The sequence below is a fragment of the Jaculus jaculus genome, chromosome 11 (assembly GCF_020740685.1).
Source record: "Jaculus jaculus isolate mJacJac1 chromosome 11, mJacJac1.mat.Y.cur, whole genome shotgun sequence".
Classification (NCBI taxonomy): domain Eukaryota; kingdom Metazoa; phylum Chordata; class Mammalia; order Rodentia; family Dipodidae; genus Jaculus; species Jaculus jaculus.
Genome location: NC_059112.1, coordinates 112,397,972 through 112,639,441, shown reverse-complemented (window position 1 = coordinate 112,639,441; position 241,470 = coordinate 112,397,972). Strand labels below are relative to the sequence as shown.

The 241,470-nt window shown below is 49.7% G+C and overlaps 11 protein-coding genes, 1 long non-coding RNA gene and 1 other non-coding gene across 36 annotated transcripts; 10 read left to right on the top strand and 3 right to left on the bottom strand.

The window, feature by feature from the left end:
- Positions 1-1,538: 1,538 nt before the first annotated feature.
- Rab11fip3 (RAB11 family interacting protein 3) lies at positions 1,539-79,035 on the top strand. Of its 3 annotated transcripts, XM_045161571.1 has the most exons (15): positions 1,539-2,627; positions 30,607-30,700; positions 39,214-39,305; positions 50,250-50,461; positions 54,299-54,448; positions 57,320-57,454; positions 61,261-61,296; positions 68,757-68,850; positions 70,020-70,123; positions 74,027-74,167; positions 75,576-75,657; positions 76,363-76,500; positions 76,682-76,840; positions 76,975-77,115; positions 77,205-79,035. In XM_045161571.1, exons 1-15 carry the CDS (start codon positions 1,572-1,574, stop codon positions 77,316-77,318), a joined length of 2,748 nt encoding a protein of 915 aa, XP_045017506.1. In that variant the 5' UTR covers positions 1,539-1,571; the 3' UTR covers positions 77,319-79,035. The 3 variants fall into 3 exon arrangements, with proteins under 3 accessions (XP_045017506.1, XP_045017508.1, XP_045017507.1); XM_045161573.1 differs by lacking the exon at positions 54,299-54,448; XM_045161572.1 differs by lacking the exon at positions 57,320-57,454.
- A 3,836-nt stretch (positions 79,036-82,871) lies between these two features.
- Capn15 (calpain 15) lies at positions 82,872-118,772 on the top strand. Of its 9 annotated transcripts, XM_004652119.2 has the most exons (14): positions 82,872-83,044; positions 88,885-88,971; positions 100,535-100,823; positions 111,210-112,650; positions 113,187-113,395; positions 113,484-113,667; positions 113,736-113,959; positions 114,565-114,690; positions 114,769-114,921; positions 116,331-116,492; positions 116,585-116,817; positions 116,923-117,089; positions 117,169-117,347; positions 117,417-118,772. In XM_004652119.2, exons 3-14 carry the CDS (start codon positions 100,648-100,650, stop codon positions 117,592-117,594), a joined length of 3,432 nt encoding a protein of 1,143 aa, XP_004652176.2. In that variant the 5' UTR covers positions 82,872-83,044; positions 88,885-88,971; positions 100,535-100,647; the 3' UTR covers positions 117,595-118,772. The 9 variants fall into 9 exon arrangements, with proteins under 9 accessions (XP_004652176.2, XP_045017451.1, XP_045017456.1 ...); XM_045161516.1 differs by having other exon boundaries at positions 116,585-117,089; XM_045161521.1 differs by having other exon boundaries at positions 116,585-117,089; positions 117,421-117,559.
- On the bottom strand, positions 105,388-123,943 carry LOC123464448. Its single transcript, XR_006639587.1, has 2 exons — positions 123,839-123,943; positions 105,388-106,430 (listed from the first exon to the last, which is right to left on the bottom strand). It is a non-coding gene; the product is annotated as an uncharacterized LOC123464448 (long non-coding RNA).
- On the top strand, positions 123,811-130,921 carry Prr35 (proline rich 35). 3 transcript variants are annotated; one of them, XM_004651963.2, is made up of 3 exons: positions 123,811-123,927; positions 128,622-129,697; positions 129,981-130,921. In XM_004651963.2, exons 2-3 carry the CDS (start codon positions 128,661-128,663, stop codon positions 130,627-130,629), a joined length of 1,686 nt encoding a protein of 561 aa, XP_004652020.1. In that variant the 5' UTR covers positions 123,811-123,927; positions 128,622-128,660; the 3' UTR covers positions 130,630-130,921. The 3 variants fall into 3 exon arrangements, with proteins under 3 accessions (XP_004652020.1, XP_045017460.1, XP_045017461.1); XM_045161525.1 differs by lacking the exon at positions 123,811-123,927 and adding an exon at positions 124,163-124,237; XM_045161526.1 differs by lacking the exon at positions 123,811-123,927 and adding an exon at positions 124,397-124,466.
- Positions 130,922-133,555: 2,634 nt separating this feature from the next.
- On the top strand, positions 133,556-133,966 carry Nhlrc4 (NHL repeat containing 4). The gene has a single exon (XM_004652120.1). It carries the CDS (start codon positions 133,556-133,558, stop codon positions 133,964-133,966), a length of 411 nt encoding a protein of 136 aa, XP_004652177.1.
- A 538-nt stretch (positions 133,967-134,504) lies between these two features.
- Pigq (phosphatidylinositol glycan anchor biosynthesis class Q) lies at positions 134,505-156,234 on the top strand. 3 transcript variants are annotated; one of them, XM_045130292.1, is made up of 11 exons: positions 134,505-134,533; positions 142,505-143,203; positions 145,536-145,667; positions 145,824-145,944; positions 147,706-147,832; positions 148,040-148,193; positions 148,311-148,422; positions 149,370-149,450; positions 150,047-150,161; positions 153,819-153,880; positions 155,097-156,234. In XM_045130292.1, the coding sequence occupies exons 2-11, from the start codon at positions 142,515-142,517 to the stop codon at positions 155,247-155,249; spliced, it is 1,746 nt and encodes a 581-aa protein (XP_044986227.1). In that variant the 5' UTR covers positions 134,505-134,533; positions 142,505-142,514; the 3' UTR covers positions 155,250-156,234. The 3 variants fall into 3 exon arrangements, with proteins under 3 accessions (XP_044986227.1, XP_044986226.1, XP_004652178.2); XM_045130291.1 differs by lacking the exon at positions 134,505-134,533 and adding an exon at positions 135,281-135,396; XM_004652121.2 differs by lacking the exon at positions 134,505-134,533 and adding an exon at positions 135,590-135,726.
- A 9,245-nt stretch (positions 156,235-165,479) lies between these two features.
- Rab40c (RAB40C, member RAS oncogene family) lies at positions 165,480-194,831 on the top strand. 2 transcript variants are annotated; one of them, XM_045161165.1, is made up of 7 exons: positions 165,480-165,664; positions 165,871-165,960; positions 185,952-186,012; positions 186,723-186,783; positions 191,357-191,434; positions 191,710-191,932; positions 192,972-194,831. In XM_045161165.1, exons 1-7 carry the CDS (start codon positions 165,523-165,525, stop codon positions 193,250-193,252), a joined length of 936 nt encoding a protein of 311 aa, XP_045017100.1. In that variant the 5' UTR covers positions 165,480-165,522; the 3' UTR covers positions 193,253-194,831. The 2 variants fall into 2 exon arrangements, with proteins under 2 accessions (XP_045017100.1, XP_045017101.1); XM_045161166.1 differs by lacking the exon at positions 165,871-165,960 and having other exon boundaries at positions 165,483-165,664.
- A 147-nt stretch (positions 194,832-194,978) lies between these two features.
- Positions 194,979-199,436, top strand: Wfikkn1 (WAP, follistatin/kazal, immunoglobulin, kunitz and netrin domain containing 1). Its single transcript, XM_004652122.3, has 2 exons — positions 194,979-197,330; positions 197,901-199,436. The coding sequence occupies exons 1-2, from the start codon at positions 197,151-197,153 to the stop codon at positions 199,377-199,379; spliced, it is 1,659 nt and encodes a 552-aa protein (XP_004652179.1). The 5' UTR covers positions 194,979-197,150; the 3' UTR covers positions 199,380-199,436.
- Positions 199,437-199,694: 258 nt separating this feature from the next.
- Positions 199,695-201,173, bottom strand: Mettl26 (methyltransferase like 26). Of its 4 annotated transcripts, none has more exons than XM_045161167.1 (6): positions 200,970-201,173; positions 200,578-200,740; positions 200,425-200,484; positions 200,191-200,269; positions 200,028-200,106; positions 199,695-199,948 (listed from the first exon to the last, which is right to left on the bottom strand). In XM_045161167.1, exons 1-6 carry the CDS (start codon positions 201,164-201,166, stop codon positions 199,918-199,920), a joined length of 609 nt encoding a protein of 202 aa, XP_045017102.1. In that variant the 5' UTR covers positions 201,167-201,173; the 3' UTR covers positions 199,695-199,917. The 4 variants fall into 4 exon arrangements, with proteins under 4 accessions (XP_045017102.1, XP_004652180.1, XP_045017104.1 ...); XM_004652123.2 differs by having other exon boundaries at positions 200,202-200,269; XM_045161169.1 differs by having other exon boundaries at positions 200,202-200,269; positions 200,578-200,681; positions 200,910-201,154.
- A 331-nt stretch (positions 201,174-201,504) lies between these two features.
- Positions 201,505-201,575, bottom strand: Trnag-ccc. The gene has a single exon. It is a non-coding gene; the product is annotated as a tRNA-Gly (tRNA).
- A 6,533-nt stretch (positions 201,576-208,108) lies between these two features.
- Mcrip2 (MAPK regulated corepressor interacting protein 2) lies at positions 208,109-213,111 on the top strand. 2 transcript variants are annotated; one of them, XM_045130064.1, is made up of 5 exons: positions 208,109-208,224; positions 208,304-208,433; positions 212,053-212,180; positions 212,440-212,506; positions 212,773-213,111. In XM_045130064.1, exons 1-5 carry the CDS (start codon positions 208,173-208,175, stop codon positions 212,786-212,788), a joined length of 393 nt encoding a protein of 130 aa, XP_044985999.1. In that variant the 5' UTR covers positions 208,109-208,172; the 3' UTR covers positions 212,789-213,111. The 2 variants fall into 2 exon arrangements, with proteins under 2 accessions (XP_044985999.1, XP_004652181.1); XM_004652124.3 differs by having other exon boundaries at positions 212,440-212,541.
- A 2,527-nt stretch (positions 213,112-215,638) lies between these two features.
- Wdr90 (WD repeat domain 90) lies at positions 215,639-233,543 on the top strand. Of its 3 annotated transcripts, XM_045161777.1 has the most exons (42): positions 215,639-215,720; positions 216,028-216,119; positions 216,212-216,388; positions 216,468-216,576; positions 216,904-217,074; positions 217,345-217,459; positions 217,550-217,617; positions 217,982-218,076; positions 218,145-218,360; positions 218,704-218,772; positions 219,607-219,717; positions 219,812-219,957; positions 220,033-220,090; positions 222,888-223,006; positions 223,097-223,258; positions 223,345-223,475; positions 223,542-223,658; positions 223,999-224,234; positions 224,433-224,572; positions 224,747-224,877; positions 225,250-225,380; positions 225,665-225,826; positions 225,976-226,104; positions 226,355-226,470; positions 226,541-226,581; positions 226,790-226,915; positions 227,017-227,199; positions 227,509-227,606; positions 227,973-228,075; positions 228,215-228,336; positions 228,490-228,649; positions 228,734-228,924; positions 229,031-229,199; positions 229,288-229,399; positions 229,761-229,932; positions 231,372-231,494; positions 231,611-231,785; positions 231,898-232,028; positions 232,130-232,273; positions 232,349-232,468; positions 232,574-232,658; positions 233,110-233,543. In XM_045161777.1, the coding sequence occupies exons 1-42, from the start codon at positions 215,711-215,713 to the stop codon at positions 233,343-233,345; spliced, it is 5,502 nt and encodes a 1,833-aa protein (XP_045017712.1). In that variant the 5' UTR covers positions 215,639-215,710; the 3' UTR covers positions 233,346-233,543. The 3 variants fall into 3 exon arrangements, with proteins under 3 accessions (XP_045017712.1, XP_045017713.1, XP_045017714.1); XM_045161778.1 differs by lacking the exon at positions 216,904-217,074; XM_045161779.1 differs by lacking the exon at positions 227,017-227,199.
- Positions 233,544-233,890: 347 nt separating this feature from the next.
- Rhot2 (ras homolog family member T2) lies at positions 233,891-239,257 on the top strand. Of its 3 annotated transcripts, none has more exons than XM_045130049.1 (19): positions 233,891-233,958; positions 234,033-234,091; positions 234,184-234,265; positions 234,349-234,389; positions 235,186-235,239; positions 235,621-235,673; positions 235,751-235,859; positions 235,946-236,047; positions 236,174-236,272; positions 236,367-236,475; positions 236,560-236,680; positions 236,962-237,046; positions 237,117-237,259; positions 237,343-237,443; positions 237,535-237,665; positions 237,764-237,844; positions 237,970-238,092; positions 238,181-238,386; positions 238,613-239,257. In XM_045130049.1, exons 1-19 carry the CDS (start codon positions 233,922-233,924, stop codon positions 238,737-238,739), a joined length of 1,863 nt encoding a protein of 620 aa, XP_044985984.1. In that variant the 5' UTR covers positions 233,891-233,921; the 3' UTR covers positions 238,740-239,257. The 3 variants fall into 3 exon arrangements, with proteins under 3 accessions (XP_044985984.1, XP_004652182.1, XP_044985983.1); XM_004652125.2 differs by having other exon boundaries at positions 234,346-234,389; positions 238,184-238,386; XM_045130048.1 differs by having other exon boundaries at positions 234,346-234,389.
- Positions 239,258-241,470: the final 2,213 nt, after the last annotated feature.

Here is a 241,470-nt window from a genome sequence, read left to right as displayed (position 1 = left end):
AAGTTAGCAATAAATCTTTTCTTGGCATTGATGCACAGCAGGGGCACCTGCTTTTGCAGACAAAGCCAGCCTTTGGTTTGGCTGAGAGCACTTAAGGACAGAAGGATCCTCAGCACATGGACACCCTCAACTGGAAAGGTTGGCACCACAAATGCCTGAATGTTATTTAGCCAAAGGCATCAGCGCATTTCCAGTCTTTGCCCAAAATGGGAAGCAGCTTTGACTTTTTGCTTTGATTGCGGCATTTTCTTCATAAAAGCATATGGTTCTTAATAGAAAATGACACTAGGGCTGGAGAGATGGCTTAGCAGTTAAGTGCTGGCCTGTGAAGTCTAAAGACCCCGGTTTGAGGCTCAATTCCCCAGGCCCCACGTAAGCCACATGCACCTAGTGGCACATGCATCTGGAGTTCGTTTGCAGTGGCTAGAAACCCTGTTGCGGCCATTCTCACTTTCTCTTTCCCCCTGACTGTAAAAAATAAATAAAAATAAAGTCTAAAAACAAAACAAAACAAAACCCAGCCGGGCGTGGTGGCACACGACTTTAATTCCAGCACTTGGGAGACAGAGGTTCGAGGATCGATTAGAGTTCAAGGCCAGTCTGAGACTACATAGCAAATTCCAGGTAAGCCTGGGCTAGAGCGAGACTCTACCTCTAAAAACCAAACAACAAAAACTTGTTGAGGACAGGACGTATTGGGGTCTTGTCCTTCGTCTGTAAACATAGAAAGGAGGATCAAGAGTTCCAGGCCAGGCTAGGCTACATGAATCCTTGTTTCAAAAAATACATCAAAGCCTGAACTGAATCAAACCAAACCAAACCTGCTTCCGTTTCACAGCGAGCTCCTGTGGATGGACGTGTGAGATGGACACATTTTAGGAGTCCTCTGACATAATCCTGAGCAATTCCTCTCCACTGTGCGGTGTGGGAACCCGCCCCTAGGGACCACGTTTTGTGCTGTCTCCGTGACAGTGTCTTTAGGGGTTCACTGGCCCACACCCTGCACGGGCATTCGCAGGCCTGTAAGCACAAGCTCTCAAACCCTCAGCCGCGCGCGTCTCCACGCAACACCATGAGGCGCTCAACGCAGCTGTACCCCGAGGAGCACAGGAGCTTCCAGTGCACGTCCTAGAGCCGCACCCGAGCAGACACCTGCCTATATAGATCAGCAGGTAGGGGCGTGGCCTGCCGCGGCGCTGCGTGATGACGTCACCGACGACGGAGGGCGAGCCGTCGTCGCTCGCTTGGTCCTCCAGCTGTGGTGCTCGGGTCCGAGCCTCGGCCGCCTGACCCGCGGCCCGTGACCGCCGCCCGCTGGTTTCGCCTCCCGGCTGCGCTGCGGCCGCCATGGGCCTGTGCCTGCCACGCCGCGGGGCCGAGGGGCGCTGAGGCGCAAGGAGAAGATGGGCGAGGGCGGAGCAGGGCCCGAGTGCCAGCCCCAGCAGCCCTGGCGCCCCGCGCGCGCCCGTTCTCGCCGCCGCGGGGATGCCCGCGCCCGTCGCCGCGCCCTGAGCGCCTTTGTCTGCCGCCCGCGCCGCTCGCTTCACCCCTAGCTCGGTCTGCTCCCGAGCATGGAGCTTGCCCAGCCGGCCTCCTCGTCGGGCCGCGAGGAGCCGGCGTCTGGGTCACAGTTCGGGGTCCAGGGATCGGTGGGGCCCGACACGCCTGGCTGCTGGCCGGAGAAACACTCCTTGCCTTTCCTTTGGCCTGATGAGCCCGAGGTGCCGGATGCATCTCACTGCTGGCTCGAAGAACCGGAGCAGCCGGACACACCTAGCTGCTGGCCAGAGGAGCCCGACGCATGGTGCCGTCGGCCCAAGGTGCCGGAGGAGCCCTCTGCACCTCGCTGCAGGTCCGAGGAGCCCGGCGCACCCCGCTGCTGGTTGGAGGATCCCGAATTACCGTGCCATCATCGTCCCACGGAGACGGAGGAGCCCAGTGCTCCTGGCTGCTGGTCCGAGGAGCCAGAGGAGCCCTATGCACCTCGCTGCTGGGCCGAAGAACCAGAGGAGGAGCCCGACGCACGGTGCCGCCGACCCAAAGATTCAGAGGAGCCCAATTCCCCTAGCTGTTGGGCCGAGGAACCTGAGGAGTCCGACGTACAGTGCCATTGGCCCAAAGATCCGGAGGAGTCCAATACACCTCGCTGCTGGCCCGAGGAGACCTACCTGTCATATCTCTGGCCCGAGGAGCCTGAGGAACCCGACGCACCTTGCTCCTGGCCAGAGGGACCCAACGCACCATACGTCTGCTCCGAAGAATCGGAGGAGCCGGACGCACCTTGCAGCTGGCCGGGTGAGCTGGAGGAGCCCAAAGTCGCGTGTGACGGGCCTGAGGAGCTAGAGGAGCCCAAAGTACCGTGCTGCTGGCCAGAAGAGCCGCTTGACTGTGGCCCCAGGAGGGGCCTGTCGCTAAGGCCCTCGCCTGCGGCAGGTGAGCTGTTGCAGGCATGTCCCGGGCCGCCTTCGGACTCGAACCCTGCACTGTCGCTGCCCAGCGAGTCCGGGACGGGTCAGGATGAGGGCGCGCGCCTTCGGGCTGTGTTCGAAGCCCTGGACCGGGATGGAGATGGCTTCGTCCGCATCGAGGACTTCATCCAGTTCGCCACAGTCTACGGGGCGGAGCAGGTAGAGTGCTGGCGGCAGTTGTGGCCCAGGGAACGCGCGTGGTTGGTTTTTTGTTAAGGGTAGTTTTACAGAAGTCCCCTTTTCCTTTCAGAGAAGGTTATGTCTTGAGTTACATGCCCCTCTCCTAGTGCCACGCTTGCTGTTTCTTTCTTAGACCCATGATGGGGACACCGTCTTATCAGTGACTAGCTTCTGCCATCTATATTAAGACTGCATATGTCAGTCTTGTTGATGTCTGTTTTGAATATGGTTTCTTTATTATGTGTAGTACTCGTTTGTTGTACTAGGTTTTGTCTTTTGACAGGCTGCAGCCCTTCAGAAAATCCTAGGAATTTAAAATGTTGAATTCTGGCTGGAGATGTAGCTTAACGATAGGGTACTTGCTTGATATGCCCAAGGTCGTGAGTTGGATCCCCTGCACCAGCAAAAACAAAAAAAAAGGGGGGGGGATGTTCAACTTTACAATAAATTCAACTGACAAAATCAGCAGGTACAAAACAAATCTTAAATTGGGTATAGTAGTGCATGTCTGTCATCCCAGTATTTGGGAGACTCCTAAGAAGGATTGTCCCATATTTGAGGCCAGTTGGGTCTACATAGTGAGCTGTGTATTGACTCAGTGAGCACTACAAAGAAAGACTCAGACCCTCCCTCTCTTTCAAAAAGTTGCCCACAGTCCATGAACAAGGTGCTCTAGTACTAACCTGAGAACATCTTCCCTATGAGTTAGTTATTTATGCATGTGAAGTCCTTGAACTTTTTATTTACTTATTTATTTATTTATTTATTTATTTTTTTTTTTGAGGTAGGGTCTCACTCTAGCCCAGGCTGACCTAGAATTCACTCTGTCTTCTCAGGGTAGCCTCGAACTCACAGCAATCCTCCTCCTTCTGTCTCCCTAGTGCTGGGATTAAAGGCATGCGCCACCATGCCTGGCCCCTGGACTTTTTATTTTTTAATTCATTTTTATTTATTTATTTGAAAGAGGGAGAATGGGCACACCAGAGCCTCCAGCAAATGAATTCCAGACATATGTGCCACCATGTGCATCTGGCTTACGTGGGTCCTGAGGAATTGAACCTGGGTTCTTTGGCTTTACGGACAAGCACCTTAACCGCTAAGCTATCTCTTCAGCCCTACAGCCTATTTTTTTTTTTTTTTTTTTGGTTTTTCGAGGTAGGGTCTCACTCTGGTCCAGGCTGACCTGGAATTAACTCTGTAGTCTCAGGGTGGCCTTGAACTCATGGTGATCCTCCTACCTCTGCCTCCCGAGTGCTGGGATTAAAGGCGTGTGCCACCACGCCCGGCCCTACAGCCTATTTTTTGAGGTAGGGTTTCACTCTAGCCCAGGTGGACCTGGAATTCACTGTGTAGTCTCAGGGTGGCCTCAAATTCATGGCAGTCCTCCTATCTCTGCCTCCCCAGTGCTGGGTTTAAAGATGTGCATGTAAACATTTATTAAGTGTCCAAGTACATTTGAATGTTCTTTTTTTTTTTTTTTTTTTGAGAGCGACAGACACAGAGAGAAAGACAGATAGAGGGAGAGAGAGAGAATGGGCGCGCCAGGGCTTCCAGCCTCTGCAAACGAACTCCAGATGCATGCGCCCCCTTGTGCATCTGGCTAACGTGGGACCTGGGGAACCGAGCCTCGAACCGGGGTCCTTAGGCTTCACAGGCAAGCGCTTAACCGCTAAGCCATCTCTCCAGCCCTACATTTGAATGTTTGAGCCCAGGTATCTTTAAGAAAAGAGAAAGAGATGGCTTAGCGGTTAAGCCGTTTGCCTACAAAGCCAAAGGACCCAGGTTCAATTCCCCAGGACCCATGTAAGCCAGAAGCACAAGGTGAAGCATGTGTCTGGAGTTCGTTTGCAGTGGCTGGAGGCCCTGGTGTGCCCATTCTCTCTTTGTGTCTGCCTCTATCTGTCTGTCTCTCTCTCTCAAAAAAAAAAAAAAAAAAAAAAGCTGGGTGTGATGGGATGCACATCTGTAAATCTGGCATTCAGCATTCAGGAGGCTGAGGAAGGAGGATGGATGGCAGACTCTACACAGCCTACATATAGCTACAAAGCCAGACCCCGTCTACAAAAAAACAAGAAAAAAAAAAAAACAGAAAAGGTCAAATTGACACTGGCATTGAGGGTGCTAAAACTTTCTGACTGGCTGGGGAGATGGCTCAGCTGTTAAAGATGTTTTCTTGCAAAGCCTGCTTGCTTGGGTTTCATTTCTCAGTACCCATGTAAAGCCAGATGCAGAAAGTGGCATATGCATCTGTAGTTCGTTTGCAGTGGCAGGAAGTCCTGGCATTCACTGTTGTGCTCTTTCTCTCTCCTTGTAAGTAAATAAAATAAATAAACTTAAAAACAAGCCATTGAAAGCCGGGTGTGGTGGCGCACGCCTTTAATCCCAGCACTCGGGAGGCAGAGGTAGGAGGATTGCCATGAGTTTGAGGCCACCCTGAGACTCCATAGTGAATTCCAGGTCAGCCTGGGCTAGAGTGAGACCCTACCTCGAAAAAACAAACAAACAAAAAAAAAACAAACAAAAAAACAAGCCATTGAACAATTGGAAAGAAGTAAGTCCAAGTAACTCAGGACTCCTTGCTAGGTTTACACCGGATTATGCAGGTGCCTGAAGCTTCTGCAGGATTCTGGTCCTTGTGTTCACATGCTCAGCTCTGGGTAGGGAAGACACTACTGGGAAAGCAGGTGTGTGCTTGGTTTCCTGTGGTTAGCTTGAATTGTGGTCACTGGCCTGGGTACTTGTGCTTCTTGCTCCTGAGCTGGGGGAGGCCTTGACCATGCTTTAGTTGTTTCTAGTGTTAGGTGTCTTCTCTTCAGATTTCCCTCCAAACGCAGTCAAATTTATCAGGCAAGCACCACATTTGCTTTGCTTTGCCATGACCTGACTCTGCTGTTATAGTTTCACTGGATCATTGCCACAGTTCTGAGGTAGCAATTAGGCCAGCCAGCTTCACACCCCTCCCCCACTTTACAGGTAAGCTAGAAGCCCAGAAAAGTTGAACATCTTTTCCAAGTGCTAAACCAGGAATAGAGCTGGTCTTTTAGCTCTTTCCCTGCAGATATCTCTAGATGTGGTAGCTCAGGTAGTTCTACACAGTTTCAACTTGGTGACTTCTGTAAAAGTCTGTTGAGAACCATCTTTTGTCATCATCTCCTCAATTTGCTCATGTTTGGGTAAACATGGAATTGCTATTTAGGGCTGAGCATTCTTGAATACAGACTTAAGATAAGTCAGAATTCTTCACTCTTCAACTATTCCTGGCAGGTCTCTGCTGGTGATGGAGAGTGGAGGGAAATCTGGATCCCCTCTATGCTCTTCCATAGCTTAGGGCTGACCTAGGTGCCTGGACTCAGAATAGCTTCTTGAATGGTAGAAGAAAGCTCTTTAGTGTGAGCTGTCGTACTATTTTGGAGCAGATAATGTACAGGGTGATGAAAGGTTGAATTTTATGTTTGTGTAAGCTGTGATAGCCATGACTCAGGCCTGCTGTGTTCTAGTCCCATGGCAGAGTATATTACAGAGGTGCAAAGACAAGAGCTGTTAGATAGTGGAGCAGTTTAGAGAACCGTAGTGCTTTCCCCATTTTGGGGGACTTTTGAAACTTTGTCTTGAACATATGCAGTACAGAACCTGATGGGGAAAGTCTCCAGAGTCTGTCTCAGCAGTGTCAGGGCTTATTTCACCTGCAAATATCTTTCCACCCTCTGCTTTGCTTTGTTTTATTTTATTTTTTATTAAGCCCAGGCTGTATTGAACTCATGATCCTTCTTCCTATCTATGCCTCTTCAGCAAATTCCTACCTGTTTGTGCCACCACTGCTGGCTACCTTGCCTTTTTCTTTTTTTTTTTTTAAGAATAACTTTTTTTTAAAAAATTAATTTATTTATTTGAGAGCGACAGACACAGAGGGAAAGACAGATAGAGGGAGAGAGAGAGAATGGGCGTGCCAGGGCTTCCAGCCTCTGCAAACAAACTCCAGACGCGTGCGCCCCCTTGTGCATCTGGCTAACGTGGGACCTGGGGAACCGAGCCTCGAACCGGGGTCCTTAGGCTTTACAGGCAAGCGTTTAACCGCTAAGCCATCTCTCCAGCCCGACCTTGCCTTTTTCTTTAAAGTAGATTCCTGCTGGGTGTAGTCATTCGGGAAGCAGAAGTAGGAGTTCAAGGCCAGCCTGAGATTGCATAGTAAATTCCAGGTCAGTCTGGTTAGAATGAGAATCTACCTTACCCGCCCCCCCAAAAAAAATTTAAAAAAATCAAGTAAATTCCTTATGTTAAGTAATTTTATCTGTAAATATTTGGCATATATTTAAAAGATAATGATTCTTTAAAAAAGTTTTATGTTGTCAGATAAGCTGATTATAGCAATAAAGACTATAGGTTTTTGTACTTTCTACTTTGAGATTTCAACATAGTGAGCACATGAAAGACCCAGGATACTCACATTACTGTCTTTGATAACAGGAACTAAATTATCTTAATTTTTGTGTAATTTTCAGGGGTAGCATGTCCAATGTCTTTTATAAAACTTGCTTATGAATATAGCATGTTCAGTTACTAACTAAATGGATTGTCTAATTGTTTTGGTTTTTTTTTTTTTTTTTTGGTTTTTCGAGGTAGGGTTTCACTCTAGTCCAAACTGACTTGGAATTCACTATGTAATCTCAGGGTTGCCTTGAGCTCACAACGTTCTCCTACCTCTGCCTACCGAGTGCTGGGATTAAAGGCATGTGCCACCATGCCTGGCATGTCTGAATTTTTTTTTTTTTAAGGTAGGGTCTTGCTCTAGCTCAGGCTGACCTAGAATTCACTATGTAGTCTCAGGATGGCCTTAAACTCATGGCTATCCTCTTACCTCTGCCTTCCAAGTGCTGGTATTAAAGGTGTGTGCCACTATGCCCAGCTTGAATTTTTTTTGTTGGTCTTTTGTTTGTTTGTTTGTTTTTTGAGGTATGGTCTTGCTCTAGATGAGGCTGACCTGAAATTCACTATGTATTGATTTTTTTGTTGTTGTTTTTTTGAGGTAGGGTCTCACTCTAGCCCAAGCTGACCTGGAATTCACTATGGAATCTCAGGGTGGCCTCGAACTCACTGGAATCCTCCTACCTCTGCCTCCCAAGTTCTGTGATTAAAGGCTTGAGTCATCACGCCAGGCTTTTGTATTGAAGTTTTTTAAAAGTATATTTATTTGACAGAAAGAGAGAGAAAGAAAGGGTACTCTTGTCACTGCATATGAACTCCATATACATGTACCACTTTGTGCCTCTGGCTTTATGTGGGCACTGGGGAATCAAACCCAGACCAGCAAGCTTTGCAGGCAAGTATCTTTAACCACTGAGATCTCTCCAGCCTGTCTGAACTTCTTTGTGTTTTTTTGAGGTAGGGTCTCACTGTAGCTCAGACTGACCTAGAGTTCACTCTGTAGTCCCAGGACTCAAACTCCCCAGAGCTGGGACTAAAGATATGTGACACCACACCTGTCCCTTGTCTGAAATTTTGTTTATTTACCTGAGTGGGGGGGGGGAGGAAGGGAGAGGCAGGTAGAGAGTGAGAGAATGGGAGCATCAGGGCCTTCAGCCACTGCAAATAAACTCCAAATGCATGCAGTACCTTGAGCATCTGGCTTGCGTGGGTCCTGGGGAATTGAATCTTGGTCCTTTGGCTTTGTAGACAAGTGCTAAGACATGTCTCCAGCACCCCTGCCTGAATTTTTTTAAATTATTTATTTATTTATTTATTTGAGAGTGACAGACACAGAGAGAAAGACAGATATAGAGAGAGAGAATGGGCGCGCCAGGGCTTCCAGCCTCTGCAAACGAACTCCAGACGCGTGCGCCCCCTTGTGCATCTGGCTAATGTGGGACCTGGGGAACCGAGCCTCGAACCGGGGTCCTTAGGCTTCACAGGCAAGTGCTTAACCGCTAATCCATCTCTCCAGCCCCCTGTCTAAATTTTTAAAAACGTATTTTATTTATTTGAGAGAGGGAGGGAGGGAGGGAAAGAGAAAAAGGAAGAAGTGGCAGGTAAAGAGTGAGAGAATGGATGCGCCAGGATCTCCACCCACTGCAGATGAACTCCAAACACATGGAACCTTGTGCATCTGGCTTCCATGAGTCCTAGGGAATTGAATCTGGGTCCTTAGGCTCTGTAAGCAAGCACCTTAACCGCTAAACCATCTCTGCAGCACCCCCCCATCTGATATAAAATAAATTTTTATTTATTTTCTAAGAAAGGTTTCACTCTAGCCCAGGATGACATGGAATTTATCTGTATTGCCAGGCTGGGATCCTCCTACATCTACCTCCTGAGTACTAGGATTAAATGCTTCTACCACCACATCTAGCTCTGCCTGAATTTTTTATTTTATTTTAGTTTTTTTGAGGAAGAGCCTCACTCTAGCCCAGGCTGACTTGGAGTTTCTGTACAGTCTCAGGGTGGCCTTGAACTCATGGTGATCCTTCTACCTCTGCCTCCCAAATGCTGGGATTAAAGGCATGCACCACCATGCCTGATTCTGTCTGAATTTTTTTTTGGGGGGCTGTGTTTCCAGGTAGGGTCTCACTCTAGCTCAGGCTGACCTGGAATTCACTATATAGTCTCAGGGTGGCATTGAACTCACAGTGATCCTCCTATCTCTGCCTCCCTGAGTCCTGGGATTAAAGGCATAAGCCACCACGCCTGGCTTCTGCATTTTTAATAGCAGCTCTCATTCATAATACAGATGGCTGTTGTGTCTTTCTCCTGAAGTGTCATGGTATGTATGTATCTCATTACCTCACCTGGTGGTAGATCAGGTTTGGTGTAATGCAACCCATTGTTATTTTTGCAAAAGTCTGAAGGTGAAAGGAGGAAGGGGCCATGGTGGAATTAGGGTTAGGGTTATGCCTTTTTTTTTTTTCTTTGAGGTACGGTCTTGCTCTATCCCAAGTTGACCTGGAATTCACAATGTAGTCTCAGGGTGGCCTCGAACTCACAATAATCTTCCTACCTCAGCCTCTTGAGTGTTGGGATTAAAGGCATGTGCCACCCTGCCTGGTTTATTTATTTTTTATATTTAAAATTTTTGTTTTGTTTTCTGAGGTAGGGTCTCGCTCTACCCTAGGCTGACCAGGAATTCACTATATAGTCTCAGGCTGGGCTCGAACCCATGCCAATCCTCCTACCTCTAAAAATTTTTTTTATTTGAGAAGGGAATGGGAACACCAGGGCCTCTGCAGATGAACTCTAAATTCAAGTGCTACTTTGTTTGTCTGGCTTTACATGAATACTGGGGAATTGAACCTAGATCCTTCAGCTTTGCGGGCAAATGCCTTAAATGCTAAGCCATCTCTTCAGCACGAGCGAGCGAGCACTCTCTCCCTCTCTCTCTCTCTTAAAGGTAGGGATTCACTGGGTTTATATTTATTTATTTATTTTTATTTATTTACTTTTTTGGTTTTTCGAGGTAGGGTCTTACTCTAGCTCAGGCTGACCTGGAATACACTGTGGAGTCTCAGGGTGGCCTTGAACTCATGGCAATCCTCCTACCTCTGCCTCCCGAGTGCTGGGATTAAAGGCGTGTGCCACCATGCCCGGCTATTTATTTTTATGTATGTATGTATGTATGTATGTATGTATGTATGTATGTATGTATTTGAGAACAACACAGAGAGAGAAAGAGGCAGATAGAGATAGAGAGAATGGGCGTACCTACTATGAGGCAAGAAATTTTCTGTGAAGGAAAACCTTATTCTTTTCAGGGCTGTGGTAGTGCTTGAACTTATTTTGCCTAGTGCCTGCTAGATATCTAAGCACTATGCCACTGAGCTATGTCTCCAGCCTGAGATTACTTGGGTTTGGAGCAGATATTGGGCTCTCCCCTCTTTTGTGGGTATTAGTAGCCTGTAGTATGGGACCTGTCTCTGGTGACCAAGGTGCTTGTTGGGGTCAGACTTGAGACCAAGAAGACCAGACTTGGTAAGAGTTCTGATCCTAGACATGAGGTACCTAAAGCTAGGCTTTTCTGTGGATAGGCCAAAGTGTGCTGGACTGTCCCTAGGCAGAGAAGTGATCTGCAAAAGGTATTCTCCGTCTGTTTGGATTTCAGTAACGTAGAAGCTGTTTAACATTTATTTATTTATGGTCAGTTCTCACTCTAGGGCAGACATCTAGTAGTGGAATTCACTATGTAGTCTTCTGAGGCCTCAAACGCACAGTGATCCTCCAACCTCCACCTTCTAAGTACTGGGATTAAAGGCCTGCACCACCATGCCCAGCTATTTATTTTATGTTTTGTTGTTTTGTTTGTATTTTTCAAGGTAGGTTCTCACTCTAGCCCAGACTGACCTGGAACCTACTATGTAGTTTCAGGGTGAACTCAAATTTAGCAGTCATACTTTTGCCTCCCGAGTGCTGGAACTAAAGGTATGTGCCTCCATGCCTGGCTATTTTTTTATTTTTTCGAGAGAGTCAGAGAGAGAGAAAGACAGAAGAATGGGCATGCCAGGGCCTCCAGCCACTGCGAATGAACTCCAGACACTGGCACCCTCTTGTGCATCTGGCTTAAGTGGGTCCTGGGGAATCAAATCAGGGTCCTTTTGCTTTGCAGGCAAACACCTTAACTGCTAAGCCATCCCTCCAGCCCCTGGCTCTTAAATTTTTTTTTTTTTTTTTAATTTGAGAGCAACAGACAGAGAAAAGGCAGATAGATAGAGAATGGGCATGCCAGGGCCTCCAGCCACTGCAAATGAACTCTGCGTCCCCTTGTGCATATGGTTTATGTGGGTCCTGGGGAATTGAGCCTTGAACCCGGGTCCTTAGGCTTCACAGGCAAGCACTTAACTGCTAAGCCATCTCTCCAGCCCTTTTTTTTTTTTTTTTAAATTTTTATTAACACTTTCCATGATTATAAAATATATCCCATGGTAATTCCCTCCCTCCCCACCCCCACACTTTCCCATTTGAAATTCCATTCTCCATCATATTACCTCCCCATTACAATCATTGTAATTACATATATACAATATCAACCTATTAAGTATACTCCTCCCTTCCTTTCTCTACCCTTTATGTCTCCTTTTTACCTAACTGGCCTCTGCTACTAAGTATTTTCATTCTCACGCAGAAGCCCAATCATCTGTAGCTAGGATCCACATATGAGAGAGAACATGTGGCGCTTGGCTTTCTGGGCCTGGGTTACCTCACTTAGTATAATACTTTCCAGGTCCATCCAATTTTCTGCAAATTTCATTACTTCATTTTTCTTTACCTCTCCAGCCCTATTTTTAAAAATATTTTTATTGGGGTGAAGAGATGGCTTAGCAGTTAAGGTGCTTGCTTGTGAAGTCTTAAGGACCTAGGTTTGATTCTCCAGGACACATGTAAGCCAGATGCACAAGGTGGTGCATGCATCTGGAGTTTGTTTGAAGCAACTAGAGGTTCTGATGAACTGATTCTCTCTGTGTCTGCCTCTCCTCTCAGACAGAAAGAAGCAGATAGAGAATGGGCGTGCCACCTTGTGAATCTGCTTACGTGGGTCCTGGGGAGCCTCAAACAGGGGTCTTTAGGCTTCACAGGCAAGCGCTTAACCACTAAGCCATCTCTCCAGCCCTTATTTATTTATTTATTTATTTATTGGGTTTTTCAAGGCAGGGTCTTGCTGTAGCTCAGGCTGACCTGGAATTCACTATGTAGTCTCAGGGTGACGGAACTCTCAGCAGTCCTCCTACCTCTGCCCCCCAAGTACTGGGGGGGTTAAAGGTGTGCCACCACACCTGGAATAATATATTTTTAAAGTTTTTATTTATTTATTTACTTCTTATTAGAGACAGAGGCAAGGACAGAGAGAGAGAGAGAGAATGGGTGTGCCAGGGCCTCTAGCCACTGCAAACAAACTCCAGATGCATGCACCACCATGTGCATCTGGTTTGTGTGGGACCTGGAGAATTAAACCTGGGTCATTAGACTTCACAGGGAAGTGCCTTAACTGCTAAGCTATCCCTCCAGCCCCTTCCCCCCCCAGTATAATATTTTTATTGATTTATTTGTCAGCAGAGAAAGAGAATGGTCACATTAGGGCCTCTTGCCACTACAAACAAGCTCCAGATATATGTGCCATTTTGTGCATCTGGCTTTATGGGGAACTGTGGAATTGAACCTGGGTTGGCAGTCTTACTTAGCAAGCAAATTCCATTAGCCACTGGGCCATCTCCCCAGCCCCTGTTTAGCCTTTATTGACTCCTTACCAACAAGGTGACTAAAAGTATGAGGAAAGCTGACATCTCTCCTTTATTCATTCTGTTTTCTTTACTTTGGTCACTTGTTTACCACTTCACATAGGCATCTAACTCACAAAAGGAGTGTTTGTTTAACCTCTCTCTTCCCTCTTCAAGGATGAAGGCATAGAGATAAGTAAATTATCCTAAATCTGCAGTCCTGAGATTCTAGGAAGAATAAAATCTTGGGAGGATGACTTGTGTGGCAGGTAGCTGCAGGTCACTGAGATGAACTTCCAGACCATAACCACAGTTATGGAGGAAGGGAATTAATTGGAGATAGAAGGGAAGTTTCATGGCTCATGCCTTCAATCCCAGCACTTGGGAGGAAGAGGTAGGATCACCATGAGTGCAAGGCCACCCTGAGACTACATAGTGAGTTCTAGGTCAGCCTGGGCCAAAGTGAGACCCTACTTCAAAAAACCAGGAAAAAAAAAAGGAAGTTTCATAATGGCAGAAGCTGGCCTGCTTCCACAGGTCCAAGCAGAAAGAAAAAGCCACAAGGCAAAAAGCAAGCACACTTAAGGAGCTCCTATCTTTAGACTAGAATTCCAAATCCACCTCCACACCTTAGGGCTGGACCCTAAAATCCATCCAGTGACACCTCCTCCAGCCAGGTGGCTGCAGATCTAAATTACAAACTTAAATAAACTCCTGATTATATTGGGGCCATTTATTCAAACTACTGCATTCCACCCTTGGCTCCCAATAAATTTATAACCATCTCACAATGTATGTTGTATTCTGTCCGATTTTAAAGGATTTCACAGTTTTTACCAACTTAAGATAGTTCCAAAGTCCTAAGTCTCACCTGAGATTTAAGATTGTTTCTTAGCTGTGAGTCCTGTAAAGTCAAATACTTTAAAAAATACTTTATTTTTATTTATTTATTAGAGAGAAAGAGAGATACAGAAATAGGCAGGTAAAGAGAGAGAATGGGCATGCCAGGGCCTCTAGTCACTGCAAACCAACTCCAGATGTGTGTGCCCTTGTGCATCTGGCTTACATGGGTCCTGGGGAGTCAAACCTGGGTCCTTTTGCTTTGTAGGCAAGTGCCTTAACTGCTAAGCCATCTCTCCAGCCCAAGTTATGTACTTTTAATATAAAGGCACAGAGTAAATTCTTTTTTTGTTGTTGTTTTTTTGAGACGGCATCTCACTCTAGCCCAGGCTGACCTGGAATTCACTATGGAGTCTCAGGGTGGCCTCGAACTCACGGCAGTCCTCCGACCTCTGCCTCCCAAGTGCTGGGATTAAAGGCATGTGCCACCACTCCGGCAGAGCAGACATTTTTAATTGTTATAAGACATAACAAAGAGAGTTTTTTTTTTTTTTTTTTTCGAGGTAGGGTCTCATTCTAGCCCAGGCTGGCTGGAATTCACTATGGACTCTCTCAGGGTGGCCTCGAACGCAGGGCAATCCTCCAACCTCTGCCTCCCGAGTGCTGGGATCAAAGGCGTGCGCCACCATGCCCAGCTTCATAACAAAGAGAGGTTTTTTTTGTTTTGTTTTTCGAGGTAGGGTCTCACTCTGCTCCAGGCTGACCTGGAATTAACTCTGTAGTCTCAGGGTGGCCTTGAACTCACGGCGATCCTCCTACCTCTGCCTTCTGAGTGCTGGGATTAAAGGCGTGCACCACCACGCCCTGCTATCAAAGAGAGTTTTAAGTGTGATATAACCAATGACTGTCAGTCTCTGGATTTTTTTTTTTTTTTTTTTTTTTTTTTTGGTTTTCCAAGGCAGGGTCTCATTTTAGCTTAGGCTGACCTGGAATTAACTATGTAGTCTCATGGTGGCCTTGAAGTCTTGGCGATCCTCCTACTTCTGCCTCCCTAGTGCTGGGATTAAAGGTGTGTGCCACCACACCTGGCCAGTCTCTGGATTTTTAAATTCTGCCTCCCCAGTTTGGCAGAGTGGTTGGGGAAACTTTTATCCCTACCCAACAACCATTATGGTAGCCCGGCCTGGTATATCCAAAATATCTTTAGGTCTCTATGTATACCACAGTTCATCTTTCAATAGCTTTGCCAGCCTATCAGGGTCATCATGCCCTGCCCCATGCTGTGTGTCAGCAGTGGCTCCTGGAACTGTGTGTACTGTGTGTACTGTGTGACTGACCATTCCATGCATTTTTTATATTTCCAAAACTAATACCTGGTGTGCAGGACACAGTCTTTTTTTTTTTTTTTTTTTTCCGAGGTAGCGTCTCACTCTAGCCCAGGCTGACCTGGAATTCACTATGGAGTCTCAGGGTGGCCTCAAACTCACGGCATTCCTCCTCCCCCTGCTTCCTGAGTGCTGGAATTAAAGGCGTGCACCACCATACCCGGCACACAGTCATATTTTTAAACTTTTTTTTCTTCCAGGTAGGGTCTCACTCTAGCTCAGGCTGACCTGGAATTCACTATGTAGTCTCAAGGTGGCCTCTAACTCATGGTGATCCTCCTTCCTCTCTGCCTTCTGAGTGCTGGGATTAAAGGCGTACGCCACCATGCCCGGCTTTATTTATTTTTTTATCAGAGAGAGAGAGAGTGAGAGAGAGAGAATTGAGCACTAGGGTCTCCAGCCACTGCAGTCGAACTCCAGACATATGCGCCACCTTGTGCAGATAAGCAATCTTGTGTGCTTCTGTCACCTTGTCTGTCTGGTTCACATAGGACCTGGATAGTCCAACTTGAGGCAAGCACCTTAACCACTAAGCCATTTCTCCAGCCCCACAGTCATATATATATGTATTTCTTTCTTTTTTTTTTTTTGAGGTAGGGTCTCACTCTAGCCCAGGCTGACCTGGAATTCACTATGTAGTCTCAGGGTGGCTTGCAACTCACAGCAATCCTCCTACCTCTGCCTCCCGAGTGCTGAGATTAAAGTTGTGTGCCACCATGTCCGGCTCCACAGTCATATTCTTAATTCAGGGACTTAATTCAAACTACCATGACCTATATTCCCAACCTACCCATGAGAGTGAGGCTGTGTTCTAGAATGGAATTAGCCATTTTTTTTGAGACAGGTCTCATTTATCCCAGGCTGTCATTGAGTATGCTCTATGGCTGAGGATGACCTTGAATTTCTGATACTCCTTTCACTTCTCAAATGCTTTATGCAGTATATGCACTGTCTATCAAACCTACAGTTTCGTGCTTGCTACACCTACATCAAACTGACTTGGCACCCCAGTGTAGAAGTAATCATCTTGTAAGAGCCAGTTTGTTCTCCTGATTAACAGGTTAGCAATTTGTCAGGACCAGACTGAGGAGAATTGTCTCATTAGGTCAGTAATAGGACACACCTTGAGCAGGACTGCTTGATTATATATACCTGTTTCACTCCATATATCCTAAACCTCATGCTGGTAACCCTGAAAATGTTGGGAAGGTCATTTGACCTTCTTACCTGTTCTTCCCAGTGTGGCCATATTGTATAAATCTCTGCTTTTCAACATTACTTTGCTGTCTTTTTTTTTTTTTTAAGTTAAGATTTTATTTTTATTTACTTATTTATTAGAGATGGAGAGAGAGCAAGAGAGAATGAGAATGGGCATGCCAGGCTTCCAGCCACTGCAAATGAACTCCAGATGCATGTGCCAATGGCTTACATGGGACTTGGAGAATTGAACCTGGCTCATTAGGCTTTGCAGGCATGCACCTTAACTGCTAAGCCATCTCTCCAGCCATATCTCTCTCTCTGTTTTTGTTTTTGTTTTTTGGAGGTAGGGTTTTGCAATAGCCCAGTCTGACTTGGAATTTACTGTGTAGTCTCAGACTGGCCTCATACTCACAGTGATTCTCCTACCTCAGCCAACTAAGTGCTGGGATTAAGGGCGTGTATCACCATACCTGACCTTACTTGTCTCTTTAATTGGCGTATTGGGACAGGTGGCCCAGCTTTGCTTGTTAAGGATGGCTGACCCCAGGCTTTTGCCCTAAACACTCTGATTATATTGGTTAGTGGCATCTGGGGAAGAGCTCAGATTCCCCCTGCTGCTTCCACAGGTAGCCTCTGGATACAGGAGAATGGTCATAGACTTTTTTTTTTTTTTTTTTTTGAGGTAGGGTCTCACTCTAGCCTAGGATGGCCTAAATTTTATGGTGATCATCCTGTACCTCAGCTGTGATTAAAGAGGTGTACCACCTGGACAATAGTTTTTTCCCTTTTTTAAAAAAAAAAATTTCAAGGTGGGGGCTCACTCTATCCCAGGCTGACCTAGAACTCACTTTGTAGTTCCACACTGGCCTCAAACTCATGGTTATCCTCCTACTTCCTACTCCTGAGAGATGAGATTTTAGGCATGTACCACCACACCCAGCTCAGAGGTCTTTTTTAATTTTTAGATTTGGTTTTTCAAGGTAGGGTCTTGCTCTAGCTCAGGCTGACCTCGATTTTACTATGTAGTCTCATGCTGGCCTCAAACTCAATGGGAATCCTTATACTTTTATTTTATTTATTCATTCATTTTAATAGATTTATCTGCAAGCAGAGAGAGAGAGAAGGAGAGAATGGGCACGCTAGGGCCACTAACCACTGCAAACCAGATGCATGCGCCACTTTACATAGGTACTGGAGAATCAAACCTGGGTCATTAGGCTTCTCATGCAAGTGCCTTAATCTCTGAGCCATCTCTCCAGCCCCTATTTAATTTATTTTTATTTTATTTTATGTGTATGTGTGTGTGTACCTGCATGTAGGTATTCATGCATATATATGTGTATGTGTACATGCCTTTCGAGGCCAGAGGACAACCTTGGGCTTTGAGTGTCATTCCTCAAGAATGCCATCCACCTTTAAAAATGTGTTTTTTTTTTTCCTTTATTTGCATGTGTTCATGTCAGGTCCTCTTGTCACTAGCAATAGATGCTTGGACTGTTTATTGAGGCAGACTTACATGGAACCAAGGTCTGCAGGCTTTAATAAAGTAGCACAAGGGCTGGAGAGATGGCGTAGTGGTTATGGCACTTGCCTTCAAAGCCTAAGGACCCATGTTCAACTCTCCAGGTCCCACCTAGCCAGGTGCACAGTGACGCAAGTGCACAATGTCACAAATATGCCACAAGGCAGTGCATGTGTCTGGAGTTTGTTTGCAACAGTTGAAAGGTCCTGGTGCACCCATTCGCTCTGTCTCTCAAAAATTAAAATAATAAAAAAGATGATGTTCTTTTTTAAATTTTTTTGTTTCTTTTTATTTATTTATTTGAGAGTGACAGAGAAAGAAAGAGGCAAAGAGAGAGAATGGGTGCGCCAGTGGCCTCTAGCCACTGCAAATGAACTCCAGATGTGTGCTCCCCCTTGTGCATCTGGCTAACGTAGGTCCTGGGGACTTGAGCCTCGAACCAGGGTCCTTAGGCTTCACAGGCAAGTGCTTAACCACTAAGCCATCTCTCCAGCCCTATTGTGTTTCTTTTTTTTAAAAAAAGTTGCAACATAAGCTGGCCATGGCGGTGCATGCCTTTAATCCTAGCATTCATGGGGCAGAGGTAGGAGGATTGCTATGACTTCAAGGCCACCCTGAGTAAATTCCAGGTCAGCCTGGGCTAGAGTGATACCCTACCTTGGGGGATAAAAGTAACACAAACGTCTGATATCAGCCTGAGCTAGAGTGAGACCCTGTCTCAAAAAAATTGTATTTTAACAAAAGAGTCAGCAGGGCATTGGTGGCACATGCTTTTTTTAAAAAATTTTTAAATTTTTATTAACATTTTCCATGATTATAAAAAATTATCCCATGGTAATTCCCTCCCTCCCCACCCCCACACTTTCCCCTTTGAAATTCCATTCTCCATCCTATTACCTTCCCATTACAATCATTGTACTTACATATGGTGGCACATGCTTTTAATCTCAGCACTCATGAGGCTGAGGTAGGAGAATCCTGTGAGTTGAGGTCAGCCTGAGGCTGCCGAGGAGTAAGTTCATGGTCAGCTTGGACTAGAGTTCCTACTTGGATCTCCTCTACAAATAAAAAGAGTTAGCTGGGTGTGGTGGGGCATGCCTTTAATATAGCACTTGGGGGCTGGAGAGATGGCTTAGTGGTTAAGCACTTGCCTGTGAAGCCTAAGGACCCCGGTTCGAGGCTCGGTTCCCCAGTCCCACGTTAGCCAGATGCACAAGGGGGTGCACACATCTGGAGTTCGTTTGCAGAGGCTGGAAGCCCTGGTGCGCCCATTCTCTCTCTCTCCCTCTATCTGTCTTTCTCTCTGTGTCTGTTGCTCTCAAATAAATAAAAATAAATAAAAAAATTAAAAATAAAATAATATAGCACTTGGGAGGCTCATCATGAGTTGGAGGTCAGTCTGGGCTAGAGTGAGACTGCCTTGAAATCTTCCTCTCCTTCCAAAAAAAGTGCTTACTGTCTAGTGTTGGAAACAACTCTTGAATATACTGAACCACGGAGTTAGTAAATTTATGTTAACGAATTAGATCTTAGTAAAGCTGTCAAAAGAAGTCACATGATAAACTAGAAACGTTTTGTCCCGTGAAGCAACTGGAGGCTCCCTGTTTGGGTCCTTGCCTCACTGACACATCACCCCTCCCCTCCTGTACCAAGGAGATCCCCAAACAAAATGGATGCTGTGGGGAAGATTTAAGGGAGGTTCTCGATAAGGCCTTCAGCTGTGTCTTCAGGCTAGTCTGGAAGTGGAAACTCATTTGTTGTTTAGGGTCAATGCTGACTGTTGCACATGCTTCTGCTGCTGAAGGACAGACACAGCTGAGGACTTTTCAGCCTCTGGGTGCAGATGGGTTCCCGAAAGTAGGGTAAGCCTTTGCTGTCAACTTGGAGTGACCCTTTCCATGTAAAACAACTGGCTCATGCTCCCACCTGGTGATTCAGAAAGCTATTTTTGTACTGAGAAAAACTGAGCTCCAGATTCAGTGTTGGAAAACCTCACATGATCTAATCTGCCTGTTTTACTTTCAAACTGAAGTTTGGGAATAAATACACATTACCTTTTAAGTTGCCAAGACAGTAGACATCATATTTCTTCTAATGACATCTCTAATAACATCATCTTCTCTAGCACTACTCAGTAACTTCAGCATGCTTAATTCTTTTTTTTTTTTTTTTAGCAGAGCTAGCCAGTTTATTTATTTCCAAGCAGAGAGGGATAAAGAGAAGAAAGACAGAATTGGCACACCAGGGCCACCTAATGCATCTTGTTTTACATGCGTACTTGGAAACTGAACTCAGGCTTTGTAGGCAAGCGCCTTAACTGCTGAGCCATCTCTCCAACCCAGCTAAAATTTTAAAAAGCAATCTGCTCAGCTAGTGTGGTGGTACAGCACTTGGGAGGCAGAGGTAGGAGGATCACCATGAGTTTGAGGCCACCCTGAGACTACGTAGTGAATTACAGGTCAGCCTGGACTAGAGTGAACCCTTCCTCAAAAAACTAAAAAAAAAAAAAAAAAAAACAACCAAAAAACTGCAATATGTTCACCTGCAGATATTTGTGCAAAGGACTTTTATTGTTAGTTTAAGACAGGCCATCTGACTTTGTATCCCAAGCTGGTCTGGAATTCATATAACCCAAGCTAGCATCAAACTCAAGGCAGTCTTCCTACCTTAGCTTCCTGAGTACATGCACCACCATGCCCAGCTTTGAAATACTGCTTTTTTTTTTTTTTTTTTTTTGGAGGGGTATAAAGTTTTACTCTAGACCAGGCTGACCTGGAATTCACTATGTAGTCTCTGTGTGGCCTTGAACTCATGGAAATCCTCCAAGTGCTGAGATTAAAGGCGTGTGCCACCATGCCTGGCTGAAATACTGCTTCCCCCCCCCCCACCAAAGTAAGGTTTCACGCTAGCCCAGGCTGACTTGGAATTCATTATGGAGTCTCAGGGCAGCCTCGAACTTACATTGATCCTCCCTCTGCCTCCCCATTGCAAGGTGCATTCCATGCCCAGTTTATTATTATTATTTTTAAGTTGATTTAAAGGGAGAGAATGGGCATGCCAGAGACTCTTGCCACCACAAATGAACTCCAGATGAATGTGCTACTTTGTGCATCTGGCTTTACATGGGTCATGGGGAATTGAACCCAGCCATCATATTTAGTAAGTAAAAAAGGCCTCTTTAACCATTGAGGCATCCCTCCAGCCTGGAAATACTGCTTTTTAAAGAATTTTAAACTGGACATGGTAGTTTCAGGTGTGACAAAGCAGTACATTCCCTCCCCTTCCCCACCTATCACTCATTCATCCATTCTTTTTTTTTTTCCAGATAGGATCTCGCTCTAGCCTAGGCTGACCTGAAATTCACTATGTAGTCTCAGGGTGGCCTCCAACGCACAGTGATCGTTCTGCCTCCCCAGAGCTGGGCTTAAAAAAGGCATGTGCTGTCACGCCTAGAGTTTTTATTGAGGTGAGGTCTTGCTGTAAGAGCCCAGGCTGACCTGGAATTCAGGATGGCCTCAAACTTGTGGCTACCCTTCTATCTCTGCCTCCCGAATGATGGGATTAAAGATGTGTGCCACCATATCCAGCTGGTAATATATACACTTCTAATCTCAGCGTTTGGGAGGCTGAGACAGGAGGATCATGTGTTCCACACCAGCTTGGACAGAGTGCCGAGATTAAAGGCATTGTACCACCATGCCCGGCTAAAAATGTGTTTTTTTGTTTGCCTATTTTTTTCAAGGTAGGGTCTGTCTCTAGCCAAAACAGACCTGCAACCCTCATAAATGAATGAATGAATAAATAAATATTTTTAGAAAATGTCACAAGTCGTAGTGGTGCACGCCTATAATCCCAGCACTTGGGAGGCAGAGGTAGGAGCATCACTGTGAGTCCAAGGCTTAGACTAACTACATAGTGAATTCCAGGTCAGCCTGGGCTAGAATGAAACCCTACCTCAAAAAAAAAAAAAAGAAAAAAAGAAAGAAAAAAAGAAAATGTACCTTTAAGCCTGGTCCCAGTACTCAGGAAGCTGAGGTAGGAGCATTGCCATGAGTTTAAGGCTAGTTTGGACTCCAGAGTAAGTTCGTGGTCAGCCTGAGCTAGAGGGAAACCCTACCAGCACTTGGGAGGCAGAGGTAAGAGATTTGCTGTGAGTTCAAAGCCAGCCAGAGACTACATAGAGAATTCCAGGTTTGCTTGGGTTATAGCGAGACTCTAACTCAGAAAAAACAAACTAACTTTGAAGACCTGAATATGATCACATACCTTTTTTTTTTCTTTTGTTTGGTTTTTCGAAGTAGGGTCTCACTTTACTCTGTAGTCTCAGGGTGGCCTCAAACTCACAGTAATTCTCCTACCTCAGCCTCTCAAGTGCTGGGATTAAAGATTTGTGGTTACCACGCCCAGCTTGCTTCTTCCTTCCTTTCTTTCTTTCTTTTTTTTTTTTTTTTGAGGTAGAGTTTCACTGTATCCAAGGCTGACCTGGAATTCACTATTTAGTCTCAGGGTGGCCTCAAACTCATGGTGATCCTCCTACTTCTGTCTCCCAAGTGCTGGGATTAAAGGCATGTGCCACCATGCCCAGCTCTTTTTTAAAAAATATTTTATTTTTATTTATGTATTTAATTGGTGAGAGAGAACAGCACTCCAGGGTCTGTGGCCACTTCAGACGAACTATAGACACATGTACCAACTTGTACATCTGGCTTATGTGGGTGCTGGGTCCTTAGGCTTTTCAGGCAAGCACCTTAACTGCTAAGCCATCTCTCCAGCCCCACCTTTTCTTTAAAATTTTTTTCAAATACATTTTATTTATTTATTTATTTATTTTGTTTATTTATTTATTTGAGAGAGATAGGCAGAGAATGGGTGTGCCAGGCCTCTAGCCACTACAAACGAACTCCAGATGCATGTGCTACCTTGTGCATCTGGCTTTGCGGGTTCTGGGGAATTGAACCTGGGTCCTTTGGCTTTGCAGGCAAATAAGTGCTATGCCATCCCTCCAGCCCCTATTTATTTATTCGAGAGAGAGAGAGAAAGAGGCAGAGAGTAAGAGAAAGAGAGAGAGAAAATGGGCACGTCAGGGCCTCCAGTCACTGCAAACGAACTCCAGATGCATGCGTCCCCTTGTGCATCTGGCTTATGCTGGTCCTCGAGAATTGAATTGGGGTCCTTTGGCTTTGCAGGCAACTGCCTTAACCACGAAGCCATCTATCTAGCCCCCAGATTTTTATTTATTTATTTCCCAGCAGAGAGGATAGAGAGAAGAGAGACACAGATAGAGAATGGCCACACCAGGGCCTCTAGCCACTGCAAATTAACTCCAGCTACATGTGCCACTTTGTGCATCTGACTTCAAGGGTATGAGTACTAGAGAATTGAACTTGGGTTGTCATTAGGCTTTGCAGGTAAGTGCTTTAACCAGTGAATCATATCTCCAGCCCCTGTGGCATACCTGTAATACAAGTATTTAGGAGGCCTAGATAGGAGAATTGTTTCAAGCAAATTCAAGGCAGCCTTGACTACATAGGGATACCCTCTCTCAGTCCCACTCCCCAGTGTACTTTGGTTTCTCCTCATCCTAACATGGTAACATGATAGGGCCTGTTCCTGGTTAATGATATGTTTGGCTAGGGTTTCAGAATGAACATCAAGCACGTGGTATTTTGTTAGCTTTGTTGGTGAAATTCTTAGGAGCTTCAAGGACTAGTGTGGGTCTGGATCTGGTAACTCGTCAGGAAGCAGCAGGGTTCTCTAGACTTCTTGTGTTTTAGGAATGAAGGCTACTGTGAGATAAGCAAGGCATTTGATACTTCCATTCATTTGTGTCTACAAAATCAGCTGGGAAATGGACTTCCAAAACCAGTGTCACACTAACACCCAGGACCCTCAGATGCCAATGTGGAGGGAGGAGGGGCTGACATGGTCTTTAGTTTGAGTGCCAAGTTAGCTCTGATTGGCCCCTTTGAGTCTAACTTGACATTGCATATAACAGGTGGTAGTGGGCTGGACATGGTGGCTTGGTCCCCAGGGTCTCTTTTCTCTGGCTTATTCCTTTTCTTTCTGTTTTTTTCCCCAAAGCAGTGTGTCACTCTAGCCCCAGGTTGGCCTCTAATGCATGGTGATCTTGCTACCTCAGCCTCTCAAGTACATATGCCACTATGCCTGATTTTCTGGACTCTTTAAGTATAGATTCTCAACATTATGTCCTAGCTTCTGTGTTTGGGGCATGTGATGGGCCACTGAGCACCCTCTTGGCATCCCACTAGAGTCCTCTCTGTTGCTGTTTAGGGTCTGTTTCTATATACTGCCCCTTGGGGTTCTGCTGCTGCCCTCTGCTGGCTGCCTTCCGTCTGGATTTGAAATTGTATGACTGAGTTGGTGTGTGCTCAGACCATATTTGATGCTGATTTCAATTGTTTTGTCCACTCCTCTGTGACCCTATGGGGCAGGTAGCTTCATACTTTTCTGTTTCTAGATGTCTTATCCTTCACTGAGTCTTGAAGCTGTACCTCTGAATCCTCTCTCCTTTGCTTCCACTTTGGGCCCTGGAGACCTCATCTTCCTGTCCTTACTTGCCTGACTTGAGGCCCCCTTGCTGCCTCCATGAAGCAGGAGGAGCAGAGACTACACTTGGTAGTTATGAGAAGTGCCCATGTGTGCTGTCACTGCTGTGCTCTCCTGGTCCTGGCTTTCTATAGGATGCTTCCAGCAGGCTGTCCTGGGTAGCTCCATGTGCTGTTTGGTGTCTGGGCATTGCAGCTTGCTCTGCAAGCAGATAGCATGCTTGGCTCTTTCCTTTTGTTTACTGGTTTTCACACAGTAAATTGGTTGGCTGATTTTTTTACCCTAACTATACCCTTAGGGACTGAAGCATATTTTATGTGTTTGCTGGGGTGGTCATTCTTGTCTGTACAGACTCTGGAAGCAGCTTCACGTTGACTTCAACATGTCAGGCTTATTTCCAGCATCTCTTATCACTGGGAAATAAAGTATAAATACAACTGGAGTTAAATTCTTCTGAGGTTTCTCCAATTGTTTTAGTAGGTATTTCTAAGTGCTATTTAAAGAATTCCAAAATACTTCCACAGCAGCTACAGAATTAGATTTCTTGATTTCTGAACCTGCGGCTGTTTTGAGTAAACAGTGCTGAAGTAAAAAACTTAATTTTTGCAGTACTAGGGATGGAACCCAGGGCCTTGTTTAGGTGTTATGGTACTGGACTATACCCCAGCCCTCTTTTTGTTTTGTGTGTGTGTATGTGGTTTTTCGAGATTGGGTCTTGCTTTAGTCCCAGCTGACCTGAATTCACTATGTAGTCTCCGGGTGACCTCGAACTCGTGGTGATCCTCCTATGTCTGCCTCCTGAGTTCTGGGATTAAAGGCATGTGCTAACATGTCCAACTCATGCCCAAGCTATTTAGATTAATATACATACACACACATACATATATACATATATATGTATATAAATTATTTATTTATTTGAGAAAGAGAGAGGGAGGCAGTGAGAGTGAGAGAAATTCATTCTATATTTTATTTACTTGAGCCCAGGCTGGCTCCAAAGTAGCTGTGTAGTTATGTAGCTGAGAGTGACTTTAAACTCCTGGTACTCCTGCGTCTACTTTCCAAGTATTGGGTTTGTAGGTATGTGTCATCTCACTCTACTTTTTTTTTTCATCTTTTAAAAAAATTATTTATTTATTTATGAGAAAGAAAGGCAGATAGAGAGAGAGAGAAAGAGAATATGGATGTGCCAGGGCCTTCAGCTGCTGCATACAAAGTCCAGAAGCATGTGTCACCTTGTGCATCTGGCTTATGTGGGTCCTGGAGAATTGAACCTGGGTATTTTGGCTTTGTAGGCAAGTGCTTTAACCTCTAAGCCATCCCTTCAGCTCCTCACTCTGCTTTTTACTGCTTGTGTTTGTAATGTGGTTGTGCACATGTATGTCCTTGTAGTGTCTTGTGTGGTAGCTGAAACCGAAAGTGGGGTATCTGTTACATTGCTCTTTCACCATTCTTTTTTTTTAAGTTTATTTATTTATTAGAGAGAGAGAGAGAGTGAATGAGTGAGAATGAGCATGCCAGAGCCTCTAGCCACTGCAAATGAACTCCAGACGCATGTGCCACCATGTGCATCTGGCTTATGTGGGACCAGGAGAATCAAACCTGCATCCTCAGGCTTTGCAGGCATGTTCCTTAACCTCTAAGCCATCTCTCCAGCACTCTTTCATCATTACTTGAGCTGGAGTCTACTGATACCAAAGCTTGGTGCCTTTTATGAGCCCAGGAAATTTCCTGGTCTCTGCTCCCTTTTGTGGGACTGGGATTACAAACCTCTGTGGCCATGCCCAGCTGTTTATATGTTTTCTGGAGATTCATTTTCTTTTCTTTTTAAGGTTTTTATCAAGGTAGGGTCTCACTCTAGTTTAGGCTAACCTGAAACTCACTTTATAGCCCCAGGCTGGCGACTCTCCTACCTCTGCCTCCCGAGTGCTGGGATTACAAGGTGTGTGTCGCCACACCAGGCTTGGATTCTGGAGATTTGAGCTCTAGTGGTCTCAGGCTCCCTCAAGCAGGTCCTCATACTTGTGCAGGAAGAGCACTCTACCACTGAGCTAAGGACCAGATTTGACTCCCCAGGACCCATGTAAGCCAGATGCACATGGTGCGTCATGCATCTGGATTTCATTTGTAGTGGCTAGAGGCCCTGACATTGCCATTATCTCTCTCCTGCTTTTTTTTTTTTTTTTTTTGGCTTTTCAAGGTAGAGTCTCCCTCTAGCCCAAGCTGACCTGGAATTTACTCTGTAGTCTCAGGGTGGTCTTGAACTCACGGCAACCCTCCTACCTCTGCCTCCCAAGTGCTGGGATTAGCCATTATCTCTCTCTCTCTCTCTCTTTTTCTCTCCCTAATAAATAAATAAAATAATTTTTTGTTGGTTTTTGAGGTAGGGTCTCACTCTAGGTCAGGATGATCTGGAATTCACTGTGTAGTTTCAGGGTGGCCTTAAACTCATGGTGATCCTCCTGCCTCTGCCTCCCAAGTGCTGGGATTAAAGGCATGCACCACCACACTCAGCTAAAAAAAAAAAATATATATATATATATATATATATATATATATATATATATATATATATATGTATATGTGTGTGTGTGTGTATGTGTGTGTATATATATATATATATTTATTTGGTTTTACAAGGTAGGGTCTCACTCTAGCACAGGCTGACCTGGAATTCACTATGGAGTCTCAGGGTGGCCTCGAACTCACGGCGATCCTCCTACCTCTGCCTCCCGAGTGCTGGGATTAAAGGTGTGCACCACCACGCCGCCTGGCTCTAAAATAAAATAGTTTTTAAAAGATAGCATTAATAAAACCCAAAAGTGTGATAACAAAGAGAAAGTATTTGCAAATCACATATCTGATAAGGGACTTGTATCCAGAATATATAAAGAAATATTAATTCATTAAGAAAAACAATTCAGGCTGGAGAGATGGCTTAATGGTTAAGGCACTTGCTTGTGAAGCGTAAGGACCCAGGTTCAGTTCCCCAGTATCCACATAAGCCAGATGCACAAGGTAGCTCATGCATCTGGAGTTGAAAAAGAAAAAGGCTGGACGTGGTGGCACCCTGAGACTCCATAGTGAATTCCAGGTCAGCCTGGGCTGCAGCAAGACCCTACCTGGAAAAAACTAAACAAACAAACAAAAAAAAAAAACCAAAAAACGGTGTGGTGGCTCATGCCTTTAATTCCAGCACTTGGGAGGCAGAGGCAGGAGGATCACCATGAGTTCAAGGCCACCCTGAGACTACATAATGAATTCAAAGTCAGCCTGAGCTAGAGGGAGACCCTACCTCAAAAAGAAAGAAAGAAAAGCCGGGCGTGGTGGCGCATGCCTTTAATCCCAGCACTCGGGAGGCAGAGGTAGGAGGATCACCGTGAGTTCGAGGCCACCCTGAGACTCCATAGTGAATTCCAGTTCAGCCTGGGCTAGAGTGAAACCCTACCTCGAAAAACCAAAAAAAAGAAAGAAAGAAAATCAAATATTTTAAATGAGTGAGAGATTTAAAGAAGACCTCTCTCTCCCCTGGGTGCTATAAGTAGCCAGGCAAGAGGTGCTCACTAGTGCAATAGTGGCATGACTGTTATGGGGTACCCAGCTGTTCTCTGACTGGATCTGAGTCCCATGCATGGGAAAGAATTCATCCCCAGTACTGAAAACCTAATTCAAATACTATAGTTGGGAAGGTTGTGGACTCTAAGGGGGTGGGCACTACTGTTAATTAACTATAAGAATATATTGTGTTCATCAAATTGCCCTCTAACATTTATATCTATGCTCTGACCTTTGGTCAGAGAAGCTTCTTTCTGCCAATAATATTGACTATTTGGGACACTTAAAATTTGTCAAAATTGCTGAGAATAAGTGACAATTGAGTGCTTACCGTCCTATGAGACATCTTTATTATATCTACTAAGGCTCTGGGAATATTGCAGAAAAGAGGACAGAAAGAATGTAAGAACAGTCCATACCTGTAGTCCCAGGTGCTGGTAAGTTTAATCAGAGAAAGTGCTTGAACTCAGGACTTCTAGGCCAGCTTGGGTAACATGGTGATACAGAATATGAACAAGGTAGCTCTTTTAAATAGGGAGTCAGCCAGTGACAGAGCCCAAGAAGATGCCACCTTGCATGCTCTGGCAGGATTAGAACCTTCATCTGAGCCAGTCTCATTAAAAATGGCTGCAAGTAACAACTTAGTAGTACTTCTTGCTGCTTCAAGCTTTCCCAGGCTGGCTCCTCCTGAGTCCGGAGGATGATCATAAATAAGCCTGGCACAGGTGTGTAAATCTCTCTTGGCTCTTATTTTTGTTTCTTGGTTTTTCAAGGTAGGGTCTCCCTCTAGCCCAGGCTGACCTGAACTTCATGATGTAGTCTCAGGGTGGCCTGGAACTCATGGCATTCCTCCTACCTCTGCCTCCCGAGTGCTGGGATTAAAGGTGTATGCCACCACACCTGGCTCTCTTGGGTTTCCCAGCCCTAACTTCTTGGCTTCTGTGGTAAGCTCTTTCCAAGTGTGAGAGCCATCTCTTTGTCTCCCCTCCCCTTTACTCTTCACTTTATTTACTTAGGCACTCTCTCTCACTTGAACCCAGAGCTCATTAATTCATCTAGTCTAGCTAGTCAGCTTGCCCTGGAGATCCTATCTCTTCTTTCCAATTGCTAGAAGTACAGGTAGACTGCTATGCCAGCTCAGTATTTGGGTGCTAGGGATCCAAATGCCAGTCTTCATGCTTGTGAATAAAGCGTGTGCTTTATTCACTGAGCCATCTTCCTAGCCTTCAAAGTTGTTATTATTTTGGTTTCTCAAATTAGGGTTTCACTCTAGTCCTGGCTGATCTAGAAATCACTGTGTAGTCTCAGGGTGGCCTTGAACTCATTGTGATCCTCCTACCTCTGCCTCCTGAGTGCTGGGATTAAAGGAGTGCGCCACCACACCCAGCTAAAATCTTCTTCTTATTATTATTTTTAATATTTGGAGCTGGAGCGATGGCTTAGTGGTTAAAGCGTTTGCCTACAAAGCCAAAGGACCCAAGTTTGACTCCCCAGAACCCATGTAAGCCAGATGCACATGGTGAAGCATATATAAATATATAATAAATAAATATTTGTCAGGAGAGAGAGAAAGAATATGGGTTCACCAGGACCTCCTTTATGTCGGTACTAGGGAATCAAACCCAGGTCATTAGGCTTTGCAGGCAAGCACTTTAACCACTGAGCCATCTCTCCAGCCCCAGCGTTTAAAATTTTGATGTGACCCAACTTATCCTTGGTAACATAACCCAGAATACAACCCAGTCTTTTTTTCTGAAAACTTTTTTTTTTTAGGGGGGAGGGTTTGAGGTAGGGTCTGTAGCCCAGGCTGACCTGGAATGCACTATGTACTCTCAGGGTGGCCTCAAACTCACGATGATCGTCCTACATCTTCTGAAAAGTTTTGACCATTGTAGCATTCATGTATGTGTGACCTTTCTGCCTTTTGTCAAATCGTTATAGTCTTATCTGTGGGGCCAGAGAGATGGCTTAGTGGTTAAGGCACTTACCTGAAAAGCCAAAGGATCCTGGTTCAATTCCCCAGGACCCAAGTAAGCCAGCTGTACAAGGTGGTGCATGCAGCTGGAGTTCATTTGCAGCAGCTGGAGACCCTGGTGTGCAGATTCTCTATCTGCCTTTTTCTCTCTCACACTTTCAAAAAAATAACTATAGTCTATCTGCTCCAGTTATTTTCTACTAACACAGCTGAGAAAGCCAGTATCAGTCAGTTTATGAATCTGCACTTTGGATAAATAGTCTTGGTACCTGCTGGAACAGGCTCTAAAAGAAAACTTTTTTTTTTTTTTTTTTGGTTTCCAAGGTAGGGTCTCTAGCTCAGGCTGACCTGGAATTCACTATGTAGTCTCAGGGTGGCCTTGAACTCATGGTGATCCTCCTACCTCTGCCTCCTGATTGCTGGAATTAAAGGTGTGCGCCACCATGCCCGGCATTAAAAAACTTTTGATCCCAACTGTCCTCTCTGAGAGCCAAGATGTGATTTTCTCAGTTCAGGATCCTGGATGTCCCTTGATCCTGGGGATGAAATTTTTGGCTCTGGTGGCTTTCTTTGACACCTTGGTCAAAAGAGTCACTGGCTCTTATTTCAGCTCTGAGCTGTGTGAGCAAGCTGCTGCTCTGTGGGTGGTGAAAGGCTTAGTGTTCAGTGTGTCTCCCCATCTGTGAAGGCTATGGGTAACACATTCTCTTGGCAATTGCAGGTGAAGGACTTAACTCAGTACTTGGACCCGAGCGGGCTCGGCGTGATCAGTTTCGAAGACTTCCACCAAGGGATTATGGCCATTAAAAGTGGAGGTTAGTCATTCCCACCCTGTGCCCCATTGCTCCTCCCTTTCCTGCATTGTTTTAGCCCCTACTCTTGTCTAGTCTGTCACCTTTCCCCTTCTTCCTCCTCCCCTAGGTAGGGCCTCATTCTAGGCCAGGCTGACCTGTAATTCACTATGTAGTCTCAGGGTGGCCTCAAACTCCCAGCGATCCTCCTACCTCTGCCTCCTGTGTGCCTGGGATGAAAGGTGTGTGCCACCATACCTGGCTAGTCTGTCACTTCTTGAATTGACAAAACATTTGGGTTCCCTCTTTTCTGTTGTTGTCACCCACCCCTGATTGAGAGACTCAACTGCTTATCTGCAGGGTTGAGAAACTACTGCTGTTCTCTAAGGTTTCATAAGAAAAAGTTTGGAAATTACTGAAAAAAGTCACACAGTTTACACACTCATTTATATATTCACCTTTATGGTGGTTTGATTCAGGTGTCCCCCATTAAGTTAGGTGTTCTGGATGCTAGGTTCCCCAGCTGATGGTAATTGGAAATTGAAGCCTCTTGGAGGGAGTGTATTGTTGGGGGCAGGCTTATAGGTGTTATAGCCAGTTTCTCCATGCCAGTGGCTGGGGACCAGGGGGTGATGTCCACCTTCTTCTCATGCCATCGTTTTCCCCTGCCATCGTGGAGCTTCCCCTCAAGCCTGTAAGCTAAAGCAGACCTCTTTTTTGGCGTGCTGCTCTTGGTTGGGTGATTTCTACCAGCAATGCAAACCTGACTGCAACAACCTCCCATAGTGTACTGACAACAGCTTGCTGGTGTGTACTTTGTTTCATCCATCCATTTCCTATTGTCCATCATGCTTCAGAGTCTGTTGAATTGGTGCATGGGTCCCAATCTCCTGTCAAGGAGCTGTTCATCCCCTGGCCCTCTGCATTGTCTGCTTCTGTCTGCTTGCCTGCAGAAGGGTTGCAGGCTGCTGATTGTGGCCTGGGTCTTAGTTTAGTGATTTAAGGAACATGTGGTTATTTGTCAGTCTCTGCTGATGACAAACAGTTATCTGAGAATGACTAGTCTCCCAAACTTTTTTTTTTTTTCCTCCCCGAAGCAGGGTCTCACTCTAGCTCAGGCTGACCTGGAATTCACTATGTAGTCTCAGGATGGCCTCAAACTCACAGAGATCCTCCTACCTCTGCCTCCTGAGTGCTGGGATTAAAGGCATGCGCCATCCTGCTCTGCTCAGTCTGCCAAACTTCACCCCACTGTACTAAGATGGAGCCTTTTCCTTGGACCCATTGCTTCCTCTTGCTTTGCCTGGATTGATCTCTAAGTCATTGTGGTGCCTCTTGGCCATCCCACAGGGACCCTATGAGATGCCTTATGGCTTCTGCCTGAGAAGGGGCCAGCTGGTCTCCATGAGTTGCCAGACTCTGTCTCCTTAATAGCCTACTTTCCTGTCTCCCTCTCTGAGAAACTATATCCTGGCCTGGCCTGTGTGGGAACCCACATGCTATACCCAACCCCTGTCCACTCCTGTCCTTCCCTTTGTCCTTCCTCCTCTGGTACAGTTCCTGTCCACTTCCTTGTATTAGTGAGGGCAGTGTGTGCAGCTCCAGGGCTGGAGGGCAGTCTTCAGCACACCCTAACAATGCACCATCACTGCCAGCCTGTCCCATGGTGCTATGGGAGGACGTGGCTTGCTGTGTCACAGAGTAGGCTTTGTGATTCTAGTCCAGTCCCAGGCCAACGAAAGTGCTCAGTGGGGTGGTCCTTCAACCTCATGCAGCCTGGCTGACCATGTTGCTTTCAGGGAAGTGCTGGTGAGCCTGTTGAGCTTGCCCAGTGTTCTACCCTGGGTCTGGACAGCAGCTTTGCTTTTCTGTTTTTTGTCATTTTAAGATTTCATTTACATTTCATTAAGAAGGCAGAATGAACATAGAAAAACAGATGAAGTCAGAGATGATTTTGAAGTTATTCATAGCACTTAGGAGAAAGGCATGCTTACATGCATCCCATTTACAGTGAAGTTCACTTCGGGTTTTACTGCACTGCGATGGCAGAACTGTGGGTAGCCTGTGTCACCTGTCAGGCTTACTTGAGGTCCGTATTGGGGAGCAGCATAGTAAATGGCCCAATATATTGACCCAGTTTGTGGGGAAGTGCAACACTTCTACTATCACACCCACAGGTCTTGTTTCAGGAATAGAATGAGACAGAAACTGTTACAAATAGGCCATGGCTCTGTCTCATGCACCACCCCCTCCCCAATTCTGAGGGAACAGGATAAATGTACATTAAAAATTTCCACTTGGGCCAGGCATGGTGGCGCATGCCTTTAACCCCACTCAGGAGGCAGAGATAGGAGGATCTCTGTGAGTTTGAGGCCACCCTGAGACTACATAGTGAATTCCAGGTCATCATGGGCTAAAGCGAGACCCTTCTTTGAAAAAACAATTTCCACTTGGGCTGGGAAAATGATTTAGCAGTTAGATGTACTTGATTGCAAAGCCTGCCTGTCCAGGTTCAGATCCCCAGCACCCATGTAAAGCCAGATGCACAAAGTAACACATGTATTTGGAGTTCATCTGTAGTGGCAAGAGGCCCTGGTGTGTCCTCCTCTTTCTCTCCCCTTCTTGCAAATAAATAAAAATGTTTAAGACAAAATTCTACTTAAAAGAGTCTAAAGCAAGAGGATCTCAAGTTTAAGGCCAGCCCGGGCTATAGAGTGAGACTCTGTCTCAAAATAAAAAGTAAAATGAAGAAGTATATCTATTATCTATATATTTATCTCTCTCTATCTCAGTGGCAGAGCACTTGCCTTGTATGCATAAGGCCTTAGGTTCAGTCCCCAGTACTATAAAAAATTCCAGCAATTGAAAATTTTCTTTTCTTCTTATGGGAAAGAACTGATAAAAATAGGACTGGAGAGACGGCTTAGTGGTTAAGGCATTTGCCTGCAAAGCCTAAGGATCCAGGTTTGATTCCCCAGGACCCATGTAAACCAGAGGCACAAAGGTAGCACATGTATTTTGAGTTCCTTTGTAATGCCTTGAAGGCCCTGGTGTGCCCATTCTCTTTCTCTCTCAAAAAAAAATTTAATTAAAAAAATGATAAAATAGTCATATTTAGTTCCAACAAGAATATAAACATGGGAGCCAGGTGTGGTGGTGCACGCTTTGAATCCCAGCACTCAAGAGGCAGAGGTAGGAGGATTGCCATGAGTTAGAGGCCATCCTGAGACTACAGAGTGAATTCCATGTCAGCCTGGGTTAGAGCAAGACCCTATCTTAAAAAAAAAAAAGAAAGAAAAAAGAAAAGTTATAAACATGGGCTAGACAGATGGCTTAGTGGTTAATGCACTGTCTGCAAAGCCTAAGGACCCAGGTTCAATTCCCTAGAACCCACGTAAGCCAGATGCATAAGGTGGTGCATGCCTCTGTAGTTTGTTTGCCATGGCTAGAGGCCCTGGCATGCTCATCCTCCCCACCCATCTCAAATAAATAAATAAAAATACAAAAAATTAAAAAAAGAAAAAAAGAATATAAAAATGCCAGTTGTGTTCACATCCCCTTCCTGGTGTTGTATAAGGCAGTGTTCTCAGATTGGTTGCCTACCACTTCAAGCTGAGCACACATCCATGAGTCTAACTTGCATGGGTGGACTTTGAAAGTTTCAAGTTCTGCATTTCAATTTGTAACTACAAGTAAACTTACATCATTGTAGGAAAGCTCACCAGAAGCTGTTTTTTTAAAGCCTTTCAGGAAAGGTGAACTTCGCCTGACTGCTTTGGGACTTGTCCTCTTTTCCTCCAGAATCTTTAAGTTCTGTCTGTGGCTTTACTACAGTTCTTGTGGTACAGGCCTATTGTTGGGACTGCAGCTTGAGTAGTGGAGGCAGGTACCAGGTATATCTGACAGACTGGACCAGACAGGCTGCAGGCTCCTTCACTCATGCATAGTCTAGATGTTCAACCATATAAAAGACCTATGGTCTTTAAAAGCCACAGAGGAGAGCAGTTTGGAATTACTGCATGCAAAAGTGTGTGAGGGGCCAGGGCTCAGCAGTTAAGGTGCTTCCTTGTAATGCCTGCGGGGCCATGGTTCAGTTCCCCAGCACTCATGTAAAGACAGAGGAAAAAAAAAAGGGGGGGGCCATTTGGGCCAGGCGTGGAGGTGCACGCCTTTAATCCCAGCACTTGGAAAGTAGAGGTAGGAGGATTGCTGTGAGTTCAAGGCCACCCTGAGACTACCAGTGAATTCCAGAAAAAAAGAAGGCTTTGATGTGCTTCTCTAGTGGTAACAGACCCTGATGTGTTTATATATTCACACACATGAAAGAAATCAATATTTTGTTTATTATTGATATTATTATCTTGGTTTTTTGGAGATAGGGTCTCACTCTAGCCCAGGATAGCCTTGAATTTACAGCCATCCTCCTACCTCTGCCTTCTGAGTGTTGGGATTAAAGGCATGCACCACCATGCCTGGCTTAAATTTCATCTATTATTGCTTTGTGCAAACAAGCACCAAATGCTCATGCCTTGAACCCAGGCTGCCAGGCTTTGCAGGCAGGTAAGTGCCTTTAACCACCATCTTCTAGCTGTCAATAATTTGTTTTTATTTTTGAGAGAGAGAGAGAGAGAGAGAGAATTGGTATGCCAGGGCTTCAGCCACTGTAGTCTAACTTCAGACACACCACCTGGTGGGTATATGTGACCTTGTGCTTGCCTCACCTTGGTGTGTCTGGCTTACGTGTGATAATCTGGAGAGTTGACCAAGGGTCCTTAGGCTTTTGCAGGCAAATGCCTTAACCACTAAACCATCTTTCTAGCCCAATAATTTTTGGGAGGGGCTTAGAGGTAGGGTCTTGCTCTAGCTGAGGCTAGCCTAGAATTCACTATGTTGTCTCAGGTTGGCTTCATTCTCATGGAGATCCTCTTATCTCTTCCTCCCAAGTGCTGAGATTAAAAGTGGGCACTTCTTATTTTTTTTGTTTTGTTTTGTTTATTCGAGGTAGGGTCTCAATCTAGCCCAGGATGACCTGGAATTCACTGTATTCTCAGGGTGGCCTCATACTCACAGCGATCCTCCTACCTCTGCTTCTAGAGTGCTGGGATTAAAGGCATGCGCCACCACGCCCGGCTTTTTTTCTTTTTTTGAGAGACAGGGAGAAAGAAAGAATGGATGTGCCAGGGCCTCTAGCCACTGCAAACCAAATCCAGACACATGTGCCACCTTGTGCATCTGAATTATGGATACTGAGAGTCAAACCTGGGTCCTTAGGCTTTTCAGGCAAGTACCTTAACTGCTAAACCATCTTCTCTACCCCTGTCTCTCCCTCTCCCTCTCCCTCTCTCTCTCTCTCTCTCTCTATAAATATATATATTTTGTGTGTGTGTGTGTGTGTGTGTGTGTGTGTGTGTTTTGAGATAGGGTCTCACTCTAGCCCAAGCTGACCTGGAATTCACTATGTAGTCTCAGGATGGCCTTGAACTCCCAGTGATCCTTCTACCTCTACCTCTCAAGTGCTGGGATTAAAAGCATGAACCACCATGCCTGGCTAATAACTTTTTTAAAATTATATATGTATATATACATATACATATGTGTGTGTGTGTATACACACACATACATACATACACATATACATATATAAACTTATTTGAAAAAGAGAGAGAAAGGGGGGACACCAGGACCTCCAGCCATTGCAAATGAACTCCAGATGCATGTGCCATCTCCTTGTCAATAAGTTTTTTTTAAGTATTTTATTTATTTGAGAGAGAAAGAGGCAGATAATGAACATGCCAGGACCTCCAGCCCCTGTAAAAGAACTGTGCATATTACCACTTTATGAATCTGGCTTACTTGGTACTAGTAATCAAACCTGGGTCTCTAGGCTTTGTAGGCAAGTGCTTTAACAGCTAAACCATCTTTCCAGCCCATTAAAATAAAAAAAAAATATATATATATATATATATTGGTTTTTCAGAGTGTGGTCTCACTCTAGCCCTGGCTGTCTTGGAATTCACTATGTAGTCTCAGGGCGGCCTGGAACTCACTGTGATCCTCCCACCTCTGCCTGCCTCCCTAGTGCTGGGATTAAAGGTGTGAGCCACCACACCTGACTTAAAAAATTTGTTTTTTTATTTATTTGAAAGAGAGAAAGCAGAGAGTGAGTATGGGCACACCAGAGCCTCTTGCCACATTAAACAAACTCCAAACACATATGCCACTTTCTGAATCTGATTTACGTAGGTACTGCAGAATTGAACCCAGGCCATTAGGCTTTGTAAGCAAGTGCCTTTAGCCAGTGAACCACCTCTGCAGCCTGAACCCTCTCTCTAGCCCATCAGTGATACAGTTTTTAAAGATTAATTTTATTTATTAGAGAGGAAGAGAATGGGCGGGCCATGGCCTCTAGCCACTGCAAATCAACTCCAGACACATGTGCTACTGTGTGCATCTGGCTTACGTGGGACCTAGAGAATCAAACCGGGGTCCTTAGGCTTAGGCTTTTTAGGCCTGCGCCTTACCCGCTAAGCCCTCTCCAGCCCTGGTTCTTCTTCTTCTTCTTTTTTATTGACAACTTCCATAATTATAGACAATAAATCAATATAATTTCTTACCCTCTCACTTTTCGCAACTCCACTCCCCATCATATTTCCTCTCCTTCTCAATCAGTCTTTCTCTTATTTTGATGTCATCATCTTTTCCTCTTTTTTTGTTTGTTTGTGTTTTGAGGTAGGGTCTTACTCTAGCCCAGGCTGACCTGGAATTCACTCTGTAGTCTTAGGGTGGCCTCAAACTCATGGTGATCCTCCTACTTCTGCCTCCCAAGTGCTGGGATTAAAGACATTCGCCACCACACCTGACTTTTTCTTCCTATTATAAGGGTCTTGTATAAATTGTACCAGGCACTGCGGGGTCATGGATATCCAGGCTATTTTGTGTCTGGAAGAGTATATTGTTTATTTTTATAAATAATTTTATTTATGTATTTATTTAAAAGAGAGAAAGAGGCAGAGAGAGAGAGAGAGAGAGAGAGAGACAGGGGTAGGGTGGGGTATGGGGAATGGGCCCACCAGGGCCTCTAGCTGCTGCATAAAAACTCCAGACACATGTGCCACCTTGTGCATCTGGCTTATGTGGGTCCTGGGGACTTGAACTTGGGTCCCTTGACTTTGCAGGCAAGAACCTTAACTGCTAAGCCATCCCTCCGGTCCTATGTTTTTAAAAAATATTTATTTATTTATTTATTTATTTGAGAGAGAGAAGTAGGGAGGGGGAGAAAGAGAGAAAATATGAATGGGCACTCCAGTGCCTCCAGCCACTGCAGACGAACTCCAGAAGCATGCACTACCTTGTGCATCTGGCTTATGTAGGTCCTGGGGAATCAAACCTGGGTCCTTTGTCTTTGCACACAAGCATCTTAAGTGCTAAACCATCTCTCCAGCCCCCCCCTTTTTTTAAGTCCAATCTTGACTCTTTAATATTTATTTATTTATTTGAGAGCGACACACAGAGGGAGAAAGTGGAGGGAAAGAGAATGAGCGCACCAGGACCTCCAGCTACTGCAAACGAACTCCAGACATGTGCTCCCCCTTGTGTATCTGGTTTACATGGGTCCTGGGGAATCTATCCTCGAACTGAGGTCCTTAGGCTTCATAGGCAAGCGCTTAACTGCTAAGTCATCTCTTCAGCCCCCTTTTTGTTTTTTTGAGGTAGGGTCTCGCTCTGGCTCAGGCTGACCTGGAATTCACTATGCAGTCTTAGGGTGGCCTCAAACTCACGGCAGTCCTCCCTATTTCTGCCTCCCGAGTGCTGGGATTAAAGGCATGTACTACCACGTTTGGCTAGAAGAGTGTGTTGTAAGAAATCCTACCCTTCCTTTGGCTCTTACATTCTTTCTGCCACCTCTTCCACAATGGACCCTGAGCCTTGGAAGGTGTGATAGAGATGTTTCAGTTCTGAGCACTCCTCTGTCTCCAGTAATTTTTTCTACTTACACATTCACAATACCTTCCTCTTAATTCCTCCTCTATCCTCCTTCCCTTATAACTGCTTTCTAGCTTACTGGCCTATGCTATCAAGTTTTATTCCAACTGACATACAAGTCCAAACATTTGTAGCTTGGATCCACATATGAGAGAATATGTGATCTTTGGCTTTCTGGGCCTGGGTTACCTCACGAAGTATAATCCTTTCCAGGTCCATCCATTTCCCTGCAAAATTTTCTGGTTCTTTAAAGACTTTCTCCTCTTATCTGCATGCCAGTTCCTCAGCATTCTGGCAAGCATTGTTGTCTACATGGGGGATATGGCTTTTGAGCCTCATCCTCTGGCTTCTTTCCCTTGGATTTCTTAGCCTCCTGGGATACACTCACTTCCCCTCGATTGTAGTAATCCTCCCCTCTGCCAGCTTCCCAACTCCCATGACAACCCAACCTGAAAGGCATCTTTCCCGAGAATCCCAATCACATACCCACATCTTCACTTTAGACCACTCACTGCTCCGGGTGGCCTGCTGAGGGCTGGATCTTCTCTCCTCAGATCCCGATGGCCAGCTGTATAGTGTCACACCTGCCCAGGATGAGGAGTCCCCAGCCTGTGCTGATGAGTTCGATGACTTTGTCACCTACGAGGTAAGTACTTCCCCAAGCATGAGCTCCATTTCTTCCTGTGCTCTAGTTTCTGCTTCCTGAGCCCTTCCTGAGTTGGTACGGGGGTAGAGCGCCCCCTCCCGGCCTGTGTATTTGTTGGGGGTCAGTTCCTTTGGGTGGTGGACCTTGAGATCTTGGCTGTGGCAGGAGGCACAGGCTACTCCCAGCAGCCTGGTTGGGCTTTGGGCTTGTGTGGTCAGGAGTCATCCTTTCTAAGCTCTGTAATGACCTTGCTATCACCTTCTGCCAGACAGAAGCTGAGCAGGAGACTCAAGCTTTCCCCTTGTGAACCTTTAAGCAAGTGTGTACAGCTGGGGCAGAATTATCTGTAGCTAGGAGGAGAGAAAGTATCTTGAATCTCAGGTTACAAATGCCTGCTTGCTACTCCACATTCCTCTCTGTACTAGGTGGTATCTTCCATAACTTGGCCTCTTGTCACAAAAGCTGGGGAGAAGGTCATAGCCTGGGAAGAAAGATCTCAGTAGCTATCTGGAAGATGAAAGGGCTAGAGTCAGGTGGCCACACGGCTTGTCTGGAATATTTTGTTTACATGGAGAATGTTATTCTTGTGCTCAGTAGGCTGAGGCAGGAGGATCAGTTGAAGACAGGAATTAAAAAGGTCAACCTGGGCAATGTAGTGACACCCATCTCTAAAACAAAATGTGTGGAGCTATACTGAAGCCCTGTGATGCTGGTGGAAGCAGCAGTGACCTATCCTTCAGCCCTCCCTCTGTTTCATGCTAAGGGTGCAGGAAATAGGACTGGGTCTGGTGGGGCATGAGGTTCTTCATGTTAAGTCTTTGGCACCTCGGTGTCTTTGTCACATGAGCTGTGCTCTGTGTTGTCCAGTTAGCTCTTGACCTCCTGAGTACCATAGGCCTCATGAGTTTAGATCCTGACTTTTCTTTTAGATGGAGGAAACATTTCAAAGTTTTTTTTTTTTTTTTATCACTTTTAAAGTAATTAAGGGGCTGGAGAGATGGCTTAGCAGTTAAGGCATTTGCCTGCAAAGCCAAAGGATCCCGGTTTCATAGCTAGGTATGGTAGTGTATGCCTTTAATCCCAGCACTCAGGAGGTTGAGGTTGAAGGATTGCTGTGAGTTCCAGGTCAGCCTTGAGACTACATTGTAAATTCCAGGTTAGCCTGGGCTAGAGAAAGACCCTACCTAGAAAAACCAAAAATTAAAAAAATTATTTATTTCATAGTTTGAAACAGTGTTAGGTGTATAGGGCTTCCACCTAATAGTGCATCTATAATCCCTGAACTTGGGAAGTAGAGGCAGGAGGATCAGAAGTCCAAGGTCACTTTTAGCTATATAGAGAGGTCTAAGCCATCCTGGGTTACATGAGACCCTGTCTCAAAAATCAAACAAAAAATAGTTGTGTTTTTTTTTTGTTTTTTGTTTTTTGTTTTTCGAGGTAGGGTGTCACTGTAGCTCAGGCTGAGTTGGAATTCACTATGTAGTCTCAGGTTGCCGTGAACTCATGGCAGTCCTCCTACCTGTGCTTGCCAAGTGCTGGGACTAAAGGCATGTGCCATCACCCCCGGCTTAGTCTAACTTTTTTTAAAATTTAATTTATAGAGAGACAGAGTCAGTATGGGTGTGCCAGGGCCTCCTGCTGTGACAAAAGAACCTCATACAGTTGCACCACTTTGGTTTTTTTTTTATATTTTTTTGTTTTTAATTTATTTATTTGAGAGCAACAGACAGTGAGAAAGAGGCAGAGAGAGAGAGAGGGAGAGAGAGAGAGAATGGGTGCACCAGGGCCTCCAGCCACTGTAAAGGAACTCCAGACGCGTGTGCCCCCTTGTGCATCTGGCTAACGTGGGTCCTGGGGAATCGAGCCTTGAACCGAGGTCCTTAGACTTCGCTTAACTTAGACTTAGCTTAACTGCTAAGCCATCTCTCCAGCCCAAGTTGCACCACTTTGCGCATCTGGCTTTACATGGGTACTGGGGAATCAATCAAGCCTGGGCCATTAGGTTTTGTAAGCAAGTGCCTTTAACCATTAAGCCATCTCCCCAACTTTAACCTGATATCTTTTTTGTTTTGTTTTGTTTTTCAAGGTAGGGTTTTGCTCTAGCCCAGCCTGACCTGGAATTCACTATATAATCTCAGGCTGGCCTCAAACTCACAGTGTTCCTTCTACCTCTGTTGCCCAAGTGCTGGGTGTGTGCCATCATACCTGGCAGTCCAACATCTTGTATGCATAGAAAATATTTGCGTGTTATATCCAAATACATATTTGGAGCCCATGAAGCAATTTTAAAAAAACAAAACAAACAAGCAAAAAAAAAAAAAAAAAGCCAGCTCTTGGGAGGTTAGAGTAGGTGGGAAGATGGCTCAGTGGTTAAGGGCACTTACTGATTTTTCTGAAAATGCTTCCTATCAGACCCATGTTTTCTGGTTGTGAACTTGGTATGTTTTAGCAACATACTGTGTCTAGTAGGAGTATGTGAACTCTATGCCAGGGTCTCATAGTAGATATCCTGGCTCTTGCTACTGTCTTCTCTTGAGCTTTTAGCTTGTGACAAGATAAAGTTAGTGATGTATCTCAAGTGAGACAGAGAGTAGTTAGGAAGCTGGCTTAAGCTTGTTGCTTGTGTTCGTAATAGTGGTGGTGAGAAAAAAGCTCATTGTCTTAAGAATTTGCTCAAGGAGGCCAGAATGTAGGGGATGGAATCCATTTATCAGCATTTCTGGAAGGGCAGTAGGGATGTCACAGATCAGGCAGGACCAGAGCGATAAGGGTGTCCCAGAATTGTTCTGTGTGCCTCCCTCTTTCTTCCTCTGCCGGGACCTGGAGAAGAGATTGCTTTGCTAAAATGATGAGAAATGTGTCCTTTGTGCAAACTGTTATCAGGAAGATTAAAGTGTAAAACAGAGTTGCTCTGTTTTGAACTCAACCTGTTTTTGAAGCCAGAAAGGACACTTATTGAACTTTGCCTCTCCCTCTGGATAGCAGCAGCAGAAGGTTTAATGGAGTGTGTCTGGGAGCAGGTTAAACTTTCTCCAAGGTGGGAATGTGCCTTCCGATGAGCACACAGGGTTTGAAGGAACCCCAGCACGACTAACAAGCGGGGAGGCAACGCTGCCAGTGCAGAGAAGCCGGCGGCTTGATTGGCAGAGACATGTGATGGGAGGCCATCTCCAGCTACACACCCTTCCCAGAACCCGTATGCAAAGCCAGGCTCGTGAAGGTGCTCGGTTAGCATCTGAGGGTAAGAGGAGACTGGAGCACTCATGGTGCCCAGAATTTAGTGTCTGTGAAGGACAAAGGTTCAGGGAAAAGCAACCATGATCTGGACTGTGGGAGCTAACAGGTAGTGTTGGCCACACTTCGTAGCCAGAACAAGGGAGTTGTTTGTCTTTTGGCATTTTAGGTTGTATGCTAATGAACTTGTAATGTGAACACATTGCGAAGTTCCCCACCCTCCAGACGGTCTCACTGTAGCCCAGGCTGACCCTGAACGAACTCTGTAGTCCCAGGCTAGTCTCGAATTTACAGTGACCTTTCTACCTCTGCCTCCTGAGTTCTGGGATTAAGAGCAGGCACCACCATGCTTGGCTGTGTATTTTAAGATGTCTTTTGATGTTCAAATGACTTCATCTTAACATTGGTAATTGACATATTTTAGAGGTTGGTAGCATAGACTTGTTAGCTTCTAGGAAAAGCTAGATTCTATCTGGCTGGCAGATGCTCAGGGGTTAGATTGTATGCTGTACTTGGATTGAATCTGGTGGACTGTGAGAGCACCATGTTCCAAGGTGACTTTGTGTTTCTTTTGAAAGGCTTTGTGAAAACAAATTTACTACCTGTGCAGGGCATTGACTTGTGGTGCTGGGGGTGGCACCTGTGAGCTGGATGTCCATCCTCCCAGCCCCTAGTAGTCTGGGTTTTCTACCTTGTGGTTGATTTATATCTATGATTTATATCTATTTCTTTCCTTCCTTCCTTCCTTCCTTCCATCCATCCATCCATCCATCCATCCATCCATCCATCTATTCATCTATCTGTCTATCTAACTAACTAACTATGAGTGAGCAGCCCGGGGCTTTGTCTTTGTCTCACTTCCCACCAGGTTCCCTGAGCTGTCATGGCAGTGTTTGGAATAGGACCTCATACCCTGTTGGCTTAGTTTAGATCACATAAAAGGATAAGTGCAACTTCTGTGTGACTGGGAGTTCTTCAGTCACTCTGCAGCAGTGTGGGAGACACCATCACTTTAGAAATGAGATGCAGGGAGCAAGCAGCCTCCCTCCTGGTCTATGTTACATGTTGGGAGGCTCACTCTTGTGTCCCTAAAGTTGGTTCTGTCCTGAGCTCCCTACCTAAACTCCAGGGATGGTTAGACTGCTGACCCCAGCCTCTGCTCACAAGAACACCACCTTCAGCAACATATTGAATGAGAACTATGAAAAAGCAGGCTCCTCAGAACCTCTTTCCCTTCCTGGGAGAAATGCTCAGCAGGGCTTTGTGAGCTGCACTGAGGAAAAGTAAGCTTTTGGTTACCATCGATGTCTGAGCTGAGTTGGAAATCTAGGGTCCACATGGCCGGTGAGGAGCAGTGGGCTTCTAGCAAAGAACTAGTTTGGCTTTTTTTTTTTTTTTTTTTTTTTTTTGAGACAAGGACTCTCACTGTATCTCAGGCTGACCTGTAACTTACTTTGTAACCCAGTTTAGCCTTGAACTCATTGCAGTCTTCTATCTTGGCATTCCAAGTACTGGGATTCAATGGGTAAGCCACCATGATCAGAACCAGGTGTTCTTTGTTTGTTTGTTTGTTTGTTTGTTTGTTTTGGTTTTTCTAGGTAGGGTCTCACTCTAGCTCAGGCTGACCAGAAATTCACTATGTAGCCTCAGGGTGGCCTCAAACTCACGGTGATCTTCCTACCTCTGCTTCCTGAGTGCTGGGATTAAAGGCATGTGCCACCACATCTGGCAGGTTTTAAAAAAATTTTAAGAGAATTATTCTTCTTTATTTTCAAGCAAAGAGAGACAGAAGGAAAGACATAAAAGGAATGGGCACGTTTGGGCCTCCAGCCACTGCAAACAAACTCCAGACACATGCACCACCTTGTGCATCTGGCTTTACTTGGTACTAGGGAATTGGACCCAGGTCCTTAGGCTTTGCAGGCAAGTGCCTTAATGGCTGAGCCATCTCTCTAGCCCCAGACCTGCTTTTGAAAATTTTTATTTATTTATTTATTTATTTGAGGAAGAGCCAAAGAGAGAAAGAACAGAGAGAGAGAATAGATGCACTAGGGTTTCTAGCTGTTGCAAATGAACTCTAGACACATGTATCACCTTGTGCATCTGACTTATGTGGGTACTGGCGAATCAAAGCTGAATCCTTAGGCTTTGTAGGCAAATGCCTTAACTGCTAAGCTATCTCTCCAGCCCTCCAGACCCACCTTTTAAATAGCTGCCTCAGGGTCACGTTCTGATATGACCTACTCTGAGGTCTTTGGAAGACCATGCCAGGTTAGTTTTTGGACTTTGTTCAAGGATCTGGACCTTGGTACTGGGCAGTCTTCATGGGGCAACATTCTTTTTAGAAATTTTTGTTTACTACTGAAGAGCTGTGGCAAGTCCTACTTGATATTCTTCTCAGAAGTCTGCAGGGCGCTCTTCATGCCCAGGTGAGTTTATAACTGTGACTCGGCCAGCACATTCTGTGAGTGAACAGCTGTCCGAATGACTATAGCTCTCCCCCCCCACCCCCATGGACCATCAGGAGTTTATGTTTGGGTCTTGTTTGTAGTTTGATGGTATGCTCCCTCTTGGACCAAGCCTTAGACAGATGATTGGGTCTGTCTGCTTTTCTATTCTCTCTGGCTTGGTATCTGCAGGTGGGGTTCTAGCCTGCCTAATTCAGGAGAGAGCCATTCAGACTAGTGGATAAAATGGAGCCAGACTGGTTTTGTAATTTTACAGAGATGCTATCTATAAACTGCTTAGTTTTTTTTAAAATTATTTTTATTTATGTATTAGAGAGAGGCAAATGGGTGTGCTAGGGCATTTAGCCACTGCAAATGAATTCCAGATGCATGCACCACCTTGTGCATCTGACTTACGTGGGACCTGGAGAATTGAACCTGGATCCTTAGACTTCATAGACAAGTGGCTTAACTGCTAAGCCCTGAACTGCTTAGTTTTTAAGAAATCCTTATAGATAATAGGGAAGGCTGACTTTTATGTTGGAAACAGGAGTGACATAAGACACCTGGATTTTTATGAAGTCCATGTTATTCCAACCTACTTTGGTTTTTTACAACTGACAGGGATTTTTCCAACCTTTAGACAAAAGTATCCTACAGCTTCATTACCATGCTCTGAGAGGTGCCTACGTATGCTATCTGTTGGATTTTGTAGGGTTGTTGCCTCATGAGGTCAGTATTTATAGCTGTCAATATGGTGGAGGGTCCAGGTTGAGTCATGTGTCGGAGTTCACATGCTGTCCATGGTGGACAAGGATGGAGCTCGCCTCTACTCAGCCATGAGGCCCAGATCTTCAAATGAGACTTGGAGGTCCCAGTGGATGCAAGATGTCCTCATGCTTCCTATGACACCATACCTGGGGACAAAGGGCATCTTTCTCCTGCTAGAATTGCAATTTTTCTGAAATCCTATTTGCAAATTGTTAACCTCAGAATCTTCTGAGCCTAAAACATGGGAGAATTTTCCTAACTTGCAACGTTATCATAACAAAAATTGCAATTGGGCCAAATGTGATGGCACTTAGAAGGCAGAGAGGTAGGAGGGTCACTAGGAGTTTGAGACCAGTTGGGGACTACAGAGTAAGTTCCAGGTCAGCATTAGCTAGAGTGAAATGCTTCCTCAGAAAAACAAACAGGGCTGGAGATGGCTTAGCAGTCAAGGTGCTTGCCTGCAGAACCAAATGACCCAGGTTCAATTCCCCAGATCCACTAAGCCAGGCATACAAGGTGGCACAAACATCTGGAGCTTTTTTTGCAGGGCTAGAAGCCTTGGTACTCCCATTTTCTCTCTCTGCTTCTTTCTTCTCTCTCTCCCTTAAATATAAAAAATATTTAAACAAACAAACAATTGAAATTATAAGGGTTGGGTATGGCTCCACATATCTCTAACCCAGTAGTCTGAGATAGGAGAATTGTAGTAAGTTCAAGGCTAGCCTGAAACTACAAAATGACTTCCAGATTAACCTAGGCTGTGCAAAACCCTACCTGAAAAAAATAATAAATTATGAATAGAAAATGTCCTCTTCAATCATTTTTAAGTTCATTACTGTCATATATAAATGTGACTGGCTGCCATGTATGGTCCCTATGTTAGGTGCTGGGTTAGAAGACATTCACCCATCAGCATTTGGCCAGATGATTTTTTCTTTTTCAAGGTAGGGTTTTGCTCTAGCCCAGAGTAACCTGGAATTCACTATGTAGTCTCAGGGTAGCCTTGAACTCACTATGATCCGCCTACCTCTGCCTCCCAAGTACTGGGATTAAAGGCATGCACCACCATGCCCGACTGGCCAGATGATTTGACTAGAGAGAACATGTGAGGTTAGACCTGGACTTCACATTTTAAAACAATAGCCTAAACATTCAAAATGGCTATCAGTGGTGATATTTTCATTTTAAAAAAAAACTTTCTTTTTTATTTTTTAATTTTTTTATTATTTATTTTTATTGACAACTTCCATAATTGTAAACAATATCCCATGGTAACTCCCTCTCTCCCTCCCCCCGCTTTCCCCTTTGAAACTACACTCTCCATCATATCCCCTCCCCCTCTCAATCAGTCTCTTTTATCTTGATGTCATGATCTTTTCTTCCTATTATAATGGTCCTATGTAAGTAGTGTCAGGCACTGTGAGAACATGGATATCCAGGCCATTTTGTATCTGGAGGAGCATGTTGTAAGGAGTTCTACCCTTCCTTTGTCTCTTACATTCTTTCCACTACCTCCTCCCCAGTGGACCCTTTTTTTTGAGACTGGGTCTCCCTTTGTGGGAATCCAGTCAAATTATAGGGTGGTTGATTTTCCCCATAACAGATGTGCCACTATTGCACCTGTTGGCTCATTGGGCCAACAACTTACTGGAAGGTATCTCATCCCTGGCACTGAAAATTTTCTAGTAATAATCTATGGCTCTTGTGTGTTGCATTGTCCAAAAAAGTAGGTTTCCATGTGGGTTATTTGTATCCTCTTAGATTTTGATTAGCTCTCCCTAAAAAGGCACTTTCTTGCCAGACTTGGTGGTGCATGCCTTTAATCCCAGCCCTTTGGAGGCAGAGGTAGGAGGAGGATAGCTGTGAGTTCGAGGCCAGCCTGGGACTACAGAGAAGTTCAGGGCAGTTTGGGCTGGAGGAGATACTACTTCAAAATCAATGCTACCACCACCAAAGAGACACATTATTTCTTCAGTTTTTAAAAGTTTTTATTAGCATTTTCCATGATTATAAAAAAATATCCCACAGAAATTCCCTCCCTCCCCCCACTTTACTTTTTCATTTTTTAAAGTTTTCCTGTTTAAAAATATTTTGTTTGTTTATTTATTTTTTTATTTGAGAGTGACAGAGAAAGAGAGAGAATGGGTGCATCATGGCCTCAAAGCACTGCAAACAAACTCCAGATACATGTGCCACCTTGTATGTCTGGCTTATATGGGTACTGGGGAAAACCCAGGTCCTTAGGCTTCACAGGCAAGCACTTAACCACTAAGTCATCTCTCCAGCCCCAAAGAGACACATTTTTTTAAAGTATTTTATTTATTTATTTATTTGAGAGAGAAAGAGGCAGAGAGAATGGACACCTCAGGGCTTCTAGCCACTGCAAATCAACTCCAGATGCATGTGCCACCTTGTGCATCTGGCTTACATTGGTCCCGGGAAATTGATCCAGGGTCCTTAGGTTTTGCAGGCAAACACCTTAGCTGCTAAGCCATTTCCCCACCCCTAAAGGTTTGTTTTTTTTTTTTAAAAATTTTTATTTATTTATTTATATGAGAAAGAGAAAGAGGCAGAGAGAAAGACAGAGAGAGGGAGGGAGAGAGAGAGAGAATATGGGCACAACAGGGCTTCCAGCCACTGCTGCAAATGAATTCCAGATGCATGCGCCCCCTTGTGCTTCTTGCTTACGTGGGTCCTGGAGAATCAAACCGGGATCCTTCAGCTTTGCAGGCAAATGCCTTAACTCTTAACTGCTAAGCCATCTTTCCAGCCCCAGGGTTGTTTTTTTTTTAATATTTTATTTATTTATGTGAGAGAGTGAAAGAGGCAGCGAGAGAGAGAGAAGAGACACATTCTTAAGATTGTTGCATGGTAGCTCCTTGGCTGTAAATAATCCCATACTGAAAGCCACAAAAGAAGTAGTTCTGATTGGAGTAGCTATCATTCTGGACTGAGAGAAAGAGTATGTGGTTATGGGTATGCCAGGGCCTTCTGTCACTGCAGACAAACTCCAGACACATGCACTGCTTTGTCTATCTCACTTTACATAGGTACTGGAGAATCAAACCCTGGCAGTTAGGCTTTGCAAGCAAGTGTCTTTAACTGCTGAGCCATCTCTTCAGCTACTCTACTGGTCTACTGGTTGTTGTTTTTTTTTGTTTGTTTGTTTTGTTTTGGTTTTTCAAGGTAGGGTCTCACTATCCAGGCTGACCTGGAATTAACTCTGTAGTCTCAGGGTAGCCTTGAACTCATGGTGATCCTCCTACCTCTGCCTCCCCAGTGCTGGGATTAAAGGCATGCACCACCATGCTCAGCTCTACTTTTGATATATATTTAAACTTTATTTATTTATTTATTAGAGAGAGAGAGAGAGAGTAGGGTAGAGAGGGAGAAAGAGAATGGATGTGCCAGGGCCTCCAGCCACTGCAAACAAACTCCAGACACATGTGACCCCTTGTGCATCTGGCTTACGTGGGTCCTGGAGAATTGAACTGGAATCCTTTGGCTTTGCAGGCAAATGCCTTAACTGCTAAGCCATCTCTCCAGCCCTTTTTTATATTTTTATTTAATTAATTTATTTATTTGACAGAGAAAGAGGGAGAGGAGAAAGAGAGAACAAGTGCACCAGGGTCTCCAGCCACTGCACACGAATTACAGACGTGTGCGCCCCCTTGTGTATCTGACTAACATATGTCCTTGGGAATCAAACCTGGGTCCTTTGGCTTGGCAGGCAAACACCTTAACCACTAAGCCATCCCTCCAGCCCCACTTTTTGTGTTTTTTGTTTTTTTGTTTTTTCAAGGTAGGGTCTTACTCTAGCTCAGGCTGACCTGGAATTCACTGTGTAGTCTCAGGGTGGCCTCGAACTCATGGCAGTTCTCCTATCTCTGCCTCCTGAGTGCTAGGATTAAAGACGTGCACCACCACGCCCAGCTAGCCCCACTTTTGATATTTGAGAGAGTCTTTCTTTAGCCCTGAATTTATAATCTGGCTGATGTTGAATTTATAATCTTCCTGCTTCAGCTTCCTGAGTGCTGGGAGCATTTTTCATTTTAAATAAGAGACTGGGAGCACAGCTTAGTGGTACAACATGTATAGCATCTGAGAGGTCCTGGGATCAGTCTGCAGTGCATACTCACACCAGGTGATGTCCTGTTTTGTAAATGAATGTCTCTGTTTAGAGATGTGATTTTTTTTTAATGAGAATGAGAGAGAATTGGCATGCTAGGGCCTCCAGCCACTGCAATTGAACTCCAGACACAAGCGTCCCCTTGTGCAAATGTGTGACCTTGTGTGCTTGCACCACTGTACATCTGGCTTATGTGGGACCTGGAGAGTCAAACATGAGTCCTTAGGCTTCACAGGCAAGAACCTTAATTGCTAAGCCATCTTTCTCCAGCACTAAGGATGCGATTTTTGCTAGAGCCGTGTCCTGTGCACTGTGGTCTTCTTAGCTATCTGTGCTAACTGTTGATGTTCTCTCCTCTCCCAGGCCAATGAAGTGACAGACAGCGCATACATGGGCTCTGAGAGCACATACAGTGAGTGTGAGACCTTCACTGATGAAGATACCAGCACCCTTGTGCACCCTGAGCTGCAGCCTGAAGGAGACGCTGATAGTGCGGGTGGTTCAGCTGTGCCCTCAGAGTGCCTCGACACCATGGAGGAGTCTGACCATGGCACACTGCTGCTGGTGCCTAGCAGGTGTGTACCTGTGCCCTCCTCCAGTGGATTCCCTGGAGCATCCTGTCTGTGGTAGTGAGAGGGTTCTGGGCCATGGCTTCTTGTTACTGCCTCTTCTCTGGTGGCCCTGGTACAGCTGCACCTGCCTATGTGGTCTCATATTAGCTGATATTCCCTCTAGGATATGTGTGCTTCTTCTTACCGAACAACTTGGTTTTAATGTTCCACAATATCTGACTGTGGACAGAAGAGAAGGTACAAGGATAGACTAATTCAGTCTTCTGGGATTTGTTAGCAGAATTTTTTTTTTTTCCTGAGGTGGGGTCTCGCTTTAGTCCAGGCTGACCTAGAATTCACTATGTAGTTTTAGGGTAGCCTTGATTCTAGGCAATCCCTACCTCTGCCTCCTGAGTGCTGGGATTAAAGGTGTGTGCCACCATGTCCAGCTTCTTTTCTTTTCTTTCTTTCTTTCTTTCTTTTTTTTTTTTTTGAGAGAGAGTCTTATGTATCCCAGACTGGCCTTGAACTGCTATGATGTTGCTGAGGATGGTCTAGTACTTTTTTAAAATATTTTTTTTAGATTTATTTTTATTTATTTATTTATTAGAGACAGAGAGAGGTGTGTGAGGGAGAGAGAGGGAGAGCAGGAATGGGCACGCCAGACAGTTTTGGGCCTCACTTCATGCTTCCCTGGAAGTCAGTGTGTTTGGAAGACTTATAAGTGTTTTTATTTTATTTTATTTCTATCCATTCTTTCTTAGTTCCTCAGTTTTTTTGCTTTTTACTTGTCAACACACCTACAAGTATTTAAGTTCTGTGGCATAAGTGTACAACAGCTGGTTTTTCAACCTGACCACCCCATGGACTTGAATCTGGACTTTCCATAGCAGCAAGTCCTGCCAGGTTCTACCTTTTACATGAGTGTGATCGCTTATACAGACTTATTATGTCTTTTGGCACCTGGCTTTTTTCACTTAATATGTGGTTATAAGATTTCTTCCTTCTTTTTTTTTTCTTTTTGCATTTGTATGTGAGTGTATGTGTGTTGTGTGTGGACACATGTATGTGCAGGTATGCATGCTTATGTGTTCACTGCGCTACATGTGGAGTCTAGATGTCAGTATCAGGTGTCTGCTCAGTTGCTCTCTGCTTATTGAGTCAGGGCCTGTCACTGCACCCAGAGCTCACTGAGCTTATCTGTCTAGCTGGTTTGTCCTGAGGGTTTGAGGGTTCCGTGTTCTGTCTCCTGAGCACTGGGATCATAGGTGCACACTGCCACACCCAAAATTTATGTGGGTGCTAGGGATCTGGACTCAGGTCTTCAGTGTTTGTATGGCAAATGGCTGACTTATTTCCTTGGACCTTGTTCCTACTTTTGGAATTGGAATTCACTATGTAGTCTCAGGGTGGCCTCAAACTGATGGTGATCCTGGCATTAAAGGCATGTGCCACCACACCCAGCATCATTTAATTACTTTTAGAGTATTCTGTTGTGTGAATGTGCTACAACTTTCTAATTTATCCTAATGTTATTGGGCGTATAAGTAGCTTACAGTGTTTGGCCTTGAGAATACAATAGCTGTAGGTGATGCATGATTCTGGATGGCTTGGTGTGCCCCTGGGAGTTGGGCAGTGGCTCAGTGGGAGCACATACCTTTAAAGCCCCTCAGCTCCTATAGTCTCAGATACTTTGCGGATGGTTGTCGTGGCTTTGTTACTGCTAGCAGTCTGCATTGCTCCTCTGCTTCAAGCACTTCCTAGTCTGCTCACAGATTTTTCCACTCTGTGGTGGGTTTATAACACTGGTGCTTTGTGAAGTGCCTGCCCATTTGTTTATTGCAAGGGTCTGCAGACTTGAAAGTTGCATAAGTAAGCTAGGCATGATAGTGCACACCTTTAATCTCAGTACTCAGAAGGCAGGTAGGAGGATTGCTGCTTCAGGCCAGCCTGGGCTACAGAGTGAGCTCCAGCTCATCCTGGGCTAGAGTTTTTTTGTTTTTTTTTCGAGGTAGGGTCTCACTCTAGCCCAGGCTGATCTGGAACTCACTGTGGAGTCTCTCAGGGTGGCCTCAAACTCGCAGCAATCCTCCTACCTCTGCCTCCCGAGTGCTGGGATTAAAGGCGTTTGCCACCATGCCCAGCTCCAATTTTATTTCTGTGTGCTTACATTTGGCTTTACATGGATATTGAGAATTTGTACCCAGGCTGGCAGGCTTTGCAAGCAAGTACCTTTAACCACAGAGCTATCTCTTCAGTCCAGAAACATAAATTTTGAGAAGCTTAAGTTAACACGACCTGGTTATACCTTAAGATGATGTTACCCCATTTATATGAACTTGGTGAAGGATGTGTGTTTGGGGTGTAACTGTGGGACATTGGTTCTACATTATAAACCAAGTGGTCTGGGTCTCTTGGTCTCTAGACAGTAATGTATGGCCTTTGCTGCTTCTGTCATATGTGAGTGGGTAGAGGGAAAGGAAATGGCCTGAAGGCCTTCATCCTTTTTCTTTTCTTTTTTTTTTTAAGTAAAAAAATAAATTTATTCATGAGGGCCTAACACGAGGAACTTATGTATTCCTGTGCCCACCAACTACATTGGCACTGTTAACAAATACATTTTCCAGCTGGTGCTGTATTTGATGAGGTGGCTCACTCACAAATGAACCAGCCTGGTGGCTAGGAACGAGCCTACACTGAGACTGGACTAAGTGGTTCTCATTCTGTTATGCCTTTCCTTTTCCAAGGAAGTGGCTTAGTGGCCAATTGCCTCCCACTAGGTCAATCCAGGCCACCTGGGTTCCCCAGAAAACTCCTCATTGAGGTGATCCAAACAACGAGGTGTCCATAGTATGATGAGAGAGGGATGGAATGAAGAGAGCACACTTCATCCTTTTTCTGACAAAGGATCTTGTCTTCGTGGGCTCTGTGGGACAAGTTCTTCCTAGTGGTCCCTCCTCCCCTTCTTGAGGAAATTCTCACAGGGTCTGGCTATGTTGATTAAATAAGACCTGGTGTTAAGAAATAAAAAAGAGTCTAATGCAATCGTTTATTCCTGTCATTGAAAGATGAGGGATGACTGTACATAGGGCTAGAGCAAGTCCCTACCTCAGGGGAGGGAGAAAAAAAAAGCAAGCCAGGTGTGGTGGCACATGGCTTTGATCTCAGCTCTCCGGAGGCAGGATCACCTTGAATTTGAGACCAACCTGGGACTACAGTGTCAGGTCAGCCTGGGTTTGAGTGAGATCCTACCTCAAAACAAAAACAACAACAACAAAATTATTAATTAGGGCTGGAGAAAAGTGGTTAAAGGTGCTCGATTGTAAAGCCCCAGTACCCATGTAAAACCAGATACACAAAAGCACAAGTGATTCATGGATCCAAAGTTCATTTGCAGTGGCTGGAGGCCCTGGTGCACCCCCCCAAAAAAAATGTGTCCTTAAGTGTGGGGATCACTATGATAGCACATAGTGCTTCACTTTGACTGTGTGCTGTGTGTCTCACCATTAGGTGCTGGGGACTTGTCATGTGTGAAAGTTTTATGCATGTCATACTAGAAGTTGGAGTCTTTTTTTTTTTTTTTTTTTTTTGATTTTCAAGGGAGGGTCTCCCTCTAGCCCAGGCTGACTTGGAATTCACTATGTAGTCTCACGGTGGCCTCGAACTCACAGTGATCCTCCTACCTCTGCTTCCTGAATACTGAGATTAGAGGCATGTTCCACCATGCCGGGCTTCCTTTCCTTTTGTGTGTGGCTGTGTGACTCCTTGGGCAGTGGAACTTAGGTCTTTGGTTTTTGATACTGCACATCTCATCAGTTGCCTGGTGGCTCTGAGTCAGAGTTGCTTCTATCTGTCTTGCAGATCCCACCCCCGCAGCCAAGCTGTCGTCATGGTGATTGGTGGTGAGGAGCATTTCGAGGACTACGGTGAGGGCAGCGAGGCGGAGCTGTCCCCAGAGACTCTCTGTAATGGGGAGCTGGACTGCAGTGACCCAGCTTTTCTCACCCCCAGGTGATGCCCTGCATTATGCATGGTTCTCTCCCTCTCCATACTTAGTTATTGGGAAGCTTCTCTGTTGGGATCATGCTGGTAAGAGGAAACTTGCTTCCTCTGATGCCATGTAGGTAAACACACCACACTGAGGAGTTTTAAGTTTATCCTGGGATGAGAACCAGCTGCAGTTCCTCTTGTCCAGTCATATGACCAGAAAACCGCAGACCTCTAAGGTCTCTGCCAAGCTTCTTAGTTACTGGTCTTTAGCTCCTGGTCACCGATCAGTTAGTGGCCCGTGACTGCCTTTGAGAAAGGCTGTAGAACCATAAGACTATGGATTTATGTCCTGACATCCCCAAACCCTGAAATAAATAGTAAATAAATAAATAGTACTGTGATATTTAGTGGGCAAGACACTTGCTTTCTCATAAGCTGTTGCTAAGGAGATCACAATGGATTCAGCATGAACTTGGTTTGTATGCACACTGAAGAAAAACCTGGTTCTCTGTGTCTGAGGGTCTAGGGAGCCCCTCCTGAGTGTTTAGCCTGAGAATATCTCTGGCTTTCACAGGGCCAGGGCCTGTCTGGATGTCCAGGCTATGTTGGATTCTATCTCTTGTTTCTAGGTTCCAGAATTTCTACATTTCGTCCAGCAACCTCGAGGGTCTTCCCTTGAAAGTTTATTGGTGCAGCTCAGACCTGTGTAGTTTGTGCTAGAAGGGCTGGTTTGTGAGCCAAAGCGGGGCTCCTTCTGCTTGTGTGTCACCCCAAAACTACCATCAGCTGTGGTATGGGCACTGTGAGGGCTTTGTGGGTGCTCGGAGCTCCTAGGACGTGTCCCAGGGGACTGAAGGTTTGATGAAGTGGGCTTATAAATTTGGCATTTGTGTACCCATGTCTGTCCTGCTATGGCAGTCTCTCCTATCTGATGTTTTCAGTCTAAAGTGTACCTTCCATGCTACATTTTTTGCTGTCTTTTCTACCTTTCTTTCTTTAAGTTGAACTTCCAAATTAGTTTTTAGTAGCCTATTGGTTCTACTGCTTGAGAGATGAGGCCACCTTCTTGACCTCAGCTTCTAGGGGCAAATACCTCACCACCCGCCAGCATCCCAAGAACCTGTTGAGGAGAAATGGCAAGAGATCAGCTAGCATCCTCAGAGTGTGGACAGATAGATTCCTTTAACACAGGCCTCAACAATTACTACAAAGCTACTGACATAGCCTTCCCTTCCTCTCCTCCCTTTCTCAGTTTTATTTTTATTTTTATTTTTATTTTTATTTATTTATTTGAGAGAGAATGAGCACACCAAGGTCTCCAGCCACTGCAAATAAATGAATAGATAAATAAATATAACTCCAGATAAGCTAGGCATGGTATCACACGCCTTTAATCCCAGCAGAGGTAGGTGGATCCCTGTGAGTTTGAGGATACCCTGAATCTACATAGTGAATTCCAGGTTAGCCTTGGCTATAGTGAGACCCTACCTTGAAAAACAAAAACAAAAACAAAAACTCCAGATGCATGCGCCACCTTGTGCATCTGGTTTATGTGGGTCCTGGGGAATCCAACCTGGGTCCTTTGCCTTTGTAGGCAAGTGCTTTAACCACTAAGCCATCTCTCTAGCCCTTTCTCAGAATATTTTATTTGGTTTTCCAAGGTAGGGTCTCACTCTAGCCCAGGCAGACCTGGAATTCACCATGTAGTCTCAGGATGGCCTTGAACTCATGGTAATCCTCCTCCTCTGCATCCTGAGTGCTGGGACTTAAGGGGTACACCACCATGCCTGTCCTTTCTCAGTTTTTTAAGACAGAGTTTTGCTGTATAGCCCTGGCTGCCATTGAACTCACTGTATGGTACAGGCTGGCCTGTAGTGAACTCTAGGTGGTCTTTCTGTTTCAGCCTCCTGAGTGCTGGTATTATAAGCTATGTGACACCACATTTACCTTTACATATAGTTTTCATATTGATGAGTTCTAGAACATTTATTAAAATAGTGCAGCAGATAACTTGGATATAGTTGTGCATACCTGTCATCCTAGCACTCAGGGGGCTGAAGCAGGAGGATGATGAGTTCCAGGTCACCCTGGACTGCACAGTGAGACTCTATATCAAAAACAGACAGACATAGGCTGGAGAGATAGCTTAGTGGTTAAGGCATTTGCCTGCAAAGCCAAAGGATCCCAGTTCGATTCTCCAGGACCTACATAAGCAAGATGCACAAAGGGGCGCATGCATCTGGAGTTCGTTTACAGTGGCTGAAGACCCTGGTGTGCCCATTCTCTCCCTCTCTCTCGTTGCTTCTTTCTCTGTATTAAATAAATAAATAAAATATATTTAGAAAAAAAGACCCCCCCCCCAAAAAAAAAGCCGGGGGTGGTGGCACACGCCTTTAATCCCAGCACTCAGGACACAAAGGTAAGTGGATCATTGTGAGTTTGAAGCCACCCTGAGACTATATAGTGAATTCCAAGTTAGCCTGGGCTAGAGCGAGACCATACCTCAAAAAAAAAAAAAGCAAGAACAATAAGTGAATGCCTGCTGGAGACACACTTCACATGCTTTCTATAGGGGAGAAAGGCATATGCTCATTTACCTTTTGTCAGAAAGAGCTTTGTTAACACAAAGCAAGGCTTTCACTGAACTCCCTATTCCAGGCACTGTCCAGGGGGAAACCGTATTGCAGGATCCCGGCTGCTTGAGCAGGCTCCTTGGAGTGATATGAGGAAGGGCTCATGGCAGTCCAGAGGGAGCAGCCAGAGCCTTCCATATATTTTATTCTTTTCTCCTTGTTCTGTTCAGTGCTTTTTTGCATCCTTCTCAGCACACGTATCTGGTACAGATAGCCCAAAAGGCCCTTCCCTTTCCTGACTAATGCTCTGTCTCTCTAGCTCTGACCCACTTGCCACAAAGCTGTGCAGCATCCTCACTGATGAGGCCTTTGAGTTTTACTGTAGCCAGTGCCACAAACAAATCAACCGCCTTGAGGATCTTTCTGCCCGCCTGACCGATCTTGAGATGAATAGGTAAAACAAAGAGCCCAGCCTTGCTGTGTGTTCCCAAGGTGAGGGAGAGTCATGCTGCAGTGGCCCAGCAGCTGGGTCTTCCCAAGGCATCCCTGTCCTAATCTTCAGACAGGCAGAGCACCCACACGGCGGGACCTTTTCTGAAGTCCATCCCCTTCCTGCATGCCCACCACTGTGCTTGCTGCCTGTGTCCCTCTCCTCTGTGCATGTGGCAGCCTTATTGGCTGCTTTCTGTCCCTGCAGGAGGAAATGATCCAGCATGTGAAAGATTTTGCATTTTGGTAAATGATTTCTCTAACTTGGTCATGGGAAGCAGAACTGGGGAATTTAAAGATGGGTCTTTGAAACAGACTTGTAAACAAATAGCTTTCTGAAATGCCAGGTTAGTCAGGCTTGTGTGTACTCTGAGGGCCCTCTGATGGAGTTGCAGACAAGAAATCTCTCAAACTAAACTATCTTTGAACTGCTTTACAGGATGAAAACTCCAGTCAGAGAGTCACACAGCCCAGAGGGGCACTTTTCTTTTATTAGGAATAGTACATCTTCATTTTTAAGGGTCTAGATGAAGGTTCAAATAGCAGTGGCTAATTAAGGAACTTAAAGTGAGTACATCTTAGGGAAGGCCTATCTATTTATTTTCAAGGTTGTAGACAAAACATAGGTAACAAATTAGCGAATTTAAAAAGTGTACACCTGGGGACTGTTTCTAAAAGCTAGTCATCAAAGGCTCTAATACTCGAAAGAGAGTGTGGACTTATCCTGTCTAAAGAGAAGACAGGGAGTAGTTAAAATTAGGCTTGCCAATCCTGTGTGCCAGAGAAGCAGAAAAATTGTGGCCAACATATCAATCTTGTTAACCAAGACAGAACAGCAGAGCATATATGAAGATAGTATATATAAGATTGATGAAATGTACCTATTGCTGGGTATTGGCACCATGCCAGCAAGGCAGATGAGAGGTGGGTTAAAAGTTTAACTTTGAATCCCAGCAGCCTTCAGCTCTGTAAGAGGGTCCTCTGTCCAGCTGCAGAGGAACCTGGGGCTGCTGCCCTGCTGTTAGATGTCATGCATGCTGCCACCAGCCACTCTTCATTGTTTGTCTCACCTAGATGGTGTTCTCGGCTCCCTGTGTCCTGTGGCCAATCCAGCTCAGTCATATTCCAAGTGGCTCCTTTTGTCAGCTCCTCACAACTTCACACTCTCTTAGGGAACCTATTTGGGTTGTTTGCTACTAATGACATGGCTCAGGCATCTTGTTGGCTTAGTGAGTCAGAGGGGCAAGATTCTGGGTGAGCATCTTTGAGGAGGGTCTGAGAAGATATGGACCACATCTGGAGCTTCCCACAACAGCTACTGCAGAACAGAGTAGGCAAGTGACCATGTAGACTCCAGTTGAGCAGAAGTACCTGTGGGCTCCAGAGAGGCAGTATAAGTCAGCTTCCTGGAGGTATTTTGGTCTGGTGGCAGAAAGGCAGGTCATTCTGGTGGTGTTTTGTGCTTGGAGGTTGACTACAGGTGTCCCCTTTCCAAGGAACCTGCCTTTCATCTGATTTGCCTTTGTAGTAGTTCAATTAGGCTGGACCCATACCTGCTGTCCTGTTCTAGCTCTAGTCCCAAAGCACTCAACTTGTTAGCTCTTTTTCTCATGTTGTGAAAAGCATCACACAGCATAAGGCCTTCAGCCAACATCCAGGAAGGTAAAGAGGATCTTGAATACTTAGGATTCTGGTAGAGTCCTGGTAACAATGACAGAAGCCAGAAGCACTCTTTGGGCGCATGGTACCTTGAATAAATCTGGTTCTAGTGATTCCAAAGACCCACTGGCATCCATTGCAGGGGACATGAGTTTTCATTTGTCATGTGTTCAGGTGGGCATGTAGTACCCTGGAGGTAACTTTGCTGGGCTGTGTATTCCTTCTACTGGTGAACCATTCTTCTGAGTGAGTTTGAGTACAGGTATGAAAGGAGACACATGTCTCTCACTCTTGATATGGAAGTGGTCTTTTCCCACGTTGAGAACCTGTCTGGAAGGTAGTGGTAGTCACTCTGACTAGGCTTTGTGGAGACCTTTTCCTTAAGAGGCCTTACCCCAGGGGTGTGGAGAGACTGAAAGCTGGAAGGTGCCCCCTGGTGGAGAGCTGAATTATGTCTCCTGGCCTGCATAGATAGATAGCCTTAGTGTATATATAAGCTGTGCAGTCTTAAAGGGATTTAGTCCAGACCATTTCCAGAAGTTTTATGTTCCATGTGTTATCTGTCCAGTGATCTACAGGAAACCTGAAAAGTTGCTGTGTTTTTTTAGGTACCTGACATTCTCAGTAGAATAATCCACATCATAGAAACTGAGTAGTCTGCTCTATCCAGAGGCATGTTTTCAAAGTATAAACTGCCACAGGACTGCTGGTCCACAGGTTGATAGGTAGATGGGACGGTCTGTTCTGTCCTATTGTTCAGAGAGTATCCACAATCTTAGGATGGAAACATGTGTACTAAAGTACACTGTGCTGGTCAGGCTCCAGTTAGAAGGAGCTATACAGGGGCTGCATGGGGATGAAGCCATGAGGTTTTGGAGCACAAGGCATCAGCTAGTGTAGTGATGTGCACTCTGAGCAGTTGCAAATAGCAGCCACCTCCCTGCTACCCAAGGGGTCCATACCCTCTACAGAGGCACTGCCCATGCAGGGCAAGGTCTGTGCCTTGAAGCAGCCAGCACACTGTGGAAATTAGGTGCTGTGCCGTCAAGACTTGTCTCTATCTTCTATAACTTGCTAGAAAGTCATCCTCCAGCTTTCAGGAAAGCTGTTCACTTGGAGGATGGTCTCCACAAAGCAGAGGAACTTCTCTACAACATTGTCTGAGGGAGTGCCAGGGAAAGCTGCTGACTCCAGTGCTACTGGGTAGTGGGCACCAGAGGAGCTGGCCAAGGAGGCACATGACTGAAGGACTGCCTAAAAATCCATGGAAACCCCCATCTCTCTCCGGGGCCATCTACTGGAGGACTATAACATCAAAAATGGAAAAATGTGCCCCTGGAGGCAGTGTATTTTCCCAGAGCTAGTGTAAAGTTAAAGGTGGTGATGGGATGATTGGTGTAGCATGCCCCTCTCCAGATTAATTTCTCTGCCTTGCCCTTGAAAGAGGATAAGGATGCTGCAAATGGAGGCACTGGTTCTCATATCTGAACACTGTGGGCCCACAGTTCCAACAGGGAGGTCATGCTCTGATGGGCTTCAAAGTCAAGAGAAAAGGTGCATTTGGCCCCACCTACCAGTGGGGATGGCTGAAGCGGATAGACAGTGTGGGATGACCATGTTTATTTCCCAGGGATGACATCAGGAGAGTTTCTGTTTCCCTGCCCCCACAAATTTGGAGTATGAAGTGTCAGGGCCCAGTAACATTAAAACCACGACAGGCTTTCTGGTCACAGGCAGACCTGTGACACTTTCACCAGAAACCCTGATGGACACCTAGCTAGGGGTAATGGTTTCAGAAGCATTAAGGACATGATGTTGGCAGATGATATGGACCAAATGTGGTGAGCTGGTGGGTGCAGGCATTGGGCTGGGCCATGTATTGCAATTTGGTTGGCTTTTGAGGGCTTAGAGGAGAGGAATAATGAAAGTTGGCACAGACCTAGACAAAGGGTCCTCTAACTTGTTGAGGGGTCATTTTGTGCATGGGACTTGCCTGGGGCAGGGGGCTGCATGCTTGTACCCCGCTATCTCCTAAGCCCAAGTTTCCTGTTTCCTCCTGTCCTTTGGTCTGCTCCCTGACATAATTTTCCTGTTTGTTTGGTTTTTGCACAGCCCAGCCAAGCGGCTTTCCAGCAGGAAGGTGGCAAGGTAGGCAAATCTTTGATCACTTATTGAAAATGTCCTTTCTGAAATATGTGGTAGTTTTAGTTTCTGAAAAATTTTAGAATATCCTATTGTAAGGTGTTAAAACTTGCAAAGTTTTTTAAAAATATATTTTATTTATTTATTTGAGACAGAGAAAGAGAGAGAAAGGGAGATAATGGGCATGCCAAGGCCTCCAGCCACTGCAACTGAACTCCAGATGCATGTAGTCCCTTGTGCATATGGTTTACATGGGTTCTGGGGAATTGAACTGAGGCCCTTGGCTTTGCAGGCAAATGCCTTAACCTCTAAACCATCTCTCCAGTCCCCAAAGGTTTTTTTTTTTGTTTGTTTGTTTGGTTGGTTTTTTTGGCTGAGTATAGTGGTACACGTCTTTAATCCCAGCACTTGGGAGGCAGAGATATGAGGATCACTATAAATTTGAGTCCAGTTTGAGGCTACAGAGTGAGTTCTAGGTCAGCCTGGGCTAGAGTGAGACCCTACCTCAAAACAAACAAATAAAAGGTTACTTTTTTGGGGGGGGGGTTTGAGGTAGGGTCTCACTCTAGCCCAGGCTGACCTGGAATTCACTATGGAGTCTCAGGGTGGCCTCGAACTCTCTGCAATCCTCCTACCTCTGCCTCCCGAGTGCTGGGATTAAAGGCGTGTGCCATGATGCCCAGCAAAAGGTTACTTTTTGTGGTTTGGGGTGGACAGGGACTTGAGAGGTGAGGTTATAGAAGGGCATTACAAGGGGTATGAGTTTGGACCTGGCTTTGGAACCAGGAAGTATCTGATGGAAGTTTCTGGAACTCCTCTTGCTCTTATACATGCCTTGTGAGGACTGGAAAGGACCCCAGCTCCCCAGTGTCTGACACAGAACACCCAGGGAAGGGTCAGCTCGTTAGGGTTGTGTCTATGTGGCCTCTTGCCAGCTTGTGTCCTTGCCAGCCCATTGGTTCCCAAGGGGAAGGGCTGAAATCCTAAAGACCAGCTTTTGTTTTTCTGTTTTGGTTGCTGTCTGTTAGCTTCCTTCTGTGAAAGGTGAGGTTCAGTGCTGGGATAGTCTGCATTCAGACTTCAAGATGCTGGCACTCTATTTAGAGCCAGCTGAGGTCTTTCCTCCCTGAGACATGCTCCTGTTGGAGTCAGTTACTGCCTCCATCATCCAAGTTGCTATCCTGCTTCTACCACCCAGACTTCAATTGAGACCACAAAGATTCTCCATGTTGTACCCTTTACATGGGATATCTTTTGGCTTCCCAGCTGTGGTCCTGGCTTGTCTCCCATACTCTATAAATTCCCTTGTTTTAGGGACTATGTCATTTAACCTCTTGTGTCTGTCTTCTTTCCCACTTCCCTCCCTCCCTCTCTCTCTCTCTCTCTCTCTCTATGTGTGTGTGTGTGTGTGTGTGTGTGTGTGTATGTATATATATATTTGCTGGGGGAGGCAGAGAAGGAGAGGGAGAAAAGAAAGAATGGGTGCACCAAGGCTTCTAGCCACTGCAAACAAACATTATATGCATGCACCATTTTGTGCATGTGGCTTTATGTGGGTACTGGGGAATTGAACTGGGGTTGTTAGGCTTGGCAAGCAACTAACTGCCTTCATGACTGGGCCATCTCTTCAGCTCTTTTTCTCATTTCTTAACTCATTTTGCCTTCCAATAGCTTCCTGAGAGAAGAGGTAAATCCCTAGGCTTGGCAGAGACTTTACATGTGTCCTTTGGTTGATTTGGGTTAAGGTTTTGAATGGTTTTCCTTATAAAGCCTGAGGGCATTGCTTACAGCCTCTGGTGTTAGGGCTGCTACTAACAGGGTTAACACATTCTGGGTTTCTTTTCTTATTTCTAGTTATTTATTTATTTTATTTACTTGAAAGAGAGTGAGAGCTACATAAATAGGTAGGCAGAGAGAGAAAAAAATGGGCATGCACTAGGGCCTCCAGCCACTGCAAATGACTCCAGATGTGTGCGCCCCCTTGTGCATCTGGCTTACAGGGTCCTGGGGAATCAAACTGGGATCCTTTGGCTTTGCAGGCAAGTGCCTTAGGTGCTAATCCATCTATCTCTCCAGGCCCTGGTTTTCGTTTCTTTATGACTGGAAGCTTTTAGAGGATTTTTTTTCAAACTTTTATTAACAACTTCTATGATTATAAAAAATACCCCATGATTTCTTTGCCTCTAAAGATCATAAATTTTAGGTGGTCCTAGTAGTGCAGGTCTAGCTACTCTGGAGGCTGAGACAGGCTAACCAAAAGTTCAAGGTCAGTATTGACAGCTTAGATTCTATCTCAAAGTGAAAAAAATAATATAAGCCAAGGTGGCACATTCCTTTAATCTCAACACTCAGGAGGCAAAGGTAGGAGAATTGCTGTGAGTTTGAGGCCACCCTGAGACTGCATAGTAAATTCCAGGTCAGCCTGGACTCTAGAGCAAGACGTTGCCTTGAAAAACAAAAAAAACATACAATAAAAAAGAATATAAGGACTGGGGTGTAGCTCAGTATCAGAGTGCTTGCTTAACATATGCAAGGCCATAAATTTAATCCCTAGTACATTAACAATAATAATAGTTTTTTTTTGTTTTGTTCAAGGTAGTCTCACTCTAGCCCAGTCTCACCTGGAATCTAGAGTTCACTATATAGTCTCAGGCTGGCCTTGAACTCATGGTTATCCTCCTACCTCTGCCTCCCAAGTGCTGGGATTAAAGGCGTGCATCACCACACCTGGAAAATTTCATAAATCTTGTTGTGAGCTCTTTTTTCCCCCATTAATTATGATGAACAAAGTAAAAGTGGACCTTTTCATTGTTTTAAAAAATATTAATGGGCTGGAGAGATGGCTTAGCAGTTAAGTGCTTGTCTATGAAGCCTAAGGACCCTGTTTGAGGCTTGATTTCCTAGGAACCACGTAAGCCAGATGTATAGGTGGTGCACACATCTGGAGTTTGTTTGCAGCGGCTGGAAGCCCTGATGTGTCCATTCTTTCTTTCTCTCTCTCTCTCTGTTGCTCTCAAATAAATAAATAAAAATAAACAAAAATATTTATTTATTTGAGAGAAAGAGAGAGAATGGATGTATCAGGGCCTCCAGCTGCTGCAGATGAACTCCAGACACATGTGCCACCTTGTACATCTGGCTTACGTGCAGGCAGGTTCCTTAACCAGTAAGCCATCTCGCCAGCCCAAGTGGACCTTTGCTTTTTTTAAAAATATTTTATTTTTATTTATTTATTTGACAGAGAAAGAGGGGGAGAGAGAGAGAGAGAGAGAGAGTGAATGAGCGTGCAAGGGCCTCCAACCACTGCAAACGAACTCTAGATGCATGCGCCCCTTGTGCATTTGGCTAATGTGGGTCCTGGGGAATAGAACCTGGATCCTTTGGCTTTGCAGGCAAACACCTTAACTGCTAAGCCATCCCTCCAGCCCCCTCCACCCCCACCCTCACCCCAAGTGGACCTTTTCACTCGGAAGCTGCCATCTGGTCTGGAAGTGCATTGCTGTGTCTGCACATCTCCTCATCCTAGATCTTCATGTAGCTTCTTAGTGCTTAGGGTCTGGAGGAAGCCAAGGCAGTGTGTTCGTTCCACCTTCTCTGGTTGGTTTCTTCCTTGCCTCATAAAGAACACTGTATAGTCTTAGTGATACGTTACAAATCCAGTTGGACTTGGATTACAATTCAGCACTGCACAGCTTGGCTGTTCTGCTCACTGTCATCCCACTGCTTCACCTCTAATGAGCAGTGGCTAAAGAAGGTAAAAAATCAAGCTCAGCCATCCCCTGGCCTCCCACACCTGGGATCCTGAAAGAGCTTGGGCCAGCCATCAAAATTTGTGGGTAAAAATTTGTGCCAAGTAGCTAGAGGAAACTTGTGGTCTTACAAGGCTGGGTAGTAAAGGGCTTGATCCTTTAAAATATCCTCTGAGAATGTATTTTTCCTTCTCAGATACATTTGTTATAAGAAAGCCCAACCTGCATGTCTACAGTTCATTTTTTAAAATACTTTTTATTCATTCATTCATTTATTTATTTACTTGCAAGATGGGAGGGAGAGAATGGGTATGACAGGGCCTCTAGCCACTGCAGTTGACTTCCAAATGCATCTGGCTTTACATGGGTCCTGTGGAATTGAACCTGGGTTCTTTGGTGGTGTTGCAGGCAAGCACCTTAAGCTATTTCTCCAGCTCCACAGTTTTTAGAGCAGAGGCATGGTCTGCTGTATATGTAGAGGATGTAAATGCCTGCTTAAACGTATATATAGAGAGATTTTAATATGATGCTGGTACCCTTAGTTCCATCCTCAGAATTCTCAGAAAACACAAAATAGTTGTCTCATAATACACATTACAAAACTATCCGGCCCTTTGTACATTGGTAGTGAGATGCTAATACTCTGACTCTGTGAGCCCATTCCCTCCCCACTCCTCCCTGAGTGTAAAGTTAGAAGTGGTCTTCTCTCTGAAGTGCCTGGCCCAAAGTTGGTCTAGTAGGACACATAGCAGGGATATTGCCCCACTCCTCTAGACAAACAGTAGATCAGGGTTCCCAATACCTCCTGGTCTACTTGCCAGCCACAGTCCCTTTGCCTCACCATGACCTGAGTGTGGGATTAAACAGCCCCACTCACATGCTGAGCAGCCTCAGCCTCAGCAGGAGGCTACATGCTGGCTATATGGGGACAGTGTGTCCTTCCCTGCCCTGGGGCAGACTTGGGCCTTTGGCTCCTGCTTGGGGTGGCCTCTGGGGCCTGAGGTGGACAGTTCCCTGTCTGGGAGTGGCAATGAGTTGAGGTCAAGGTCCTGTTTAAGAACAGTGACTGGCTGAGGCAACTGTATTTACTAGAATGCTTTTGAGAATCTAAGGAAACCCCAAAGCAAGTCCTAAAAACACAGAGCCTCAAGTGTGCATGCATAAGTTTGTGGTCTGAGGATGAAGGTATGTGTTTTCTATCCCACCTGACCCCACAAAAAATGTATGCAGGGAAAAGAGGAAATGTCTAGCTCAGTCAGTGCTAAAAAAAAGGAAATAGCTTCATTCATTGATTGCTAAGGTGAAATAGCCATTTTCAGTGTCATTATCACACGCTTTCAGCTCAGTCCTTACTCTACTGCATCCTTAGCAAAGCTGCTTACAGACATGCGCTTGTCTAAATCTCACCTAAACGTCATACCTGCCTGAAGTTGGTTCCCCCTTTTATAAGAAAGGAAGACTGTTCTGAGCATCAGGCCATGAAATTTGGAACTTAGCTGAGTACTAAGGGGTCCCATGGTGTGCAAAGAAGTCAAATATGCAGGCTTACTGATGGCATGCCCATACATGTGCTCTGAGGGCTTTATCTGCTGCTGTCAAATTAGTATTTATATTGATACAACACAATTAAACATGTTTGTCTGAACCACAAACAGGTGTTTATTCCCTAGTAACCATGTAAAGCCAGATGCATAAAATAGCCCATGTGCCTGGAGTTCATTTGCAGTGGCAAGGGGTTCTGGTGTACCCCCCCCCCACACACACACTGTCTCTCTCTTTCAAATAAAAGCATAAAAATGAGCATGAGGGGGGCTGGAGAGATGGCTTAGCAGTTAAGGCACTTGCCTGCAAAGCCAAAGAACCCAGGTTCAGTTCCCCAGTAACCATATAAAGCCAGATGTACAAGATGGCACAGGCATCTGTAGTTCATTTGCAATGGCTGGAAGCCCTAGCATACCCATTCTACCTATCTTCCTATATCTGAAATAAATAAATAAAAATAAAATATTTTTTTAAAAAATGAGCATGAGGGCTGGAGAGAGGGCTTAGCAGTTAAGGCACTTACCTGCAAAGCCAAAGAACCCAGGTTCAGTTACCCAGTAACCACATAAAGCCAGATACACAAGGTAATACATGCACCTGGAGATCATTTGCAGTGGCAGGAGGCCCTGGAGTGCCCATTCTCTTCTCTCTATCTGCCTCTCTCTCTCAAATAAATAAATATTTTTAAATGAGTATGATAAGCTGGGTATGGTGGTGCACACTTTTAATCCCAGCACTTGGGAGGCAGAGGAAGGAGGATTGCCATGAGTCTGAGGCCACCCTGAGAATACAGAGTGCATTCCAGATCAGCCTGGACTAGAATGAGACCCTACCTTGGGGAGCGGGGGGGGGGGGGGGGAAGTATAATAATCTGGGCATGGTGGCCTCCCAGATACTACATAGTGAACTTCAGGTCAGCTTGGGCTAGATCGATACCCTACCTAAAAAAAAAAAAAAAAAAAAAGTGTTTCATAGCTTTAAAAAAATATTTATTTGTTTGTACACAAAGAGAGAGTTTCATAGCTTTAGAAAAATATTTGTTTGTACACAAAGAGAGAGGAGAGAGAGAACGGGCATACCAGGGCCTCTAGCCACTGCAAATGAACTCCAAATGTATGTGCCACTTTGTGCACCTGACTCTGTGGATACTAGGGAATTGAACCTGTGTTATTAGTCTTTATAGGCAGGTGCCTTAACCGCTAAGCCATCTCTCTAGCCTGAGTATGTATGATAACTTTTGCTATTTATTTATTTATTTATTTATTCATTTATTTAGAGAGGAAGAGAGAATAGATGTGCCAGGACCTCTCAGATGCATGAACAAACTCCAGACATGTGCACCCCCTTGTGCACATATGCAGCATTGCATGCTTATGTCACTTTTGTGTCTGGCTATGTGGAATCTGAAAATTTGAGTAAGCATTCTCAGGCTTCACAGGCAAGCATCTTAACCACTAAGTCATCTCTCCAGACCTATTTTTATTAATTTGAGAGAGAAAGAGGCAGAAAGAGAGTGAGTGAGTGTGGGCACGTCAGGACCTCCAGCCACCTCAAATGACCTCCAGTTGCATGCTCCACTTTGTGCATCTGGCTTATGTGGGTTCTGGGGAATCAAACCTGGGTCCTTTTGGTTTTGCAAGCAAGCACCTTAACCACTAAGCCATCTCTCCAGCCTTCCAAGTACGGTAACTCTTTAAAAAAAATGAAGGTGCTGCTGAGCTCAGTGGTCTATAACACCCAATAGGTCAAGGCAGAAGGATTGTACATTCAAGAAACAAAAAAATAGTTATTATTGTTGTCCTGTACAGGAGTCAAGATCCTGAATTAATGTTTGATGAGCCTCTGGGAGTGATGTTTTATTGCACCCTGGTTCAAAGTACCCGTCTCAGCTGGCAGGGAGGGAGAATGTTGTCAGGCTCCAAAGAGCGCTGAGATGACTCTAGGCCACAGAACACAACCTGCTCACTCAAAGCCCCTTGGTAAAGGCAACTGACCCAAGGGAACCCCTTACTCAGTGCTTTGATCAAGTAGACTTCTGCCCTCCAGAAATGGACATGGCCTGTGCCCTGTGATGCTGGTGTCTGCTTTTTACAAGGATTTGGAAGTGCTCGTGTTTAAAGAGCTTGTCATTTGTTTTTTTCCATTCTTCCCAGTACTGTTGGTTCTTTTCCATAGATATCTGCACCAGTCAGGAGCCCTGACTATGGAGGCACTGGAGGACCCTCCCCCAGAGCCTGTGGAAGTCCCCGAGGAGGACATTGCTGACAAGGTAAGCACTGGGCACTAGGAGTGAACAGCAGGGAAGAGGTGATGGCCCATATGGCCAGATGCCTGTTGTAAGTGTGCTCTGTACAGTCATGGGCATCCATTGAGAACACCTGGCTTCCTGGTACTGGAGGAACATTGTCAGGATGGTTAGAGGATGTAGCAATGGTATCATCAGAGGCTGATTAGATCCTTCATCTGTCCCTGGTATTCTCTGGAAATTTTTCTCAAGGGGTCCAATGACCATGGTGCAAACTAGGGACATTTCCTGGCCCAGAAACAGAGCCAGCTGCAAGGAGTGGGGTCCAGCAGGAGGAGCCATAGGTTATTGTACCCGAGTTCAGCACAATCTAAGCTCCTACATGTGAATCCATTCAGGGGGTGCCACCACTGGGATGTCAGATACAGCTCACCAAGACTCTGGGAAGCAGGACCAGGATGCTCAGGATCCGAGGGGAGATTATTTGGCCTGGGGTCTGCTTTGTGTGCATTACAGCCACCTGGCCAGGAGCCTTGCTATAGCCAGGCTCCATTCCCAAGGGCCAAACTGAGCATAGGAAAGACGGAGCAATAACCCTGCCAGGCTCCCTTTGTACCTACCTTGCTTCTCCTGTAGCCATCAAGCTTCTCCACCTTCTTCATTTCCCTTGATGCCTACTGCACACCATCTTCAGTATCTAACACTGCCTTCTGAGGTTGAGTCCTTCCTCTGCTTGCCTATATTCCTCCTCCTTCTTGGGTAATGTCTCTGTCTCTCTCATGTCTTGGACTCCCTGAGGGAGGGAGAGACTGGTCCCTAGACTACCTTTCTGCTCCTCTCCCCAGACACCTGGCCCTCCTATGTATTGTGTCTGGCAGAGCAGGGGCTCACATTTTGAGTGTGAGAGGAGGATGAGTCTGTGGCCCCATATTGCCAGTCTGAAGAGTACCCTTGGGCCCCCTCTAGGTCTTAAAGCTCCCAGTGACATCTGCTTGGGCTGTTGAAGTAAAGTGAACAGTGACCTTGTGGGAAGCTGCACTGTATTGGGTTTATAAGGTAGTCTCTAAGGATGAGTTGCCTCCAACACCTGCTCTGCAGGCTGTTATGAAAGTACTCATGCTGCCTCCCACATGTTCCTGGGGCACAGCTTCTCCTGCCTTCTTCTACTTGTTCCTTGTTCTCTCATCACCTAGGTTGTCTTCCTGGAGAGGCGAGTGTCAGAACTGGAGAAGGACAGTGCAGCTGCCGGGGAGCAGCATGGCCGGCTGAGGCAGGAGAACCTCCAGCTAGTGCACAGGTGAGCATGTCCTAGGGCCTGGTTCCTCTCACACCACAACATCACTCCTAAAACCATAGATTCTCTGCCTCATTGAGCAGGGTCCCACACAGTTGCTCATCCAATTAGGTGCTGGATGGGTGCTGGTTATGGCTGGAGGGCTATGACATACGATCTGAGGCTCTGACTTGAATAGTCTTACTCAGCAGGTATCTGGGGCCAAGACACATACATGGGTTCCCAGAGGAGTAAAGTAAATCTGCCTGCTCCCAAGCAAGAGGGTTGTGAAAGTAGTGAAGTTATGATGTGATGCTTACCAGGAATAGTTGAGAAAGGCACAGATTAAAACCAGAAGGAAGTCGGCATGGTGATTCATACCCATTGTCACATATTTAGGAAGGGAAGACAAAAGAACCTTGAGTTCAAGATCATCCTCAGCTATACAATGATTTAAAGCTGGCCTGGGTTGTATGAAATCCTGTCTGAAAACAAAAAACAAAAATAAATGAACAAACAAAAAAACAGGGGCTGGGGAGATGACTCAGCAGTTAAAGGCACTTGCTTGCCAGATACACAAAGTGGCACATGTGTCTGGAGTTAATTTGCATCAGCAAGAGGCCCTGGTGCACCCATATTTTCTCTCAAATGAATAAATAAAACTATTTTTTAAAGTCTAAATTTAAAAAAAAAGGGGAAAGAAACACAAAGAAGTCAGGTGTGGTGGTGCATACCTTTAATCCTAGCATTTGAAAGACAAGAAGTAGGAGGATTGCTGGGAGTTTGAAGCCACCCTAAGACTACATAGTTCCAGGTCAGCTTGGACTGGAGTGAGACCCTACCTCAAATAAACAAAACCAGGACTGGAGAGATGGCTTAGCAGTTAAGCGCTTGCCTGTGAAGCCTAAGGACTCCTGTTTGAGGCTCAATTCCCCAGGACCCATGTTAGCCAGATGCACAAGGGGTTGCACTCATCTGGAGTTCGTCTGCAATGGCTGGTGGCCCTGGCATGCCCATTCTCTCTCTCTGCCTCTTTCTGTCTGTCGCTCTCAAATAAGTAAATAAAAAATAAACAGCAACAACAAAAAGACAAAAACACAAAGAATCTCTGTAGAAAAGATGGGTCAGTGCTTATAGCACTTGCTTGCAAAGCCTGATGATGTTTGATTCCCCAGTACCCATGTAAAGCCAGAGGCAAAAAGTAGCTCTGCAACATTTGCAATAGCAATACTCCCTGACACCTTCTCCCACACAAATAAATAAATAAATAAACAAAGCCTGGCATGGTGACACACGCCTTTAATCCCCGCACTCAGGAGGCAGAGCTATGAGGCCATGAGTTCGAGGCCAGCCTTAGACTACATAGTGAACTCCAAGTCAGCATGGGCTAAAGTGAGACCCTACCTCAAAAAACTAAAAATAATAATAGTAGTAATAATAATAATAATTTAAAAATACAAACAAAGAACAGGTTGAGGATAGAGTACTTACCTAGCATGCAAGGCTCTGGGTTATATCCCTAGCACCACATAAAATGGGCTTGGTAGCACATGCCTGTGATCTCAGCACTCAGGAGGTAGAGACGGGACCAGAAGTTCAAGATTATTCTCTACTACCTAGTGAGTTTGAGGCCAGTTTAGGATACAGGGGGCCCTCCCTAAAGGTGGCTGGTAGGATGAAGGAATGAAAGGGAGGGAGACTAGGAAAGGAGAAACTGGCATGGTGTTTTGTGCCTGTAACCCTAGCATTTAGGAAATAGAAGCAGGAGGTTCAGGAGTGCTTAGAATATTCTCTGAATGTGGCTGACCCCTGCTGTGAATGGAGGCCTATGCTGCTGGTTTTTGCTATGCTCTGTATGACCTGTCTCTCGCCCTGGATATATGCACATATGTCTCTCATTATAATCTGTGCTGAGCAGGTTTGCCACCTTTAATTTTGAAGTGTGACCTTCAGCTTGAGGAATGATTTCTAGAACTGCTCTATGCATTCTTTTTTATTGTCTGTCTAAACTTCTGGTCATAGTAGACCTTCTGAGAGTCTTCTCTCTTTCTTCACTTTCATAATTTCTTATTTTGCTGTTTTGCCCTTGCTTTAAATTAATATTTTTCTCTAGTTCTATTAAATTTTAAAGTTTTTCTTCAATTTTAAATTTCTTTTTATTCCTTTCTCTCCCCAACTCTGTCCCCTGTTGGAATTGAACATAGAGCCTTGTGTGTGCTAAACAGATACTCTACCACTGAGCCACCACACTCATAGTACTAATTTCTAAGAAGTTTTTATTTATTTTATTTTAGAGAATATGAATGAATGAATGAGTGCACCAAGACCTTCAGCCATATGCACCACCTTGTGCATCTGGCTTACATGGGTCCTAGGGAATTGAACCCAGGGTTCCTTTGATTTTGCAGACAAATGCCTTAACTGCTAAGCCATCTCTCTAACCCATCCCACCTCACCCCCTTTTTTTAAAATTTTTCTTTCTTTTTTTTTTTTTGGTCTTTCAAGGTAGGGTCTCGCTCTAGCCTAGGCTGACCTGGAATTCACTCTGTGGTCTCAGGGTGGCCTCAAACTCATGGCAGTTCTACCTCTGCCTCCCAAGTGCTGGGATTAAAGGTATGTGCCACCACACCCAGTCTTTCAAAGAACTTTTTAAAAAGAATTCCTGTGAGCTGGAGAGATGGCTCAGCAGTTAAGGCACTTGCCTATAAAGCCTAATGACCTGGGTTTGATTTCCCCTGTGACCACGTGAGCCAGATGCATAGTGTGGCACTTTTATGCAGTGGCAAGATTATTTGTTGTGTGCATGCTCGCTCGTCCCCCCCCCCTCTCTGCTTATAAATAAATAAAATATTAAAAAGTATTTCTGGACCAGAGAGATGGCTCAGCAGTTAAGGTGCTGAACTGCAAAGCCTAACAACCCAAGTTTGATTACCCAGTACCCACATAAAGCCAGATACACAAAGTTGTCCATGCATCTGAAGTTTGTTTGCAATGACTAGAGGCCCTGGTACACCCATTCTTTCTTTCCCTCTTCTCTCTCCTCTCCTTGCAAATAAATAATAATAATTAAAAAGAACTTTTAGGCCGGGCGTGGTGGCACACGCCTTTAATCCCAGCATTCAGGAGACAGAGGTAGGAGGGTCGCCCTGAGTTCAAGACCACCCTGAGACTACAGAGTGAATTCCAAGTTAGCCTGAGCTAGAGTGAGATCCTACTTTGAAAAACCAAAAGAAAAAAAAAAAAAAACATTTTAAGTAAAAAATAAAATGTATTCCTCCTACGATATATCATTTGTTTCCTGACAGCATTAAACATGGGGCTTTCCCTGGGGTCCTTGTGTGATGCTTCTCCATGTTCATTATAAACTACCCGTGATGTCTAGTAATGTGCACTGTGTTCATTCTCATGCACCAAAGAAGAGCTGAAATGCTCTGTCTGCACAGGACTGGGGGCCATGGCTTTGTCACAGCTGTGGGTGGGGCCTGCAGTGCTTCTTTGGAGAATAACCAACCCTGTCTCCTGCAGGAGGCTGAGGTAAGGGTCAAGGTCTCAGGCCTGATCAGGCCTAGTCTCCAGGTGATACCTCCACATTTGGTCCCTTGGCAGCCTCTGGGGCCCAAATGTGCCCAGCAACCAGTTCCAGACTTGGTCAGGATAAGGTGTAATAGCCTCACCATAATTTGACCATGTTACTTCTGAAGCCTAAATTTCCCTCTGCTGTAGGGTTGTCATTTATCTCTCACCCTCACTTTCTGCATAGTTTGGTGGTTCTCATACCCCAGCACTTTCTGGCTCCCCCCTGAGTCGGCACGAGTCTTGGCTGACTTGGCTTATGTGTAATGGTCAGGATGGAACAGCTGCCACTCTCACTGCATAGTGCCTGGGAATGGTGCCATGCAGATATACTCATCTTCCCTTTCCTGTTAGAGCCAATGCCCTGGAGGAGCAGTTGAAGGAGCAGGAGCTAAGAGCCCAAGAAAGGGTCCTGGAGGAGACCCGGAAGCAGAAAGAACTCCTGTGCAAGATGGAGCGTGAGAAGAGCATCGAGATAGAGAACCTTCAGGCCAGGTGGGCAAGGCTCCAGAGCAGGCAGGAGAAATCTTGCTTACCCCTTCCAGGCAGAAGCTTAATTGCACTAAAAGGGGGAATTCCAGTAAAGAGAGCCTCAAAAGTCTTCTAAAGGCCACAAGACCCACATCCAGAGATCTACCTTGTATGTCAGGTTCTCTGTATCTTGCTGGTCACAGCTGGGCACAAGTACACATGCACATAGTCCATAGTACTCAGGAGGCTGAGGCATGAGAATCATTTGACCCCAGAAATTCAAGACCAGCCTGGGCAACATAGTGAGACTTCATCTCACAAAACAACAAAAATGCACTGTTCTATTTTAAAGGTATTGACAGAATTACTTTTGTGTTCATTTGGACCTGACACTGTTTTACACTCCAAGGGAAACCCAGCAGATTACAAAAGCATACTGATACTGATGGGGCTCTGCCAAAGGTACATCCATGCCAACTGAAAGAGCTCCCAGACACCAGAGCTTCGAGTGACAGAGTGGCAACAATCTCTCAAGAGTATAGCCAAGGTGCAGAGATGGCCATAGATGGTCAGCCAGTAAATAGAAGACATGAACTTTCCTTCCAGAGGAGTGCCAAGTGGTATCTATGTAAACACCCATTCAGGAGCTCGCAAGGGGTGCCTCTCCCCTGGGGGTTAAAGTAAGAGACCAGCAGGATACTCCTGGAAGATACAGCTTAACTAGTTGACCCAGAATGGTGTATGTGTGTGTGAGGAGAAGCCCTTTCACTGAGGGAGGAAGCTTCCCTAAGCCCATCACCCCAAGTTTAACTACCAGTCTAAGGCATGTTCTAAAGAATACATGCTCAGGACTGCTCAACATTGCCATAGTCATATGAAAGAAGGACAGTTGAAGACACCAGACTAGGAAACAAAGGAGACATGAGGCTGATGCCATGGGGTCCTTGACACTGGTGGTGTGTGCTTTGGTTGATGGTATGGCCCAGCTGAATACAGGCTGTGATGTGCACAGTGGTGAACAATGATAACACAAGGGATGGACAAGGCAGGGTTTACAGGGCTTCTGCATTGTCTGCAACTTTCCTGTACTTACTCCTAACCCTAAGAGCATGCGAAAGCTGCCATGGCCTAGGCAAGGTGGTATATCTACTTCTAGCACTTGGGAGATAGAGGCAGGAGATTGTTCAAGGTCATCCACATCTACAGCTTGTTCTATATAATACTCTGCCTGGGGTAGGGGACATAATCTGCAGAAAAGCTTTGGCCTAGAGCCCTTGAGGTGGAGAGGTGGAGGTAAAGACTAGCTGTGGCATTTGGGAACATCCATGGCTACAAAGTGGCTCCCAGTGAGGATTCCTCCAGAGCTTTCATCCCCTGCCCTGGGGAGGCACATCTGGGAAAGGGCAGGTCCCAATCTGTTCTTGTGATCCAGGCTGCAGCAGCTGGACGAGGAGAACAGTGAGCTGCGGTCCTGCACACCCTGTCTGAAGGCCAATATTGAGCGCCTGGAGGAGGTAGGCTGCTGGCTGGCTAGGAGCTTGGGGGAGGGAGGGCATGCCCTCTATGGGCAGCAAGGTCAGCTCTCTATGCTACCAATCAAGGGCTTTCCTCCACTTCTGCCTGTCACATCAATGTGAGAGACCAGACAGACATCCAGGTCCTTTAGAGCAAAGAAAGGCAAGCCGGCACACTGCTGAGTGATGATGGTGAAGGAGCCATCTTTTCTGCTGGTGGACATTCAGCCCCACCAGCCTCCCACAGACCTAGGATCTACAGGTCCAGAGCCCAGGGTCTGAATCCAGGGATGTCCTTTAATGGCCCTGGTCCTACATACTTACAGGTAGAAGTGACATTGTTGGATTCTACCTCAGTCATTTGCTGAGAGACCTCTCCTAAAGGTACCCTCACACAGTGGCCTCTGGGAAGTTCTGAAACAAAAGATATTTCAGGACCACCTAGGTTCTGGCTCCCGTGAACCAGAGGAGCCAGGCAGGATCTGTCCAGAGTCACTGAGTCAGACCCTGTCCATAAAAAGGTCCCTCATGTCCTGCTTGATTTCTTCATACAAAACAGAGCTCAGGCATAGCCTTGCCATGGGGTGATATGTGGTGTCTATGTCAGTAGACTGTAAGATCTATGATCTAGGGTGCCGGCTGCTGAGTTAGGCTGTGTGCATGGATTAGGCAAAGCCATGTCTCCACCTAAGTGTGTTTTTGCAGGAGAAGCAGAAAATGCTGGATGAGATTGAAGAGTTGACACTGCGGCTCAGTGAAGAGCAAGAGAATAAGAGAAAGATGGGAGACAGGTTGAGCCATGAGCGTCACCAATTCCAGAGGGACAAGGAGGCCACCCAGGAGGTGAACAGAGTCATTTGTCTACTCCCCATGCTCCCACCTCTCTGTACAGCCTGCTCCCTAGGGGAAGCCAGGGGAGCCTTTTTGTTTCCTGCTGCTCTGGGCAGGGCTAACAAGGTCAGCATCCTCCCAGAAGAGGTGTTCAGTCAGATTAGCAGGAGCCTACCCTCTGGTTGCCTCACAGCTGATTGAGGACCTCCGCAAGCAGCTGGAACACGTGCAGCTCCTCAGGCTGGAGGCCGAGCAGCGAAGGGGCCGCAGCAGTAGCAGCCTGGGCCTACAGGAGTACAATAGCCGCGCAAGGGAGAACGAGCTGGAGCAGGAGGTCCGCAGGCTCAAGCAGGTGCTGCTCTGCCCTTCCACTCACCCCTGCAGAAGCTCCTGGGCATGGGAGGGGGTACTGAGAGAGGGTCTTCCCTGGCAGGTTCTTGTCCCAGCATGGGCACAGACCACTGTGATGCTGCTATGTCCCCTCAGGACAACCGTAACTTGAAGGAGCAGAATGATGAGCTGAATGGGCAGATCATCACCCTCAGCATCCAGGGTGCCAAGAGCCTCTTCTCCACTGCCTTCTCTGAGTCCCTGGCTGCAGAGATCAGTTCTGTCTCCCGTGACGAGGTAAGGTGACCTGCCTGTGTACACCCCCAGGTCTGTGTACCCTTCACTGGCCCCTTGCTGTCCTGCACCAACTCCTTGCTCTCCTGCAGCTCATGGAAGCAATCCAGAAGCAGGAGGAAATCAACTTCCGCCTGCAGGACTACATCGACAGGATCATCGTGGCCATTCTAGAGACCAACCCATCCATCTTGGAAGTCAAGTAGGGCCGCCTAGCCCAGGCTGAGCTGGTTCCAGGCTCCAGCACCCCACAGCAGCTCTTTCTCACCACAAGGAGCCATGACCAGCAGCAGGTCTCACAGTTGACCAAGCCCAGAGTGTTCAGGGTCTTCTTGCAGCTGGGCTGGGTGAATGAAGATTGGGTGCTACAGAGGACAGTGAGAAGGGAGGAAAAGGAGTCCACAGCAGGCAAGCAGTGAAACTGTGCTCTCTGACCTTCAAGGAGCCAGGGTCTCCTGCCCACGTCAGTCTAGCCAACAACACTATGTCTGGTTCAGCAACGATGGAATTTTGAGCCTGTGTGCAGATACATAGGGACAGTCTCAGGCTGGAGTGAGCCCAGCTAACTCTATAACAGACCCTTATTCCTGTCATGTAGCCTGTTGGAAAGAGAGGGAGAAAATAAGTCCACACAAGGCTGTAGCCACTCATGCAAGTGTTGACCTGGTGCCTGCTACCCATGACCACTCCCCAAAGCCCAAGACCCTCAAGCAGAACATGGCAGTACAAGGACAGGCAGCTGCAGCTGGTACATTGGGGTCTGGCCAGGAGCCACAGGCCACCTGTTTTCACTGTGCTGCTTAGGCAGTCACATGGGCTTCAGTTTAGTTTTGGACCCAGGGCTTCTAAGCCACAAAGCTATTCTTATGGCTTAATCCTCATTGCAAGTAACCCTTGGGCTCTGGCCCTCCTGTAAGGCCTGGTCCAAGACATTGACTATGAAACTCACTCCCTGGATTGGTGGACACTGCTGGCCTCTCTGACCCCAGGCGCCGGTGCTGCTTCTCCTCAGGTGTGGCCTCCCCTGGCACCTGGGCCCACACCCTCCTCAGGCAGACATCACTGTCCTGGGTGAAGTCCACATTTCCCAGGCCAGAGTCCAGGTTTCTTCTCGGTGTCTGACTAAATCTCAGAGTGCATTTTATAGATGGGCAGGGAGGGCAGGCTCTGCACAGACTTGGGGGCAGAGGACAACTTGCTGCCCTGTGCTTGCACCATGTACAGAATAGCAGCACCTGCAGGCTGCTGGGCCTGGCCCTGAGCCCAAGCACTGGCCCAGAGTTTCTGGGTACACATGAGTGGTCTGAGACCATGTTACAGACTGTCCACTGCGCGCGCGTGTGCCCGTGCATGAGTGTGCACACAAGTGTGAGTGTATGCGTGCTTGTGCCCACACATGCTGCCCTGTGTCCCTCCACTACCCACCCTTCCCCTTGCCCACCTTCTACACTACAGTTTAAGATGTTGCCTCGTATTGTACATTTTAGGGAAAGCCTTGGGTGTAAATCAGTGTAATCTTGGAGGAGAGATTTTTCTATCATGTAGAGTAGGTATTTTTTATAGATTGAAGGTTGATCAATTTTTTAATACTTTGCAGAGAGAAAACTATCTGTATACACATGAAATATATATATATACATATATATATATAATGTATAATATATCAATACTGGAGCCCTGCCTTTCTGTGCCCAGGTCCCAGCCCTGTGACATGGGCTTATGGCCTGTCCCTGCTGGCTGCCCCGCAGTGCTGACTGTAAACACAGGTCTCCAGGAGACACTGGGGAACATGCCGATCACCACCTCGCTCATGGCGCCTGCTTCAGCTGAGAAGTGGCTCTTCCTCCAGGGCATGGGAGGATGGGAGCCAGCAGGTCCTGTACTTTTGTGTCAGCTGCCACAAATTAAAGCTGTTACCACACACAGAGGCCCGATCCTTCCTCCACAGGGGCTGCAGAGTGGGATATGTGGCTGTGGGTCTGGGATCCCAACTATGGGAGACCCCTGGTTTTGCAGTTTAGTTGGGCCAGCCCCACCTAAGGCCCTTCCAAGATGACCCATCAGCAAAGTGGAGCCACTTCCCAGTCAGGGTTTGAATGCTGAAGTTGAGTAGCTCTGCTGACAGGCACTTCTAAGGGTAAGGTTCTAGTGACCTCCAGAAGCCCTTACTTCCCTGTCCTGGTAGGACTCGGGCCCTGAATAGATCTCAGGAGGGCCACAGTAAACCTGAACTGAGACAGCAGTGGGGCAGCTGGCCAGTGGGGACATTGTAGGTATGAACGAATATCACAAGTCTTGAGCAAAGCACTCCTGCCTCAGGGATGTACATCTTTTATCTAGGAAGAACCATTGTGTGGGGTCAGGGGCACAAAGATCCCTCATACACAGGGAGTATAGGGCCATGGTGGTGGGAGGTCTGCATCTCCCAGCAGGCCTCCTGGTTAGGGACTCACCACCACCTGACAGTGAAGTGGCCTGGCCACAGAGCTTGTCAGTTTAACAAGTGGAACCTCTCCTCCAGGACAGGTTCTGTCCCCAGCTGGTTCCTGACATTGCAGAACTATTGCTTGTATCTTCTGAGTCTTGGTCCGTTCTACTGGTGAAAGAGCTAAGCTTCAGCCTCAGCAGACTTAGTGACTGTCCTTTCTTGCCCACTCTGGGAAGGACCCATTGTCAGCCAGGTAGGCCTCACCACTTACCTGGACTCTAGGACAGCTGCCTGGATGTTTCTGGCCTCCCACACCTGTTGATAGTTAAGAGTGCTTAAAAAAAATAAAATAAAATAAAGGAGGCCTAGTGAGGGATAGGAATTTTAGCCAAGAATTCGTTTACTTTGTTTTGAAGTAGTCTTACTGTAGGCCAGGCTGGCCTCGAACTCACAGCCATCCCCTTACCTCTGCCTCCTGAGTACTGGGATTAAAGGCATGAGCACCAACCACACTGGGCTTCACTTATTTGCTTCCCCCCACCACCACCACCTTGAGGTAAGGTTTAACTGGAGCCCAGGCTGACCTGGAATTCACTATGGAGTCTCAGGGTGGCCTCAAACTCATGGCGATCCTCCTACCTCTGCCTCCCAAGTGTTGGGATTAAAGGCATGCGCCACCATGCCCGGCTCTTACTTTAAAATACATATTTTTTTATTAAGAGAGAGAGAATGAGCATGCCAGGGCCTTCAACCACTACAAACATACTCCAGATGCATGTGCCACCTTGTGTATCTGGCTTCCGTGAGTCCTGGTGAATTGAACCTGGGTCCTTTGGTTTTGTGGGCAAGTGCTTTAACTGCTAAGTCATCTCTCCAGCCCATTTATTTTTTACTCATGATGTAGCCATTTTCTGACTCAGGCATATGTACTTTATGCACAGGGAGCCAGAATTAACTGTAAAACCTGAGCCTTAGACCAGCTGGCCTACTGACATGCCCAACACACCAAGACATCAAGCTTCCTGCACCTCATGGGAATCTTGGCTCTGTGGTGACCTCTGGGTGGGCCTCTCCCCTTCCCATTCTCTTCCTTCCTCCCTTCCTGACTCCACTTTTTTTTTTTTTTTTTTTTTTTTTTTTTTTGTGGAGGTAGGGTCTCACTCCAGGATAGGCTGATCTGGAACTCACTGTGTAGTCCCAGGCTGCCTTAAGCTCACAGAGATTCTCCTACCTCTGAATCCTGAGTGCTAGGATTAAAGGCATCACCACACATAGTCTGACTCCACGTTTTAGTGGTACTTGGGAATTAAACCTGTAGCTTCACACATGCTAGTCAAGTGCTCTGTCATTGAACTATCTCCACAGCGTATGCAAGCTAGAATCTAGATAGGTAGATAGAATTTTTGCAAGGGCAGGGAGATTGAAGCAGGGTCTTATGAAGCACTCATTTGTATAGTTGGAGTGACCTTGAAGTCCTTGATCCTCCTTCCTCCACCTCCCAAGTGTTGGTTTTACAGGCATGACCATAGCTCTCTTTACTTGATATAAGATCATACTAAGTTGCTCAGGCTGGTTCTGAACTTACTTGGTAGCCCAGGCTGGCAGAACTTGTGATCCTCCTGTCTCAGCCTCTCTTGTAGCCTACACCACCTTACCGTCTGGGTTAGTTTTATTGCTGTGCCCCCAAACCCAGAGAATAGTGTCAAACCCTATGAACTCAGAGAAGATTCTCAAGATTGCCAAGCTGTTACCTCTACAGAAGTTTCACTCATCCAAATACTAACTGGGGCCAACCCTACTTAGCTTCTGTGATGAGATTGGTCACATTCAGGGTGCTATGGCTGTAGTCTGCTGGGGTTTCTCTGTCCCTTCATCAGGCCAGGACTGCACTAACAGAGCAGAACTGTCAATGACCTCGATAGCCCATCTCTTGCAGTACAATCAGTGTAATCTTTTTATGAAGATCCAAGAAAGCCCTATTCTTCAGCTTGTCCATTCCTTCAATTCCCACGTTGAGCATCACCCTAAGCTGTAGTCAAATTACTATTAGTCCCTATGCTGGTATGAGTGAGCCATCTCCCCCGTGATGACAGACCTTACTTCTGAACAAGCTGGTCATGGAGTTGGATGCTCTGCAGTGAACAACCAGCAACCTCAGCCACCAAATCAATAAGTAATCCCAGCTGCTTTGGAATGCTTAGGATCTAGGCATCCCCACGCAGCATCCAGAGTCCACCAGTCGTCCCTGGGCTGGATGACTCTCCTAAGACCCTACTAGGAACATGACCCTCTACCTGTAGGCAGTACTGAGGTTCAGGCTTTCTGGGCCATGAAGCAAGTCACCCAATTTCACTCATAATCCTCTGCTCCATATTGTTACCGAATTAACCAACCACTTTAACCTGAGTACTGGGCAATCCAGGGCCGCCTTTCTGTTGTCCCTCTCCTGTTTGGCACCCTCCTCTGCATCCTGTTTCCTGGCCTGGGCCACTCCTAGGATGCAGAGGACAGACAGCAAAAGGGCTACAGTGGGTGAGTGACCTCCGAAAGCCAAAGGGCCTTAAAAGGAAACCGCTTGAGGGCTTTAATGAACTGGGGTCGGAAGAGCTGGGAAGGAGGCCCAGTTGGATAGCAGGTTCCCTGGAGAGGGGAAACTGAGGCCCATAGAAGCACAACCGCTACTTCTAAGCACTTGACAGAGAAGGGAATGAAAGCAGAAGTCTCTGGGGCCTAGGGGCGGTGGAGAGCAGCCTGGAACTATCAGCTGTGTGGAGGTGGGCCGTCCCTCCCCCCCCCCCCCCCCCCGTAAGCGCAGCGGACCACTACTCCGAACCCAGGTAACTGTTCGTAAGGCTCCAGCCCCAGAACTTGCCCAGGCGCTGCGAGACTGGCGGCGCGGACGCCAAAAGGAGTGTTGCCCCGTGTTTCTCGCAATGTTTTCTGGGAGTTGTGGTCTAGTCCCTCCCTAAGCTCGGCCCGCCTTGCATTAAACTAGTACGGTGGGGGTGGGAGCGCGTTCTCGTTATTCGATTCTGGGGCCTCGTCGTTTTCTTCTGCAGCGTAGGCGACAGAGCTCTGAAAGAAGGAGCGTCTGGGCGTGAGTGGGGGGCGTGGAGATTTCCTGGTACTACAGCTTCCGGCATGCTTTGCGTCGTGCCGCTTTATCTTGTGGGAGTTGTAGTCCAGCGCTATTCCTAACGCCGCGTGCGCCCTTGACGCGCCGTAGCCGCGGGCCCCGGCTGGATGCCACGCTACGGAAGCGGCGTAGAGCGTACCGGGTCGGACGGGCGGGACGGGCGAGCGCTACGGAGGCGGCGTAAGGTTGCGGGGCCGGAACGGGCGCTCGGTGGCCAAAGCGCACTAGGCCGACCAGGGATCGCGGCCGGCGGCGAAAGGGGCCGTGGGGTCCTCGGGTAGAAGTTGTGGATCAGCCGATTGAGGCCCCAGTGCCGCGCCCGCGCAGCCTAACCGCGAGCGCTAAGGAGGCGCTGCCGGCTCGCGGAGGTGAGTTCCTTGGCGGGCGTGCAGGCGGGCCAGAACCCGCGGGGATCGGCCTGGGGGCAGCAGCCCGGCCTGAAGCGGGCCCGCGGGGGCCTGGTCGCATGGGTCAGTCGGGGTGCCTCGGCCGCAGGTGCCCGTCAGTGTCTGTCTGTCCTTGAGTGCCCTCTTCTCTGGGGCTAAGCGCTGGCCCATTGCGCGAGGGCGTGCGTCTCCCGGGCACGGTACCCACTAACCGGCAGCTGCCTAAGGCGGCTTGCAGGAGTAGCGCGATGAGGGCATCCTGTGTGCTCACCCATCACACACTTCCTTCTTCTGTTCTGGGTTTGCCACTAGGCCAGAAAAGTTACCGAGTGGTCCCTGACATCCTTGTTTTTCCTGATTGCAAAAGGGGCCCCTTTTGGAAACAGACCGGCAAGCCCTGTTGTGTGGCCAGATGGCCCTGGCTGGTCTGGCTCTCAAACGCTTTTTCAGTGTCTGCAGTTTGTGACCAAACAACAGGTAACAGGACCCAAGACACCCAGACCGCAGGACCTGTGAGAATCGACATAGGTTGTTGGAACCTGCAGCTCAGGAATGCACGAAATGTGGATGGCCTCCATAATCAGTTGCAACAGTGGGATGTGTGCTACTTCTGTGGAAATCAGGTCTGTAGAAGTGGGAGTCAGTGGTGTGGAGCTTGCCCCTAAGGTGCTCCCTGTTCCACATCTGCCTGTCAGGCTAGGACTAGTTCCCCATCCTTCTGACCATTCTCAAAATATGAAGAGTTGTAGCCAGGCGTGGTGGCGCACGCCTTTAATCCCAGCACTCAGAAGGCAGAGGTAGGAGGATCACTGAATTCAAGGCCACCCTGAGACTAACGAATTCCAGGTCAGCCTGGGCTAGAAGAAGAGTTGTGAAAGATAGTGTTTTCTTGAGAGACCACAGCTCTGAAATGCAGGGCAATCATGTCTTGCAGGACATCAGCTTTGTCTCTCCTTAAGGTTGCAGGTCCTGCTTCCTCTGAGGGCCTTCTGCCCCAGCAAGAGGTATTCTGACATCTGAAAATCCATGGAGTTGCTAGATTAGCAGACAGGCCATTGACCTCAAAGAAGTTAGATTTAAACCTCGCTAAATCCAAGGCCCAGAGACTGCACCGTTTTGTGGGAACTTGACCACCAGGACCTCTGCTGGCCTCTGAGAGCAAGAGGAGTCAGCCCTGAACTCAAATGGGGTCCCTCAGCCTTACCACTTGGAGTCTACACAAATCATGGGCATACTGATGCTGGTCAAAGCTTCTGCATGTGGATCAGGCCCTGCCTACTCCTAGCTCTCCTGTGCTTTATTCCCCAGGCCTTAGGACAGCTTTCTGGTTAACCCCATCTTTTAGATAAGGAAACTGAGGCTGTAGGACAGCAGAGGTCAATGGAGCTGATGCTCCAATTCTCTGACTCACAGCCTAACTTTTTATAAAATTTTTTTTCTCAATTTTTATTAACATTTTCCATGATTATAAAAAAAAAATCCCATGATAATACCCTCCCTCCCCCCCCCCACTTTTCCCTTTGAAATTCCATTCTCCATCATATCCCCTCCCCATCTCAATCAGTCTTTTATTTTGATGTCATGATATTTTCCTCCTCTTATGATGGTCTTGTGTAGGTAGTGTCATCACAGCCTAACTTTTTAAGAAAAAAAAAAAATTAACTGCTTGATTTGAGAGCTGAAAAAGGAGGGAGGGGAATACCAGCGCTACCTCTTGCCACTGGAAATGAACTCCAAATGCATGCACTTTGTGCATCTGTGGGTTTTTTTTTTGTTTTTTTTTTTGCGACATAGGGAAGGTTGTTTTATGAGGTAGGGTCTCACTCTAGCCTAAGCTGACCTGGAACTCACTGTAGTTCGAAGCTGGCCTCAAATAGTAATCTGCCTACCTCTGCCTCCTGAGTGCTGCACCACCGTACCCTACTTAGGCATCTGTTTTTATGTGAGTACTACGGAGTTGAACCCTGGACTGGCAGGCTTTGCAAGCAAGCCCCTTTAATATCTGCTGAGCCATCTCCCCAGCCCACCTGCCTTCCTTCTTCTACCACTTTATTGGTGTTAGTTGGAAAGAAGAATTTTGGTGCCTGAAAACCTTCAGTATGCATGTTGTTAATGAGCTAGGTCATGAAGAGCCTGAAGAAGGTAGAGCAGCCCTTGGTCCATCCCTGTGGCCCTTGGGACTCAGGAGACAAATGATATAATTAAATGGAAAAAAAAAATGGGTTCTTTGGAAATCACACCTACAGAAACCTTAGGTTGCTTATAATGTGTCCTGTTTGCATTCATCCTGGTTGCCACACTGCCTGGGATTAGGAGATGACGTGAGGCACAGCTTTGGCTTGAGGGTGAGACCTGGAAGAACATTGCTTGCCTCCCCCTGCCACCCCCAGGTGATTTCTCTCTTGCCTTACCTGTACACCTCCTCACTACCCTGTCCTTCTGATCCTACCCCATACCAATTACAGGACCCAACACATCAGGAGCGTCCTGAAGTGCATTGTGCTCCTGTTTCCCTCTGGCAGTTCTACTCATCGTTCCCCACTTCTCAAGCTGGACACAGGCTCTGCAGTCTGGCATTTTCACCTTTCCCCTGTGCCTTGGCCATTTGGAGCCACTGGACCTCCGTACCCGGCTTTGTCTAGAAGGCCTGGGCCGGCTCTCATGTCATCCTGGCTACCACCCAGGGGTTTGTTGGCAGCTCTTGAACTCCATGGGTCTCCCTACTCAGGGTTTGTGAACACTATTTCTAGGCAATCCCTGACACCCATCTCTGTCCAGCCCCACACGGAGCAGGTAGCCATTGAGCATCCTCAGTCAGTTGGCTTCTGAAGTCTGAGCAGAACTCTTGTGGCAGTGCAGCAAGGCAGCACTGAGGTCTCTGTGGAAACAGAGACAGCTGCACCTGACCTGTGTTTGTTTCTGACTCTGAGGAGTGAGCGTGCTGACCTGTGGCCCTTAAGCACCACCGGGAGGAAGCAGGGGAGGGTTTTTAGCTTTAGATGGCCTGGACACTTGCTCAGCCACAAGCTTATCACTCTGGGTCATGGCACAGCTGTGAGGAAACCTGTGACCAGTGGCCCAGGAAGCATCTTAGTGTAGGTGTTGGGGTGCCACCCTGACAGGGCCTGATGCTAGGAGTGGGAGTTGGAGAAGGGCCCTGAAAATGATCTTGAAGTTCTGGGCAGTTCGACACTCTTCTGCACATGGTGCCACGTGGGAGACCAACAAATAGCTGTCTCTCACAGGGGTCCACTGCACACCAGCACGGGTTTTCTCGGGTCTCCATATTAGGAAACTAAGTTGGACACCTGCATTTGCATTGGCCTCACCCCAGTCCTGACAGATGCACCGTCACGGCTCTGCTGTCCCATACCCCATGTCTCACCTTCCTTGATGCCATGTCCTCGTGGCCTGACTGGAGGATGTGCCTGGACAAGGCTTTGGGGTAGCAAGAAGAAAACAGATCGATAGCTGCTGCTTGAAAATGTCAGGGCACAGCTGCGCCTGCTACAAACTGTCAGGAGGGGAAGGTAGCAGAGCAGGCATTGATGCAGAGGGAGCTCCTTCCTATGCCTTCCTTTGCCATACTAGAAAAATTGCCCTTTGGAGTTAAAGCCACTCAGCCAGGTTGAACTCCGCCCCTTGCTGACCCTGTCCTTATACCCTTTAATAGAAAATCAGTGAGCTCTGCAGCTGTCTGGAACCCCTGCCCTTCTGTAGGGGTGCAGAATCCAGAACTTAATGGAAAAGGAATTGCCAAGAGACCTGCTGTGTGTACCTCCCCCCCACTCCCAACTCCCTGCTTGCCACTTTTTGGAACTAGCAGAGGGTTTGAGTGACCCTTTGATTCTTGCTCTGCTGCTGGCGGAGCTGCTGGGCTGCTTCTAGTGCAATTGGCAAACAAGAAACATGGGAATGCCAAAAGCAAGAGGGTTTGTTTTATACCTTTTTTTCTCTGTTTAAAAAAAAAAAAGTATTTTGGGCTGGAGAGATGGCTTAGCGGTTAAGTGCTTGCCTGTGAAACCTAAGGACTCCGGTTCGAGGCTCCATTCCCCAGGACCCACGTTAGCTAGATGAACAAGGGGGCGCATGCATCTGGAGTTCATTTGCAGTGGCTGGAGGCCCTGGCGTGCCCATTCTCTCTATATATATCTGCCTCTTTCTGTTTTGTATTTTGTTTTTGTTTTTCAAGGTAGGGTCTCACTCTGGTTCAGGCTGACCTGGAATTAACTCTGTCATCTCAGGGTGGCCTTGAACTCATGGCGATCCTCCTACCTCTGCCTCCCGAGTGCTGGGATTAAAGGCGTGCGCCACCATGCCGGGCTTGCCTCTTTCTTTCTATGTCTGTTGCTCTCAAATAAATAAATAAAAATAAACCAAAAAAAGTTTAAAAAAAATAGTATTCCCGGGCTGGAGAGATGGCTTAGCAGTTAAGGTACTTGCCTACAAAGCAAAAGGACCATGGTTGGATTCCCCAGGACTCATGTAAGCCAGATGCACAGGGTGGTGCATGAGTCGAGTTCGTTTGCAATGGCTGGAGGCCCTGGCACACCCATTCTCTTTTTCTCTCTTTCTGCCTCCCTCTCTCCAATAAAAATAAAATATTTTTTAAAAATAGTATTCCAAGCTGGGCATGGTAGCGCATGCCTTTAATTCCAGCACTTGGGAGGCAGAGGTGAGAGGATCGTCATGAGTTTAAGCCACCCTGAGACTATGTAATGAATTCAAGGTCAGCCTGAGCCAGAGTGAGACCCTACTTCAAAAAAACAAACAAAAAGGACAAAGGGGAGGGACTCTGCCATTGTGGTGGCACACATCTGCCATCCCATCACTCAGGAGGCTGAGGCCAGGGGATCTGATATTTAAGTCCAGCCTAGACTACATGGTGAGATCCTGTCTCAAAAAAAAAGGGGGGGGAGAATTCTTCAATGAGGTAAGGGTGAGCAAGTGTGACAGGCACATCTGACATCATAAAGAGGGTAACAAGCCAATGAGGACCTTTGTGGCTAAGATTTGGATTGATTCAAAAGACTTGAAAGGTAGTGTTGACACCTGGGTGTCAGCCCTGTATAAAATGGCCTGTGTCACTGAGGGGACACCTGGCTGTCTTCTTTATCACCCAAGATTCAGGGTAGCTCTGTGCCTTCCTTCATCCCAGCACAGTGGATCAAGATTGATCGGCAATCAACAGTCTGCCTACACCTGGAAAGGGCCAACCAGCCACTGAGCATGGTCCTGTTAAACCCCAGAGGAGCAGTACTTAATGGGAGCCACTGGCAGGGGCTGCCTTCGTGGATAGATAACCAGTAGGTGGGTAGGGTGACAGGGCCACAGCTGGAGACCCCAAACTGAGGAGAGGTTACCCATGGAAACCACTTCCTCTTTTGTTTAAAAGCAGCACCTCAACCCCGCCCCCGAAAATAGTATATACATATGGAAATAAAATTTGTAAAAATAGTATTCCAGCCGGGAGTGGTGGCACATGCCTTTAGTTTTAGCATTCAAGAGGATCCCTGTGAGTTCAAGCCCAGCCTGCACTACAGTTAGCTCTATGTCAGTCTGGGCTAGAGAGAGACCCTACTTCGAAAAAAACAAAAACTAAAGAGGGAGAGAAAAAGTGAGGGAAGAAAGAAGACAAAGATAGTATACCTGGTATACCACATTAAACAGCATTGAATTTATGAACTAAAAACTGAAATCCTATGTTCCTATTTTCCTAGCAATACCATTTTTGAAAACAGTTTCTCATGATGCATAAGTAAGGTGGGATAGAACTCCAAAGACACAAAAGGTTATGTTGTGACCCCACTTTCCCTACTTAGGCAGCAGCAGGACTGGAATGTGAATGTCCCTTCAGACTGTCCTTTCCTGAGCCCATCGGGACACCTGTCTCCAGCTTCAGAAGCCAGGTACTGAGTTCCTGCTTGAAAGGCTGCAGAGTATGTTTGTGAACCTCAGTTGTTCCCAACAAGCCAATGTAGCTTCAGTTTCCACTGGTGTTCTGAGGCCCAGCTTTGATTCTGGCTTGCACCCTGAGCTGGTATCTGGAAACTTGGGGCCAGGAAATACATGTCTGGAGTTTGTTTGCAGCATCTAGAGGCCCTGGTGCACCAGTTCTCTCCCACTTCCTGCTCCCCTCTCTCACACTCTGTTTCACAAATTTAAAAAATGGAAAAATCAAGCTGGGTGTGGTGGCGCACACCTTTAATCCCAGCACTCGGGAGGCAGAGGTAGGAGGATTGCCATGAATTCAAGGCCACCTTGACACTACAGAGTGAATTCCAGGTCAGCCTGGGCTAGAGTGAGACCATATCTTAAAAAAAAAAAAAAAAAAAAAGGAAAAATCAGGAACTTGAGGGTGAGAATTGCCTCACAGAATGTTCTAGCATCATCATACACTTAGAAGAACAAGAAAGTTCAAGGAGTACCCTCATCTTTCTGGAAAGTGCCTGTCTTAACTGCTGAGCCATCTCTCCAGCCCAGAGCTCTCTTTTTTTTCTAAGGCTTTTATCCTGTATTTGGCTCATAGATGAATACTTTTTAAAATATTTATTTATTTATTTAAGAGAGAGATACAGAGAGAAAGAGGGAGAGAGAGAATGAGAATGGACATGCCAGGGCCTCTTGCCACCTCAGATGAACTGCAGACACATGCACTATTTTGTGCATCTAGCTTCATGTGGGTGCTGGGAAATCGAACCCAGGTCATCAGGTTTTGCAAGCAAGTGCCTTTAACCTTTGAGCCATCTCTCCAGCCCTGAAGTTCTCATTTTTTTTAATTTTTTTTTTTTATTTATTTGAGAGAGAGGAAGATAGAGAGTGGTACACCAGGGCCTCTAGCCACTGCAAATAAACTCCAGATGCATGTGCCCCCTTGTGCATCTGGCTTATGTGGGTCCTGGAGAATCAAACCGGGATCTTTTGGCTTTGTAGGCAAGTGCCTTAACCTCTAAGCCATCCCTCCAGCCCAAAGTTCTCATTTTTTAAAGATATATTTTATGGGCTGTAGAGATGGCATAGTGGCTAAGGTGTTTGCCTGCAAAGCCAAAGGATCCTGGCTCAACTCCAGGACCCATATAAGCCAGATGCACGTGTCTGGAGTTCATTTGCAGTGGCTGGAGGCCCTGGCATGCCCATTCTCCCTCTGCCTCTCTCTCTCAAATAAAAAAATATTTTTTTTAAAGGTGATATATTTTATTTATTTGAGAGAGAGAAAGAGGCAGAGAGAGAGGGGCAGGGAGAGAGTAGGTGCACCAGGTCCTCCAGCCACTGCAAACAAACTCCATATGCATGTGCCCGTAGTGCATCTGGCTTACATGGGTCCTGGAGAGTTGAACTGGGATCCTTTGGCTTTGCAGGCAAACGCCTTAACTGCTAAGACATCTCCAGCCCTTTCATTTTTTTTTTTAATTTTAAATATTTTTATTTATTTTTTTGCAAGCAGAGAGAGCATGCCAGGGCCTCCAGCTGCTGCATACAAACTCTAAATGCATGCGCCATTCTATAGGTCTGGCTTTACATGGGTACCCAGAATTGAACCAGGGTTGTTAGGCATTGCAGACAAACACCTTAACCACTGAGACATCTCTCCAGTCCGGGACCCTCATCTTTATAAGGCTTTTATCCTGTACTTGACTCATAGATGGATATTTTCTTTCTGGTTTTTTCAAGGTAGGGTCTCATTGTAGCTCAGGCTGACCTGGAACTTGCAATAATTATCCTAACTCTGCCTCCCAGGTGCTGGAATTAAAAGTGTGTTGACCACCATACTTGGCCCATTTTCTTTTTTTGTTGTTTTGTTTTCCTAGGTGGGTCTCACTGTAGTTCAGGCTGACCTGGAATTCACTATGTAATCTCAGGGTACCCTCAAACTCATGGTGATCCTCCTGCCTCTGTCTCCCAAGTGCTGGGATTAAAGGCATGTGCCACCATGCCCAGCCTCTGTTTTCATTATTTTATACATTATTTATTTGAGAAAAAGATACACAGAGAGAGAGAGAGAGAATGAGAATGGGCGCACCAGGGCTTCCTGCCACCTCAAACAAACTTCATACGTATGTGCTACTTTGTGCATCTGGCTTAATGTGGGTACTGGCAAATAGAACCCAGGCCATCAGTCTTTGCAAGCAAGTGCCTTTAACTGCTGAGCCATCTTTCTCCACTGTCAACATTTTTTTAAATTTTATTTCCATTTTTAAATTAATTTTGTTTATATTTTATATTTTTATTTATTTGAGAGAAAGAAAGAATATGGGCATGCCATGTCCTCTAGCCACTGCAGATAAGCTCCAGATGCAGGTGCCTTCTTAAGCGTCTGGCTTATGTGAGTCTTGGAGAATTGAACTTGACCCTTAGGGTTTGCAGGCAAGGTTTTTTTTTTTTTTTTTTTTTTTTTTTAACTTTTATTTATTTGAGAAAAAAAGGAGGCAGAGAGAAGGTGAGGGAGGCTGAGAGAGAGAAAGAAAATGGATGTACCAGGGCATCCAGCCACTGCAAACAAACTTCAGATGCATGTGCCACCTTGTGCATCTGGCTTACATGGGTCCTGCAGAATCAAACCTGAGTCCTTTAGCTTTGTAGGCAAATGTCTTAACCACTGAGCCATCGTAATGCCATGCTGTACCCTAGCTTTTGCATGCATGTGTGGAGGTGAGGGGCCACTGTCCATCATCTCTCATGTAGCAGGGTGCTGGCCTTAGTGTGGCCCAGAAAGAACAGGATGAGGACACATACATGTCTTCCCTGCTCTGGCAGCTTCTGCCATGGTAAGCAGATGCTGAGCAGAGCAGAGTCTTGCACTTGGATGCTTGTGTGTAGTTGAAGTGGCCAGATGGTGCCAGGACCAGTGTCCAGGGGATCTTGGTAGCCCCCTGACTATTTTCCCTGAGACCTGCTCCTACATGGGCACTGTTCCCTAGCAGCACCAGGAAGCCCAGGTTTCCATGCCAGCTGCTACTGGTCTGGCCCTGTCCATGGATTCTTGCCTGAGGGTCTGTTACTTGTAGCAGAGGGATGTCAAGACAGGATCCCTTTTTTTGTTTTTTGAGGTAGGGTCTCACTCTAGCCCAGGCTGACCTCACTTTGTAAATCCCAAGCTGGCCTCCAACTCACCATGATCCTCCTACCTCAGCCTACCAAGTGATAGGACTAAAGGTGTGTGCCACCACACCCGGCAAGGCAGGATCTTGAACAGCCCCCTCTACTGGCCTTGCCAGCCCAGAATTAACCAGGACTATGGGACAGGTTGGGACCTGAGACAAGGGCAGTGAGAAGCCAGCTAAGCCCATACTGACCTCTGCGTGTTCAGTGCAACTTTTAAAGAAGGCTCCCGGGACAGCATGTGCTCAGGTGGGCCAGTGAAGCCTCCCTAAGTTCTGGCTGTAGCCCTGTGGAAGTGGGCAGGACCTGGGTCACATGACCAGCCAGAACTGGTTTGCAGGTCTCTGACCTGTGCAGATAAGCCCAGAGGCTGTATATGCCATTCCTGGGCCAGAGCCCAAACCCTGGCAGGAAGAGCCTGTTATCTTGGTGTGTGCTGCAGTAGACAGCCTGCTTGGAGACCCCTTCCTAAGGCAGCACCCCAGGTGTGGGCACACAGCAGCTCGTCATTCCTGTAGCCTCAGGTGAGCCAGTTCCCAGATGTGGTGGTGCATTTTTGGCTGTAGGAGTGGAAGTGCTGCTGAAGTGGTGGGGTGGGAGTGCTGCAGTGGGAAAGAGGAACTGTCTTTCTGGGCTGGTTCCCAGGAATCCCTGTAGACCTAGTTCATAGCCCTCTGTGCTGCTGGGATTTGGGACTGTGGCCCTGTTATTTGGGATGCATTGTGAGAGCAGTTCTAGTGGGAATGTGCCCTTTTGGGTATGCCACCTAAGTTTCTGTCCTGTGCCCTACTAGTAGCCCCAACATGGAAGTCCCTCCATGTCCCGTGTTGATGCCAGAGAAGGGCTGGTAGGGAGTGTATCCGACCTGTGACCCCTAGGCCTTGTGGCCCTAGTTGGTACCTTCCCGATGCTGGAGTAGAACATCCAATGGAAAGCAGCTGGTGGGAGGCAGGGCTTTATAAGCTTCATGATGGCAGGGAAAGTGTGGTACAGCAAAGAGTGGACATCACTTCCTTGCCATAGCAGGTGTGAAACAGCAGCAAGAAAGTGAGCCAGACAAACTCTAGCAAGGGGAAGCCGGCTTTTGCTGTAACTCCCCGAAGCCCACCCCCAGCAACACACCTCCTTCACCAAGGCTGCACCCCCCAAATTGCCATCAGCTAGGGATCAAGCATTCAAAACACCAGTTTATGGGGGATACCTGATTCAAGCCATGGGGTGTCTTGGCCAGAAAGATGTACGCGTGGGATCTGAGGGTGCTCCATTCCTTTGACAGGAACTCCACCTGTCTTCAGGAAATGTTGCTCAGCCAGTTCTGATGGGTTTGAGTCCTCCTCTAGGGTAGCTTCTGGCCTGGTTTCTTATAGGGAGTGTTCACTGCCTGTCCTCATGCTGTTTGCTTTGGAGATAGCCTTGATGTCAGTTGGTCCTATGGGGACAAATGCACAGACAGAACTGCATTGCAGTGGTGGCTTGCTCTTGGCTGCACATTTGGACTGGTTTCCTCTTGCTCTGGTGGGTGTAATTCCTTTTTTTTTTTTTTTTTTTTTTGAGGTAAGGTCTCACTCTAGCCTAGGCTGATCCGGAACTCAGTAGTCCTAGGCTGGCTATTCATAGCTGCTATTCTCCTACCTCAGTCTCCTGAGTGCTGGGATTAAAGGTGTGCACCATTACACCTGGCCTGGTGGGTGTAATTCTTAGATGTTGTGAGTGCCAGGCTGGACTGCGTTGAGTGAGGGTAACTTCTTTAAAATTTTATTTTATTTATTTATTACAGACAGAGAATGTGCATACCAGGGTCTCTAGCCACCACAAACTCCAGACACATGTGCCACCATGTGCAGCTGGCTTATGGGGGACCTGAAAAAATCAAACCTGGGTCCTTTTGCTTTGCAGTAAGCATCTTAACTGCTAAGCTATCTCTCCAGCCCGAGTGAGGGTAATTTTGAGCCTACTATAGTTATGAAAGTGATGGGATATTCTACTTACCTTCATATAGCTGGAACAAAACACCCAACCAAAAGCAAATGATGAGAGGAAAAAGGTTTTTTTGGCCTATTGTCTTTTTTTTTTTTTTTCTTTTTCTTTTTTTTTAAGGTAGGATCTTGCTGTAGCCCAGGCTGACCTGGAATTCACTATGTAGTCTCAGGGTGGCCTCGAACTCACAGTGATCCTCCTACCTCTGCCTCTTGAGTGCTGGGATTAAAGGCGTGCACCACCACATCCTAGTTTACAGTCTTGAGTAGACTGTTCATGATGGCAGGGAAAGGATGGTAGAGCAGAGGCTGGCATCATGTCTTGCCACAGCAACTGACAGAAAGCAACAAGAGTGTGAGCTGAGCTCTGGTAAGGGAGAAGCAAAATAACACCTCAAAGCACACCCCTAGCAACAGGCCTCCTCCAGCATAGTGTCACCACCCAAGTTGCCACCGGATGGGGACAAAGCATTTAAAACACATGTGTTTATAGAGAATCTCTGATTCACGTTGTGCATCTAGCTTTTACATGTATACCAGGGAACCAAATCGGGACTAACTGGCTTTACAAGTGAACACGTTTAACTGCTGAGCTAGGGGATTGTTAATGGTCCTGGTAATTAACACCTGTCTTTCAGGGCAGTCCCACTTCCTTGCTTCCCTCGAGCCTATGCCGCTGCCCCATTTAAAAGTAGGGCAGGATCTGGATAGATGACTTAGCAGTTAAAGGTGCTTGCCTGCAAAACCAAAAGACCCAGGTTTGGTTCCCCAGGACCTATGTAAGCCAGGTGCACAAGATGACACATGCTCCCTCCTCCCCCACCTCTTTCTCTCTCTGAAACAAAAAATAAAAAATAAAACAGTTTGCCAAAAGGCAGGACAGTAGTTCACAAGTGGAAACAGAGGAGCTGTCTGGTTGGTCTTGGGGTGGGACAACTATGGGCTCCAGGGTTTGAGAGGATGGAAGGACCCATCTGGCCCAGGAAGCATGTGTCTCATAGTCCTTAGTCCATCCTTCTTCTTCCTGCCTATGTGGTTACAGTGTTCTTTGGTTTTACAAGGAATCAAGCCAAAAGCAGTGAGGTAATGCCTGCTCCAGGGGCCTCTGGGCATCATGGTTACCATGTCCAACTGCCTAGTACAACTTCCCATGCAACAAAGACCAAAATATATTTGCTGAGCCCATAGCCTGAGGTAAAGTAATGAGCAGGTGGAGTATGTGTCAGAGTGTGGGGCTACCAGCAGGCATTGTGGGGAACAGTAGCCTTCGGTGGCTTGAGTCTGTCATTCAGAGTGGGGATCCTATTGTACTCTCATGAAGCCATCCTGATCTGTGGAGAGAGCCTGAAAGCCGTAGAGTCAGAATGGGAACATAGACTGACCCACCAGTGTCGGGACTCTGTTCGGCACCACATGGTGGACCTGGGCCAAGGTAAGCTTCCTTTGTCCAGCCCCCAGCTTAGGTGTGCTGATCCCATCTTCAGAGGAGCCCTCAACTCTCTCCAAGGCTGCTGCTACATCAGTTCCTGCCCCTACCTTTTTAGAGGCCCCAGAGTACAGTTCTCCCTAGAAGAAAGGTGTGTGGCATCTTTGTACAGCTGCCTCCCATACATGTGGGGTTGCCAACCACAGAGGCTACAGCTGTGCCTAGAAAGTCAGCAGAAGGAAAGTGGGGTTTAAGAGACACGTGTAGAGTGGGGCATGCTGGTATACGTCTCGAGTCCTAGCACTTGACAGATATAGGCAGGAGGATCAGGAGTTAAAAGAGTTATCTTGAACTGGAGAGATGGCTCAACAGTTAAGGTGCTTGCCTGCAAAGCCTAAGGACCCAGGTTCAATTCCCCAGTAGCCACATAAAGCCAGATGAACAAGTTGGCACAGGTGCCTGGAGTTTGCTTGCAGTGGCTGGAAGCCATCCATTCTCTCTCTCTGCCTCTCACTCTCAAATAAAAACAGCTGGGTGTGGTTGCACACACCTTTAATCCCAGCATTCAAGAGGCTGAGGTAGGAGGATCACTGTGAGTTCAAGGCCTCCCTGAGACTATGGAGTGAATTCTAAGTCAGCCTGAGCTAGAATGAGAACCTACCTTGAAAAAACAAAAACAAATATATATATATTTCACTCTGTAGTTTCAGGGTAGCCTTGAACTCACAGTGATCCTAATACCTCTGCCTACTGAGTGTTGTGATTAAAGGCATGCACCACTACACCCAACTAATAAAATATTTTTTTAAAAATTATTACCTTAGCTGGGCGTGGTGATGCACATCTTTGGTCCCAGCACTCGGGAGGCAGAGGTGGAAGATCACCTTGCCTTCAATGCCACTCTGAGACAACATAGTGAATGTCAGTTCAGCCTGGGCTAGAATGAAACCCTACGTCGAAAAACAAAACAAATAAAAAAATACATACATAGACATAGATATAGATATATCCAACCTTGGACTGGAGAGATGACTTAGCAGTTAAGGTGCTTGCCTGTGAAGCCCAAGGACCCAGGTTCTACTCCCCAGAACCCATGTAAGCCAGATGAAGGTGGCACAGGTGTTTGGAGTTTGTTTGTAGTGGCTAGAGGCTCTGGCATGCCCATTCTCATTCTCTCTTTCTCTCTCATAAATAAATAAAATCTAGCCAGGCATGGTGGCACAAGCCTTTAATCCTAGCACTCAGGAGGCAGAGGTAGGATTGCCATGAGTTTGAGTCCAGCCTGAAACTACATAGTGAATTCCAGACTAACTTGGGCTAGAGCAAGACCCTACCTTGAAAAACAAACAAATAAATATTTTTTAAAACTATTAAAAGGCCTGAGCTAGAGTGAGTCCCTGTCTCAAAAAAATTAAAAAGGCTGGAGAGATGGCTTAGCGGTTAAGGCATTCACCTACAAAGCCAAAGGACCCAGGTTCAATTCCCCAAGACCCGTGTAAGCCAAATACAGAAGGTGGGACATGCATCTGGAGTTTGTTTACAGCGGTTGAAGTCCTTGGCACACCCATTCTCCCCCCCCCTCAAATAAAATAAAAAAATTTTAAAAATATTTAAAAATGATTACCTTTAGTTAAATGGTGAGTTTGAAGTCAGTCTGAGTTACATAACACCCTGTTTCAAAAAATATTAAAATAAAATAAAGGAGGGCTGGAGAGAAGGCTTAGTGACTAAGATGTTTGCCTGCAAAGCCTAAAGATAGGAGTTTGATTTCCCCAGTACCCATATAAAATCAGATGCACAAAGTGGTGCATACATTTGGAGTTTATTTGTAGCGGCAGGAAGCCCTGGTGGACCCATTCTCTCTCTGTCTGCATCTTTCTCTATCTTCCTCTTTCTCAAATAAGTAAATAACAAGGAGCCAGGTATGGTGGTACATGACTTTCATCCTAGTATTCAGGAGGCAGAAGTAGGAAGATTGCTGTGAGTTCGAGCCCAGCCTGGGACTACAGAGTTCCCGGTCAGCCTGGGATAGAGTGAGACCTTATCTGGGGGAAAAAGGAGGGGTGACTGGGAGGATGGCTCAGTGGTTCAGGTTTAATTTAATCATGGGGGGGGGCTCTCAGGCAGGAGACTGCTGGACATGACCACTGCAACCATTGAATGGGGGAACCAGAGAATCACTGGGGCTTGCTGACTGGGTTGTGGAAGACCCTGTCTTGAGTAACTATACCAAAGAGTTGTAAAAGAACATAGGATATTCTCCTCTGACCTCTGTATTGCATGCACATGTCTGTGCATACATCACATATACACCCCGCCACTCTACACACATCCAAAGAAAAACAATTACATTCATGCCACCTTCACAAGGAGTTAGGCCCTTGGGCCAGTGAGGAGCTGGTCAAAGAGGAGCCAGTCACTCCCTGAGACTGAGGCTGGCAGCACTTTTCACACTGCAGATAGGCCTCACTGCCAGGCAAAGGCTCCCACCCCTCATGGAGTTCTTTCTTCTCTGGCAGAAGAGATGTTGGTTGGTGAGTCATCGTCACTGTGGAGAGCCTCTGAGAGCATTGCTCTTTCTTGTCCAGTTCTTCTCATTCTATACAAGAAGCAGAAGGGGGCTGGAGAGATGGCTTAGCGGTTAAGGTGCTTACCTACAATGCCAAAGGACTCAGGTTCGATTCCCCAGGACTCATGAAAGCCAGATGCACAAGGGGGTGCATGTGCCTGGAGTTCATTTACAGCAACTGGAGACCCTGGCATGCATTGTCTCTCCCTCCCTATTTCTCTCATAAATAAGAAAATTTAAAATATATATATATAAAATTTTTTGTTCATTTTTATTTATTTATTTGAGAGTGACAGGCAGAGAGAGAGAGAGAGGATGGGCATGCCAGGGCCTCCAGCCACTGCAAATGAACTCCAGACTCGTGCGTCCCCCCTCATGCATCTGGCTGACATGGGTCCTAGGGAATTGAGCCTCGAACCAGGGTCCTTAGGCTTCACAGGCAAGTGCTCATTCTCTAAGCCATCTCTCCAGCCCTAAAATATATGTTTTTTAAATAAAAGAAGCAAGCCAGGCATGGTGGCACACATCTTTAATCCCAGCACTTGGGAGGCAGAGATAGGAGGATCCCCGTGGATTCAAGGCCACGCTGAGACTACATAGTGAATCCCAGGTCAGCCTGGGCTGGAGTGAGACCCTACCTCAAAACAACAACAAAAGGACATAAGAGAGGTGCTTGCCTGCAAAGCCTAACAACCTGGGTTCAGTTCCCCAGTACCCAATAAGGGCAGATATACAAAGTGGTATATGCATCTGGTGTTTGTTTGCAGTGCCTACAAGCTCTGGTGTGTCCATTTCCTCTCCCCCTCTCCTTGCAAATAAGTAAAAACATTTGTGCATGCTTTTAATCCCAGCAGTCAGGAGGGATAGGTAAGGGGATTGCCACGAGTTTGAGTCCACCCTTATACACTACCTTGCAAAACAAAAACAAAAATTGTCTGGCTTCCTGGCTAGACTTGTCCCTTGAGCCATGACCATGCTCTGAACCACTGTACGTTCAGTGACAGCTCTGTCTATGGGGGAGGCCTGAGCAGCCACGGGTCTCACAGATCAATGGAACCGACCCCTGAGAAAAAAGCAGCACTTCACACTCCAACTGTGAAAACAGTTGTTGCATGGAGAACCCACCTGGTTCTGATTGAATCCAGTAGTAAGAATGTAAAACTTCCTGGGCCCCACAGCCTGGGGGCGCTGGCCCTCTGAGGTGCCAGGTGCTGACTGTCAAGGCAAAGGCACACGCAGTCCTGTTGCCTGTCATGTGTGGCTGTCTCCCAGGCCTCCCCGCACTCCATGCATGTCTCTTAGCTCCTTATTTCGACTCCCCTTCCTCCACCCCAACATCACCTTCAGTGTTGTGGATACTCATTCAGAAGCCAGAGGAAGAGTTTTCAGTGGGTGACAGGAGATCCAGGGGTGGGGACCACCAAAACCAGGATAACCTGTCCACCAACAGAGGGCAGCCTGGATACCCACATTACCCTAAAGCCCTGGAGAGGGGACTTGTACTGACTGAGGTGTCCCATGTATATTGGCCTCCCACACTGCTAGGTTCTCTGCCTCCCATGGATCACACCCTCAGACCATGTTTAATTTCAACCCCCTTAGCCAGCAGATGTAAGATGGCTCTCCTGCAGCACAGAGAGTCTACCTGCTTCCTCCTAGTAATCCCTACTAGGGTCTCTGGAGGGAAGTCCCTTCAGCCATGGACAGTCCCCAAGGTTTCCTGGATCTATAGCCTGCCCAGAGAGTATGGGTTTACAGTCATCTGCTGTCATTTTGAAGTCACAACTCCTGCCCCTAGGTCTTTAAGAACCCTTCTCTGAGTCCTAGACCAGTCCTACTGAGCCCTTAACTCCCTCATTTTTCCTTCCTTGTGGACTAAATGTCTCATTGGTCTTACTGTAATAAGGCAAAACTAATCTCTCTTCCAATTGAAGAATAAAACAGAGGTAGGAGGATCTCTGTGAGTTCGAGGCAATCCTGAGACTACATAGTGAATTCCAGGTCAGCCTGGGCTGAAAAGCAAGACCTTACCTCAAAAAAACAACAAAAAAATAAAACTCCTTTGAAGACCAGAAACAAGTATAGAGGGTTTGATGGGTTTTCAAGATGATGTGGGGTGATGTCCTGGACTCCATATCTACAAGCTTGGGGAAGGCACTACATCTCTGTGGGGCCTTTAGCCCCTAACCTCTACCTTCTTTGGAGCCTAGATATGGGTGGGGGTGCTCTAGCTCGCTAACACTGAAGTTGGGCCCAGATCTCTGCAGGTGTTTCTCAGGCTGTTTGGCATGCTGGGAAACTCTGGGTGTTGGGGCGGGGGGCTTCATCTGTGTGAATCATACTCTTCTCTCTTTTTATCTCTTTTTATTCTTTCTCTTTATTTTTGTTGTGTCACTGACCAGCCGGCAACCTTTTCTCCAGTGTGGGCACTCTCCTCTCTCCATGCTCCCGTTCGCGTGCTGCCGGCCAGAGGTGACCGGGCCCGGCTCTCTACGTGGCCGCTGTCAGGGGGGCCATGGGGAGCTCCGCCTCCTCCTTGGCTGCCGAGACCGAGTCAGAGCACGGCTTCCCTGGGGGTCCGCCCTACCCAGGGGCCCCGGCAGCAGCTGGCTGGTGTAGGAGCGGCCCTGGGGGGACTGTCTGGGGAAGTGCCCTGGTCACCAGACAGCATCCACGCCCCCGGGCCCGAAGGTAAGAAGGTGGGGAGGGGTTGCCCAAAGGGCTTTCAGGCAGGAGACGCCTTCCATGTGTCCCTTGCTCAGAACTGAGGGCTCTGTTTCTTAAGGATCTCTAGCAACTTGCTCTCCCTGGAGATGAAAGAGCTAAAATGTATCACCTCCACTCTCAGCCAATGTGAACCCATGGGGAGGCTACTAACTCCAGCCCTTGTGGCTGCACATGCCAAGGGTGCTGGCTTGCTTCCTTGGGGTCAGAGCTGGATATTGCTGACCCTCCCTGCCTATGATGTTTCTGTTGCAGTGTGGGTACCTCCAGGGGTGTCATGAGGCTGTAGGGGATGTGGGGAACTAGAGGGGCCAACCTTCACCTTCCAGTCCCCTCTAATCTATGCATGGCCTTAGCAGTCCTTTGGGAGGTGTCTGGTGCCCCCCAGATACCTGCACAGTGGGTTATATATAGAGAGAGGGCTGCACAGTGCTAGTAGCTTCTGCTGTCCAGGGTCCTCACATAACATTCTAACCCGCATTTTTTTTCTGAGGATTGCATGACTGACTTCCACAGATAACTCAGCCATCTTCTGGGCATGGGAAGAAGTTGGGCATGAAGCTGTGGGTAACAGGCAGGGGACAGGCCTTCTGGGGTGGCTTTAATAAGTTCTAAACTGGCAGACAAGAGGCTTAAAGGGGTGCTAGAAGTGATGATTGAGACTGGGAGAGTCCAGAGTCTGTCTGAGTCATCAGATAGGAGACATTGAGAAACTTGAGGTACAGAGAGAGGACAAGCATATTGTGTCAGGGACTCCCCCCATACAGGTGGGGATAGCACACTACTTCACATGTGGGTAGACATTACGATGTCTCCAGTTCCCTTTATCTTACTGCAGATGCTTCAAGGAATACTTCCATGCAATCCTTTAACAAAAAATACTTATTTGCAAGCAGAGAGAGAGAATGGGTGCACCAGAGCCTCCAGCCACTGCAGAGAACTCAAGATGTATGCACCACTTTATGCATCTGGCTTTACATGGGTCCTGGGGAATTGAACCCAGGTTGTTAGGTCTTGCAGGCAAGTGCCTTAACTGCTGAGCCATCTCTCCAGCCCCATACAATCCTTTCAACAGTTTTATTAAAATGTGACCTACACACCATCAAACTCCTCACCTGTTCTAAGTGTACATAATTCAGTCATTTTCAAAGAGTCCATAGCTTTGTATGGGCATCCCTATGAGCCATTTTGCATTATCTAAAGATATCCTGCCTGTTTGTAGTTACCCCATCCCACCCTGGCCCCAGCTAGCAGTAACTCATTTCCTGTCTGCAGTTTTGTCTTTTCTAGAAAATTCATACAGAGGAGTCACATGTGGCTTGTGTGACTGACTTTTACTCAACATGATGTGCTCAGAGTTTGCTGACATTGCAACATGTGTTAGAACCCCTTTCCTGTTCATGCATAACTAGTAGCCTGTTGTAACGATTGGCCATTTCTTGCTTGTCTGCTTACAGATACTGGCAATTGTTTCTGCTTAACTTCTAGAATAATGCTAGTCAGTCACACTAAAGTTTTTTCGCGTTCATGTGTTCATTTTCAGAGTCTTGGTTGATCTCTAGAGGGGAGTTTACAGTAAGTATATGTAACATTTGGAGAATGGCCCATGTCAGGAGGGTTGTGGTGTGCCCTGCTGTAAATGGTACTTACTGTAGCCTGTCTTTGACTCATACTGTCCTGCAGGGTATGCAGTGAGCCTTACTTGGTTTGATTTTCATTTCCTTGATGGCTAAGGGTGTTAAACATTTCATGTTTTCATCTTAGCTTTTATGTCTGTTTATGTGCTGAGGAACTTTTTTGTTGTTTTGTTTTTGTCTTTTGAGGAAGGGTCTCACTCTAGCCCAGGCTGACCTGGAATTCACTATGTAATCTCATGGTGGCCTTAAACTCACAGCAATCCTCCTACCTCAGCTTCCCGAGTGCGGGTATTAAAGGCTTGCGCCACCATGCCTTTGTTTATATGCTGAGGAAAATTCTTAGGAGTAGAAATTGCCAGGCCTGGGCTGCGTCTCTGTGCCACAGCAGCTGTATGTCTGGCTTCGTTCTTAGAGTTGTGTCATCAGGCAGCTGCCCCAGCAGTGAGTGTCACCACATCCTTGTCACATGGGTGGGTGGCTCTGCTAAGTTTTATATTTTCCTAAGCTCATGTGAGCAAACAAAAGTTCAAACCAGACTCGGGCAGGAGGCTGAAGCAGGATTGTTCAAGAGTTTGAGGCCAGCCTGGCCTACAAGGTTGGGCTACAGAGCAAGACCTTGTCTCAACACCCTGTTTCCCCACTTCCACAAAAAGCCCAAGGTTTTTGTTTTGTTTTGTTTCATTTTTTCCAACTCACTTTAGCCCAGGCTGACCTGGAATTCACTATGGAGTCTCAGGGTGGCCTCAAACTCATGGCGATCCTCCTACCTGTGCCTCCCAAGTGCTAGGATTAAAGGCGTGCACCACCACACCCGGTTTACCTCCTACCTCTTGCTTGGGATTAAAGACATGGGCCATTATGCCCAGCAGAGCAAGAGAGAGAATGGGCACGCTAGGGCCTCTAGCCACAGCAAACAAACTCTAGACACATGTGCCACTCTGTGCATCTGGCTTTTTGTGGATACTGGGGAATCAAACTCAGGTTGTTAGGCTTTGCTGATAAGTACCTTAACTGCTGAGCCATCTCTCTAGCCTTAGTCCAAAGGTGTTTTTTTGTTTTGTTTTGTTTTCATTTATTTGCAAACCCAGAGAGAAAGAGGGAAAGAGAGAGAATGGATGTGCCAAGGCCTCTAGCCACTGCAAATGAAGTCCAGACACATGCACCTGACTTTATATGGGTACTAGGGAATCAAACCCAGGCTGTGAGGCATTAAAAGCAAGTGCCTTAATTGCTGAGCCATCTCTCCAGCGCAGCCCAAGGTTTTTAAATCCAAAACTATGGCTGTGTATGGTAACCAACAGCACTCAGGAAGTAAGATAGAAAGATCAGAAGTTAAAGGTCAGCCTCAGATATGTAGTGAGTTCAAGGCCAGGCCATCTTGGGCTACATGGGACCCTACATGAGAAACACAAATGGGGGTGGCGGGATTCAGAATTCTGTTGCCAAGCATGTCTTATCTGAGGCATAGCAAGAAGGAAAGAGAGGCTCAGGTTCCTAAAGATGTGGTGTCACTCTGCATTTACCTTGGCCTCTTGCCAGGCTGGGCTGATGTCCCCAACAGCTGTTTGTTCCCACTAGAGGTGGGCCTGACCCTTAGGGAAGTTACTGTCTAGATGGTAGATACCCACAATGAATTGGGAGGAAATATTAACGACCATGAAGAATCCATGAACACCCAGACTGAAAAGCTTAGAAGAGGTGTCTCAGGGAGCTGGACTACACAGATGTTGAAAAACAGGATACTTTGTACTAAGCCTCACTCCCCACATATGCACATGTCGAAAGGTGGCACAATGCAGGCATGAGAAACAGCCCCTCTTCCATCTCTGATAGTACCCTGAGAGGGCCAGGAAAGGCGTGGAGCAAAACCTAGCAGCAACAGCAGATCCTGACTTTTTTTTGCTTGTGTGATATATGTGTTTGTGTGGCATATGCACATGTACACAGATGCGTGTGTCCATGTGCATGTGGAGACCAGAGAAGAACGTCAGATGTCCTCCTATCACTATCACTATTCCACTTTGTTTCCTTGAGCTGCCATCTCAGTCAGTCCCAGTAGTTCTCCAGTCTCCACTCCCCACAAGACTGGGGTTACAGGCATATGTGGCCATTCCCAGTTGTTTGGGTGATGGGAACTCAAACTCAGGGTAAATCAGGCTGTGCTCATGCAACAGCTGTCTTACCTACTGAGCCATCTCCCCAGGCCTAAGCCTGACATCTCTGAAGGGCCTCTCAATCCCCCCATACTGTGTTCTTTTTCATTAAGTTCTTATAACACCCCCAGGAAATCAGGAACTCTCCTCTCAGGTGACTTCTGTTGTGTAGATGAAGAAGTAGCTCACATTCATGCAAGCCAGGAGAGCCAGATGTGCGGGATCTCCTTCCTCCAAGCCACTGATGTGCCCTGGTCAGCAACCTCGCTTGAGTCCAGTTTCTGCTGGATGGTTAGTCAATAAGCAGTTCAGACATTGCCTGCCTAGGGACAGACAGTGAGGACACACCTGCCCAGAAAGGCTGACCAGGCTAAGCTGTGGCCAAGCCAGGGACCAGTGGCCTACTGGTTTCCCAACCCCCTGAGGATATAGGACAGAAACCCTCAGTACATCATCCAACCTGAGCACAGGTGGAGGAAGAGAAACTGGCAGGGGTCAGGAATAGTACTGCACAGCTGGGCATGGGTCTTCATCTCTTGGTGGCCTAATGAGCAACTCCCCAGAACCTAGCTTCAGCTTAGTGGCTGTGGCCAAGGACCCTTGGAGTTCTTCCTGAGAGAGGGAAAAAAACATTCCCAGCCCATAGCAGGGCCTCTAGTTGCTCATCTTGTTGCCTAGCTAGATTCTGATGCTGCCTAGGAGCCTAGTGTTGTAGCATGCTCAGGAAGTTGCGGGCAAAACAGTGTTCTGCATACAATTTATTGACAGTTGTTTCAATTGCCTGCTGGTGAGCCCCTGTCCTGTGAAGGTAGAATTGCTTCTGTGAGCCCATGTGCTTTGTGACTTAGGGGTATTGTGTTTTGCAAATGTTGACAAAATCTTTTATCACAATTTGTAGTTCAGGAGCTAGAGAACATACCCAGCACTGCACATGTGCTAGGCAAGTGGTCTGCCAACAAGCAGGTTCTGGCCCTACATTAAGCATTCCAGAGGAACACTGCAGAGTCTGTATAAAGGCTGGACTGAATCTTCAGCTCTTCATACAAGCTTTGTTGGTGGTCTTGCCTATAGATTTCAGCTCTCTGAGCACTTGTTTCCTTCCCAGGCTGGCCATGGGCTTATGGGTAGCAGAGGCAAGTGAGCTAAGGGGCGTAAAGGGTGGGGCTCTGTCAGTGCACCTCCACCTCGGGCCTGTGAGGTGCCCTAGGAGTCCTTGATCCTGATAGACCTTCTGAACATAGAAGAGCTTCAGCTTGCCCTCTGGCCAGTTTGCCCTGTTCTGCCAAGGGCCACATTTGATCTTTGGGCGTATTTTTGTTTAAACATACTGCAGACAGGATCTTTCTGGTTTGAATCGTCTACTAAAAGGTTCCCACACTTGTGATCCACTGCCCTCCTCCTGCTGCTGACAGCCCAGATGCCATGTCTCAGATTCAACTGGGCCTGGCTGGTTTCTGTGGTGAATGAGGACCTGGGCTGCTCCCCAGTGTTTCTGGGACTTGTACTAGTTGCTTTTTGCATTGCTGTGACAAGTACCTGGCTCATGGTTTGATGGGATATAGTCCATCACGGAGGGCAAGGCTTGTTGGCTGGTCACGCTGTAACTGCACTTTGATGGGATAAAGTCCATCAGGAAGGGCAAGGCTTGGTGGCTGGTCACGCTGTAACTGCAGTTAGAAAGCTGAACGAGATGAATGTTAGTGCTTAGTTGCTTTCTTCTTCTTCTATTTTTACTTAGTCCAACACCCCAGTCCATAGGATGGTATCGTCTGTGTAGCCATTACCTTTTCATTGTTGGGGGGAAAAAAACACCTAATCAGAAGCAGCTCAAAGGGGAAAAGGGTTTATTTCAGCTAAAGGTTTCAAGGGGAAGTTTCCTCATAGTGGGAAAACATGACAGGCCTGACAGGAAGCTGGGTAGCATCTCCATCTCAGCAAGAAGAAAGTAATCTGCGTACTGGGCTTAGCTTGATTACCCCAAAGCCCACTTCCAGCAGTACTCCTCCAGCAAATCTCTACCTTCCACAGGACTCACAAAATCCCCAAATTTCCACCAGCTGGGGGCCAAGTATTCAAAACACATGAAGCCATTGGGGGACATTTCGTTCAAATCACCATGACCCATATTCCCAATGAATCTTCCTCTTTCTTCCCCTCATTAGACCTCTCTGAAAACACCTTCACAGACATGCCCAGAGGTGTGTCTCATAGGTCCAAATCCAGGCAAGGCTAGGCATCACAAGTCTACAACTCCTTGTCAACTTGACTCCAAAATATGTCACTGTTTAACCATAGCATTTCACCCCTGGCTTCCATAGGCACATAGCCATCACAAAATGCATTCAATACCAACTTATAAAAATCTCATAGTCTTAGCCAGGCATGGTAGCGATTAGTCCCAGCACTTGTGAGGCAGAGGTAGGAGGATCGGCAGAGACAATATAGTGAATTCCAGATCAGCATGGCCCAGAGTGAGACCCTACCTTGAACTCCTCCCTCCTTCCCTACACACACTGCCAAAAATTCAGGCCAAAACAAGACTGAAATCTAGCAGGGCAAACACAAACCTTGTAGCTCTGTGACTATCACCTGGGCCTCATAGTGGCATTATCTGCGCTCCAGCAGCCTTGGGAAACCCTCCTAGTCTACTTCTGCCACCTACAGCTCACTTAGCCTCTCAGGCTGACTCTTCTCCATGCTTGCAGCTTTCCTTGTTGGATGTCCCACAGATCTGTCATTTCTAACATCATGGTGTCTCCATTGCAACTTAAGCTTGATCTTCAGCTTCACCCAGTAGCCTCTCAAAGCCTCCTTGCAATGAATCTGACCCTGCCATTCATGGCCTGTCCTCAGCAACTTTCTAAAACCGTAGTGTAAGTTCTCTGACCCCATGTCTGCAAAATCACCATGTGGCTAACACTGCCAAGTTCTGCTAGCTATAGATGTCCCCATCTGCCACAGCTGTAGTGGCCTGCATGGGCCTTGGGAACTGATCCTGGGGAAACACTTCCCTAAGCAGTTGATTTTCACCAGGAAACCCCTTTAGTGGCATTTTCAGGTCATTTTATCTCTTTTCATTTTTAAAAACTTTATTTATGGGCAGAAAGAGTATGTGCACACACTAGGGCCTCTTGCCACCTCAAGCAAACTGCAGGTGCGTGCACTATTTTATGCATCTGGTTTTTTGTTGGTACTGGAGGATTGACCCCTGAGCCAGCAAGTTTTGCAGGTAAGTGCCTGTAACTGCTGAGCCATCACCCCTGCCCCATTTTATCTTTTCAAATGAGGGTTTTTGGTTTTTTTAGGTAGGGTCTCTCTCTAGCCTAGCTCAGGCTGACCTGGAATTCACTGTGTAGTTTCTGGGTGGCCTTGAACTCATGGTGATCCTCCTACCTCTGTCTCCCAAGTGCTGGGGTTAAAGGTGTGTGCCACCACACCTGACCCTGAGTTTGCATTTTTAAAAGAGCATTCAGTGACTTAAGGCACCTTTCCTGTTGTCCCAGTGCAAAGTGTGAGGTTTTTCTTAGTTGAGATAATCTCTAACAATTGCAAGTGTTTTGCTTATATCCTTTTCTGCAACTTTAAATTCTATTCCTTTCTTTACTATCTTTTTTTAGTGTTGATTTATTTGTGATCAGAAAAAGAGAAGAGAGCGAATGGGCATGCCAGGGCCTCCAGAAGCTGCACTTCATAATATTTTTAAAATTTATTTATTTATTTAAGAAACAGAGTGTGTATGTATATGGGTGTGCTAGGAGGGCCTCTTGCCACTAGAAATGAAGTCCAGATGTACATGCTACTTTGTATATCTGGTTTTATGTGAGTACTGGAGAATTGAACTTGGCTTGTAGGCTTTGCAAGTACCTTTAACCACTGCAACATCTCCCCAGCCCCTATTCTTACTACTTTTGCAATTTTTATCTTTCTGCTTTGAATTCTTATTATAAACCTTAATAAATGCAATAAGCAATAACCATGTCACAGCCTGAGTGTTGTCTTAAAATTTCCTCCACCGAACAACTTAAACTTAGTCCATTACTTTTAAATTTGATCTAACTCGAGTTTTCAGGATGTGCACAGAATTCAGCTAAATTCTTGGCCTATTTCCCAATAGTCTTTATTCCCTTCTGAAGTGTCTTGAACCAGGTCTCTACTGACTATATGTCTGTATGTCTGTCAGTGTTCTAGTTTTTCAGCCTTCCACCAGAATGTCCCATTTAGCTCTGCTTTCCAGGACTTGTCTAGCCACAGTTCCAGCTCTTCTGCATTAGTCCCACAAATCTGTTTCAGAGGCCCAAGGACCACATAGTTCACCACAGCAGCAACCTCACTTCTTGGCACCTATTTTCATCTGTATTTACTTTTCTCATTGTTGTGACCAAATACCTGTCAAGAAGCAACATAAGGGAAGAAGGCTGTATTTTAGCTTACAGTTTAAGAAGGGACATAGTCCATCCTGGCAGGAAAGCATGGCTACCTGAGCTTGAGGCAGCTGCCCACATTGTTCCCAGAGCAGAAAGAGATGAATGCTGGTACTTAGCGTCCTTTCTCCTTTTTCTGTTTAGTCTGGATCTCTATCCATGAAATAGTGCTACCCACCTTTCTGGAAATAGTCTCAAAAACATGCCCAAACCAGGTGTGGTAACACACGCCTTTAATCCCAGCACTTGGGAGGCAGAGGTACAAGGATCACCATGAGTTTGAGGCCTCCCTGAGACTACAGAGTGAATTCCAGGTCAGCCTGAGCTAGAGTGAGACACTACCTTAAAAAAAAAAAAAAAAAAAAAAAAAAAAAAAAAAAAAAACATGCCCAGAGGACAAGGTATAATGAGTTCCAGGCCAGCCCGGGGCTACAGAGTTCCAAGTCATCCTGGGCTAGGATGAGAGCCTAGCTTGAATAAATGAAATCAAAACAAAACAGAAACACTTAACAAACTTGCCCAGAGCTGTGTCTTTTGGGTGATTCCAAATCCAGTCAAATTGGCAATGAAGATTGAGCCCTACAAGGTTCTTCTTCACTCTGTGCCAACTGGGGGCCTTGGGACTAAAGCAGGATATGTCCTAGGAGGGATCCCTAAGAAGCCATGCATGGGTACTGTCTTTCCTCAAGAAACTCCTAAGAAGTGGTCTGCAAAGGGTCAAACTCTGCTGCCCACTGGGGCCCTCTGAGATGTCCACCTTGGCTATGCTGCAAAGCTGGTATGCAGGTAGAGGCAGGAGTCCTCGTGTGTGGGGATGAGTGAGGGGTTGAGGGGTTCCGTGCTGGCATGAAATGTCCTCTAACCATGAACTCTCTCCAAGTGGAGGAATTGAGGAAAAAGGTCTGGTTATCTCTAGTCAGATTGGGCTGCTTTTTTTTTTTTTTTTTTTTTTTTTTGGTTGGTTCAGTTTGGTTGATTTTTTTGAGACAGGGCCTCACCCTCACCCAGACTGTCCTAGAACTCACCTTGTAGCCTTGGCTGGCTTTGAACTCACAGAAATCCTTTTACCTTAGCTTTCTAAGTGCTGGAATTAAAGGTGTGTGCTACCATACCTGGCTAGGTTGTGCTTTCTGAGCACAGAAACCCAAGTCAAAGCTGACTGGTTATATTCCAGGCTTTTCACCCAACCTAGTGTACCTGCCTTGTCTGCAGCCCCAGCACAAGGGCCTTATCTACTGCACAAAGCCGTGGCAGCTCAGTGGTTCCTGCGCCTCTCGGACTGCTCTTCTTACGGGTGCTCAGCCTGTACCAGGCAGACGTGTTAGAGTCCGCTCTGAGCTCTGCACAACAGTGATGCTTGCAGAGATTTTTTGTTTGTTTGTTTCTTTTATCTGAAGAAGTGAGTTTTCTTTCTGAACCAGAAGGGTTAGAAGCACAAGTTTCATGCTTCATTGTAAAGAGCAATTGATTTTCCTGCAGGCTGAGCAGCTACAGAGGTGGGGATTGTGGAGATGCCTCTGTGGTGCCTGCTGTGGGCCCAGCACCCTCTCTACCTGGGAAGAACAGGGCCTAGCCTGGGGGCAGGCAAGTCAGACCAGGAACCCCCCCAGCACAAAGGGTAATACTCCACCTATGCGCACTGCTATCCATCCCAAAGCCCAGGAGTGTGTGTCATGTTCGCAGGACAGTGCCAGCTGCAGCCCTCACAGCCTTAATCCCCAGCTGAGCTCACCCTGTGTCTGCCACACAGCCTCGCTCTGCCCCAGGCAGCCCTTCCTTCCAAGCAGACTACTGCTTTCCAGTGCCCACGGCTGCCCTTTCACACGTTTGCTGGTGTGGAGTGTGCTGAGCCCACAGGGTCTCAGTAGGACTGAAGTGATGCTGATGCTATCCCAGGACTGGGGCCCAAGGAGCCACAAAGCTGAGGATCCACCCTCATTAGAAGCCTTGCCGTCCTGCATTGTAGGCAGAACGTGGCTGACCTTGAGTTGGTCATGTTTCCCATCTCACTGGCTCTGCAGCCAGATGGGCTCCTCCCCCACGCCTAGGCACCCTCCCTGGAAAGGTGCTGTCCTGTCACCCTGAGAACATTGTGACCACAGGCTTCATGTGAGACCCACTGACCGAGGTTTTCCCTTGCAGCCACACACACTCTCCTGGGTCTATGGCCACGGTTGGGGAGTGGTCCTGTGCGCGCTGTACCTTCCTGAACCCAGCCGGCCAACGTCAGTGCTCCATCTGTGAAGCCCCCAGGCACAAACCAGACCTCGACCAGATCCTGCGGCTCAGTGTAGAGGAGCAGAAATGGCCCTGCGCACGCTGCACATTCCGGAACTTCCTGGGCAAGGAAGCTTGTGAGGTGTGTGGCTTCACCCCGGAGCCCATGCCAGGGGCCTCCCTGCTGCCCATTATCAACGGGGTCCTGCCCAAGCCGCCCACTGTGCTTGTGGAGCCAAAGGGCAGCTCCAAGGAGGAGCCAGGCCCAGTGCGGACAGCAGGGCTGGTAACCATGGAGCCGGCCAGAGATCACCCCGAGGAGGAAGAAAAGGAACCGGAGGAGGAGGGGGAGGGGGCAGAAGCTGGGAGTGGCTGGGCCTGCCAGCGCTGCACCTTGCACAACACACCTGTGGCCAGCTCCTGCTCAGCCTGCGGGGGACCCCGGAAACTGTCATTGCCCCGCATACCCCCAGAGGCCCTGGTGGTGCCCGAGGTTGTGGCTCCTACTGGCTTTCATGTTGTTCCTGTCCTGTCTCAGCCTGTCCTTCCCAGGGGAGGTGCTGAGGCTGACTCTCCCTCCACCAGCCAAGGTCCCGCGTCCACTGACCAAGAGTCCCCCAGGATACCACCCTTCAACCCCTTCTCACCCACCCTGCAGAATAATCCTGTGCCCCGAAGTCGCCGAGAGGTCCCCCCGCAGCTTCAGCCACCTGTGCCTGAGGCAGCTCAGCCCTCACCCTCCACTAGCTCCAAAGGACCCCAGGGTCCAGGCAGGGCTGCAGGCGGAGCCTCCCGCCTGGCAGAGTTGCTGTCGGGCAAGCGGCTGAGCGTGCTGGAGGAGGAGGCCCCGGCCGGCGCCCCTGCCCGCTGCGAGGCGCACAGCGATGTCATCGACCTCTCCGGAGACACGGTGCGCTTCACGCCCGCCAGCCCCTCCAGCCCCGACTTCACCACCTGGATGTGTGCCAAGTGCACGCTCAGGAACCCCACAGCAGCGCACAGGTGTTCCGCATGCGGCTGCTCCAAGCTGCACGGCTTCCAGGAATACAGCGAGCCCCCTGCCCACTGCCCCGACTGTGGCACGGACAAGCCCGGCCCCTGTGCCAGCTGCTGTGGACGGGCCCACAAGGCCGCCCGCCTTTTGACTGAGCGCCTGGGCCAGTGGGCCTGTCCAGCCTGTACCCTGATAAACACACCTCGGGCCAAGCACTGTGCAGCCTGTCACACACCACAGCTCCTTGTGACCCAGCGCCGGGGAGCCACAGCCCTGAGGCGCAGGGAGAGTATGCACGTGGAAAAGCGGCGGCAGACAGATGAGGGCGAGGCCAAGGCGCTGTGGGAGAACATCGTGGCCTTCTGCCGGGAGGTGAGTGGCCTAGTCCCAAAGCTGAGCGCCAGCCTGACTGGTCTACAGATGTATGACATCCACTGCCATCATTTGTGTTCTGCCCCCTTGGCCCACATGCCTAGGAGAGTCTGGCCCACCATGTGTAAGCCCACAGGGAGACAGGAATACAGCAAGGCTGCCTTGTCCAGGACACTGTGAAGACTACTAAAGCTCAGGGCTGGGGTACCTAGTGCTTTTTCCCTTTGAGCTGCTGAGCCTGAGCTCTGGGTGGACCTGTCACCCTTGGGTCAGCTGGGTCTTTGCCATCTCCCATGCTCTGTAACCAGCCTGCAGTTGAGATCAGCTGTCGGTGTATCCTCGTACCCATTCACAACCATCTGATAGCCCTCCACACAGGTCAGGGTGGCCAGGCACCCAGGTTGGTGTGCTGCACAGAGGCCCTACCCTGCCTTTCTGGAACTCTTGGGAGGGTGGGTCTTTGCCAGGCAGAGTGGGATCATCCTAGACCTAAGGCTGCCCTGCCCAGCCTGAGCGTCTGGTCATGGTCCCTGCAGAATAGTGTGAACTTTGTGGATGACAGCTTCCCTCCCGGGCCTGCGTCTGTTGGCTTCCCAGCGGGTGACAGTGTCCAGCAGCGAGTAAAGCAGTGGCTGCGCCCCCACGAGATCAACTGCTCTGTCTTCAGGGACCATGGTACCCAGTGGTCAGTCTTCCACACCCTGCGGCCCTCTGACATCCTCCAGGGGCTGCTGGGGAACTGCTGGTGAGCAAGAAGAGGCAGGCAGGCCCAGGGGGGGTGTGGGAGTCTACAGGTCCAGGCATGGGCACCCAGTGAGATTGATTCCACACAGGTTCCTGAGTGCATTGGCAGTGCTGGCTGAGCGCCCTGACCTGGTGGAGCGGGTGATGGTCACTCGCAGCCTGTGTGCAGAGGGTGCCTACCAGGTGCGACTGTGCAAGGATGGCACATGGACTACAGTGCTGGTGGACGACATGCTACCCTGTGACGAGGCTGGCTTCCTGCTCTTCTCGCAGGTGGGGTAGTAGAATGGGTGGCGGGGTGGGAGGAAGGGGCAGCCTGTGACTCTTGAACCCTCCTCCAGGCACAGCGGAAGCAGCTGTGGGTGGCCCTCATCGAGAAGGCGCTGGCCAAGCTGCATGGCTCCTACTTTGCCCTCCAGGCTGGGCGTGCCATCGAAGGCCTGGCCACACTCACCGGTGCTCCCTGCGAGAGCCTGGCGCTGCAGGTCAGCTCCACTAACCCCCGCGAGGAGCCCGTTGACACTGACCTCATCTGGGCCAAAATGCTGAGTTCTAAGGAGGCTGGGTAAGAGGGGCGGGCGCTGCCATTGTCTGCGGCATTGGGAGGAGAGGCGAGGCGGAGCGGTGGGAGAAGCGGGGGACAGTGCCCTCTGACTGCCTGCATCTCACAAGGTGCTCTAGCACAGGCTGGCCATAGCAAGGAGGCCTGGCCAGCCCTTGGGGCCCTGGGAAGAGCCCAGAGCCCATCGCCTTCCACTTAGGGAAAAGTGGCAAGACCCATGGAAGAGCCCTGAAGAGTGAAGGGAGGTGTTCTGAGACCTGCCAAGCTGTGGCCAGCTTTGTGAGCCTTGACCACCCCACCACCCCCACCCAGCATCCACCCCAAAGGCCTAGGTCTTAGGTCTGGAAAAAGAAGCCCTAGGTGCTGAGACTTCAGCCTTCAGCTGAACCTGGGCAATGTCCCTGCCCACAGCTCAGGGCCTAGTTCCAAGGACCAGACCGCCCTAGCCTAGGCCTTCTGAGTTGAGCCAGGGTATAGAGCTGGGCCAGCACTTCCTGGGGGCATGTGATATGTGGGTCCCAGACCATTATCTTCCCCCAAGCAGAGAGAAGCCCCTCCCTGCTGTTCAACCAACCCATCAGCCAAGACTATATACTATGTCTATATAGGTTCCTCATGGGCGCCTCCTGCGGAGGAGGCAACATGAAGGTGGATGACGCTACCTACGAGAGCCTGGGCTTGCGACCTCGCCATGCCTACTCAATCTTGGACGTTCGGGATGTCCAGAGCTCCAGGTAGGGGCCTAACTGGCTGCCAGTGGTTCAGTATATAGACCCAGGCACAGTCTTGGTCCTCAACTCTGTGGTCCACAGGCTTCTGCGGCTTAGGAACCCGTGGGGCCGTTTCTCCTGGAATGGAAGCTGGTCGGATGAGTGGCCACACTGGCCAGGGCATCTGCGGGCTGAGCTCATGCCACACGGCAGCAGTGAGGGTGTCTTCTGGATGGAGTACAGTGACTTTATCAGGTACCCAAATGCCCTCACTGTCCCATGGCCAAGTCCTCCGAAACTGGCCTGGACAGACAGCAGCCTGTCTGTGTCCCAGTCCCTGTGGGCTCTGAGTGGCAAGCAACTGCTGAGCTAACAAAGGAGTTCAGATCTATAGGAAACAGGTTGTGGCATTTGCTCCCCAGGGTACCAGAGAGTGTGTTAGTTGTTTTGATCTCACTGTGACAGATATCTGAGAGGAACAGTTTGAAAATAAGAACCAGCAGGTGTTGTGGCACATATGTATAATCCCAACACTAGGGAGCTTGAGGCAGGAGGATTGCAAGGTCAAGGGCAACCTAGACCACATAGTGAGTTCCAGGCCAGCCTTGAGTACATGAGACTCTTGTCTTTAAAAAAAAAAAAAGTGCCCAGCATGCAGCATGGTGATCCATGCCTTTAGTCCCAGCACTCAGGAGGCTGAGGTAGGAGGATCACTGTGAGTTTGAGGATATCCTGGGACTATAGAGTGAGTTCCAGATCAGCCCTAGCTAGAGACCCTGCTTCAGAGGGGGGTGCAACACAAGAAAGAAAGGGAGGGAGGGAGGGAGGGAGGAAAGAAGTGAGGAAAGAAAGAGAGAAGAAAGGAAAGGAAAGAAGCCGGGCATGGTGGCACATGCCTTTAATCCCAGCACTCAAGAAGCAGAGGTAAGAGGATCTCTGTGAGTTCTAGGCCAGCCTGGGACTACAGAGTGAATCCAGGTCAGCCTGGGCTAGAGCAAGGCCCTACCTTGAAAAACCAAAATCAAGTCTTGTGTGTTGAAGACCTGGTCTCCAGCTGGTGGCAGTATTGAGATGGAAAGAACTACCCTCACCAGTAGGCAAATCCAGTGATGAGTTCATAACTGAGTGGTTTATTGGGGTCCTATCTGGAGGAAGTAGGGTTTGGCCCTTTTCTGTCTGTTTCTTGGTGTCTAATCATACACTGAAACCTCCAACCCAAAATAAATCCTTTTTTTTTTTCTTGGTTTTCGTTTTTCAAAGTAGGGTCTCACTCTAGCCCAGGCTGACATGGAATTTATTATGCAGTTTCAGGCCGGCCTCGAACTCACAGCAGTTCTCCTACCTCAGCCTCCCGAGTGCTGGGACTAAAGGCACGTGCCAACATGCCCAGCCACACGAGACTTTTGAGGGGTCACTTCACATCCAAACCACAGCAGGGCAGCCACCAGGACAAGCACTTCTGTTGAGAGACCCTTTCCCAAAGTGATGCTTAGGTCTCCAAGGAGAAAGGGTTTGTGCCCTGGGCTGCAATATCATAAATGAAGCTTATGGTGGCCAGTGGGTGCTGGAACTTAAGCAGCAAAAAGCTCATAGGATGGATGCCAAGTCCCAGAGCTGGGCCGTGAGACTGTACTCTGCTTACTGGGTCTTACCTTCCTGCCTAGGTACTTTGACTCTGTGGACATCTGCAAGGTGCACTCAGACTGGCAGGAGGCAAGGGTTCAAGGCTGCTTCCCAAGCACAGCCAGTGGGCCAGTGGGCGTGACAGCGCTCACAGTGCTAGAGCGTGCTTCTCTGGAGTTTGCCCTCTTCCAGGAGGGGAGCAGGTAGGCAGCGGGCAGGGTGCACCACCAGGTTGGGAGATTATGGTTGTGGCCACATCCACATGAAGCCCCAGCCTGATGTGTCTGACCCACAGGCGCTCAGACATGGTGGACAGCCACCTGCTGGACCTGTGCATACTAGTATTCCGAGCCACCTTTGGCAGTGGTGGCCGCCTGAGCCTGGGCCGCCTCTTGGCCCATAGCAAACGTGCTGTCAAGAAGTTTGTGAACTGTGATGTCATGCTGGAGCCTGGCGAGTATGCTGTGGTGTGCTGTGCCTTCAATCACTGGAGCCCTGCTCCACCAGGACCCCCCACCACAGCGCAGGGTAAGGGCCCCAGCCAGACGAGGCCCACACCTGCCTCCCCACCCTCAGAGCCTAAAAGCCCACCCACGGGAAGGCTGCCGGCTCCCTCATCCACACCCCCCACAGCCTCCAGCCCCTTGGCAGGGGTCCCTCGCAGTGCCCCCGAGCCACCTGGCCACGTGCTCGCAGTGTACAGCTCCAGGCTGGTCATGGTGGAGCCAGTGGAGGCACAGCCGACCACGCTGGCTGATGCCATCATCCTGCTCACTGAGAGCCGGGGCGAGCGCCATGAGGTGGGTGGGGTCCTCGTGGGGGAGGGAAGTGGGTGGCCATCCACCAGCCCCAGCCCACCTGCTCTGTACCTGTGCCCAGGGCCGTGAGGGCATGACCTGCTACTACCTGACCCACGGTTGGGCGGGGCTTATCGTGGTGGTGGAGAACCGGCACCCCAAGTCCTACCTGCACGTTCAGTGTGACTGCACCGACAGTTTCAATGTGGTGTCCACCCGTGGCAGCCTGCGCACCCAGGACAGTGTGCCACCACTGCACAGGTGGGTACCTGTCTCACCCCACCCCCAGCCCTGGTTTCTCACTGGTCCTCACTGACCCTCTTTCCCCAGGCAGGTTCTAGTGATCCTATCCCAGCTGGAGGGCAATGCTGGATTCTCTATCACCCACCGCCTGGCACACCGCAAGGCAGCTCAGGCCTTCCTAAGTGACTGGACAGCCTCCAGAGGCACCCACAGTCCTCCACTGACACCTGAAGTGGCCGGCCTGCATGGGCCCCGGCCACTGTGACTGCTGTGCCCTGGGGCAGGGGCTGTGTGCGGACCCACCTGCCTGCCCCCCCCACATGCACTTTATGAGGGAGACCCCAATGGAGGATGCTTGAACCAGAATCTCAGGACCCTGCCCAGGGAGCCGCCAGCCACAGAGTGTAGCCTCCCCTGGGCCTCCCTCCCTATTCCTGCTCCACTCCAAGCACCTTTTCACTCCCCCACCAGACCTCTCAGCCGCCATGCAGAATACCTCGAGCGGGTGGGTGTATTCCAGCCCCTCCATCCTGAGCCCTGGGGATGGCTTCAGGTAGCCAAGCCCAGCTGGGGCTGCCCTTCCCTGTGAGCAAGAAGTTCCCTGCCACAGAGAGGCAGCCACAATCATTTCTTTCACAGAACCAAACCTGGGGGTCAGAGGTCAAGACCCTGCCAGGAGAGCCAGGGCCACCCTTTGCAACTCCGGTCAGCAGCTTCTCCTTTTGGTTTGTCCCAAGCCCCAGTGACCAGGACAGTGGCCTGGCACATGAGCAGTGCATTACAAGAAGAGAAGCAGGTGCCTGATGGCCACAGGCCAGGGCTTGGGGACAGAGGGCTTTGTCCAGCTGCCCCTCCTGCAACACTATGCAATTCCTGGAGCACCTGCCAGGATCGAAGCCATGATGGGGTGACAGGTTGGGAGCCAGGCCCAGCCCTGCTGTCTGGAGAAGCTCTTTGTCTGCAGCACCCCTGACCACAGTCAGCCCTGTCCTATGACCTTGGCCCATCCACAAAGAGGGACCCCCAACCCCATCACAGGCACATGCAGGTATGGTGGCTCCCTCCTCCTCGACCAGGGAGCTGAGCTGCCCACCTACCTAGTGTCCTGCCAGCTGCTTCTCCAGACCAGTCTTCATCTGCCACATGATGTCTGAGTCGTTTCTTGGGTCCTGCATCCCCTAGGTAGCAGGCAACCCTCATGCCCACTGTCCTCACCTCCGTGGGGCTCATGAAGGTTTTTATACCTATGGAAACATTCCCCTCCCGGCTCCCCAGGTCTCCTTTTACTCCGAGCTGTGAATATTTTTAACCCTGTAAATAGGACCAGCTCTTCAGACACAGAGACTATTTTATCAGCTGTCAGCCCCTTCCCTGTCCCGGTAACTCCACAGGCGGTTTCCACTCAGGCTCCAAGGACCAAATAAAAAGCATTTTGTTTTGTAAGGGAGCCCCCTGTGTGATGTCTCCCTCCCAGGCCCTGTGGGAAGGATAGGCTACTGCAAGGCCTGTGGTGGGGTCTGGGTGGAGCTGTGATAAAGGGCTCATGAGGGTCTCATTCCTGCCTGAGGTCAGCCTCAGATGAGTTGTGGAGGGGCTGTTGGGCAGATTCGCCAGCAAAGACTCAGTGCCCCGGTGGGACAGAGGTCCACAGCCAGGTAGGACCATCGAGACAGGCAGGACAGTGTGCCTGCGGAGCTGTTCCCTGTCTGCACTCAGGGTGGGGCTGTCTGAATCCCTCAGTCAGAAAGGAGGGAGCACATGGAGGGTGCTGGGGATACGGGCTGCTCCCCTCCCTGGCTGGTGTGCTACATCCCCTTCCAGCTCAGTGCAGGCTGGGCCAGTGATACTGAGCTGCTCGACCCATCTCTAGTCGGCAGCCCAAGCGCCATCGGGAGCTGGAGAACACCCCTGGGCAAGTGGGGGTTGGGGGTGCGGGGCTAGAATGCACCGTGTAAGAGGCCTGTCAGAGGCCAGCCCATCGAATGTGAGAGCAATTAAAGCCACCAGCAGTGTTCGCTCCAGGCGGGCCTCGGGCAGCGGGGCAGCTGCCACAACACATCTCACCTCGGTGCCCACAGCGCCTTCCCTGACCCTCCACGGCTGTGTGCCAGGCTGGACCTTCTCTTACAGGGTGGGGGCAGAGCCCACATCTACCCATGCATGTGGCAGGAACTGGCTTCCCTTCCCCACTAGCACCCACCACTCTGGTATCAGAGATGGGAGTCTACAGCAGGCCAGCAGCTGCACACCTATCCCCTCTGGTCCCTCCCCCTGGACCCCAGCATGTGGGAGTCAAAGGGGCTTTTAGAGAGGAGTTGGGGTCACTCATAGGCAAGACCCTTTGGCTTGTGTTGGGCAGGAGGCAGGCGTTCCTCAAGGACTTATGAGGGCTTGATTCAAATCAGAGTTGGAGGGCGGGAGGAAGGGAAATGGCCAGGCTGGCCTGAGCAGTGGACCTCACAAACCACAACTTCATCGACCTGGGCAGGATCAGACTGGATGTAGTCATCATCGCTAGGGCCTAGACTGTCCTGAACAGGGAGTCATAAAGCCCAGTAAGCAACCAGAAGAGTGACCAAAGCAGGGAGTGGACACAAGGGCCATTATAGGAACCCTGTTTTCTTGTCTGTGTCCATCTCCCAGGGCTCCTTCTAGACACCCACCTTACCACTTGCTCACGTTTTGAGGGTCTTACCACACTAATAGCCATCAACCTGTTTCCAGCTTTCCCCATAATTCCTGGGTCCAGTTGGCCCTGTGCCCTCATGGCCCCTTCTCCTGGCCCCACTGTTGGCGCTACTAGGCACTGCAGCCTTCCCAGGGCGGGTGGTGGCGTATTCTCACTTGTGAGGCATCCCTGTCAAAAGCACTTAGTGTACAAATTAGCCGCGGCCTCTCTGCCTCTCCGCACACAGCTCTGGGCGCTGGGCTGACAGGGCTGCAGCTTCCGGCCCTCTTCCACCTGCCCGGGGCGCACAGCATCCCGGTGTAGACCCCTGGCCACCACCCACATCCAAGTAGGAGGCTTTTCCCCTGCTGACCAGCCAGGGCTCTTTCCAGAACCCCCAATTTTGAGCTAAACAGGGGTTCCCACAACAAGGGGCAACATTCAGTGAGATTCTAGGGGGCTCCAGGCTGAGGCCCAGCACCTGTATCTACCCTAAGAGTGGCAGGTCCTGGTGTTGAAGGCAGTGGGGGGGGGGGCTTGTATATGGTGCCTGTGAGCAGGCCCCCACTGCCCTGCCAGCCGGCCTGCCAGTCAGGCGGGGAAAATCATCTGTGACAGGCCCAGGAAGGCTGGCCCCGGGGGCCGCAGAGCAACGCACACAGCTTCTCTTCCCAACATATGGCTGCTGTCGGCCCCAGGCACTGCTCAACCAGTGCCAGCCTCTGAGACCGGGTGGGGGCTTGAGTGAACTGAGCCTCTCGTCCCACCCACCTAGCCAACTGCACCCTTTGAATTAAGAAGTCCCTGTTCAATTGGAATGCTCTTGTGATGGGGAGCTCACCCTCTCAAACACGGCACCTGCCTCAAGCCTTCCAGAGAGCACTGGAGCCTTAGCCATCCAGTTGCTCAGCACAGAGCGGCAGCCCCACCCCAGGTTGGCAGATGACCCAGCATATCCAGGCATGGACCAGTCAGACAGACTACAGAAGGAAGGTTTCCCAGGCCTGTGTGTGCTGCTCAGCCCTCCTGAGACTAGGCTTTCCATAGAGCCTGTCCACAGACTCACCTAGCCCTGTCACTTCTCTTGTGCTATCTACCTGGGCTTCCTGGAGCCATCAGAACCTGCAGCCTCCCGCTGGTTCAGAGCCTTGGGTATGATCCTGTTCCTGCAGTCAAGCCCTGGGCCTGTCCTTCCCTAGCCTAAAGTCCCTGAAGCCACTTTGAATGTGCAAGAGGAGTGATGTCCCAAAGAAGTCCCTTGCTCTCTGAGTCAAGGGTCTTGCATGCATTCTGGTAGTTGCCATGTGCTTGGTGGTCATCAGTGAGGGGCCAAATGAACCTTGGCCAGGTGTCCTGCATGGGACTGACCAGAGTTACTGCCACTCCATGGAGTCATCTGTGTGTGGGCTTCAGACCCTGCCCATGTTCCTGCCTCTGTCTTTTTGCCCACTGCGGGGGGAGGGGGGGAGATGTAAGCCAGCCCAGCCCATACCTGTTCTAGTGAGGGCTGGGACACTGAAGAAAGGAGACAGTGTGAAGCCCTGGCTCTTTGTCCAGCCAGCAAGCCCTTAGCACACGTAAGTCCAACACTAATGGAGATGACAGGCAGGCAGCCATGGGCAGATCAAGCTGAGAAGGTTAATGGCTGGAATGAGCCTGAGGCTGGGGGTGGAGGCAGAGCCATACCAGGAGGAAACACTGGTCCCCTGTCTTAGTGGAGGACCCTGATGAAGCCAGGAGCAGCCTGAGACTGGGGCTCAGGGAGTGTTGGCAGGGTCTCAACAAGCTCAGGGTGACAAGCCTCAAAGCAACGGGGTCCAACACACTTACGGGTCAAGATATGGAGGTACCTCCAAGAGGCCAAGGCTGCCCTCTGCATGTATGTGTGTTGGGCAGGGGGATTAGCAGGGTTCATGACCTGAAGGGGGAAAGAGAGGAGCCACCATGAGGGTTTGGATAAGCCTGGGAGGCCTTGGGCAGGCTGAGAGCAGGGGACTGTCATTCACACCAAGCTCTCCAGGCCTCCATGTACAAACCTAAGACTCACACATTCCCCCTCCAAGAAGCCCATAAATGCATCCAGATGTTGCCCCTGGGGTTCCTCTCAGGTCACCAAAGCTTCTGCAAAACCTTCTGAAGAGGAGCCATGGCTGGGTGAACAGGCCCCTCCAGCTACCTGCTACTTTTCCCATGTCTCTCTGCCTCCACAGAACTGGCCTGGGCAGACCTCATGCCCAAAATGGCACATCTCTGGTTATTTTCCCCAAATCACTGGCCCAGTCATCTGAAGTGCATTGGGCTTTACTGCCTAGATGCTGAGACCAGAGCTTCCCTGGCTTGGCCAGTGGCCACAGCCTCCAGCCTGTCTATCCTTGGTGCTATCAAGAATGTCCTGAATCTCAAGAGCTGCTGCCCTGAGACTCAAGAGCCAAAGCCACTCTCCCTGTTTCAGGGTGACCTAGGTCTCCCAGACACTGGCCAGTGACCATGAGGGGCCAGTTTCATGGTCTCAACTTTCCCCAGAGCTGCTGGCACAATGGTTTCCCAAGCTGTCTCCCAGCCCCAGGCCACCTGCATGGTCAGCTGGTCAGGAGGCTGGAATGCTGTGCAGGCCACTGCAACCCCCTCCCTCTGTCCATTCCCCACCCCCACTGCAAGCCCTGGCCCTACCCATGGACCTCTTATATGGGGCAGATGGCAGGAGGGAACTAGAACCAAGGAGCTCTGAGCCTTGACAGTATCCCATGGATCCTGGCCAACATCCGGGTCCTGCCTAGTTACCTCACCATACAGACATGGAAACCAAGACCAGGTTCGCAAGTGCTGGGCTTTTGGTACCCTGCACACTGTGGATGTCCCAGAGGAGCAGCACCCAAAATCTCTACTGGGGCCTCCATTCTTCTACAAGACCTGAGCTGAGGAGAGTCCAAGAGCTGACAGCGGAGCCTAAGGGAATCCTGGGCTCCCAGGAGTCAGGTGGCCTCCATGCTGCACGGGCAAGCCTGGGGAAGAAATGTCCTCTTGGACTGCTGATCCCCTGGCTGAAATGCCACATGGCACATCTCTGACTTAGGTGTCCTCACCTAGTCACAGGTAGACTAGGGAGAGAGATGTTATCTGGCTCTGTCTAGGCCTGTCCATGTCCAACTCTGAAATTGGTCAGGTGAATTTCTCCGGGACCTAGCTGAGAAGTGGGACCCCAGGGTGTTAAGTTTTGACAGGACAAAAGAAGCTCTGGCCATGAGGACATTGAAGGGAGTTGGAGCTCTCTGGGATCTATTGTGTGCCCGGGGTTCTAACCCCTTCCCAGCTCCTCACCACCACAGTCTTCCCAGGAGAAGCCGCAGTGGAGAGGAGGTCTTCAAACTACAGGCAGAGAGAGGTATTGAACCTGCTCTGAAGTGCAAGGACACTTCCCATGGAGTGGGGAGTGACAGCTGGGGTTGATATGACGCATCCAGCGAAGATGGTATCAATGCATGGTGACCAGCCTGGGGCAGTGGCCATCAGCGGGCAGAGCAGGGGGCGTGGGAGCACCGGATTGGACTAAAGGAACCATAGGCTTGCTCCCCAGCTCAGGGAGAACTGATAAGGATGCCTGAGCTCTGCCCCAGCCCCTCCCAATTGGCTGTGGATACCCCAGTCCTGGGGCTCAATCCCAGGCCCTACTTCGGGTGAGCAGGCTGCTGTCAGGGGCCAGAGCCCTGACGGATGCACGCTGACTGCCCCCCCCCCCTCGCTGCGGCGGGGACCCGGGAGACTTCCCTGGCTGCCTCCGCGCACCCCCGCGGCAGCCTGCAGGCGACACGGGCGGGGACGGTGCCAGGCGCCCCTCACTCACCCAACACCTGCGCGCCACTCCGGACTCGGGCGGCGCCCGGGCGGCTTCGGACCCACGTCCTCCTGGAGCAGCCCCCGCTCGCTCGTCCGGTGAGTGTGCGGCGCGGGGCGGCGGGCGAAGAGGTGGGGACCGGCCGGCTGGCCAAGGCTGGGGCCGACCCGCCTCCCGCGCCCAGCGCAGCCGGAGGTCGCTGCGCCCCGGAGCCCGCGTCGTGACGCGCGCGCTTCGCCGCTAACTTCGGTGGGCGCCGGCCCGCGGCGTCGGGGCGGCGGCGGCTCCGGGAGGCGCTGCGGGGCGAAGGTCGTTCTCAGCGCCGGGACTCAGTTTCTCCCGTGCCGTACGCAAGCGAGAAGTGCGTCCCCGTCGTGCAGCCCGGCTCGCGCTCGGTCGGCAGAGGCGGTAAGGCGAGCGGGCAGCGTTTCCCGCGAAGTTGGGGCTCCGGAAGAGCTGCGCTCGGAGGGTTGCGGCGCTGCGCCGAAGGCCAGGGTCAATCCCAGCTCCTCCCGGGAGGGGGAGGCAAGGAGAGGATATTGGGGTCCCAGCTGGCCCAACTCAGTCCATGGTGCCTGGCCCCAGCTCCTGCACCCAGCCGTGTGGGGTGCCGAGTCCCACTGGGGTGGATGGACAGGTAGGCTGTGACCTGCTGGGTGGTCCAGGAGACAAGTGGCCCTTCCATGCGCCCCTTCTCCGGACTGTGAATGCAGGGCTTGGGAGCATACGCCTGGCCAATGGCAATGAGTGCTTTTGTGTGTTCACGAGGCTGATGCGGGGTTGTCCTGGGTTCTGTGTGCGCTGCGCTCGGAGGTCAGCACCTCAAGGTGCCTGGACTGGAGGGAGAGAGCAGGAGGAGCCTCAACCCCTAAGTCCAGGGACTCAGGAGGAGCTCCCAGTCCCAGCTGGGAGGTGCGTTGGGCGGTTGCACCAGTTGGCACAGCTGTGTGGCTCCCAGGGCTGGGTGATAGATGGCCTCAGCACAGCCGCCTCTGTCGCCTGAGCACACATGCCTATCTATCATTGCATCTTGGGGTGGGGTACATAAGCAGGGAGAAGTGGCTGCCTCTGCACTCTCCAAGCCCAGGCAGTCTGTACCCGCCCCCCAGCATTAGGCCCTTTTCTGGACCAACCCCTCCTCCCAACTTTGGAGACCCTCTCGGCTGCCCCTTGCCCCACCTCCGCAGCCTACCCTTGCTATGTGGACACCATGTGTGGTCCCTAGGCAGGTAATGCTTCCCACCTCATGCAGCTCACCTAACAGGAGTGTAAAAACATGGCCTTTTCTTGGCAATAGAGGTGACTATCTGTCATGGACAGAGTACAGTGGCCAGCATGGAGGAAAGCTATGTCCAGTGACAGTCCAGCTGCCCTCAGTCCTACGCTGTTCAAACCTTGAGGTGCATTTGTGCCTGCATCGGTGGTGGGTCTGTGACCAAGTGAGTCCCAGCCATGTCTGCATGTAGTTTCAGTTGTGGTGTGTGCTATAGGTGTGCTCTCGTGGACAAGCAGTCATGTCCACTCTGAGCAGGAGGTGGGACATGTGTGACCGTGGTCACCCTATCCCCAGTTAGCTCAGCCATGCAGGAGTGGTTCCTCCAAGCACAGTGTGGGCTCCTTGGGAGCCTTGCATGCTTGTGTGCACACACTTAAGGCTTGTGTGTGCACACCATGCACCCCGCTCAGACGCGAGTGTTGGGGTGGCGGACAACGCAGGTGGTGGCCCAGATGGAGTGCGGAGGCACTTCTGAACCAGCGTGTGGGGTGTGGGGAGAAGAGGGTCTTGGCTGAGCACCGCCACTGCAGGCTCGGTCGCTGACCCGCCTGAAGCCACCCAGATGGAGCTGGGCTGAGCAGGTGGCTGCGCCAGAGGGCCATGCTGTGACGTCCACTCCCCCCAGCCTGGCTTGGCCCTGTGTGTGGGTTGATCCCCCTCAAAGACCCCTGGTGTACACCTAACACTGTGTTAGCAGGCTCAGGCATGCACATATGCACACACACACACACACACACACACACACACACATGTGCACATGGCAGGCATGATGTTAGGCAGCTCTCAGATTCTCCCTGGTTTCTAATCTCAGTGCTTTGCTTCGGCCTATGGCAGGAGCAGGAGGCTGAACCAGAGCAGGGTCTCTGGAGAGGCACTGGACCAGTGGCTCTGGTAACACATGGCTGCTTCAAGCCTCTTACCAAATTCTTTGTGGGTACCTGCCTCATGCAGAGGGTGGGGCTAGATGGAGACTAGTTATCCCAGAAATTGGCCTGTGGGGATTTGTGCAGCATAACTGGATAAAATACAGGCTGCTCAGTTAAACTTAATTTCAGATAAATGATGAATAATTTCTTAGTGCAGTTACTAAGTACTGCCTAGACCATCGTTAGCCTAGAAATTCACTGACGTTTGGATCAGAGTTGGATCAGAGTGCCCTGCATTTTCTTCCCTTCCTATTTCTCTTCTATTTTTTAAATTTTAATTTATATTTGAGAGAGAAAGAGGCAGAGAGAGAAAGAGAGAGAATGGGCATGCCAGGGCCTCCAGCCACTGCAGACTCTAGAAACATGTGCCCCCTTGTGCATCTGGCTTACGTGGGTCCAGGGGAATTGAACCTGGGTCCTTTAGCTTTGCAGGCTTGTGCATTAACTGTTAAGCCGTGCCTCCAGCCCTCTCCTATTTTTTAAGTTTTTTTTTAAGTTTTTTTTTTTTTTTCACAGTAAGGCCTCACTGTAGCCTAGGCTGACCTGGAACTCACTCTGTAGTCCTAGGCTGGCTTTGAACTTACAGTGATCCTCCTACCTGTGTCTCCCAAATGCTGAGATTAAAGGCATGTGCCTTGTTGCCCAGCTTTTTAAATTTGTTTTGGGGGGATGGGGTTTCGAGGTAAGGTTTCACTCCAGCCCAGGCTGACATAGAATTCACTGTGTAGTCTCGGTGGCCTTGAACTTTTGGTGATCCTCCTACCTCTCTCTGCCTCCCAGAGTGCTGGGATTAAAGGTATGTGCCACCACACCTAGCTAATTTTTTTTTATTTTAAAAGAAATTTATTGTAAAAAAAATGCAAATGGCTCCTTGCCATGTTAACACACAATGTATGACATTCAAATCTGAGTTATAAAATTTTATTACAATCTCAAATAAAATATGGCAATAACAATACACGGTTCACACTATGGAACTGGACTGACTTCATCCTGAATGCATTTGAATATATGTTGAACACAACTTGAATATTCAATATATACTGTACTGACAGAAATTCTGCTATAAATTATGTGGAACACACCCATTTCATATGTATAGATAGCACTCTTTGTTTATAAAGTGTCAGCTATACATAACCCTATTTTAATATACATTTTTAAGATATAAAATATAAATGGAGGTATATTTGTGCCATTTGGCAAAAATGTTGACTAGAATCAGTATGACTTGCCTACCTCCTCATACAAAAGAGCGTCTACTTCTGGTTAGCAAAGGGGATGTGCCTAAGTGTTACTAGAATCAGTGCGTTTCACTGTCCACCCATCAAGTTAAAACAGATGTCTGTGCTCTGTCATCTCCACCTTACCTGAGTGACATGGAGATACCTAAGCTGGGGACTGATGACTAAGTTCTCCTTTCACAGTTTTCTTCATAATTACCAAACGTAACAGGAAAACATGTTGGAGGAAGGACAGAGGAGGACGATGGTATCTCAACTATGGTCTAAATGGAACAGTGACTTTATCACAAGCTTATCTCCCTAAGTTCGAGGACAGGACACCGACAGGAATCACTATTATTCTGAGCTGGCGAGATGTATGTAGTCAAATGTGGCCTTCATGCTTTAATCACACCAAGCCGGCTAAAATTTTTATTCATTTGAGAGAGAGAGAGGGTGGATGGGTGTACCAGGGCCTCCTGCCACTGCAAGCAAAGTCCAGATGCATGTACCACTTTGTGTATCTGACTTTATATGGGTAGTGAGGAACTGAATCCAGGCCATCAGGTTTTGCAAGCAAGGGTCCTTAACCACCTTCAGCCTCTCTTCCTTTTGCTCTCTGTCTCTCTCTATCTCTCTCTCATTTTTTTTTTTTTTTTGGAGGGGGTTGGAGGTAAGGTCTTGCTCTAGCCCAGGCTGACCCGGAACCCACTATGTAGTCTCAGGGTCGCTTCAAACTCACAGTGATCCCCCTATCTCTGCCTCCCAAGTGCTAGGATTAAAGATGAGTCCCACCATGCTTGGCCTCTTTTTCTTTTTAAATATTTTATTTTTACTTATTTAAGAGAGAGACAGGCAGAGAAAGTGAATATGAGTGCCCCAGGGCCTCTCCTCTTTTTCGTTTTTTCTTTTATTTACTTGAGAAGAGAGAGGCAGAGAGAAAGAGAGAATGGGCATGCCAGGACTTCCAGCCACTGCAAACAAACTCCAGATGCATGTACCACCTTGTGCATCTGGCTTATATGAGTACTGGGGAATTGAACCTGGGTCCTTAGGCTTCACAGGCAAGCACCTTAACCACTAAGCCATCTCCCCAGCCTTTTTTTTTTTTTCTTGAGAAAGATTCTCATTGTGTAGAACTATCCAATTATCCCTCTGCCTCAGCCTTCCAAGTACTGGGATAACACGTGTGTGCACCACTATGGCCCCACTCACAAGAATGAGTGATCTGCAGTGCAAAGGCTGGATTGGAGTAAGGCAAGACAAATGAAGCCTCCTGGGTTTTGATGTAGGGGATCCCTAATGCAGAGAAACAGAAAGCAGAAGAGGTCTGGTACTAATTGGGTCTCTTTCTGCCCCATCTGCAGGTGGCCATGGTGCCAGGGCCTGACCAATAGCAGATTGCCATGTCTCGAGAGGCAGGCTCATGCCGAATGGGCACTGGGGCAAGAGTGCGGTCACGGAAGCCCAAGAAGCCACACTACATCCCGAGGCCCTGGGGCAAACCCTACAACTACAAGTGCTTCCAGTGCCCCTTCACCTGCCTAGAGAAATCACACCTCTACAATCACATGAAGTACAGCCTCTGCAAAGATTCCCTCTCGCTGCTGCTGGACTCACCTGACTGGGCATGCCGCCGAGCAGCCCCTTCTCCCAGGCCCCGGGTGCCCACCCCTGACCACTCCATGGCCCTTTCAGACCCTGGCAGCCAGCCCACCATGCCCGACCTCATCATTGCTGACAGCCGCTCCCAGCGCCACTGTAGTGGGGGCCCCAAACCCGGGCCTGAGGGCTCCCCAAGACCACTGCCTCCACTGGCTAAAGCCATCCGGAAAGGTTCTGACCCCAGTGGGCTCCTGGCAGAGTCATGGAAGCCAGGACTAGGTGGCAGCATGAGGAGTGGGGCTCTGGGAGCCACGGCTTTGGCAGGCTCTGACAGCAATGTCCCCTGCTACCCACCACCTGCCCAGAGTGAGTTTCCTGAGGCTCAGAGCCTCCACCTGTCACTTCTGGGGATCAACTATCCTCTGGGGCCAGGTCTCTTCTCTTACCTTGGGCCCTCACTGGCTGCTGCAGCCCACATGCCCTTCCTGGCCTCTGCTAGTCCCTTGCTGCCCCCTGCAGCTTTCCCAGCCCCACAGGCCCCTGAGCGCCCAACCCTGGCCCCCCGCCTTTACTACCCACTGCTCTTGGAGCACAGCCTGGGGCTACCAGCAGGCAGGGCTGCCCCTGCCAAGCCCTCTGTAACCCCCAAGGGGCCTCCTGGGGCTCTAGCTCCTGGGTTGCTGAAGGTGCCTATCCCAGGGCTGGGGGGACCTTGGCCCCATGGAACTCTCACGGACCCAAGGCAAGAGGGAGAGTTGGAACAGGCTGCTCAGAGCAATCCCCAGGGGAGGCTGCAGAAGGCTCCCTCGAGCCTGGCAAAGTTTGACTCTCAGAGAAGGTGGGTGTCATAGGACATGAGCCTTGGGATGGAGGGGTCAGGGAAAGTCTTGGTGGGGTGGGGGCTAGACCCAGTCCTGAGCTTACTCACTGGGACGACAGGCTGCAGGCCTTGAAGGGCCCTAACACCAGAGAGCATTTGTCTCTCTTCCTTGGGAATGCCCAGTTCCAGACTTGTGCCTCTTCCTTTCCCTGGGGCCGGGGCCATGGCAGAGAACATAGGCAAGGTTTGGAGGGACTATATAGGGGGCAGAATGGCCTCCTGACTGGTTTCTACCCCCCAGCCTGCCGACCAGTTCCTCCCTGATGCTCTGGCCTGAGGGTGAAGAACCAGGTGACCCTACGGCCCCAGGCCCTGAGGTGTCCCTTCCTCACCAAGCACGAGGACCAGTGCTGGGAAGTCCGGACCCTGTGGGAGAGGACCTGACCCAGGCTCTCGGTGACTATGCCAAGGTGGAGCAGTGCCTGGGGCAGCTGGTGCCGCCTGGGGGCCTAGCCTCCAGACCTCTACGGGAGCAGTTAGGCAAGATCCGCCGTGAGCTATTCACCATCCACCAGGCTCTGGCACGGGCAGCACAGCCTCCAGACACACCCCTTGACCTCTCTATAAAGCGGGTGCCCACCAAGGGGTCTGAGGCACCTGCAGGGTCCTGGGGGTTGTCTGAGCCAAGCTCTATGCTGGTAGGGGGGATCTCTGAGCCCCCCAGTATGCTGGGTCCTGCAATGCTTGGGCCCTTCTCCAGCCATACTACCAAGTGTGAAGCTGACTCCAGTGTCCCACCCCCTGGCGTCTCTCTCCAGGCCCCAGAGGACCCTGTCCCCTCTGGTAGTGGCTGGGGCACTTGTCTTGGGATTGGGAGCTCTCAGACCCCTAAGGATATCCCTGCCCTGCAGAGCCCCCCAGGTGCTAAGGTCTGTTCACAACCCCCTTAGTGTGTGGACCCCGTTCCTTGACTTGGTCCCACTGTCCAAGGCTTGTCAAGTGTCAGTGTGCATGAGGGCTGGACAACCCTCTGGCCCATGACACCTCCCCCCCCCAGCCCACGAGAGCCCATGAGGTCATGTCAAAACAGTAAGGTCATGGTTATTTATTGATCACAGTTGTGGACATTAAAATAGAAGCTGTCTTCAAAACCCTGCTTGAGGGGCTAGGGAGATGGCTCAGTGTTTAAAAGCACTTGCTTGCAAAGCCTGCTGACCAGGGTTCAGTTCCCCAGTACCCATGTAAAGGCAAATGCACAAAGTAGTGCATGCATCTGGAGTTTGTTTGTGGTAACAAGAGGCCCTGCTATGCCCACTTTCTCTCTCTGTCTGTCTGTCTCTCTCTCATAAATAAAAATATTTAAAAATAATCCTGTTTGAGCCTTTCTTTTTCTTTTTTCTATTTTTGTTTTTTGAGGTAGGGCCTCATGCTGGCCCAAGCTGACCTGGAATTCACTCTGTAGTCTCATGGTGGCCTCAAACTCTTAGCAAACCTCCCACCTCTGCCTCCTGAGTGCTGGGAAGGTATGCACCACCATGCCCAGCTTTTTTTGTTTGTTTGACCCTTTCTTTTGCTGTCTCATCAAAAGCATCTAGGCACTGCCAGGGAATTGTCCCTGGCCTAGACATCCCAGGTGGGCAGTGTCTTGGGCTCCCTGCTGAGATTGTACTTTGGAACCCAAAGTCCCTAGTGTGGACTCAGATCTCCTGGAGGATTCTGAGGCCTAGAGGTGAGCTGAGGACATTCCAGCAGGGGACACAGATAGGGAAGAGCTGCAGGATGGCCACAATGTGAGGACAACCTGGGCACGGTGTGGGCACAAACCCTGAGCATCCTCAGGCCTGGATCCACCCCGGCGGCAGCCATAATGCCAGCTTTGCCTTCGGTAACCAAAGCCTTCTGCATTTTGTAGCTTGAGGCTGCTCACCCCATGTGGCCTCCCTGGGCCCCCCGCCAGCCCCTGCAGCCACGATAGGCATCGGTGGCCTTCACAGCTCACTGCCTCCTTCCCAGTACAGCCTGGCTTGGCCTTCCACAAGCGGTGGTGGTGGGTAGCTAGGGACGGGTCAGTGGAGCCCCCCAGCTATAACTAATCACTTCTCTCCCCAGGGAGCTGGGCTGTACCCGCTATGCCCACCCAGGAATGCCCTAAAGTACACACTGCCCTGGGAGAAGGCACTGTTCCCGGTGGGGCTGAGCCAGCCAGGCTGGGGCCAGTTGAAACAGGACCTTAGCTGCTTCATTAACTGGACTAGCGATAGCATCAGCTGGCTACCCCACCGTGGGGCATCACGGGCGGTGTTGAGGCCAGGGCGCTGGCTGAGCAGCCTGGGGTGCTATGGGCCGCAGACTAGGACCAACAGGGGCCAGCTGGACACTTGTGACTTGGAGCCTTCCTAGGGAGCTGCTGGAAATTGTGGGCATAGCCAGCGGGTGTCTGAGCTGTCCCAGGCTCTGTCTGAAACAGATCTGCCCTGCTCAGCACCCCAAGTATCTACTGTACCATAGTTTCTCATACTGAGGGCAGCATAGCCAACTTCAGAGGGACCAGCCTAACTTCCCCATAGGTCATTTTCCCCAAGCTTCAGTCCTGACACAAAGGCCCTGCCTAGAGGCATGGCCTGTGGCTAAGGAGGATTGTGGGCTTGCCTGAGAGACATAGAGCCACTCATGGGCACTGGGAAGTGTCCTAGTTGATGGAAGGGCCCCTGGGGAAGTCTAGGCACTAAGGCTCAGCCTCCCTGCCCCACCCCCTCATACAGCTTGTCCCTTGTGACTCCTCCTCCACCTTAGTTTGGTCTCCAACAACAGAGATCTGAGCTGTAGCCTTGAGCCTAGAGCAGAAGCCTGGTCCCAGGTAGGGGACTGTCCTGGCCTCTGGGGAGGGCATGAAGAAGAGCTTTGAGAGACTGGGGCTCAGGTGGATATCTCTCTCTAGCTAGGGCAGACAGAGAGGCCAGGGGACTGGCAGGAACTGAGGTCATTCCTAACAAGAAAGGGCTTGGGGGCAGGTGAGTTTGGCACATGCTGTTTATATGTCATCCTCCCACTTGCTCTCATGGTGATGATGACTGTAAGCTGATTTGAGGCTAAAAGCAAAACCTTTCACCTCTATGGATGGGTAGTGTTTTCCAGATCATTGTTGCAGGTCCCTTGACATGTGGGCGGCTCTTGAACTTGGGGTCCAAGTGAACATTCAGGACTAGGGGGAACTGATCATAATCCAGCTCAGGTCCCCAGCCCCAGTGCCTCAAGCCTTTCATCTGTACAATGGGAGGGTGCCAGTACCCATCAGCCATACACAGGCACCCCCAACTCTCTTGCAGCTGTGGAGAAGCAGAGACGGTGACTGTGTGCTGGCTGCCCTTGGCCTTCCATCTGTTCCTATCTCCCTGACCTCCTGGGCCTTCTCCTCTGGCTGGCTGTCCTCCAGGGCCTAATCTCACACTGGACCTGCCTGGAGATGTTGGTCATTCCTTGCCATCCCAGTTGCTGGGGCGAATCTCGGTGCCAGCAGGGGCTGCAGGGCCCCCACGAGGCCTGCACTGCTCCTCAGATGGCCTGCTCTTTCTAACGGCTGGGGCTGCATCCTGTGTCTATGTGCTGGACCTGGAGGGACGCTCTATTTGCCAGCTGCCCTGCTGCATTCCTGGAACTGGGACCTTCGTACCAGAGGATGTGGCAGTTACAGCTTCAGGACTTGTGGGCGTCAGTGATCTTGTCAATGGGGCTGTCCATGCTCTCCAGCACACTGTCCGGGAACCCCAGGGCTGCTGGGTGACTATAGACACATTCCTGTCCCCCCAAGGGCTGGCAGTGGATGCTGTTGGCCGCTTCCTAGTGACAGACTATGTTCCTGGAACTGTGCACAGCTTCATGTTGGGTCCCTCCTGGGAGCCCCTGGCTCTAGCCTCCATGTTGGGTCTGGAGGGCCCCTGCTGGGTGGGCCCAGGGCCAGATGGAGGCCTTGCTGTGAGTGAAGAATTTGGAGATGTGAAGTTGTTTGGCAGTGCCCACCAGCCCCTGGGCTCCCTGGGCACTCTGACGGAACATACCTTTGTCCATCCAGCAGGTGTGTGCTTTGACTCAGAAGGCAGTGTAATTGTGGCTGACAGGCAGAGACGTGAGGTGACCCTGTTTCCTCAAGTTGGACCACCCATCTCCCTGCTGCTGGAGGGGCTAGAGCAACCAATGGGGCTGGCCTGTGCCCCCTGGGGCCAGCTGGTGGTAGCAGATGCTGGGGACAACAGCATTAAGGTATATCAGTATCTTAGGGAGATGGCCTGAGGGTAGGATCTGGGGGCAGTAGCCCCTCACCATTCCTGACCAGCCCTGAGACCTTTGAACAATTATCCTAGGAGGTTGGTGGGCTCCTTGGGGACTGCTGGGCCTGTGTCCTAACCCTGACACCTACTGCTCTTGGCCCTGGCTAGCCTTGTGACTTCCTCTTTGTAAGAACTCCCTTCTTCTCAGCAGCCATGAATCATCAACTCCACAGCTTTCCCTGTGAGGCTCCCAAACTGGACCTTCCCCTTGTCCTGGTTCAGTGTGTTCCCACACTCTCTCCCCCAGGCCACCTAGGCCCTGGCTTTGCTGGCTCAGTTCCAAGGTGGTCTGAAAACTTTGGGGTTATAGCTGAAGCTACAGATTCTGGGTGCTATGGCCACCTGCTAGAGGATGGCCAGGCTGGATCTCCTGCCAGGTGCCCCAGCCCCTACTTCCTAATCAGAAGCAGGCAGGGAGGGTGTGGCTGGGCTAGGCAGCTTAGAGTAGGGGTGTGGTTCTTCAGTGTCCCCCAACCTCAGAGGCACCAACAGTCCTGAGTTTCCAGTACCTTCTCTGGACCCAACAGAGGTAAGGGATAGGCAGAGTAGAGGGCCAAATCTGGAAGTACCATCAGGGAGGGGCCACCTGACCAGGTTTGGAGTCTCAATGTCCTGTTCCACTTCCTGTTTGTTTTCTTTCTTTCTTTTTTATTTTTTGTTTTTCCAGGTAGGGTCTCACTGCTGTAGCCCAGGCTGACCCGGAATTCACTATGTAGTCTCAGGCTGGCCTTGAACTCATAATGATCCTTCTACCCCTGCCTCTCGAGTGCTGGGATTAAAAGCGTGTGCCACTACTCCTGGCTCCAGCCATTTCCTATTTCTAAAGCTGTGTGATCCTCTGAGTTCATGGGAGGGATGCAGGTAGGGTTTTGAATAGCACAGATTTTTCTACAGCCTTCCTTTAAGCATGGAGGTTAACTGTGACCTTTCCTCCCATGTTACAAATATGGAATGAGACCTGGAAAGAGGTGTGTGTGTGTGTACTGAATGAGTCAGGGCTCAGCCAAGGTGGCACTCAGCCTGTCATCGGTACATTGGGGTCTGTGGTTTATGCCATCATACCTGTTGCCTGTTCAGGTTCTCTCAGTATGTCCTGGCCGTTATGTGTGGGATATTAGTAAGCAGATGCAAGAAAGTCCATGTAAGTAGATGTTCAATAAATATTTGTTGCTGAGTTACTAGAGTATTGCTGCGGTACCAAGTCGTGCCAGGGACGTGGATGTGCGCCCTCCGGACGATCAGATGGCTGCAGCCCTGAGCAAGTCCTATTAAGGTCGCTCTTCCCACAGAGCTGACCTGGAGGAACAAGGCAGACGGCAGGGTGGAGGGCACCTGCTCGGGACCCTATAACAGGGCCTGGAGTTCCTTTCACCCAGAGGGGGTGCGAGAAAGGTAGGGGTCGGGGTTCCGGAAGGGCTGGGTCTCCAGGGTTCTCGGGGACATTTGCCGAGCACTTTTGAACAGCTCAGGGAGATTTGTCGGCGGGGTCAGGGCGGGACCGCTGCACGCGCGGAACGCTCGGGTGCGGCCCGCGGGCAGCCCGGGATCCTTTGGGGACCGTACCGTTGCGCGGTAACGCGCGGTAGCCGGCGGAAATGGGGCCGGTGTCCCGCGGCCGGGCTGGGGACCGTGAGCACCGTCGCCTGCTCGGGCCCACTCTACCCGGTCCCCCAAACCCGTTCCCTCCCCGCCGGTCGGGGACACGGCCCTGAACAGCAGCTGGTGAGTTCGGGGGGAGGGGGTCGCGGGGAATCCCGGGGTGGCGCAGGCCTCCGGCGCTTGTGTCCTCATCGGCTAGGAGAATAAGCCGGGTGGGTGCGGAGCGGCGACAGTCGCTGGGTCTCCGCCCGTCGCCGCTCTGTTCATGTTGTCCCGGCCGTGAAGGCCCCTGGCCGGAAGGCCGCCCGGAGCGCCGACTGCGGCGCTTCACCCTTGTCCTGACCTCAGCAAAGGGAGGAGACCGAGTCACTCCATCCTAATGAAGTGAGAGGATCAAGCGCGGCTTACCAAAGGCAAGAGCGTGGTTTTCAAAAGCCACATGGGGTATTATTATTGGGCCGGGAAGATGGCACTTACTTGCAATGCCTGCCGGCTGGTGGTTCAATTCCCAAGCAACCCACATAAGCCGGGTGCAAAAAGTGGCGTGTTTGATGTTCATTTGCAGCGGCTGGAGCCCATCCTGCCCAACCCCTGCCAGTGCAAATAAATAAAACAACAGGGTAAACCTGGATCTTCAAGAGCTTTCACAAAGAAGGGTTTCAGCAATGAGTTGTCCCTGGCTCACCTTAATTGGGATGTCCTTCTAGGGGAGGTTGGCAGTATTTCTTGTTTTGAGACTTCTAAGTTGGAGTTCTACGGTGATGCTTCCAAAGGCCTCTTTACCTGAACAGCCTGAGAACGGGCTGTTGCAGCGGGAGCTGATTCCTTCCTAGCAGAGGCCGCTTTTACAAACTCAGGCAGTTATTTTTAATTAGCCTTTTAAAGATATTCGCCTAGCTAGCTGTCCGCTTTCTCCAGTCCCTCACCTTCTCTGCTATCGATCCCCTGCTCCTTCATCTTTTTCTGTTGGTGGATTCCCTGTAGCCCAGCACGAGCAAACCCTTGCGCTTTGGTGGTTCCTGAGGCTGAGTTGAGAGTAGGGATGGGAATTTGCCCCATAACTTGTTCTCCCACAGATTAGAACACCAATCTTTGCCTTCCACTCTCTTTCATTTGACTGGAAGGGCTTCTTGTTTTGTTTTCATTTTTTTGAGGGTTGGCGGTTATTGAGGTAGGGTTTCACTCCAGCCCAGGCTGGCCTGGAATTCAGTATGGCCTCTAACACATGGGGATCCTCCTATCTCTGCCATTCAGAGTGCTGGGACTAAAGGCATATGCCAACACACCTGGCGTTTGTTTTGCTTTAGGGTAAATTGTAAATGAAGCAAGCTCTACACAAAGTGCACAGATTGTGTGTACAGCACATTTAATTTACTCAGTGTGAACATACCAGAAGCTAGCACCCCACCCAGAACATCTATGTTTGGTTAGACCAATGGCATTTAAAAAAATATTTTATTTATTTACTAGCTGAGAGAGAGACAGAGAATGGGTGTGCCAGAGACTCCAGCTTCTGCATATGTATGTGCCACTTTGTGCATCTGACTCTACATGAGTACTAGGGAATCGAGCTTGGACCTTCATGCTTTGCAGTCAGGCACCTTGACTGCTGAGCCATTTCTCCAGCCCCCACCATGCCATTTTTTATTCCAATAATGGTGCGAGCGTTTTCCCTTAGTTCCTGTAAAAAAAAAAAAAAAAAAAAAAAAAAAAAAAAAAGTCCTCCAGGAGGGTTGGATAGTATTTCACTGAATCATTATGTCCTTACAGGACTGTTGCAGAAAGGCTTGGGCTGTGCTGTGCTGGGTGGCAGTCACAGGCAGAATTGCTCTGGAATTCCTACAGTTTCCTGGTACCCTCTGCCTGTAACTTTCTGGAGGCAGTACCTATGAAGGGACAAGAAGAGAAATTGGTTCATGTGTGTGCGTGCGTGCGTGTGTGTGTGTGTGTGTGTGTGTGTGTGGTTTTAGAGGTAGGGTCTTGCTCTAGCCCAGGCTGACCTGAAATTCAATATGTAGTCTCAGGGTGGCCTCGAATTTACAGCAATTCTCCTACCTCTGCCTCCTGAGTGCTGGGATTAAAGGTGTGCGCCACCATACCCAGCAGACATTTAGGATTCTTGCAGCTCAACCTAGAGGTACCTTTTTAGTTTATTATTATTTTATTTTATTTGTTTGTTTGAAGTAGGGTCTTACTCTGGCCCAGGCTGACCTGGAATTCACTATGTAGTCTCAGGCTGGCCTTGAACTCATGGTGATCCACCGACCTGTGCCTCCCGAGTTCTGGTATTAAAGGTGTGCACCACCATGTTTGGCCTTGAGGTACCTTCTTTTTAGTTAGAACTCTTAACTTATCAATTCTCAGCCTTTGTTTTTTGTTGTTGTTGTCCTGAGGTAGGGTTTTACTGTAGCCCAGGCTGACCTGGAGTAGTCTCAGGGTGACCTCAAACTCACGGCGATCCTTCTACTTCTGCCTCCCAAGTGCTATGCTAGGATTAAAGGCTTGTGGTTTTTGTTTGTTTGTTTGTTTTGAGGTAGCATCTTGCTCTAGCTCAAGCTAACCTGGAATTCACTATGTAGTGTCAGGGTGGCCTCAAACTCAGTGATCCTCCTCCTACTTATGCCTCCCGAGTGCTGGGATTAAAGGTGTGTGCCACCATGCATGGCTTTAAGTTTATTTTATTTTATTTTATTTTTTAAAATTTATTTATTTATTTATTTATTTATTTGAGAGTGAGAGACACAGAGAGAAAGACAGATAGAGGGAGAGAGAGAATGGGCGCGCCAGGGTTTCCAGCCTCTGCAAACAAACTCCAGATGTGTGCACCCCCTTGTGCATCTGGCTAACGTGGGACCTGGGGAACCGAGCCTCGAACCGGGGTCCTTAGGCTTCACAGGCAAGCGCTTAACCGCTAAGCCATCTCTCCAGCCCGAGTTTATTTTTATTTATTTATTTGAGAGAGAGAGGCAGATAGGAAGAAGGGCATGCCATGGCCTTCAGGCACTGCAAATGAACTCCAGACACATGCACCCCCTTGTGCATCTGGCTAATGAGGGCCCTGGGGAATCGAACCTGGATTCTTTGGCTTTGCAGGCAAGTACCTTAACTGTTAAACCACCTCTCCAGCCCAGCTTTTTTTTTTTTTTAAGTAGGGTCTCACTCTAGCCCAGGCTGACTGGAAACTCCCTCTATCCCCAAGCTGGCCTCAAACTCAGTGATCCTCCTACCTTGGCCTCCCTAGTTCTGGGATTAAAGGCATGTCCTACCACGCCCAGCCTTCTCAGCCTTTTGGCTAAGATCAAGTGTAGAACCCATAGCTTTGAGCTACAGATAAGCTCAGTGGTAGAGCACCAGTCTAGCATGTACAAGGCCCTAGATTCCATTCCAAATACCATAAAAACAAAAGCCCTAAGCTGATCATGGAAGCCTTTCCTGAGCTGCAGGGAGGTGAACAACTACACCATCGTCCTTTAAGCACTAGGTGCTTGTCAATGGGGAGTTCCTGCCCAGCCGATGTGTCTCTCTCTATCCCTTCTCTCTAAGGGCTGCATGTGGGTCCTGGTCCTAGAGGCTGGGGTCAAAGGCCTGTGTCTCCCACTGCTGTAGACTCCAGCTTAGTGTTCATGCAGGCAACATGGAGTGATTGGTGTCTAAAGGCGGCTCATGTGGGCAGCAAGACCCTTCCTGCCTACAGCAGTCCAGCTAGGGAGGGATGTCTCCTGTGAGGAAACCTAGTCCCCAAGTAGTTCCCTATGGGAAAGGAAAGACAGGGTCCCACAGAACTCAGAAAGTATAACAGCAGCTTGTTTTTTTTTTTTTTTTTTTGAGACCGTCTCGTGAAACCCAGGTTGGCTTCCTGTGTAGCTAAGGATAACCTTGAACTTCTGATCCACCTAACAAGTTCAGCTTGAGCTTGTTTGAGACCCTACCTCAAAAAAACAAAATAAATTAATAAATATAAAAGGAGGCAAAAAACAAACAAACAAAAAAAAAAACAAAAGGAGGCTGGTGTGGTGGTGCATACCTTTAATCCCAGCACTTGGGAGGTAGAGGTAGGAGGATCATCATGAGTTCAAGGCCACTGAGACTACATGGTGAATTCCAAGTCAGCCTGGGCTAGAGTGAAACCCTACTTTGAAAAAAACAAAAAACAATAACAATAACAACAAAAAGGTAAAAGGGAGCTGAAGAGAGGCTTAGTGGTTTAAGATACTTGCCTGCAAAGCCTAAAGACCCATGTTCAACTCTCCAGATGCCAGGTAAGCCAGATGTGCAAAGGTGAGGCAAACACAAGGTCACGCATGCCTACTATGTGGGGCAAGCATCTGGAGTTCAATTGCAGTGGCTAAGGCCCTGGTGCGCCAGTTCTTTCACTCACTCTCTAAAATAACAAAAAGTAAAAGGGCTGGAGAGATGGCTTAGTGGTTAAGGTGCCTGCCTGCAAATCCTAAGGATCTAGGTTCAATTCCCAACTATCCATGTAAGCCAGATGCACATGGTAGCACATGTATCTGAGTTTGTTTGCAGTGGCTAGCTAGAGTAGTTTCCCCTCTCCACCTTATGATCTCCTTAGGCTTTCTTTTTTTTTATTATTAAAAAAAATTGGGCTGGAGAGATGGCTTAGCGGTTAAGCGCTTGCCTGTGAAGCCTAAGGACCCGGGTTCGAGGCTCGGTTCCCCAGGTCCCACGTTAGCCAGATGCACAAGGGGGCGCACGCGTCTGGAGTTCATTTGCAGAGGCTGGAAGCCCTGGCGCGCCCATTCTCTCTCTCCCTCTTACTCTCTCTGTCTCTCTTTGTTGCTCTCAAATCAATAAATAAAAATAAAAATAAATTATTTTATTTATTTCAGAAAGAGAGAAAGAGGCAGATACAGAGAGAAATTGGACACACGGGGCCTTGGCCACTGTAAATGAACTCCAGACGCATATGCCACCTTGTGCATCTAGCTTACATGGGTCCTGGGGAATTACACATGGGTCCTTTGGCTTCAAAGGCAAATGCCTTAATAGCTAAACCATCTCTTCAGCCCTCCTCATGTTTTTAATTAGGCTTTCAATACCACACATGATTCACTCCTGTAGAGCAGACCTTAAGTCCAATCAGAAAGCAGCTGGTTTCTCCCATAACAAATGTTCTGCCACTCAGCCCAGATGTTTGAGACTTACTATACTCAAGCTGACTTGGAACTCCTTGTGTAGCCCATGCTGGCCTTGAACTCCAGCCTCCCACCTCTCTAGTGCTGGGATGACAGTTGTGTAAAGTTGCGATTTATTTTATTTATTTATATGTTTACTTTTGGTTTTTCAAGGGTTACAGTCAGACTTGGAATTCACTGTGTAGTCTCAGGTTAGCCTTGAATCACAGCAATATTTCTACCTTTGCCTCCTGAGTGCTGGGATTAAAGGTGTATGCTACCACACCTGGCCTTATTTTTATTCATCTATTTGCAAGCAGAGACAGAGAGAAGACAGAATGGGCACACCAGGGTCTCCTGCCACTGCAAAAAAGCTTCAGATGCATGTGCCACTTTGTGCGTCTGGGTTTATATGGATACTGGGGAATCAAACCCAGGTTGTTAGGTTTTGTAGGCAAGCACCTTAACTGCTATCTCTCCAGTCCTGAAGTTGTCATTTTGTTGTTATTGTTTTTTGTTTTTTCCAAGGTAGGGTCATGCTTTCATCCAGGCTGACCTGGAATTCACTATACAGTCCCAGGGTGGCCTCAAAATCACTGCAGTTCTCCTACCTCTGCCTCTCAAGTGCTGGGATTAAAGGCATGCGCCACCATGCCCAGCCCCCACCTGTGATTTTGTTTTAATATATTTTATTTATTTATTTGAGAGAGAGAAAGAGGTAGAGAGAGAGAATGAGAGAGAGAATGGGCATACCAGGGCCTCCAGCCACTGCAAACGAACTCCAGATGCATGTGCCCCTGTGTGCATCTGGCTTACATGGGTCCTGGAGAATTGAATCAGGATCCTTTGGCTTTGCAGGCAAACGCCTTAACTGCTAAGCCATCTCTCTAGCACCCCCCTCCACCTGTAATTTTTAACAATGTTTTATTTGGGTTGAAGATGGCTTAGCAGTTAAGGCGTTTGCCTGCAAAACCAAAGGACCCAGGCAGGCTTGATTCCCCAGGGCCCTTGTAAGCCAGATGCACAAGGTGATGCATGTGATGCATGCGCATCTGGAGTTTATTTGTAGCAGCCCATTTTCTCTCTCTCTCTTTCCCTCCCTTTCAAATAAATAATAAAAAAATTTTAATGTTTTGTTTATTATTTACTTGTTTGAAAGAGTGAGAGAGAGAATAGGTATTCAGAGCTTCTTGCCACTGCAAATGAACTCTAGACGCACTTTGTGCATCTGGCTTTATGTGGGTACTGGGAGATTGAACCTGGGCCAGCAGGTTTTGCAAACAAGTTCCTTTAACTGCTGAGCCATCTCAACAATCCTGATTTGTGTACTTGATCAGATTGTGTAGGCTGTGTGCTTTTATAATATATATAACTCAAGAAACCATCTCTTGGGGCTAGAGAGATGGCTTAGTGGTTAAGGCATTTGCTTGCCAAAGCCAAAGGATCCTGGTTCGATTCTCCAGACCCGCATAAGCCATATGCACAAGGGGGCGCATGGATCAGTCTGCTTGGCTCAGAACTTGAGGAAGCAGTCCCTGCCATGCCCTGTGCAGCTGCTGCTTTCTGGGGCAATGATCATCTGGCCTTGCAGTTGCTCAGTCCATGTGAGATAGACAACATGGCCTAGTCAACACCAAGGCCAGACCTGGGCTGCCCCAACCTGTGCCAGGCAGACTGTTCATCAGAATTGTGCTACATCATGTAGCTACTGTATGCCAACCATGCAGTGGCAGTACCCTAAGCCTAGCCTTTCCCCTTTCTTCCAGGGTTGCTGGCATGGTGCTCAAGGCCTTCTTCCCCACATGCTGTGCCTCAGTGGACAGTGGCCTGCTGGTAGGACGATGGGTCCCAGAGCAGAGCGCTGCCGTGGTCCTGGCTGTAGTGCACTTTCCCTTCATCCCTATCCAGGTCAAGGAGCTCCTGGCCCAGGTGCAGCAGGCTAGCCAACTGGGCATGGCCGTGTTGGGAACCTGGTGCCACTGCCAGCAGGAGCTTGAGGAGAGCCTGGGACATTTTTTAGAGGGCCTAGGTACTATCTTCTCCCATGACCCCTGGCTTCAGCTGTGCCGGGAGAAGGGCACCAGGTGTTGGAGCTGCAAGGCCATCTACCATCAGGTGTCCTCCTCCCCTGACACACCCAGTGAGGATCAAGTCATGCTCATCTTCTATGACCAGCGCAAGGTGCTGCTATCCTGGCTGCATCCACCTATGACAGTGCCCAACTGCCAGGCTGGAGATGTCACGGCCAGTGCTAGAGGCCTGGCTGCCATCTTTGACACGGTATCACGCAGCAAGATGCTCTTCCACAGTGACCGGTTTGATGAGAGCCCTGTGCGGCTGAGCCACTGGCAGTCAGAGGGTGTGGAGGCCAGTATCCTGGTGGAACTGGCGAAGTGGGCCTCAGGGCCTGTCTGCTTGCTGGTGGCCTCTATGCTGTCCATAATCTCAGCTGCTGGTACTTGGCGGTAGGTGCATGGGAGCTAGGCTGAGCTCTTCAAGAAATTGGGTCTAGGAGAATCATAAGTTTACTCTTTAGTATGTGAGGGTACAAGGGGCCCTTCTTATTCTCACACCTACCTTAGAACCCACTCTCATCCTGCCCTGAGGATGTCCCCCCGGTGGCTGCAGTTCCTGTATATCTCTTACTTTTGGGGACTGCCTGCTTTTACAGAAGCCTCAATGATTGGGTGGGGCCAGTCAGGTAGGGGCACAGGATAACCACAAATGGTCCAGGTCCCTAAAAGAAAAATTGGGCAATGGACACAGACCTGGTTTATTGTACCATTAGGGCCATTGCCTGCCCTGCTTGAAGTTGTTTGCCCTCTGAGGGCACAGGGTTGTCTACTCTCCTGTTCTCTGCCCTCCCTATAGCAGGCCTTAGGCACTGAGGCAGTCCCTTCTCTAGGACAGCTGATTTCTTGGGATTTCTACTAGGCTCTCCAGGATCCATCACTAGGTTGCTGGCCTGATGAGGGATTTGGAAAGGCCCTGAGGTCCTGTGAGTGTTGGGTGGCACCAGGTTTTTTCAGCTCATGAATGAGGACCTGGGGGCCCCTTTTTCTCAGAGAACACATTTCCTTGGTGCTGTCACCTGTGGGGAGAAGCTGCAAATCACCCTCAGTTGTCCCTTCCAGGGACTTAACACTGTCTGGTGTGGGGCTCACTGGACTTGCCTACTTTCCAGGGTTACTGAGGACACTGGAACATTGGTCTGGGAAGGGAATCTTGTTACCCCTGTGGGAACACATCTTAGGTTGTAGGATCTGTTGGGGATCTTGATGTGTGTGGTGGTTGTCAGGTCTTGTGACTGCCTTGGAATTAACTAGGTGAAAGTGTGTGTTTAGGCCTATGTGCTGTTTTAGCAGGGGAAGTCCTTAGCTTTTGTGATCCTCTCAAGGGATCCAAGAAGAGTGAAGAATAGTTGTGTGCAGAAAACAGGCTAACCCATCAGGCAAGGGTCTGTGTTTATGAGTGCTGACACACAGGCAAGGCAAGACTGTCATGGGAGGGAATGAAGTCCCTCTACCCTTCTTGGCTTTGTGCCGGTGTCAGTTGCTTTCTCACTGGTAGACTAAATACCCAATGAGAAGCAGTTTCTTTAAGGGAAGGGTTTATTTCAAGCAGGCACCTTTAACCACTGAGCCACCTTTCCAGCTCGAAAGGGTTTATTTCACTTACAGTTTCTACAGTGTGGGAAAAGCCCGGCAGGAGCAGACAACTTGGCATCATCTTTATCTCAGCAGAGAGGAAGTAGAGAGTGAATTGGCAAGCATTGCTAGACTATAAAACCTCAAGGCTCACCCCAAGTGACTTACTTCCTCTATCAAAGCTCCACAGCCTTCCCAAACAGTACCACCAACTGAGGATTAATATTCAAACATACAAGTGTATGGGGGACATTTTACATTCAAATCACCACAGTGTTTGTCCCACTAAGCTCCAGGGGTATTGGAGACCTAGGCTGTGTATGGCAGACTTGTAGTCTTGGAGAGCTCACTGTACAATGGGGATCTTGTGTGGTTAGTGAGTAGTCACTTTCTTTGTGGCTGGTCATTAGGAAAGGAAGGCTTTGTTGAATATAGTTGATTCTTAGAATTGGTTCATAATTGTCTGCCAAAGAGAGGCCTTAAACCTTCTAAGACCATAGCTTCCTGTTCCTCTGCATTTTCTGAGTCTTTAGATTCCTCAGCCTCTGACAGGGGCTCTGAGTGGGGGATGTGGCTTCTGATCTCCATGCTTCTAGAAGCTGCTATCTTGTCTCCACATAAGTGTAATCCTATTGCTGTCAGTCACTTTCTTCTACCTTGGATTATATATGTGTCCCCTTACAATGTGAGGTTTTGTGGAAATATCTCAATGCCTCCTTTGTCAGAAAGCCAGTCTCACCTAGAGGTTGGGTTAGTCCAGAAGACCCTTGTTGAGCCTCTGAGCCACCATCCAACAGGCAGGGCAAGTCATGGATGGATGGGTGGTGACCTCATTTCCACTTTGGGGCTGTCTTGATATTCAGCTATGTGCTGGCTGGGGGTTGAGGTGTGACTGTGAAAGTGTTAATTTTTGGAGGAGGAGGAGTGGCAAGCATACAATGAAGGGTACTTGTTAGAGTGCTACATCATGGGTGCATCTTTGTGAGGCCATGTTGGCCCCCATACCTGCCTGAGCCCTGCTGCGCTTTGAAGTGGACCACAGGGCTCAGGCTGAATGGGGCTTTCCCTTTCTTGTTGAGTGAGGGACCCTAGTTAGCAGAAGAACCAAGAAACTGAAGGCATCAGTCTCAGCTCTGTGTGTTCTCCCCAGGCTTTGGAATCTATGGCCCCTGTCCTTCATCAGAAGCAAGCTCTCTGCCTGTGAGCAGCTTCGGCACCGACTGGAGCAACTCTCACTTGTTTTCAGTACCCAGAAGGCCCAGAGCCCCACCCAGCTGATGAGGTTTGGGTTTTCTTTTGAGGGGTGGGATGGTGCCACCCAGCCCCTTTCCTATTGCTCTGCACGGGGCTCACTGCATGGACCCCTCCAGCCAAGCCTTCCTCAGTGGCCTCAGGCTATCCCTAGTTGCCTCAAGAGCCACTCTTCCTGACCTCCCAGGAAGGCCAACATGCTGGTCTCTGTGCTTGTGGATGTGGCCCTCGGCCTCCTGCTGCTGTCCTGGCTTTACAGCAATGACCGGATTGGGCAGCTGGCCAATGCTCTCATCCCTGGAGCTGATGTGAGTGGATTTGGATGGGGCCCCGCTTCCTGGGGATGAGGGAACCCCTTTGGGGTAGTAGAGTCCCTTGGCTAGCTGGAGCATCTCTTCCTTGTCCTCACCCTAGAGACACAACCCTCAGCCCCAGAGGTTCCCCAGGTATTGTTGGGGCCTGTGTCTCCCAGGGCAATAGTCACCAGGTGTGCACACCCCTTCCTGGAGGTAGCAGTGTCTGGTCTCACTTGTGGTCCAGGCTTTCCAGAGACCCTCTACCTCCTGGGCATAGGGCCGAGGCCCTCCCCTGAGATCTGCTCTTTCAGACTTAGGCGCCCTCTGCAGCCAGCCTCAGGAAAGCTCTCAATGCCTGAGACCGGCACTGGGAGGGTCCTGCTGCTCCCAGGGTGATCCTGTGCTGGGAGCCAGAGGTGCAGGGTCACCTTCCATGCTCCTACATGGTCTGTTCAGCATATCCACATGGGGGTCAACCCCTTCCCTGCTTGTCCATTCCTTCACCTCCTCATTTCCACCCTGCTCCGGAGGCTTTAGGTTCTCCATCTTCTTGCATTAGAGCCAAAGCCCTGTATGTCATGGGATCTGCCTGCCAACCTAGGTTGTCCCTGTGGCCCTCCAGCTCACCCTCTGTTCTCTGAGTTCTCCTCATGGATGCAACATCTGCTTATCAGTGTTCAGGCTTCAAGTGTGCTCTAGGTCTGCCTGTGGCCAAGCCAGGACGCTGGGTGCAGGAGTGGGTGCTTCTCAGCTCTCTCCACTGTGAAAATATAAGGAAGTTGGCCCAAGAAAAAGGAGTGCTTGGGGCGGAGAAGGGAAATGAGCTTGTAACTTGCACATGTTGTCTTGGGCTTCCTTTGTGCAAAATTGCTCAAAAACAAATATTTTAAAAATGGAGTCTCTTCCCACTGTCAAGCTTTTATCCTTTAAATATTAAATTAACTCTATTTATAAAGAAGGTTCTGCTCACTACTCTGGCAATCCTACTTAATGCCCCTAGCACAGGGAAGGAAAAGGCATTAGGGTGGGGACACAGGAGTCGTTCATGTGGTGAGGAAGCTGAGCTTCTCTCAGCCTCCCCTTAGCCATTGGCCAGTGCAACACTCCTTCTTACCCTGATGGCCACAACACCTTTACTTGCTTGCCTTTGAAATCCTTGTACTATCCTAGCTCTACTTAACCTTATTCTTTCTCTGGGGAACCATGGCTCACACCTGCTACCCAGATCTATGATGGGCCTGATACCCACTCATTTAGTCAAGGTTGTTCCCCTCTCCCTGCCCTGGTCCAAGGTGGCCCTGGCTTCTGTGATGGGTGGAGTCATTGGCAAAGGGCTTCACTGACCTACAGGCTCCTCTGCAGGGCTTGAGACGAACTAGGTTTTCTCTAGCCTTGGCCATGTCCAGGCATTGGGGCTCAGGATCCTATGGGTCCATGATGAAAGTGGCAAGATGGGTGTGAGAGATCCTGAGGTGGAGGTAGATGTCCACTGGGGATACATATCCACGTGTTGAATTGTATACTGGGAGAGCCCTTAGATTTGAATCTTAGAAATTATTTATGGGTCCTATGGCCAGACAAGTATGGAAATACTGTATGTCCACTTTTAGGGGACAGTGGTCCAAACACTGGGAAGTATGCCTGTGCCCTGACCATATAAACTGGCTAGGGTGGGTGCTCATTGTGGATCATCCCAGGCCCACATGCCCTCCTGCCCATCTGCAGTGGTACTGCATTGTGTCCCTTCCTCATACCCCTCCTCATCCCTGGCAGCGTGTGGCTGAGGAGCTCCAGCATCTGCTGCAGTGGCTGATGGGTGCTCCTGCTGGGCTCAAGATGAACCGGGCATTGGACCAGGTGCTAGGCCGCTTCTTCCTGTACCACATCCATCTGTGGATCAGTGAGTGACTGGGTGGGGTGGGGCAGCCCACCAGAGCTGGCCTCTCATCTGTGTGAAGCCCACTGTGCTGGGCCAGCTGCCCAGGCTGAGGGTGGGGCCAGTGGTACGGTCTGTGTTTGTAGTTTCCAGAAGCCTCAGGTACCTCCAAAATTGGGGTTCCCAAGGCCTCCCTGGGCATCCTACTCAGGGCTGACCCCCATCCTGCAGGCTATATCCACCTCATGTCTCCCTTCATTGAGCACATCCTGTGGCATGTGGGGCTCTCAGCCTGCCTTGGACTGACCATCGCTCTGTCCATCCTATCAGACATCATTGCCCTCCTCACTTTCCACATCTACTGCTTCTATGTCTACGGTGCCAGGTGGGTATGTGTTCCCCAGTGTAGCCCTCCATGCCATGGGCACACAGCAGGCTCTGGGCAGATGGGTGAGGTGTGGGCCAGGGCTCCAGCCAGCCCTCATGAGCCTGTGTCCTGCAGGCTATACTGCCTGAAAATCTACGGCCTGTCCTCCCTCTGGCGTCTGTTTCGGGGGAAGAAGTGGAATGTTCTTCGCCAGCGGGTGGATTCCTGCTCCTATGACCTTGACCAGGTACCTACAGTTTCAGGCCTACTGGGCTAGCTAGGCTAGCCACATTGGCACTACCAGTGGACAGCCTGTTCCTACCCTGCAGTTGGCCCACCATGGTTGGCCCAGGGAAATACTGTCAAACCTGCAGACTTTGCTTAGTTGGGAGACAGACCCTGCTTCTCACCAAGTATAGGTCTGTTCTGGCTTGTTTCTTTGCTCATAGGCACTTTTTCCTCATGTGTGTGGCTATGCATACTACTAGCTATCTTTTCATGAGCTACCAGGACCACAGGGCACATGGGCATACCCTTCATGGTACTGGGAACTGGCTGATCTGCTCAGAAAGCCAAAAGGTCCCAACTGCAGTTACAAGGTAAAAGAGTGGTGGCTAGTTGTGGTTACCTTTGTGTTGCTAGGATAAAACACTTGACCAAAAGCCCGTGATGGAAGGAAATGGTTTATATGTGCTTGGTCTTAAAGGGAAGTTTCCTCACATCAGGGGAAGGATCATGTCTTGCCACAGCAGATAGAAGATAGCAGCAAAGCTAGGCATAGGGGCATACACCTTTAATTCCAGCACTCGGGAAGCAGAGGTAGGAGGATCGCCATGAATTCAAGGCTACCCTGAGACTATATAGTGAATTCCAGGTCAGCCTGGGCTAGAGTGAGACCCTACTTTGGAAAAAAAAAAAAAAAAAAAAGCAAACTAACAACAAAAAAATGATAGCAAGAGCAAGCTGAGCTCTGTTAAGGGGGAAGGTGGCCTGTAATGCCCCAAGGCTCAACCCCAGAAACACTTCCTTCACCAAGGCTCCACTTCCAAAATTGCCACTAGCTAGGGATTGAGTGTTAAAATCACATGAAGCTGTGGGTAACATCCCATTTTCAAATTACCACACTAGTGCTGGAGTGGCCACCTGTGGTCTGGGTCCTATGATGCCAAGGGTGCTGGTTTCTGTTCTCCACAGTTGTTCATTGGGACCCTGCTCTTTACCATCTTGATCTTCTTGCTGCCTACCACTGCCCTCTACTACCTGGTGTTCACCCTGGTAAGCCATTGTCTTGTGCTCTGGGGTCTGCAGATCTGGAATGGTCACTGCCAACTCTGCCTGAGCTGGACAGTTGTGGGACTGGCCATCTACCCCCACAGATCACGTCAGCATGGCTGTTTTGGAGCTTCTGGGAGCTGTGTGCTGATCCTGAAACAATTGGGTGTCCAGCTGTGGGGGTGGCTGGCTACAGGGGGGACAAGGACCCATGGTAGGCTGGTGAGGTCATGGAGAAGCCCTTCCTTAGTGTTGAGCACTGAGATGGGTAGTGAGAGGTGAGCAGCACCCAGATGATCCCAGCCTGTGGCCTTCTAGCGTGTGACCAGGTAAGAGAGCCAGCTGCTCTGCTTCTAGCCTCATCCCAGGCAGGGCTACTGCTTCCCTTTGATAGCTGGCCCTTAGTTTAGGTTCAGGGTCCAGCAGTGGCTCTGAACTCTCCTCTGAGTAGGAATGTCCCCCCCCCCCCCCGGGTCCCTGAGTCTTGCTCACTCTTTGTTGTGGTTAAAGAGCCTGTTGGGCAGCTCTGTTTGTGGGCATGTCCAGTGTGGCTCATGTCTCAGCCTGAGCTCAGTGGCTGAATGTCACTTCTGTTTCAGCTCCGGCTCCTAGTGGTCACTGTGCAGGGCCTGATCCACCTGCTCATGGACTTTATCAACTCTCTGCCTCTGTATTCCCTTGGCCTTCGACTCTGCCGGCCCTATAGGCTGGCAGGTAAGTGTGTACTGGGTGGCTGGCTACTGGCAGGCGAGACTACCTACCCATGGACCCTACAAAAGAACCTGCCCCAGCCTCATACACCTGGGGAGGGGTGTGTAGCATGGCAGGGCAGGGAAGACAGACTCATTTGTGGGCACCTGATGTGCTAGCTGCTTCTCTCCTCTAAAGCTGAGAGGCTCCATCCAGCACATGACCACAGAGAAACCAACTTCTGAGCCTCAATCATATATACCATAGCTAGAGCCTACAGCAACCCTTCCATGTTACAGGAAGGGTAAGGCTTCAGGTCTTTAGAGGAGAGAAGCAGCTAGCCCATCAGGTGCCCAGACCTTTTTTGTTTGTCTTGTAGGCAGGGTCTTCTTCTAATCCAGACTGACCCAGAACTCAACTTTGTAGCCCCAGGCTGGTTTCAAGAACTCATTGCAGTCCTCCAACGTCAGCCTCCAGAGTGCTGGTGTTGCCGTCAGGTTCGCATTGCTGCAGAAATCACCTGACCAAGAGCAGCTTGTGGGAAAATAAAAAGGTTTATTGTGGCTCAGAGACTCAAGGGGAAGCTCCATGATGGCAGGGAAAATGATGGCATGAACAGAGAGTGGACATCACCCCCTGGCCAACATAAGGTGGACAATAGCAACAGGAGAGTGTGCCAAACACTAGCAAGGGGAAACTGGCTATAATACCCATAAGCCCGCCCCCAACAGTATACTCCCTCCAGGAGGCATTAATTTTCAAATATCCATCAGCTGGGAACCTAAGTTTATGGGGACACCTGAATTAAACCACCACATTCCACCCCTGGTTCCCATAAACTGATATTGATACATGATGTAAAATACAATGCTTTCAGTCCAACTTTAAAAAGTCCCCATAGTATCCACGTGTGGTGGCACATGCCTTTAATCCCAGCAATCGGGAGGCAGAGGTATGAGAATTGCCATGAGTTCTAGGCCACCCTGAGACGACTACATAGTGAATTCCAGGTCAGCCTGGGCTACAGTAAGACCCTACCACGAAAAACAAAAAACAAAACAAAACAAAAAAATCCCCATAGTTTTTTATCAATCCCAATGATGTTCAAACATCCCCATAGTCCAAGATCTTTTTTTGTTTTGTTTTGATTTGTTTTTCGAGGTAGGGTCTCACTGTAGCCCAGGCTGACCTGGAATTCATTATGTAATCTCAGGGTGGCCTCGAACTCATTGTGATCCTCCTACTTCTGCCTCCCAAGTGCTGGGATTAAAGGCATGCGCCACCACGCCGGGCTCAGTCCAAGATCTTTTAACTGAGCCATAATACCAAAATAATCCCCCCAAGCCCATAATGGCACAGAATAAACATTCACACTGCAAAAGATGGCATTGGGCATAGCAAAGAAATACTCAAGCAATACATGATTTAAACAGGGCAAACACCAAACTCTGTAGCTCCAAGTCCAACAACTCTAGGCAGGACAATTGTCCAAGTCCGATAACTCTAACCAGCAACAAGTCTCTGGAGTTCTAATTCCGCCCCTCCATCTAGGCTACTCACAGTCCTGGAAAACTTCATCGGGGCTGGCAGCTTTCCTTAGCAGCCATTTCGTGGTCTCAGCATCTCCACTGGGTCTCTACTGCAATCCATGGATCATCCTCATGGCCCCATGGGGTCTCCATGCAGGCAACCAGCAAACCTGCTTCACACTGCCCATGGCCATTTCCAAAACACAAGACCATGTTGCAAACTCAATGACCCTCTCTTTCCTGAATTTCTTATACTCCACAAGGTAGGGTGTCAATTTGTTAACCCAGGGGACAACAAAGCAGAACAGGGCACTCCTTGAGCACTCAAACCCCTTCAAAAGAGTCTACATTCTCCCTGTTGCTCCAGTGCAGGTCAGCTGGCCCAGTCTCAAAGGTTGTAATCTTTAAATTGCAGCTGAACAGGTAGCAGCAGTTCACCCAAAGATTTTTCTTTCTGTGCCATATCCCTCTGCCCACACCTGTTCATTTCGATGCAAAGCACCCCTGCACAACTTCTCAAAACACGGGCATAACAGCAAGCTTTTCACACATACTGTTAGCCCAATCCAAGCAAAGCTCTTTCTCAAGCCAAACATCACAGCTCATGGTTCTTACTGTATTCAGGTCTTTCAACTCTGACCAGAATAGTCCATCAGGCTGTACTTACAGTACTGTAAGGCATTTCTTAGGCCAAGGTTTCAAATCCTTCCACATTCCTCCTGAAAATCAGCTCCAGGCTGAGCATGGTGGCTCATGCCTTTAAATCCTAGCACTCAGGAGGCAGAGGTAGGAGGATTGCCATGAGTTCATGGCCACCCTGAGACTACATAGTGAACTCCAGGTCAGCCTGAGTGAAACCCTACCTTGAAAAGCAAAAACAAAAACAAACAAAAAATCAGCTCCAAAAAGCCAAAGCCACACAGTCAGGTGTCTAGCAGCAATCCCACTCCTCAGTACCACTTTACTGTTACAGTCAGATTTGCATTGCTGGTAGAAATCATCCAATCAAGAGCAGCTTGTGGGGGAAAAAAAGGTTTATTTTGGCTCAAGGGGGAAGCTCCATGATGGCAGAGGAAAACGATGGCATGAGCAGAGGGTGGACATCACCCCATGGCCAACATAAGGTGGACAATAGCAACAGGAGAGTGTGCCAAACACTGGCAAGGGGCAACTGGCTATAACACCCATAAGCCTGCCCCCAACAATACACTCCCTCCAGGAGGTGTTAATTCCCAAAACTCCATCAGCTGGGAACCTAAATTTAGGGGGGACACCTGAATTAAACTACCACAGCTGGCATTAGAGGTGTGCATCACCATACCTGGCCTCTCCCCCACCCCACCCCGAGGCAGGGTGTTGCTCTAGCCCAGGCTGACCTGGAATTCACTATGGAATCTCAGGGTGGCCTCGAATTTATGGCAATCCTGCCTCTGCCTCCTAAATGCTGGGATTAAAGGTGTGCGCCACCACGCCTGGCACACCTGACTTTTTTAGTTTTTTTTTTTTTCTCTCTCTCTCTCTCAAGATAGGGTTTCACTCTGTAGTCTCAGGGTGGCCTTGAACTCACAGTGATCCTCCTATCTCTGCCTCGTGAGTGCTGGGATTAAATACATGTGCCACCATACCTGGCTTTTTAAACATTTTTTTTTAAAACCTCTTTCTAACTATTTTCCCACTGACTTTAGGCGGGCCAGGCCAGTGACCTATTTGTAGCGCTGCTCTCATGTGCTCTGCCTCCACCTTAGAACACAAGGACCAGACAGGGCATAGCAAGCCCCCGAGCAGCCTGGGTACAGGGTCCCTTCCTTCTCAGTTCATAGCCCATACCTACCTCCTACCCCAATGTTTGCCTGAAGTGAACTTCAGCTCCTTCTCTTTTCAAGAACCTGTCTGGGCATTTTTTAGCTACAGGAGCCCAAACTGGAGACCATGGGCACTGTGGGTCCCAAAGTCGGTCAGACACAGAAATTGGGAGACACTGTCACTAGCAAGGTAGCTACCACCCAGCAAAGAGATATCCAGGTAGGTTTGCTACCTGGGTGTACTCAAAGGGGCCCACAGCACATAGCAGGACCCACAGGGATATCTACTGGTGCTGTATACACCGGGTGGAGACCACCACCCCCTCTTAAGCACCTTGCTCTCTTTGCAGCTGGCGTGAAGTTCCAAGTCCTAGAGCAAGAGGCAGGCAGGCCCCTTCGCCTCCTGATGCAGGTAAGACCCCTCTCACCTGCATTGTGCCTATCATGCTTTGCCCTGTATTCTGGGACAGCTGAGGTTAGCTGGTGTGGGGCCTGGATGTTATCACACTCTCCAGGGATTGGGTGTAGGCAGAACAACCCAGGGTATCTGAGGGTTCAATTCTCAAGTCTCTGGGCATCATGAATCACTGTGTCTGGAGTTTTTCCAGCAGGGCTGAGCACCCATTGTGGTCTTTATGGCTCAGGTCTGGCCCAGCCTATAGATGTGGGCTACCTGGACCTGGCAGTTGGTCCATGTCCTATCTTCTGCCCTGGATCCCATAGGGCTAAAGTCTGAATGAAACAGAACTGACTTAGCAAAGGCCTCAGAACATGCATGCACTTCCTGTTGGGCCTAAACCCTTGGTTCTCTTGTTTAAAAAAAAAAAAAAAAATTCCTGGATGCTTGGTCCCTGCCTGAGGGAGCAGAGTAAGAAGGTAGGGTCTCACTCTAGCCCAGACTGACCTTGAATTTACTCTGTAGTCTCAGGGTGGCCTTGAACTGACAGCAATCCTTCTACTTCGGCCTTCCAAAATGCTGGGAGTGCTGAGTGCTGGGCTTAAATGTGTGTGCCACCATGCCTGGCTTTTTTTTTTTTTTTTTTTTTTTTTTGGTTTTTTCAAGGTAGGGTTTTGCTCTAGCCCAGGCTGACCTGAAATTCACTATGTAGTCTCAGGGTGGCCTTGAACTCATTGCAGTGCTCCTACCTCTGCCTCCTGTGTGCTGGGGTTAAAGGCGGGTGCCACCACGCCTGGCTTAGAGTAAGTTTTTGAGTGACTTGCATAATGTCCAAGTCCCTCCCTCTCGCCCCAGCATGACCTTACCCCAGTGTGGAACCTACTCCATGCTGAGGCATCTACATGATCTTCACCCTGTCCAGGAAATTCCCAGGCACAGAGTAGATCCTGTGGTAGGGCCTAACCATCCCAAAGGGACAGAGCTCCCCCAACCCCAATCTTACTTCCCTCAGGGAATCACAGTCCTGTGTGACTTGCTGTGTGCTTTCCTACCTCCCTAAGGGCTAGCCTGCCTGTGCCACAGGCAAGGATTTCACTGAACTTGACTAGCCTTGCCCAGCAATTGGCTAACCCAAGGAGTCCCCAGAGGGTCAGTCTTAGCCCCAGACCTAGTTCTGCAGACACAGCCGAATTATCCCTGACTATCCACCCCACTGACCACTGCCTTGCAGATAAACCCACTGCCATACAGCCTTGTGTTATGTACCTATCGCCTGCCCAGCTACGGCTGTCATCCCAAGCACTCCTGGAGCTCCCTGTGCTGCAAGCTGTTCCTTGGAGAGCTCATCTATCCTTGGAGGCAGAGAGGGGACAAGCAGGACTGAGGAGCCAGCCCCAGCCTGCCCACAATCACCGCACAGCCATCACGCCTCCTGTCTGCCAGGGTAGAGCTTGGGGGTAACACAATTTCCACACAGGCCTACCAGACGTTCCTTGTGCTATGTGTGGGTGGGCCTTGTTCTTGAGTCCCCACTCTGGCTCCCAGGTCCTGTGCTCCAGCTGTTTAGCATCACCTGTTTGGGGACCCACTTGTTCTACTGTGGTCACTATCCTCTCAGCCTTGCCCAGGAGTGCCTTGACTCTGTGAGGTATTTTGGCAGGTCTCCGTGGGTGCTCCATTGGGTGAATGGAGAGGCCCCTCCCAGATTGCACTTCTAGGCTCTTGGTGCCTTCTAGGAATCTCAGCAGAACACCCCTATCAGGGGAATTGAGGCAGCTGCTGACCCTCTGCCCCAGTGGACCAACCCTTCATGCTGCACTTCACTGGATTTGGTTTTGGCTGCTTCCTGGAGACTGCTTTGCGAAGTTGCTGCTGACAGGGCATTGGAGGTCCCTGTGCTTGAGGCCAGTGTGGGGTAGCTAAGCTGCCTTTTTCGAAACAGTATCTGCCACCTGGCCACAATGCTCTTAGTACCCCTGTGGGGACAGGCCCTTTGGCAGCATCTTCCTTTTCCTGTCACTGTCTTCTGGGCAGGTACTTCTGCCGCCCAGAGTCTGAGTGGCACTGGGAAGTAAGACTGGGGGGTGGATGGAGTGGCATGTACTGGGCTTTCATGTGAAAGAGCTCCGTGGGGCAAGAAGCTGGACTGCTGACCGTGTAAAGTCTCTGTCAATCAGAAGGGGCAGCCGGCCCTAGCTGTCTGTCAGGGCTACTGAGGATTGTCCACATTAGCTTCTCCACTCTCTCTGCCCCCACACACCTTTGCCACAGGCCATATTCCTCTAAGCACCCAGTGCAAGATGGTGGTGGGGATGAATACTGGCCCTGACTTTTACTTTGGTGACAATAAAACTTCCCATAAGTTTGAAGCATCAACTCAAGTGTGTGCCACAGCTGTGGGCAGGGTGAGTGGGCTGGGTAGAGCACTGGGTTTACTCTGAGATGACTGTCATGGTCCATTTCCTGTTTGAGTCCCCTGCACCAGATCTGCTGGGGGTTGTGCAGCCCTGGGCCCTTGAAGATAGACAAGTAGATTTGAGGCCACAGAGCCTCTGCCCATAGCCTCACCTGACATAAGAGTATGAACCCTGGAGCAGGGGCTACCCACCCACGGCTCTGATGAGTGTGGACTGCATGTGGAGCAAGGTACTTCCTGAACTGAACTGATCCATCATCTGGGGCCCCCTTCCTGCTGTGCTAATTATCTCTTGAGCCTCTTAAGAGTTCCCTGGCCTGGGCCTCCACTAAGGATCACTAGATTCACTGGGTGTAGCAAAGGGCCTGGCATGGTTCTGCACCCCCACAACCTGTTGAAAGTGGCCTCTTTCAACTGCAGTTCTGGGGGCCACCCTCTAGGCAGGCTCCACATCTGGCTTCCATCTTAAACACAGGCTCCTCAGACCTGGGCTTCCCAGCAGCCAGATGCTGGGGCTTATCTGCTCACATACAGCCGCTTACCTGTCCACATCACTCTCCACTCTGCTGGCCACCCTTACTCCTCTTTGCACTGCCTGCCTTCACCTCTGTTCTTCCTCCTGGGCTTTCAGTCAGCCCAGCCTGACTCTGAAGCCTTGTCATGAGATTTGCTTGGCAGCTGTCATTTACTATACAGGGTACTGGGCTGTTCACCCTTCCCCCAGGGACCAGCCAGGGCCTGGCACCAGAGCTGGCTGAGGGATCACTGGTCATTCCAGCCACTTGGATCCACTAACAGATGCCACCTGCAGAGGGCTGTCCCTATTTAGGTTTGTCTGATGGTTTCACAACAAGACAAATAATCATGCATTTGTAGTAAGACAGTGGCGTCACTTTGGAAGGCATGTACCTACTGCTGTCCATCACTTGTCTCAGGAGCTGCCAACTTTCCCTCCCACCACAAAGACAAGTTTCTTTGTAACTAAAAGCAACTTGTCTGCACCACATGTAAATAGCCCGTCCCTCATTCTTCACTGGCTGCATTGTACACTTAGGTAGTGTCTGGCTCTGTCCATGCATGGGATGTTTCCTTGACACCAGGCTAAGGCCAGGAGTTCTGATAATGATACTTCTTTTAGGGTGGGTTAGGGTCTCATGTAACCCTCATAGTAAGTTTGAGGTCAGCTTACTATGTAACTGAGGATGGCTTTGAACTTTTAATTCTCTCCCTCTACCTCCCAAGTTCTGAGATTTAGGTGTGTACCACTACACCTCATTTATGCTGTACTAGGGATCAAACTCAGGGCTTCCTGCATATTAGGCAAGCACTCTAATAACTGAGCTACATTCCCAGCCTAGTTGAAATTATACTTCTTGGGCACAGGCCTATAAGGACTAGGGCCTGATTGTCTCCATAGAGCTTTTTTTTTTTTTAATTAAAAAATTATTTATTAGCCACTGTAAACAAACTCCAGATGCATGTGCCACCTTGTGCATCTGGCTTATGTGGGTACTGAGGAACTGAACCTGAGTCCTTTGGTTTTGCAGACAAGCACCTTAGCCATTAAGCCATCTCTCAGCCCCCCACCCCTCTTTCTGATGCAGGGTCTCACTCTATCCCAGGCTTATCTGGGACATACTCTGTAGCCCCAGGCTAGCCTTGAACTCACTACAGTCTTATCTCAGCCTCCCAAGTGCTGGGTTAGTGTGCTACCATACCTAGCAATTTTTGCCTTTAAAAGCTTACCTCTTTTTTTTTTTCTTTTTGAGGTAGGGTCTCACTCTAGCCCAAGCTGACCTGGCATTCACTATATAGTCTCAGGCTGGCCTCAAATTCACGGTGTCCCACCTACCAATGCTCCTGAGTGCTGGGATTAAAAATGTGTGCCAGCTGGGCATGGTGGCACATGCCTTTAATCCCAGCACTTAGGAGACATAGGTAGGAGGATCACCATGAGTTCTAAGCAACCCTGAGACTACATAGTGAATGCCAGGTCAACCTGGGCTAGAGTGAGACCCTACCTCAAAAAAAAAAAAAAAAAAAAGCTTACCCTTGGGCTGGAGAGATGGCCCAGTTAAAGGTGCTTGCATGCAAGGCCTGATGGCCTGAGTTCAGTTCCCCAGTGTTACAGTCAGATTCACATCGCTGCAGAAATCACCCGACCAAGAGCAGCTTGTGGGGAAAAAAAGTTTATTTTGGTTTACAGACTTGAGGGGAAGCTCCATAATGTCCGGGGAGAACAACAGTATGAGCAGAGGTTGGACATCACTCCCTAGCCAACATAAGGTGGACAATAGCAACAAGAGAGTAGACCAAACAGTGGCATGGGGAAAATGGCTATAACACCCATAAATCCGCCCCCAACAATACATAACCTCCAGGAGGCTTTATTTTCCAATTGCCATCAGCTGAGGAGTTGAGTATTCAGAATACCTAAGTTTATGGGGGACACCTGAATCAAACCACCACACCCAGTAACCATGTAAAGCCAAATACAGAATGGTACATACATCTCAAATTTGGCTGCAGTAGTGGGAGGCTCTGACTTGCCCTTTCTCGTTCTATTTCTCCCCCACCCTTGCAAATAATTTTTAAAAATGTGTATATGTATATTTTTTTTTGAGGTAGGGTCTCACAGTAGCCTAGGCTGATCTGAAATTCACTATATAGTCTCAGGGTGGCCTCAAATTCATGACGATCCTCCTACCTCTCTCTTCCAAGTGCTGAGATGAAAGGCATTGACCACTACGCCTGGCTAAAAATATTTTAAAATAATAAAAATAGGCCAGGTATGGCACGCACTTTTAGTCCCAGCACCTGGGAGGCCAAGGTAGGAGGACTGCTATGAGCTCAAAGCCAGCCTGGAACTACAGAGTAAGATCCAGGTCAGCCTGGGCTAGAGCAAGACCCTACCTCAAAAATATAAAAATAAAAGCTTCCTGTCACGGGAAACGTTTCCACTGGGGAGACACGGACATATGTCTTCCCCCCAAATAGGGCTCAGATGGCAGAACAAAGTACAATTACACCAACACCAGTTCAGTGAAGCATTGAGTTTATTGGGGTTGCTTACAGAGCATAGAGAAGGGTTATTTACAGGAATGTGGGGCTCCCTGTGTCAACATTACTCCTTGGACACTCCTCCCTCAGCTGCAGGGTGAGGGCTTGCTTACAGAGCAGGGGGACCCCACAGCAGCTGCACCATCAAGAAATTTCATCCCACCCTGAATGAGGACTGTTCGGTGGCCGTTCCAGAAGCTCCTTGTCCCTGTCCAGGAGTGTGAGACCCCAAAGGACTTCAATGGGGCTCACTGTTCCCACATTATTCCTGCAGATACTCCTCCCTCAGCCTCTGGGTGGGGGCTTACTTACAGAGCATAAGACCCTAGAGAAACCACCTCCATGGAGTCCTGAAGTCATGAGAGACCCTGTGTGTTACTGTATACAGCTGGCACAGGGTGCACCTGAAATGTCAGGTGGGGGTCTAATGAACCTCCCCCACACCTTCTCGTGAATTGTCCCAGATGTCCTTTTTCTTTTCTTTTTTTCTTTTTGGTTTTTCAAGGTAGGGTCTCAACTCTTGCTTAGGCTGACCTAGAATTCACTGTGTAGCCTCTGGATGGCCTTGAACTCACATTGACCCTCCTACTTCTGCCTCCTGAGTGCTGGGATTAAAGGTGTGTGCCTTTAACCTGGCTCCTAGATGCTTTTGATAAAGCTGGCAGTAGTTCACTGCTTTCTATTTGGAGGGATTTGGCTGTACACTTCCCCTTGCACCACCCTCTGAATACATTCAGTATTCTACGGGTGTATTGTTCTCACTGCAGTGCCCTGCCATTGCCAAATTATTTTTTAGTTTATTGTTGTTTTTATTATTGCTTTTGTTTTGTATTGTTTTTTGAGGTAGGGTCTCACTCTAGCCCAGGCTGACCTGGAATTCACTATGTAGTCTCAGGGTGGCCTTGAACTCACGGTGATCCTTCTACCTCTGTCTCCTGAGTGCTGGGATTAAAGGCGTGCGCCACCACGCCCAGCTTATTTTTTAGTTTTTTTAAAAAAATATATTTTATTTATTTATTTGAGAGAAAAAGTGGTAGAGAGTGTGTGAGAGAGAATGGGTGCACCAGGGCCTCCAGCCACTGCAAACAAACTCCAGCTGCATGTGCCCCCTTGTGCATCTGGCTTATGTGGGTCCTGGAGAATTGAACCAGGATCCTTTGGCTTTGCAGGCAAATGCCTTAACTGCTAAGCCATTTCTCCAGCGCCCCCCCCCTTTTTTTTTTATTTTGACAGAGAAGAAAAGAAAGAGTGAGAGAATGGGCGCACCAGGGCCTCCAGCCACTGCAAACCAACTCCAGATACATGTGCCCCTTCTGCATCTGGCTAATGTGGGTCCTGGGGAATCGAATCTGAGTCCTTTGGCTTTGCAAGCAAACGCCTTAACCACTAAACCATTCCTCTAGCCCCCAAATCCCAATTTTTTTTTGAGATTATTATTTAGTTTGCCAATGTAGATATATGAGAGATTTATCAAGAGAATTGGCTCTTGATTTTTGAGGCTAAGAAGTCCCAAAGAGGCTGTAAATGGAGACTCTTCAAGTTCACAAGCTCAAGAACCAGGGGAGCCAATGTAACCCTTAGGAGGAAGCTAAAGGACAGACCAGGGAGACCACAGGTTAAGTCCTGAAGCCCAAAGAACCCAGAACTGGGTCCAAGGCTGAAGAGTGTGTTGCACTCCAGGAGACAGATCAATTTATCTCTGCTCTGGTTTGTGTTTGAGCTCCGGTTCACTGGATTAGCTGCCTATGCTAAGATTAGGGGCTTTTTGTTTGTTTTAAGATAGTCCTGCTCTGTAGCCACAATGGCCTAGAACTATGTAGATCCAGTCTGGACTGGACCTCACAGGAGTCTTCTTGCCTTAGCCTTCCAAATTCTGGAATTCTGAGTATAAACCTGTAATTTGAATTTGTGATTTACAGTCTGTAAAGGGGAGATGGCTTCTTCCCACCACCCCTTCAGGCAGCCTCGGCACTAATAAGTCGTAGAGAACTGTCATGCCTCTGAGGCTTGCAGCCCTAGAGAAAGGCCCTCAGAGACTTCACAGCTGCCACAGTGGGGGACAGCCACCAGGTAGAGTGGTCTCTCCTTCTCTTTCTAAAATAAATAAATAAAAATAAAGTTTAGGGCTGGAGAGATGGCTTAGCGGTTAAGCGCTTGCCTGTGAAGCCTAAAGACCTCAGTTTGAGGCTTGATTCCCCAGGTCCCACATTAGTCAGATGCTAGGTTCTGACCTGCTAGGTTCCTGGTGTCTTGTGGGTGCTCAGTCCTCTACCTGCCCCCACACCAGCTCAGGGTGAGGACTGCCTGCTTGGCTTGCTGTTGGTCTATAAAACACCATATGGGTAGGTGTGTCCTTTCTGTTAATCTGTTGTGCCACTCCTGGGCAGAGTACACGGCCACAGCAAAGAGCCTCTGAGCAACTTTGGAGGTTAAGGGTGAGCTGAGCAGCCCTGCCTAGAGGTCTTGGAATGGCTCTGCCCACCTGAACCTGAGCTCCTACCTTGCATAACCTGGCCAAGAGGACAGCAAGAAAGCTTATTTCAGGGCAGGCAGGAAGACTCTGTTGCCCATTTTCTAGGTCCCTGCCCTCTACTGGGATATGTCACAGAAGCCTTCCCTCCCTCCCTCCCCCCCTTTCCATTTTGTTCTTTGTTTTATGAGGTAGGATCTCACTCTAGCTCAGGCTGACCTGGAATTCACTATGTAGTCTCAAGGTGGCCTTGAACTCATGGCGATCCTACCTCTGCCTTCCAAGTACTGGGAGTACACCACTACTCTCAGCTTTGTTTTTTTTTTTTTTTTTTTTTTTTCCCAAGAGAAAGAAAAGAGCAGATGTGGATGTGGGGGAGGAGGAGGGAATGAGCACACCAGGGCCTCTAGCCATTGCAAATGAATTCCAGACACATGTGCCACCTTCTGCATCTGGCTTAAGTGGGTACTGGGGAATTGAACCTGGGTTCTTAGTCTTCACAGGCAAACGTCAACCACTAAACCACCTCTTCAGCCCATATAAACCATGTTTTTTTTTTATTTTTGTTTTTGTTTTTGTTTTTTTGAGGTAGGGTCTCACTGTAGCCCAGGCTGACCTGAAATTCACTGTGGAGTTTCAGGGTGGCCTCGAACTCATGGCTATCCTTCTACCTCTGCTGGGATTAAAGGCGTGTGCCATCACGCCCAGCTCCAGCTGCTTTTTTTTAAAACTTTTTAATTTTATTTATTTATTTATTTATTTATTTGAGAGAGAGAGAAAGGGGCAGATAAGAGAGAATGGGCACACCAGGGCCTCCAGCCACTGCAAACAAACTCCAGATGTCGTGCGCCCCCTTGTGCATCTGACTAATGTGGGACCTGGGCAATCAAGCCTCAAACTGGGGTCTTTAGGCTTCACAGGCAAGTGCTTAACCGCTAAGCCATCTCTCCAGCCCTAAACTTTATTTTTATTTATTTATTTTAGAAAGAGAAAGAGGGAGAGAGAGAGAGAAAGAGCGAGAAAGAGAAAGAGTGAGAGAGAGAGAGAATGGGTACGCCAGGGCCTCCAGCCACTGCAAACGAATTCCAGATGCATGCACCCTCTTGTGCCTCTGGCTAACGTGGGTCCTGGGGAATCAAACTGAGGTCCTTTGGCTTTACAAGCAAACACCTTAACCACTAAGCCATCTATCCAGCACCCCCTCCCCAGCTTCTTTTTTTGAGGCTGGGTCTCAACTCTAGCTCAGGCACTCTATAGTCCAGGATAAACTCAAATGTATGGCAACGTTCCTGCCTCACCCTCCCAAGTGCTGGAATTATAAGCCTGAGCTATCATGCTTGGCCTTTTAAAAGACTTTTTGTTTTTGTTTTTTAAAGGAGGGTCTCATTCTAGCCCAGGCTGACCTGAATTCAGTGTGTAGTTTCAGGGTGGCCTTGAATTCTTGGCAATTCCCTTACCTCTGCCTCCCAAGTGCTGGGATTAAGGGAGTGCATTATCCTGCCCAGCTTTTTTTGTTTTTTTTTTGAGGGGCTGGAGAGATGGCCTAATAATTGAAGGCACTTGCTTGCAAAGCCTGTGGGCTCAGGGTTCAGTTCCCCAGCTGTCCATGTACAGTCATATGTACATTTGTTTACAGTGCCAAGAGAATCTGGCTCTTCCATACCTGCATGCCCACCTGCCAGCAAATAAGTAAATAAAGTTTTTTTAAATTTTTTTTTTTTTTTTTGAGATGGCCAAGGCTGACCTGGAATTTACTATGTAGTCTCAGGGTGGCCTGAACTCACGGTGATAAGGTGTTTTTCTTTTCTTTCTTTCTTTCTTTCTTTTTTTTTTAAGGGGCTGAAGAGCTGACTCTTAGCGGTTCAGGCACTTGCCTGTGAAGCCTAAGGACCCAGGTTTGATTCCCCAGTCCCCATGTAAGCCAAATGCATAAGGTGGCACATGTGTCTGGAGTTTATTTGCAGTGGCTGGAGCCCCTGGCATGCCCATTTTCTCTACTTGCCTTTTTCTCTTTCTCAAATAAGCAAATATATATATAATCTCACCCTGTAGCTCAGGCTAGCCTTGAACTCTTGATTCTCTTGCTGAGGCTAGGATCCAATAATCCCTTCTTTTATTGTTTAGTTTTTGGTTTTTCGGGGTAGGGTCTCGCTGTAGCCCAGGCTGACCTGGAATTCACTACGTAGTCCCAGGCTGGCTCTGAACTCACTGTGATCCTCCTACCTCTGTCTCCCAAGTGCTGGGATCAAAGGCGTTCGCCACCACACCTGGCTCATCATATATATATATTTTTTTCAACATGCCAGGCAAGTACTTCATTACTTTGACGCATCTTCAGCCTTCTGGCATCTTATGTCTTACATCATCATATCTTTTAATGAGTTATACCCTTTAACATGTAGTCGTAACTCCTCTTGTTCATCATTATCTGGGTGGGTGTCTCGGCGGTTTCCTATAGTCACGTACAGGTTTCTGCATAGATGGATAAAAACTATCCTCTGGTGCAGTATTCTGTGCTTAACTTTTGTGTTACTGGCTATTGAGAATACGATCTCCTGAAGACCGTGGTCCGTGGCTCTCCGCTCGCGTGTGCACCTGTGGCGGGCTACAGGCTTTCCAGAACAGCTACCAAGTTCGCCCGGTCCATCGCGGCCAGCACTACGACGCCTGTCCACGCGGCTTCGACTCCCACCAGGAGCGCTGTTGCCACGAGTCTCTCGGAGGTGCTGTTCAGAGCAGACAAGTTCTGTAAACCTGTGGGTTTGATCCCTCAGCACTAGTCACACCCATCCCACCACGGACCAAAGTCCGGCCTGCATTTTGCCGAGCGCCGATTGGCTGCACTCCCCGGCCCGGGGAAGACGAGTCCGAGATGGTAAGTTCAGGTCACCTCGCCACCTTTCTGGGTCTTTGCTGGAGTCATCTGATTGGGAGCCTGGCCATTCCCGACGTAAGGAACTCGCCTAATGCAGCCTCTACGATGGTTCTGCTGCAGGTCTGCGGTGGGAAGGGGCCATGTGTAAACAGCCTGGAGTTCCAGGGTCTTGATTGGCGAGTATTAGGAAAGGGGCGAGGCTAGAGAGCTTTGATTGGCGGACAGGCCGTCCAATGGCTTGGGAGCAGGGACGGCGAATGGGCGGTCCAGGATGAGTTAAAGGCCAGTGAGCCGGGCCGTCTGCGGGAACTGACGGGGTGGTAACGGTGCTGACGGACGTGCAGGGCAACCTATGGGTCCTCAAAGTTGGGGGCAAGTGGCCAATGGCCACAGCAACAAAGCCCGGCCAGCGTGGGGGTGGGGAGACCGTGACGGATGGGCGGGCGGACCAACAGCCGCGGAAAACAGGGCGGCGGGAGCCAATGTCGACGACGAAGAGGCAGAGTGAGGCGGAGCGACCGGGGCTCGGCGGCGCGGGGTGGGCGGCGTGGGGGCGGGCGGCCTGACGGCCAGGCGGGTGGGCCAATAGCGCGGGGAGGGCCGGCAGTAAGCGGCCAATGGCGTTGGCGCGTCTGGGGGCGGGGCGGGGCTGTGCGGAGAGCGGCGGGCGGCGACCGAGCTAGCGAAGCGGAGGTGAGGCGGGAGCTGCCGGGCGGGGGCTGCGGGGGCGGTGGCCGGCTGCGGGGGCGTTCGCGTTCGTCCCGCGGCGCGGCTCACTCGCTTTCGCACGCAGGTCCGGCGGCGGCGCCGTGGGCCGCGGCGCGGCGGGCGGGAGGATGGGCACTCAGGGCAGCCCGGTGAAGAGCTACGACTACCTGCTCAAGTTCCTGCTGGTGGGCGACAGCGATGTGGGCAAGGGCGAGATCCTGGAGAGTCTGCAGGACGGTGCGGCCGAGTCCCCGTATGCCTACAGCAACGGTAGGCCCCGGCGACGGAGGGCGCGCGGCGCGGCGCGGCGCGGGGCGGGGCGGGGCGGGGGCGGCCTGGTGCAGGCAGGGTGCCCGTGCGCGTGGTCGCCGCGGCCGCTCTGTGGGGCCACGCAGGACCCGAGATGGGCCGCGCAGGTACCCCGCGAAGGGCAGGGTCCTCGCTGCACCGCCACTCGAGGGATTTCTTTTGCTTAGGGACTCTGCACCTTCCTTGTACCGGTAGAAAACACTCTGGCAGCGATGTGATTCCTGTTAACTTCCGGGTGCTTGGCAAAACTACACAAGGTAGATTGCATCACTGGCACTTGCCTCAACTTGCCTCTTTAATTTAGGTGTTTAAGGAAAAAAAAAACAAACCACAAACGTAGTTACCAGTGGGTGGGACTCGGTCCCAGGCTGCAGGGGTGTGCCCTTAGAGAATCCAGGATGGCTGGCTCCGGAGGAGCTGGTGTCCAGTGGGCCATCGGTCCCCTCTCAGAAGTGCTTCCTCCCCGACTCCTTTTCCGCCCCGGTCCTGTTCTCTGCCTGTTCTTTGCCTCCTCCTTTGGGCTCTTGTCAGCGTTGTCTGACTGCGCTGAGTATTTGCTGTTTGTTAAATAGCTTGCTTGTGAGCAGCTGAGATCGTGCCCACTCTTTGGGTTTAGGACCGGTCAAGAGTGTTGACCACTTGGACTGAGTTATAGCATCCTTTCTGAGTAGTAGTATTGGATCTGCTCAGTAGAACTTCCAGTCTAGAGTAGGTGTCTCCAAGTGCGGGAGAGGAGGAGCCATGGGTTTATTTTGGGGGGGGGGTGAAAGTGGGGCTGGACTAGCTAGGCTACTTTGATTAGCATTTGATTGGACATTTCAAGGATGATAGATAGGTGATCAGATAGGGCTGCTTTTCCAGCAAGGGCGTGTGGGAGGGACTGAGCTCTTGAAGTGTTAACTTATGTATAGGTATAGGGTCAGTTGGGCCCCACTGGTTACCCCCACCATCTTCAGCTGCATCTACAGCTGGACTCTCCTTTATTCTTGTCTCCTTTCTTGGCTGTGTATTGCCACATTTTCATGTTAACGAAAGTGGAGCCAGTAGTGCATACAAGGTGGGGGAGACCACAGGACACCATGGTATGCTCTGAGACTGCACGTGCTGTAGGCCAGGGCACACTTGTAGGTCCTTTCAGGGGCCCTGCAGCATGAAGCAGAGAAGGGAGCATGCCCTAGCTGTAGCTGTGGTAGCATACTGTCTGTGTCAGGAGCTGTCAAGGTTGAGATGCACACAGTATAAGTCTTTGTGGTCAGAGCATTAGCTCACTGACCCATGGAGTATACTTCATAGCTGATGGATGTGTGAACATTTGAGTCTTCGGAGAGAGACACAATAGAGGGATTGGGGAGCATTGAGTAGCTGGTTTCTTGAGATTCTGCACCATGTGAATGTGCTCCTCTTTGAAAGAGCTTTAGAGTTCTGGTTCTCTTAAGTGACAGGTGAATGTTTCTTCTCTTTTCCTTCCTTCCTTTCTTTCTCTTTCTGAGGTAGGGTCTGGCTGTAGCCCAGGCTGACTTGGAATTCACTGTGTGGTCTTAGAGTAGCCTCGAAGTCACAATGATCGCCCTCCCTCTCCCTCCTGAGTGCTGGGATCAAAAGAGTGGGCCACCATGCCCAGCTGAGTGTTTCTTTTTCTCTGTCATTTTTAAAGATCCTAAGGATGTATGTTTCCAGTTTCAGGGTTCTGATCAGAGGCAGGGAGGGAGGTTCCCACCTGGGGCCGACATGCTGCGCCAGAATATTCCCAGACTCCTTCCTGATCACAGCTGGCCTATTTACTTGCCTTAAGTCTTGTCTAGCTTGTTCCTCAGGTGTGAACATTGCTCTGTCTGACTTCACAAACACATGAGTCATCAAAACAGCCTTTTTTATTAGCACGGGTACCTGAAGCTGTGATGCTTTGACTACATGGTCAGCATCTGCAAGAGCCCCTGTGCCAGTGGTACTTGCTATGGCTTGGGATCTGTGGAGCTGGAAACCTTCTTGGGGCTGTAGGAATACAGCAGTAACTTGTTTCCAGCTGCACTGATTGTAGATGAATCGTTGGCTTTCCTTGGGACACAACAAGACATTTTTTTTTAATTTTTTTTGTTCATTTTTATTTATTTATTTGAGAGTGACAGAGGCAGATAGAGATAGAGAGAGACAGAATGGGTGCACCAGGGCTTCTGGCCACTGCAAACAAACTCCAGACGCATGCGCCCCTTGTGCATCTGGCTAATGTGGGTCCTGGGGAATCGAGCTTTGAACCGGGGTCCTTAGGTTTCACAGGTAAGCGCTTAACCACTAAGCCATCTCTCCAGCCCACAACAAGACATTTTGACAGAACTTCTACCTGGGTGTGTCCTCAGGAGTATTAATACACAGGAGCACCGCATAATGGATTCTCGGTTATGGGAGCTGACAGGAAATAAGTGTGTGAGTGCTTTCTATTAACAGCTTTTACTCACATTGCTGGTGGATCTGTCTCTGGCTGTGAGATGTCCTGGAGTTGTAGTTCCATGCTGATCCTAAGGCTACCTGCTGGGTGCTCACCATTGTCCCTAGGAAGCATCCTGCTGGAGCCAACAAACTTGTCCCTTTTTTTTTGAAAATACCACATTTTATTCAGATTTTACAAAGGAGTGCAGAAGGGGGAGGCTGGAAGGTAGGGGAGATAAGGTGGGGAGTAGAGAAGTGCACTACATGGAGCCTAAAAGCTCATGTGGGCGATGTATAGCTCAGGAGTCCATGCGACCAGATATGGATCTGGGGGGAAAAGCGTGGCAAGATAAACGAAATTTCAAGGAGCCCCTGCCATGTGGGGAGCTAGAGGAGATTAAGAACCCATGTGGAAAGTAAAGGCTAGGAGGACCCTCCCAACTGGGCGGGAGGCTCAGCCAGCCCACAAAACTCACCCACAGCAGGAAGTTCCCAAGTGATCAGAGAGAGAAAGCCTGCCTTCCCTTACAAGGCTATTTATAATGTTCGGGTGTGTGTGTGGGGGGGGACAACTCTCTTTTGGCCCAGGTGAACCAAAGGGCCAGCTAAACCTGTCCCTTTTTATGTTCAGGGAATTGAACATGCCCACTTAAGGTAATTACATCTTCTTACCCCTGCTCCAAAAGCTTCCTGAATGGTAGGGCCTCTAAAAGATTTCATTATGGTATATATGACCATGACCCAGAAATTCATGTGTTAGTGAGACATGTCCATGGACCATTACTTCATTTCTCTGGGCCTTTGGGAGTTAGTGTTTATGGAAGGAGTAATGCCACTGTCTTTTGAGCGCAGGGAGCTGGGAAGGAGGCAGGCGACTGTATAAAGCAAGGCTGACATAAAGCTTTGCCATAAATGTTGAGATTATGATTGTGGAGATGTTTGTGGGACCAACTGATGCTCTGTCTTGAGAGAGTGAGGATACTCACTGAATAGCATACTGTGAGGTCCCCACTGGAGCCAAGGCCTCAGTGCCACATCAGTGACCCAGAGGCCACCAGAACTAATACTGTACCCCACCTCCATGTTTGTTTGTTTCCTTTTTAAAGGTTTAGAGAGACTTTATCAGATTAAGAGAAGGAAAACTCATGTTTCTTCTCATCTGACTTAATGTCAGTTTCTCTCCTAAGTGGTGGATTCAGGGGAAATTCGATGTACTCCTCTGTGTTGCATTTTCCTTTGTTGGACCAGGTCTCTAGATCATACATTCTACTTGTCTCATCCATTGGTATATCTCTATCTCCAGCACTAGTATGAAGCTTGCACATAGGAGACAATAACTTCTCTCTCTCTCTCTCTCTCTCTCTCTCTCTCTTTTTCTTTTTCTTTCTTTCTTTCTTTTTTTTTTTTTCCTGAGGTAGGGTCTTACTCTAGCCCAGGCTGACCTGGAATTTACTCCACTCTAGTCTCAAGGCGGCCTCGACCTCATTGTGATTCTCCTACTTCTGCCTCTTTTTTTTTTTTTTTTAATTTTATTTTATTTGAGAGTGACAGACACAGAGAGAAAGACAGATAAGAGGGAGAGAGAGAATGGGCGCGCCAGGGCTTCCAGCCTCTGCAAACGAGCTCCAGACACGTGCGCCCCCTTGTGCATCTGGCTAACGTGGGACCTGGGGAACTGAGCCTCGAACCGGGGTCCTTAGGCTTCACAGGCAAGTGCTTAACCACTAAGCCATCTCTCCAGCCCTACTTCTGCCTCTTAAGTGCTGGGATCAAAGGTGTGTGCCACAATGCCTGGTTTTCTTTCTTAAATACTTATTTGCAAACACACAGAGAGAAAATGAATGAATTAATTAATAAGGGTGCTCCAAGGCCTCTTGCCACTACAAACGAACTCCAGACCCATGTACCACTTTGTACATCTGCCTTTACATGGCTACTGGGGAATCAAACCCCAGGCTGGCAGGCTTTGTAAGCAAGCTCCTAAACCATGGAGTCCTCTCTCCAGACTCCTGTTATTTAATCTTCATCACCACCCCGGGAGGGAGACACCATTATCCCCATTTTACAGATGAAGCTCAAGGGCTCAAAACTACAGACTGCTGTCACCCAGGGTAGTATGGTCACTGAGTTCCTGATTGTATCTTCTCCAGCCTTCTTCATTGAGAGGGAGCATGCAGAACCTCAACAGTGCAGCAGTGGTGGGTTGTGGCTCTCTGAGACTGGTTGCTACATACTCACTTTGGCACACTTGACTTGAGACCCAAGTAGGACCTGTGTTCTGCTTGTTCCTCAGAGCAGCCCATGCCTTTCTCTGTGTGCTTCTGTACTCCATCACTGGCTTCTGGCCATTGGTTTACATCCTGCCCTATGTTGTGACATTAGGCCACCTTCCTAGGGCTGGTTACCTACCTTCTATTAATTTTCTATAGTGGGATCACTTGCTCTTTCTTCATGTCCTTGTCACTTTGTTCTGTTTCTTTTTTGGTTTTTCAAGGTAGGGTCTCATTCTGGCTCAAGCTGACCTGATAGCCTCAAACTCATGGCAGTCCTCCTACCACTACCTTCCTAGTCCTGGGACTAAAGGCATGTGCCGTGCCCGGTTCTTTTATAGGATTTTGAGAAAAATAAAAATGGGGCCACTGTTGCCCCTGCAGCATGGCTGGGGGAAGTGCAGTGTATTAGGAATGTATAGAAGGGAGCTGTTCTGGAGGTCAGAGATGGCTTCTTGGAAGCAGGATTGTCTGAAGTGAGTCCTAGGGTGGATGGGCAGGAGTGAGCTAGGCCAGTGGTTCTTAAACATGGGAGCTTCTGGAGGTCACTGAAGTATTCAGGGCCACCCCAAGTGGCAGGACCACTTGTCAGCCAGGCTTAGGGAGGGTTCTCCGTGAGGACAACCTGCATAAGGAGCTCAGGAGAGGCTGTGTGTAGCCAAGCAGTGTTGTGGGGTCTGAGTGAGTGTTTGTAACTATAAACTAAGCTTCCTCTTTCCTTCCTGCTGCTTTCCTGCTCTCCTGGGTGGGTACTTCTGTGCTATGGGACCTTCATGGAGGCGAGTCACCCCTTTGCAGCACTGCTTCCTCTCTTTCTGCTATTCTCCCAGCTGCTCCCAGCAGAGCAGAAGTCACTTACACATCTGTCTGTAGTGTGACAAGGTTTTTCCTCTTTACCTCTGTGCCATCACCTATTCCATTTGAGAATGTGACAGCTGTGAGAATGGACTTTTTTTTTTTTTTTTTTTTCCCCAAAGTAGGGTCTCCGTAGTCCCAAGCTGGCCTCAAACTCACAGTGATCCTCCTACCTCTGTCTCCTGAGTGCTAGGATAAAGGCGTGCACTACCATGCCCAGCTGAGGTTAGATTTTTTAAAATATATATATTATTTATTTATTTATTTGAGAGCGAGAAAGAGGCAGAGAGAGAGAGACAGAGAGGAAGAATGGGCACGCCAGGACCTTTAGCCATTGCAAACAAACTCCAAGTACATAGGCCACCTTGTGCATCTGGATCCTGGGGAATTGAACCTGATTCCTTTGGCTTTTCAGGCAAATGCCTTAACCGCTAAGCCATTTCTCCAACCTCCTGAGGATAGGTTTTTGTGTCTGATTCAGTTTATGCCATTTGGCCACTTTATTTTTTTTATTATTATTTTTTACTTATTTATTCATTTATTTATTTGGTTTTTCAAGGTAGGGTCTCACTCTAGTCCAGGTTGACCTGGAATTCATTCTGTAGTCTCAGGGTGTCCTTGAACTCATGGCGATCCTCCTGCCTCTGCCTCCCGAGTGCTGGGATTAAGGGCATGCACCACAGTGCCCGGCATTTGGCCACATTGAAAGTACACTGGCACAGCTTTTCTAACATTCAAAAAAGTTTGTGAGTAGGAAGAATATTTGAGTTTTTAATTTTAATTTAACTTAATTTATTTATTTTTTGTTTTTTCAAGGTAGGGTTTCACTCTAGCCCAGGCTGACCTGGAATTCACGTTCACTATGGAGTCTCAGGGTGGCCTCGAACTCATGGCCATCGTCCTACCTCTGCCTCCCGAGTGCTGAGATTAAAAGTGTGTGCCACCACGCCCAACTTAATTTTTATTCTTTGAGGCAGTGTCTCACTACTGTGATCACTATGTAGACTAGACTGGCCTTGAACTTGCAGTGATCCTCCTGCTCTTAAATGCTGAGGTTATAGGTGTGCATCACCATGCTGGCCTAGAATGTTTGTTTTTCTTGATTCATGCTGTTGTCACAAGCATCACCAGGTGACCCACAAAATGCTTAAGTGGCAGGCACACAGCAGGACCTGCTAGCTCTCCCATAGGGTGTGTGATCACACCTTGGATTGTTGTGTTGTGCATATATAGCTTTTCTATTAGCACAATTGTTTATGGCTTATATAATAACTAAATTTAACTGTTTCAGGAAGGAAACTTATCAGGGAGCTGAGAAGTGAGTGGGAAGGACATTAAGGACAGGAACTAGTCCTTGGCAGGTCCGTTTGCCTCCTGTTCTGTTTGAAGATTGTAACTGGATGGGCTGGAGAGATGGCTTAGCGGTTAAGCGCTTGCCTGTGAAGCCTAAGGACCCCAGTTCGAGGCTCGGTTCCCCAGGTCCTGCGTTAGCCAGATGCACAAGGGGGCGCACGCGTCTGGAGTTCGTTTGCGGAGGCTGGAAGCCCTGGCGCGCCATTCACTCTCTCCCCCTCTATCTGTCTTTCTCTCTGCGTCTGTCACTCTCAAATAAATAAATAAATAAAAATATTTAAAAAAAAATTTAAAAAAAAAAAGATTGTAACTGGAAAGGTGCAGAATTGCTGGTCCCTGAAAGGCTGCTTCCACTTGTGTTCAGAAACTCGCTGCTGCAGGAGGAGAATGTGCCAAGAGTCAGGTCACTGCCAAGGCTGCCTGCTTTACTCCCTTGTTACTAGCTTTCCTCTGGGGAGTGTCCAAACCGGCAGGCCTGTCTAGGCAGTGAGCAGCAGTGCTCAGGAGCTCTGGCAGCAGACAGGGAAGGGCCCCAGCACATGATACAAATTGGGTGGTGTTCACCTGATGATGGCCTGCAGACAGAGCTTCCTCAGTCGTGGTATTCTGTGGTGTCTTCGTGCCCATTGATTCCCAGCCTGGAGGAGTCATTGGGCAGTGGGTTCAGGCAGTACTCCTTCATCAGTGGTGAAATAGCTTCCTCCTATTGCTGCCTTTCTCCCTCCATACTGTGAGTCAGAAGTGCATGGATGTTTGGTTAGTGTTATGTTGGACTTGGAAAGGTTTCTTTCACTTCTTGGGTGATGCTCACATAGCCCTCTGTATGCAGTATAGGCCTCAGCAAGCAACACTGTGTCCTTTCTATATCTTGTGTGCTGAAACTAGCTATTTCTCGAACAGCCTGTCTACTTTTTAAATTTTATTTATTTATTTTTAAAATATTTATTTACTTGTGTGCTCGCTTCGGCAGCACATATACGTGTTTTTAAAGGATATTGTTTTAGAAGTGTGTTTTCTGTGCTTTTAATTTTGTTTATAAAAACATTTCAGGAAGGATTTTGAAGTATAACTGTATAGTTATATTTCTAAAATGCCATCTTGTATTTTTATTTAAAGTGCCTGATTGTTACTTAAAACTAATTTATGTTTCTATTTAAAAGAAGATGTGGGCTGGAGAGATGGCTTAGCGGTTAAGCGCTTGCCTGTGAAGCCTAAGGACCCCGGTTCGAGGCTCGGTTCCCCAGGTCCCACGTTAGCCAGATGCACAAGGGGGCGCACGCATCTGGAGTTCGTTTGCAGAGGCTGGAAGCCCTGGTGTGCCCATTCTCTCTCTCTCCCTCTATCTGTCTTTCTCTCTGTGTCTGTCGCTCTCAAATAAATAAATAAATAAAAATTAAAAGAAGATGTATGTACTTGGTTTATAATTTCGTTGGTTTTGCTTCAAAAAGAAAACTGCAAAAGCCTAAAGTTTGTATTTGCCCAATAAATCACAGTACATCAAAAAAAATATTTATTTACTTGAGAGAGAGAAAGAGAAAGAATAGGTGTACCAGGGCCTCTAGTCACTGCACGCGAACTCCAGATGCATGTGCCACCTTGTGCGTCTGGCTTTATGTGGGTACTGGGCAGTTGGACCTGGGTCCTTTGGTTTTGCTGGTAAGCATTTAACTGCTAAGCCATCTCTCCAGCCCTATTTTATTTCTTTATATTGCTTGTGTGTATGTAATGTGATACATATGTGTGGTATATGCACACATATGTGTTTTTGTGGTGTCCCATGTGCTTGCCTATGGGGGGGTTGGCAGAATGGGGGCAGCACTGACCTGTGGTGGCTGGAGCAGACCATCCATCAGTGTTGCTCTTTTGCCCATTCTTGTTTGAGCTGGACACCAGAGCTTGCTAGTTTTCACGAGCCTGGGCAATTTTCTGACCTCTGCTCTGCTTGTAGGACTGGGGTTACAGGTGTATGAGTGGCCATGCCCAGCTGTTTATATGGGTTCTAGAGATTTGAACTCAGGTAGTTTTAGGCTCACCCATGCTTGCACAAGATGCATACTTTTAACTGCTAAAACATCTCTCAGCCCTATTTTATTTATTTATCTGCATGAATGTATGCAATGTATATAGGTACCTCAGAGTATCTTGCCACACTGCAAATGAACACTAGAGGCATGTGCCACTTTTTAAATTTGTTTTTTCTCGAGGTAGGGTTTCGCTGTAGCCCAGGCTGACCTGGAATTCACTATGTAGTTTTAGGGTGGCCTTGAATTCTAGGCAATATTCCTACCTCTGTCTCCTGAGTGCTGGGATTAAAGGTGTGTGCCACCATGCCCAGCCTAAAATTTATTTATTTTTGGTTTTTTGAGGTAAGGTTTCCCTCTAGTCCAGGTTTACCTGGTATTCACTATGTAGTCTCAGGGTGGCCTTGAACTCATGGTGATCCACCTACCTCTGCCTCCCAAGTGCTAGACCACACCTAGCTTTTTTTTTTTTTTTTTGGAGATAACGTCTCACTCTTGGACTTCACTATGTAGGGTCAGGTTGGTCTCCAACGCAGGGAAGTCCTGCTACCTCTGCCTCCCAAGTTCTGGGATTAAAGGCTTGCGCCACCCACATTATCTTCCTAGCCCGAAGCATCTTTTTTTTGCCAGGGAAGGAGCAAAGTCTTAGGTAGCCCAGGCTGGCATTGAATTCTTCATGCTTTTGCCTCCACACAGTTGTTTGAATGAGAATGTAGGTCCTCCATAGTCTGAGGTGTTTTTGATTAAGCGTGCAGCTTGAGTCTCCATCAGGCAAAGCCCTCCTGGAGGAGATGTCATTGGGAAGCAGATTTTATAATCCAGACCTAAGGTGTGTTTGGAGTAGTTTGCGTGCTGGCTGTTGGGTGTTGTCTTTCTGCTTGGATCTATAGAAGTGAGCTAGCTTCTGCCATTGATAGTGTTTCCTCTGGATTCTGTAAGCCTGAAGTAAACACTTTTCTCTGATAAGCTGCCTCTGGTTGGATGTTTGTCCAGCAACACCAAGGTAGCTGCAGCACTACACCTTGCAAGTGCACCCTTACTTCTGGCTTATACTCTGGCCTGAACTCATGGCGATCCTCCTACCTCTGTCTCCCAAGTGCTGGGAGTAAAGACATGAGCCAGCATGCCTGGCTTTTAAATTTTTTTAAATTATTTCTGCTGCCCCCCATCCCCACGCCCTCCCTTAAAAAATATTTTAGTTGAACCAGGCATGGTGCTGCACGCCTTTAATCCCAGCACTCAAGAGGGAGAGGTAGGAGGATCACCATGAGTTCAAGGCCACCTTGAAACCACATAGTGAATTCCAGGTCAGCCTGGGCTAGAGTGAGACCCTATCTTGAAAAAAAAAAAAAAAACAAGAAAAAACAAAAAAGTCAAACCACTTCTGCACACTTGCAGAAGCTGCTATCTCAGTTTCTTATCCAAGCAGTGGCCATGTGTTTATTAAACAATGAGCACAAAAACAGGAGGGAAGAGTGTCAACTCCAACAATGAGGAGACTGCCCTATAAGGAATGCTACTAGACATGGAGAGGACACAGGCTCTGGCTGTGTGCTCCCAGGAAGGGCTACTCCCACACAGGAAGCTGTGCCTTACCAGGCAATGACTGCAGGCCAGAGGCACAATGTGCTGCAGACTCCTACAGCCAAACAGTGCGCGACTATTAACTCCACAACACTAACCCAAGTGCTGCAATGGTCTATTTCCACATAGGCACACACCTCAGTATTACTCACTTGTTCATGAGGAACTGTGTGTTGTACTGTCTGTGCTGCAAACTCAGGCATCAGAGTTCTCTAAAAGGTTCAGTGGAACTGTTTAGGGTTAAATTTTTTCTTGCTACTTTTTATGCTTTGCACATGCTGCATTTACTAAGATTAATAATATTTTGCAAGTACTCCATATTTAATAAGTCATTAAGAATTTTTTTGGTGAGGTGGGGGGCTGGAGAAATGGCTCAGCTGTTAAGGTGCTTGCCTGCAAAGACAAAGAACCCATGTTCAATTCCTCAGGATCCACATAAGCCAGATGCAACAAGATGGCACATGTGTCAAGAGGCCCTGTTGTGCCCAATTCTCTCTCTACCTCTTCTCTCTCAAATAAATAAAAATTAAATATTAAAAAAAATTTTTTTTTTAGGTAGAGTCTCACTGTAGCCCAGGCTGACCTGGAATTCACTCTGTATTCTCAGGATGACCTCGAACTCACAGAGATCCTCTGCCTCCCAAGTGCTGGAAATAAAGGTGTGTGCTACCACGCCCGGCTTTTAAACCTGGGTTCTTAGGCTTCACAGGCAAACACCTTAACCATTAAGCCATCTCTCCAGTAGTTGGTTTCCCCCAGAACAGACATGCCATTATTACACCCATTCAATTATCTGGCCTGTCTGGCAAAACTTGAGGCTTCCAGTGTCCACTGTTTTCACCATTGATGATGTCTGTCTCCCATAGGGCTGCATGCAGTGCAGCTTTTTCCAGCATTCAGTTGGCTGGTCTACAGGGAGAAGGTTTGCAGCTTAGCCCCAGCTTAATTTCTCAGTGACTCCCCAAGGGAGGGTCTTGCTCTAGCCCAGGCTGTCCTGGAATAAACTGTGTAGTCTCATGCTGGTCTCAAACTCATAGCAATCCTCTACCTTTGCCTCCCAAGTGCTGGGATTAAAGGTGTGCACCACCACACCAGGCCCGAGTATGTTCTGAATGGAGGACTATGTTGCCCTCTTGGCCCCAGCTGTGATGGATAGGAGTCACAACTGTCTGTCCAACAGAAGTGAACTCCAGATATGCCCCACACAGCAGCTCCTCCATGACTCCTAGTTCCCAAGTCACAGAGCTTCCTAAAGCTTCTCAGGGGCTTTCCTAAGGGGTCAAAGGTCACCAACATGTGAGGAAAGATTGAAATAGACAGCAAAAGGGCCTCGGAGTTCTGACATCTCAGCACCAGTGACATGTAGACACTGTCTCTAAATGGCAGGGACATCTAAACCCCAAAGAGCTCCTGAGAAGATACAGATGAGTGGAAGTATTTTAAAACATCATATAAGGGCTAGAAAATAAGCTAACATCTTCCAGAAAACAGGACAGAATAAGTGTGCTGGAGAAAGATCAGAGACGTGGGCAGTTAACTCAGAGGTCAGGATGAAGGACAGGAATGGAATGTGTGAGGGAGTGTAAACACAGGTGGAAGGACAGCCTCCCAGCAAAGAGCATTGAGCAGAGAAAACTCCATGGAAGCTGTTAGAGGAAAAGGCTTTGCACGAGGACCAGGGATCAGGTAGCACTGGGCCTCTGGGAGTTGCAGGGCACTGGGCAGGAACTGGGGATAGTTTTGTGGGATTTAGTCTCATATAGTACTGGCCAGAAAGGATGCTGCTTTGTGGTAGACAAAGCCAGGAACCCTGGCTCATGCTTCTGTTCTTATGAATGAGGCAAGTGTTCTGACTTCCCTGCCTCACTTTCCCTGTCTAATCTCCCAGTGACAGTGCTGGTATGTCTCATGGGGTAAGAGTTGTGTTCAGGCCTGCCAAGAAACAGCACTTCTCTGGGGTCAGATGAGCAAATGGGCTATGGGGATAGAGCCAAGCTTCTGGACGAGGCCTTCACTCACAGTGGGTAGTTGGTGGAGGAGGGAGACAGTGTGGGAATCAATAGGACCCTTTGGCAGAAACCCCTATGCTGAGTGAAACATTGGCACAGACAAGCTGGGAACCTGAAGGGGACAGCTGCTTTTCTTGGGGCTCCATGCTTTGTTAACTAAACTGTGTTGTCTAAGCTGATTAAAAAGAAAAAGATTTTTAGATAGAAGGAAAGAGTAGCACTAAGACTGCTAGAGTAGCTTAGGCATCCTGTTGACACCCACAGGTGACCAGCCTGCTGATGGCTTTCCCCTGGGCTCTGACAGCTCTGCCAGCCTGTGTGTCCCCCATGCCTGCTGTCTCCCTGGTACCTGGCTTGGGGCCCTGTTCCAGGTCACTGCTCTGCCTCCTCAGCCATGCTTCTCTAACCCATACCCCTCCTCACCCTTCCCAGGGCCTGCTTACCCTCAAGCCTTAGATAATTGCTCCTCTTAGAACTCTTGCAGGCCAAGGGCTCCCTCTCCGGTAGTCTTGGCACAACCCTCTAATGTGTATTGTCATTAGACCACCGAGCATCTGTCTCTCCCACTGGACTGTTCTGCCTGTGGCCACTTGGTGCAGATCTCCTTAGGGTTATGCTGAGCAGGGGAGACACTGCAGTTCTCCTCATTTAATTGAGTGCTAAGGCATTAAAAACACTGGGTTCAGCTGGAAAGAGAAAGGCTCAGTGTCTGATGGAAGGTCAAGTAACCCTGATTTCTTCAGTAGCCTTGGGCTTTCACTTGGCCAGGCTAGAGGCAAGACTGGGAGAAGATGCTTCCCAGAGCAGCTTGCACCCCTCTGGCTTTGCAAAGAAGGGAATGGCATGGAGGTCTGATAGCAATACCACCTGCCACTGGCGTCTGTGGCCTTCACAAGCCGAGTAAACCAGGCAGCACCTGTGCTCCCTGGCTGAAGACCATGCTACCCATCCGTGTTCTGTGTGTGCATGCACATTTGCTGAGCAGGGCACCCACCCACATAGCTGGGCCGTCCTTTTAAAAATTACTTTAAAAATTTTTTTAGACTGTCCTTTTATTTTATTTTATTGTCGTAAGACACCATTTATTTATTTATTTATTTATTTATGAGAAAAAGAGGCAGAATATAGGTGAACACCTTTACTGACCCATCTTTCTAGCCCTTTCATTTATTATTTATTTATTTGCTTATTTTTAAAATATTTATTTGAGCAAGAGGGAGAGATGTAGAGACAGAGAGAGAATGGGCATACCAGGGCCTCCAGCCAATACAAACGAACTCCAGACATACATGCACTTTGTGCATCTGGCTTACTGGGTACTAGGGAATCCAGCCTACGTCCTTAGGCTTCTCAGGCAAGCCTTACTTGCTAAGCCATCTCTCCAGCCCTTTCTTCCTTATTTATTTATTTATTTTTAATTTTTATTAACATTTTCCATGATTATAAAATATATCCCATGGTAATTCCCTCCCTCCCCACCCTTCCTTATTTATTTTTAAGAAGTACTCAGAGATATTCCTAATCTTGAATTTGATAAAGGAGATCTTTCCCTCCTGCTCAGGGAGAATGCTGCTGCAGGTCTGGAGAGTTCCTGGTGTGGCCAGAAGACACATCTTGGGGTGGGAGAGAGACTAGTTTCTGGTGGAGACTGCTGCTGTGGTGACAGTCCTGGGTCTGCCTCCTTGTGCTAGTACTTATCTATTTATTTATTTATTTATTTTTAAATTTTTATTAACATTTTCCATGATTACAAAATATATCCCATGGTAATTCCCTCCCTCTATTTATTTTATGATTTTAATTTATTTTGGTTTTTCAGTGTTGGGTTTTTCTCTAGCCCAGGCTGACCTGGAATTTGCTATGTAGTCTTAGGGTGGCCTTGAACTTATGGCAATTCTCCTACCTCTGCCTCTTGAATGTTGGGATTATAGGCATGCTCCACCACACCAGGCACTTACCTTTATTTATTTATTTATTTATTTATTTATTTATTTATTTTGGAATTTTAAGATAAGGTCTCGCCCTAGCCCAAGCTGACCTGGAACTCACTAAGTAGTCTCAGAGTGGCCTCGAACTCATGGTGATCCTCCCACCTCTGCCTCCCGGGTGCTGAGCCACCACGCCCGGCTCACACTTACCTGTATTTGAGACAAGGACTTATTCTGAAGCCCAGGCCCATAATTCTCCTAGCTCAGCTTCCAGAAGGCTGCAGTTACAGATATGTGCCACCACATCCAAACTTTTGATAATAGATTGCTGTTTTGTGGTGTTTTTTTTTCCTAGCTCAGAGTGGCCTCAAATTCTCGGGAATCCTTCTACCCTGCCTTCCGAGTGCTGGGATTAAAGGCATGCACCACCACACCTGGCATTTCTAGTTTTTTGTTTGTTTTTTTAAGGTAGGGTCTCAATCTATTTCAGACTGACCTAGATCTCACTCTATAGTCCCAAACTGGTGTCAAACTCACAGCTATCTTACTATCTCTAACTCCCAAGTACTAGTATTAAAGGCATGTGCCACCACAGATTACTGTTTTGAATGGCTTTGCCACACAGTGCAAGTTAAAAAAAAATTTTTTTTTTTAAATTTGCAAGCAGAAAGAGATAGAAGGGAGACAGAATGGGTTGCCAGGGTCTCTAGCCACTGCAAATGAACTCCAAATGCATGCGCCACCTTGTGCATCTGCTTTATATCAACACTGAGAATCAAAACCTAGCCAATTAGGCTTCGCAGGCAAGCACCTTAACTGCTAAGCCATCAGTCAAGCCCACAAGTGAATAGTGAAGTAGTTTTTCAAGGTAAAGTCTCACTGTATCCCGTGCTGACCTGGAATTCACTCTAGTTCCAGGCTAGCCTCTTAGTCAATGAATCCTCCTTCCTCTGCCTCCCTAGTGATATGATTAAAGGTCTGCACCACCATGCCTGGCAGCTTTAAATATTTTATTATTTATTTATTTATTTTTATTTATTTATTTATTTATTTGAGAGAGAGAAAAAAGCAGTGAGAAAGAGGCAGATAAAGAGAGAATGGGCACACAAGATCCTCCAGCCAATGCAAATGAACTCCAGACACATATGCCACCTTGTGCATCTGGCTTACATGGAATATTCTGAATTAAACTCCCGGTTGTCTGTTCCTTTGCCGGGAATTGTACCCAGAGCCTTGCTATGCCAGGCATATATTTTACAGCTGGAGACCCTGGTGTGCCCATTCTCTCCCCCCTACTATCCCCCCCCCCAGCGCTTACATATAAATTAAAAAAAATTTTAAGTAGCTGAGCCAGGCGTGGTGGACCACACCTTTAATACCAGCACTCGGGAGGCAGAGGTAAGAGGATCACTGTGAGTTCAAGGTAACCTCAAGACTACATAGTGAATTCCAGGTCAGCCTGAGCTAAAGCGAGACCCTACCTTGGGGGGGTGGGGGGAGTAGCTGGCTGTAGTATTGTGATTAATGCTTGCTGTCATGAGGGAGTAGGATGACTGAATAATCAGGACTAGCTCACTGGCGTAGCTGATGGTCCCATTCCATGGTAGAGAGATGCTTCCTTTACAAAGGGAAGCCTCTGGATTATTGTCTGGATTTTCCTCTCACTTGTAAGCATACCATAAGCTTTTAGAGTAGTTGGGGCTGAGGTGGTGGGGATTAAGCAGAATAAACACAAAGAGCGCACCCAAGCCTCTGGGTATCTTCTGTTTGGCCAGCTGCCTGCACCTGCCTTCAGCTAGACCCCACTGTCCACTTTTTTTTGTTTGTTTGTTTGGGGTTTTTTGTTGTTGTTGTTTGTTTTTCGAGGTAGGGTCTCACTCTAGCTCAGGCTGGCCTGGAATTCACTATGGAGTCTCAGGGTGTCCTCGAACTCATGGCAATCCTTCCACCTCTGCCTCCTGAGTGCTGGGATTAAAGGCGTGAGCCACCATGCCCAGCAAATTTATTTATTTTTAATTATCTATTTGAGAGAGAGAATATGAGTGTGCCAGGACCTCTTGCTGCTGCAAATGAACTCTACATATGTACCACTGTGTGTCTAGCTTTATTACTTGGGTACTAGGGAATCAAGCCTGAGCTGGCAGGCTTTGCAAGTAAGTGCCTTTAACTATCTTTACAGCCCAGATCTAAGTAATTTTTGATGGTGGTGGTGTAGATTGTTTTTTGCTAGTGTTCACAAAGAGCTCTATTCTCCTGCTGAGCACAAGAAAGCTGAGTGTGTGCAAAGCAGACTGATTGATGGCTAGAGCACAGGACCCTCCCTCTCTCACTCCTTCCTTCCTTAGCAACATCTCTCTTGAGGTGTTGGGCCTGGTCCCCAGTGCTATGCACTATCTCTGTTCCAGAAGAGTATACTGTCCTCATAGGTCCTCTCTGTGAGAGTGGTGAATGTCTGATTTTCAAATGGATGTCTGCTGGGTAAGCCTGCCGAGGCTGTGCACTCCTCTGGGTACTGGGCCTCAGAGCCGACTAAATATAGTGCTGTTGATGGTAGTGACAGGCTCGCTCGCAGAACTCCTTATGTCTTTGTTGCTGTTCTTGTTTTTTCGAGATAGGGCTTCACTCCAACCCAGGCTGGCCTGGGATTTACTATGTAGTTCCAGGCTGTCATCAAACTCATGGCCACCCTCTGCCTACCAAATGCTGGGATTAAAGGCATGTGTGCCTCTATGACTGGCTCACCCCACTGTCTTTGTAATCTATTTACTCAGCATCCACCACTCCCTTGCCAGAACTGGGACCATAGCACCATCTAGGGGCTAGTTGGTGTCAAGGCAAGCCCAAGGGCACAGTCAAGGAAAAGGAAGGCACTCTGAGCCTGTTCTCTAGGAGGCAGGTCAAAATCACTGCAATGTGATCCCCAAGAGCTTCTCTTGGAAGCTGCAGAGAAAGGCCCACGAGTACTGTGGTCTGGCCTAGGATGTCTTTCTGTCCCGAGAGATCATGTACAAGACACCCCCATTTGGTTGTTTTGTTTTTGTTTTGTTAAGATATTCTTTGAGGCAGGTCTCTAGGCCAGACTAACTGCAAGCTCAGCAGCCCTCCTACCTCAACCTCTGGAGTGCTGCAGGTTATAAGTGTGGGCCACCATGGCCTGCTTTAGTGCTTATCATGAGAGCTAATAATTGGGCAGAGCATGGTGTTGCATGTTTATAATACTAACATTTGGGAGGCAGAAACAGCAGGATTTCTGCAAGTTTGACATACTGGTCTATATAGTGAGTTCCAGGGCTATTTAACACGTGTCTCTGCCTGTCTTTCTCAAAAGAAAAAGTGGGCTGGAGGGATGGCTTAGTGGTTAAGGCGCTTGCCTGCAAAGCCAAAAGACCCAGGTTCACTTCCCCAGGACCCACGTTAGCAGATGCACAAGGGGGCATATGCGTCCGGAGTTCGTTTGCAGTGGCTGGAGGCCCTCGCACACCCATTCATTCTCTCTCTCTCTCTCCCTCTTTCTCTGTCAAATAAATAAAATAAGTAACAAGCATGGTAGTGCACACTTTGAGGCTGAGATAGAGGATCACTTTATCACTTTGAGGTGGAGGCCAGCCTGGGGCTATCTATAGAATTCCACGTCAACCCAGGCTAGAATGAGGCTCTGTCTCAAAACAACCAAAAAAGTTAGTAACATGGAGACTGTATGTAAGGGCATGCTCAAGGACATTACCTGCTTTTACTTTTGGAACCCAGTCATCCTATAAAAAAAAAAAAAAAGTCATCATAGTCATTCATGTACACAGCTCAGTAGCATTGAATGCTCACCCAGTTGTTGCAACCATCATTTTATAATCCCCAGTAGTGTACAAGGGTCCCTATGTCTATCATTTTGAGTGTAGCCATCTTTCCAGGCAGCTGTGGTAGTACTAGGATCTGTTTTGTATGCTTACTTATACCTGATTGGAGTAATTTCTTGTACATGTTGGCCATTGCTATACCTTTTGTAGGGACATGGTTTTGCCCATTAAAAAATTATTATTTGAGAGAGAACACCAAGGTGCCCTGCAAATGAACTTCTAATGCATGTGCCTTTAAATGTACATTGGGGAATTGAACCCAGGCCATCAGACTTTGCAAGCAATATGCTTTAAACCTTTGATACATCTCTCCAGCCCCCTTGCCCGTTTATTTATTTATTCATTCATTTATTTATGAGAGAGAGAAAGAGGCAGATGGAGAGAATGAAAATGGACACTCTAGGGCTTTTAGCCACTGTAAATGAACTCCAGATACATGTGCCACTTTGTGCATCTGGCTTTTTATGTGGGTACTAGGGAATTGAACCCAGGTCCTTAGTCTTTGCAGTCAAGTGCCTTAACCACTGAGTCATCTCTCCAGTCCCCTTGTCCATTTTTAAAATTTTTTTTTTTAACTGTTGCATTAGCCAGATGTGGTGGCTTACACTTTTAATCCTAGCACTTAGGAGGAGGAGGTTTGAGGATCACTGTGAGTTCCAGGCCACTCTGAAACTACATAGTGAATTCTAGGTCAGCCTGGGCTAGAGTGAAGTTTTACCTTGAAAAATCCCAAAAACCTGTTGTACTGAAGGAGTTCTTTATAGAACTTTCAATCCCTAAGGGGATATATGAGTTGCAATTTTTTTTTTTTCTTTCCTTTCTGATTTTTCGAGATAGGGTCTCATTCTAGCCCAGACTGAGCTGGGTAATTTACTCTGTAGTCTCAGGGTAGTCTTGAACTCATGGTGATCCTCCTATCTCTGCCTCCCGACTGCTGGGCATGGTGGCTAGAGCGAGACCCTACCTCCAACTCCCTCCCTGCCTCCCAATAAAAAATAGGTCCTCTGGAGACCTAGCTAGAAAACCAGCACTTTATCTTTTATTATTTTTATTTGTTTATTTATTTTGGTTTCTCGAGGTATGCTCTCACTCTGTTCCAGGCTGACCTGGAATTCACTATGTCGTCTCAAGCTGGCCTCGAACTCACAGTGATCCTCCTACCTCTGCCTTCTGAGTGCTGGGATTAAAGGCGTGTGCCACCACACCCAGCTATTTTTTTATTTTTATTTTTTAGTTTTTCCAGGCCACTCTAGTCCAGGCTGACCTGGAATTCACTATGTAGTTTCAGGGTGGCCTTGAGCTCAGAGCAGTCCTACTTCTGCCTCCCAAATGCTGAGATTAAAGGCATACACCACCACACTCCGTAAAAATTATTTTAGCTGGACATGGTAGCACATGTATGTGGTCTTAACACTTGGGAGGCTGGGGCAGGAGAATATCCATGATTCCAAGGCCAGCCTGGGCTACATGTTGAGTTTAAGGCTAGCTTGGGTTACATCTCAAGACCCTGTCTCAAACAAAAACCAAAATAAACAAATGCCAATTACCCTTGTTGATTTTCCATACACACTTCAGTGCTGTGATGAACCCAAGCATTCAGAAATGCATTAGCCTTTAAGAAGTCAACTTTGCAGTCCATATGAAGTAGGTGATGATGGAGATGAGCCATTTTTCTCCAGGTGTGATGGGCCCAAAGCCCTTGGAAAGGCTGGCATGACCAGAGCACAGCTGATAGGCCATCCTGACTTGGGCTCCTGCTCTGCCTCTGTTATATAGTATGAGCTAGGTTATTGCCCTGAGGAAACCACAGCCAAGGGCAGCAAGCATCCCTGCCTTGCTCTTTCATAGGTCACTGTGTGAGTGGGGAAGGATTCTCTACTTGGCAGCACAAACTGGGGGAGGAGCCTCCCAGGGAGGCCAGTTGCTGATGGACATCCGTCTGCTTCCTTGCAGGGATCGACTATAAGACCACCACCATCCTGCTAGATGGCCGGCGTGTCAAGCTGGAGCTCTGGTGAGTTAGTGCTCTAATAAGGATGGGAAGCCAAGTGAGAGAGCAGGAAGCTGCCTATTTGCATTACTTGCAGTAGCCTGGGATTTTGCTCCATGATGAGAAAAACAAGAAGTCTAGGAGGCTTTTCTGTGATAGGTCTTGCTTCCATTTTGCCCATTAAGACTTGTTCTGTGTGACTGTGGCCTTTCTCCCCAGCCTGTTCCTCAGCCACAGCTTTACCTTAAGGAGTAGGTACCAAGTGGGCATGGTGGCACACATCTATAATCCCAGCAGTCAGGCTGAGGCAGGAGGGTCAGAAGTACCAGGCCACTTTGGAGAACCTAGTGAGACCCTATCTCCAAAAAAGAAAAAGGAGCATGTTCTAGAACTTCAAAGTCAAGGCATGGATTCCCGTAGGTCTGGGGTTCTTGATTGTACCTGGCTTCTGAGCCCATGTGGGAGGTTCACTGACCTGATACATGGAGACTGGCTCCCTCTGTGGCCTGTCTGGGTGGTGTTCCACCGCTGACATGGCATGATCCATGCCGTCACCATTTTGAAATGGGCTGCACATGCCTTCTATAACTGCCCTCCCCTGACCTCTCCAGAACGTCTAGAATGAGCTATCAGGAGGAGTGCAGAGTGAGACTGAGTGCCTCATCCTGGGGCTGTATGTGCATGCTGCCGGGTCCACAGCCTTGGCCTCTTCTGACCCTCCCTGTCTGTTTCAGGGACACATCAGGCCAGGGCAGGTTCTGCACCATCTTCAGGTCCTATTCCAGGGGTGCACAGGTAAGACAAGCAGCATTTGTTGTTTTTCAGTGGATGCTTCTTATTCTTTCTGAATTGAACCTGGGTTGCTGCCCTTTCTAGTTCCCTAAGCACTTCACTCCATTTGGAATTTTTTGTTTGGGATTGATCTCAGGGCTTTGCCCATGATAGACAAGTGTTCTTACCACTGAGCTGCATTCCCAGCCATTCTTCCTGACTTCTGCAGATATGTCCCCTTGTCTACCCTGAACACACCCAACCTTGTCTGAAAATACATCCCCTTAATAGCCAGTCTATATGGACAGGACAGCCCCGTGAAACCCTTCTCTGAGCTTGGGAGCCTCCTTCCTAGCTGCCTATGCCACCTGCCCCCAGTGTCCCTGTATGAGCCATTCCTGTTCTCATAGCTGTGGCCAGTGGCTGTGGTCACAGTGCTGCAAGTTGTGTGCTGCGCCTAGCAGACTACTGCAGCAGCAGCCTCTCAAGCTGTCAGCATCGAGCTCACTTGTCATCCTGACTGGAAACAAAAGGAGGTTTTCCCATGTCTCCCAGAAGCCTCACATGTGCAGTTCTGAGCCTGCTGAGGAGTATGACTGGCTGTGGAATTGACCTGGGCTGTATCACAACTCAGGACTCTGCATACTGGAAATGTTGAAGATGGACTTTGTGCTAGGGGATGCAGCAGGAAAAGGGCTGGACCTCAGCACAGAACAGGTTGTTGGGAGGCTCGTCCTGCCTATGAGAGAACACTATGCATGTCCAGGCATGTGCGTGGTATGAAGGGCACACTTAATCTTCCCTGTCCCTTGGCCTCCCCATATACTTTCAGATCTGTTTATCATTGTGAGATCAGAAGATACAGAAGTCATTGAGACTGTGTGAATAGACCTTGCTTTAGACCCTTTACTGCTTTAACAAGAACCTTTAAGTTCAGACCCTACCTCCAGATAGCCAGAGCAGCCTTGGTGACATGTAGGAAGCTTATTCTACGATCTCTCTAGAAAAAGGTTAAACGTTCAAGTGCACATTTCATGGGTCTGCTCTGAGTAGGACCATGCACGTGCACCTGCCTGTATAATGTCCAGGATTCCAGCCTACCTGCTGCTCTTCTGCTCCAAGGCTTTTTTCTCACCTGGGGTGCTAAAGAAGAGAAAGGGAGTGGGAGAGGGAACTGGCAGGAATTAGATGGAAGCCACTGAGATAGATGGTGGAAAGGCTGACTTCCCCACTCTAGCCAAGGCTGTGTGAGCACGAAGCTTCCTGCACATGGCAGGAAGACATGCTATCTATAAAGCTCCTCATATTGCAAGAAAGCAAGTTTAAGCCGGGCATGGTAGCACACACCTTGAATCCCAGCACTTGGGAGGCAGAGCTAGGAGGATCGCCTTGAGTTCCAGGCCACCCTGAGACAACAGTGAATTCCAGGTCATCCTGGGTTAGAGCAAGACCCTACCTCAGAAAAGAAAAAAAAAAAAAAGCATGTTTACTGATTTCTCTACACTGAAGTACAGACAGTGCTAGCTTTTTGCTCCTTTTTTTAGATCCTTTGTGGGAGTGGGGAGCAAAGGACCCCTAGGATAGAATAGGCAGCACACTGTCGCAGAGTTACACAGAAGGTTCTGAGTGTTGCACACAGGCTCTGCAGCCTGCCCCATGTGGGCAGCCACAGAAAGTTCCACCCAGAGCTGATCCACAATATTCAGCAACCAGCAGGGAGCTCTCCAGGGTGTTTCTATGTCATTTAGGACACCATGTCAGTGAGTGTTAAGGGCAAACCATATGCAAAACCTGGGTGGCAAAATACAAGAGTTTATTTGCCCTTTTTTTTTTTTTTTTTTTTTAACCTTTTTTTGGTTGTTTGAGGTAGGATCTCACTCTGGTCCAGGCTGACCTGGAATTAACTCAAATTCAAAATGATCCTCCTACCTCTGCCTCCTGAGTGCTGGGATTAAAGGTGTGTGCCACCACGCCTGGCCCCCTTTCTTCTTCCTTTTCATAATTGGTGACAGAATTTCTTTGGGGTGGTTTTGTCCTCGGCGATCCTGCTTGCCATTCATCCCAGGTGGGTTTCCCTGAGACATCCATGACCACTTTTGTCCCTCTGCTCTAATCCCTACTATAGACTCAGGCTGTCCCAACAAGGGTCTGCCTGTGTGGGCAGAACTGGGAATGCTGGGTGGTCCAGGAGGGCTTGGGATAGCTTTGGGGTATAGTTGGAGCTCTTCCAGTCCAGGTCAACCTGATCAGTTATTTTATTTTATCTATTTTTAAATTTTTTGTTTGTTTGTTTTTGTTTATCAAGGTAGGATCTCGCTCTAGCTCAGGCTGACCTAGAATTCACTCTGTAGAGTCAGTGTGGCCTCCAACTCACAGTAATCTTTCCTACCTGTCTCCCAGCCCTCCCGGGTGCTGGGATAAAAGGCATGCACTACCATATCTGGCTTATTTTTTTATTTTTATGTAGTTGAAAGAGAGAGAGAGAAGGGCTGATAGAGAGATGGGCATGCCAGAGTATCCAGCCACTGCAGATGAACTCCAGATGCATGCACCCCCTTGTGTATCTATTTATATGGGTCCTGGGGAATCAAACCTAGGTTCTTTGGCTTTGCAGGCAAGTGCCTTAACCACTAAGCCATCTCTCCAGCCCAAGAACTTTTGTCTTTTAGTTTTGTGGTGCTGTGGATAGAATCCAGAGCCTTGGACATTGTGGGCAAGTGCTGTGCTACTCAGTCACATCTTTGTGCTGGGGAATGGAATCCAGGGCCTCCTGCATGCTGCTACCCCTGAGCCACACTCCTGCTCCCCCATCATTGTTATGCACCTGCTGGGATGATACTCTGGAGGGCTGTCTTTGGCATGTCCTCAAGTAGTCCTCAGGAGCCAGATGACCACATGCTATGATGCTTTGGGTGGCCCTGTCTCCAGGTCAAACCCTTCCTTGGCAGCAAATGAGAGCCCAAGCAACTGGCTTATCCTAGGTGTATTATTGTGTGTTTATTTATTGGTGTTTGGGAGGATTCCCCCCCCCGAGGGGGGGTCAGGGTCTCACTGTAGCCCAAGCTGACCTGTAGTGTACTTTGTATTCCCAGGCTGGCCTCAAACTCAAAGCAATCCTCCTAACTCTGCCTCCTGAGAGCTGGGATTAAAGGCATGTGCTACCACACCCAGCATTTGAAGGTTTTGTTGAGACAGAAGTCTTGTTATGTAGCTCTGGCCAACCTGGAGCTCAACTAGACTAGTCTGGCCTTGAACTTGCAGCAATCCTCCTGCCTCTGCCTCCTAAGTTCTGGAATTATAGATGTGAACCACCATGTCAGCCACATTTATTACTTATTGTAAATCGTACCACGATGAGGTAATTTCTTTTGTTTATTTTTATTTATTTATTTGTAAGCAGAGAGAGAAAGAGAATGGGCACCCAGGGCATCCAGCCACTGCAAATGAACTACAGTTGCATGCGCCACTTTGTGCATCTGGTTTTACATGGTTACTGGTGAATCGAACCTAGACCGTCAGGCTTTCCAAGCAAGTGCCTTTAACCTCTGAGCCATTTCGATAGCTCCAATCTTAACATTTTCCACCCACCAATCTGGCTCTTCTCAGTGGCCTAGGGCAAGGACCACAGGGTTTGGGTGCTAGTAATTTTCACCTTTGTCTCTATAGGCCCTGGGGCTGACCTGAATCTTCTAGATTGGCAGGGTGTGTTCAGGACAGGCTTTCAGAGCCCTCATCTCTTTGCTCAGTATAATACATCCCTTCCCTTTGTTCTTAGCTGTACCCTTCTATTCACTCTTTTGTGTGATCTATGGGACAGAGAGTCCTGGATTACCAAGTGAATTCTGATTCCTGAGTCTCCTTCAAAGGAATGAGGTTGAACAAGCAGTGTCAACAACTGTGTTGGGTGGGCTCCATATCTGCCCCTGCTGGAGAACATAGGACAGTGTCTTTACTGAGATATTTGGGGCAGATGGAGTCAGCCCAGAGCTGAGCTCTGAGTAATTGGTCTCTAAGGGATGTGGCGGGAAAGACCCTGTAGCAAATCCTGCTCAGCCTGGCTGTGGGTAGAACTCACCAAAAACTGTTCCCCAAGTGACTGACATCCAGCTCTGCAAGTTTGGAGTTGGAAAACTCAGAGAGGTCTCTGCCTAGCTCTGCCCCAGGTGCCCCTGGAGCGGAGTTCACTGATGGGCTGACTCGGAGGCAGCTTGGCTGTGTCTTGCAGCTCTGCACCTTCCCACTCCCTGAAACCCCAACCTAGTGGTGGGTGGCTTAAAGGCCTGTGTGACTTTTGAGTGATTTAATGCCAAGCCTGGAGAAAAAAAAAAAAAAAGTCAATTCTGTCCCATTTGTGTCCTCAGGGTTGGGAAGGGAGTAGTGTTTGTGGGCCTGGCTGGCCGGTTTCACTCATGTTCCTCTCCTGCTGCCCTCTTGTATGGCAGGCGCATTTCCCACCTGCCCATCATGCTCCTAATTTACAGAGTAATCTGATCCATGTTCCTGGCTGTGCCTAGGAGCTGAGACCTGTGTCTAGCAAGTTTCTCCCAGGCATGGGCCCAGCCATGCCAGTGGGTAAGTTTGTCCATCTCCTTTTCAGGGAATCCTCCTGGTATATGACATCACCAACCGCTGGTCTTTCGATGGCATTGACCGGTGGATCAAGGAGATTGACGAGGTAGATGTGGGTCTGCACCCTCCAGGGGAGAGCATGGAACCAGCTATATTTGGGTCATATCTGGGTGTGCTGCCCACTGTGGGTCCCCGCTCTTTCCCGAACCTGGGAGTAATGCTCAGCAGGGGAATAGCTGGGCTGTGCTGTCTGCCTAAGCCTACCTAGACCTTCCTAGGCTGGCCTTATCACAGAATGCAGATAATGGTAGCTCTCTGCCTATGGCCAAGGGGTGGGGTGATCTATGACTATGTCTGTGCTGAATTTTGAACCTTTCTAAGCATGCACCTGGGGTCCCCCGGATCCTGGTTGGTAATCGGCTTCACCTGGCCTTCAAGAGGCAAGTCCCAACGGAGCAGGCCCGGGCCTATGCAGAGAAGAACTGCATGACTTTCTTTGAAGTCAGCCCATTGTGCAACTTCAATGTCATCGAGTCCTTCACTGAGCTCTCCCGCATTGTGCTCATGCGGCATGGCATGGAAAAGATCTGGAGGCCTAATCGAGGTGGGACTGGGGCTCAGTTTGGGCAGGGATGTGGGTGGAGTCATGGGGGTCAAGGGTAGGGAGATAGGGCCTTGGGCATCTCTGGGGGAGTTACGATAGAGGTGGCTCCTTAAGAGCTGCAGTCATCTGGGCTGCTTATTCAAGCCCAAGCTGTAAGAGTGAGCAGGTCGCCTCTTCACTAAGCTATGGTGAGAACTAAACCTATGTGCTCATGTGTGGCCATCTGTGTACACACATTTAACTACTCTGGGTGTCACAGAGGTGTTATGTAAAGCTCAGCATGTTGTGTCTGTGTCATTGTCAGCTCAAGTTATTGATCACAAACATTTCACTGTCAGGGTGCCTTCCAACAGGGGTCGCAATGTTGCCTTAAGATGAAGCCACAGGAGCTGGGTGTGGTGGCACATGCCTTTAATCCCTGCACTTGGGAGGCAGAGGTAGGAGGATGGTCAAGAGTTCAAGGCCATCCTGAGACTATGCAATGAATTCCAGGTCAGCCTGGATTAGAGTGAGACCCTACCTCGAAAAAAAAAAAAAAAGAAAAGACGAAGCCACAGGAGAGAGGAGGGTATCCAAGCCTCTCCCTTCTCACTGTGGCAAAGAAGACAGAAAAGGGGGTCACTTCGTGGACACTCCTCATAGATGGCAGAGTAACTGGGTATCTGGGAGCCTTGAGCCAGGGAAGCCACCAAGAGCTTTTTCTTTTAATATATTTATTTTTGTTTATTTATTAGAGAGGGGGGACAGGTAGAGAAAAAAGGAGAGAATGGGCATGCCAGGACATCCAGCCACTGCAAACTCCAGATGTGTGGGCCACCTTGTGCATCTGGCTTACGTGGGTCCTGGGAAATCAAACCTAGGTCCTTTGGTTTTGGGTTTTGTAGGCAAACCCCTTAATCGCTAAGCCATCTCTCCAGCCCCACCAAGAGCTTTGAGACTCTTGGGGCCAGGCTTTGCTCATTCTTGCCTTGTGTGAGGACCACACACTCTTCAGTATCTCCCCATGCAGGGCCTCACTCTGTCTCCCTTCCTCCCCCAGTTTTCAGCCTGCAGGACCTCTGCTGTCGTGCCATTGTCTCTTGCACTCCTGTGCACCTCATTGACAAGCTTCCACTGCCTGTCACTATCAAGAGCCACCTCAAGTCTTTCTCCATGGCCAATGGCATGAATGCTGTTATGATGCATGGCCGCTCCTACTCCCTGGCCAGTGGGGCTGGGGGCAGCAGCAGCAAAGGCAACAGTCTCAAGAGATCCAAGTCCATCCGTCCCCCCCAGAGCCCTCCCCAGAACTGCTCTCGGAGCAACTGCAAGATCTCCTAGCAGGACCTGTGGGTGCCACCTGTGCAGACTCTGGGGTCTCACGCCAAGGTAGTCCTGGCCAGGCGCTGGGCCCTGCTGAGTGAGGGAAGACTTGGTGCCACAGCCCTGCCTGTGATACACCAGGCTTTTCTCCACAACTGAGATAGATGGAGGGGTGGGGCATGCAGGGACGAATGTGCTCCACAAACCATGCAGCAGGGCTGCTGGTGCTACAGGGACCCTGGTCTGAACCAATCCCGACTACAGGCTGGGAGGGAGCCAAGCTCCCCTTTATTTATATGGAAAACATTTCACCCATTTTGTACATTTTTAAAGGCCTGTCAGGGAATCCTGGAAGTCTCTTCGTGGCCATGTTGTCTGTCATCGGGGGAGCTCAGGATGTCAGGGAAGGAGGGCGGAGCAATGATGGACTGACTGGTTCAGCTTCAGCATTGAAGCAAACACTTTGCCTGAGGGGTTGATGCTGCTCAGAGGCTAGTGGGAAACAGATGGAGCCAGGGTACCATCTTAGCTTCAGCTTTTGTTTCTGACCAAGGTGGCCAGTATGCTGGACACAGGCAAGGATGTGGCTCCTGCAAACCCTCTTTGGATGTTGTCTCTGGATTTGAGCACTTCCTAGGAGAGGAGGGAAGTGGGTACACTTGAGACCCCTACCTTTGTCCCTCCCTACTGTGCACTGAAGCTTTTGGTGATGTTTACTATATACAGCATCTCCAGGTTGAAGGACCTGAAGTGCTTGATGGCCCTCAGTGGCCTCTGGGCCTGTGGCCCATGTTCAGCCTCTTCTCAGAAGCTTGTGTTCATCAGCCTCGGCTGTGTTCACACAGCTGCTCCTTGTCTGTTGTGGCCCTTATGTCCATGAGATCACATCACTGGAGTCTCTTTGACCAGTTTCTCAGTGGCAGTGCCTGGAACAGCAGTGTCGACCCTGCTGTGGTTCAAAGGAATGGACAAGTCCCTCCTTGGGGACCCACCAGCCGGAGCACCTTCTGAAGCCATGGACTGATCTTCCACAGTGTTCCTCCTACCCCTGCCTGTCCAAGGCAGCCCCCTCCATGAGGATGTCATTCCCAGTGGATGTTCTAGGGGACTGCTTCCCTGCCCTTGCCTGGTGACACAGCCTTTGGTCACACTGGTGCTCAACTCTACCTCCTGCCCTCGGGCCCCTGGCCACAGCAGGAGCCATAACTTGTTACTTGGGACCTTCTTTGTGCACAGTTCCTGAGACCATCTTGTTATGGGTATTACTGGAGCACTGGTGGATCCAGTGCTGGCCTGCTGTTCTGGGAGATGAGTCACGCCTATGGGGACAGAGCTGTGGCTGTAAGAGCTGATGAACAGCTCCTGAGCCCCTGGTTATGAAGCTGGCTACAATCTGCATCACCATCTTCCAACCCAACTGTCCTGTTGCTGTCATTAGAGACCTTTTCTCTAGGATCAGCAATACAATGTCATGGACATTGAGTACCTGGATGGGCCTGTGTGCACGCCATCAACACTACCCTTGCTACTGTGGACTCCACCATTTCTGGGTTCTTTGTTCTTACTTCTTTGTACAGTAAATGTACTTCAGCTGTGACCTCCTTTTTGCCTTTGTAGAAATCAGTCTCCTCCTCCTCTGGTTATGGTATGTTGCGGGGGAGGGTCTTGTAGTGTGCTCTACCACAGGAGCCAACACTGCTTTGTGCCTGCCCGACTGACCCCAGGCTTTGTTGACTGTCCCTCTAGCTGACCTTGCCAACCTAAAGCTATTGACTGGGTTCATATTTCCAGCCAGGAGGGCTGAAATGGGCAGGCCTGTGGCAAGCAGCACACCTCACAGAGCCATTGCTCACAGCCCAGGGCAGATTGTATTCTGTAATTCGTCACAGCTTCAGGGACCCCTGCAAGCAGACCCTGGGTTTGAAACCTTTAGCAGGAAAGCACCTGGGTATAACCAGTGGCCTGAAGTTATAGCCAGGCAGTATTGGCACCCTCCACTCTGAATGTGTATTCATATCCCCAGGAACACAGCCTCTGGTTTAGGCATGCATCCATCTGTACTCTTTAGCATCCTGGGCCTATGGCCTAAAACACCCCCACCCATTAGAACCTGGCTCACCCACAACCCCCTTGTAAGACAAGAGACACTGGCGCCTGGCATCCATCTCTTAATCTCCTGGCCAGACCAGGCTCTTATTACCCTGCCTTCTGGGTCAGGAGGTCAGACAAAGGGTCACAGGGACATTTTCCTTCCTGTCTCAGACAAAACCACTCCCTGGGGTCCTCTGGAGCCACAGAAGGGCAGATTCCAAGGGGCCCTTTGTCTTGCCACCAGCTTTGATCTCTGCTGAGAGCCTGACTGGCTCCCTGCCCTCCCCCTTGGGGGAGGAGCAACTAATGCTGCTGGAGGGGGAATGTTGGCTGCTGGAGCAGTGAAGGCTCCTTATACTTTAGGGTCCTGAGGCTGTGTGCAGGGTGCTGGTTCTTTTCAGAATGCACCTGGTCATCCCTTGGGACCCCCATATAGGTGCCTTACATCAGCTCCATGTGCCTCAGTCATAACCATGTAACTGTCTATGGCCAGTGAATATAGGTCATCTCTTTCCTCCCAGAATGACCAGGAGCCAGTGGCCTGCTTTCAGTGGAGGAAGTGTATCTGGAAGGAAAAGTCCTGCTGAGTCAGGCCTTCAACCTATGAAATGTTAAGGTCAACCCTCACCCTCTTCAGCAGTTTTTGGGTAGGTGGGTGAGTTGGTTGGGTTTGGTTTTTCAAGGTAGGGTCTCCTTATTCACTGTGTAGTCTCAGAGTGGCCTCAAACTCACAGCAATCCTCCTACCTCTGCCTCCCAAGTGCTGGGATTGTTCAAGGCATGCATTACCATGTCTGGCTCTTTAGCAGTTTTTGAAACGGTTTCATGTATCCCAGACTGGCCTCAAATCTCAGTCTTCCTGCATCTGCCTCCTAAGTGTGTGCAGTACCCTGCCTGGTACCCTAGCAGGGACATTTTTTTGTTTTTGTTTGCGTGTTTTTTGTTAATATTTTGAGAGAGAACAGGCACACCAGAGCTTCCAGTCACTACAAATGAAATCCAGACACATGTGCCACCTTGTGCTTCTGGCTACGTGGGTACTGGGGAATTGAATGTGGGTCCTTAAGCTTCACAGGTAAGGGTCTTAACCACTAATTCCATTATAAGACCTGGTAGAGGTGTCACATTTACAGAGGTGAGCCTCAGGAAAAGAAGAGAAATTTAGGCTGAAGGAAAAATCTGTATTTTAGACCTATATTCAGATGATAGGTGCCAGCCTATACCTGTTTTGGGGGAACTTAGGCCAGTGGTCAGTTGGGGCTGAGATGGATGCTTGCCCACCCACCCCCACCACAGGGACTGAAGGGCTAGGGACAAAAGTTGAAATTTGTCAGCCCTTCCCTCCTCCCTGAGTGGAGTGTGGGAGGGTCTTCAAGAAAACTTTGATCCGTCTGGCTCTAGCTTGTGGAGGGAGGGGCTCGGGTTACAGCATCCTCCTCCCTGGCCTAGCTGGCCCTTCTCCGCCCCTTGGTGACCCTTGTGGTCAGTGGCCCTGATACTCAGGGCCTCTGGCCCCTCCCTGTCCCTCCCATTCCCTGCTGTGTGATGACCAGAATCTGGGAGGAACCCTCAGTGACTGAGAGAGGGGCCAGGCTGAGAAGCAGCCTAGTGCTGCATGGACAGGTTCTGAGACTCCAGCAGTCACCCTTTGAGGGCACCAGGAAGAATTGTGGGCTCCAGCTTCAGGAATCACAGGAAGAGGGGCAGCTGGGGCAGAGGCAGAGTCCTAGACTTGTAGAGTGGATGCCTGTAGAGAGTACCAGCTCCACAGGGCCTGAGGAGTGGCTGGTAGCCACACATCCCTGCCCGTTGGCCGTGTGTTCCCCATGCTTGCCCCATGGCCACTCCTGCTGCCTCTGCTCATCATCGAGCTCACTGGTCTGATCTTGGGGACCAGCCTGCTGCCAGAGCCTGGAAGCCACCCTGGCATGTGCCCAAACCAGCTCAGCCCCCACCTGTGGGTGGACGCCCAGAGCACCTGTGAGCGTGAGTGCGTCAGGGATCAGGTGAGCACTGGGACCCACTCCAGCCCTTTCCTCAGGGAAAATGGATCCCCAACCCCAGAAGCCCACTTCCTCCAGGGTCTCTGTAGTCTTCTGCCTGGGTTTGGGACTATGCTCTGTATAAGGGGCCCAGGGGACACCTCTGTCTTTGCCTTCATCTGTTTAAAGAACAAAATTCCCTTTTCTACTCCCATGGCATCTTCACCAATCCTGCCCCTTCCCCGCCTGTGCACCAATTTTAAATCTTGCGGACCCTGGCATCCGACGCACTCTTGCAAACGGTACCACTCTGCGCTGCGGTCCTTCTCACACCCGACCTGGACAATGAGTTCTCAAGGGGGGGCAGGGCATGAGGCTTTCTGATGGGAGCAGCTGCCTGTGCCTTGGCATGACAGTGATAAGACCTGCTTGAGGGGTGAATGAGGTGACACACATGGGCCCACAGCCCCTCCTACTGGACAGAAAGCACTCTGCAGCTCTCCAGAGGGTCAGCCTCAGCAGAATGGTGGCTTAGGTAAGGCTGGGGGAGGGGGTAATAGGGCTCTGCTAAGCTCTCCTGTTCCCCTCCCCCAGGATTGTGCGGCCTCAGAGAAGTGCTGCACCAATGTGTGTGGGCTGCAAAGCTGTGTTGCAGCCCGATTCCCCAGTGGTGGTCTGGCCATAACCACCACAGCCGCCTCCTGTGAGGGCTTCCAGTGCCCACAGCAGGGCTCTGACTGTGACATCTGGGATGGGCAGCCTGTCTGCCGCTGCCGTGACCGCTGTGAGAAGGAGCCCAGCTTCACCTGTGCCTCTGATGGCCTCACCTACTACAACCGCTGCTACATGGATGCAGAAGCCTGCCTTCGGGGTCTCCACCTGCACATTGTGCCCTGCAAGCACATCCTTAGCTGGCCACCTAGCAGCCCAGGACCACCTGAGACCACTGCCCGCCCAACCCCTGGGGCTGTGCCCATGCCTCCTGCCCTGTACAGCAGCCCCTTACCACAGGCAGTGCACGTAGGGGGCACGGCCAGTCTCCACTGTGAAGTTAGTGGCCGCCCACCACCTGCTGTGACTTGGGAGAAGCAGAGCCACCAGCGAGAGAACCTGATCATGCGCCCTGACCAGATGTATGGCAATGTAGTGGTCACCAGCATTGGGCAGCTTGTGCTCTACAATGCCCGGCCTGAGGATGCAGGACTGTATACCTGCACTGCACGCAATGCAGCTGGCCTGCTGAGGGCTGACTTCCCACTCTCCGTGGTACAGCGAGTAATGGCCAGGGGCCGCACACCAGGTGACCCGGCCCTGGCTGAGTGCCTGCCTGATATGCAGGCCTGCAGTGGTCCCCCTATCCCTCACCATGTCCATTGGCACTTTGACCCACAGCGGGGCAGCTGCATGACCTTCCCAGCCCTTGAATGTGATGGGGCCACCCGGGGCTTTGAAACATACGAGGCATGCCAACAGGCCTGTACCCACGGCTCAGGGGATGCCTGTGCACTACCACCTGTGCAGGGTCCCTGCCAGGGCTGGGAACTGCGCTGGGCCTATAGTCCACTGCTGCAACAGTGCCACCCCTTTGTGTACAGTGGCTGTGAGGGTAACAGCAATAACTTTGAGAGCCGGGAGAGCTGTGAAGATGCCTGCCCTGTGCCACGCACGCCACCCTGCCGGGCCTGTCGCATCAGAAGTAAACTGGCACTGAGCTTGTGCCGCAGTGACTTTGCCATCGTGGGGCGACTCACAGAGGTGCTGGAGGAGCCCGAGGCTGCAGGTGGCATTGTCCGTGTGGCCCTCGATGATGTGCTCAAGGATGACAAGATGGGCCTCAAGTTCTTGGGCACCAAGTACCTGGAGGTGACACTGAGTGGCATAGACTGGGCCTGCCCCTGCCCTAATGTGACAGCTGGTGATGGGCCACTGGTGATCATGGGTGAAGTGCGTGAAGGTGTGGCTGTGCTGGATGCCGGCAGCTACGTTCGTGCTGCCAGTGAGAAGCGCATCAAGAAGATCGTGGAGCTGCTTGAGAAGAGGGCCTGTGAGCTGCTCAACCGCTTCCAAGACTAGTCTTGCCCATGTTCCCACTCGTGTTCTCCATCTTGCTGAATAAATACATGTCTGTCATCCCTGGTGCCCTTCCAGCTACCTTATCCCATCTGTTCAGCTGGGGTTCTGACACCAGATGGGGCTCTAGTTTCCTTCTGAGGTCTTCTGGCTTTAAATCACTCCTGAGGCTTCCTGAAGCAGTCTCTGGGTGCACCCGAGGATGCCATCTCCCTCCTGTGTCAGCCACTGTCCATGTGCTGTCCCTCTCCCACCCTTCAAGACCTGACTCCACAAGCATGTTTCCTCACCCCAATGAGGTGCTCCCATTAGACAGTGTCGTGCATACCCACCCATGGTGAGGGGTGGCAGGAAACACTTTATTCAAGGACAGACTGGGCTCAGGATCTCAGAAGCCCTGTGGCCACCCAACTAGAAGGGGTTAGTTAAGTCCAAGGCCTAACCAAGGAGGCAGGGTGCTGGGGTCTGGTGTGTGGTTCACAGAGCCTCTGGCAGATGCAGGCACAGGAGAGGAAGAAGAGAAGCTATTCTTTCCGGAAAATCAAGCATTTGTTGTTGGCTGGCATATCCACCTGAATAAAAGCTTTGCTGGAGGAGTGGCCCTCAGCCCCAGGGAGACTACCCTCCCCCCCAGCAGGCTGCCCTGCCTACCATCCTCTCCAGGAGCAAGCCACTGGCCTGGCCCAGTTCCTCCAAAAGGGCTGTGTCCCGGAGCCCCCAGTCTGGATTCCTGCGAGGAGGGAGGAGAGGGTCATGACCAGAGGTAGGGAAGTGTCACCCAGCCCACCTGCTCTCAGCCAAGACCCACTCCCACCTAGGTCTGACCTGCATCTGAGGGCCAGGTCAAAGTCCACGTTGCTCTGGGGAGATATCTTCCCGTTGACTGCAAAGGGCTGTGGGAACAAGCCGGCACAGCCCATAGGCCCGGGGTCAGCCATTTCCCAGTGGGCCACGAGACTGATAGGGCTGATTATGGAATGGTCAGCCTCAGGATATAAAGTTTGCAAGGGACAGAAACTGCTAAGGCTGCTAGGGCAGGCCCACTCACCCCATAAGTGATCAATACAGCCTTGGGTTTGAGCAGGTGTCCCGCTGCTTTGAAAAGCCCCTGGAAAAGGAAGGCAGAGCACAGTAAGCTGGACGTTGGGCCTCCTGGTCTCCCTACGTGAAAGGGAAGGGCTGGGTTCCAAGCCGCCCCCACCTTGGTGCAAGTCAGCGAGCTGATGTGGATCATGTTGATGCATAGCAATAGGTCCAGTGACTGCGGCGGGATTCCACCCCATTGCTCCCATTCCCAGGTCACATCTAGGTATAACGGGGCCTTTACGTTGGACAGCCTCTGGGCTTGAGTGGTGGCGGCGATGCTGTGGAGACAGCGCATGGGCCAGGGAGGGCCGGGACCCTCCGCGGCTCAGCAGTGCCCCAAGCAGCCGTGAGCCTGCTGCAGATGGGCCCGGCTCGTCCTTCCCCGCAGCCCATCGTTTCCACAGCCTGGCCCCGCACCCAGACCCCATCTTGTCCTCCTGGCCGGACCTGTCGGGGTATGTCTACGGCCCAGAGCGACCGTATTTGGGGAACACCGCGCCGCCACACCTGTCCAGGCAGCGCTGGTCCACGTCCGACGGCTGCCATTCGGCGTGCGGAAAGGCCTGAGCGAAGTGCGCGGCATGCTGGCCGGAGCCCGAGGCCACCTCGAGCACGCGGACGCCGTGCTGGGCTGGGTCCACGTACTGCCGCAGTACGCGCAGGATGGGCTCCTTGTTCCGCTCCGCGGCCGCCGCCACCAGCATCTCGGCCACGTCGCCGGCCCGCCGGCCCGCCGGGAACGCGCGCGGGGCACGACGGGAGCTGTGGCCAGACGCGCGCGGAGTCTGTTGGGAGTTGTGGTCCGAGCGGCGCCCATGGGCTCTGAAAATCCGTCAGGCGGGCGCGCGCCTATCTCTAAGGATCCTCGGTGAACGAACGTAGGAGGGACTGTGCAGAGACGGAAAGGGACCTCTTGGCTACGCCACGGCGCGCCGGTGCTTTCAAAGCGTTCGTTACTCTGAAAAGTTAAACTGCCTGGTTTGCACACTACCTTTACCTCGTTCAATTCAGTGGTAGGATGGGGGAAAAGACAAAAACAGCGTGCGCCGCCCGGGAATCGAACCCGGGTCGCAAGAATGGGAATCTTGCATGATACCACTACACCAGCGGCGCTGTTGTAAAGAGCTTCTGCCATAGCGACTAAGTAGTCATGATGCAACCCGGCCAACCCAGGAACGCTGCGCATGCGCAGCTGCCGCTGAACTTTTCGCTCCAAAATAACAGGGATTTAACTGGAACCGTGGCCCTTGCAGTCCGATGGTGTGTCAGGACCTCTGAGGGTAAGGAGCTTGCAGACAGCCTGAATTCGGTCCTGCCCTGTGGGGAACACCAAGGAGCCAAAGGGTGGAGGTGCAGCCGGGGTTTGTCTCGGACCCCAGGTCTGGGACACCTCCTGATGCCCAACGACTCTGAGAACTTCGGCGCCAGCGCGGGATAATGGGTAGATAGCCGGAAGGAGGATGGTGACCTTTGAAGTCCCAGGCCGCGATGTCTGTGTCTCCAAAGGTGGTCAGCATGGGGTCCACATCTCAAAGGGATCCGACTCCAGAAAAATGGCCAGGGCCGTGCACCACCATCCGCTACCAGGACTCGTAAGAACCCCCATTCCGATGTTGAGGAGCATGGCCTCTGCCTGGGATTGTTGTTGAGGGTATGGCATCGGATCATTCAGGATGTGAGTGTGGTGGTTTAGGGATGGAGAGTGATTGGGTGGCCACTCTCTTAGTTGTCTTGGAGCCTATACCAACCTTACCTCCTCTGGGAATCCCTGCCAAAGAAAAGAAAAGTGGCCACGGGTATCTGATGTAGGAGATAACCTTGACTGGGCCTGCAGCAGGCTATTCCACTTTACAGTCCTAGCCCTTGCTTACCAGGCACACCTTTTCTGTTTTGGCTTGGTTTGGTTTGGTTTTCCAGGTAGTATCCATCTCCCTCTAGCCCAGGCTGACCCGGAATTCACTTATGTAGCCTCAGGTTGACCCTGAATTTACAGTGATTCTTCTACTTCCGCCTCCCTAGTGCTGGGATTAAAGGTATGCGCCACCACGCTGTCTTAGATTAGTCTTCTACTACTGCTACTGAAAGGCCCAAGAATTCAGAAGCCCAGAAATACTATCACGCTCCAAAGGGAGCTTAAGCGGGCCCCTGCATACCTCAAACTCCAGGCTTTACTCTCTGTTGGAAGCAAGTAAAAAATCCCTCTTCTCATTATATCAGAGCCCGCTCCTAATATAAAACTAGGTAAAAAGGGCATGAGATAGCCCTCAAGGATGGGAAATCAGTAATAAAGTGAACCACTTATTTGGTTTCTGTAAATAGCCTGCACCATAAGCCCTGATAGCCCGCACCATAAGCCTTAGTAGCCCGCACCATAAGCCGTAGCAGCCTGCCTCAGATCACCAAGGTCACAGGAGACTGATAACACACTCTGCTACCCCCACCCAAGGACCCGCACAAATGCTGACCACCAAGGTCATAGGAGACTGATTGGTCCACGAGGGGCTTGAACAAGTTAAACTAATTGGCTTAGAAACTATGGAGTGGCACAAACTGACTGGCTCGCACCCCGCGGGCTCCTGATGTTAAAAAAAATGATTGGTCTAATGCACAGGCTTTGTTAGAAACCCTATAAAAACTGTCCCGTTCCTGCATTCAGGGCTCTGCAGTCCTCTACCCCTGCGTGGTGTATGACTGTGGGCCCCAGCGCGCTTGGAATAAAATCCTCTTGCAGTTTGCATCAAAACCGCTTCTCGTGAGTGATTTGGGGTGTCGCCATATCCGGGCAGAGCGTGGGGTCCCCATTTTGGGGTTCCTTCACTACCTCTTCTTTAGGTATTATTTATTTATTTGAGAGAGAGCAGCAGATAAAGAGAGAATGGGCCTCCAGCCACTGCAAATAAACTCCAGATGTGTACACCACCTTGTACATCGGGCCTTACGTGGGTACTGAGGAATCAAGAATCAAACTCAGGTTCTTGGGTTTTGCAGACTAGTGCCTTAATCGCTGAGCCATCTCTCTAGACCTAGGTTCTTTTTTAAAAAATAAAAAAATGGGCTGGAGAGATGGCTTAGCGGTTAAGCGCTTGCCTGTGAAGCCGAAGGACCCAGGTTTGAGGCTCCATTCCCCAGGACCCATGTAAACCAGATTGCTTGTACAAGGGGGCGCACTATCTGGAGTTTGTTTGCAGTGGCTGGAGGCCCTGGCACACCCATGCTCTCTCCTTCTCTCTCTCTGCCTCTTTCTCTGTCTGTTGCTCTCAAATAAATAAATAAAAATATTTAAAAAAAAAACATCAAAAAATAAATAAAATAAAATAAAAAAATAAATATATTTTTGCCAAGTGGTGACACATATCTTTAATCCCAAAACTCCAGGAGGCTGAGGTAGGAGGATTGTTGTGAGTTCAAAGCTATCCTGGGACTACATAGTGAATTTCAGGTCAGCCTGGGCTAGAGTGAGACCCTGCCTGGGGAGGGGGCGGGGGGGAGGGGAAGCCTTGAGAGAGAGAAAATATGAGAATAAATTAGATTGGGCCTCTTGGTGCTGAAAACTCCAGATGTATGTGCCACTTTGTGCACTTGGCTTTATGTGGGAACTGGGGAATTGAACCGAGGTCATCGCGCTTTGCATGCAAGTGCCTCTTTAACCGCCTGAGGCCAGATTCTTGTTAAGATCAGAAGTGCTTCCTCGTAGGCACAACTCTTCAGCTTTACATAGTACTAGGAAGAAGGCATGGTGGCAGGGACCACTTTTCCTAATGAGTTTATCCACATGACCAAATCATTAAGGCCCTGAGAGCCAGAATTCTGTGCTGTAGAAAGAACATAGGAGCAGGGTGTGGAGGCCCATGCCTTCAGTCCCAGCACTCAGAAGACAGAGGTAGAAGGATCATTGTGAGTTCCAGGCCAGCCTGAGACTACAGAGTGAATTCCAGGTCAGCATGGGCTGGAGTGAGACCCTACCTCAAAAAAAACAAAACAAGGGGCTGGAGAGATGGCTTAGCAGTTAAGGTGTGTGCCTGCAAAGCCAAATGATGGACTCTCCAGGACCCACGTAAGCCAGATGCACAAGGGGGTGCATGCATCTGGAGTTCCTTTGCAGTGGCTGGAGGTCCTGGCATCATGCCCATTCTCTCTCTCTCTTTGCCTCTTTCTCTCTCTCAAATAAATAAACAATATATATACATACATACATATATATATGTATATATACACATATACATATACATATATGTATACACACACATACATACATATATATATATATATATATATTTTTTTTTTTTTTTTTTTTTTTTTTTTTAAGGTAGGGTCTCACTCTAGCTCAGGCTGACCTGGAATTCACTATGTAGTTTGAGGGTGGCCTCAAACTTATGGCTATCCTCCTACCTCTGTCTTCTGAGTGCTGGGATTAAGTGTGTGCCACTACCCCCTGTTAATAAAATGTATTTTTAAAAAGTGAAAAATGATCTGGGCATGGTGGTGCACGCCTTTAATCCCAGCACTGGGGAGGCAGAGGTAGGAGGATAGCCATGAGTTTGAGGCCACCCTCAGACTACATAGTGAATTCCAGGTCAGCCTGGCCCAGAGTGAGACTCTACCTGGGAGGGGAGGTTAAAAAATGGGCTGGAGAGATGACTTAGCAGTGTAGGCACTTCCCTCCAAAGCCAAAGGACCCAGGTTCAATTCCCCAGTGCCCACCATAAAGCCAGATGCACAAAGTGGTGCATATATCTAGGGGCCCTGGCACTACCATACTCTTCTTCTTTTTTTAATTCAAAAGAAGTTATTTTTGGGCTGGAGAGATGGCTTAGCGGTTAAGCGCTTGCCTGTGAAGCCTAAGGACCCCGGTTCGAGGCTCGGTTCCCCAGGTCCCACGTTAGCCAGATGCACAAGGAGGCGCACACGTCTGGAGTTCGTTTGCAGAGGCTGGAAGCCCTGGCGTGCCCATTCTCTCTCTCCCTCTATCTGTCTTTCTATCTGTGTCTGTCACTCTCAAATAAATAAATAAAATTAAAAAAAAAAAAGAAGTTATTTTTGTTCTTACAGTTTTGAAGACCAGAAATCTAAAATTAAGGGTTTGACTCCCTTTTCATACTGTGTTTCTCCTAAAAGAGGGCACTTTCAACCCCCCTCCCCATCCTAGAGTCCCACAAGGCTCCATCCTCAGACTGTGGTGGCTCTGGAAGCAGTGATGCTGGGAAAGCTTCACTGGGGAGACCAACCTCCATCCCCTCCTTCCTGCAAGCTGCTTGTCCCTCCAAATTGTCTTTCTGCCTTCTTGGCTCCTGGGGGGACTAATGGAGTGTCTCATCCCCAGCTCATTTGCCTAACCCCTCTCAAGTCAGGACAAGTGTGCCAACTGCTTTGACCAGGGAACCCTTCTGAGGGTTTCTGAACCCAGCCTTGGACTTCAGATCCAGCCCTTGGGTGAGACTAGATGTTTGGCTGTCCAGACTTGGCCAACAATGATCTAAACAAAGACCAAGTTTGCCCGTTGATGGGCTGTGTGAGGCTGGGCTCTGAGCCAGTCCATGTCACCCTGGTTGACCTTCAATAGGGGCTGGTTGGGATGCACACTCTCTGTAGGGATCTTCCCCCCACCCCTAGCTCATGTTAGAGTAGGGAACACTGTACATCCCACACCAGGACTTTGTACCCTCCCATGCCGCCCTTCACTCTGACCCAGCAGCTCCTTCCAGGCCAGGCCCTCAATGTGGCTGTCCCTCTGGGAAACATGCAAATGCCAGTTCAGGCCCCCAGCATATGTGAGGAATTGAATAGCATGTTCAAGGCCACCAGGGCAGGATACAGGCTGCAGATTCAGGCTACTGTGGCCTTGCAAGGGCAGTCTGCTCAGTTGCTAGTGGGGGAGGGACAGGCTCTATGGGGGTGGAAAGGGTCAGTTTGGCCAGGGAGTGGCCTTTCCCTTCCATGCATTCTCAGACCTGGTCCTGGACAGGGCTTGCCTGGAGGCTGGGCAGTCCCTTCCCAGAGCCTTCTCTGCCTTTGGGGTCAGGGGCCTGTTATGTACTATTTCCTAGGAATTGAAACCTTCCTCTCCAAGGAAAGTACTGAGGTTGATGAAGACTCAGAAGCAAGCTGGGTGTGGTGGCGCATGCCTTTGATCCCAGCACTCAGAGCAAGGAGGATGGATGTGAGTTCAAGGCCAGCTCCAGATCAGCCCGGGCTAGAGTGAGACCCTACCATGAAAAAGAAGAACAAAATAATAAAAATTGAACAAACAAAAGACTCAGCCAGATTTGGTGGCCCATACCTTTAAACTTTCAATCCCAGCGCTCTGGAGGCAGAGGTAGGAGTGTCTCTGTGAGTTTGAGGCCAGCCTCAGACTACACAGTGAATTCCAGGACAGCCTGGGCTAGGGGGAGACCCTACCTACAAACAAAAATCATAATAATAAATAAAAGACTCAGAAGCAAGGAAACTTGAAACTTACTTGAAATTTATGAGGGTCTGGAAGCTCAGAAACTCTGAAGATTCACAAGGCTTCCTTCCCCAAAGGTTACATAGGCAATACACAACTGCTGGGAAACAGAAAGCCTGGAAGCTGGGCAAGGAATTCCAGTGATTCAGCTTTCCTGAGTTAGGATAGGGCTGAGGATCACTCCTGTAAGTAACCCAATAAGCTTACTTGTCCAACCAAGCTTAACCTGGACGGAAGTTTTGGTCTATCATCCTCATACAGCACCTGGGTCTTCACGTAGCTGGGCAGGGAAGACCTTTGGCTTCCAGCTCTTCCTTGGACAATTCAAGGTCAAGGTGCTCTGGGCCAGTGCAGGCAGATCAGCCTAGCCATCTGGGTCAGAAGATTCCCTAAAGTCCCATTGGCTAGCCACACAAAGGTGTGGAGGTAGTCTGGGAGGGAGGATGGCCAGGCAAGCAGAGTGGGTCACCTGCTCACCTTCAGACCTACTTTATTGTGTATTTTATTATTATTATTTGGTTTTCGAGGTAGGGTTTCACTCTAGCCCAGGCTGACCTAGAATTCACTATGTAGTCTCAGGGTGGCCTCAAACTCATGGTGATCTTCCTACCTTTGCCTCCCAAGTGCTGGGAGTAAAGGTGTCGTATGCACCACCATGCCGGGCTTCTAATGTGTATTTAAAAAAAAATTTGTTCATTTTTTATTTATTTATTTGAGAGCGACAGAGAGAGAAAGAGGCAGAGAGAGAGAGAGGGAGGGGGAGAGGGAGGGAGAGAATGGGTGCGCCAGGGCTTCCAGCCACTGCAAATGAACTCCATAGCACACAGAAATCCTCTGCCCCAGGATCCAGTGCCAGTATCTTTTGCCTGTCGAAGGTGAAGCCTTGCCCACAGTCGGCCCCACCCCCAGCCAATCCCGTGTCCCATCGGTTTTCTACAGTGATAAAGAGAAGCAATGCGGAACAGGGCATGGTGGCGCATGCCTTTAATCCCAGCACTCGGGAGGCAGAGGTAGGAGGATCGCCGTGAGTTCGAGGCCACACTGAGACTACATAGTGAATTCCAGGTCAGTCTGGGTTTAAAAAAATCTCGGGGAAAAACAAAGCGCGTCCCCTTTAAGGACAGAGGGGCGTGTGCGGACCGCCCCGCCCCTCCCCATCCGCCGGCCCGCCGCACTTAAAGGAGCTGCGCCCCACGCGCCGCCGAGGGAAGCTCGCGGAGAGCGCCGGGTCTGGCCGCTGCCGGCGGCGGGCGGGACGGCGCACCATGTACACCATCACCAAAGGGCCCAGCAAGCTGGTCGCCCAGCGCCGCACAGGTGCGCGGGGCGGGCGGGCGGGCGGGCCCGGCCGCTGGGCTCCCGCGGCGGCTGACGCGCCCTCCGCCCTGGCCCTCAGGTCCCACGCAGCAGCAGGTGGAGAGCAGGCTCGGCGAGCTCCTGAAATGCCGACAACCCACGCCGGGCACCGGGCCGCCCGCCCGCGCGCAGCCCTTGTCGCCCACGCAGGGACCCTGGCCACTGGCAAGGTGAGCCGGCCGGCGGGCCCGAGGGTGACCTTGGGGAAGGTTGGCAGGGACCACAGGCGCCGGCGGGTCGGGGGTGGGGCTGCCGGCGGCCCGCGTGCGCTTCCGCTCACCTGGCTGCCCAGACCACAGTGGCCAAGTGGGGCCTCCCGGGCTTCCGAACACCTCCCACTTTGCTAGGGCCGCCGGCGGTCAAGGTGGACGCCCCGGGCGACCTTGGGCCGCGCTCTCGTGGACCCCTTCGGCGGCTGCCCAGGACAAGGTTGCAGAAGAGTTGACCAGGGCGCTGGCCTTCAAGGTCTTTGGGGCCCTGTCTTTGCAGAAGAGTCATGCACGTGTTTCCCGCTGGCCTTGTCAGGCCCTTGCCCTTCACCGACATCCTGGGGCACTGAAACCCTCCTTCCAAACAAACACCAGGGCCTATTGGGGTCAGCAGACAGCTTCCCGACTTTCTTGATCAGCAATGTGCCCAGTGTCCCAGGGAGGCTCAGTCTTGGCCACTCTGGCCTCCAGCCACGGTGACCTGGAGATGATCCCACTCCTTCAGGGCTGAACCTTTTACTTTTTTGGCTAAATTTACGTGTTTCTTGGGCCTGTGGACTTCGTTCCTGCCTCCTGCAGGCCTATGGGCTCAGGCCACTAGTGAGACTGGTGTAAAAAGTGCACTGTGGTACACACCACAGGAGGAGAGCTTTCCAAGTTGAGGAAGGACAACTTCCAGGAAGGTCAAGCATTAGGCTGACTACACACCTGGGTGGTTGGGCTTCCCTCTGCCCACCTCTTAGCGACTGAGCTTCAGATGGCTCTCAGGTGGAGTAGGCCAATGGGAAACCGCAGAATGGGGGCTTCCTGCTGGAGGCTCAAAAGGGCAGCCAGAGATGTGTGCTGGGGATAGCGTGAACAGGACTCGGGACCCTCACTGCCACATTTCCCAGGGAGGATGCTGAGTTACAGGTGTGTAGCCACCAGGTCCTTACCCAGGCAGGGAACGTGGCACTGTAATGCTTCAATAACCTGGCGAAAGCACGTTCTTCAAGTTCCTTGCTGGAGACAGCAAGAATAGGTCTGGCATAGTTGAGGGTGGTGTCCAGGAGGAGGACAATGTTATGACAATCTCCAGAACTCTTAAGTGCACAAGGGTTGCAAGGGACTCCCTAGACTCTAGAGCCCTTACAATCCTCAGGAAGCCAAACCTAGTATGAAGGTCTGATGTCTTCAATCAGAAGCCAGGTGGGGCTCTGGGAGCCTAAGGAGGCCTGAGTCCCCTATCCTGCTGGGTTCCAGTCATGGACAGAGCAGGGTGTGTTCCTCATTCCCTCTGGAAACACTGAGTAATGCACCTCATTCCTGAGTAACCTTTTCTAGTCACTAGACTGAGATCTAGCACTTATGGGGCCACTACATTTGGTCCCAGAGCTACTCCCTAATCTTCAACGGCCACCCTTCAAAATTATGCACCCCACACTTGCTGTGGGAGGAGGGAGTGTGGACATCACTTGTCTTCCTCTTGCTGGCACACAGCAGGATTCCAAAGATTCTGACCTGTCAAATGGATGGGTCTGGGTGCTGCCTGTGATGGTGGACAGGCCAGCTAGGCCTGTGCCTCTGACATTATTTCTGGCAAGTGAAAGAGGGTAGAGACAAGAACTTTAAGATGGTGCCATGGGATCCCTTGTTCCCAGGAGCAGGTGGGGCTTGTTCAGGGTCCACTGGAATAGGGCATGATGGGCAGAGTGCCATAGGGCAGCAGAGGACAGCGCATGTGGGTGAGGCAACAGGGCCTGGAGAGGGGCTGGTACTAGGTCAAGAATGTTGTCTTTGGGGGTCAGGACTGCTGCTAAATGCTGATGCAGCCTCGTCACTGTGACACAGGCAGGACATTTCCTCCCCAGATTGAAAAATGGGTGATGAATCACTTTGGAGGTGGAGAAGGGGGTGCATGAGAGGAAGTCTGGGGCACTGTGGGCTGCCAGTGCAGTGTCCCTGGTAGTGGGTAGACAGGTTGGCTATCTATTGCACAGGGGAACCCTGGTGCTAGTGCCCTTTCCCCCACAGAGCCTTGTCTTACATAACTACAGCTGAGTTGGAGTGGGGCGGGTAGTGGGTGTGTATGCCCTCTGGGGCCCCATTGTAGTCCCAGGCTCTCCACCTTGATCCATTGCTGTTCATAGCCTCTGGCTACAATTTCCCTTTTTTTTTTTTTTTTTTTTTTTTGGCCAAGAGTTTGAGGCCACCCTGAGACCTGAATTCTAGGTCATCCTGAGCTAGAGTGATACCTTACCTCAGAAAACCAAAAAGAAAGAAAATAATAAATAAATTAATTAATTTAAAAAATAAAGATTTTGTGTATAGCCCCAGCTGTGTATGGTGGCACACCAGTAATCCTGAGGCAGGAGGACAGCCTGGACTACATAGTAAGCTCTTGTCTAAAACACACACACACACACACACACACACACACACACACACAGAATCAACTTCCAGGCTTCATGACTGTTGAGGATGGCTTTCATCCTCTGTGGCTCATGTGGAAACTCGGGCACCACTGGGTTTGGGATGAACCCTGCCCCTTTGAGATCCCTACCTGCACAGCTAAGATTCTCTGCAGTCACCATACCCTGCCAGCCCTGGGGCTGGCGGGACCCTGCGCCCCTCAAGATCCTCCTCTTTATTTTAGTGCCCCTCTCATCTGAGGAGGAACCCAGAGCGGCGCGGGGCACCTGAGCCCTGGAAGGCGAGCCAGCCGGCCGGGACGGCGAGTGCCTGGCGGAGTGGCAGGTGCAGCCCAGGACTCTGGCTCCCAGCTCCGGCTGTAGGTGCGGCCCCATCCCCTGCAGGGCCCCGCCCCAGGCTTCCTGAGCACAGCATTTGGCCAGCGACTGCCAGCCACAGGGGAAGCCTGTACCTGCCCTGGGCCTGCCTGGCTGGAAGGTGCTCAGCTGCCCCCTGGACATGGAGTGCAATGCAATACTGCCCCAGGGCCATCGCACTACTGTTGACCCTCGGTTCTGGTTTGGGGAGTGGGTCAAGATCACCATCAGGCTCTTCCCACGCAGGAACCATCCTCCCCAGCATTTGCTGCTTGTCCCCCTGGGGCCTGGGCACAGCCAGGGAGAGTGAAGGGCAAACACTGACCTCCCCTTGTCTGGGCTGTCTGCAGAGGGTTGTGTTTGCAGAGGGTTAAGGTATCTGGCATCTGTGGGGTGTCTCTGGAGAGTGGGAGGTATCTGCCAATCCAGTCAGACTGAGGTCAGAACCAGTTGCTGGAGGCCTGGCTGGTGGGAAGTGGGGGGGGGGTGTAACAGATGTAGAGGGGCCCTGTGTGGGGCACTGCCAGGAGTGCGGGACACATTGTTGGGGGCCCCTCCCTGGCCTAGAGTCACTTGTCTTCTCATGAGACAGGGCTGCCATGCGAATTGATCTGGTGGGAACTTGGGGCCTGCGGCAGAGAGGCCTTAGCCAACAATGGCTAGGAACAGCTGCTTGGAGGTTGAGGAAGGATCCTGGCTGGGCCTGGTCTGGGGCAGTGGGCATGTCCCAAGGCTGTTTGTTCTTCAGCCCTGCCTGGCAGCTCTGGAGTCTGGCTACAGCCAACCATGTCTGTCTCTTCCCCATCCCACAGCCCAGGGCCGAGGCTTGTGTTCAACCGAGTAAACGGCCGACGGCCCCTCACCACCTCCCCATCCCTCGAGGGGACCCAGGAGACCTACACATTGGCCCACGAGGAGAACGTTCGCTTTGTGTCCGAAGGTAGTGGGGGTTCCGGTGGTGTGGCTCAGGCAACTGGGTCCCAGTAGCATAAAGTGGGCATGGCCCTTCTCTTCCATACCATAGCCTGACTCTCAGGAGCGGGGTGGGGAGGTGGGGGTGGGGTGGGGGGGTTGTCTTGGCTCTGTGCCCATTTGTGTTGATTCGCTGAGCTGGGCTGGAGTCCAGGGTGGCCACCAGGCCCTGGGATGGGAGGAGAAGCCTGGGGCCTAACTTCAGTCTAACTTCCCTTCCCCCACAGCTTGGCAGCAGGTGGAGCAGCAGCTGGATGGTGGCCTAGCCGGTGATGGCGGGCCACGGCCTGTGCAGTACGTGGAGAGCACCCCTGATCCCCGGCTGCAGAGTGAGCCCCCTGTGCCCTGCGTCCCCAGGGAACAGTCCACCTCTCCCCACTGTAACATGGTCCCTCCAAATTTCTGCCCCAAGAGATCAGGGCGGGACTCCTGGGCCAGATCCTCTTTTCCCAGTGTGAGCTATGCTCATAGCCCAGGTGAGGGTTGTGATCAAATTGAGGGCAGACAAGCCAATTTCCCTGGAAGACAGCATCACTGTCCAGCCTCTGTTCTACCCACAGACTTCGTGCCCATTGACTTGGATGAGTGGTGGGCACAGCAATTCCTGGCCAGAATCACCAACTGTTCATAGCAGCTGCCTGGGGAGGAATGCTGTGACGGGCCCTTTGCCAGAAGAGGACCATGGTGCCCCGTCCACCTTGTGGCCTGGTTGGGCACCAGCCATACCTGAAGTGCCGGCATTTGGACTTTTGTACCTAGTGCTGCCTTGGCTCAGCTGTCCCAAACTGCTAGAGCCATGGGCCAAACCTGTCTGACCTCAGTCCTGCTCACTGTGCCCAGGGACCAGCCCCCTGGGGCTGGCAGGGAGGAGTCCAGGCTAATAAAGTTGAAAAACTGCCTTTTTGAGTGCTACTGACTTGAGAGGCATGAGGTGTGTGGGGTCCATATATCTACTTGTAATCTCCAGCCTCAGGCTCTAGGCATAGCCCAGCGCCCTATCTCCCAGCTTTGTGGTAAAACTAGGAATTGAGCCTATGGCCTTCTCCTAGCTAAGCTACATCCCAGCCAAGCCTTTAAAACATTTTAATTCCACAAAAAAACATTAACCTGTGTGTGTGAATGTGTGTGTGCATACCAAACAACATGCACTGCTTTGCACTGGGCTTTATGTGGGAGCTGGGGACTCAAACCTGGGATGACAGGCTTCATAAGGGCCTTAACCCTCAGCCATTTCCCCACCCTTTTTTTGTTTGTTTGTTTTTCAAGATAGGGTCTCTAGCCCAGGCTGGCTTGGAATTAACTATGTAGTCTCAGGGTGGCCTTGAACTCACAGCAATCCTCTTACTTCTGCCTCCCAGGTGCTGGAACTGAAGGCATGCACTACCATGCCCTACTCTCTCCCACCTCCCCTGCAACCCCGTAAGGTTTCACTGCAGCTCAGGTTGACCTGGAATTCACTACATAGTCTCTGGGTGGCCTCCAACTCACAGCGATCCAACTACCCCTGCCTCCCAAGTGCGGGGATTAAAGTTGGGCACCACCACCCCTGGTTTAGGCCATTTTGTTTTTTAATGTGAGAAGGAGGGAGAGAAAATTGGCATGCCAGGGTCTCCAGCTACTGAATCAGACTCCAGACACATGCACCTCCTTGTATGCATGTGTGACCTTGCGTGCTTGCCTCATTTTGTGCATATGACTTACCTGGAACCTGGAGAGTCGAATATGACTTCTTAGGCTTCACAGGCAAGTGCCCTAACGGCTAAGCCATCTTTGCAGCCCTCCCAATATTTTATTTTGAGAAGGTCTCCAGTCGCCCAGGCTGGTCTTGACTTCAATCTTCCTGCCGCAATCTCCTAATAGCTGGGATTACAGGTGGAGTCTCCACACACCTAAGCCAACAGACTTCTTTTTTTTTTTAAAAAAACTTTATTTTATTTTTAATTTTATTTATTTATTTATTTGAGAGCAACGAGAAAGACAGATAGAGGGAGAGAGAGGGAATGGGCGCGCCAGGGCTTCCAGCCTCTGCAGACGAACTCCAGATGCGTGCGCCCCCTTGTGCATCTGGCTAACGTGGGACCTGGGGAACCGAGCCTCGAACCAGGGTCCTTAGGCTTCACAGGCAAGTGCTTAACCACTAAGCCATCTCTCCAGCCCTTTTTTTTTTAATTTTTTTATTTATTTAATTGAGAGCGACAGACACAGAGAGAAAGAGGGAGAGAGAGAGAATGGGCACGCCAGGGCTTCCAGCCTCTCTAAACGAACTCCAGATGCGTGCGCCCCCTTGTGCATCTGGCTAACGTGGGACCTGGGGAACCGAGCCTCGAACTGGGGTCCTTAGGCTTCACAGGCAAGCGCTTAACCGCTAAGCCATCTCTCCAGCCCCCAGACTTTTCCTCTTGAGGTAGGGTCTCACTTTAGCCCAGGCTGACCTGGATGGAACTCACTCTAGCTCCAGGCTGGCCTCGAAGTCACAGTGTTCCTACTTCTGCCTCCCAAATTCTGGGATTAGCTAGGCACAAGCCTTTATCCCAGCATTTGTAGGAGGATCGCCTTTTTAAGGCCAGCCTGAGACTACATAGTGAATTCCAGGTCAGCCTGGGCTACAGTGAAACCCTACCTCGATAAACAAAAACAAAAAAGACCAAGTACTGGGATTAAAGGCCTGTGCTAACACGCCTAGCTGGCGCGTTTGTTTTTAATTTGTTTGAGAATGAGCTTCTAATCACTGCAAATGAACTCCAGACACACGCCACCTTGTGCATCTGGTTTATGTGGGTTCTGAGGAATCAAACTCGAGTCATTAGACTTCACAGACAAGTGCCTTAACCGCTAACCCATCACTCCAGCCCTCCTTTGTCTTTTTGTTGTTTATTTTGTTTTTTAAGATAGGATCTCGCTCTAGCCCAGGCTGACCTGGAACTCACTCTGTAGTCTCAGGCTGTACTCACAGTGATCCTCCTACCTCCGCCGCCACCTCACCCGGCTCTTGTCTATTTAATCAGGGTATCAGGGCCTTTGGCCAGGTCACTTTGGAAGTTTAGACCCAAAGGGCACCTGCAGCAGAAGATGCAGATACATTGCCTCCAGAGGGTTAGAAAGCATAGATAAGGAACAGGGCGGGCCGTGGGTGTGGCCAGGTCTCGGCCAGCCCTCCTCGGCTCCCGTAGAGAGAGACCCGAGGGAAGCTGTAGAGTAGATCCCAGGGACGGCCAGCGGCCTTGCCTGCTTCTCGAGCAGGGTTTGCTGGGGCCTACGCTGGAAGCGACCGCGGACTGGGCGGCCGCAGCCCGCAGAGGCCTCGGCATGAACGACCAAAGTCCCACCACAGCGTTCTGGCTTCTCGCTGGCGCCACGCCCTTCCGTCACGTGCTCCCAGGGCGCGACCATGAGGGCGGAAGTGACGCGCCGTTGCCAGGCGGCCGTTGCTAGGCGCCGTGCTGCGTGCCTTGCGTGTCGGCCGCGTAGGCGCGGGCGGGAAGTGCGAGCTGTGGCGCTATGGCCCAAGGTAGCGGCGGGCGAGCGGGCGGGCTGCCTCGAGTGTGGAGTTACGGGTCCCAGTCCCGGGGATTGGGCCGGGGGCGACGACGGGTCCGTGGTTCGTGGAGTTCGTCGTCGGGAGCCCGGATGTCGAGTGTGGGGGTTCTGGGTGTGCAGTGCTGCAGCTGAGGGTGGTGCATGGGCTTCGCGTGTCCTGGGTCCCTGTGACTGGTGAGGCGCTGCGGTGCTGCGCAGAGTCCTGCCCGCCCGGTCTGTTGGCATTCCCAGAACCTGAACCCCTGACCCTTGCTCAGACATGGCCTCTCTTCCTGTAGCTTGGCAGCACCCATTCCTCAACGTTTTCAGACACTTCAGGGTGGACGAGTGGAAACGGGCCAGCAAGGAGGGTGATGTGACCGTGGTGAAGGTATTGACCTTGGGAAGACCTCTTCACGGGGATGGCTGGCTGGCCTCTAGCTCCTCCATGGTCGCAGCTCCTGTCTCTCCCTCTCTCTTCAGGACAAGGCTCTGAAAAGCTCAGTGTATCGCATTCGGGGTTCTGTCTCTGCCAGCAACTATATCCAGCTCCCCAGAACCAGCACCCAGTCTCTGGGGCTGACTGGGAGGTACTTGTATGTGCTCTTCCGGCCCTTGCCTACCAAGCATTTTGTCATCCATCTGGACGTGTCCACCGAGGTGCCCAGCTTGAGAGGGGGTGTACCTGGCTGCTCCTTCACCCACTACCCTTTCCTAATGGCTTCGCTGTGTCCCATAGGACGGCCAGGTCATCCGTGTGTCTTTCTCCAACCTCTTTAAGGAGTTCAAGTCCTCGGCCACATGGCTTCAGTTCCCCTTTGTCTTCGATGATAGGACATCCAGGAAAGGTGATACCTGGTCCGGGAAGGGTGGTCTGAAGGCCCAGAACAGGATGGTGCAGGCCTGGTTGGGCTTGTGTTTGGTCCAAGGAATAGTTGGAGGGTGGGCATGGGGTTTCAGCTTTGGCAATGGGGTGCAAGAAAACGGAGCATCCCAAAGCTTGCCGGCCACTAGTCTTGCATCTCAAGGTGAAAAGTGAGGACTGACACCCTTGAAGTTACTGTCTGACCTGCTGTGGTACATGTGTGCCCACATCCATACATGTTGGACACATACACATACATAAACATGTGCACATACAGAAACTGGGTGCTAACCTTGCACCTGTCCTGTAGACGTAGCAGTTGCGGCTCCTTCTGGTGCCCGCTGGACCTGCCTGCAGCTCGACCTGCGTGACATCCTTCTGGTCTTCCTGAGCCGCCGCTTTGGCCACCTCAAGAGTGTCAGGCTGTGTGCCAGCCTGCTAGTCAGAAACCTCTACACCAGTGACCTGTGTTTTGATCCTGGTGAGGGCCACACCCCACTCTAGTCTGTGTGTCCATTGTCTCTGGAATATCAACTTCTTTTCCTGGGTGCTATGCTGTCATTGAGCCACTAAAAGCTAGAACTCCTCCCCAAAGATGAGAGCCACAGGCCAGGCCCCCCAGCTCTTGAGGCAGCCCCAGCCTAGGTGTAGTAGCTGGGCTTGTGGTTCAGTAATACATTAGCAGTGTATCTTAATCTGGGTGGGGGTACAGAAGGCTTCCCTTGATGTGTAACAACTTTGGTCTTTACAGCTGTCACTGTCACTGAGGCTCGGCAGGCAAAGTTGCCGGTTACACCTGTGCCTCGAGAAATGGCTTTCCCAGTACCAAAGGGGGAGAGCTGGCATGACCACTACATCCACATTCGGTGAGCAGCTCAGGGCCACTGGTAGAGGGAGGGGCAAATGGTTCCCAGGTGCTGACTCTCCTATCTCCACCCATGTCCACCACCCACAAGGTTTCCAAGTGACAGGTTGATGCCGTCTTCCGAGCAGGTTCAGAAAAGTTGTTTTCTTCAGGAGGCAGGTAGGCCTGTGGGGCTTTAGTGTGTGTAGAACTTGAGGGTGGGGGCACGTGGAAGGGCTCAGTGGTGTGGTGACTAACATATAGGTACCTGGGTTGGGGTACCCTGTGGTAGGCACAGAGGTAAGCCTGGTTGATAGTCATAATCTGACTTCTGAGAACTTCTTGCAAGGCCTGTGCAAGGAGCACCTGAGGGCCTGGGCTCTCCCACTGGGAGAGGGGATACCAGGTAGAAGAATGGGCAGCTCCTGTGGCATAGCTTCTATAGAGAAGGAGAGTGGGCCACCTACTTCTGCCCCTGCTGGCACCTTCACAGGCCTCTTACCGTCTGTCTGCTCTGCCATCTGCTTTGTGGCATTCTTCTTAGGGCCAGTGTCACAGTGCCTGCCTCACCCAGTGGCTTTCAGCAAACCCTTGCAGGACAGTGAACTACCTGTGGCCCAGATACCCAGTCCCACAGTGGTGAGTACTCCTGGGATAGGGCTGGGGAATTATGGCCCTAGGGTGCTGATGAGTACCTGTCTCAACAGTCCTGCAAGGCTTCAGCACCCAGGCTCCTTCCAGAGGTCAGACTGTCCTGCAAACACACAGAGGTGTCCAGTGTAGGTGGTTCCAGCATCCATGGCCAACACCCTTCAGCCTGGAAGGAGGCCAACAGTGTGCGCACAGTGGTTAGTGGTAGCCATGTGCTTGCTCACAAATCAGCTGCAGCACCCATGGCCCTTGAGGATGCTGGCTCCTGTAAGGTCAGTGTCCAACCCAGGTCCTCTGAGCTATGTTCAAAGGTGGGTGGGCCTCTAAAGTTCCTTCTCCCAGAGCCTTTGCCTGAAAGAAGAGAGTAGATTAGCAGGAGGTAGCTTTGAGCAAGTCTCTTTTGACAAAGAGTAAATACAGGCTCCCAGCCCTAAAGGACATACTCAAGTAGTCTGTTGGGGGACAGGAGCTGGGCTCCTGGAGGCTCTGTTCCTGCAGCTGGAAGAGTACTGCTGGCAGGAACTGCCCAGGGCCCAGGTAAAATGAGAGGTAGGATGGGAGGCAGTCACAGGGATTGGGGCGCCCTCTTGGAATCTTACTGTGCATTTGCCTTAGCTTTTCCTCCCAGACCCAGTCCTGAGACTGAAGGGGGTGATTGGCTTTGGAGGTCACAACACCAAATGGGTAAGACACCTAAGACAATGTCCATTTCATTTAGTTAATTTAGGTGTGCTGTATGTGTTTATGTTTTGATTTTGGTTTTTCTTTTTTAAAAATTATTTATTTGAGAGAGCAAGAGAGAAAGAGACACACACACGGAGAGAATAGGTGTATCAGGGCCTCCAGCCACTGCAAACGAACTCCATATGCATGTGCTACCTTGTGCATCTGGCTTACATGGGTCCTGGGGAATTCATTTGAGGTCATTTGGCTTTGCAGACAAACACCTTAACCACTAAGCCATCTGCTGAGCCCTTTATTTTGGTTTCTCGAGGTGAAGTCTCACTCTAGCCCAGGCTGACCTGGAATTCACTATGTACTCTCAGGGTGGCCTCAAACTCACAGCAGTCTTCCTATCTCTGCCTCCCAAGTGCTGAGATAAAAGGCATGCACTACCATGCTCTGCAGAGAGGGAGAGAGATACAAAATATGAGTGAATGAGAGAATGAGAATGGGTGTGCCAGGGCCTCTAGCCACTGCAAACAAACTCCAAGTGCATGTGCCACCTTGTGCATCGGGCTTTTACGTGGGCACTGGGGAATCAGATTTGGCTGGTTAGGCTCTGCAGGCTAGTCCCTTAACCATGGAGCCACCTCTGCAGCCCCTTGGTGTCATACACCGGAGGCAGGCCTGGAGAGTGGGTCGTGGTGCTTTAGTCATCCTGTCCATGTGCCTATGAAGCGGGGCAGGTGCACCCTGGGTGGCTGCTTGCTTACATGTGTACCAGTCACCTCCTCTAACCAGCCAGGAGAGGCTTGTAGTTCTGCTGATGACCCTGGTCATGGCCATTCTGTGCAGGCCCTGTGGACCAAAGACGGGGCAGCTGTTGTTTATCCCTGTCATGCGGTCATTGTCGTCCTGCGTGTTGACTCTGGGGAGCAACGCTTTTTCCTTGGTCATACAGACAAGGTGTGTGCCTCAGGCCTGGGTGGAGCGGGGAGAGGATCTGTGCATCTGCAGGCCACATTCCCCACCATCCACTGTCCACGTTGTGCCTCTCCAGGTGTCTGCCCTTGCTCTGGATGGGAAGAATGCACTGCTGGCCTCCGCCCAGGTGCAGCCCCCCAGCATGGTGCGCCTCTGGGACTTCCAGGCAGGAGAGTGTTTGTCCCTGTTTCGGAGCCCACTGCACACTGTCTGCTCCCTCAGGTATGGTGGTGGGTGGGTTGGGGGTGGGCAGGGTAGAGCCCTAGCGCCACTGACTTCCTCTTCTACCTCTAACAGTTTCTCCAGCAGTGGTTCCCTCCTCTGCGGTGTGGGAAAGGATCGCCATGGCAGGACGGTAATGTGCTTGACTACCCAGACAGCCAGATTCTGCTGTCTAAAGCTCTGCCTTTGTATATTCCCACCTTTTTTTTTGTTTGTTTTTTTCCTTTTCTTTGGTTTTTAGAGGTAGAATCTTGCTGTATAGACCAGGCTGATCTGGAATTCACTATGTAGTCTCAATGTGGCCTTGAACTCATAGCAGTCTTCCTATCTCAGCCTCCCTAGGATTAAAGATGTGCACCGCCACATCTGGTCTATTTCCACATTTTTTTTTTTTTTTTTGAATGATTCAGGCTGCCACTGTAGCCCTGGCTCATCTGCAACTCTGTAGCCCATCTTGGCTTCAAACCGATGATTTCAAACTAAGTGGTAAACTTATAGGTGTATGCCACTATGTCCGGCTATTTCCTACTTTTCTTTTTGGTTTTTCGAGGTAGGGTTTTGCTGTAGCCCGTGGTGACCTGGAATTCACTGTTCCCAGTTTATTTGCCATTTTTTAAAAAATATTTGTTAGGGGTAGTGGTGCACACCTTTAGTCCCAGTACTTGGGAGGCAGAGGTAGGAGGATTGCGGTGAGTTGGAGGCTACCCTGAGACTACATAGTGAACTCTAAGTTGGCCTGGGCTAGAGTGAGACTCTACCTTGAAAAACAAACAAAAATATACTTTATTGGGGCTGGATAGATGACTTAGTGGTTCAGGTGCTAGCCTGCAAAACTAAAGGACCCAGGTTCAATTCTCAAGGACCCATGTAAGCCAGATGCACAAGGTGGCACATGCTTCTGGAGTTTGTTTGCAGTGGCTGAAGGCCCTGGCACACTCATTCTCTATCCCTTTCTCTGCCTCTTTTAGTGCCAAATATAAATTAAAAAATATGCATACATATATACATACATACGTACATTGGTTTTTCAGGGTAGGGTCTTACTCTAGCCCAGGCTGACCTGGAATTCACTATGGAGTCTCAGGGTGTCCTCAACCTCATTTATTTAGTTTTTTAATTTTAACACTTTATTTTGTGTAAAAAAGGGCAAATTAGTGAATTATTTTCATCTTGTACACAAAGGTACAAATTTTTTTACAAACTTATAATCTTAATGCTTTTCACATTCATGCTGAAAATTTGCAATTTGGTAAAAATAAAAGGAACATAAATTTCTTTGAAGGAATTTTTTATGTCATTATATACTTTTCATGAGAAAGTTTCAAACACTGTCTTCCTTTTTTTTTTTTTTTTAATTTATTTATTTGAGAGCAACAGACAAAGAGGCAGAGAGAGAGAGAATGGGTGTGCCAGGGTCTCCAGCTACTGTAAATGAACTCCATATGCATACACCACCTTGTGCATCTGGCTTATGTGGGTCCTGGGGAATTGAGCCTCAGACCAGGGTCCTTAGGCTTCACAGACAAGCACTTAACCGCTAAGCCATCTCTGCAGCCCACTCTCTTCTTGATCACAAGTTACCAGAAAATAAAAGTTTAAATTTGTACAAGTGTTGATCTATATATCAAATACATACAGAAATGATATAAAAGCCTTATGTAGTTTAGGTTGACCTTTGTCCTCAAATGTTTTGCCCAGGGCCAGATGTTTTTCATTTGTATAAATGACTGGCTTTATTTAAAATATGAAAATTGGCTGGGCATGGTGGCACATGCCTTTAATCCCAGCACTCAGGAGGCAGAGGTAGGAGTATCTCCATGAGTTCAAGGCCAACCTGAGACTACATAGTTAATTCCAGGTCAGCCTGGGCCAGAGTGAAACCCTACCTCAAAAAACCAAAATAAATAAATAAAATACAATAAAATATGAAATTGGGCTGGGGAGATGGCTTAGCTGTTAAGGCCCTTGCCTGCAAAGCCAAAGGACCTAGGTTCAATTCCCCAGGACCCACATAAGCCAGATGCACAAGGTGGTCCATGCATCTGGAATTCATTTATAGTGGCTGGAGGCTCTGGTGTGCCCATTCTCTTTCTCTCTCCTCTCACAAATAAAAATAAATAAATAAATATTTTAAATATGAAAATTAAAGGAAGAACCCCAGTTTAATCACAGTATCTTTTAAAATCCCTCTCCAATATTAAAGGATCATTATCAAATATATAACACTATAGTATAAATATTGATGGGTCAGGGTATTCACATCACACAAATAATAATAAAAACAAACAAACACTGAAAATCCATGTTAGTATCCATAAAAGTTGATATCCTGAGCTTTCCTTAGACATAGCAAGGAAAAGGTTAAAGAATTTACACTACTGAAGGTTCCCAGGCAATCCTAACAGGAAAACAAAAACAAAAACAACCCAAGGTCAGCAGTTGAACTCATTTATTTCAGAGAGAGAGAGTGAGAGGCAGATAGAGAGAATGGGTGCACTAGGGTCTCCAGTCACTTACATATAACTCCAGACACATGTACCACCTTGTCCATCAGGCTTTACATGGGTACTGGGGAATTGAACCTGGGTCCTTGGGCTTTGCAGGCAAATGCCTTAACTGCTAAGCCATCTCTTCAGCCCTGTTTGTTTTGAGATAGGATGTCACTGTAGTGCAGTCTACACAGGCCAAGGCAGAGCTGAGCAGATGGCTTAATGGGCTTAATGTGGCTGGACGTGGTGGTGCACACCTTTAATCCCAGCACACAGGAGGCAGGGGTAGGAGGATCTTGCTGTAAGTTTGAGGCCAGTCTGAGACTACATAGTGAGTTCCAGGTCAGCTTGGGCTAGAGCAAGACCTTACCTCAAACAACAACAAAAGCAATTAAAAAAAAAAAGACTTGTGTGCCTGATGCTAATGTGGGCTTGTTTCAGGTGGTGGTAGCATGGGGCACAGACCTGGTGGGCCATGGTGGCGAGGTGGTGGTTCTTGCCAAGGTGCACACCGACTTTGACATCCAAACCTTCCAGATTGCCTTTTTTGATGAAACCAGGTGATGTGACTGGACCATGGTACTGGGACAGGGTCTGGGCCTTGAACCCCTCTGTTACATAGTGCTTACTTCTCCATGCTACCTCTGCAGAATGGCATCGTGCGGGCGGGGCAGTGTGCGGCTGTGGAGGCTACGGGGTGGGGTACTTCGCTCCTGTGCTGTGGACCTGGGCGAGCTGTGTCTGCTGGACCTCACTGATCTTGCCTTTGCACAGGCCCTGGACAACCACCAGGCGTCTTTGGCCCGCACACTGTGAGTCTCTGCCTTTGCCCTGGCCCTCTACACAGCCCACCCTGCACCCTACAGACCCTGCCTCATCTATCACTTCCTTGGGACAGTTACGTGTGCAGCCGTAGTGGCCACATTCTGGAGATTGACCACCAGCGTTTGGTTGTGCGGCACACTCGCTGCCTGCTGCCCACAAAGACCTCTGACAATCCCCACCCCGAGAAGCAGACTGTCAACTCAGGTAGGTTGGGACCCATCTCCCGGGAAAATAGCTTCATATTGAGGTGCTGACTTTCTAACTCCACAGGGTCCGGCATTGCCATCAGCAGCCTCAGTGTCTCCCCAGCCACGTGTGCTGTGGGCTCTGAGGATGGCTACCTGCGACTCTGGCCCCTGGACTTCTCCTCAGTGCTCCTAGAAACAGGTGAGGCTGCAGACACCTACCCTAGCTCAGGGAGAGCCACCCCACATAGGGGAGGCTGGGACCTGGTTTTAGAGCTCTGTTCATGAGTTAGATGGTGAGTCATCAGGCCAGTGGACAGTGTCCAGAGCCTGAGCATCCACCAGTACCAGGGTTGCCTTCAGACAAGCTTCACAAAGGGGTGCTGGGGGCATTGGGAGTGGACAAGTCCTGGGGGCATTGGCAGCAAGAGAAGGTAGTCATTATCTTGGGGATTTCAATGTCCGTGTAGTGTGGCATGAGTTTTTCTTGGGATCAGCTCATTTGGGGCCCCAGAAGTTGCTGAGCCACCCTCTTCCCACAGAGCATGATGGCCCCGTCAGTTCCGTCTGCTTCAGCCCGGACGGCTTGCATGTGCTCTCCACCTCCTCCTCAGGCCACCTGGGCTTCCTGGACATCCCGTCTCGGGAATATACCATGCTGGCTCGCTCCCATCTGGCTCCAGTTCTGGCACTCTCCACAGAGCAGAGCCGGGGACAGCTAGCCACTGTGTCCCTGGACCATACTGTTCGCATCTGGGACCTGACCACCCTGAGGCAGGTGGGAAGTGGCAAAAGCCAGGCAAAAGCAAGAACAGGTCCATAAGCCACACCAAAGAGGTGTGGGAAGGGGTCGTGCAAGGGCTTTGATTCATCCAGTCTGTGCCTAGATCCCAGTATGAAGGTCACCTAGGGTGCCCTTGTCCCTTGGGTTCTGGTGGCCTCTGCCCCACCCCTCACAGTGGCTTCTGCCCTCCAGCTGTACGATTTCGCACCCTCTGATGAAGCCCCTTGTGCTGTTGCCTTTCACCCCATGTTGCCGACCTTCTTCTGCGGCTTCAGCAGTGGGTCCCTGCGTTCTTTTAGCCTGGAGAACTCAGGAGTCCTGGTGGAACACACGTGAGTGCCCCCAGGAAGCCAGGGCCACAGAGATTGCCAGTAGTGGAAGTGGAAGCTGGGGTGGTCTAGGGGACTCCCAGGTGGGGAAGGCCATCTTCAGGAAGGCTAGTGCTACCCCAAGCTCCCCAGTGGCTCCCAGAACTGAAGCCAATGAGTGTCCCATGTACGGTACAGGCGTCACCGAGGGGCCATCACCAGCTTGGTCATCACCCCAGATGGCAACTTCCTGTTCAGCACATGTTCTCAGGGCTCCCTGGTCCAATACAACTGCACCGTCCCCCAGTGCTGTGTCCTCCGTGTGGCAGGTCAGGCCCCAACTACCCACACTGGTCCCAAGGCTCTGGGGATGCCAATACCCAGACACTGGCCCCTTCACCACAAAGCCAAGGGTCTGCCTACTCTGCCCTGGGGGTCAACTTGGGGGTACCAGGATAGCAGTGGGTATAGACCCAGACAAGGGGCATCTGTCCCTCTAGTGGCCCTTCCTAACTTGTGCCTGCTGGATGGTCATGGCCTGAGAATTCTGTTGGTGTTAGCTGGCCTCCCGGTGCCACTATGTTTAAGCCCTGTGGCCACTGTGGAGGGAACTCCTGTTCCTGGGCCAGTGTTTCCTGCAGGTAAGGCTGAGATTGGGTGGCTCCTTTCACCCTCTGACACACTACCCTTTGCTGTCATAGCGAATGTTATATATCAGAATGACCATCCCAACCCGAACACCCTGGCCGTCAGTGGGGACAGCCGCCGGCTGGCTTTTGTGGGCCCTTCCAAGTGCACGGTGACCGTCATGGAGTCAGCCTCCTTGGATGAGGTGAGGAGGACTTCTTGGGTCAGGGATCTTGGCTAGGTATAGAGTATGGTGGACCCAGGGAGCAGGCAGGAGGCTGTGGTCACTCAAGTGCAGGCCCCACTTCGACACACTCCACGTGTAGGTACCAAGGGGAGGCTGAGGCCAGCCATACTGTGTAAAGGCTGCCTCCCCATGTGAGGTGATGACTGAGTCCCAAGGGGGGTGTCCATGAGGTTATCTCCATCTAACTCTGGGTGGTACCCGCTTAGCTTAGAATCAGATGCAAGTGGCCACTTATCCCTCAGCTACTGCGAGTAGATGTCAGCACCCTGGACCTGGCCAGTCACCACTTGGACTGGGCTGTGGCTGTCTGCTTTGGTCCTGTGGCCTCAGGCCATCTGCTGGTATCCATCTCCTCCAACAAAGTGGTGGTAATGGATGCAGTGTCAGGTCGCACTGTCCGGGAGGTGAGTGCTGGGACTATGGCCAGGCAGCCTGGCCTGGCCTTCCCTCTGTTCCCTCAGCTCAGCCCCTCCAGACAGGTGGGGGGGGGGGGCGTCCAGGCTGCCCCCCACCCTACCAGAAGGGAGCATCTTTCACGACTGTCCTGTTGTAGCTGCCCAGTGTCCGCCCTGGGGCCTGCTCCTCCCTGGCTCTCAGTGAGGATGCTCGTTTTCTGCTGGGAGCCACTGGCCGGGCCATTGCAGTATGGGATTACCCAACACAAGTGGACCCCAGCTGCCAGGTGCGTGCTGTGGGCAACAAGAGCTTTGGCACTCCATGGGTGGCTGAAGAGGCTCTGGAGGAGGCCTGGGAAGGGGCAAGGAGGGCAGACTGGGAGGATGGGAGGTGATGCCTGCTGAGGCTGCATGGCACATGGGCCTCTTAGTGTTCTGCCTGGCAGGTGTGTGGGTTGCTCCTCAGATCTAGGTACTGAAAGCACAGCATTTCTAGCCATACTCTGGGTTCTTTCATGTGATGCTTGCTGCCCTTAGGTGTACATTGGCCATTCAGAGCCCGTGCAGGCTGTAGCCTTCACTCCTAACCAGCAGCAGGTCCTCAGCGTGGGGGATGCCATCTTCCTCTGGGATGTCCTGGCCACCCCTGAGAGGCAAGTTTCTACCTTTGACCATGTCCACATGGGCCTCCTTCTGGCCCCTAACACTTTCTTTTGTTCTCAGTGACCAAAGTGAGCCTGGGGTGTCTCCAGCCTATAAAGCTGGTGAGTGACCTGGGCTTGGCTGGAAGAGGGGAGGGTGTGGAGATGTTGGCAGGTGAAGAGCTGACACTGGGCTGGGTCCTGTGGCCACCTTGGGCAGATGGCACTATCTCCTCTCCCATGTCTGGCATGCCCATCATACCACAGGGCTGCTCCCCTGACAGATCTTTCACACCCATCCCTGAGTATCACATGGTTCCTTTATCCCCAGACCCTGGTGTGGGACACCTAGAGAATGAGGCATCTGGGACCAGTGGGCTTCCCCGGAAGCAGGTGCCTGTACCGTCACAGGCGCCGCTGCTGAGCATCCAGGCGAGGCCCCACGAGGGCAGTGCTGGTGAGGGTCAGGAGCCCATGTGGACTGTCTTTGGGATGGACAGGTACCGTGGTCAGGGTGAGCTTCTGCTCCTCCTCCTCTTGCTGCCCTTCTCCCTGCAGGCACCTTCTCTACATCAGATGAGGAAAGAGCCTGTGAGGAGAGCCATGCTCTTGAGGGCCTTCACCAGGCCCCAACGCCCCCTGTGCTTGTGGAAAGAAAGGCCAGTGGGGCTGGGGATGGGCCTCGGGAGGCTGCAAGGGGCTCCTCTTCACTTGTGCCTCCTCCCCACCCCAGCCAGCCTAGTAAGCACATGGTGTTGGGCAGGGACTGATTCACATCTTTGGGGCTTGAGATGGCCTAGGGGTAACCATGGCTACTCCTTCTTATCAGGGTACTTCCCTGAAAGGTGAGGCATGGTCACCTCCAGGGCCCTGGAGAACCTGGGATGCCCATGGTTGATGTGTTACACAGCTTTCACAGCCCAGCAGGGTGGGGTCTTTGTATGGGAGATGGTCTCTGAAGGATTTTGGGTAGCTCAGTGTCCTTTAACTCCTGAGCCCTCTCTCCAGCCCTAGTTCAGTGTCTCATGGCTGCTTTCTTTTCCCTGGAAGGTGACTGGAACACTAGGAGAGTAAGGGCCCCACACCCCACCCGCCCGGATTCTTACAAGCACTTCACCGCTCGCTACAAGGCCTCGGCACGGGACAAGGTTGGCAGTGTTGTACTCTGCAGGGCAGGGCTTTCTTGAAGCCCTCCTCCATGGGAACGTGAACCCTCTTGGGCTTCCCTAGGGTCTCCTCCTAGTCCTTTGAGGTGGGCTCCCAGAGGGGTAGCCCTTGCTCCATACTGTACCCACACTCCCTCCCACTGCACATAAACTGGAGGCATGTTGCTGACCTCATCTCTGCCTGTCACCAGTTGTTAACCTCCATGACTTCCCCATCTCGCTTACTGCCTGAGGCACCTGTATCCCTATCTGCACCCCCCTGCTCCTTTCCCTCCATGCTTGTGTGTGCCCTGTGTATTTTGGGGCTGGCAGTGTTGGGCGCCAGCTTCCTGGTCTGTTTCCTTTTAGAGTGTCTCCTTCCCTCAAGCTGGCAGGGAGCAGCTGCGCCTGAAGGCCGTTGTGGGCTACAATGGGAACGGGCGGGCCAATATGGTCTGGAGTCCTGACACAGGTAGGGCCATAGTACCCAGCCATACCCTCCAGGCCAGGCCTTCCACAGCCAGTGAGCACATGTTCCTGGATTGCCAAGTGCCTTGAGATGGTGTGTCTGAAGACAGTGGTGGAAACATTGGCATCTTTTCTGCCTACAGGCTTCTTTGCCTACACATGTGGCCGCCTCATAGTGGTAGAGGACCTGCACTCTGGCAGCCAGCAGCACTGGCTTGGCCACCCTGAGGAGATCTCGACACTGGCACTCAGCCCAGATGACCAGGTACCTTTCCTGCCCTTTCTCTGTACCTGCTGACTCATGCCCAGGGCTATATGCCCGGCAGAGCTTGGCTCTTAGGCCGCTTGAAGGACAGCATCACAGCTAGGGCAGGCCCAGCTGGCTGACCTCCTGCCGTTTGCCCTCTTGCCTTGCCAGGTCTTGGCCTCTGCCTCCTGCTGTACCAGTGCAGCTGTCCGCTGCCAGATCCGCATCTGGGATGTGCCTAGGGGCTTCTGCCAGCATCTCCTCTCCTACCATGACACTGCTGTGCAGTCCATGGCCTTCTCACCAGATGAGGAGTTCCTTGTGACCCTGGGTAGGTGGGCAGCAGGCAGAGGACAAGCTTCCTGGGATTCTTGGTGTCTGGACTTTGCCTGATGTGCTTGCTGTATGTCCCTAGGGGACTATGGTGACCTCACCCTTGCCCTGTGGAGCAGGGCCACCTATAAACTCTTGTCATCCACCCGTCTCCTGGAGCCTATGCATGATGTGGTCTTCAGCTACTGGGACGCCAATGAGCTCGCCTGTGTGGGCACAGGTGCTGTCACCTTCTTGCTTGTGCAGCAGTGTGGAATGGACATCAGCTTCCAGGTGCCAGACCGCTGATTAGGGTGCTCAGGTTCAGAGTAATTTTAGGGGTGGAGTCTAGTGACCCCTGGGACATCACTGAACCACCGCCACCCTTGTGTCCTGTCAGGTGCACCGAGAGCCAGTCCCTGAGGAGGTGGGGGCAGCTGAGTTGACCTCGCTCTGCTATGGGGACGCCCCCTTGCTCTATAGTGGCTGCAGTTCCGGCCAGGTTTGTGTCTGGGACACCGGTACTGGCCGCTGCTTCATGGCCTGGGAGGCGGATGACGGTGAGATTGGTGAGTACCTGATAGAGCCCCTATGACCTCCCAACTGTGCTGGGCAGTGTGGCCTGGGCAGGCAGTTCACATCCCTCTTGCCTCCTAGGGGTGCTGTTTAGCTCAGGCCCGAGGCTGGTCAGTGGTAGCAACACGAGACGGCTGCGCCTGTGGGCTGTGGGGGCTGTACCAGAGCTGAGGCGCAAAGGCTCAGGTGCCAGGTGAGCTTCCAGTGCCCTCTGCCATACACTATCTACTTGAATTTTGGCTGCGAGTGGTCTCCAGTTCTCGATAGTTCCCACAAGCCAGCACTCCACCTATAGCCTAGCCTCCAAATGAGGACTACCCTGCAAATGTGCCACCATCGGGGACCTTCTTGAAGACATGCGTGGCCATGGCCTGGGTTCAAGAGGCCCAAGAACAGGAGCTGGCTGAAGCTCCTGGGCTTTGTAGGCTCTTACTGCTACTACCCAATAGCACAGCACAGCGCCAGATATGCTGGCTGCTAGTGCCCCCATCTGGCACACTGGGCTGGCTTGTTTCTCCAGCCTAGAGACTGCTGTCCACTTCCTGCTCCCTTAGGTCCAGTTCTGTGTTCATGGAGCGTGAGCTGACCCTGGATGGGGCTGTTGTGAGTGCCAGCTTTGACAGTGGTATGGACATGGGTGTAGTGGGTACCACAGCTGGCACTCTCTGGTATGTCAGCTGGACTGAGGGCACCAGCACCCGCCTCATCAGTGGCCACAGGAGCAAGGTGAGGCTGCTGGGCTGCTAGGGAAGACGTGAGGGATTTCTCCCTGGGGATGCAGCAAGCCCATCTGGTTCCCTCCTTTTCCTCCCTCCTCAACCTGAGTGCAGCTCAAGAGATTCATGAGTAACAGGGAGACCCAAGTGGGGCCTCTTGGTTCTGGGCCTAGACTGAAAGAGGCAGGGGCCTGACAGGCTCTGTAGTGCTTCTCGATCCTTCCTTCTCTGTTGGTTTTCTTTAGTGATAAGACACCACATCATCTGTCCCGCACCTCCCACAGGGTATGTCTTCAGATTCCATCCAGGGTCGTCCATCCCTGGGGTCTGTCTGGGGCAGGAGGCCAGGCAGCTTCTGGCTGGATCTGCTCAGATTTGGTTGGGCCTACTCTGGGGGTGTCCGGTGCCATCAGGCCTGGTGCAGGACTGTCTGTGCTTTAGCTTGTGCTGGAGAGTTATGAATTGGATTGTACATGTATCTTGTGGTCAGCTCCCTTCACTGAGCATTGTTTCCAGGTATGCCCAGACTGTTGTGTGCGTCACTGCTTCTGTCATTTTTTTATGGCCACAATCCATTGTCTGTGTAGAAGATGAGTTTACCCACTGAAGGGGCATATCAGTTTGGGTCCTGCGGTCTTGAGCTGCATTGGCTGTCACTGACAGCTTTCCTGTGCTGAAGGCTGACAGGTGTTCTAGACAGTGGTGCCCATAAGATAACATGTCCACTGAATATTGGAGACACCTAAATGTTCTCTTGTACTTTTGCTTTTAGTCCTTTTGTTTGTTTGTTTATTTATTTATTTATTTTTTGAGGTAGGGTTTCACTCTAGCCCAGGCTGACCTGGAACTCACTATGTAGTCTCAGGGTGGCCTTGAACTCACAGTGATCCTCCTGCCTCTGCCTCCTGAGTGCTGGGTTAAAGGCATGCACCACCATGCCCAGCTGCTTTTTCAGTCTTTAGCCTGATGAAGATGTGGTCATACTATGTATTTTGTTTTAAATATTTTTACTTATTTGAGATATAGATATATTATGGACATGTGCCACTTTGTACATATGGCTTTATGTCTATACTAGGGAATTGAACCTTTGTACATCTGGCTTTATGTGTGTACTGGGGAATTAACCTGGGCTGTCAGGTTTTACAAGCAAGTGCCTTTAACACATTGAGACATCTCTCCAGCCTAGATTATGTATTTGAGATTCTAGCAACAAATGTGTCCCATGGTTTCCCCAAGTCTCGCTGACTGAGGGGACCCTTCCATGTCTGGAGGGGGCATATGTAACTAGGATGCCCAGGCCATACTGTCTTTATTGCACGTGGGTGTGGCTGGGTCAGGTGGGTTTGGGAAGGAGACAGGCATTCTTGCGTAGGCAGCCTGATCCTGGAGGCTGGCATAGGAAAGGTCTGTGTAAGCAGTCCCTTCAGTCCTGCTGGGGTCCTACAGGTGAACGAGGTGGCCTTTAGCCCCAGCGAGTCTCACTGCGCCACCTGTGGTGATGATGGGAGCGTAAGGGTTTGGTCCTTGGCCAGCATGGAGCTAGTGATCCAGTTCCAGGTGCTGAACCAGGTAGGTGGGGCGAAGAGACTCAGTGCACACCTGGGCCGAAGTCTGGAACCTGCATGGTTCCTTGTGTGCTAAGGCTGATAGCCCTGTCACCTCCCCTCCCCACCACTGCAACCCAGAGCTGCCTCTGTCTTGCATGGAGCCCCCCGTCCTATGGCCGCCCAGAGCAGCAGCAGGTGGTGGCAGGCTACAGTGATGGCACACTGCGTGTCTTCAGCATCTCTCGTACTGCAATGGAGCTCAAGATGCACCCCCACCGGACTGCCCTGACAGCCATTGCCTTCTCCACTGACGGTGAGGCTATGGGGCCTTGTAACCTGATACATCAAGCCCACCTAGCCCACATCACAACCTCCATGCTAGGGACTAGGGCTCACAGCATCAACATGGTCCCCATCCGGCCTAGGTCAGACCATCCTCTCTGGTGACAAGAATGGGCTTGTGGCTGTGAGCAGGCCATGCACAGGGATGACCTTCCGTGTGCTCTGTGACCACCGTGGTGCCCCAATCTCTTCTATCCAGAGTACAAGCAAAGAGGTGAGGCAGTCTTAGGAGCTGGATTGGGGGGATAGGGGCCTGGGGTGCTGCAGGCAGGTGGGCACTGAAAGCATCAGGTACTTGAAGCCCTTATTCCCCAGTATGGAGACCTAGGAGTAGAGGGTGTGGACCTGTGGTTGGCTGCTAGTGGAGACCAGCGGGTCAGCATCTGGGTCTCTGACTGGCCCCGGGACCACTGTGAACTCCTGGAATGGTTGAGCTTCCCTGCACCTGCCACCTTGGAGGTAAGAGTCCCAGGGTCACATGGGGTGGTCACTGGAACTTGTGCACCTCAACACAGCATGCTGTACTTCTCACAGGCCCCGGGCTTCCCACCACCCTCCCTTGCTGCCTTCTGCCCCTGGGACAAGGCCCTGCTGGTGTGCGTGGGCCTTGGTGCACATGAAGAGGTGATCTTGTACAGCCTCCGCCAAAAGCAGGTATGTGCACCCGTTTCTCAGATGCTGCAGTATGGGGAGTCAGGGCCGTGCAGTGCTGGGTCATAGGGCCCTAGAGGGCCCCAGCCTCTCCCTGGCTTCCCACAGGTAGTTCAGAAGACATCACTGCCTTTCTTCGCCATGTCCCTGAGCTTGTCCCCACGGTCCCACCTCATGGCTGTCGGCTTTGCTGGTGAGTACTGATGGACACAGATGTGAGTTATTTTTATTTTGGGGTGTAGGGAGTAAGTGGGCTCACCCACTCTTCATCTCTGTGTCTTGGACATTCTTTCCATAAATAATGTGAATACACCTGCCCCAGAGAGAGCCATAGGCTCAGGAGACAAGGTACGAGTTGCCAATTGCAGCTCCTGCGCCAGAGCAAGTGGAGGGCTGGCAGCTCAGCTTCAGAAGGCTCCAAGGTGGCCACCCTGAGACTCCATAGTGAATTCCAGGTCAGCCTGGGCTAGAGTGAAACCCTACCTCAAAAAAAAAAAAAAAAAACAAGAAGGCTCCAAGGTGTGGAGAGCAAGTTCCTGATCCCCAGTGCAGGTTCCCTGATGCCAGCGTTGGGCCACACAGCAGACACGGCCAAGGAGGCTGTGATTCTTCTGGTGCTCCCACTCACCCTGTCTTCTTTGCAGAGTGCATGTTCCGGCTCCTGGACTGTGTGTCAGGGACTGCCCAGGACTTCCTTGGCCATGATGACTCAGTGCATCTGTGCAGGTTCACCCCATCCGCCCAGCTGCTCTTCACAGTTGCCCACAACGAGATCCTGGTGTGGGAAGTCACTGACTCCAGAGCTCCTGCTGGATACCCAGGCTGTGGATGGCGTGCCGAGTCAGGATGCCTGGGACTGTCCAGCACTAAGCTGTTTTGAGTTTGGGTAACCTGAAAAGATTTACAGGAGCTGAGGGTGTGGCCCAGTGGTAGAATATATGTGAGGCCCTGGATTTGAATCTTAGCACCACACACACACAAACACACAAAGACTTCTTATTCAAAGAGGTTTGCACCTTAAATTTTTGTTAGTGTTTTCTGTTTTGTACAGCTTAAATAAATGCTGGCATGTATTGTATTGTCTAATTACTGCCTATAAATCGCATCTGCGGGAGTCATTTTTGTCCTAAGACAGCCTCTATCCCATCCCTAAGCCTGGTTCTTTCTCCAGTGGCCTGTCCCCTTGAGCACTCGGAAGAGCTGGTCAGGTCGCGGGAACCAGCCTCACCACCTGCAGTGTAGGGTGCGCCCATGTGGCGGCACTGTCGTGCGACTCGGGTTCGCCCTGCCGTGTTCGCGGGGGCGGCTACGTGGGCGGGACCGGAAGTCCGGGCGAGGGCGGGACTGGGGGCCGGAAGTGCAGGCTTTGGTGGCGGACCAGGTCGGGGTCGGGGTCGGGGTTGGGGTTGGGTCGGGCTGGGTGGGGTGGGTTGGAACGCAGCTGCCGGCGGCCGCAATGCGGCGGGACGTGCGCATCCTGCTGCTGGGCGAAGGTAGGCTGTGGGCCGTGGGCAGGCGGGGCTCGGTGACCTCGGTCGTCCCTGACTGCCGCCCTCCCACCGCGCAGCCCAGGTGGGGAAGACGTCGCTGATCCTGTCTCTGGTGGGCGAGGAGTTCCCCGAGGAGGTGAGCGCGCGGGACGGGGCGGGGCGGGCGCCCCAGGCGGGTCCCGGTCCCGGGCGGCGGGGCTCCCGAGTCACCGGTCCCACCTGTTGCAGGTCCCTGCCCGCGCGGAGGAGATCACCATCCCAGCGGACGTCACCCCGGAGAAGGTGCCCACCCACATCGTGGATTACTCAGGTAGCGCCCGGTACTGGCCCCGGCCGGCCGGCCTGCAGCCCGTCTGCAGCCCGCCTGCAACGGGCTCTCTCTCCTCCTAGAAGCCGAGCAGACCGACGAAGAGCTTCAGGAGGAGATCCACAAGGTGCCGCGCATCCTGAGGGCCTCGGTGTAGATTGAGCTGGGTTCAGTGGTAGAGGCGTGTTGCCACCTAGGACTAATCGGCTTCAGGGGCTGGAGAAAGGGATTAGTCGATGGGCTGTGCCGGTGTTAATGCTGCGGTGACCTTTGTTGGGGCTGTCAGAGCTGACCCAGTTGAGCAGGACTAATCTCGCGCCTCCAGTGGTGCTCAGAGGGAGAAAGGACCTCCCTTCTGTGCACCTCCTCCGTGTCTGTGGAACATAGATTTGCTGTCCTTCGCTGTCTTCCTTAAATACTGCCCCTCCCCCAGCACCACATGCAGTCCCCTGCCCTGGAGTCCCATGTGGCAGATGCCACCTTGATTGAGGTGCACCTGTTTCCAGAGCATATGTACCTACATGCAGCCCTGCAGCCTCCACTGTCTTAACAGGTGTCTGTACCTGGTGAGGGTACAGTCTACAGCTCCCTAGTGGCAGCTTGTTCATGTCACTTTGCTTTTGCGCCCACTGCTTTTGCTGCTTGTACTGAGATGAAAGTGAGGGCCCAGTCAGGACCGTGTCCAGGTGTGATGGCTCTGTTTCAAGCACTTGAGATACGCTGACCATAGAACCATGTTTCTGGAGCCTGGTGTCCCTGACTGGAGAACGGAGAAGGGGCTTGTACAGGCAGGGGTGGGCTTCCCAGGCCTCAGCCCCATTCCATCCTGCTCACAAGCACCTGGGACACCCTGGAATGGCCTGGGCTTTCTACAGTGAGCAGGCAGCCTGTGGCCACTCTATTTCCCACTCCTCTTCTTACAGGCAAATGTGGTATGTGTGGTGTATGATGTGTCTGAGGAGGCCACCATTGAGAAGGTGAGCACGAGGGGATTCCCTGTCTGTCCTGGGTCCCTCCTAATGGGGTTCAACTCAGTTGGCTCTTCTTTGTACAGACCTTGGTAGCACACAGTGGTCCTTGATGTCCAGGTAGATTCTCACCCATCCCTGCAGCCAGCGTCATCTCTGTTGAAACTTTTGGGGAGCTTCACAGCTCTGAACTGGGGATCATTCCCCTGGGACCCCAGCCTTCTTGGAGGGTTGCAAACCCTAGAATCTGACCAGGCCCTTTCTGATGCCTGCTGTCTCCCACACTTCATCCATAGCGGCTTGCAGTGGCCTCAGTCTCCCCTCTTCTAGAGTCGGTTAAGACCATGGGCTGATGAGCATTTCACCTCACAGCTGGACTTTGCCTTTCAGATCCGAACCAAGTGGATCCCCTTGGTGAATGGCAGGACCACAGCAGGGCCCAGGTGATCAACAGGGCCTCATCTGGTAGGACTGGGCTCTACCAGCTCCCCATCCCTGGTGACTGTGGCCTCTCTCCCAGGTTGCCCATTATCCTGGTAGGCAATAAGTCAGATCTGCGGCCAGGGAGCACCATGGAGGCTGTGCTACCCATCATGAGCCAGTTTCCTGAGATAGAGACCTGCGTAGAGGTGAGTGAGCAGGCACCCGGGGAGGCTGAGGAAGATGGTCTGCGCCTGTCTTGGGGCTCCCTGAGCCTGCCCTCACCCTTTTCCAGTGTTCAGCCAAGCACCTGAGGAATATCTCCGAGCTGTTCTACTATGCCCAGAAGGCCGTTCTTCACCCCACAGCCCCCCTCTATGACCCTGAGGCCAAGCAGGTGAGCAGTGAGTAAGGGCTTCCGCATGGCACATATGGGGTGTTGGGTAAGGAGACCAGGTAACTGGGAGTACAAGGTGGGTGGACAGGACAAGAGCTGCCTAGTGCTGAGCCACTGTCTCTGCAGCTAAGACCTGCGTGTACCCAGGCTCTCACACGCATCTTCAGGCTCTCAGATCAAGATCTGGACCATGTGCTCAGTGATGAGGAGCTCAATGCCTTCCAGGTGTGGTCCTGTCCCCAGACCCCAGCTGCCCTCAGAGATGACAGGGTAGTCAGGGGCTGCTGGCTGATCTGTAGCAACTTCCTTTTGGAGGCAGAAGTCCTGCTTTGGCCACCCTCTGGCCCCACAGGCCTTGGAGGACGTGAAGAGGGTGGTGTGCAAGAATGTGGCAGGTGGTGTGCGAGACGACCGGCTGACCCTGGAGGGTAAGACCTGCACCTGCCTGTGCACTTGTATGAGGGGAATGACTAGGCCGGGCTGAGTGCTAACCCTTCTCTGCCCTTGCATAGGCTTCCTCTTCCTGAACACCCTCTTCATCCAACGAGGGCGGCATGAGACCACATGGACCATCCTGCGGCGCTTTGGTTATAGTGACTCACTGGAGCTGACAGCTGACTACCTCTGCCCACCGTGAGTGGTGGGTGGGACCCATTCACTGAATCTTGCTCAGTGCGCCTGCCTCTAGAATGGAGTCCCTCCACACTGGCGTTCCAGCTTGGGTCTGTTTGAACCCATGTCCAGTGCACTGGGCTGGACCCTGTGTCCTGGGGACTCTGAGTACCCATAGCCACTCACCTTGCCTGGCTGCAACCATGACACAGGGGAATTCACCAGAAAAGGCTTGATTGCCCTGGAGGGGCCAGCAGTGTGATGGTAGGAGGTGTACTAGACTTACTGTGGCATTCCCATAGGCTCCTCATACCCCCTGGCTGCAGCACAGAGCTCAACCACCGAGGCTACCAGTTTGTCCAGTGGGTGTTTGAGAAGCATGACCAGGTGAGCACTGTCTCATCACTTGTCTCTTGCCATCCCCCAGCATGAGTCACCATAGTTGCTCTGCCCATAGGACCGTGATGGTGCCCTCTCACCTGCGGAGCTAGAGACCCTCTTCAGTGTGTTCCCAGTGGCCCCCTGGGGCCCTGAGCTTTCACACACAGTCCCCACTGAAGACAGCCGGCTGACCCTCCATGGATACCTCTGCCAGTGGACGTAAGTGCACCCTGTACCTCCCTGTGCACTCGTATCCACTCCCACTTTCCTAGCCCTAATGCCTCACCTCCTTCCACTGCCAGCCTAGTGACCTACCTGGATGTCCAGCGCTGCCTTGCGCACCTCGGCTACCTGGGCTACCCTACTCTCTGTGAGCAGGACTCCCAGGTGCAGGCCATCACAGGTGAGTGCCTGCCATCACAGGCCCTGTCATAGTCCTGGGCCCAGCCCTTCCTCTTCCCAGCCAGCCCCTTCACTGGAGCTCATCTTTATAGTCACACGGGAGAAGAAGCTGGACCAGGAGAAGGGCCAGACGCAGCGCAGTGTCCTCATGTGCAAAGTGGTGGGGGCCCGAGGAGTGGGCAAGTCAGCCTTCCTGCAAGCCTTCCTTGGCCATAGCCTCAAGGTGAGCATGTGTGGAGCTCAGCCCACACCTGAGGACTCCAGCACTGCAGGGGGCTCTGAGGTTAACAGCACTGTGTGTCCTTCCTGCTGTTTGCACAGGAAGCCAGGGAGCTCCCTGAGGAACCTCCTGCGTATTCTGTCAACACGGTGCGGGTCAATGGGCAGGAAAAGTACCTGATTGTGAGTGACCCAGACAGTGGACTTGGGGCACCCCATATGTCCACGCCTGTTCCCATGGTGTCTTAGGGTGGTCACTGGGGGAACCAGTCTTGGGGAGCTCCCTCTGAGGGCACTTTGTGTCTCAGCTTTGTGAAGTGGCTGCTGACAGCCTGCTCTCCACCTCTCCGGACATGGCGTGTGACGTCGCCTGCTTAATGTTTGATGGCAGTGACCCTAAGTCCTTCGCTTACTGTGCCAGCATCTATAAGGCAAGGCTGGGCCTGGGGCCCTGCAGGGTAAGCCCAGCCTTGGGCCAGGAGAGCCAGTGAGCTCGACCCTTAAACATCCCTCTCCCAGCAGCGCCATTACATGGATGGGCAAACCCCCTGCCTCTTCATCTCCTCCAAGGCTGACCTGCCTGATGGTGCTGCCCCAGCAGGCCTGTCACCTGCTGAGTTCTGCCACAGACACCGGCTGCCTGCTCCCACCCCGTTCACCTGTGCCGGCCCAGCACAGCCCAGCACCGCTGTCTTTACCCGGCTCGCCACCTTGGCCACCTTCCCGTGGGTATCCCTACCACAGCCTCAGTGGAGGGTAGCCTGGCATATCCCAGGGCTTAGCCTGTCAGGGGTGAGCAGGCATCAGAGCTTCTGGGTGGACCCATGGCCCAGAGAGCTGTGCTGGGTGCCACCTCCTGGCCTGTCCTGTCCTCTGCCTGCCTGGGGTGTGGAGGGGTTTGTGATAGTGAACCTCCAGTGTGTACCCTGAGCACTCCTCTGTTGCCCACAGACACCTGGTCCACACAGAGCTGCACCCTACCTCCTTCTGGTTCCGGGGAATGCTGGTGGCTGTCGGGGCTGCTGTGGCTGCTGTCCTCAGCTTTTCACTGTACAGGGTCCTGGTGAAGAGTCGATGATGAAGGGCCTGAGAACCCTTCCTTTGGGGCATGGAGCACTGCAGTGCCTTGCCGGGGCTGCACAGGACAGAGTTTGGGCTTTCTGCCATGCAGGGCGTGATGGCCATGTGACCACAAGGTCCCTGGCATGGATGTGGGGTCCCTACTCAAGGCCCTTTCTATCTAAACTGGTTTCCAAAGACTGGCAGGAATCTGTCCTGCCATGTCCTGCTGAGGCCGGGGTTATGGAAGGCAGATATGCCAAATGTACAGCCTCACCTTTGGGGCATTGTGCATTGGGGCCTGTAACTTGGGTAAGGAAACCAGTGACCCAGACCTAGAGTTCTCAGGGTGCCGCTACCTTCCTGATTCTGTGTGGCCAATAGTTATGCAGGGGACAGAGGTGGTCAAGTTGGGGATGACCTAATTGGTCTGCAGCCCTCAGCTTGCCACCCAGTACAGATCCTTATCCTCATGCTGTACCTACTGCAGAACAAGTGAGACTGGGTTTCCTCATTAAACTTCACTTGTCTTTTCCATCTCTTGGATTTTGGTCTCTGAGGCATTGCTTGAGCCAATCTAGATGTGACTTGTCTTCATGTGAGGTGCGAATGTTCTCTTGACTCCCAGGCCTTGTTTGCTGACACCTCACTCAGGCCATGCAGGTAAATGGCTGTGGAGGATACTGTTGTGGCTGCTGTGGTCTAGGAGTCTCAGCATTTACCAGTACTATTGGGCTGTTGGTGACTGCCCTGTGAAGATGACCATGTCTTTCAGGGTTTGGGGTTCCTAGTGCCCACACTGAAACTTTAGTTGGCCTGTCTGGCTGTACTGACAACCTAGACTTCATGTCTAGCCCAGCTGCTATAAGCAGGCACAGCCATAGAGACCTGGCCTAAAGTTTACAGGATAGCAGATTTTGGGGGGAGCTCAGAGCTGAGCCCACAGCATAGCCCATCAAGCCTCTGCATAGATGTCCCTGTGTATCATTGAAAAAGGTGGCAGGTGGGTGTTCCTGAGTCAGTGCCTACCCCATGGGGGTCCCTGGCTGAGGAGAAGCCCCTCCACCTTCCCAGCACACTGGACCTCAGCCCTACTGTGGTTGGGCAAGGATGCTATTTAAAAAAATTTTTTATTGACAACTTCCATAATTAAAGACAATAACCCATGGTAATTCCCTCCCTTCCCCAACTTTCCCCTTTGAAACTTCACTCTCCATCATATCCCCCTTCCCCTCTCAAATTAGTCTCTCTTATTTATTTATTTTTATTTCCTGGTTTTTCGAGGTAGGGTCCCTCACTAGTCCAGGCTGACCTGGAATTCACTATGTAGTGTCAGGATGGCCTTGAACTCACAGCAATCCTCCTACCTCTGCCTTCTGAGTGCTGGGATTAAAGGCGTGTGCCACCACGCCTGGCTTAGTCTCTTATTTTGATGTTATGATCTTTTCCTCCTATTATAATGGTCTTGTGCAGATAGTGCCAGGCACTATGAGATCATGGATATCCAGGCCATTTTTTTTTTTTTTGTTTGGAGGAGCACGTTGTAAGGAGTCCTACTCTTCTTTTGGCTCTTACATTCTTCTGTCATCTCTTCCATAATGGACCCTGAGACTTGGAAGGTGTGACAGAGGTATTTCAGTGCCTAGCACTCCTCTGTCACTTCTCAGTACCAAGGTGCCTTCTGAGTCATCCCAATGTCCCCACCATCTGAAAACAGACGCTACTCTAACCAAATCTGAGAGTAGCATTAATATATGGGTATGAACATTAAAAGAGAGGTGCTTACCTGGCCGTTTGTACATACACATTTAGCCAGACAGCAGCAGACATTACACCCCTAGTATGCATGACTACCCCAGTTGTAGGTTTTCAGTATCAGGGATGTATTCCCTCCCATGGAGTGGTCCTCCAGTCCAATTGGAGAGCCTTTGGTTTCCCCCATAACACACGTGCCACTATCGTACCCATTGGCTCATTTGGCCTGGCTGGCCAAATTTAAGGTTTGCAGTGTCCACTGTTGAGTATCTCCACTGGTGATCTCTCTCTCTCCCATTGAACTGCATGCAGTATAGCTTTTTCTAGCTTTCTGTCAGCTGGTCTACATGGAGGAGGTTTTCAGTTCAGCTCCAGCAGGATGTCTCAGTGACCTTGTAGCCAAGTATGTGGAGTCTTAAGCAATAGGGTCTTACCATGTATTCCTGATGAGAAACCAAGGGCCTCATCAATGGCCTGTAATGTTTGGGGGGCATCAGGGACCTCCCTGGCCAACAAGTCACTGGAAGGTATCCCATCCTTGGCACTGAAAATTTTCTAGTAATAATCTATGGCTTCTGGGTGTTCCATTGTCCAAAAAAGTAGGTTTTCCTATGACTTATTCATACCCTCCTAGGTTTTGATTAGCCCTCCTCCCACTTTTCCTTTACATAATCTCTTCCTTTGACCTCACTTAGGTCTTTCCACCCCTATTAATCTGTTCCTCTACTTACATATATACAATACCAGGGATGCTATGTTTCTTTTTTCCCCCGAGGTAGGGTCTCACTCTAGCCAGGATGACCTGGAGTTCAGTATGTAGTCCCAGGGTGGCCTTGAACTCATGGTAATCCTACCTCTGCCTCCCAAATGCTGGGATTAAAGGCATGAGCCATCACACACAGCTCAAGGATGCTATTTCTAAGCAGCTGAGTTCTCTAGAGACCCAGTGGCCAAGAGTGACTTGAGCTGTGGATATTAGATGGCTGTAACTGATT

Bases quoted from the DNA above. Each gene is read 5' to 3' on its own strand.
- Rab11fip3 (XM_045161571.1), top strand. From the start codon at position 1,572: ATGGAGCTTGCCCAGCCGGCCTCCTCGTCGGGCCGCGAGGAGCCGGCG. The intron at 30,701-39,213 runs GTTAGTCATTCC...TTCTCTCCTCAG, and splicing joins TATGGCCATTAAAAGTGGAG to ATCCCGATGGCCAGCTGTAT. The intron at 76,501-76,681 runs GTGAACAGAGTC...GTTGCCTCACAG, and splicing joins ACAAGGAGGCCACCCAGGAG to CTGATTGAGGACCTCCGCAA.
- Capn15 (XM_045161517.1), top strand. From the start codon at position 100,648: ATGGGGAGCTCCGCCTCCTCCTTGGCTGCCGAGACCGAGTCAGAGCAC. The intron at 100,824-111,209 runs GTAAGAAGGTGG...TTTCCCTTGCAG, and splicing joins CCACGCCCCCGGGCCCGAAG to CCACACACACTCTCCTGGGT. The intron at 117,348-117,416 runs GTGGGTACCTGT...CTCTTTCCCCAG, and splicing joins AGTGTGCCACCACTGCACAG to GCAGGTTCTAGTGATCCTAT.
- Prr35 (XM_004651963.2), top strand. From the start codon at position 128,661: ATGTCTCGAGAGGCAGGCTCATGCCGAATGGGCACTGGGGCAAGAGTG. The intron at 129,698-129,980 runs GTGGGTGTCATA...TCTACCCCCCAG, and splicing joins AAGTTTGACTCTCAGAGAAG to CCTGCCGACCAGTTCCTCCC.
- Nhlrc4 (XM_004652120.1), top strand. From the start codon at position 133,556: ATGTTGGGTCCCTCCTGGGAGCCCCTGGCTCTAGCCTCCATGTTGGGT.
- Pigq (XM_045130292.1), top strand. From the start codon at position 142,515: ATGGTGCTCAAGGCCTTCTTCCCCACATGCTGTGCCTCAGTGGACAGT. The intron at 145,668-145,823 runs GTTTGGGTTTTC...CTGACCTCCCAG, and splicing joins AGCCCCACCCAGCTGATGAG to GAAGGCCAACATGCTGGTCT. The intron at 148,423-149,369 runs GTACCTACAGTT...TGTTCTCCACAG, and splicing joins GCTCCTATGACCTTGACCAG to TTGTTCATTGGGACCCTGCT.
- Rab40c (XM_045161165.1), top strand. From the start codon at position 165,523: ATGGGCACTCAGGGCAGCCCGGTGAAGAGCTACGACTACCTGCTCAAG. The intron at 165,665-165,870 runs GTAGGCCCCGGC...TCTTTTGCTTAG, and splicing joins CCCGTATGCCTACAGCAACG to GGACTCTGCACCTTCCTTGT. The intron at 186,013-186,722 runs GTGAGTTAGTGC...TGTCTGTTTCAG, and splicing joins CGTGTCAAGCTGGAGCTCTG to GGACACATCAGGCCAGGGCA.
- Wfikkn1 (XM_004652122.3), top strand. From the start codon at position 197,151: ATGCTTGCCCCATGGCCACTCCTGCTGCCTCTGCTCATCATCGAGCTC. The intron at 197,331-197,900 runs GTGAGCACTGGG...CCCCTCCCCCAG, and splicing joins GTGAGTGCGTCAGGGATCAG to GATTGTGCGGCCTCAGAGAA.
- Mettl26 (XM_004652123.2), bottom strand. From the start codon at position 201,166: ATGCTGGTGGCGGCGGCCGCGGAGCGGAACAAGGAGCCCATCCTGCGC. The intron at 200,107-200,201 runs GTCAGACCTAGG...CCCTCCTCGCAG, and splicing joins GACCTGGCCCTCAGATGCAG to GAATCCAGACTGGGGGCTCC. The intron at 199,949-200,027 runs GTAGGCAGGGCA...GCTTTTATTCAG, and splicing joins GCTTGCTCCTGGAGAGGATG to GTGGATATGCCAGCCAACAA.
- Mcrip2 (XM_004652124.3), top strand. From the start codon at position 208,173: ATGTACACCATCACCAAAGGGCCCAGCAAGCTGGTCGCCCAGCGCCGC. The intron at 208,434-212,052 runs GTGAGCCGGCCG...CCCATCCCACAG, and splicing joins GGACCCTGGCCACTGGCAAG to CCCAGGGCCGAGGCTTGTGT. The intron at 212,542-212,772 runs GTGAGCCCCCTG...TTCTACCCACAG, and splicing joins CCCTGATCCCCGGCTGCAGA to ACTTCGTGCCCATTGACTTG.
- Wdr90 (XM_045161777.1), top strand. The intron at 217,618-217,981 runs GTAGGCCTGTGG...CATTCTTCTTAG, and splicing joins TTGTTTTCTTCAGGAGGCAG to GGCCAGTGTCACAGTGCCTG. The intron at 231,786-231,897 runs GTGAGGCTATGG...CATCCGGCCTAG, and splicing joins CATTGCCTTCTCCACTGACG to GTCAGACCATCCTCTCTGGT.
- Rhot2 (XM_045130048.1), top strand. From the start codon at position 233,922: ATGCGGCGGGACGTGCGCATCCTGCTGCTGGGCGAAG. The intron at 236,681-236,961 runs GTGAGTGGTGGG...GCATTCCCATAG, and splicing joins GCTGACTACCTCTGCCCACC to GCTCCTCATACCCCCTGGCT. The intron at 237,845-237,969 runs GTGAGTGACCCA...TTTGTGTCTCAG, and splicing joins GGCAGGAAAAGTACCTGATT to CTTTGTGAAGTGGCTGCTGA.